This window comes from Lygodium microphyllum, chromosome 29 (assembly GCF_053477565.2).
Source record: "Lygodium microphyllum isolate KBCC chromosome 29, Lygodium_microphyllum_v1.1.10, whole genome shotgun sequence".
NCBI lineage: Eukaryota > Viridiplantae > Streptophyta > Polypodiopsida > Schizaeales > Lygodiaceae > Lygodium > Lygodium microphyllum.
The window spans coordinates 64,802,216-65,090,573 of NC_141163.1; positions in this window are offsets into that span (position 1 = coordinate 64,802,216).

A 288,358-nucleotide genomic window follows, 5' to 3' on the forward strand; every position below is an offset into this window, starting at 1 on the left:
ATTATTTTAGGTATGCCTTGGCGTCATCAGCATAACCCAGATATAGATTATTCCACACATTCAATTAACATTAAATTTCAAGGAAAACATCTTACATTGTATGGTATGCATGCATCTAATGCTTTTCCAATGCTTTCGCATACTCAAGCTAAACGTGCATTACGCGAAAGTAGTAAATCTTATCTCATTTGGGTGAATGAACTGCAAGTTAAAGAAAACCATATGCACCCTAGGCATAAAGAATTTCTTGCACACTTTAAAGACTGTTTTGCCAAAGATCTACCACTTGGTTTACCTCCTTCACGTCCAAAAGACCATAAGATAGATTTGATTCCTGGCACACAACCACCTTGTAAAGCACCATATAGACATATCCAGATAGAGCAAAAAGAAATTCAAAATCAAGTTGAGGAATTACTAAATAGAGGATTGATTAGACCTAGTAGTTCTCCATTTGGTGCCCCTGTTCTGTTAGTCAAGAAAAAGAATAATACCGATCGTATGTGCATTGACTATTGAGCTTTAAATAAGATCACAGTAAAGAATATGTATCCAATTCCTAGAGTCGATGACCTTATGGATAAACTGCAAGGATCTGCCATATTTAGTAAAATAGACCTTAAATCTGGTTATCATCAGGTGAGACTAGATAAGTCAGACATATTCAAGACTGCATTTAGGACACAGTTTGGACATTATGAATTTTTAGCGATGCCTTTCGGATTGACTAATGCACCTGCTACATTTAGTAGAATGATGAACCGTATATTTTTGAAATATCAGTATTGTGTAATTCTCTTCTTTGATGATATTTTGGTGTTTAGTCAAAATGAGAAAGAACATTATGAGCATTTGTCATTGGTTTTCCAGTTATTAAAAGATAATCAACTGTATGCAAATTCGAAAAAGAGTGAATTCTTTAAAACAGAAATTGAGTATTTAGGTCATATCGTATCATCTGATGGAATTAAAGTTGACCCTAAGAAAATAGATGCAATATTGAATTGACCTGTACCTAAAAATGTCCATGAGTTATGATCATTCCTAGGTCTTGCTAATTTCTATAGGAAGTTTGTGCGTAATTTTTTATTACTTGCTTTACCATTGACTAAACTTCTGAAGAAAGGTATTGTTTATCATTGGTCCGATAATCAACAGAAATCCTTTGACTTATTGAAACATGAATTAACCCATGCTCCTGTACTACAGTTGCCTGATTTTAATAGACCATTCTTTTTAGTAGTGACCGATGCTAGTGGATCAGGAATAGGAGCCGTACTTATGCAGGACAATCATCCTATAGCCTATTCTAGTTGTAAACTGAAACCCTCTGAACTGAAATATTCCACATATGACAAAGAATTATTAGCTGTGGTACAAGCCTTAAGACAATGGAAACACTACTTAATGGGTTCAGAATTTATGATTAAGACCGATCAGCAAAGTATTAGAAATTTACTTAGCCAAACTCAAATATCTGACCGACATATCAAATGGGCATCTTTTATTCAGAGTTTTCATCCTATCATTCAATATCAACCCGGTAAAGAAAATGTAGTGGCTAATGCATTAAGTAGAAGACCTGCCATTCATAATATTTCTGTTATATCTTTTGATTCTTTGATTTCTATGAAAGATACTTATCATCAGGATATTACTTTTCATGCTGAATGGAATAAATTAGTTCAAAATAAATTGATTCCTATTGATTCACTATCTTATAACGATGGATTCATGTTTTATGAAAAGAGATTATGTGTTACAGTTCCATTTAGATCTTTTGTTTTGAATGAGATTCATTGTCCTCCATATCAAGGTCATAGAGGTATCATATCTACTTTACGTACATTAACTGAAGATTTTTATTGGCCGCATATGGACACTAATGTATCTAACTTTGTTTTTGAATGTTTGATTGTCAAAGAGTTAAGAGACATCATGGTAAACAATATGGATTACTTATGCCTTTATCTATTCCATCTAGACCATGGGAACAAATTTCTATGGATTTTATTACTGGTTTACCTAATACTAAATCTAACCATGATATGATTTGGACAGTAGTAGATAGGTTTAGTAAACAAGCATATTTCATTCCATGTACAAAAACTTTAATAGCATCACAAACAGCACATTTGTTTTTGAAAACTGTTTTCACTAACCATGGATTACCAAAAGTTATTATTTCTAATCGTGATTCTAGATTTTGTAACAACTTTTGGATTACTTTGTTTGCTAACCTAGGCACAAAAATTGATTTTTCATATGCATTTCATCCTGAAACTAATGGACAAACGGAAGCCACTAACAGTACTATACTAGATCTTTTACGTGCTTATACTATTTCTAAACCGCAGACATGGGATACACATTTGCATTTATTACAGTTTGCATATAACAATACACCACACACATCTACAAAGAAAGCACCGTTTGAAGTGATTTATGGTTATAGATTATCTACACCTGTTGCATCTTTGTCAAATAGAATTCAGAGTGCTGATGATATTGCTAGTATGCACAATACTATTTTTGATGAGGTTAAAGTCATGATTGCCAAAGCCCAGCAATCATATACCAAACAAGCTAATAACAAAAGACAAGTAATGAATTTCAAAGTTGATGACTATGTTTGGTTGAGAATAGAAAATCAAATTCATCCATAACTGACAAATAGATTTAACAAGGCCAAAATATCTTTACCAAGCAGTAATTCCACCATTAGCTTTCATTTCGACTAATAAACTTTCATTGGACAATAAATCCATATTAACCAGCAAAACAACCAATAACCAGCTAGTCCCACTTTTAAAAAAAATTATTGTTTACAAAAATAGGAGATCTATATCTTAATATGCTAATCCAAGTGGTCGTATCAAATCAAGTAGAAACCCAACTATTTAGTTTTTTTGATAATTTATCCACACACCATTAGCTAAAGTCACATGCCTTTGCCAACATGTGCATTTTTAAAGGTGTGAATCATCCTGAGTTTTTGTCAATTCCACATGTGGTTTAGTTAATATTTGCAGGATATTTAGGCCTCATCATTTCTAATAATTGGATGGGTATAATCATTCCATTTTCTATGAGATGACATTCAAACAATGGTAAAAATTTAGGATATGAATTGAAGAATTTGTCTATTTATTATACTATATTTCTTGTGCTTGGCGCATTCCTTATACATTGCTAACACCTAAATTTGTGACATGTATATGTGGGTCAATTTAATGATATTTTTTTCCTTTTTGAAAAATTTACAAATTTTTTGAATATTTAAGCATAAAATACATGATTTTGTATGCCAGGATTAATAGTGTGGTTGGTTGCCCTTTCCCTTATGCTAAGTGTCCCTGATGATGGATGTGCCATGTTGGAGGACCTACCTCATTCACAACACAGTGACCTTCTTGCATGAGGGCCATGATGGATGGAGAGAAAATAAGTGGTGGGATGAGATAACGAAGATGGTAGGATGAGACAAAGAAGGTGGATAGGAATTATGGTCAAGAAATTAGACTTCACCTTATCCATCTCTCTTAAATGTGTGAGTATTTTATCACTCCTATATTTCTCGCATCACTCTGCTCTCACTTTTCTTTCTCTCTCTCTCTCTCTATTATTCTTAGTTTCTCTTTCCCTCTATTCTCTCTTTAGCTCTTCAAAATCTGTATTTTGTCTCTCTAGCTCTTCAATCATTCTCTTTGCATGCCACTCTCACTAGTACCAGCTCATCTCAACATGGCTTTGCTCTTTGCTCTCCATGCTCTCTTATTCTCCCCTTGGTCTCAATTTAGAGAGAGAGAGAGAGAGAGAGAGAGAGAGAGAGAGAGAGAGAGAGAGAGAGAGAGAGAGAGAGAGAGAGAGAGAGAGAGAGAGAGAGAGAGAGAGAGAGAGAGAGAGAGAGAGAGAGAGAGAGAGAGAGAGAGAGAGAGAGATGTTATTGATATCATTGGGAGAATGGAGGTATCACAAGGTAGAACAAGGAGAGGGATTTTTTTTTCTATAATCATAAGAGAATATCCATTTGTCAAGTGATGGTATAAAGAGGGAATGATCTTTTTGCGAGAATCCTATGTATTATTCACATGTAAAATCTTAGTTGGATTTGAACTCTTCTATCTTAATAAAGAGTTCTACTTAGAATTGAACTCTCCTTTTTCTTTACTAGTTCATGGACTTTTCTTTTCTCCTATGTTTTATTTACATGTATGCTATAAATTCTCACGTGTTTTCTCAACAACATCAAGGAGGTGTTGTTTGTTGATTCATTTACATGCACACAATATGATTAATTTTTTACATGCAAAAATTAGCCTTTTCACATGCATTCTCATGCAAATGCATTCTCATTTGCAAATCCATATTTGCCTAAGGATGAGTTTCCATGGAGAATTATTATTATTATATAACTAGCAGATACACATGTGTTCACATGCATGTAAGTGAACTCATGCTCTGTTGCAAGATTAGCAGCAAATCAACACCAGAATTCTGAGATTTTATCAGTAGAAGAGCAGACTGCAGTGTGTCAAGAGACACAGTTAGTGACAGTATGAAAACACACTATGTCAGTGTTGATGTTGAGCTTGATTCTTGATTCTTCTTGTTCGGGATCGTTTGGTCTATTCAACAATCACACTCACTAAACAGCCTCTTTGTATGGAGCTTGAGGGCCAAGGACATGCAAGTTTACCTATCCCATATGCACAATGGTGCCCACTGCAGTTTCCTACTTTCCTATAAAGCATTGTACTTGCTTCCTTTTCTTAATGCAATGATAGTACTCTTTTCTTTTCTAGTAAAGTGTCAGTGTCATTGTCCACATACACAAGATTGTGTTTATGAGTCCAAGTCTCAATCTTGGAACCTAATTCACTTGTGTAACAAACAGTGTCTTTTCCATTATGAGTCTACACTTCTCCTTCCATCCTCCATAGCTTCCGTCTTTGCCATGCTCTAGATCCCGCATTTCTCACATGGTATCAGAGCCCAGCTGGGCATGGCATTGCTTCTCCATCCCCTCTTGATTCCTCTCAACCTCAATCTAGCTCAATGTCAGCTCATGACTTCATCTCCCAACTCTACTCTCACTGAAGCTTCCATGGCAGCCATAGCCAGCAACACCCTGTCAGATTGAGCTGCTTATATCTCACTCCACAGATCAAATCTCTTGGAGCTTCCTTCTCGAAAAGTATTCCCCAACTCACAAAGCTTCCTTATATCACATCAATCCAGGATATTTGACCAACTGGAGCTCAGCATTGTGAAAATTCTCAATCTCTGCTCTGTGTCTGCCATAGCCAAACAGGACCTACCTTACTTGGAGCCTCAATAACTCCTCAACCAGGCCATTTCAGCTCTTGATTTCTTCTAGGGAGTTGTTCTTCTACTCAAGGCGCTTCATCCTCGCACGATAATCGATGTCATTACTACGCCCTGACCCCAACATTGCGGAAATCGCGCAAACCTGTCCTGAACTGCGCCGAATCTGTTCGACGTGTCTGCGTGCTTCATACAGGCCACGATCTTGACGATCATGATAGGGCTTTGATAGCCCATGAAGTCAGCTTCCTAGGCATGTAAAAATTTTTGAAAATGATCAAGTATAGCTCCTGCAATGTTGAAAAAACCAGGCCCCTGTCTCAGAAACCCTAATTCCACCATAGCCAAAATTTCTCAAGCTTTTTTTTCTCAGTTTTTCTTTCTCCTGACACTTAGCCCAAGTCTCTGTCACTCTAATTCATTGACCCAGCATCAAATCAAGGAGGGGAAGGACCTGAGAAGATTGAAGAACGACCAAACGATCCCGAACAAGAAGAATCAAGAATCAAGCTCAACATCAACACTGACATAGTGTGTTTTCACACTGTCACTAACTGTGTCTCTTGACACACTGCAGTCTGCTCCACTACTGATAAAATCTCAGAATTCTGGTGTTGATTTGCTACTAATCTTGCAACCTCAACATGGGAAAAGACTCTCCAAATGCTCGATTCAAAGGAGTCGGGTTCCACACTTGGCAAACCCGCATCAAGCTCATCCTGATGAAGAAGGGTCTTTGGGCCATCACAAATGGCAAAGAGAAGAAACCTGGAGATGCAGACCTTGCAGTTACTTGGCAGAAGAATGATGAAAAGGCACAAGCCATCATCAAACTGGAATTGGACGAAAGCTACATCCATCATGTGGATGCTTGTGACACGTCCCATGACACTTGGGATAAATTGGATACCCTATTTGGTGCACAATCAAAGTCATCTAAATATGGTCTATTAATTGAATTTTTTCGACTTGATATGAAGCCTCATACATCCCTGGCATCCCATCTGAACTACATGGAAAGCCTGCTTACTCAACTTGCAGGAATAAAGCTAAAAATGGATGAAGATGTCTGTATTGGTGTTTTGTTAAAAAGTTTGCCTCCTGCCTATGATAATGTATCAACCACTCTAACCAATATGCCTGATCCTCAACTTGTTGATATTAAAGCCTCTCTGTTAGAAGAAGAAAAGAAACTTAAAAGCAAAGAAGAGCCCATCACCTCAAAGGATGAACAAATGTTATATGTAAACAACAGGTACAAAGGTAAAAAGGAACCACTCTTCTGTGACTTCTGCAAAAGGACCGGACATACTAAAAAGTTCTGTCATGCTAGGAAGAGGTCCCAAAAGGCCTATCTTGCAGTTGTGAAAGAAGAAGAAGACCATGGACCAAAAGATGAAGATGAAGATGAAGATGAAGACCACCAGGATCGAAAGGACAAGATTCATCAGTCCTTCTACTCTCATAACTCTGATAGACTGTTTTAAAAGCCTTGTACTTCCTTGCCCTAATGCTTCTTGCCATAAGCTTTGTAAACTCCTCATGTAACTTGGCATTACAATCCCTGTACACTTTGTGAGGCCCCTGTTACAGCCTCTGGATGTCCATCATGTTTTGGTGCCCACACTTAGCCCTTTCTGCAACAATAGCCACTGGTGTCTACTATGTTTGTGGTGTGCCCACACTTTGCAGGTGGTTCTCAATACAGCCTCTACACACTTTGTGCCTTTCTAGTTGTGATTGAGGAGGGGTGTTGAGATTCAGCAATCACACTCACTAAAAAACCTCTTTGTATGGAGCTTGAGGGCCAAGGACATGTAGGTTTACCTATCCCATATGCACAATGGTGCCTACTGCAGTTTCCTACTTTCCTATAAAGCATTGTACTTGCTTCCTTTTCTTAATGCAATGATAGTACTCTTTTCTTTTCAGTAAAGTGTCAGTGTCATTGTCCACATAGACAAGATTGTGTTTATGAGTCCAAGTCTCAATCTTGGAACCTAATTGACTTGTGTAACAAACAGTGTCTTTTCCATTATGAGTCTACACTTCTCCTTCCATCCTCCATAGCTTCCATCTTTGCCATGCTCTAGATCCCGCATTTCTCACATGCTCATGTATGCTCAAGTGTGTACATGAGAAATTTTTACTTACCAATTAGGTATATTACACTTAATTATAACACATTCATTGTGCCACCTCTTCTATTCTTAGCAAATATACACTTAGTAACTACATATACATATATTCGAGCACTTTTATATTATTATTTTATTATGTTATAAATTAAACTTTTTTTTGTGGAAGAATAAGAAAGAAGAATAATAATATTTTTTCCCTGATTGTCTATGTGCTCAAGTCTCCATTTTGTGTGTATGCTCTTGGTTGTCTTCTCCTTCTCTCCTCTTGTCTATTTACATGGTATCATAGCAATCCCATTGTTTCATAGAGTTAATAAAGGCTAAGATGAAGATGATAAAGTATGAAATCAAGAAAGAAAGAAGTGGGTAAGAGTCTCTTCCATCTTGTTCAATTTTTCTTTGAATATAGCTACAAAAGGCTTCTCAGGTTAGTAGGGCTTTAGTTTCTAATTGGCAATGAAACTTGGTGAGTACAAACAATAGTGTATATACTACCGTTAAGCCTTTTAAGATTTATCCACAATGACTTATTCTATTTGAGTTTATTCTCACCCTCTATTTGATCCTACAAGTTAGTCAAAAGCATTTTCTAGATATACTATAAATTCACTATGTTCATTGTTTACATGTGCAAATGTTACAAATTTTGAATCTATAAGGTTTCAAATGTTTGCTAGGTTGCAAACATAGAGGGCATCTACATATAGATTCTAGGATATAATTATTCTTGTGTAGTAAATGAAAAAGGTTATGTGTCTTTGTTATTGGCTTGGTTACACATTGTAGGTTTTGAGTTTATTCTCGCCCTATGTTATGGTCCTACAAGTTAGTCAAAATCGTTTTCTAGGTATACTATAGATTCAGTATGTTCACTGTTTACATGTGCAAAGGTTACAAATTTTGAATCTATAAGGCTTCAAATGTTTGCTAGGTTGCAAACATAGAGGGCATCAACATATAGATTCTAGGATATAATTATACTTATGGAGTTAATGAAAAAGGTTATGTGTCTTTGTTATTGACTTGGTTACACATTGTAGGTTTTGTAAGGTTACTTATCTTGCAAAATATTTGACAATTTTAATCATATTATTAGTGAGAATATTGGCAAGGATAATTATCTTGCATGGAAGTTTAAGATGTCAAATTTAAGAGAGGGAAAAGGCAATTGGGATTATATTGGAGGAGATATAGCAATGGCACCTAAATTCCCTTAGCCAAATGCTATTGGAGAATAGATAATGGACAAGAAGGATTGGGATCAAACACAAAGTAAAATAATATATCAGCTGTCTATGAGTGTTACATATAGTATAATGAGATATCTGTAGGAATACAAACCCTTGCTATTTCTTGAAAGAATTTGTAAATCAAGTAAAAGAGGTAAATTTTCGATCAACGACTATTCATTAAATATCAAGAGTATTATGGAAGCTCTTTGACTAATCAGTGTAGTGGTTAATGATCACGATGTTGTGCAAGCATGCTTAGATGGACTTGGAGATGAGTACAAGAGTTTCAAGTCATCTATGAACACTAGGGATGGTGTCCTTGACTTTACAAATCTATTTTCAATACTAATACTTGAGGAGAATAACCTTGGCTTGGATTCTTTTCCTTTTCAAAGTAAGAGCAAGTCTCAAGAGGTACTTTACTCTAGTATTAGAGGTAGAGATCATGGCCAATGCTAAGTTGATTGTTGTAGTTAAGTTGTGGTGCATAGAAAAAGAGCTCCTGAAGTTGAGAAAGGTCACATTTCTAATAAATTTTTCAAAAAGAAGGCTAAAATTAGAAATAAAAAAGAGTAGCAAGGTAGTTATGCTTCCACTAGTAAAATCAATGATGTTAGAAGGAGAAACTCTTTGTCATGTGGAACTTTATGATACTATAAATATTGATGGTTCATCTAAGAATGATTTATGGTATGTAGACTCATGTGGCTCTAACCATGTGACTTGTGATGGAGAGTGATTTAGAGAGATGTGCAATCTAGAGTCCCAAGTTATGTGGAGATAGGAAACGATACAAGCCACCCCATTACTCATGATGGAAATGTTCCACCGACTAATAGTTGGAGCCTCAGTGCAGCTCTCCTACATCGTAGGGATTGGCCTTTTGATGCGCTGCTAAACATATAACACAAACGAGCACAAACTCCTCTCAAGGTACCAATATTTTACGTTCTAGGATGTACCATTCCTCACTACAATTTCCCTTAGGACCCAACGACTAACCTACAGCTTAGGACATCCTCTCACGCTCATCATTGGTCACAACCTAAGGAAGACAGGTGCCATGCATCCAAGAGGTTTTTCTCATACCTTTTAAGCATTATGCTTAATGCAAATTGTGTATGGCTATGTGCTTAGACAAAAGAAAGATCAGCATCGTGCATGGTGCATAGAACATTCTTTCCATGAATTTCACTAGCGCGTGCTGCGTTGAGAGGAGGCACCGAGCCATATACTCATGCTACCATCCTCTTTATTTAAACAGTTTCCTATATGCCAAGTTCAATGCATAAATCAAATCTTTTCTTTATCTTTTAGTGTTTCAGCCCCTCTTCATCCAACTCTTAGCATTTTGCATCATTGATCGGTTAGATAGGGTTTCTATGCATTTCTCCCTTTTAGAAGAACAATAAATACGCACAGAACATAGAAATGGGGACAAACCGAGGCCAACCTTATGCTTTGCCATCATTATACATTGCAAAAACATAGATATAAATTTCCCTAATTTTTCTCAGCCCGTTTTCTATTTTTCCCTAATTTTAAACCCATTTTTTTCATTTTTGGACAATTTTTCCTATTTTTCTTTAATAAAAAATGATAGAAAATGAAAGTTGATTGTGGGCTATGGCCCTTAGGTTCATTGATAGAAAAAACTCAGATTTAGTTGGTGTGACATATCATATTTCTCATTTATACAGCAAAACCCCCAATTTTACCCTTAAAACACGTGTTTTTCATGTATTTCAACATTAATTCCGACCATGTTGCCTTATATTTTCTGATTTTCAGGTTGCAAACAGTTGAAACTCATGGTAAACAATATCATAATGAGCTTTCATCCCATATGAACAAGGTTTCATAAAGCAAATAGCATAAAAAGATCATTTTTCTTTATAAAAATAGCATTACCGCTTATTTTCAGGTCTCAGTTTCTTGGTCTTGATTATAGGACTGATTTCTAGTATGCATTTAATGCTTAACATCTTCAAGAACAACACTCTTCATGTCTTCATCCATCCGGAAGCAATCCGGTCTCATCCGGACAAGCTTTCCTCCACCATTCTTCATTGTCTTCTTCCACACAAGAACAACCCCTTAAGGGAGAGAGAGGGAGGAGAGAGAAAAACTAGAATTGGCTCTTCTCATTCAGGCCATCATTGGACAGGTCTGCACACATCGCCTCCTTCTTGATCACGTTTTTTTGCATCTTGTGGCATAAAATTTTTGAGGGGGCCCAAGCCTCCAAAAGGCACACTCAACTTTGTCCAAGTTTTTTGTCCACCTTTTCATATCTTGCTCGGTTTCTTGGCCATTTTCCGGTCCGGTGTCCAAACCGAGTGCTGTAAATTTTTGTGCATCCGGCTTGACATCCCGCATTGGTTGGCAACTCCTGAAATCCCGCACGGCAGTCTGAAAAATTATCAAAAATCAACAAGTGTCGCTCGGGCATCTTTTAAGAGTCATATTTCACTTGGTGCTTAAAATCGTCCTAGCTGGAGCCGCCGCCTTCGACATTGAATATTTTTTCCTTGATATTTGTAATTTTTAGCTATTTTTAAGCACTTCTCGACATCAAAACTCTGCTCTCATTGGCGACCACGGAATAGGGCGACTCAGCCCGTCGAATCCCACAGTAGATCTGCACAAAACAACCAAAGGTAGCATCAAGCTGATACAAAATAGATACATACTAAACACAACACAATGCTCACCCTACCCCCTGACAGAACCAAGGCATGACATCCACAAAGAGTAGGCCTAGCATAATCTGATAGAAGGTCCGAAGCTAGTCACTAACCGACTGCTCCAACGCAATCAAACTAAAAAGAACTATCAAAGAAGTTGCCCTAAGTGGTGGTCTGAACTACCTACCTAACTAAGGACAACACTACCAGGAGCTCCGACTAGGCGAGGACTCCTATAGCCTGATCAAGAAGGATTTTCTTTCAGCACATTTCTTCTTTTAGGGTTTTAGGTTTCATACTCGGGCATGTAAAAAGGAGGGAGTTGAGCGTAGTGACCCAAGGAGAATAGGGCATCGGCCTCAGGACCTGTCTCGGTAGCCAAGAACCTACCAAGCCCTCGCAAGGCGACACTTAATCCTTTTCTGACGCTCACTTTTATTTTTGCTCCAACCTTCCTGACTTTCTTCTTTTCCAGCAAGATGCCACCCCTAGGAAGACAAGGTATCGGCCCCAGGTCTGACTTGTCCCCAAGAACCTACCAGGCCTTCGCTAGGCAATGATCAACTGCTTATAAACTTTCCTTTCTTTCTTTTCTATTTTTATAGGGGTTAGAACCCCTTTTTACACACCTCTATATATATTTCTTGCCTTTAAGATATTCAGGGTTTTGTTTCATCATCATTATTTTTCTTCTGGAAGGCTTCTCTAACTGCCTCACAACTAACAAGAACTCTGAGAACGGCTTCCTAGTAGGCTAGTAGAACAGGGTCACTAGGACTACTTTCTAAAATAGGTCTTTCAATGCTTGACAATGTCTTTACAGGAGGCAACGACTACTCAGACCTCCCTCAAACATACTGAACCTAAACTTGGGACTTCATGCCTTGGTCGTCGGTCCCCAACAGGAAAGAAAGACCCCCTTACAAGTACACAGACATATATAGCATAAAAACACGATACTCATAAAGGAGAGATATCACCTGGATAGGGCCACCAGAAGCTTCCGCACAACAAAATGCTCCTTCCAAGCTCTTCTTTGAACCTATCTAGCACAAAACTAAAACAAGAAACCATTAACTGCACCTACACTAAACAGACAACTAGCCCTCTTGGCCTAATGAAATAAAGCACTTCACCACAAAGCTTAATCGTCCCTCTTGGCCTAACGAAATAAAACATTCAAAACCTCACAAAACTGGCCCTCTTGGCCTAAGGAGATCAAACAGAATAGTACCTATACATCCTTCCCTGGAATAGTACAGATATACAATAATAGGCTCCTTCCAAGGAGGAAAACACAGGGCTCCTAGCCCTAAACTAAATGCATAAGGTTATGACCCATCCCTCCTGCATACATAGCAAGAGGCATACGCATAATATGTTGTCTAATCAACCTATGGGTCCAGGATAATAATGGTAGATTGGTCTCGGCTACTCTTTGCATCACCCATATCAACCATCATCTGCCATATATTGCATGCTCCGATAACATACCCCACAAGCGATCGGGTCCTGTCTCATCATTGATAGCAATATCCAAACTAGGACCACAATTGAAGAAGAGGTCTTCTTCATAAGCAAGATTTGCCAGTGAATCCGCAAACTGATTCCAGTAACGTGGAATCAGCTGAAAAGACATTCTCTCAAACTCCTCAAGTAGGGTCATAGCAGGTCGATGATACATACAAAGAATGGGATTATGCACTGTGTTTGTCCCATCTAGCTGATTCAAGATCAACTGGGAATCCCCTTTTACTAACAACTGACGAATACCACCTTGTTTGGCAATATGCAGTCCCATAATCAAGGCTTTATACTCCGCCATATTGTTAGTGAATCCTACCCCAAGATAAACAACTAACTTCATCATCACTCTATGTTGGGGATCTCAGATTACTACTCCAATACTCCCTTTTTTATTAGGGCCCCTGGATGCTCCATCAAAATATAATTTGTACGTCCATAATGGGTTTACACAACCAGCCATCATGAACTCCTCTATTCGTAATTATGGTAATCAAAGTTTAGCATGTTGAGAGGATGAACTGACGGCTCCATCCCACCTTCTTCATTGAACTCAACAGGGATACTCATCAACAGTCGTAAGCAGTGATGGCAAAAGACTTTGATCTCCCACACAAAGGTTCCGTCTTCTTGCTCAATCACTTTGTATCCTTTGCTCCACCAGATGAGTTTCCCTTGATGGTATCTCTGCTCCAGATATGGGTGCTCCAAATAAGGAATTAACCGTCCCATCAACCAGCTTTTAAGCTCTTTTGCAGGTCTCAAATCATCCCCAGCATGGACCTGCAATGCATTTTCCCCATGTTAGCATACTTAGAAATAATAAGGTTTAATCTTATTAAGATTAACCTTATTTTTGTTCAAATTCAAAGAGGCAGATAGATGACAGACAGAGTCAAGCAACTAGCTTCCTCTCTCACACTCCATTATTCATACCACATTCAATAGTGAAAGATACAACCCACGGTCATAAGACCATTCATACCAAAGGCACCGACTTATTTAACGTACCTAACTACTATGGCTAGACTAGCTGTGTCCAGCTCATGTCGGTCAACACTACTAAATGAGTTTGATATTCTAACACTCCCCCTCAAGCTCAAGACAGCATATGTACTCCAAGTAGCTGTCTAAAACCACAGTACTTATCTTTACCCAGAGACTTGGTAAAGATATCTGCTACCTGCTCATCAGTCCTCACATGCATAAGATCAACCTTTCCTGCAAGGACCATCTCACGAATAAAGTGGTAGTGTACCTCTATGTGTTTTGTCCTGGCATGGTAAACTGGATTCATGGCCAGCAGTACACTACTCACATTATCACATAACAGTTTCACTGGAGCATCAACCTGAATATCCAAGTCAGCCATAAGCTTGAGCAGCCAAGCAATCTCACATGCTGCCAATGCAGCCCCCCTGTACTCTACCTCAGTACTAGATAAAGCAACCGTAGGCTGCTTCTTGCTGCTCCAACTGATCATGCCACTACCAAAGCCAAAGGCATAGCCACTCGTAGATCGTCTGTCAGTTGAGCATCCTGCCCAATCTGCATCTGTGTATCCAATCACTATCAAGGGCTTATCTCTGACATAGAACAGCCCATAGTCTACAGTGGACTTAACATACCTCATGATGCGTCTAACTGCATCCAAGTGCGGCTTTCTCAGCTTTTGCATAAACTGGCTTATCAGCCCTACTGCATAGCTCAAGTCAGGCCTAGTGATGGTCAAGTAAATCAGACTGCCGACCATCTGCCTGTACATAGTCGCATCTTCTACTTCAGCCCCAGTGTTCATGTCTAGCTTTACATTCTGGTCCAGAGGTGTATCCAATGGTTTGCATTCAGCCATGCCATACTTCTTAAGCATTTCCATGGCATAGTGCTTTTGCATCAGCCATTTTCAGCTATACGACCTCAATACCCAAGAAATACTTCAGATCTCCCAGATCTTTCATGTCAAATTCAGATTTCAGCATCTTCATAGCATGTTGAATTCCCATGTCATCATCTCCAGTGATTATCAGGTCATCAACATATATGACCAACACTACCAAGCCACTGTCAGTCTTCTTTGTAAACAGGTTGTGATCAGCCCTCCCAACAACAAATCCAAGACTCTGCAAGTAACTGCTGATCCTAGCATGCCAGGCTCTCGGAGCCTGTTTCAGCCCGTATAATGCCTTTTTCAGCCTGCATACATAATGCTGAAAATCAGGGTGCACATACCCTTCCGGATGAACCATGTATACATCCTCTGCTAAATCACCATTGAGGAATGCATTCTTAATATCCATCTGCTACAATTTCCAGCCTTTTGCAACAGCCAAGGCAATAACAGTTCGTATGGTTGCCATTTTTGCAACCGGGCTGAATGTTTCATCATACTCCAACCCATACTGCTGAGCATATCCTTTAGCGACCAGCCTTGCTTTGTACCTTTCCACACTGCCATCAGACTTACATTTGATTTTATAAACCCATTTGCAGCCAACAGGCTTTTTCCTTTCAGGCAGTGGTACCAAATCCCAAGTCTGATTTTCAGCCAAGGCTTTCATCTCTTCGTCCATAGCCATGCACCAATTTTCATCCTTTGCTGCTTCAGCATAAGTACCTGGTTCTTTGATCTCCATCACTTTTGTCATGTATGCATAATGCTTTGCAGAATAACCAGAGTACGTCAACCTATCAACAGGGTATCTGACCCTCTGCGATCGTCTAGGCTGTGGTGCACTACTCGATTCACCTCTCTCATGAGGCGGAATGTACCTGTTCTGCCTCGTGCCAGGCGTATAGATAGTCGGAATACCAAGTTCGCTGTCTAAAGTATCACTAAACTCATAGCTGCCAGGTGTCATCATACCATCCTCAATAACTTTCTCTTTTCCTTTGCTGTCCAAGGCATCATGTCTCCCCCTCACTGACATACCCGTGTCAGTGGACGGTGAGCTCCTCAATCTCCCTGTCCATGGGGATACTGTCTGACTGATAGGTCCTATCATAGCAGTGCTCTACTACATATCAACTGTAGAGACATGAGTGGAAGGCAGATCAGATGGCACTGCAACTGGTGAGACATACCAAGAGCCTAGCTCATCAAAGATGACATCCCTGCTTACCAAAGTCTCCCTGGTAGAGGGATCTTAACATTTGTATGCCTTCTTCTCCTGCGAGTATCCAATGAACACACTCTTATGTGCTTTGGGATCCAGCTTTTTCCTTTTATCATCTGGAATGTGCACATAAGCAAGACAGTCAAAGACCTTCATGTGTCTTACATCCGGCTTATAGCCATAGAGCCTCTCAAACGGTGTCATGTCATGAATGCCTGCAGTGGGAGTCCTGTTCAGAATATATGCGGCTGTCACAACAGCCTCTGCCCAATAGTAAAGCGGCATATGCTTCTCATTCATCATGGCCCTAGCAGCTTCCATCAGAACCCTGTTCTTCCTTTCAGCTACTCCATTTTGCTGGGAGTGTAGTTGCAGGTTAGCTGCCTACGAATGCCATTTTCAGCCAAAAAATCAGCAAATTCATTGGAGACATACTCCCCAGCGCTATCAGATCTCAAGCAAGAGATGTAACACTCAAATTCCTTCTCAACCTGTGCCTTAAATTTATGAAAAACAGCAAAGACCTCATCTTTTGTTTTCAATATGTAAAGCTAGGTATATCGACTGTAGTCATCAATGAAAGATACATAGTATCTGGAACCCCCCATAGATGCATTATGAGCTGGTCCCCAAACATCAGAGTGCACTAACTGCAGTGGTCGTGTACTCTGTCTTACATGCCTGACAAACGGCAATCGTGACTGCTTACCAAACTGGCAAGCCTTGTAGACATGACCAATATCTGAATATTGGAATCTAGGTAGCCCTGTTACCAGCTGCTTCTTCTGCATGGTCTACAGCCTCTGCAAATTGACATGCCCCACTCTCTTGTGCCAAATCTCTAAGTCCCTGATAGTGCCAGAATCCTGAGCAAATATAGTGGAATTCAGCTCTGGCAGTGTAGCATCAAGAGTGAACATTCTTCCATTTCTGTGGCCTTTCGCGATCAACTTGCATCCATTACCAAACTCTTCAATAAAGCAGCCATGCTTATTGAAGCGAACCTGCAAGTTCTGCTCTGTCATTTGGCCCACAAACAATGGGTTCTTCGTAATCGAAGGAACATGCAAAACATCATGAAGATTCTTCTTCCTGCCATCATGTACAACCAGAGGCACTTTGCCTTTATGCTCAATGCTATGTTGCGTGTCATCACCTATGCATACATAGCTATGATTTTCAGCACCATATCCGTGAACCAATCACCATGAGGGGTCATGTGATTCGACGCCCCCGAGTCAATGTACCACACTACATCATCAGATGAATTTTTAGCAGCCTTATCTTTGACATATTGCATGGCAAATAGTCTATCACCAGAGTCATCTGCCTGACTGGACGTAGCATAATGTCCATGCTGCTTGCCCTTCTGATTTCCCTGCTTCTTCCAGCAATCCTTTGCAATATGCCCATACTTTCCACAGTAGTGACAATCCTTGTCCTTATTTGGATTGTCTGACTGACGCTGCTGCTGCCATGAGCCTCTGCCACGGGAGTTCGATCTCCCCCTGCCTCGAAAGTTGCCACTACCTCTTGCATTTGATGACTGCTGATTGCTATTACTATAGGATGCATTCTGCTGGCCTCCTCTGCCAGATCCATAGCCTCTACCACGGCTACCACGACCATGTTAATTCGAATAAAAAATTGCATCCTTATTCTTTGAGCTGCTTGACCCTGTAGCTAAGCCAAGCTTTACCTCTTCATGAATCAATAATGCAACCAACTCATTAAAATCAGGCATCTCAGCCCGCACAGATACTGAAGTGTCAAAAGACTTGTACTCCGGACCCAAGCCATTTAAGGTCACTGCAACCATATCCTCATCTTCTACTTGTGAGCCAACAGATGCGAGCTGATCTGCTAAGGTTTTAATCTCCGTGACATAGTCCTGTATGGATCTGTTCTTCCTCTCTATGTTGTTGAATTTTTGCTTCAGTTGTATCTTCCTGGCACTCGTAGTTGTGCCATAGTACCTGACCAATATGTTCCATGCATCTGCTAGGGATTTATAGTTCATGATCTGCATCACCATAGCATCCGAGATACATAATGACAGCCAATGTGAAACTCTGCGAGCTCTTTCTGTCCAAGCTCGATGCGCTCGTCTTTGATCAGCGGTAGGATTCCTATCTGGAACTTCAGGTTCAGCCTCAATACTTGTCACTAAGTCCCAGTATCCTTTGCCTATCAGAAAGTTCTCCATGCGAAACTTCCATATTGCATAATTGTTACTATCAAGCTTTTCTCCCACAATCTGGGTTACATTATCAGTTCTATCAGCATTTGCCATGTTGCAGACCTTGCCTAGCTACCTGCAAACCAAGATCTTCTTAACAGTTCAACTTCAGTCCGAAAATATTTATGACAGTTTTCTGCAATTAATTGCAGAAAAAAACCAGTAAATTTCAGTCAAATATCAGCCCAACCAAAGTCACAATCGGTTGATCCAACTCATAAAGACAACTGCCAATACATATGCCTGATGTTCGGTTCAGATTTAACTCCTGTAGACCCACTGCCAGGGTCCAAAAGCATGCAGTCCAAACCTGTAAACTGCAATTATAGCAGCCTTTCCAAAGTCAAACTCTACCTGGATACACATAATGCATGTTCCAAAACTGCTTAGTTGACTGCGGGTACATGTGTCAAGCCATGCATAGGCATAGAACCTCAAAATAGTATATAACCAGCATATATGAATATTGTAAATGAATTCCCAGATTTCAAATAGCCAATGCACTGCCAACAGGGATTAATTTCAGTCCCAAATATCCATAAACCATTTGCATTACTTTTGTTTCCAATGCTCAAGCATTCAACAGTCATAGACCGAGTCTTCAAGTACCTGTGGAACAACCCCAGCCAACTAGTTCTTCAGAAATAACCAATTTGTGCTTTATGTCTGCAAAATTTTTCAATTTTTCAGCCTATCACAGGCTCTCAGATCAGGCCATTTCAAGCTCCAAGTTTATGTCAAAATACCCAAGAAGTATGACATGTCTTCTACCAAGCATCAAGCGCTACATCCAAGTTCAATGTACATGCCAAAGAGCATCCAAATATGCAGACTTCCCAAGTGTACAATGTCACTGTAAGTTCACTGACAGTTCAGCCCTGTGTATTCAGATCTGTACACCTCTATTACAGCTTCCACATGAGCTCCCACAAGAGTAATAGTAAGATAGACCCTTCAAGAACCTTCCTTGGTATGCATCCAAGCTCTATGCCACCTGACAAGTACTATACTCCTTGAATCTCAGCCAATGAGAGCAACCTGTTCATAGGCACAGTCCACACAGACTGTTCAGAGTACATTCAGATCAGATTTGCCCACTTGTTGATGCTCAACGGAGCTTTGGTGAATCTCCAGACAAGCTACACTCCTGGTGATGCTCAATAGAGCCCTAGTAAGCAGTCCATGTGCTGAATCTCAGCCATGGAGTTCAGCCTGGAAACAGGTGCAAACACGCTGGCTGGACAGATCTGTGCTGCTGCACATCTTGCTCATTACCATGACAATGATACACTCACTGATGCTCAATCAGTCCTTGGAAGACTTCTCAGCAAGCTACAACCCTTCTTCAAGCCATGAGACTCCAATGCTTCACAGTACATACCTCTAGTGTGACCTTGGATGGAAATGACAGTCAATCCTCTTCTTTTTCCAGCTCTTCAGTTCACTCTTCAAGTCTTCTTATTGAGTGCATTCCATCAGTGAGCCCATTCATGGCTCTAATACCATGTTCAAATTCAAAGAGGCAGATAGATGACAGACAGAGTGAAGCAACTAGCTTCCTCTCTCACACTCCATTATTCATACCACACTCAATAGTGAAAGATACAGCCTACGGTCATAAGACCATTCACACCAAAGGCACCGACTTATTTAACGTACCTAACTACTATGGCTAGACTAGCTGTGTCCAGCTCATGTCGGTCAACACACACTAAATGAGCTTGATATTCTAACAATTTTAAAACTCTACTCCCTGTAGATCAGCTAATAGGGCCGTAGACCTATTTTTTCCTAGCCTCACAATCTTGTAGGGGCCATCCCATTTAGGTTCCAGCTTCCCTGGAAACAGCTCCCTACGTGCATCATAATATAGGACTAATTGTCCTTTTTTAAAGGTATATTTCTTGGCTTTAAGGTCATGCAACTGCTTCATGTGACGTTTAGCTACCTCCTGGTGTAATAAGCTTTGCAACTTCAGCTCATCCAGGTGGGCTATGGTCGTGAAACATTCAAAAAGGGAATCCTCATCTCCCAAAGAGTGGTTAATTGCAAACCTTATGGTTGGCAATTCGATTTCGAGGGGTAACACGCACTCTTCCCCATAAACCAATTTGAATGGAGTATGGTTAGTAGCTCGCTTGAACGTTGTCAAAGAGTTTACTATTCATAATATAAATCATGGGATTCTTATGAACACAGAAGAACTTCACTAGGAGTTATATGAGGAATTTGCATACAAAATTTAGACATTGTTATCCAATAACCAACTTAGTTACATAAGTTCTTTTATATTTATCATATAATTTTCAGTTATACCATGTATATTGATGAAAAATAAGTCTATGGGAACCTACAACTTGGTCAGCTGGAAGTAATTGACAGTCTGCAAGATAAATCACATTGATTCAAAGTGCAAAAATATGGTCAGAACTCAAGAAAAATGCCAAAAGTTGCCAAAAGTCCACTAGGTTCACAGGGGACCTGAAGTAATAGACTAAAGTGACCAGCAAGTGACCTGAGTAGGTCAAAAAGTGACCTGGGCCTGAGCAGGGAGCAGCCCGCATTTTTCGGCGCAAAATGCGGGCTGCACAGCCTGACTGCAAAACAACTGGAGAAAGCTGAAGTTATGGTGCATGCTTTGGAGCATGCAACAACAAGACCTGAAGATGAAAATGTAAACACGGTGAGAGCTCCACTTATCTGTCCATTTGGTCTGACGAAAATGCATGATATGACAGTCTATAAAAGGGGGAAAATCTGAGAGAAAAGTATTCAGCCTGCTCTTATGCATGACTTCTCTCATTTTGTCTACCTTATTCTTGGTCCAATGAAGCCCGACTTGTACCCAACTACTTGAGTGACTTTGGGGCAAGCAAAGGGTGAGGATTTTGAAGGTGTATGGGCTGTTATGGGCTGAAATAACCAGTCATAAACAAGGCAGCCCACTATTCTTGTCCATTTTTATGAGCAAACAAGAGATTTATGTGGTTGTAATGGAAGAAAATGACCTCTTTTCATCAGGACTTTGTTCATTAATGATTAGAGGAGCTTCTTCATGAGTTTATGCACTCATTTTGAGCTTGATTATGGGCTGGAATTTTTTGTTTTAAAATAGGGATGAAGCTAAAATTATGCTCCTTCAATGCATTTCATGTACCATTGGCCCAAATCTTGAATGTATTTGAAGTCTACCAGCATAATACTTGTCCCAAAGAGTTGAAATCTGTCTATGTACTTGAAATAAAAGCCATTAGAACTTGCATTTGATATTCATGTTTGGATTGAGAATCTAAAAATATCCTTTATGTTATGATGTATGTATCCAGAGGCATTTGATGTAATCAAGATAGAGTTATGTATTCCATTCATGTATGCTAAATACATAGAGAAAAAGATTGAATTCTTCTTCCACATCTAAATTATTTCTAAATCCCGGATCTTGTTAAACCCCAATCTATTTCCCTTTCCTGAACTTTGAATCCCATACTCCTCTTCTGCACTAAGCCCCGATGGTAGACCTTCAGCCCTAAACACGACAACGTTGTATTGTACGCCCATACTGCCACATACAACTTCCTGTCCCAGTCTCATTTCTTCTCAGAGACTATTTTAGACAAGATCCCCACAAGCTGCTTATTAGTACTTTCGACTTGTCCGTTTGCTTCCGGATTATAAGGAGTCATTTTATTGTGCTTGATTTGCCAAGCTTCATTCAAGCTTTTGATCATTTTATTCAAAAAATAGGTTCCATGGTCCGACACTAATTCTTTCGGTGGACCGAAACAGCAAATAATCTACTCTAAAAGGAAACTTGCAGTCTCTTTTGCATTGTCTTGCCTCGTCGCCCGTGCTTCTGACCATTTTGTAAAATAATCAGTTGCTACTATAATGTACCTCTTCTGAGTAGTAGACGACGGGGTAATAGGACCCACAAAATCAATGCCCCACTTCTCAAATGGAATGATAGCCATGATGGGCGTAAGTGGGCGTTTCCTATTCTCTCTACTGTCATGTCTTTGACAGGTATCACATCTCTTAACATACTCAAAGGAATCTTGGAAGATGGATAGCCACCAATACCCAGCTCTTAAAGCTTTCTGCGCCGTCAACCATCCCGCAAAGTGCCCTCCACATGCAGATTCATGGCACTCCTCCAAGATGAAAGGAACCTCGTCAGGCATCACACATCTGTGATAAATATCATCAACACCCTGCCGATATAGTGTTCCTATGGTCAAGGAAAAATTCAAAGCCTGTTGTTTGATTTTCCTCTTTTCAAACTTTGATAAACCAGCTCCCGTCTCTCCTGTTGATAGATAATGCGTAATAGCACCATACCAAGATGGGATAGAAGTTGTATCAATTTTAAAAATTTCTGCAATATCACTTCCTTCAGCTAAGATCTCTTTCGGCTTCGCGAAATTCACAAGGCATTCTACAATACCCTGTAGCCTTGGTGGCTTACTCTTAATCTCATAATCGAACTCCTGCAAAGTGATTAGTCACTTTGCCAAACGATCAGGCGGTTGTAGCTTGTTCATAAGCAATCTAAGCCCTTCCACCTTCGTATAAAATACTACTTTTTCATAGAGAATGTAGTGCCTGAATTTCTTAGTCCCAAAGACCATCGCAAGACACAACTTCTCCATGTAGGTATAGTTGATCTCTGAAATGCCCAATTTCGCAAAAGCTATCGGATGGTACTACTTTTCCTCCCAAATTTGGGCTAAACGATAGCTTATACTATGCATGGTGGCTTGCTGAAAATATGTAGAACATCTCACCTCTTTTAGGTGCTTTTAAAATGGGTGCTTTTACTAGCTCCTGTTTCACATCCTCGAAAGCTACCTTACAAGGGTCGCTCCATTCAAATGAACAGCTAAAGGATAATAAGTTTGTTAATGGCAATGTTCTTTCTGCCAAGGCATTTATAAACCTCTGATAGTACCCTATCGATGGACAGAAAGCTATGAACCTCTTTTGGACTGCGTGGCGGACTCATAGCAACTATAACTTTGATCTTTTCAAGGTCAGTTGCTATTCCTATTGAACTGACCACATGGCCTAGCAATAGCCCATAAGGTACTCCAAAGACACACTTCCGTGGGTTAAGAGCGATACAAAATTGTCTGCAACGCTCAAAGCATTTTCTTAAGATAACCAACATCCTTTCCCTTATAGTGGCTGCCCCTAGATCATCAATAAATACTTTCAACTCATCTGGGGAGATGTCACCAAAGGTCTTATCTATTGTTCGTTGCCACGATCCAAGTGCATTGCACAAACCAAAGGCCATCACATGGTACGCAAAAGTACCAAAGACAGTAATAAAAGTTGTTTTCAACTTATCCTCTTCTGCAATTGCTATCTGGTTATATCCCGCAAAGCAATCCATGAACGAATATATTTCCCTACCCGCTAATTGATCCAAAATCTAGTCAATAAACGGTAACGGGTAGTAATCCTTAACCTTCTGCTTATTCAACTCTCTAAAATCTACACATAATCGGAACTGGTTATTTTTCTTCTTCCTGATAACAACTGGTGAACACCATTCAGTGTGTTGTACAGGGAAGATTAAACCAGCTTTTCTTAGCTTCTGTAACTCCTCAAACAGACCATCCCTCAATTCAAAAGGCATATGCCTTACTTTCTGACGCACAGGATAACTGCCTTCTTTTACAGGAATAGTATGAATAGCCAGGCTGGAGGAATGCCTCTCAGCTCATCATAACTCCAAGCAAAGATATCGCGGAATTCTTGAATCAAGGACACATAGTCCTCCCTTTCTGCTGAACTGAGAATGGAACCTAATTTAATTGGTCGCGAATCATTCGGCGTGCCAAGGTCTAACTCAATCACATCCACATCTCTTATCCTATCTTGCGGCTCTATCGGCTCATTTAGAGTTATCTGATAAATATCCTCTGTAGTGGACCCCTCTTTAGATTCATCGCTGGATGATGTCTCATTACCAGATGGATCATCTATTGTCTCTAATTCAGTAGAAGATAAAGGAGCTCTCTCACTTTGAGGAGACTCAGGGTAAGCATCAACTATTACTCGATTAGCACCTCTACCTAGCACTACACGACTGGCAGGTATATCGACTTGACAGTCTGTTCGTAAGATCCAAGGCCTACCTAGCAAAATCCAATAGCTAGGACGTCCTGCAAATCTTATCACCCTAAAGTCCAAGAAGCATTCTACACTCGCAACTGTAACATGGACTCTAGTAACGCAACCTTTTGGTTGTCTTAGACTATCATCAGCCATTCTAAGAAGGGTGGAGCTATCTTTTTGGATGCCTAGACCCAACCTCTCCATCAAATCTGAACTCATGATATTGACAGAAGATCCAGTGTCTACAATGGTATGTTCCACTAATATTCCATCCACATAAGCTGGAACCCTAGGGCAGTTCTTTTCAGCATGATCAAACCAATCTTCCCCTACTCGTGCTATGCCCAAAGGTTCTACAATATACCCAATACGCAGGATCTTCTCAAATTCCTTGCGCACTCCTGGAGATAATTTAATCAATTGCAAGAGTTTCACATCTGGTTTGACCTCGCAAAGAGAACTTGCTAAATCAAAATCATGATAGGTAGCCAAAGCTCTCTTTTCTCGCCACACCATCCTCTCTTTTGGTCTTTGGACTAGTTTTGGTGCTTCTTTCTTAGCTCTTGCCTTCTTTCTTGGCACTTCCTCATCCTTTTTAGGGTTCGATTTTTCTGTCAACTGGCTTTAGCGGTCCCCCTTCCATGCTAGGACTCTGAACTTGCGTCCCCTTATCCCCTTGTTTAGGGTTTTCCTCAACCGGTTTTTCCTTATCTTTGTCAACCTCTTTAGCCTTTTGGCCTCTTGTCATGGATCTTAAGTAAGAGGTTTCAGCATCATGGACTCGTACAGCCTCAATAAGGCTGACTCCGTTGCCTTGTGGCAACTCTTCTATAGTTGTTTTTCCCCTCTGCAATATTTGTCTCAATGCATCATTCTGCTGCCAGTTATTGCCTTGCGCTCTATGATTCACTGGGCCCGGCTGTTTACTCCCTTGTTGGAGGGAACTAATCTTACTTCAACAGGTAGCAGCTAAGTGGCCTGACTTTCCACAAATGTCACATTTCACATTTGGACAGTTTCTGGGGAAGTGCTATCCACCACACCATTTACAACTGAATCTAGAGGGTCCACCCTCTTCAGGGCGTCGACTCCCTATCAGATTTTGTTGCTTCTTCAAGAAATTAACGTCGACAGCTATTTGTCGATATTGTTCAGAAATCATATCGGTATAATGCTTCATCATATCCTTGACTTCGCCAAGGACATTAGATGCAGTTGACTCATAGCCTCGATCGTCGACCCCGTCGTTCCATTGGCCTAACAATCTGATTTGGCATTGGTTGTTGATCTACAGGAACAACATTCGAATTCGAAACTTGGCCTCGAACATTGGGTGGAGCCAACTAACTTGCCATAGGCATAGTCACACTGGGAGGAGTTGGCAGCAAAGGTACATTCTAAACCATGCTCCCTCTTCCATTAGGGTTAGTCATAGGCATCCCTTGACTTCCATTCGTCAATGATGGACTGTCGCTAGTTACTAAACCCCCGTTAACATTCATTCGAGAGGAGTAGGCCGTTTGTAATCGTGCTTCTACTCCCTCTGCCCGCGTAATAGCGGTGTCTATATCTGCCAAGGTCACACTGCTCAATTGTACTTGGATATTAAAATCCAACCCATGCAAAAAGTATTGCAACTGGGCAGCCGGCGGAATGGGAATGTAAGTTTGTAACTTACAGAATACTTCCTTCAACTTCTTGGCATATGCTTTCACATTCTCGTGAGGATCTTGGAGTGTTACATTCAAGACCCGCAACCAATATTGGCCACCTCTTTCAGGGGCATATTCCGCTCGGAAAGCTGCATAGAATTGATCAATGGTGGTTATGGTTCCAGACTCTATGTTGTGATACCATACCGCAGTCCTTCCTTTTAACATCATATTAAATAACATCATGAGATGTCCCTCATCTTGGATGCGATAATTGAACATCAATCTTTGAAACTCACAAATGTGAAATTCTACATCCTCTTCCGCTAACCCATTAAAAATGGGCAAGGGAACTCCTAAGGCTGGTAAATGCAGCGTCCCTGTAGGAATTGCAATAGGTTGTGCCATGGTGACAATCGGATTAACAACAGGAGCTTGAACGGGTGAATTCACCCCCCCACTTGAAGTGGGTAGACTTGGTGGAGGAAAGGAAGAACTTACGCTTCCTCCTGCACCTAATGGACTATGTTGAGCAGTTGGGTTACTAAGACCACTACCTCTTATATGTACTAGGCTACTCCTTTGAGGAGAATAATGACTTACTATCTCTAACCGCCACCTAGCCCTCTCAGCACGTTCTGCTATTTGGATTTCGGCTTGACGGTCCTTGTCAGAGGACATAAACCAACTTTCTTTTGGTCCCTAGAAACCCTAGATCCGAAAACCACCACTTACAAACGGCTCCCGGTAGACGCTCCACTGATGGGACCCGGCAATGGGCCAGCACTGGCTATGGCACTAGCCGGACCTTATGCTCATGACGCACAAACACCCTCACGGCCTCGCGAACCAGAAGCGTCAATCTAACGCTAAAGGACCAACCGCCCTAAAGCTTAATTCATGCGTTTATAGTTATAGTCCAACCTTTCCCTAAAACTCCTCAAAGGGAGAACCCTTATACATTGGCAATGCCACGATCACACACACATAGGAGGCACTCCATCGACTAATAGTCGAAGCCCCACTGCAGCTCTCCTATATCGCAGGGATTGGCCCTTTGATGCGCTACTAAACATATAACAAAAATGAGCACAAACTCCTCTCAAGGTACCAATATTTTACGTTCCAGGATGTACCATTCCTCACTACAATTTCCCTTAGGACCCAACGACTAATCTACAGCTTAGGACATCCTCTCACGCTCATCATTGGTCACAACCTAAGGAAGACAGGTGCCATGCATCCAGGAGGTTTTTCTGATACCTTTTAATTATTATGCTTAATGCAAATTGTGTATGGCTATGTGCTCAGACAAAAGAAAGATCAGCATCATGCATGGTACATAGAATATTCTTTCCATGAATTTCACTAGCGCGTGCTGCATTGAGAGGAGGCACCGAGCCATATACTCATGCTACCATCCTCTTTATTTAAACAGTTTCCTATATGCCAAGTGCAATGCATAAATCAAATCTTTTCTTTATCTTTCAGTGTTTCAGCCCCTCTTCATCCAACTCTTAGCATTTTGCATCATTGATCCGTTAGATAGGGTTTCTATGCACTTCTCCCTTTTAGAAGAACAATAAATATGCACAAAACATAGAATCGGGGACAAACCGAGGCCAACCTCATGCTTTTCCATCGTTATACATTGCACAAACATAGATATAAATTTCCCTAATTTTCCTCAGCCCGTTTTCTATTTTTTCCTAATTTTAAACCCATTTTTCCCATTTTTGGGCAATTTTCCCTATTTTTCTTTAATAAAAAATGATTGAAAATGAAAGTTGATTGTGGGCTATGGCCCTTAGGTTCATTGACAGCAAAAACTCAGATTTAGTTCGTGTGATATATCATATTTCTAATTTATATAGCAAAACTCCCAATTTTACCCTTAAAACGCGTGTTTTTCATGTATTTCAACATTAATTCCGGCCATGTAGCCTTATATTTTCTGATTTTTAGGTTGCAAATAGTTGAAAATCATGGCAAACAATAGCATAATGAACTTTCATCCCATATGAACAAGGTTTCATAAAGCAAATAGCATAAAAAGATCATTTTTCTTTATAAAAATAGCATTACCGCTTATTTGCAGGTCTCGGTTTCTTGGTCTTGATTACGGGACTGATTTCCAGCTTGCATTTAATGCTCAACATATTCAAGAACAGCACTCTTCATGTCTTCATCCATCCGGAAGCAATCCAGTCTCATCTGGATAAGCTTTCCTCCACCATTCTTCATTGTCTTCTTCCACACAAGAACAGCCCCTTAAGGGAGAGAGAGGGAGGAGAGAGAAAGACTAGAATTGGCTCTTCTCATTCAGGCCATTATTGGACGGGCGAAGCATGGCGAAATGATCAGCAGAGGGAAGGAGAAGATCGGGCCCATGATCAGTTGTATAGGTTATTTGCAGGCTGTCATCTCCCCCATGAGGATTGTTGGCGCAATTTTCGGCTGCCATGTCTGCACACATCGCCTCCTTCTTGATCTCATTTTTTTGCATCTCGTGGCATAAAATTTTTGAGGGGGCCCAAGCCTCCACAAGGAACACTCAACTTTGTCCAAGTTTTTTGTCCACCTTTTCGTATCTTGCGCGGTTTCTTGGCCATTTCCCCGTCCGGTGTCCAAATCGAGTGCTGTAAATTTCTACACGTCCAAATTGACATCCCACATTGGCCGAAAACTCCTGACAACCCGCACAGAAGTCTGAAAATTTATCAAAAATCAACAAGTGTCGCTCGGGCGCCTTTTAAGAGTCGTATTTCACTTGGTGCTTAAAATCGTCCTAGCTGGAGCCGCCACCTTCGACGTTGAATATTTTTCCCTTGATATTCATAATTTTTAGCTATTTTTAAGCACTTCTCGACATCAAAACTCCACTCTCATGGATCCATCAACAAACCTTTGAAGATAGGCATAAGAAAAATGTAAATCAATATTTGCTATATCTTTTTTTGTAAGCGAGAGAATGCAATGGTTATGTGAGATGTGGCCTTAGCCATGTTGCTTAAAGCACTTGAACCATAATCATTGTGTCAAGTCCAACATTTGAAGCTTATGAAAGCGAGAACAAAGACTAGTGGTTCCAATGTGTTCAAAATCCCCAAAAATAGAAAGTGATAGAACAATTATGATACTTGTATGCAAGATAGTGAGTAGTAAACATGTCTCATGGTTCACAAAACAAGGACTTGAGGTTAGGCAAGCGAAAATAAAATTTAAACATATGTGAGGAAACAATGGTTGCCTAATGAAACATAAAACTACTTGAAGCATTTTTAAGGGGAATTTTATCAAGCAACACACTACAAAAGGTTAGAAGGATAATACAACAGGAGGCCTTTTCTTCTATTAGCCTAATATGTCCATGTTAATTTACAAACATATGTTAGTCAAAAAACAAATTCTCACTGATAAGCTACAATCTTCAAGGTTTGCTTCATTTTCTCTTGAGGCTTTGTGAGATAGGCCTACTAGAATCTTGAGCAAAAGCATATCTCTTGCGAAAGTTTTTGGCTTTGTGAGATACGCCTACTAGATGCTTGAGCAAAAGCATATCTCTTGCCAAAGTATTTGGGTTTACAATGTCCCTATGGGTATGTACTACCTCTAAAGATAGTGTTAAAGCCCCTAATAGAGGGGATATTGTTAGCAATGTGATGTATCTTTATTGGATTGAAACATCTTTCAATCACCTTTACATCTTCACCCCTCTTATTTGGATGAGACTATCATGCCCCATCTTCACCATCCCGGCTGGGAGGAATGCCTCCAAGTTCCAAGCAAAGATGTCATGGAACTCCTGAATCAGCGACACATAGTCCTCTCTCTCTTTCGAACTGAGCATGGAACCTAATTTGATTGGCTGTGAATCATTAGGCATACCAAGGTCCAACTCAATAACTTCCGTGTCTCTTATTCGATCTTGAGGCTCTATCGGCTTATTCAATGTTATTTGATAAATGTCCTATGTAGTGAACCCTTCTTTAGATCCATCACTCTAAGGATCATCTATTGTTTCTAGTTCAGTAGAGGATAAAAGAGCTCTCTCACTCTAAGGAGACTCAGGGTATTGATGGAGGATCATGTGTCCATGATAGCGTGCTCCACCATATTCCATCCACATATGCAAGAACCCTAGGACAATGCTTTTCAACATGATCGAACCCATCTTCTCCCACTCGTGCTATGCCCAAAGGTTCTACAATATACCCAATATGCAGGATTTTGTTGAATTTCTTGCATACTCCTAGAGAGAGTTTAATCAATTGCATGAGATTCACATCTGGTTTCACTTCACAAAGAGAACTTGCTAAATCAAAGTCATGATAGTTAGCCAAAGTTCTCTTCTCTCACCAAATAAGTCTCTCCTTTGGTCTTTTGACCAGCTTTGGTGCTTCTTTTTTTATTTTTCCTTCTTTCTTGGCAACTCTTTATCCTTCTTGAGATCAACTTTACTGTCAACAGGCCTTAGAGGTTCACCTTCCATATCAGGATTCAGGACTTGCTTTCCCCTAACATCTTGCTTAGGGTTTTCCTCAATAGGTTTTACATTTCCTATGTCACCCTCTTTAGTCTTTTGACCTCATGTTATGGCTTGTAGATTAGAAGTTTCAGCATCATTGACACGTACAGCCTCAATAAGACTAACTCCACTTCCATGAGGCAACTCCTCTACAATAGCCTTTCCTCGTTGTAGTATTTGTCTTGGTCCATCATCTTGCTGGAGATTATTCCCTTATGCACGATGATTAACTGGACCTGGTTGTTTACTTCCTTGTTGGAGGGAACTGATCTTACTCCAACAAGTAGCATCGAAGTGGCCAGACTTTTCGCAAATATCGCATTTGAAATTTGGGCAATTCCTAGGGAAATGTTGGCCACCATACCACTTACAGCTGAATCTTGAGGGGGCACCCTCTTCAAGGCATCGACTCCCTATCAAATTCTGCTGCTTCTTAAGAAAATTGGCATCCATAGCTATTTTTCTATACTGTTTGCTAGTCATATCGATGTAGTTCTTCATCATGTCCTTAACTTCACCAATGACATTAGAGGCACTCGACTCATAGCCGCGATTGTATGGCCTAACCACTTGATTAGGAATTGGCCCTCTGACCTACTAGAAAAACAATTGGGTTAATTGTTTGATCTCCACAATTTAGTTGGGCCATCTGACTATCCATAGGCATAGTCATACTCGAAGGAGCTGGTAACATAGGCAAATTGGGCATGATACTCCCTCTTCCATTCACATTTAACATGGGGTCCCCTTAACTCCCATTGGTCAATGCCAAATTATTACAATTCCAATTTATCCTTGCTTCATAAGCCGCTTGCAAGCGCGACTCTACTCCTACTTGGGTAAAGCACTGTCAATGTCGGCCAAAGCAAAACTACTAAGCTACACTTGGATGTTGAAATCTAATCCATGTAGGAAATATTGCAACTGTGCAACCGGTGGAATGGGGATATAAGTATTAAGTTTGTGAAGAACTTTCTTTAGTTTCTTGGCATAGGCATGGACATTCTCATTTAGCTCTTAGTGTGTTACATTCAAGGAACGCAACCAATACTGTCCACCAGTCTCAAGAGCAAACTTTCTACGAAAGGCAGTGAAGAATTGGTCAATGCTAGTTATGGTTCTAGCCTCTAGACCATGATACCATACTACTGCCCTTCCTTTTAACTCATATTGAAGAACATCATTAAGTGTCCTTGGTCTTGGTTTCGATAGTTGAACATGAGCGTTTGAAACTCCTTAATATGGAGTTATCCATCTTCTTCTACTAGCCCATGGAAGATGGGCAAAGGTGCTCCTAATGTTGGTAAATCTGGCGTCCCTGTTGGAATTGCGATGGGTTGTGCCATGGCTACAACTGGATTGACAACAGGAGATTGTGTAGGTAAAACTACACCCCTACTTGAAGTGGGTTGATTGACTGAAAGAGGGGAAGTATTAGGACTTCCGTTTGCACTCAAAGGGCTATTTGTGACACTTAGGTTATTAGAACCACTATCACTTATGCATAGTGGGCTGCTCCTTTGAGGAGAATAGTGCCTTAGAATCTCCAACCGCCATCTAGCCCTCTTCGCACGTTCCTCTTTTTGTATTTCAGCTTGACGGTTCTTGTCAAAGGACATAAACCAACTATTCGGTCCCTAGAAACCCTAGATTTGGAACCACCACTTATTGGTGACTCCCGGAAGATGCACCGCTGATGGGACCTAAAATGGGCTAGCACTGGCTTTGGTATTAGCCGACTTTATGCACATAAAAAACAACCCAACCACATGGCCTCGCCTACCAGGAGCGTCTGAGACTCACTCTACACTAAATGCTAATGTCGATTCTACATTTTTATTAGGTCATAGTCCAACCTTTACCATCCCTTCTTCTTAGAGGGAGACCCCATAACATATAGTCATAACACCTTGTAGCACAAACATATGGAAGCACCTCTGGACTGACTACTGCGGCTCCACTACAACAAACCTCAGGGATTGGCCCCAAGATGTGTCACTCCCACATAAAGTACACACAATAATGGATCTACTCTTTCATTTTGAACATATTCTAGGAGATACCATGTGTCCTTACCAAACAATTCCCAAAAACAATCGACTAGCCTACATATTAGGTTGTCTCACACACTCAAGCATAGGTTATCATAATGGAAAACAATTACTATGCATCTAGTTCTTCATATTCCGATACCATGGTCGATATGCATATGCAAAAGTGGATGATCCTAATGTGCTCAAACATAATTTTCAATCATAAACGTGTCGTGCACAATCAAGCTTTCCAATGCTCATTTACTAACTCATTGTGGCGATGTAAGGATAGCATCGAGTCAACGCTCATGCTACTATCCTCTTAATTAAAATACTACAAACCCTATATCATGATATGCATTAGCAAAATCAACAATAGACAGCACCCAAAATGCCTCATTCAAACACCCCACCCCTTACTTTTAGGTATTGCTTCCATTGCATAGGTGTATGGATTCATTTTGTTATGATTTGATTGATGAAAAGTGATAAATCACAAAATTTGACAAAGAGATAGGGAAAATGGAGGCTAAACGTCATGCTTCGCCACTACTATACATTCACAAATACTCATTATATTTTTTTAATTTTTATGAAGCGTATTTCTATTTTTTTCTTATTTTTTAACATTTATTTGTCAATAATCACTATTATTTTCTAATTTTTATCATACCAATCATTTTACATATTGAAATTCAATTTTATTTTTCATTTTTCCCCATAGGAACACATTCCACCCACTCGAAACGATAAAACCATCATTTTACCCTTAAAAACCGCATTTCATGTTTTGCAAGATTTAAATAGCGCATGTAAATCATTATGAAATCATATTTTTTTTATAGAAAAAAATTAAACATGATGCAACTAGCAGTCAAACAATTTTTCATTGCATAAGAACATCATTTCCATAATAAAATATCAAAAAACCTTCATTTCCTTCATAAAAAATAGTCATACCGTGTTTCTACGAAATCGGAGACGCATTAAATGATTGCGTGACCAACGGACTAAGCCTCCATTTTTCTCAATTCCATGTTGTACATCAATATTCAATATCTCCATTAATCTCCATCATCATTTGCTTCAATCTCCTTCCTGATTCTTCCTTCAAGGTAATGAGTATGAACAGCCCATAGAGGGGGGAGAGAGGGAGGAGAGAGAAAGATTAGTTTCTGTTCTCAGCAACCAGGTAGCCATTGGCCGGGTGGAGAGTGGCAATGGAAGGTGAAGGAAGAGTGCATCAAGTTGATAGGATCAGATTACATAGTTGTGTTGAGGCAACAAATGGCCTATAGCCCCCTCTATCTCCAAAATTTGTTGTGCATGAAGAAGACATCACCATTTTTCCTCCTCCCAAAAAAAATGGCACCCCCCCCCCCCACGAAATTAATTTTTAAGGGGGTGGCCCCAAAGGTCACCCCCTTTCACTTCTCATTTTGGGCCCCTTCTCACCAAGTTTGGCCATTTGCCCGCCCAGTTCGAGGTCCGACAAATCATGTGCATCCTTCTCGAGGTCTCGCACTGCCTAGCACTTCCCGGAGTCTCATACGACATTGGAAAAATTTTGAAAATTTCCCAATCGTCACTCAATGGGTCTTTAAATCACTTTTGGCATCCATCTCTGACTTGCTGCTTAAAATTGTACTGATTGTAGGTGCCGCCTTCGAGGAAGTCTATTTTCTCTTGAAATGTTGATTTTTTGGCAAAGTTTGAGCATGTTTCCTGAGCTAAATCCACCTCTCATACATCAATAAGAAAGTTAGACGATGATGCACTCCAAAGTGTTTTCACACTATACTTGCATAGTGGCACGACAACGTCACCCGAATAGAAGAGTGAGAGTCCATAGAGGCAATGAAAAGGAAACTAAGAATGGCTCGTAGAGCGCTGAAAGCAAGACTGCAGATGCCACCACTATTAGATATGCTCAATGCCCTACCCTCATAAGGTGCCACCAATCCATGGTGCTCAAAGTTGTAAGACCCCCATTATGAGGAGAAGCCAAATGTGAGCCCAGACATTGGTTGAGTCCTGACTTGTATATTAGATGAGGTCTATGTGACTGGATGGAAAAAAAGGTGACCATTGTGGGTCTAATCTTTGGGTTGGACTGAGTAGTTAAGCTGGTAGCAACTCAAGGCACATTTCATCGAGTTGTGGGGTAAGGGAGTTAAAAGGGGTCCCTATTTTGGGGTCTTGGGGCTGCTTCTGCGGCCCCTGGTTGCTAGGGGTGTCCCAAGGGGGCCAGTGGCCCCCTTGGTGGGGGTCTCGGGGCAATGCCCCTGGCTCGACGATAAAGGAAATATTCCCTAGAATATTCCCTGGTTGACTAGTGGAGGCTCATATGGTAGGTTGATCATGCCGACCTAACCGCCGTCACGGGCTATAAAAGCTGAACCCCTTCATAGCCATCGATCATCTATCTTTCACCCAGTCAGAGTTGTTCCCGCTAGCCTTAAGTTCTTCACCTATCTTCTATCTAGATTGCCATCTAAGCTTAATTATGGAAGCGTACGGGTGGACAAAGCCATCTCTATATTAGTTGTTTGGAGCTAAAGAAATTTTCTAATTCTCCTTTTATGTGTTGTGTACTCTCTATCTCTATCTCTTTCTCAGATTCTGTTCACTGCGTCATGCAATTCTCCTTTTATCTGTTGTGTACTCTCTATCTCTATCTCTTTCTCGGATTCTGTTCGCTGCGCCATGTAATTTTTAGAGCCACAACCTAGCGGAGTTGGCCCAAGCATGGAAGAGCAATGCCATTATCTCCTATTGGCACGCCTAACCTCGCAAGAAGTGGATGCACTCAGATTTCTCGAAGAGGAGCAGCAAGAGCTAAGCCAAGAGAGGGAGATGGGTGTGAACTTTGAAGTGGGATCACACGAAGAAGAGCTTATTCCATCACCTCCTTCCCTACGGATTGAAGAGCAGCAACATGTAGATACCTCTACAAAAAGAAAAGCGGCATTGAGGGAAAGAAGAAAACAAATGGTGGAGGACACAAGGAGGAAATAGAATGCGAAGGGAGTGAGGGAACCCTAGGCACCTATTCCACCATGCAAGGATGATAGCCCAGTGAGCTTGCATGCAGATCTTGTAATCTAGGAAAGGCAAGAAATGTCTAGGAGTCCCTTCAATTTTAACTTCTAGTTCCCCACCACCTTGCATAGGATCTTGCCCCTCAAGGTGGTGGAGGAGGTAATTAACATAGGAAGTAGGCTTGGACAAAAATGGTTAGAGGAGAGAGAGCAGAGTCCCACCTTATGGGCCACTGAAGATGCCGATTTTTGGCAGGATAAGGTTTTCAAAGTACCAAGGTATGTGGCCGACTACGAATGTCAACCTAAATGGAGGAGAAGGGTCTGTGACTCCAACTTGGATACTTGGATGGCCTTTTGCAACACTCAACCCTTCGAGCAGAATGACCCAATCTTTATGCCTTACCCTCAAAGGGTGGGAGTGGATTTTAACTCGAGTGTCCACGGTTGCTACGACTTCACTATAATCTATAATCCTTATTGTACTACATATGAAGAGGCCCTTGTCTTCACATCAAAGAACTTGTATGATACTCTAATCCAGTTCACTGATGATTTCTCTTCATGCTCTCACCCTGCCTTCATTACTACTTGTAATTACCTTAGACTTCTTAGGATACTCCTTAAACAAGCTCCCACCCTGCAGTAGCATGGCTTCCCAGTACTCCATTTTGATTCTAACGCTATAGATAGTTGTGCGATGGCTTGACTAATGATGCAAGCTACTTTATTACTTTCATTTTGCTTAGCCCTAGCCACTTCACCCACTGCAATCATCCATTCCTCTCCACCACCACACTTCTGGTCCACCTAAACCGCAAGGGATATCTTCAAAGCTGCCAATTTCTTAACAAATCTATTAAGCCCCCTTCTCACCTCACTCCGATGATGAATATTAAACTTCTATCATGACTATGTAACTTTATATTTTTTATTTAAAAAATAGAGAAAGAAAAAGAAAATTATATCACACGTATCCACCACAAATTGAACATCAATCACAGTCACTGCACCTAGGGGTCCTCAAGTTAGATGTATCCGGTGGCCTCAGTCGGCATGCTCTATTCCTAATACCCTAGCCTCATTTTGATTTCCACTTCACGGTTAGGGCACATCAAGGGGCAGACACACCTAGGGAGGTAACACTCGCCTATGGTTAGACCTGTCACCCTAAGCTATATGCACTGCACCTCCCTTATGTACAAACTAAGTCCTCAAGTGAGAGACAATGCCCAGTCTTGCTCCCAGTCCCACTAGCATAAGCACAATGCACCACACAACAATGGAACACACCCCCATGTAGTGCACCTTCTTTTCTTTATAGGTACAAACAAAGGCCCCAATCACCCGCTTCGAAGACCCCATCATCCATGCAATGCACTCCCCATCTTATGCAACAATGTCACCATGCAGGTGAAATAAAGAAAGGGAGACTAAGGTAGACCCAATCAAAAAGTGAATGAAGAATCTCATTTGGAACAGTGCAAGAGAAAGCAACTATGCATGGCCAAGAGATGGATCCATTTAACACCATGTTCAATTTTAAAAATGGATCCATCCATTAGCCTCTCTCCACACAAGGATCCATCCAACACCATATTCAAAGATGGATTCGCCCATCAACCTCTTTCCATGTAGGGATTCGTCGTCCAACTTTATCTTCAATTTCAAAGGCATAAATCCCTTCAACATACCTTCAACCAGGGCTCGTATAAGGGCCTTTCAAGTCCATAAATCCCTCCAACACCAAGGCTCATTCCACTTGCAAGGGCCTTCCAATTCCATAAATCCCTCTAACACCAGGGCTCATTCTAAACTCTAGGACCTTTAAATTCCATAAATCCCTCCAACACCAAGGATCATATCCAACGCAAGGGCCTTCTAGATCCATAACTCCCTTCAACACCAGGGCTCATATCCAACTCAAGGGCCTTCTAGCTCCATAAATCCCTCCAACACACCTTCTAACTCAACTTGTATACAAACTCAAAAATCCACATGGCTACCCCCGCAACGCTGTCCAACTCACCACCCAGCAGTGCCATGGGACTAACACTCAACTAGGAGGGAGTTAATGTTTATTACAAAGGAAGCAAAAAATGAGGCATCGAGAGGAAAGGTACAAGGTGAAAAAAAGGAAAAGACACCCTACAAGAGAGTGGGCCCAGCAGGAGTACAAGATGCAACCATGGAAGCCGCAAGAAGCCAAAAGCAAGAAGGCACACCTTTAAATATAAAGATGCAGCCAAAACCTCTGTAAAAGAGTGCCAAGATCCCTCATGTGCAATTTGTAACGATGAACAGGGGCGGTAGGACTAAGCTAGAAAGAAAGGAGGACAATGGGAAAAAGGGTCTAGGCCATGTAAGAAAAAGGGGATAAGGGGATGATTGCCCAAAATGGATTTAGGGTTTTGTATATAAAGTTCAAAAAGTGAATGAGAGCTCATTCTTTGTGTGTGAAAAATTGAACTCTTATTATTCTTCTTCTCTTCTCTTCTCTTGCTTGCTTGTGAGTGCTTGAGAGAGGGAGTGTGAGAGTAAGAGAAAGTGAGTGTGTGAGGGTGAGGGATCTTGGAGGTGAAGCCCTCCACCATCTCCTCTCTTCTTCTTCTCCTCTTCTCCTCTCTCATCTCGCGCGTGGCTATGGAGGATGGACCTTGGAGGAAGAGGCTTGAGGATGCTTGAGCGTGCATCACGAATCATGGAGCTATTGGAGTGCTTAAGAGAGGAAGCAACTCAATTGGGCATAAAGGTAATCTCACTACACTCATAGAGAGGGATAGCGTGTCGGCTATGTGAGAGGTAGCCATTAGTGCTCACTTGAAACGCTTGAATAATAAGCGATCTATGGGTCTTGGCAGTTGATCACCTCTACACTAGCATCAAATCTTGAAGAACAACAGTGCTTGGAAAGAGAAATCAAAGAACAAGAGAGATGGCTAAGGGTGTAGCCCTTGCAGGCACAATGAAAGCGTGGAAGAAATAAAGAAAAAAATTGATAAACAAGTGAACCAGAGGAGCGAAGAAAAAGTGAGCGATAGCATGTCGACTAGCCCTTGCAGAAGGTGACAAGGTGCTAGTAGAGAGCAGGGCAGAGACCGCATAGGTGACCTTGAAAGCCCAATAATGCGTCTTCCTCGACACTTGACTAGCCCTTGCAGAAGGTGACAATGTGCTCGTAGAAAGCAGGGCAGAGACCGCATAGGTGACCTTGAAAGCCCAATAATGCGTCTTCCTCCGCACTCTCTTGGATGCCACAAATTATGAGAAAGAGGAGGCCATTGAGTCCTTAAATAAAAAGTTGAAAATCATCCACAAGGGCCTAAGGCATGGCCTACACATCCAAACATAAATTGCCGAGCCCACAGAAGCAAAGCCACCAAAGCACAGGGGCAAAGAGAGGCATAGGCCACAAGGCCAAGTTTTGAAAGGGGGTAGTAAGCCACGGCTCCTTAGTGGGAGGTTTTTACAACAAGAATACCTCCCCATCACTTTTTTCACCTCCAATGCTGGCAAAGATATCTGTGCTATGGCAAGCTCAATGTGTTTTAATTTTTTTTTTAAAAATGCACGTAGGTCACAGTCATTGTACCTAGGGGTCCTCAAGTTAGGAATGTCTAATGGCCCCAATCGACCAGCTTTCTCTCTAACCTCCTAGCTCATTCTAATTCCTCACATCACGCTTAGGGCATATCAAGGGCACGACATACCAAGGGAGATCACACTCCTATTTTTAACCCTCAAACAAACAAGGTGAAAAAGATGGAAAATCTAAAGCAGAAGACAAGGCCAAGGCAAAAGTGAAACAGAAGACGAAGGCGCACCAAGAAAACTATGGAAACACAAGAAGTGCAAAAAAGGCCTAAATAAAGGAAAAAGGTGCATAAGAAAAAGTGCAAGTCAATACTTTTGTAAAAGAGCGCAAGCACATCATGATTTAATTTAAAGAGCGACGGGGGCTCTCACCCGTGCAATTTGTAAAGGTAGATAGGCAGTAGGAAGGAAGCTAGGAAGATAGGAGGACAATGGGAAAAAGGGCCTAGGCTACGGCTGGCCATGTAAAAAAGGAGATAATAAGGGGATGGCCGTCCAAAAGGGATTTAGGCTTTTGTATATAGAGTTGAAAAGTGAATGAGAAGCTCATTCTTGTGTGTGGCAAAAATTAGCTCTCCTCTTCTTCTTCTTCTTCTTCTTCTTCTTCTTCTTCTTCTTCTTCTTGATAGCTTAGAGAGGGAGTGTGAGAGTGTGAGGGAGTTAGTGTGTGAAGGTGAGGGACCGGGGAGGAGAAGCTCTCCATCTTCTCCTCTCTTCTTCTCCTCTCTTCTCCTCTCTTGTCTTGCTCGCGGTAGTGGAGCTTGGAGCGTGGAACTTTAAGGTGGAGCTTGCTTGAAGCTTGCACTTGGATCGTGGAGCTACCGGAGTGCGCAGGAGAGGAGGTAACTCGATCGGCATGGAGGTAAGCTCACTACACCCATAGATATGAATGGCGCATTGACTATGTAAGGGGTAGCCATTAGTGCTTGGCTTGGAACGCTTAAAGCAATAAGCGGTCCGTGGGTCTTGGTAGTTGAGCGAAAGCTCCCACATTTTGGTTCCGTTGCCAAGACAAACGAATTCAAGCCTTGAGCACTTGCGCGCTTCGAATCGAGCATCGAAGTAGGGTTTCCCTCAAACCGGTGCTTGTGGTAGATAAGTAGGAAGCAAGGGAGTTTGAAGAGGTATCTCCTTAGCAAGTAGGTTTTTGTTGTTTTGAACTTGGGAAAGCATGATGGAGTAGTGTAGGTATTTCCCTTATGATTTTTTCTTGCATTTAGGAAGGATAGAAGCAAAACATTAAAGTAGGCAGTAAGGTTTTCTATTGTTGTATAACAGGCTGAAATAGGGAAAATAAGGGAAAAAAATCAAATTTTGGGTTAAATTTTGGTAAAGGGAGCAAGACTAAGGTGAGTGCAGGCCTGGGCAGGGTTATAAGGGGCCAGGAGTAGCAAGAAAGGCCACATTTTGCATTGCAGGGTCTCAAGAGAGTAGGAGAGAGAGAGAGAGCTTCATCACGTGGACCTGCTTCGATCTGGTCGTCCAGGAGTTATTTGCCCAACCCAGGTAATTCCACACCTTCCCTTACATGAGTAGCTTGGATCTCAAGGTGTTTAGCAGAGGTAGAAAGGCCTCGATTGCTCAGCATGACGAATTCTTTGAAGTCCGGCAAAAATTGCATCGCGCTCGGCCTATCTGAGTGATGGCAATTCTGGGCCGAGTCCCAGAATCGACCCTCGGACCGCTTGACCATTCGGCCCTTTACTATTCGGCCCTCGACCAAATACACTCGGACGCCTTTCACTCGGCCCGTCTGAGTGAAGCATTCAGACCAACTTTGAAATTCGGCCCCCTCGTCCCTACCGACTCGGCCCAACCCCACTCGAACAAGTTGACATTCGGCCCCGGCCGAATTCACCATTTGGCCCTCGGCCCACTTGACTCGACCCTTGACCCACTCGGCCACTCGGCCCTTAGACAATCACACTCGGACTTGCTAAATTTGACATTCGGATCAGTTACATTCACCCCTTTCTACTCAGCCCATGAATGGGCTGAATTGGGCATTCGGCCCCTGCAATTTGGACCTATTGGGTAAAATTTGGATTTTTTCAAATCTTAACTTGTAGATCCTGAAACTGACCGAGAGACCATATAGAGCCAAAATCAAATCATATACCTATCACTAGACTGAAATCTAGAGCAAGTAGTTCAAAACTTGACTACGAATGATCCTTCAAATTGTGCATGGTATTTACCGTAATGGCCCTATGGGGTAGGGGGGACTGTCCCTTCCCCCCCCCCCCCCCGAGCCCCCTGCAGAGGGTCTGCCCCCTCCGCACCTCCCCCAAGTAGGTTGCAGAGAAAATGCATGCCATGACAGGTCCTCGATACTAGTGTAGTCATAGCTCTACACAAGCATGGACTCGCACCTGCAAAAGAGCAACCAAAAGCCCGTACCCAAAGAACAAAGACAAACAAAGACCCTAGAACCTCGATGGGCCAATCTAGCCAACAAGTGCAAAAAGGTCACACTACAAAAACACGTATGTTTTGCATTCGGACTGCATCTAGTCAAAGCGGAAATCAACAACATCAAGCTACAACTATGAGGATGACTAGATATGACAGTCCTGACAATAGATACACCTTGAATAGCACTTCACAGATGATCCAAGACATCAGTGGAGAATCCACATCTGGTCGTGCAATTGGGGACTCAAGGGCATTTGTCAAAAGGCTTAAATTTATAAGCCAATACCCAAAAGATAAAGACATAGTACCGCCTGCTTATCTTACGGTCAAACTCACTGCGAAAAGAGAGCACACTGTCGATGCTCTGATTGATGAAGGAGCAAAAATGAAGCATGGACCCTACTAGGCCAACCAGATCTCACACCGATTAATGCAACTCTTAGCCCTTACAGGGGACACCCACAAGCACTCATAGGAAAGTGCAAAATCCTTGCGACAATTGAAACTGAAAGCTTGCCTATCCTATTTCATGTTCCTCCAAATAGTGCTAATTGCGGGAAGGAAACCCTCCTAGGAAGACCCTTCAAAAGGGCGATCAAGTGTGAGGCTGATTATGTAGCAAAGAGGATACACTTGACACTACCCAATGTGAGGATAGTCACAACCTTTAGCAAGGGTGACCTCATCGAACCTCGAGGGAAAGGCAAGGAAGGTGTTGACATAACAGGCAAGCCTAGTAATGAGAGCAAGGACCTATTGAAAGAGTTGATACAAGCACAGGTTGAACAATGAGAACCAGTGAGTGAGGCCATGCTTGAAACAAGGAGATCAGGAGCCATTACCAAGGACAGGCTTTGGACTTATAAATATCATAGAAGACCACAAAAGAAGCCCAAGCCCTATAGACGAAGGCATCAATGGAGAACCAACACAACACCGATATGGATATCCAAAGCGTTGCTATGTGCTCAAGGATATTACGCACGTAACCAATGGATTTGGATACCAAAACCCCTTGCTAAATCTCATGTATCAGCTGAAGGCCAGATCGTATCAAGAGCAAAGAAGTGTAGGAGGAAATCTAAACGAAAAATCAAGTCTCAAGTCAAAAAATTTGGGTTGATCAAGCCCCTCACAATTGAAATCAAGAAACAAAACGAGACTATTCGAAGTGTAGAGCCTCAGCCTAGCATGTTTAATAAGCAGATATCATATGTAATCGTTGAGGATATGCAAACTCCATTAGTTCCCAAGGAGCCCTTGATTTCCCAAGTGGATAACAAGCGTCATAGGTACAAAATTGCTCAGGGCAAGGCTAAATTCTCAACAAGGCAAATGGCAAAATCATTTAACAACCACGAGCAAATCTTCCAGCCAGTGTCAAGTCCACCTAAGAGTCCTAGATCTCCTACACCCTCTTTTCGTAAATGGACACAGGAAGCACAATAGCAACTGTCAAGTGCAGCTGCTCAATACCAACCTCTATCTCCATCTAAGCTTCCAAATGTCCGAGAGGTGGGACATGACACCATGCGTAGCTCTCGGCCCAAGGATATGCCTATGCAACCTAATGTGACTAGATCAACTGATGCTCGATCTACACAAGTGAATGCTCAAAGGGAAACAAAATACACAACCACTTCCAATCGGCCTAAGGACTTGACACCGCAATCGACCAATAGTAGCCAGTCCACTAAACTAGCTGCTACCACTTCCAATCAAGGATCACAGCAGTCATCACAACCCTTGGCCGTGACAATGCCCCTTGTGAAACGTGTCCTTAGCCATTCACCTGTGGAGGAGGTGTCCTGACCGACATCCTTGACAACTCCAACATTTCTGTTAACCCTCAAATGAACGAAGGTGGAAAATCTGGAAAAGCTAAAGCAGAAGACAAAGACAAAGGCCAAGGCAAAGAGAAACGGAAGACAAGGACGCACAAGGAGAAGAGTCCTAAATAAGGGAGAAAGGCACACAAGGAAAAGCGCAAGTCAACTTTTGTAAAAGAGCGCAAGCGCATCATGGTAAATATAGACGGGCAGTGGAAAGGAATCTAGGAAGATAGAAGGACAATGGGAAAAAGGGCCTAGGCTACGGCCGGCCATGTAAAAAAGGGGAAAAGGGGATGACCGTCCAAAAGGGATTTAGGGTTTTGTATATAAAGTTGAAAAGTGAATGAGAAGCTCATTCTTGTGTGTGGCCAAAAGTAGCTCTCCTCTTCTTCTTCTTCTTCTTCTTCTTGCTTGCTTGAGCTTGTGCTTGAGAGAGGGAGTGTGAGAGTGTGAGGGTGAGGGACCGGGAAGGAGAAGCTCTCCATCTTCTCCTCTCTTCTTCTCTTCTCTTCTCTTCTCTTGTCTTGCTCGCGGCAATGGAGCTTGGAGCTTGGAGCGGGAGGATCAAGCTTGCTTGAAGCTTGCACTTGGATCGTGGAGCTATCGGAGTGCGCAGGAGAGGAGGTAACTCGAACGGCATCAAGGTAAGCTCACTACACCCGTAAGGTAGTCATTGCGCGTTGTCTATGTGAGAGGTAGCCATTAGTGCTCGGCTTGGAACGCTTGAAACAATAAGCGATCCGAGGGTCTTGGCGGTTGAGTGAAAGCTCCCAAATTTTGGTTCCATTTTTGCTGGGACCAATGGATTCAAGCCTTGAGTGCTTGCGCGCTTCGAATCGAGCATTGGAGTAGGGTTTTGCCCAAACCGGTGCTTGAGGTAGATAGGTAGGAAGCAAGGGGGTTGAAGAGGGTATTCGATCTCCTTGGCAAGTAGGTTTTTTGCTTTCTTGAGATTTATATTGTGGAATGGAGTAGTGTAGGTATTTATTTTGTGATTTGGAAGCATTTAGGATAGGAAAAAACAAAGAAAAAACAAGCAAACAGTAGGGTTTTCTGTTGTTGTATAACAGGCTAAAACAGGGAAACAGGGGACCAGATTCAAGTTTCTGGGTGAGACAGGGACAGGAAACTAGCTGTAAGGTTCTGCAGCACTGGGAAAGGACCTTAAGAGGCCTGGGAGGCTAGGACAGACCTCATTTCCTTGGTTTGCCTTGTGAGAGAGAGAGAGAGAGAGCTTCTGGTTCACATGATGAGGAAGCACTACCCTGATTTCTAGGCGCCAGCAATTCGTGCTGCTCCAGGTGAGTCTGGTGCTTTCCAATAAGTGCTTTAATCAGATCTAGGAAGTCTGTGGTGATGGTGTGCAACAGACAGTAAGGAGGGGTCAAATGCGCCGGAATCACGGCTCAAACGCGCGAGAATCGCGCCCGCCAACGCAGTCGGACCAACTCGCAGTGGTCTGATTCCCAGAATTGGACCACCCGAGTTCTGGAGTTGGACCGTCCGACTTCCAGAATCGGACCGTCCCCGACTGAGAGTGAGTCGGACCAGTCTGGTCCGATTACTAGAATCGAACCAGCCCGACCTGACATGCCACGTGGCACTCTAACTGCCTCTAGAATCGGACCACTCAGATTCGGACCAACCCGTCCGACTCAGACACTCGAACTAGTCAGAAATCGGACCAATCCGAAATCAGACTTGCGGACCACCCTGTCCGTTCCGATTCCCAAAATCGGACCACTTTGGAAATCGGACCACTTTTTCGATCCGACTCCCAGAATCGGACGTGACCAAAATCCGACCACTGAGCCGATCGGACCAACCCAAAATCGGACGTCCGATTCTGATAATTGGACTCCTAAAAATTGGACATCTTAGAATCTGACCAAAAACTATCAAAATCAGACAGGTATCTTGAACACAAATTCTGACGCATCTAAACCCCAAAGTTGACCCCAAAGACCACGTAGAGCTAAAGGCACATCAGAGATCCATCACTAGGCTAAAATTTAGAGCACGTAGTTCAAAATTTGGCTATAAACGGTCCTCCAAATTGCATATGGCGTCTACCGTAATGGCCCTCTGGGCGGGGGGGGACTGCCCCCTCGGACCCCCGCAGAGGGGGCTCTGCCCCCTCTGCCCCCTCCGCATCTCCCCCAAGTAGGTTGGAGGGAAGACGCGCACTATGACATGTCCTCCAAATTGGACCCTAGTGAAGTAATGGCTCTACATGAGCATGGATTCTCACTTGCAAAAGAGCAACCAAAAGCCTATACCCAAACAGAGAGAAACAGAGACCCTAGAACATCAATGGGCCAATCTAGCCATCAAGGCAAAAAGGCCACACCACGAGAACACAAAGACATTGTGTTCAGACCATGTCTAGTCAGGGTGAAATGCAACATCAGCAAGCTACAAATGCCAAGATGACTAGACATGACACTCTTGATGAGAGATGTACCTTGAGCAACACTGCACAGACAACCCAAGACATTAGTGGAGAATCCACATCTGGTCGTGCAGTTGAGAACTCAAGGTCATTTGTCAGAAGGCTTAAATTTATAAGCCAAGACCCGGAAGATGAAGACATAGTACCACGTGCTTATCTTAGGGTCAAACTCACCGCGAAAAGAGAGCATACTATTGATGCTCTAATTGATGAAGGAGCAGATTTTAATATCTTGACCTATGAATCATGGACCCTACTAGGCCAACCAGAGCTCACACCGACTAGTGCAACTCTTAGCCCTTATGGGGGACACCCACAAGCACTCATAGGGAAGTGCAAAATCCTTGCGACAATTGAAACAGAAAGCTTTCCTATCCTACTTCATGTTCCTCCAAATAGTGCTAGCTACGGGAAAGAAACCCTCCTAGGAAGGCCCTTCAAAAAGGCGACCAAGTATGAGGCCGACTATGTAGCATAGAGGATACACCTGACACTACTGGGTGTGAGGATAGTCATGACCTTTAGCAAGGGTGACCTCATCAAACCTCAAGGGAAAGGCAAGGAAGGTGCTGATGTAATAGTCAAGCCTACTAACGAGAGCAAGGACTTGTTGGAAAAACTGATACAAGCACAGGTTGAACAACAAGAACCAGTGAGTGAGGCCAGACCTGAAAAGAGGTCAAGAGACAATGCCAAAGACGGGCTCTGGACTTACAAATATTGTAGAAGACCCCAAAAGAAGCCCAAGCCTTATAGACGCAGGCATCGATGGAAGGCCAATACAACACCGCGATGGATATCCAAGGCGTTGCTTCGTGCTCAAGGGTATTATGCAGGCAATCATTGGATTTGGGTACCCAAACTCCCTGCTAAGCCACCCCTATCAGAAGTCCAAATTATGTCCAAAGAAAAGAGGCATAGGAGGAAAACTAAACGAAAGGCCAAGTTTCAAACCAAAAATATTGGAGTGATCGAGTCCCTCACTACTAAAATCAAGAAACCAAACATGGCCTATCAAAAAGTAGATCCTCAGCCTAGTGTGCTTGACAAGCGGACATCAGATGTAGCCATTGAGCATGCACAAAAATCATTAGTGCCCAAGGAGCCTTTGATTTCCCAAGGGGAGAGCAAGCATCATAGGCACAACATTGCTCAAGGCAAGGCCGATTGCTCAACAAAGCAAATGGCACAATCGTCCAATAGCCTCAAGCAAATCATTCAGCCAGTGCCAAGTCCACCTAAGAGTCCTAGATCTCCTACATCCTCTTTTTCCAAAAGGACACAGGAAGCACAACAGCGGTTGTCAAGGGAAACGGCTCAATTCCAATCTCTATCTCCATCTAAGTTTCCAAATGTCCAAGAGGTGGGACATGACGCCATCTGTAGCTCTCGACCCAAGGATATGCCTGAGCCACCTAATGCGACGAGATCAACTCATGTTCGATCTACACAGATGAGTGCTCAAAGGGCAACAAAAGACACGACCACTTTTGATCTGCCTAAGGACTTGACACCGCAGTCCACCAAGGGTAGCCAGCCCACTAAACCAGCTGCTACTACTTCCAATCAGGGATCACAGCAGTCACAGCCCTTGGCCGTGACAATGCCCCTTGTGGAACATGTCCTTAGTAGTTTACATGTGGAGGAGGTGTCACAACCAACTTCATTGACAACTCAAGCACTTCCAAAGTGCCTAAATCCTAGGATGGAGGAGTTACACGCAAGGGAGTTGGCTGAAGATCTAGACTCTCTGAAAAGGGAGGTAGTTTTGCTCTCACAACCTAGAGAGGCTATTCAGCAGGCCACGGCCATGTCCCATAAGGACACACTAGAGAAAGAGAATGTTGAGGCCTGGCCAAGCACATCAACGGCTGATGTAGCCCAGGGTCCTGAGACATTAGATGCACCTGCGCTGACCAAGAAAAATAGGAGGAAACAATGAAAACAACAACAGTTGCAGGTGGTTGTGGACCCCAAGAACATTGAGACCAAGAGCGTTGGAGAGCCGATGAATAAAGCATCGAGTCCATCCACCAATGAGCCCACTAATGCCTCTCCTAATAGCGGTGAAACCTCAGACACATCCGTGTGCTCTAAAAAACCAAAGCAGTCGTTGCCATCAACGCCTTCTTTCAACACTCAATCCACTGACAATAGAACCCACATCGACCAATCAAGAGTGGATACAACACGGTCAAAACAAGGTGACAACCTCACACTAGTCACATCCAAGAAGAACCATAACGCAACAACGAAGCCTCTAGAGAAACAAGGAAACCCCAAGAGCATGAGCAATCCTAGCGTTGACCAATCTTGCTCATACAGGCCTGAACCCCCACATATGCTAAAGCCCAGGCAAACTCCTAGAACCTTGCATGAGATGGCAACCGAGCAAGCCCTCGCTGAACATAGAAGTGTCGTAGAATGCTTAACTGAGTTGGATGCTAAGCTCAAAGTGTTCGCACGTATCTACGTCCTTGCGGACATGGGTGCATGCCCTAAGGAGCAACTTGAAGAATACTTGCCATTCCCCTTATCTTGGGAAGAGCAAGAACATCTTGACGAACACTATAACAAGCTCTTACATGAATGCATTCAACTCATCTCTGACGAGGAGGCTACAAACTACGCTTAACCATCATGTTCAATGAAGTGATCTGCCGACCAAATCTCATAGACATAGAGAAACTAAAGCGACTAACAGAGGGCCGAAGTCAATTTGAACAGCGTTAGTGTAAACGCCGCGTTGCAACGGCCGAACTAGGGGCTCAGATCATGACAGTCTCTGAGGAGCGATTGGCCAAATGGCGATCTCAAAGAGACCCAACCTATGTGGCACCAACTTTCCTACGAGTGCTGACTGCCATTCGGGGTAGGGACTTGGCTGAACCTAGCCAAGAAAACTCTCTGTTTGATAATGTTTTCACTGAGGAGGAGTTACATGTTGCCAGTAGACTCGGACAAGGGTCCATGCTGCTCGATGTGGCAAAATATCTATTGGTACTAAGTAAGCTGCCACGAGTGCTGGCTGCGTGTGCCACGCTCCAGTACAACCCCGAGTTTTACAATTGGTTCTTATCCTCATTATGTGACATGGATTCATAAATATGTATATAAATAAACACTGATTCTTGTGTCACCTTGTAAAAACAATATGAACACACACAAGTAATGACAGTCAAGCGCAGGGAGAAGAGTTGGTTCTAACAGGCTAAGCTCCTCAAGTCCTCTTCTCATCAAACATTTAAATGTCATGTGACCATTCCCACCTCCAAGTGAAGGGCATGCAACCCACATTACCGCCATAGGAGGCCTTAACCAACAACACTAATGGTGTAGACAGGGTGCAGCCCCTTTCTATACACCTTCTTCCCTTTTTGGTCTATCCTTCCGAGGATGTGCCCTATCCCACTCCATGACAATCAATCCACACAACTTAGCATAAGCCAATATTGGCTAATGGTTGGAGGAAAAACGAACATCATCATGGGGGCCATCCCTTTACGACAAAACACTACATGCCTCACCCCTCCCCTTCTTGTCACATGCGCTTGATAAACCACACTAAAATCCCTTCCATGAGAACAGTTAACCCTTGGATTGCATCTTGTAGGCTTACAGACGGAACACATGGAGAACCATGAACATCTGGCATGCAAAGACGCTCTTCACAGACGACTCGAGCATGTGGCACGCGCCCCTCCACCGGAGCGCTATGTGCCCACCATCAAGAGGTATGCCAAGAAGCGAGGCCCTAAGCGCCACTGTCCAGGGCGAAGGCCAAAGAATCCTTGAGTCAAGAAAGCCAAGACTCAAAACGCGCAACGAGTGGCAGCACTAGTGGCACGAACCCCCAGCTCACGCCCGAGCCCCAGATGCTCAAGGGTAGAAAGGGCAACTCGGGAAAGGGAAGAATTCAAATGAATTGTTTAAAGACATTTTGGAAACGGTAGCGGCCTGGGACTACACCATTCATGTCCCGGCCGACATGTTCCCTACCTAACCCCACAGGAGCCCCACGCCAGCAGAGCCCCAATCAACCAGCCACCCAAACTCGCCCCGCTTCATGCAAATAGAGTAGCCCCATGTCGTAGAAAGGGCTCATCAAATGCTACCTGGCCATAACTTTTTGTCTTTAAATGGTTAAGTGTTGACATGCCCCCGAATTGTACAAAACTTTCATATTTGCGTTTAATGTATTTCACATCTTTTACAAAGAAAAAGCTAATTAAGCGCAGGTGATAAATGTCCAAATCAACACCATAGAATTCAGATAAGTAGTGTCTCCTTGCATTGCACTAGTTTATTATAGTTGCGGCATATACCATGCATGTACTCTCATAAAGCGACAAGTGGTTACAGGATCCGACAGGTCTTTGGGCAAAAGTGCTCAATGCCCGATCGCCGCAAGACCATCAACTCCGCAAGGAGCCACGGCAAGGCCATGCTGCCGAAAGCACCCTTGCCGACCACCCACATCGCATGGCCCACCGCACATTCATGGACCACGCTCCCTTTCTAGGTCAAGCTCTATAGTTGGCTCACGGCACTCGTTACCTCAAATGTGCCAATATCGAGTGTGTCGCAAGGAGGTTCGCAATATCTCAAGTGTATCTCCCCATCTCAACAACTGCTTCTCTAACAACGAGGCTAGGGCACAATCATCACTGTAATATCCATTTCTTGAGCCTTCGAGCTTGACATTTTCCAACCCACTGAAAGACTGATAGCCTCAACCTATTGCAAGGGTTGTACTCAGGCAAGTCAAAAAAAAAGAAAAAAAAAGAGAAAAAAGAGGAGAAACAAAAAAAGAAAAAAGCACAAGAAAAAGCAATAAAAATGAAAACAAACAAAAAAAAGAAGAAAAAGAGAGAGAGAGAAAAAAACGAAGAAAAGAAACGAACGAAAAGGACCACCCACAATCACAGCACAGCACCTAGGGGTCCTCAAATTAGGTACGTCCAGTGACCTTGATCGACTGGCTCCGTCCCTAGTCCCCTAGCCCTTTAGCATCACCCACAATTGTTCAGGGCACATCAAGGGTAGGACATACCTAGGAAGCTTGTCTCGCCTATGGTTAGACGTGTCACCCTGACCCACTTGTACAATTATCTCTTGCACTCTGCCTTAGTACCATTGCAATCAATTGTGGTAAGCACTGCACGATTGGCCATGAGATGTACACTGTCCTCATCAAGCAAGTCCAATAGCTTCCAGCTCTACCGAAAGTGCAGTGTCCCTGTATTCAATTATGCTACATTGTGTAGTCACAATGCAAAGGATGTCTCATATACCTTCATGTGTACTTCTTCTCAACATGGATAACTTTGCTTCATCCACACATTGTTACGAGAAACTAGCCCACAGTCTTCTAACTACGTAGTATCTAAGTATGCACCGGCACTCACATAATATCTGCACCGAAGTATATACACAGTTTGGGTCCTCAAGTGCATGACAATACTCTCAACTTACTTAGAGTTCGACCTATCTCCCAAACTAATCAAATATGTCTTGTGCACGATAAGAAGACTAGCACTACCCCTTAGGGAGAGACCACATGAGAGTTTTTCAAATTGCAGGTGTTGAAGATCCCAACGAAAGTGTCATTCGATCTCCATCAACACCCAACTTTGAATGCTTATCCCTTACCATCCGACAAGCCCGCAAAGAATCATCATATGCAGAATCCCCAACAAACCAACACTTGTGCTGGCCATCAATGCAATCCCCAACACAAAATAGCCCTACCGCCAACTCCAACAACCTTCCACCAACCACCTTGGCCATCAACAGGCCCCCAGGACCTTCTTCCACATTACCACCAACACTCCTCCACGAAAACCACAGGCGTCCTTGTCACCTACATCTTTGGTGCATGCTACAGCCTGCTACCTACGACGGTGAGTGCCATGGGACTGGCACTCGTCTAGGAGGGGGGTAATGTTAACCCTCAAATGAACGAAGGTGGAAAATCTGGAAAAGCTAAAGTAGAAGACCAAGACAAAGGCCAAGGCAAAGAGAAACGGAAGACAAGGACGCACAAGGAGAAGAGTCCTAAATAAGGGAGAAAGGTGCACAAGGAAAAGCTCAAGTCAACTTTTGTAAAAGAGCGCAAGCGCATCATGGTTTAATTCAAGGAGCGCCGGGCTCTCACCCGTGCAATTTGTAAATATAGATGGGCGGTGGAAAGGAATCTAGGAAGATAGAAGAACAATGGGAAAAAGGGCCTAGGCTATGGCCGGCCATGTAAAAAAGGGGATGACCGCCCAAAAGGGATTTAGGGTTTTGTATATAAAGTTGAAAAGTGAATGAGAAGCTCATTCTTGTGTGTGGCCAAAAGTAGCTCTCCTCTTCTTCTTCTTCTTCTTCTTCTTCTTGCTTGCTTGAGCTTGTGCTTGAGAGAGGGAGTGTGAGAGTGTGAGGGAGTGAGTGTGTGAGGGTGAGGGACCGGGGAGGAGAAGCTCTCAATCTTCTCCTCTCTTCTTCTCTTCTATTCTCTTCTCTTGTCTTGCTCGCGGCAATGGAGCTTGGAGCTTGGAGCGGGAGGATCGAGCTTGCTTGAAGCTTGCACTTGGATCGTGGAGCTATCGGAGTGCGCGGGAGAGGAGGTAACTCGAACGGCATCAATGTAAGCTCACTATACCCGTAAGGTAGTCATTGCATGTCGGCTATGTGAGAGGTAGCCATTAGTGCTCGGCTTGGAACACTTGAAACAATAAGCGGTCCGAGGGTCTTAGCGGTTGAGTGAAAGCTCCCACAATTTCCAAAGCACCTAAAGGCTAGGCTTGAGGAGAAACCTCTCAAAGATGTGGCCAAGGTGATGGTGCATCTAACCAATCAACCTAGCAAAGGTTGTTCAGTAGGTCGCAGCTAAGTCCCATGAGAGCACACCACAGAAAGAGAGTGCTAAGGCCCAACCAAACACATCAACAATTGACCTAGTTCAAGGTCATGAGTCCTTAAAGGAGACACCGCATTTTCCCAAGAAAAAGATGACAAAACAACGGAAAAAATGGCAGTTGCAAGTGGTGGTAGATGCCAATAAGATGGAGAGCAAGAGCATTGAAGAGCTGAGGAATAAAACATCAAGCCCATCCACCAATGAACCCATTGCAATCTCTCCTAACAGTGGTGAAACCTCAGACGCATCCATGTGTTATAATAAGCTAGAGAAACCATTACCATCAAGGGTTGCTTGCAACACTCGATCCACCAACAATAGAACTCACATTGACCAATCAAGAGTGGATACAACACTGTCACAACAAGGTGACAAGACTATACTAGTCACATCTAAGGAGAACCATGACACAATAGCAACAAGGCCTCAGGAGAAACATGGAAACCTCGAGAGCATAAGCAATCCTGGCATTGACCAATCTTGCTCATCTAGGCCTGAGCCCCAAGTTATGCTAAAGCCTAGGGAAACTCCTAGAACCTTGCATGAGATAGCAATCGAGCAAGCCCTCATTGAACATAGAAGTGTCACAGAAATTCTTAACTGAGTTGGATTCTAAGCTCAAAGTGTTTGCACGTGTCTATGTCCTGGCAAACATGGGTGCATTCCCTAAGGAGCAGCTTGAAGAATACTTGCCATTTCCACTATCCTGGGAAGAGTAAGAACATCTTGACGAGCACTATGACAAGCTTCTGCATGAATGCATGTGACTCACCTCTGATGAGGAAGCCGACGAACTACGCTTAATTGTAACATTCAATGATGTGCTCTGCCAACCAAATCTCTTAGAGATAGAACAACTAAAGCAACAATCAGAGGGTCGAAGTCAATTTGAAAAAAGTTGGTTGGAAATCCATGTTGCAATGGCCGAACTAGGAGCCCAAATTATGATAGTCTCAGAGGAGCGATTGGCCAAATGGCAGTCTCAAAGAGACCCAACCTATGTAGCACCAACTTCCTTTCGAGTGCTGACTGCCATTCGGGGTACCGACTTAGCTCGAACTAGCCAAGAGAACTCTCTAGCTGATAAGGTTCTCACTGAGGAGGAGTTACATGTTGCCAATAGACTCAGACAAGGTACCATGCTACTCAATATTGCAAAATATCTATCGTTATTGAGTGAGCTACCATGAGTACTCGATGCGTGTGCCACACTCCAGTGCAATCCGAAGTTCTACAATTGGTTTTTATCCTCATGAAGTGACATGGATTCATAAGTATGTGCATAAATAGACAATGAATTTTGTGACCCTGTATTGATAATATCAATACAGACAAGCAACGATAGTCAAGCGCAGGGAGAAGAGTTGGGTTTGCCAAACTGAGCTCCTCAGGTCCTCCTCTCACCACAGATTTAGAGGTTGGGTGACCATTCCTGCCTCCAAGAGGAGGGCATGCAACCCTCATTATCGCCATAGGAAGCCCTGACAAACAACTCTGATGGTGTAGATGGGGCACCATCCCTTTCTATACACCTTTCCATTTTCCGGTCTATCCTTCCAGGGATTAGCCAGCTCCACTCCATGACAACCAATCCACACAACTTAGCATAAGCCAAGATCTGCTAATGGCTGGAGACAAAATGAACATCAACAGGGGGCCATCCCTCTACAACAAACGATGCATGCCTCACCTCACCCCTCCTCGTCATATGCACTTAATAACCCATTGTGTAATCCCTTCCATGCAAAAAGTTTTATCATGCCTCAGGGCCTAACCCTTGGTTCGCATTTTGCAGGTTCCCCTACGGTAGCAGTCATGGACCACATAGTGTAGCTGGCCTGTAAGGAAGCTCTCCATCTTCAAAGGGAGCATAAGACAGTAGCTCCCCCACTAGAACACTATGTGCCTACCCTAAAGAGATACGCACCGAAAAGAGGCCCCAAACGAGACCACCCAAGACATAGGCTGAAATCTCCCCAAGCTAGGAGGACGAGGGCTTAAGGGAGCACACAAGGTGTGGCAACACCGACCGTGCAGGCCCCCATCAGACACTCAGGCACTAGGTGCTCGAAAGAGGAGAGGGCAACTCAAGACAAGCAGGAATTTGATGCATTGTTTAAAAGCATTCTGGAAATAGTTTCGGCCATGGACTACGCCATTCAAGTCCTGGCTGATATGTTTCCCACCCAGCCTCACAGGAGCCCCTCATCGGCACAGCCCCAATTGTCTAACCACTTGGACTCCCCCCATTGCGTACAAATAGAGTAGCCCCTATGATGTATAAGCTGCTTAACAAAGGCCATCCTACCATAACTTTTTGTCTTTAAATGGTTAAAGGGGTAGGCTCCCCACGTGTATACACTTTCCTTACCTACTACTAATATGTGCCACGTCTTTAACAAGCACTGAAAAATGCATCGCAGTCAGCATCATAGGATTTTGATAAAGTAATATCTTGTCATGATTACATCTATTCGTTGTACTTAATGCATGCGACTTGCATATACTCTCATGAAGTGATAAGTGGATGTAGGATGATGCAAGTCTTTGTGCAAAAGTGTTCAATGTCCAAGTCACCGCAAGACCACCAACCTCACAGAAGAGCCACGGCAAAGCCACGCTGTCGAAAGTGAAAATCACCCTTGCCAATTGCCCACATCGCATAGCCCAAAGCATGATCATAACCACTTTCTCTTTTTGGGTTACACTCTACACCAGGCACTCACGGTAGCTGTTATCTCAATTGTACCAACATCGCACGTTCCAAAGAGGGTTGCAAAATCTCAAGTGTATCTCCCCATCTCAACAACTACTTCTCTAACAACAAGGCTAGGGCACAATCATCGCTGTAATATCCATTTCCTGAGCCTTCGAAGCTCGACATTTTCCAACCCATTGAAAGGCTAATAGCCACAACATATTGCAATGGTTGTACTCAAGCAAATCCAAAAAAAAACATGAAAAAGAAAAGAAAAAGAAAAAGAAAAAGAAAAAAAGAAAAGAAAAGAAAAGATACAACATAAGAAGCACCCACGATCACATCGCAGCACCTAGGGGTCCTCAAATTAGGTATGTCCAGTGACCTTGGTCGGCTAGCTCCATCCATAGTCCCCTCACCCTTTCACATCACCTACAATTGTTCAGGGCACCTAGGGGTCCTCAAATTCGGTACGTCTAGTGACCTTGGTCGGCTGGCTCCGTCCATAGTCCCCTTGCCCTTTCGCATCACCCACCATTGTTCAATGCACTTATTCTCAACATGGACAAATTTGCTTCATCCACACGTTGTTATGAGAAACTAGCCCGTGGTCTTCTAACTACGTAATATCTAGGTATGCAAGAGAACTCACATAATATCTGCACTGAAACATATACATAGTTTGGGTCCTCAAGTGCATGACAAAACTCTCAGCTTGCTTAGAGTTGGATCTGTCTCCCAAAATATTTAAACTATATCTTGTGCATGATAAAGAAGACTAGCACTACCCCAAGGGAGAGACCACATATGAGAGGTTTTCAATTGCAAGTATTGAAGACTCCAACGAAAGTGTCATTCGCTCTTCATCAACACTCAACTCTAAATTCTCATCCTTTATCATCCTACAAGCCCGCCAAGAATCGTCATATGCAGAATCCCCAAAAACCAATTCATGTGCCAGCCTAGCGCAATTCCCAATAGCGAACAGCCCTACCCCCAACTCCAACCACCCTACCACCAACCACCCACGCCAACAATGTGGCCCCAACAACCTTCATCTCTCCACCACTAGAAATCCTCCAAGGCAACCACAAATGTCCTTGCCACCCACATCTTCAGTGCATGCTAAAGCTTGCTACCTACGACTGTGAGTGCCATGGGACTGGGACTCATCTAGGAGGGGCGTAATGTTAACCCTCAAATGAACAAGGTGAAAAAGCTGAAAAATCTAAAGCAGAAGACAAGGCCAAGGCAAAAGTGAAACATAAGACGAAGGCGCGCCAAGAAAAATAGGAAAACACAAGAAGTGTAGAAAAGGCCTAAATAAAGGAAAAAGGCGCACAAGAAAAAACACAAGTCAATACATTTGTAAAAAGCACAAGCACATCATGATTTAATTTAAAGAGTGTCGGGCTCTCACCCATGCAATTTGTAAAGGTAGATAGGAGGTAGGAAGGAAGCTAGAAAGATAGGAAGACAATGGGAAAAAGGGCCTAGGCCACGTAAAAAAAGGAGATAAGGGGATAAAGGGCCTAGACAATGGGAAAAACGGCCGGCCATGTAAAAAAGGAGATAAGGGGATGGCCGCCCAAAAGGGATTTAGGGTTTTGTATATAAAGTTGAAAAGTGAATGAGAAGCTCATTCTTGTGTGTGGAAAAAAGTGGCTTTCTTCTTCTTCTTCTTCTTCTTCTTCTTCTTGCTAGCTTGAGCTTGTGCTTGAGAGAGGGAGTGTGAGAGTGTGAGGGAGTTAGTGTGTGAAGGTGAGGGACCGGGGAGGAGAAGCTCTCCATATTCTCCTCTCTTCTTCTCTTCTCTTCTCCTCTCTTATCTTGCTCGCGACAATGGAGCTTGCTTAAAGCTTGCACTTGGATTGTGGAGCTATCGGAGTGTGCGAGAGAGGAGGTAACGCGATCGGCATGGAGGTAAGCTCACTACACCCATAGATATGAATGGCGCGTCAACTATGTGAGAGGTAACCATTAGTGCTCGGCTTGGAACACTTGAAGAAATAAGCGGTTCGTGGGTCTTGGCGGTTGAGCAAAAGCTCCCACACCTATGGTTAGACCTATCTCCCTAAGCCACACACTGCACCTCCAACGATGCACGAACTAGATCCTCAAGTGTAAAAAAATAACCAGGTGAGCCTATGGTTCGACCCAACTCCTAATTCCACTCCCATGAGCACTACACACCACACAGTAAGGTAGACATACCCCTAGGTAGTGTACCTTTTTCTGTTTTCAGGTAAAAATAAATGCTACAACCCACCAACATGGGAGGCCCCATCATCCATGTCAAGAATCGCGTGGTGGAGGGGGTTGCTCAAGATGCTGCGCCGAACACACACAGAATGCACAAGAAGAAGCTCACTCAAGAGACAAGAAGAGAGATGGAGGCCAAAACGTTTTCTTGCTGATTTCTTCTTCTTCTTCCACACTTTTTACAATGTACACAAAGTATAGATAAGATACAACATAAAAGGAAAGTGGCCTACTAATGCATAACCGACTACACTAGTCGACTGGCGCTATAACTATGCCAGCTGTAAATAGGTGTAACAACCTGAATATAATAAGTAATGAGTCAGTGGCCATGTGAGAGTCATAATGACCACCGACGTGCTAAGTGTAGACGTGTGGACCCATCTAACCAGGCGGTCCATCATCCATGTCCACATGTGTTGAGCTTGCCATCTCAACACTCCCCCTCAAGCTCAACTGCATCTCTGCAACTCCAAGTAAGCTTCGAAACTTTTGAAGCTTCTCTGTACCCAAGGCCTTCGTAAAGATGTCAGCTATCTGATCCTGTGTGCTGACATACACCAAGTCAATCTCACCTGCTAGTACCTTCTCTCTCACAAAGTGGTAGTGTACCTCAATATGTTTTGTCCTGGCATGGAACACAGGGTTCCTAGCCAACTGTATACTGCTCATGTTGTCACAATAAATGACAACTGGACCTTCCACTTGGACATCCAAATCAGCCAATAGCTTTTGCAACCATACTACCTCACATGCTGCAACAGCAGCACCTCTATACTCAGCCTCTGTACTCGACAAAGCAACTGTAGATTGCTTTTTGCTGCTCCATGCAACTGCTGCACTACCAAGAGAGAACATGTATCCGCTGGTAGATCGTCTATCAGACATACTACCAGCCCAATCTGCATCTGTGTATCCAAACACCTGTACGTCTGTACCTGCCTCATAGAAAAGCCCATAATGTAATGTGGACTTCACATATCTCAATATGCGTCTCACTGCATCCAAATGTGGCTTTCTAGGTACTTGCATAAACTGACTCACAAGACCAACAGCATAGCTCAAGTCTGGCCTTGTAATGGTCATGTAGATCAAACTCCCCACTATCCTCCTGAACATAGTAGGGTCTTCTATCTCATCCCCAACATCAGCACTCAGCTTTACATTCTGCTCCAACGGGACTGAAAGTGGTTTGCATGCAGTCATACCATACTTGGACAACATATCCAAGCCATACTGTCTTTGGGACAGCCATATACCATCATCACATCTGATCACCTCAATGCCAAGGAAGTACCTTAGCTCACCTAAATCCTTCATCTCAAACTTCATCTTCAAATAGCCCTTGACTTCAGCAATCCCACTATCACTATCACCTGTAATAATCAAGTCATCCACATAGATGACTATGATGACCAAACCTGCATCTCCCTTTCTCACATAAAGTGAGTGATCAGCATCAGAAACATAAAAGCCAATATTGACAAGATACTCTCTGATCTTGTCAGACCATGCTCTTGGTGCTTGCTTGAGCCCATAGAGTGCCTTCTTCAACCTGCACACATACGTGGGATGCTCTAAATCTTCATAACCTGCTGGCTGATCCATATACACTTCTTCCTGCAAATCACCATGCAAGAAGGCATTCTTTACATCCATTTGCTGCAACCTCCAACCTTTGGCTGCTGCCAAAGCAATCACACATCTGACAGTTGCCATCCTAGCAACTGGACTGAAGGTTTCATCATAATCTATGCCATATGTTTGGGCATAGCCTTTTGCAACCAGCCTAGCTTTGTACCTGCTAATAGAACCATCTGCATTGTGCTTAATCTTATAAACCCACTTACATCCAATAGCTTTCTTTCCCTTTGGCAATGATACTAGATCCCAAGTCTTATTGTCCTCTAATGCAGCCATCTCCTCATCCATTGCTGCATCCCAATGAGCATGACCAACAGCCTCCTCAAAACATGTGGGCTCAACATCCTCAACTAGTTTCACCATATAAGCATAATGGTGAGCTGCATAACCCTCAAAACCAAATCTTTTAACAGGGTATCTCACCCTGCTAGACTTGCGTACCACTGGATCACTCAATGGAGTCTTTGCATTAACACGTGCTCTCTGCACACCTGGAGTCCTCACTGAAGGAATGCCAAGCTCATCATCCAAGCTCTCTGAGCCACTGGAGTCTCCATCAAGAACTGCATCAATGCCTTCTGACACTTTATTCTTTCCTTTGTCTTTACCTGTAGTGCTACTAGATGCACTCGAAGATGTAGAGGTACTCCTTAGTCTTCCAGACCAAGGACTACCAGATGATGTCTCTGGTCCACTAAGAGTCCGTGATTCTTGCCTTTCAGCCTGCACATGAGTGTCATGATCATCATCAACATCCAATGCATCACCACTAGATGCATACCAACTGCTCATTTCATCAAAGATGACATCCCTGCTCACTCTGAACTTACATGTGACAGGGTTGTAACAGCGATACCCTTTTTGCTCTAAAGAGTATCCAATAAAGATACACTTTTCAGCCTTTGGATCCAGTTTCTTCCGCAACTCATCTGGTACATGAACATACGCAATGCAGCCAAATACTTTCAAGTGTGAAACATCAGGCTTCTTACCTGTAAAACATTCTTCGGGGGTCATACCATGAACTGCAGCTGTGGGAGTTCTGTTCATAATATAAACAGCAGTATGAACAGTCTCAGACCAAAAATGCTTAGGCATATTCTTTTCAGCCATCAAGGCGCGTGCAACTTCTGCAATATGCCTGTTTTTCCTTTCTGCAACCCCATTTTGCTGTGGGGTATACCTGCATGTGAACTGTCTCTTTATCCCATGAGACCTCAGAAAATCACTGAACTCATTTGAGAGGTACTCTCCCCCTCCATCTGACCTCAGGCACTTTACTTTCAAGCCTGTTTCTCTTTCAACTGCAGCCTTGAAAGTTCTAAAGTGCTCAAACGCTTCACTCTTTTCCTTCATAAAATATACCCACAGCTTTCTAGAACAATCATCAATGAATGTGACAAAGTATGAACTGCCTCCAAGAGATACATTTTGTGTAGGCCCCCAAATGTCTGTATGCACAACATCAAGGATATTTCTGCTTACATCTCTGTCATGTGAAAAGGGTTGTCTTGCCTGCTTACCAAACTGACATGCTTCACATACCTTCTGAAATTCTGCAACTTTAAAAGTAGGCAAACCTGTAACCAACCCTTTGGACTGCATTAATTTCAGCCTTTGTACATTTGCATGTCCAATGCGTTTGTGCCAAATTTCAATGTCTGCAACAACACCTTTTCCTTTGGCATACATAGCAGCATTCATAGCAGGAATTCCAGCATCTAGAGTGAACATACGTCCAACTCTACTTCCCTTTGCTACCAACCTGCACTTGTCATTGAAGTCTTCTACAAAGCAGCCCTTTGCATTAAATCTGACTTGCAGCCCTTGCTCTACCATTTGACCGACTGACACCAAGTTCTTTGTAATAGATGGCACATGCAATACATCTGAAAGACTCTTTGTCTTACCATCATGCAAGGACAAGGGAACTTTTCCAATGTGTGAAATTGGGTGGCATGAGTCATCACCCGTCTGCACATAACCTGCATTCTGCAAATCCTGCATCTCTCCAAACCATTCTGCATGGCTGGTCATATGATTGGATGCACCTGAATCAACATACCAAACATCTTCATGTGTTCCCTTTCCTGTAACAGCATTCAGCATATGCTGCATAACGAACAAACGTTCATTTTTATCTTCATTCTGTCGTGAAGACGATGCATAGTTTCCTTGCTGCAACTTACCACTGCGGATATCATCTCTCTTAGCATAACATTGGGCTGCAATATGACCTGTTTTGCCACAGTAGTGGCACACAATACCAGAGTTGTTAGAACCTCTATTCTGCCATCCACCTCTTCCTCTAAAGCTCCCCCTGCCTCTAAAGTTACCACGACCTCCTGAAACCTGCATATCGCCAAATTGCTGATTCAATCTGTTTTGCTGGTTGTCACTACCACGTCCTGTACCACGGCCTCTTGAAGAGAACCTGCCACGTCCCCTTCCAGAACTGGAGTAGAAAGCTTGGACCTGTTCACCACTTCTTTCAGATGTCTCACTCTGCATGTTGATCTCTTCAGTGATCATAAGGGAGACCAATTCATCGAAATCTGGAAATGGTTTTCTGACATATACGGAAGTTACAAAAGACTTCCAAGCCTTTTCATTGTTAAGTCCACCCAAGGTAGACGACACCAAATCATCATCATCGGGCATTGCATCAATCGCTGCCAATGCATCTGCAATGCTTCTTACTTTCAGTGCATACTCATTGATAGACATCTTCCCTTTCTTCAATGTATTCAACTCTTGCTTGAGTTGAATCTTTCGTGCCTTTGTATTTACAGAAAACATACTTTCAAGTATGGTCCAAGCTGCATATGCATTCTCTGCATTTCTAATGTGTCCCAGCATGTTATTGTCAATTACTGCAGACAACCAATACATGACCTTCTTGTCTTTTGCATTCCATTCCTTTCGTGCCTTTGTCTCTTCTGCAGTTGGAGGATCACTCACCTCCGGCTCCTTTTCTTCACCTGAAACGAACTCGTAGAGGCCTTTTCCAATAAGAAAGTTCGTGACACGGAACTTCCATGAAGGGTAGTTGTTCTTGTCGAGCTTCTCAATGATGGGGCTTCCACTATTCTCTGCCATTATCACAAGAATAATACCAAACAGCAAGCAAATCTTCTGCAACCCTCGACCTATAGTGCACAGCAATACACCAGACAGCCTTTTTCACTGTCTGCTCAACAATACATGCAATCTGCAACCAGTTTGCAGATAAACCTTGTGTTTACTCACTGGTAAACACCTTTGATCTTACAGATCTGAAATCTGTAACCTGCGCACCCACTTTCGGTCGATACAGCCGAAGTCACAGCGTACCCTGAAACTGCTGTCCGCAACCTTGCGGCTCTAAAACGGGCCCTGAAACGGCCTCAAATGCCCAAAATCTCTGCGGGTAAGCCCTAAAGGGCTTATCTGCAGAATATACAGCGCTCTTCGCGCACACCAAATCTCACTGCAATCTGAGATTTTTGCTCTGCCCTGCTTCCGGTGCCTCCACAGGCACTATCCAAGAGAAAGAGTGGAAGGATGGGAGAGATTCTTACCCGTAGCTTGCTTGCTCGAACCTTGCTTCTTCTCCTTCACTTCAACCTTCGAAATCAGCCTCTCTCAATGGCGCGGCTCTGATACCATGTCAAGAATCGCGTGGTGGAGGGGGTTGCTCAAGATGCTGCGCCGAACACACACAGAATGCACAAGAAGAAGCTCACTCAAGAGACAAGAAGAGAGATGGAGGCCAAAACGTTTTCTTGCTGATTTCTTCTTCTTCTTCCACACTTTTTACAATGTACACAAAGTATAGATAAGATACAACATAAAAGGAAAGTGGCCTACTAATGCATAACCGACTACACTAGTCGACTGGCGCTATAACTATGCCAGCTGTAAATAGGTGTAACAACCTGAATATAATAAGTAATGAGTCAGTGGCCATGTGAGAGTCATAATGACCACCGACGTGCTAAGTGTAGACGTGTGGACCCATCTAACCAGGCGGTCCATCATCCATGTCCACATGTGTTGAGCTTGCCATCTCAACAATCCATGCAATACATTCTTGGCCCCCACCACCTCAATCGCTTAATCAATCTCCCCAAGTCCAATCCCCATGAGACCCCATCATCATTGACTCACACGAATGCCCTTTTCAATCACCGAATCTTCATTATCTTAGCACTACAAGTGTCAAGGAACTAGCACCTGTCTAGGAGGGGGGTAATGTTCCATGACAGGTCACCATTCAACCAAAACGAAGCAGCAGCGGGGACAACCAAGGAAGACCATGTTAGAAAGTGAATGAAGAAGCTCTTTCTACTCAGGAAGGTGCAGTGAAGAACAAGGAAAGATAAAAAAATGTGGGAGAGCTTGAAAAATTTTGATGATGTCCTATCAAGGATGAAGGAGAACCCCCAAGGGCTCTCGCAAGGCAAGCGCAGGGTGCAATGTAATTCATTTTATGAGAGTGCCAAGCACCATCCTGCGCAAGTGGTAAAGTGTCAACAAACATAGGTGAAGGGATAAGGAAACTTGAAGGGAATCAAGAAAAGCCATGTAAACCTCATGGGGTGGCGACCTCGGAAGCTAGAGGGGGATCCATCCAACACCATCGTGAATTTCAAAGATAGATCCAACCACCCGCCAATCTCCCCGGGGGGATCCATCCAACACCATCTTCAATTTCAAGAGACAAATCCACTCAAGGTTAGCATCACGGAGGGACCTGCCCCAACTATATCTTCAATTTCATGGGTCGGCAGTCCATCCAACACCATCACTTGCAAGGGCTTGAATACAAACTCAAAAAAGCCATTTGGCTACACCCATCCCAGCTTCCACCTACTACCCATCCATGCCATGAGACTGGCACTAGGCTAGGAGAGGGGTAATGTTAACTTCAATACAAGAAGAAACCAAAAAAAGTGGAAAAGTGCAAGTGGGGACCTAAAAGACGTGGCCTAGAAGGAAATCTAACACAATGGAAGAAGTTAACACATTGTGACTGTTGGAGTTCCCATTTCTTGTCTCTCTCTTTCTTAGTCTTGCTCTCCCGCCATAGCTCGCGTGCAAGCTTCAATCCTTCTCACCTTTCAACTGGTATCAGAGCTTGGAATTCTCTTGCTCGAGCTCGACTCGGTGCTTCTCTACCTTTGCATCAACTCCCTTCACGCATTGAATCTCCATCCCAGCAGCCATATCCGATCTCCCCGAGCTCCCGTCACTCCCCGGCTTCCCGAGCACCTTCCGAGCCTATTGAGGCACCTTCAAGGCATTGATACTGAGGTATTTGATCATTCTTTCAGGGTTTTATTTCAGTCTACAGGTTGCAAACAGCAAGGGCAGCCATGGCTTCAAACCCTTGAAGCTTATTCCCCTCATATTGTGCCTTACACCTATCAAGGCTCAAAGAGGCTTGTCATAGGCCTTTGATAGGCCCTTCTTGAGCCCCCCATTACCCCCTTTTCAGCCCATGTGGAGCAGTAGCAAGTTCAGCACCAACAGGGCAGATTGCATCATTTTTTTCCAGGCTGTGAGCACTCATCTACTTCAGCTCCACACTTGGCCATTGCTTCTTGCTCTCTACCTTGATCAAGAGGGCTATAGACTTCATGTTTGATATCATTCAAGGTTTGGGCATTGGTCTTGATCATTCGGGGCTGATCTCTTCAAATTTGGGACTATCATAAACTGTCATAACAGGCTGAAAACAGAGCAGCACCATTGGCATTAGCATTTGTTGCTTATACTCCATTCCGGTTGTGCTATTTGATGCCCGTATGCGGTCTACATGATGCCTAGTGCCTTGGGAATGTATGCACATGATTATGCCATGATTTTGGCCTGAAATATTGGCTGATTTGGGACTGTTATTTACTATTATACAGTGCTGGAAACAGGGCAGCCACACTTGGCATTGGCATTTGATGCTTATACTCTACTCCGGTTACCTTGTTTGATGCCCGTATGCGGTCTACTTCCTACCCGGATGTATTGGGGATGTATGTATTTGGTTTGACCATGATTTTGGCTTGAATTCGGGGCTGAATTCTACTGTTTAGAACAGTAAATACATGCTGGAATAACAGTGGGCTGAAGGTACTTTACATGCTTTGGCACTTACCTACCGATACCGGATGTATGCTTTGAGCTTTGGCATGATGTCTCTGACATTTGGGGACGGCTTGGAGCATATGTATGAGATTATGGGATGCTTTTGAGCTTCGCATTAGCTCCATCTTCACTGGCATTTGGACCGACTTGGCATGCTCGTGGACCGCCTATGCCTCATGTCTTTGCTTGTTGACATTTAGGCTTTTGCATTACATGCTTTGGTTCGTGACATATGCTATTTGGTTCGTGTATGCCATACCGACATTTGGAGCTTGGATTTGGATGTATTTGAGCATTCCCGGCTTACTTGATCACTGATCTTGGTTGCTATTTGGATGTCATTGAGTTGACCGAGAGCTTATTTGGGCTTATGTATTGCTTCATGGTTAATACGACCGGTGCTTCATGTATGTCATGCTCTCTTGGATGCGCTTGATGCATTGACAGGGTCACTTATCACTGGTGCTTTCTCTTGGGTTTTTTGAGCTTCTGAGCTTGCTTTGTATGCCTTTTGTGCCAGTGGCAGCATTTTACATGCTTGCTTGACCTTTGACAGTTGCATGCTATTGGAGCACTTACATGTATTTGGAGCAGTTTATGTCTTGAGCAGCTACATACGCATTGAGACTTTGGGATCATACTCCGATCTTTATGGATATGCATTGATGTACTCTTGGTTCACAGGATGCTTATGAGCTGAGTCTCATATTTGGATCTTTCTCTTTGAGCAGACACCTATTTGTGTCAGGTTTTGGCAGTTACAGGAACACTTTGCCTAGAGTGTCTGGGGGTGTGCCTTTCACTGGCAGATGTTATTTTGACATGCTTCGGTGTTGAGCTCATGTTCTTTTCACTGTCATTGGCCTTTCTTATGTCCGTTTCATCCCGGCTTTGGACCTAGCATTGTTTGCTTGACATTGGATCCTATTTTGGGACAGTTTGCTCTCTAGACTGCATACCTGCAATTTATTACAGCAAGCAGTTATTGGTGGATTGAGGTGTACTTTTCATGTTGAAATATCCTGATTTGGTGTACCGCACCTAGTACTAAGTGGGCATCAACTTTTGGCACACTTTGCTCGCCCTTTGGACCCCATTTTGGTCATTTTTGGGCAGTTTCTGCAGTAAAACAGCAAGCAATTTTGGACTGTTTGGGCATTTCCAGCCTGCATAATGGCGTCATCTTTGACTGATAATGCCATATTTAACATTAAAAAGTTGGATGGTACCAACTACTCTTACTGGAAGAGTCAAATTTGGCAGGTCTTGGTGCAGAAATCTCAGATTAAGCCACTTCGGTTGAGTGGGGAGCAGCCTGAAACTATGGACAATGACGACTGGCTTGAACTTGATGAGCTATGCAAGTCCACGATTGTATTGTCTCTCACTGAACAGGTACATTATAATGTATTTGAGGAAGCACAGAGTGCATGGGATCTATGGAATAAGATCAAGAATCTTTATGATAAGAAAAGTACGGCAAGTCAGATGTACTGGTTGAAGCAGCTTATGGATTTGCGCATGAAGGATAATGCGACTATGTCTGCTCACTTGAGCCAGTTCCATGCTAAACTGAAGAACCTGACTTCGCAGGATATCACCTTTGGAGAGGAAGTAACTCCTCTTTTCTTGCTTGGGACTCTGAATGAGTCATGGGATGTTTTCCGTACTGCTCTTTGTGCCTCTGGTGCGACTCTAAAATTGGCAGATGTTGAGAGTGCTCTTCTTCAGGAAGAGGTGAATCGCAAAAACTTGGATGCCTCTCGTGGTAGTCATGCTTTGACAGTTAGAGGCACGAATGACAGGTATGACTGTGGTAATGGCCGAGGCCGTGACTCGTAGAAGGGTCGGTCTAAATTTCGTGGCAAGTCACGTAGTAAGTCGCGTGGGCGCAATGCAAATGTCACTTGTCATCATTGTGGGAAAAAGGGCCATATTAGACCATAGTGTCATGAGTTGCGCAATGAGAAGCGCAAGGATAAGGGGAAAGATAAAGTGCACGAGAAGTCCTCTGATCGCAGCATAGTACCTGCGAAGTCCAGCATCAAGATTGAGGAAATTAATGTCACGCAGACTGAGAAGTCCGATGGTGGTGATGAGTTTATACTTGCAGCTAGTTCCTCTGATACTTCACACTTGACTGAGACACCTAGTATGTATGCACAGTGCTGGTTATTGGATTCAGGTGCGTCCTTCCATGTGACACCTTACCGTGAGTGGTTTCACTCTTACCGTACTGTATCTGGATCAGTCAGACTTGGAGATGACAGGTCTCTTGATATTGTGGGCTGTGGAGATATTCAGTTGCAGTTTTCCACTGGCAGTTCCTTTTTGCTCAGGGATGTACGTCATGTACCTGAGCTTACGCGCAGTCTTATGTCTGCAGGACAGTTGGATGATGCAGGGTTTCATGTCTGTTTTGGGGATTCTGCCTGGAAGATTACCAAAGGTAGACTTCTGCTTGCTAGAGGCGCCAAGGCTGGCAGCCTCTATCCTCTTGTTGTATCTGGGTCTTCTGTAGACCATATTTTGGCAGTGGGCTCTATCCCACATGTATCACTTTGGCATGCCTGTTTGGGGCATATGTCTTTGAAGGGAATGAAAATGTTATCTGGTTTGCAGTATCTTCCGCCTTTGGACTATGCACGTTTTGACTCGTGTGATCATTGTCTTTATGGTAAGCAGAATAGGTCTAGGCATAAGAAATCGGGTAGGCCATGCATGAGTGAGCCCTTGGCTTTGGTGCATTCAGATGTTTGTGGACCCATGCCGTGTATGTCTATGGGTGGCGCGAAGTACTTTGTTACCTTCATTGATGATTTTTCTAGGAAAGTGTGGGCTTATCCCATAAATCAAAAGTCCGATGTATTGGCAGTCTTTCAGCGTTGGCTTGCTCTTGTTGAGAACTAGACTAGGTATAGGCTGAAATGCCTTAGGACTGACAATGGGGGAGAATATGTCTCACGTACTTTTGAGCAGTTTTGTGATGACAGGGGTATTAAGCGTCAGTTGACCGCCCCTTACACCCCCGCCCAGAATGGTTTGACTGAGCGCATGAACAGGACTATTCAGCAGTGTGTTCGCTCTATGCTTAGCCATGCAGGCCTACCACAGAGCTTTTGGGCTGAGGCAATTAGTACGGCAGTGCATGTCATAAACCGATTGCCTTCTAGTGGATTGGATTTCCAGGTTGCAGAGGAAGTTTGGGCTGGTAAGCCACCCTCTTATGCGCATCTCCGTGTCTTTGGATGTGAGGCATTCTGCCATGTTCCCAAGGACGAGAGGAGTAAGTTGGATCCAAAGAGCATTAAATGCATATTCCTTGGCTATGGTGAGTCAAGAGAGATGCGCTAACGCTTATGGGATCCTCAAGCGCGGAAAATAGTACGTAGCCATGATGTCGTCTTCCATGAAGACAAGATGCACAGGCAGCCTGAGAAGGTGGTTGAGATCCGCAAAGTGATCTTTCAGGAGGAGCCTAGAGCTCCAGCACAGCCAGTAGTACAGCTTGCAGCAGTTCCTCCACAGGGCCAGGATGTTGGACAGGCAGTTAGACAGGCAGCAGAGCCTGCGGTGAGACGGTCTGCTAGAGACAGCTGACATATTTCAGCCCTCTGTGCATTATGTTTTGGTTACAGATGCAGGAGAGCCTTTCACTTATGATGAGGCTATGTGCAGGCGTGACAGTCACTCCTGGGAGAGGGCTATGCAGTCTGAGATAGACTCCCTACATAAGAATGAGACTTGGGATTTGGTTGCCTTGCCTAAGGGCAAGAAGGCTTTGCCATGCAAGTGGGTGTACAAGCTGAAAAGTACCCCTGGACACCCCAAGCCGGTATACAAGGCTAGATTGGTAGCAAAGGGTTTTAAGCAGGAACATGGTGTGGACTTTGATGAGGTCTTCTCTCCTGTGGTTAAGATGACCACCCTGCGCTTAGTCTTGGCTTTGGTTGCACAGCTTGACTTAGATCTATATCAGATGGATGTCAAGACGGCTTTTCTACATGGGGACTTGCATGATGAGATCTATATGGATCACCCTAAGGGCTTTGCAGAACCTGGCAGGGAGCACCTAGTGTGCAAGTTGAAGAAGAGCTTGTATGGCTTGAAGCAGGCACCTAGGGAATGGTATCATAAGTTTGATGCCTTTATGCAGTCACGGGGCTATAGCAGGAGTGCTATGGATCCGTGTCTTTACAAGAAGAAAGCCCGTGATGGCAGTTTGCTTATCTTAGTACTCTATGTTGATGATATGCTGATAGCAGGGAAAGCTCATGATGAGCTAGATGCTCTTAAATCTCAGCTGAAGAAGAGCTTTGAGATGAAGGATTTGGGACAGGCTTCACATATACTTGGGATGCGCATTAAGCGCGATAGGCATCAGGGGCTTTTGTATCTCTCACAGCGGGAGTACATTCATAAAGTCCTTGAGCGCTTCCGCATGCAAGACGTAAAGCCTATTGGCTGTCCATTACCTTCTTATGTGAAGGTATCACAGGCCGATTGTCCGCAGATAGATGAGCAGAGGGCCGAGATGGCCAAGATCCCTTATGCTTCAGCCGTGGGCAGTTTGATGTATGCCATGATAGCCACTCGTCCAGATATTGCGCATGCAGTTGGTGTTGTGGCACGCTATATGGCTACACCTGGCAGCAGACATTGGGATGCCGTGAAGGGTATCATGAGGTACCTGAAGGGCACAACAGATATGTGTATTTGCTATGGCAGCCAGGATACAGGGGTTGTGGGGTACACTGACTCCGATTATGCAGGACATGCAGATAGTAGGAAGTCCACTTCTGGCTATGTATTCACCTATGCTGGAGGGGCTGTCTCTTGGATGTCTAGGGTTCAGAAGTGTACGGCTTTATCTACCACTGAGGCCGAGTATGTTGCAGCCACTGAGGCTTGCAAGGAGGCCATATGGTTAGGCCGTCAAGTTGCTGACCTTGGGATTAATGCTACACCTACACTGCATTCGCATTCTATGAGTGCCATTCAATTGGCTAAGAATCCGGTCTTCCATGCGAAGACGAAACACATTGAGGTGAGGTATCACTTCATACGTGGTGTCGTGGAGGACAGGTCTGTTGACCTTGTCAAGATCTCCACTGACGAGAATCCTGCAGATCTGCTCACGAAGAGCCTCACTACTGAGCACTTTGCCTTCCTGAGGAGGTTGATGGGCGTTGGATGAGATGTCGCCTTTCCTCATCCCTTGTACCTTTGTACATTTGTATTGTATTTTCTTTTTTCTTTTCTCTCTCACTAGGGCAGATTCGCCTTTAAGTGGGAGGTTGTTGGGGGTAAAGGCGCCTCCGCCGTGCCGCCCCGTGTATTACTACACTGACAGTACCCGCCACTGCACACTGCAGGTGGCGGGCGCCCGTCACGTCACTTTATTCTTTATTCTTTTAGTGACAGTTTGAATAAAGGAAGGCCCGGTCACACATTGTGACTGTTGGAGTTCCCATTTCTTGTCTCTCTCTTTCTTGCTCTTGCTCTCCCGCCATAGCTCACGTGCAAGCTTCGATCCTTCTCACCTTTCACAAGGCATTCCTAAAACTTTTTGTAAAAGAGCCTCAGGATCCCTCCACATTGTAAAGGTCGATGGGAGATATGAAGGAATCTAGGAAGATAGGAGAGTAATGGGAAAGACGGCCTAAGGCCACGGCCAGCCATGTAAAAGAGGGGATGCCCAAAAATGGATTTAGGGTTTTGTATATAAAGTTGAAAACTGAATGAGAAGATCATTCTTTGGTGTGTGGCTAAAGTGGTCTTTTCTTCTCCTCTTTTCATCTCTTCTTCTTTCTTACTTGTGCTTGTGCTTGAGAGGGGGAGTGTGAGAGGGTGAGGAAGTGAGTAAGTGAGGGTGAGGGACCATGGTGGAGAAGCTCTCCATTTTCTCCTCTCTTCTTCTCTTCTCTTCTCTTCTCTTCTCTTGTCTCGTGCACACAACTATGGAGGATGGAGCAAGGTGGAGGATTGAGGATGCTTGAGCTTGCATCTCGAATTGTGGAGCTATTGGAGGGCTTCAGAGAGGAGGCTACTTCATCGAGCATCAAGGTAAGCTCACTCCACTCGTAGGATCGAAGGCGTGTCGGTTAGGTGAGAGATAGCCATTTGTGCGCGCTTGAAACGCTTGAAACAATAAGCAGTCCATGAGTCTTGGTGGTTGAATGTGAGCTCCCACTACATCACTCATGTTGAAGTAATCAGGAAAAATCAATTGTATAATAATTTTATGCTAAATAGGCAAAACCCGCAACTATGCGATTTAAGAAAAATTATGCATTTTTTGGGGTTTTGTCGTGCATATGTTGTTCCTATGGGTTGAAATATAATAACAAAATCATTCTTAGTAAGATCAATCAATCGAAATAAAAAAATTGGTAAATATCATTAATTTTTTATAAATAAGTAGCAAAAAATACAAAAAAATAGTTTTTTTGTATCTAAAAAATAAGATTTATGTTTGTGAATGTATGATAGAGCTGAAGCATGAGGTTTCCCTATCTCTTTGTTAAAGTGGATTTTCATTGCTTCTGTAAAAGAAAAATACATTGAAAAATATGCCTTGAACCTACCAACGAATGCATAACTTTAAACCTTAGGAAAAGGCAGGTTGTTAAGGGTTTAAAATATGTCGAAGTTTGATTTTTTATGATGCATGTTATGCAGGGTACATTGTTATAAAAAATTAAAAGGGTCTAGTGGCACGAGAATGATCGGTACAAGCCCTAAGAAATACAACAATCACAAATTAGAAGAAAAGCATGAAAAGAACTATTTTTGCACTTTCATGATATTGATTGATAATGAATAAACTTGTTTGAGCATGGTAGTCATACACAATTGCATTGCACACACCATATGATATCATCCTCGATGCATAGCAATTGTTTGTATAAGAAATGATCTACGTTGAGAGTGTGAGGTACCCTAAGCTGTAGGGTTAGAGATACCGTTCCTTGGGGAATATTCAGTGAGGTCTATCTATTAGCTTCTAAATCGATTCAATCAAAAGAGTGAAGCTTGTTTTGAATGTGTTTTATGTATTCACGGCACATCTTGGGGCCAATCCTCAAGGTGTAAGAGAGTCGTAGTGGAGCCGTAGTGATCAACTGAGGGACACTATCTTTGTACGTGCTTACATGGTGTATACTACCAATATATTTAGGAACTTCCTCCTCTAAGGAGTAGTGGGTAGAATTATTCGTTGGACTACAAAACCATACAAATGCAAAGTTCTTAAACACTCGTGGTTGTCATGTGTCTACCTAACAATTCCTTGGCAGCACGTTTTAGTGGTCCATCGAGGAATTATCCTAGACGGCTTCGCTCGGCACTTGCGAGAATGTACTAGGTCTATCATCTAGGTCTCATAGAGCCCACCTTGTAACAAAAGGTACAACCATCCCACGAGGATCAACCTGTAAGCTCAGGGTCCTAATTTGACAATTGAGGTCTCAATACATCAGCTAGCTCCATCGAAGGTGTCCCACAAGAGCTTCTCGTTCGATTGGAGTGATCTCAGTTACCCTTGGTTCATGGAGTGCAATGATTTTTTCTTGTAATAATTGGTTACGATTCAAGGAACCTTAATGGAGTTTTTGCATAGCCATTGCATGAACCTGATTTTTTCCAGTAATAATTTTTCCTAATTAATGTTTTGTTCAATACCTTGAGAGAAGCTCCTAGCTTACTAAGACCACCCATCCGTAGGACGAATCCATCAGGGATCTTTCCCACCTACTTCCCACAAATGGTTTTCTTTAGTTTTGTAATTACCTATCACATTAAGTTATGGCATATAAAACCAACTTTGTTAATTAACCCATTATCACAAGTTCTTTTGCATAATCTTACAGTATAACACAAAGACAGAGAAAACAATCTTTTGGAAAACCATATTTATTTATTATTTTGTAAATTTATTTAGAATGATTTTCTCCTTCTGTCTACGTAGAAGATAAACCTCCATTCACCAAAAAATCTCTTCTGTATATGTAGAAGAAAAGAAACCCTCCAAGATTTCCAACCGTTCACTAGTACTCGGGGACTGCAAGATCTCATCCTAATTCGTATGAGGGTCAAGTAGTTCCTAGGAGCAATCGAGAGATTTATGGCTAGAGCCCCCCTAGCACTTCCACCTCCTCTTGCCTAACGGGTTTCTTCACTGAGTGACCTCCTGCCATCGAGGCTGGTCCAAAGCTCCTCGTGGCAGTACAAAACAATCCCCCTTGGAGCAGGGTTCCGCATCTAGCTCTACTGTGGGGGAGTCATAGTGTGATCTTTCCTCTTATCTTGATTATATATTTACAATCTGATTGAACTGTGTTGCAACAAGCACAATCAATCTTTCCTGTGTAACCATTAATGTATGCACAAATAAAGAGGAAACAGTAGCAAGTGTTTTTAGCATAGGAAGTAGCCCCATCCAAATCTAGGTTTTCTCTTTTAAGGTCCCACCTTATTCTTAGGGATTTGCTTCGTACTTGCAACTCTTTTTCCAGATCCGCAAGTTATTTCGCAAATCTTAAGTCTATTTTATCCTTATGAAAAATTTGGTATTTCCGCCCTAAAAGATAATATGGGCATTTATACCTATAGCAAGCAATTCATGTGTTTCCCTGCCCTAACCCACACTTAGGGAGATTTCAAATGCTTTTCCAAGTCTGTTTAGACTTTAGAATTTGTATCGACAAATTCTCATCAATGTCCAACAAGTCCTACAAACTTCCAATATTTATTTAATTTCCTAATAGTGATAGTTTCAGGTTGTCAAGTATTTCATAATTATTTTCCCTTCAACATTCTCGATATTTTAGGTTAGGTTTTCTCATTGATTCATACATGGGTCAACTCATGATATTGACACTCTCGCTAATATAATCATTAATATTAACATTACATGTGTTTTCATGAAGAAAATAATTTTTATTTTATTATATTCATATTATATGGTTTAATCGACGATGTTTGACCATTTACCAAACTTTCAATGCTATCTAGAAAGATCATTTTTCATTTAGCTGTGTCCTAAGTGCAATGCTAATTGTTTTTCTGAAAATTTTATTCTAGGCAACCCTCCCTTTCACAAAAAAAGGCAAGAATGAAGACCTCCTATCCTCATTTATAGGCATGAGGGGGAGCATGCAATTGACTCATTCTTTTGGCTACTTGTCAAGAGTCAATTGAGCTTTATTAAAAATACATTTTGATTGCCTACCTGTTGGATGGTGACATGGGGATGATTATTTTATGCTTTCTCTACCTCCAGGAATAAAAAAGTCATGAATTTTGGTCTATTTTTTCAAAAATGCCTTTTTTTCTTCAAAACGACTTCATCTGTTGGTTTTTGGCCAAGTTACCTCATGACTTATCTAGTTTATAAAGTCATGTCATACTCTTTGATGCTTAACTTATTCAATATCATGCTCGTTCTTCCATGTCGTTCGTTTACCGATGATTAAGGCTTTTGTAATTTGTCTTGCCATTATGAAATCAATGTGATCTTTGATGCATTAAATGGAATCAGGAATGCTAAATCAAATATAATGTGGGAAATTTTATGAAATCCATGTGATCTTTGATGCATTAAATGGAATCAGGAATGCTAAATCAAATATAATGTGGGAAAATTTATGATCAAGTCGTTGTAATATTATTTACGAGGCGTCTTTGCTTTTTGGTGGTTTGGAACATTGAGGCATTTTCTCATGTGTCAGATTGTGGAATTGATCTAATGTGATACTCAATATTAAGAAAATTATGTGTGGTCACTTATATGACAGCTCGATGAGTAATTTTTAAAACACCTCAAGCTTGAATTTGTTTCTTGATATGAAGTGTTGTAGTAGGAATATTATAGTGGGCCGCGAGGCCATGTGGGGTGATTTTAGGTGAGTAGTAGAGGCACAACTAGTGCCTTATAGCTAGTGTCAGGTCCATTTTAGGTCCCGACACTTTTCTATAATTTATTCAATAAAGAATATCTTGTTTATGTCAATTCAATTGAAACTAAGAAAAAATAGGCTTAACTTTTACTCAAATAAGTGAACCATTAGAAGAGGAGACAACTCCCTTGAAGGAGTCGGATTTATATCCAAAAGCCATCCGTGTGGGACATTCATCCGTGAACTGGAAGGAGAAAAGCAAGTAACATTCATGGATGCTGAAGATCCTAAACGTCACCTGAAAGTGGATATAAATCTTCCTGAAGAAGAACTATCGCTCTTGCATGACCTATTAAAGGAGAACTTCGACATGTACGTATGGTCGTACAAGGATCTCAAGGGAATTGATCCCAAAATATGACAACATGACATCGACCTAAAGCCTGATACCAAGCCTGTGAGGCAAAGAGAGAGGCATATGAATCCAAATTACTCTGCCCTAGTGAAAGCCAAATTATTGAAGCTAATAGTAAATGGGTTTTGCCCATTGTGGTAGTACCCAAAAAGAATGGAAAGCTACGAATATGTGTGGACTTCTGAAAGTTGAATTCCAAGACAAAGAAGGATCATTTTTCTATCCCTTTCACAAACCAATTGTTGAACACAATGGCAGGGCATGAGCTCTATTCCCTCTTAGATGGATTTAGTGGATACAACGAAGTCTAGATCGTAGAAGAAGATCAATCCAAAAGAACCTTTACAACAGAATGGGGAACCTATACTTACGGAGTGATGTCATTTGGGCCTTGTAATGCCCCTGCTACATTACAACGAGTGATGATGGTTGCATTTCAAAACCATCTGCATGACTTCACTGAGGTGTACCTAGATGATTTCTATGTCTATAGCCTAATCCGTGAGCATAGGGGACACCTAGAGCAGTGCTTTCACATATGTCAAGAATATGGGATTTATCTCAACCTTGACAAATGTGTCTTTGGTGTCTCGTCAAGAGTTCTTCTAGGCCATATTGTCTCTCCACAGGGGATAGCAACAGATCATGCCAAGATTGAGAAGATTGTTGCCTTAACAGCACCAACTAACCTTAAATAATTGAGGGGATTTCTTAGCCATGTAGGCTATTACAGAAGGTTCATTGCGCACTTTGCAAGAAAGTCATCCCCCCCTATATAAACTCCTCATAAAATATGCAAAGTTTACATGTGGACCAATGATTGTGATGAGGCGTTCAACACCCTGAAGCAGTGTTTGATTGAAGCACCCAACTTGTAGCCTCCTGATTGGACGAAGGAGTTCCATGTGCACACTGATGCATTAGTTGAAGCCCTAGGTGTAGTCTTATGACAAAAGGGCCTCTTGAAGTTAGATCAACCTATCTATTATGCAATCTGAAAAGTAACTGATAGAGAACCAAACTACACAGTGATGGAACTTGCGTGCCTATCAATGGTGTTTTCCTTGGAGAAGTTTCGACACTATCTGTTATAGATGTACTTCAAATTCTACATGGATCATGAAGCCTTGTCCTTCTTGATGAATAATGCCAATGTGAAGGGAAGAATGATGAGATGGCTCCTTCTATTTCAGGAGATCAACTTTGAAGTGGTTACCAAACCCGATCACTCTCATGTCCTAACTAATCATCTGTTCATGGATCCCTCAGAGCGATGAAGAAAAGCAGAATGATCCATACGTTCCTGATGCTTCCCTCTTTCTAGTAAAAATAGTTACCCCATGTATGTAGACATAGCCAACCTCTTGGCAACCCAACAGTATCCCCCTGGTATCTCGAGCCGTGAGAAGAAGAAGCTTTTGTTGGAATCAGCCCCCTATACCCTGTTAGGAGGTGCTTTGTACAAGAAAGAAAAATACGAGGCCTTGCAAAGATGTGTTGTAGGAGAAGAGATTGGAATCGTATTGAAAGCATGCCATGACGAGCCCTGTGGTAGACATTTTGCAGGAGAAGTGATAGCTAAAAGGCCTTGCTCACAGGTTATTGGTGGGCCGACCCTCCACAAGGATGCCTATGACTACTGGAAATGGTGTGATGCTTGTCAATGAATGGGAAAGCCTACCAAATCCATCGCCATGCCACTGCAACCCATCCTTCCCTTAAAGTTGTTCAAGAACTAGGGAATTGAATTCGTTAGCCCCATTGATCCGCCAACCAGAGGAAAATAGAATAGACACATCTTGGTCTGTACATACTACGTAACCAACTGGTGTGAAGCCAAAGCTCTAAAGTGGGACAATGGTAACAACATGGCCCTGTTCTTGTACAAGAATATCATCACCCGTTTTGGCAGTCCTCTAGAGCTCATCAGTGTGACAGAGATACACACTTGCTTAACAAGATTATGGAAGAATTGACAGAGTTGTACAAGATCCGCCATCATAAGTCCACACCCTATTACCCCAAAGCCAACGGCCAAGTTCTTAGTAAGATCAATCAATCTGAATAAATTTTTTTGGTAAATATCAGTACTTTTTTATAAATAAGTAGCAAAAAATACAAAACAATAGGTTTTTTGTATCTAAAAAATAAGATTTATGTTTGTGAATGTATGATAGAGCTGAAGCATGAGGTTTTCCTATCTCTATATTAAAGTGGATTTTTATTGCTTTCATAAAAGAAAAATACATTGAAAAATACGCCTTAAACCTACCAACGAATGCATAACTTTAAACCTTAGAAAAAGGGGGGTTTTTAAGGGTTTAAAATATGTTGAAGTCTGATGCATGTTATGTAGGGTACATTGTTATAAAAAATTAAAAGGGTCTAGTGGCACAATAATGCTCGGTACTAGCCCTAAGAAATACAACAATCGCATATTAGAAGAAAAGCATGAAAATGACTATTTTTGCACTTTCATGATATTGATTGCTAATGAATAAACTTGTTTGAGCATGGTAGTCATACACAATTGCATTGCACACACCATATGATATCATCCTAGATGCATAGCAATTGTTTGTATGAGAAATGACCTATGTTGAGAGTGTGAGGTACCCTAAGCTGTAGGGTTAGAGATATGGTTCCTTGGGGAATATTTAGTGAGATTCAATCAAAAGAGTGGAGCTTGTTTTAAATGTTTTTTATGTATTCATGGTGCATCTTGGGGCCAATCCTCAAGGTGTAAGAGAGTCGTAGTGGAGCCGTAGTGATCAGCTGAGGGGCGCTCCCTTTGTACGTGCTTACGTGGTGTATACTACTGATATATTTAGGAACTTCATCCTCTGAGGAGTAGTCGGAAGAATTATTCATTGGACTACAAAACCATACAAATGCAAAGTTCTTAAACACTCGTGGCTCTCACGTGCCTACCTAACAATTCCCTGGCAGCACGTTTTAGTGGTCCATCGGGGAACTATCCTAGATGGCTTCGTGTGGCACTCACAAGAATGTACCAGGTCTATCATCTAGGTTTCATAGAGCGGACCTTGTAACAGAAGGTACAACTGTCCCACGAGGATCAACCTATAAGCTCAGGGTCCTAATTTGACAACTGAGGTCTTGGTACATCAGCTAGCTCCATCGGAGGTGTCCCACAAGAGCTTCTCATTCCACTGGAGCGATCTCAGTTACCCTTGGTTCATGGAGTGCAATGATTTTTTCCAGTAGTAATTGGTTACGATTCAGGGAACCTTAATGGAGTTCTTGCACAGCCACTGCACCTTTCCCCTAAGATAATTTCTAATCAAGGTTTTAAGACCTGACCCTAGGTAAGTCAATGCTCGGCTCTACCTAATTTTTCCTAATTAATGTTTTGTTCAATATCTTGAGAGAAGCTCCCAGCTTACTAGGACCACCCATTCGTAGGACGGATCCATCAAGGATCTTTCCCACCTACTTCCCACAAATGGTTTTCTTTAGTTTTCTTATTACCTATCAAATTAATTTATGGCATATAAAAGCAAATTTGTTAATTAACCCATTATCACAAGTTCCTTTGCATAATTTTACGGCATAACACAAAGACAGAGAAAACAATCTTTTCGCAAAAATATTTATTTATTATTTTGTAAATTTATTTAGAATGCTTTCTCCTTCTCTCTACGTAGAAGATAAACCTCCATCTCACCAAAAAATCTCTTCTGTGTACATAGAAGAAAAGAAACCCTCCAAGATTCCAACCATTCACTAGTACTCGGGGACTCCAAGATCCCATCCTGATTTGTATGAGGGTCCGATAGTTCCTAGGAGAGATCGAGAGATTTATGGCTAGAGCCCCCCTAGCACTTCCACCTCCTCTTGCATAACGGGTTCCTCAACTGAGTGACCTCCTACCATCGAGGCCGGTCCAAAGCTCCTTGCCACAATACAAAACAATCCCCCTTGAAGTAGGGTTCCGCATCTAGCTCTACTGTGGGGGAATCGTAGCGCGATCTTTCCTCTTATTATCTTGATTATATATTTACAATCAGATCGAATTGTGCTACAATAAGCACAATCAATCTTTCTTGTGTAACCATCAATGCATGCACTAATAAAAAAGAAACATTAGCAAGTGTTTTTAGCATAGAAAGCAGCCCCATCCAAATCTAGGGTTTCTCTTTTAACGTCCCACCTTATTCTTTGGGATTCCCTTCATACTTGCAACGTTTTTTCAAGATCTACAAGTTAGGAGACAACTCCCTTGAAGGAGTTGGCCAAAAGCCATCCGTGTGGGACATTCATCCAAGAAGTGGAAGGAGAAGAGCAATTAACATTTGTGGATGCTGAACATACTAAACATCACCTGAAAGTGGATATAAATCTTCCTGAAGAAGAACTATCGGTCTTGCATGATCTATTAAAGGAGAACTTCAACATGTACGTATGGTCGTACATGGATCTCATGATGTGGCTTCGTTCTATTAGCCCCTCACACCCACCTTCCCCTTCTCCTTGGCTTCCTTTCCGTCTGATGTAGCAGAGGTGGCGAGGATGGTTCTGCCATTCCTTTTCTCCCATGATATATATATATATATATATATATATATCATGGGAGAAAAAGAATTGGGTCCCTGTCATGCTGACCTATTCTCCGAGAAAAGGTGGAAACACCCTCGAGAGTAGGGCAAAAGAAAAAAAAATGTTATGGGAGAAAATGAAAAAATTCCCTGTCATTACAGGCCTTGTTCCAAGAAAAGGTGGCACACACCCTTGGACGGGAAGCTAGCTGTGGAAAAGGTGGTAACACCCCATAGTCTAGGACAACCAAATCTCTAGCAGAACTCTAGTAAAAGAAGTTTCAGAGCCACATCCCTTGGTATGCTCGATCTTGTAACCCCATCAGTGCTTCTGATTCCTCCAACATACGATATTTCCAATATGCAATCCGAGCACCGGATGTGTTAGCTACCTCCCTGGGTACGCCTCTTCATCAACCAATCCAGGTTGACATCATTAACCAGCTGAAGATGATTTTATTGACAACCTTAGAGTGATGTGAGCTTGCATCCTAATTGGATGGGGATGTGAGTATGGGCTACCCTCTGTATTTCTCAATAGAGCGTAAGACAAAGGGTGGGGTGAGTGACTAGTCCTTACCCTTTATATCCAACAAAGAGGTGCGATATGTGAATGGAGTGTTGCGTGCATGGGATGGGCCTCTGAATACACAAAGCACAAAATTATTCCTATGCATAGCACTATAAGGCTCCTTTGCCTTCCTTCTCACACTGTATGTTGGCACATGGTGGGATGCATAGTTGCACCATCAATTGCACACAAGCATACACCCTCTCTACACAAGTGATAGTGAGGATAACATCAATGGGTTTCAGGAACGGGGTGCCCTCCTATATCTATTAATAGAGCGTGAGATAGAGGGGGGACCAAGTGGGACTGATGTTTCCTCAAACAATTATTGAGAGGTGCGGATTGAGGGACGTTACGACACTTGGAGTTAGGTATGTTCTCATTTTCCTATGCACACACGGGATAGGTATCATCACCACATAACACGTCACCCTATTCTGTACAGTGCATTACAAGGCTCCCTAGCCTTATTACTTGCACCTATGCTAGACGGGGTTGGATGCACTAATGCACCATCAATTGTGCACACTGGCATACTCTCTTCGAACCATATTCCTTGTTGATTTCTACACCAGGTTTGAGACTTGGTTTCCATCATTATTCAAACAAGTGATATCCTTTGTGGGGCGAGTGACTACTCTTTCATTCCACTTTGAGTGACTGTGAACAGCTGAGTGCTACATCCTTCACCATCAACGGTTTCTTGCAACTTCATCAATAATGTTGACTCCACGGGTATTACTATATGGTTCTTGCCATACTGGACACGGTCCTGTGAGGACACTTTTGTACCTCCTGCAAAACCGACTACACCACAATACGCGATGACACAATCCCCCTTGACTCTCTACAACATGGGCCAAGTTTTTCTAACCCTACACTTTTTATTTATCAGTAACGGTCATGTTTTAAGTGTGGGATGTGAGCATCTGGTCTGTTGTCAAGTCCTAGGCCCTTGTTGCTTAGTTCACCCTTCTTGACGAGATCTTAAGTGTGGGGACATGTCCCTACACGTCCGCTTTGCATACCCTCGTGCATACACCACCACGATATACTCATGCATGTATGCTATGCCCATATTTTTTTCTAATAGGGTCCCTTCCCCACCCACCCCTCTTCTTTTACCCCACTCCCGAGGTTGTTCTTTTTTTGTTTCCCTTTATCCCTTATTTTACAGTTTTTTCATGTGAATGCCTCCTACGTTCACTGGACCCCACGTCCAACCTTATAGTCCTGTTCATCCCTTTGAACTGGCCAATTTTCCTTTTTATAGCCCCTTGTTGTGAGCCACGGATTACAAGTTATTAATTTTTGAATTTTGTTTCTCATCGCACGTGTTTCCATATGAACATGCCTTTTTTGCATTAGAACTACAATTTGATGTGACAATTCTGACCAACACCTTTCCCTAGATATTTTTCTTTTTTACTATCCATCATTTCGATGTACCACCTTGAAATTTACTTTTGATTGAATAGCCCTGTTTGACTCAATCCCCTGCACAATTTTCCTTTTTTCCCTATCCTACTCGAGCCTATCAATTTTATTTTATTAAATTTTTGTGATTTTTTTATGATTATTGTTTCTATTTTTTACATGTGATTACCCCTTAATGCCATCAAAACTGTGATTTGACCTGGCGCCCCTATCCTACAAGCTTCCCCAAACATTTTTTCTTTTCATTACCCTCTGTTTCGATGCATGGATTTTTTCGTATTAATTTTTGACTCCATTTTTATTTAAGTTTTTGTCTTTTTTTCCATGCGAACACACCTTTCCGTATCCAGAACTGCGTTCGACTTTATCTATCCTATCGGACCTATTCATGCAGACATTTTTTGTGTTCATCTCGTCAAGTTTTGACTGTGTATTAGTTTTTGTCTTTTTTTCCATGCGAACACACCTTTTCGTATCCAGAACTGCGTTCGACTTTATCTATCCTATCGGACCTATTCATGTAGACATTTTTTGTGTTCATCTCGTCAAGTTTCGACTGTGTATTAATTTTTCTTTCTAGTATCGGCTATGTTTTTACAGTTTTTTCCACATGTAAATGGTTCCTATCTTTGTCAAAATGGCGTTCTGATGTGATAGACTATCCAGCACGTCATCCTGCCCACTTTTCCTTCTTTTCGCACTTCATTCTGACGAACGAATTTTTTGAAATTAATTTTTGTATGATTTTGTATCCTGCTGTCGTGTGTGTTTACGCATGCACGCCTTCGTTTTTATCTTTTGACGTGCGTTGATGCGTTTGTCATGCCGTCATCTACCCACACATGTGCCCTGACACCCTCTCCTTCGCCGAAACATAAAATTTTTTATCCCCACCCCATGCATGTGTGCAGGACAAGGGCACTTTTTTTGTTTTTCTCCTTTTATTTATTATTTTAAAAAAGAAAAAAACCCTACCTGTCCAGCCCCCCTCCTAATGGCCCCCTTACCCTATGCCCCCCCTTCCCTATGACCCCTACCCTATGTGCCCTCCTCCTTGTCCACCTTCCGCTCTCCTATTTGGGCATCTTCCCCCCTCCTATTTGGGCACCCACCCCACTCCTTCCACCCATCCCCTAATCGCCGCTTTCCCTCCCCCGTCGCCTTCATTCCCTCCACGACCTTCTCCTTCCTCTCCCCTCTCCCTCCTCCCCACTCCTCCACTCCCCTTCGAAGGTCGCCACCCCATCGATGTGCAGGCCCACTTGGCTGCCACTGTCCGCACCGGTAGCCGCTTGCCCGCTTGACAACTACACCCCGTCCTCCTGACCGCCCGCACCGCTTCCTCTCATGACGCTGCGCCTACCCAATCATGGAGGCCGCCGCCCTGCCGACGTCGACGTCCGCTTCTCCTTGCCCATTCATAGCACCGAGCTGCTCCTCCGGTCCATTAGTGTCGTGGCTATTCTTGCGTGCCGCGCCGCTCTGGGTCGCCACACCAGCCATTTGACCCTTGGTGCCCACCCATCTCCCACCTATGCATCCCCTCAATTGCCCCCAACGTACCCCGCCCACCCCATCCTTTTTTAAACTTTAAAAAAAAACTTAACAAACATTATTAACACTTAAAAATTAAAAATTTTTAAAAAGTACATTATAAAGAATTAAAAAACAACACAAAACCAAACTCGCATCCCACCTTAAAATTACTTTTTATTTAACTTCCCAAAAACGTCTTCCACCACGAAGGCCCCCACTCCTTTGTTTTTTCAGCGCATGACGCCTCTTTTCTTCTGCCTCGAGCACGTGTGCGCCTCCTTAGGCCTCATTCGCGTGTGAACTTTCTATATCGTGCCGTGAGTTCGTGCTTGCAAATGTTCACGCGCAAGGATGTAGGTGCGATTTTTTCATGGGGTGAAGCACTAGCTAATGTTCACACGCAACAAACACGCAACCTGAGTATATTTTTTGCATTTTTTATTTTTAAAAGTCGAAAAACACTTAAAACACACATGAAGCCTTATAAAAATCTTCAAAACTCATAAAATGCAATTAATTATGAAAAAAATCCTAAAATAATTTACCAATTTTTTGAAAATTTGTAGAAACTTTTTAAGCTAATAATATTCAAAAAATTTAAAAAATCATTAAAAACCCTTAATTTTATGAAAATTGACCTAAAAATGGTTGAAAATGGTGAAAATTTTAGAGAAATTTTCCAATTTTTTTCAAAAAATTATATTCATATTTTTGGATTCCTTGCATATGTTGAAATGATCAAAATTAATAAGGAAACAATTAATTGAAAAAAAAAATACTTACTTTTTATGTAATTTCTTTGCTAAATTCTTTTTCCACTCCAAAAATGGCTTAAAATTTTTGAAAATTTTCTTTTAAAAATTTTGGACCTTTAAGCTTTACTTTCAAACCATATTATTGATTAAACACACAAGGAAAAAAATATAAGTCCATCATTCATATTCAAATTCATTATTGTTGATAAACTTTTTCAACTGGTTGGATTTTGTGATGGGATTACATTATGGTTGCATTATCTTCATTACTGATAGCATATTCACACTGTGCTTGCATACACACCCCTCTCAGGTATTTCTTTTCTTTCCTTTTATTTTTACTATCCCAAAATCCACAAATAATAAAAGGAATTATGATCACCACGTTTTCAGGAACATCCGTACTAAACACACATTTTTTTAAAATTAAAATAAACTCATCGTTCACTTAGTACGCACTTCATGCGCTACAGATACATTTAATTTTACTGTAAAATGAACTGGCCGTCACAAGAAGCATGCACTAGTAAAAAAAACGCCAAACATACAATTAATTTTTAATAAATGAATTTGCATTTAGAGACCCCCAGTCAAGGTCTAAAGTTCGGGTTACATTAAAAGCACCATTTCAAACTTAATAATTTTAAAATAAATGATAACAAGGAACTGCCATTTTCTTTAAAAGGTTTATAATCCAATAAAATTTCACCCATTATTAAAAACTTTATTAAAATGAATCTTTCATTTCATTTATTTCCCCTACACTACGCATTCCCTTTTTAATGAACGTGTTTCCTGGAAATGGAAATGGTGGAGTCTTGTGTAGTCCCTTTTCTCGATGATGGTAAACGGTTTGAGTGACATGACGGTCTGACCAATTCTTATGAGAGTTTTTATTTTATTTTTGATCATGTTGATGAGTCAAGGGGATATGGTATGTATTTTTATTTTTATTTTTTACCTGATACGAGAATTTAGGGTGTCTGATTATGTTGCATCTCATGAAGCTTTTGGTTGCACGTGTGTAAAGGTCATGCCACATTTTTCCTAGGATGTGGACTGCTTGGAGTGGTTAGTTAGTTGGTCAAGTTCATATGACTTTATTATAATCAATATCTTATTTATTCCTATCTTGTTGTTTTGCAGGGATTCGTTGTGACTATCTGTGTGTGTGGTGTGTGTGTAATCCATCTGAATGGCACCTTGTACTCCTCTCACAATTCAGTACGTTTTGTTGGCATCTCATGACTACTCTTTATTACTGTATAGTGATATTTGTGATCAATTTCTAGTATGTTCTGTTGGCGCTTATCCTCCCGAAGGATAGTGACATTTGTGATCAATTTCTAGTCTCTTATAGTAATAGGTCTGGTCTTGTAAGAGGAACAATTATCCAACTTATGCCTAAAATATTGGGCAAGGCTCTCTTTACCCTATTGAGGAGACTCTTTCCCTACTGCTCAACAATTGTTCTCGAACGAGGATATCCTTAAGTTTGGAAGCAGTTATGCCAATTTCTTCATGACATGTTTATGCCTGCCATAACACCCTCTAATTACCTTTCAAAGGAGTTGTTCACGGCTTCTAGAATGGTGTTGAAAGGCATAACTATTGATTGGAGTTCCTACCTTTTGTCAAAGATGGATCAACATTTTTTCAATGCCACAAGGGGTAATGTAACTAATGTTACATTTGGTTCCTACCTTTCTATCTTCTTGGCATATGCATCCCCTTTGAAGAAAGTTCCTACCTTGCCACAAGGAAGATGGATCAACATTTTTTCAATGCCACAATGGGTAATGTAACTAATGTTACATTTGGTTCCTACCTTTCTATCTTCTTGGCATATGCAGCCCCTTTGAAGGAAGTTCCTACCTTGCTACTTGATCCACTAGAATTTCCTCCTCCTTTGAAAGCACTGATGTTGTCATTGAGGATCTTGATCCCATACCTCATGTGGTAATTCAGAGGAAACACCTTAAACGAGTAGCTGAATCAGCCCCAGTTTCTCCACTAATCTCCATTCATGTTAATCTAGCAGTCAACTGCCAACTTTTCTCATAATGCCGAATCTTTTCAGGGAACATCATGATGGTACTCTGGAGATTTCCATTCCTTCTATACAATGCTTGGTAATAGGAGATGCAATCCCTTTCTTATGCAAAGACATCTAGAGTTCTATTGAGCTCTCTGTGATTGCATGTATCTAGCAGCTCTATTCTTCTTTGTATGAATAAGTTCAACAGACCAAACAAGAGTTGTATAACGCAAATAATGAGCTAGCTTCTACCCAATAAAGGTTTTCTGATCTTTCTACCCAGATAGAGGAGCAAAATAAGATTATTAATGCTCAGAAAATGGAATTTTCTAGTTTGCAAACTTAGTTGGCTGGCACTAAATCCCAAGTGGTTAATGTGACTGAGGCGAGGGATAGATAGTTGAAGGAATCTCAAGAGAGCTTCAAGCTTTGATAGCTACCTAGACAAAGGAGCTTAAATTAGCTAATGCCACCCTAGAACAAAGCAACATTCAAATTCAGCAACTTAATGATGAGTTGGTTCATTCACATTCTTCTTTAAAGAGTCCTACTGTGAGCTAGTTCCTTCTTTGTCCCCTGCTATAGACTTAGTAGTTATTCAAAGACAAGCAACATTATGCCCTTTGTTCCACGCTAAAGTCGAAAGGCTTCAGTCAAGAATAGATTTATTATGGTCTTCATTTGAGTAGTTCTAGGAATATGTTCCTCCACTCATTTTTTGTGCATTATCAACAACAAAAGTTGGCCTTCTATATTAAGCTCTCAATGATGGATCTACCTCTTCCAGGGGATGGATGGAGTTGGGCATGGTCTTCTGATTTGTTGATTGAAGTAGTCTGAATGATTTTTGAAGACTCTATGACTTCAGATACTATGTTGTTATCTTATATGTATTTGAGAGGTGATTTGCTATTGCCAAACGATGAAGATTTAGCTTGGTATGTTGGCAATGTGGTACTACAAGCTGAGAGAGAGAGGGAGAGAGAGAGAGAGAGAGAGAGAGAGAGAGAGAGAGAGAGAGAGAGAGCATGGTTTCTTTATTCCCAAGGATTTGTGTTTATGTGGCTTTTGTCAAAGCTGCATAAACTAACTCTCCAAATCAACTAAAGGGTTTAGATCTAGCCTATTAATCATCAAAATAAATAAGATTACCCCCACAATATTTCTATACATAGTAACATCCTCAATGATATCACCCTCATGTGCATAAGCTTAGCATTGACATCTAGAGATATAAAGACTAGTTTATAATCAGCCATATCAAAATTTTCAACATATTTAAACTTTGGAGTCCTAATTATCTCTAACCTAGGGAAATATTAGACTTGAGAAGACTCTTCACATGGTCAAAATCTATATATCTCACTATCTCCCATTATAATCAAGTAATCTACATATAGTAATGACAATACCCACATAATTGTCATCTACATAAAGTGATTGATCAGGATATGCTTTGTAAAATCCAATGCTAACAAGATATTCTATAATCATATCATGTTCTGCTTTGGGATGCTTGCCTCAACCCATATAGAGCCTTATGAAGCTTGCATACATAATCATGATAGATATTATCCACATAACTAGGTGGCTTCTCAACATAGACTTCTTTTTGCAACTTCCTGTGCAAGATGGAATTTTTAACATCCATATGATACATGATCCAAACCTTTGATGTAGCCACTCCTTTGATAGCCATTACATTAGCCATTTTAGCTATTAGAGCAAAATTCTTCTCATAATGAATGCCATGAGTATAGATGCACGTCTTTTGGCAACAAAGCCTTGCCTCATAGCACTTAAGAGATCCATCATACATATGCTTGTCCTTGTAAATCCATTTATAACCAATTTCTTATCCTCTATTAAAGGTATCAAATCCCATGTGTCATTTTCCTTAAGTGTAATCATTTATTTATCTATAGCATTATCCCAATGCACGTTACCCACACTACATCCTCCAAACTGGTGGGCTCTATATCCTACACAATCTTAACCATTATGCATAGTGATGTGCTTCATAGATATCATATGCCAATTGTTGCATGAGCTTTTCTACTTTGGTTGACGTAGGAAAACATAGGTCACTACCATGTATCTTAGCAACCTCTTGTGACTTCCTCACACTAGGTGTCTTAATACATGGAATCCCAAACTCTTCATCCAAGCTTTACTCAAAACCTTCTAAATCCACAACAATATAAGAGAGACCTAATAATACATTAGTCATAATAGGTAAGTCCCCAACCTTCTCTTTGCCTTTCCATTATCCTTGTGATGTGCTTGGTGGAGTGATGTGATTATAATCTATCACTCGAAGGTCTATCAATAGACCCATGACCTCAGGTAATTCACTATATGTATACCTTCTATATCACGTGCGTTCAAGGTTTATTTTTAAATATCCTTATTTATGAATTTTTCCTTAATGAAATGTAACCCTTTTCTATTCAATCTATAAGTAATCCCTTTATATAGGACCTTTCCATATGTAAAAAATGTGTAAAAATGGTATTTTAAAAATCCCTTATGTTGAATTCTTGTAACACATACATATATTTATGAGTGACCTCCCTGGGCCCATGACTAAGAGACTTTTGTGGCCCACTCAATGCTTGTGACAATTGACATGTTCTTTGCATAACCACACTTTCATACACATCAGCCCCAACTTATCTAGCACATTGGTATGAGTAATACATCCAAATACTTTCTGATGGAACAAATTCAGCTTTTTACTTGTATATTTTTCCTCAGGTGTCATACTATGTACAATAGTTGTAGATATCATGTTCATAATCTATACAATAGTAAAAACTTCTTCAATCCAATAATAATGAGGAAATTTGTTTTAGACATTAATGATCTAGCCACCTCTATAATACACAACAACTCCATTCTAGTGTTGAGTATACCTATATATAAACTACCTATGTATATTATTTTTCTACAAAAAGTCAAAAAACTCATTGCAAAAGTACTATTCCCCTCCATGCAACCTTAGGTATTTATGTTGTATTCATGTCTTCTTTTTAACCAAAGCTTTGAAACTTTTAAAATGAGTGAACACCTCACTTTTTCATAAATAAAATGGATCCATACTTTTCAAGTATGATCAATAATAAAGGAGACATAATATGTGCAACCACACATAGTTGAAGTCTTTGTAGGACCCTAGAAGTCAAAATCTATCAACCCAAGTCACTTCTTGTATAAATGATTTTCATGTGAAAATGCATGCCTTAACTACTTTCCAATTTGACATAATGCACATACTTTATATATCCCATCAACTCTAAACTTTGGTAAGCCATCCACAATTTGTTTTTACTTCATATTTGTTAGATAATGTACATTTATGTGACCAATCCACTTATGCCAAATTTCAATTTTAGCTACAACACCTAAATCTTGTGCAAATATAGCAGCATCTATTTTAGGCAAACCCACATCAAAAGTAAATAAGTTGTCAACATGCTAACATTTTTCAATCAACTTGCAACCATTTCTAGGATCCTCTATATAGCAATCATCAGGTGTAAATCAAACTTGTAATCCTTGTTCCACCATTATGTGTGTGTGATCATGGCATTGCCAATGTATAAGGGTTCTCCCTTTGAAGAGTTTTAGGGAAATGTTGGACTATAAACTATAAACGTAGGAATTAAGCTTTAGGGCGATTTGTCCTTTAGCATTAGATTGACGCTCCTGGTCCGCGAGGCCGTGAGGGTGTTTGTGTGTCATGAGCATGAGGTCCGGCTAGTGCCATAGCCAGTGCCGGCCCATTTCAGGTCCCATCAATCCATGACTCGAGCGATGTGCCTGAAGTAAGCTCCATATCTATTCCCTCAATCACCACATGTGCTTCGTGTAGAAGAAGGAGAGGAAGTAAGAGCTTGCGTCGTATCTCTCTCTCACTTTACCCGTACTCTCTCTCTCCCTCAATCAAGATAAAAGCAAGAAGCAAGAAGAAAGCTTTACAAGATTTCACACCACAAAGATGACCTTATCCTTTTATTGCTTAGCTCTTAGGATAAAGGGGCTAGTAGAGTGTCATCTAATAGTCTCCCATAGCAATTATTTTCTTCCCCAAGTGAGTTATACAAATTCTTTTTAATAGTCACACTATACATATCACATGGAGCTTTCAAAAATGACTTTGGGACATCTTGCTAGCTTTACAATTTCTTATTTAAAGGTTTGCTTAGATGACTCTTGAACTAAGGGAAAAACTACTAAGTTTATGTGGCATAAGGAGGAGAGGTTTGATATTTTAAAAAATAAAGAGTGGTAAAGGGTGATATGATGATGAAAATAGAAAATGTGAGCACATGAAATATTATTTATGGCTTTCTCAAGACATGAAATTTATTTTCAATTTGAAGATATGAGATAACATGATATTTAAATGATTGAACGTGTGCATGTAATGTGTGGATACTCTAAAAGCATCCATAAATGTGCATACAATATAAAGAGGGTTTTTAAAATGAAATGATATTTTAATGGTTGAACACATGCATGTGTATAATCTAAAGCACCCACAAATATACATATTCTATCAAAATACACATCATATCTATTTACACAAGTACATATATCATTATGCATGCATGTGTGAATCCATACACATGTATGCAATTATACACATGTTTATATACATGTAAACATATGGGTGAGAGAGAATTGAGAGAGAGAGAGGGGAGGGAGACCAGAAAAATCTAGGAGAAAGAGAGAAAAATCTAAATGAGAGAAGAGAGGAAATAAAGAAGAGGAGAGAGTATGGGTACAAACTTACAAAATATGCACATGTATACATATAGACACATACATCTTTGCACAAATGCATTTTCATATATACACGAATGCATACACGGGTATACACATGCACACATGTATACACATACATATATGAGGTGAAAAATATGAGAGAGCGAGACTTTGACAAAAAAAGGGATATGAGAGAAAAATGATGAAAGGGCTCTAGAGGACACACTTATGAAACAATATGAATGGAACCATATAGTAAACACACATATACATATACTTACACACACACACACACGTATTTAGTCATATGCACGTGTATATAACATGTATACATGTATACAGATAGAAATGATAAGAGGAAGAGAGATGTTACATACACTTATGAGACTACATAAATGGAAACAAAAGTATTAAATACACATATATACATACATGCATGCACATATATACACATGTATATATAGATACACATACACATATTTGGTCTTAAAAAAATAAAGATGATTTTTTTGAAGGGTGATTTAATAAGGAAAAAGGGAAAGTTGAGCCATTGAAAACTGTGTGTGTGTGTGTGTGTGTGTGTGTGTGTGTGTGTCTCTCTCTCTCTCTCTCTCTCTCTCTCTCTCTCTCTCTCTCTCTCTCTCTCTCTCTCTCTCTCTCACGATAGGTAAACAATAAATAAAAAGGGATTTCCTTTTGAAGGGTGATATGATGATGAAAAGAGGAAATGTGAGTATTTGAAGAGTTATTTGTGGCTTTCTATCTCTCTATGAATTTCTTTTCTAATTGAAGATATGTAATGAAATGATACTTTAATGGCTAAGCATGTGCATGCAATGTGCACATACTCTAGCAACACTCACAAATATACACATACTATAACAAGTGATGAATGTTTTTGATAAAATTATATTTTAATAATTGAACATATGCATGTAATATGTGCATATCCTAAAAACACCCACAAATATGTATAGATTGTAAAAACACACATAACATATATACAATGTACACATACATACGTTTACACATATATATAAACACATATACTCATGTATGCACATATATAGACATGCATATATACATGTAAAGTTATGAATGAGAGAAAAAAATGAAGAGAGCTAGAGAGGGGGGAGGAGGGAGATTAGAAACATTTAGGAAAAAGAGGAGAGAAAATAAAGGAGAGGAGAATTATGGACATAAACTTATGAAACATGCACATATATACATGTATATATATACATGCAGATATATACATTTATGTACAAATACATATTATACATTCATACACATGTTTATACACATGCACACATGTATATATAAGATGCACACATAAGGTGAAAAAGATGAAAGATAGGGGACTTGGGAAAAAAAAAAGAGACCAAAAAACAATGAGAGGGAGAGAGAGGATACACATGAGATTACATGAATGGAAACACATATTAAACATTCATGCTTATATGCATACACACATGTACATATGCATGCACAAGTGTATACAATATGTACACATGAGGTGCAAAAAGTTGAGAGACAGAGAATTGAAGAAAAGAAAAAAAGGAGATGAGAAAAAAACGATGAGAGGGAGAGAGAGGATATGCACACTTATAGAAACATATATATTAAACACACACACACACACACATGTATACACATGCATGTATGTGTATGCACGTGCGTATATGTGTGCGCATGCACACACATGGAGAGAGAGAGAGAGAGAGAGAGAGAGGAATAATAATAATAATATTAAGAGGGATAGGAGAGAGAAGAGAATAATGATGAGCTCATGAGCATGGATACATGCATATATGTCATATATATACACACGTATGGTTGGTTTCTTTATCTTAACCACTCATGAACATTCTTGCCATGTGAAATGTGTATTGTGATGCAAACTTATAATTGTTATTAGTATTGATTCTTTGAATCCTGAGGTGAAGCACTGAACAAACATTAGTATGAAGTGCCAATGGAATCTAGGTACAAAGCACCTAGTATTTATTAAATAACCTTAGTTATCAATGAAGTAATCATAAGAGTCACAATGAGGGGCTAATAGAGTGACACTCATGGATGTATTACTTTAATTATTTAAAAATTTTATAATATAAAAAATCTTACATGAATTAATTGTTTGACTTATCTTATAGTATGAAAAAAATTGTGATAACTTTGGGTGGCCAAATCAGCTCCACTATTTGTGCAATCACCAAATAGGGGTGGGGTGCATTTTGCTTTTGGGGGGGACATTACACTATGGTCCCTTTATCCTATACATGGCTTTGATTTTTTGGGCACCTGTTAACCCCAACACGAACAAAGCAAAAAGAAGTGGAAAAGGCGCAGGGCAAAGGCGAAAAAAAAGGTAGCCCGATTGAAGAAAGAAAAGGAGAAAAGGCCAAAAGCGCAAGGGCAACCTTAAAAGTCCAAGGCAAAGGCAAAAGGGGAAAGGCACATTTTAAAATAAGAAGGCGCACCTTGAAATCTTGTAAAAGAGCGTCGGGCTCTCACCCGTGCAATTTGTAAATGTAGACGAGCAGTGGAAAGGAAGCTAGAAAGATAGAAGGATAATGGGGAAAAGGGCCTAGGCTACGACCGGCCATGTAAAAAAAGGGAAAAGGGGATGACCGCCCAAAAGGGATTTAGGGTTTTGTATATAAAGTTGAAAAGTGAATGAGAAGCTCATTCTTGTGTGTGGCCAAAAGTAGCTCTCTTCTTCTTCTTCTTCTTCTTCTTCTTGCTTGCTTGAGCTTGTGCTTGAGAGAGGGAGTGTGAGAGTGTGAGGGAGTGAGTGTGTGAGGGTGAGGGATCGAGGAGGAGAAGCTCTCTATCGTCTCCTCTCTTCTTCTCTTCTCTTCTCTTCTCTTGTCTTGCTCGCGGCAATGGAGCTTGGAGTGTGGAGCTTGAGGATGGAGCTTGCTTGAAGCTTGCACTTGGATCGTGGAGCTACCGGAGTGCGTAGGAGAGGAGGTAACTCGAACGGCATCAAGGTAAGCTCACTACACCCATAGATATGGATGGCACGTCGGCTATGTGAGAGGTAGCCATTAGTGCTCGGCTTGGAACGCTTGAAACAATAAGCGGTCCGTGGGTCTTGGCGGTTGAGTGAAAGCTCCCACATTTTGGTTCTGTTGCCGGGACAAACGGATTCAAGCCTTGAGCGCTTACGCGCTTCGAATCGAGCATCAAAGTAAGGGTTTCCCTGAACTGGTGCTTGAGATAGGTAGGAAGGGAGGGGGTTGAAGATGGTATTCGATCTCCTTGGTAAGTAGGTTTTTTGCTTTCTGTGATTTATGTTGTGGAATGGAGTAGCATAGGTATTTATTTTGTGATTTGGATGCATTTAGGGTAGGAAAAAACAAAGAAAAAGAAGAAAAAATAGGCAAACAACAGGGTTTTCTGTTGCTGTATAACAGGCTAAAACAGGGAAACAGGGGACCAGATTCAAGTTCTGGGAAGGCAGGGACAGGGAACTGGCTGTGAGGTTCTGCAGTGCTGGGGAAGGACCTTAAAAGGCCTGGGAGGCCAGGACAGACCTCATTTTCTTGGTTTGCCTTGTGAGAGAGAGAGAGAGAGAGAGAGAACTTCTGGTTCACAGGACGAGGAAGCGCTGCCCCGATTCCTAGGCATCGGTGATTCGTGCTGCTTCAGGTGAGTCTGGTGTTTTCCAACAAGTGCTCTTATTAGATCCAGAAAGTCTATGGTGATTTTGTGCACTAGACAGTGAGGACGGGACAAACGCGCGGGAATCGCGCCCACCGCCGATGCACTCGGACCAACTCGCAGTGGTCCCATTCCCAGAATCGGACCACCCGAGTTCGGGAGTCGGACCGTCCGATTCCCAGAATCGGACCAGCCCGATCGGACGTGCCACGTGGCACTCGGACCAACCCATCCGATTTTGAGAATCGGACGCTCGGACCAATCCGTCCGACTCGGACACTTGGACGAGTCCAAAATTGGACCACTGGCCCGATCGGACCCAGCCCAAAATCGGACCAGCTCAGAATCGGACCACCCTGTCCGATCCGATTCCCAGAATCGGACCACTTGAAAATCAGACCATTTTTTTATCCGACTCTTAGAATCGGACGTGACCAAAATCGGACCACTGGTCCGATCGGACCCACCCAAAATCGGACGTCCGATTCTGATAATCGGACTCCTGAAAATCGGACATCTGAGAATCGGACCAAAAACTGTCAAAATCGGACAGGTATCTAGCACTCAAATTCTGACGCATCTAAACCTCGAAATTGACCCCAGAGGCTATGTAGAGCTGAAGGCACATCACAGATCCATAACCGGGCTAAAATTTAGAGCACGTAGTTCAAAATTTGGCTATACAAGGTCCTCCAAGTTGCATATGGTGTCTACGTAACGGCCCTGCTGGCCGGGGGGGACTGCCCCCCCGGACCCTCGCAGAGGGGGCTCTGCCCCCTCCACACCTCCCCCGAATAGGTTGGAGAGAAAACGCGCACCGTGACAGGTCTTCCAAATTGTACCCTAGTGAAGTAATGGCTCTACACGAGCATGGATTCTCACGTGCAAAAGAGCAGCCAAAAGCCCATACCCGAACAGAGACAAACAGAGACCCTAGAACCTCAATGGGCCAATCTAGCCATCAAGGGCAAAAAGGTCACACCACGAGAACACAAAGACATTGTGTTCACACCGTGTCTAGTCGGAGCGAAATGCAACATCAGCAAACTACAAATGCTGAGATGACTAGACATGACACTCTTGACGAGAGATGTACCTTGAATAGTACTCCACTGACAACCCAAGACAGCAGTGGAGAATCCACATCTGGTCGTGCAGTCGAGAACTCAAGGGCATCTGTCCGAAGGCTTAAATTTACAAGCCAAGACCCGGAAGATGAAGACATAGTACCACCTGCTTATCTAGGGTCAAACTCACCGCAGAAAGAGAGCATAGTGTTGATGCTCTCATTGATGAAGGAGCAGATTTCAATATCTTGACTTACGAAGCATGGACTCTACTAGGTCAACCAGAGCTCAAACCGACTGATGCAACTCTTAACCCTTATGGGTAACACCCACAAGCACTTCTAGGGAAGTGCAGAATCCTTGTAACTATTGAAACAGAAAGCTTGCCAGTCCTGTTCTATGTTCCTCCAAATAGCAAGAATTGTGGAAAGGAAATCCTCCTAGGAAGGCCCTTCAAAAAGGCAACGAAGTGTGAAGCCGACTATATAGCACAGAGGATACACCTAACACTACCAGGTGTGAGGATAATCACAACGTTTAGCAAGGGTGACCTCACCAAACCTCGAAGGAAGGGGAAGGAGCATTCTGACATACCAAGCAAGCCTAGTAATGAGAGCAAGGAGTTGTTGAAAGAGTTGATATAAGCACAGGTTGAACGGAGAGAACCAGTGAGTGAGGCTGTACTTGAGACAAAAAGGTTAGGAGACAAGGCCAAGGATAGGGTTTGGACTCAAAAATATCGTAGAAGACCACGAAAGAAGCCCAAGCCTTATAGGCGAAGGCATCGATGGAGAGCTAGCACAATGCCACGATGGATATCCAAGGCATTGCTTCGTGCTCAAGGGTATTATGCAGGCAATCATTGGATTTGGGTACCCAAACTCCCTGCTAAGACACCTCTATCAGAAGCCCAAATTATGTCCAAAGCAAAGAGGCGTAGGAGGAAAACTAAACGAAAGGCCAAGTCTCGAACCAAAAATATTGGAATGATCGATCCCCTCACTATTGAAATCAAGAAACCAAACATGGCCTATCAAAAAGTAGATCCCCAGCCTGGCGTACTTAGCAAGTAGATATCAGAGGTAACTGTCAAGCATGCACAAGGCCCACTAGTGCCCAAGGAGCCTTTGACTTCCGAAGAGGATAATGGGCACCACTGGCACAACATTGCTCATAATAAGGTTGATCACTTAACAAAGCTAATGACAGAATCGTCTAACAATCATGAGCAAATTCTCCAGTCAGTGCGAAGCCCACGTAGGAGTCCCAGATCTCCTACATCCTCTTCACCTAAATTGACACATGAAGCGCGGCAACATCAGCCTCGTGCCGCAGCTCAACCTACACAAGTGAAGGTGCAAAGGGCAACAAAGGGCACGACCACTTCTGATCTGCCTAGGGACTTGACACCGCAGTCTACCAATGGTAGCCAATCCATTGAGCTAGCCACCACTACTTCCAATCAGGGATCACAGCAGTCACAGCCCTTGGCTGTGACAATGCCCCTTGCGGAACGTGTCCTTAGTGGTTTACCTGTGAAGGAGGTGTCGCAACCAACTTCATTAACAACTCCAGCACTTCCAAAGTGCCTAAAGCCTAGGCTGAAGGAGTTACACACAAGGGAGTTGGTTGAAGGGCTAGACTCCCTGAAAAGGGAGGCAGTTGTGCCCTCACAGCTTGGTAAAGCAATTCAGTAGGCCACGACTGTGTCCCATGAGGACACACTAGAGAAGGAAAATACTGAGGCCCAACCAAGAACATCGGCGGTCGACCTAGCCCAAGGTCTTGAGCCATTAGATGCACCTGCGCTGACCAAGAAAAAGAGGAGAAAGCAACGAAGACAACAACAATCACAGGTGGTGGACCCCAAGAACAATGAGATGAAGAGCGCCGGAGAGCCGATGAATAACGCATTGAGTCCATCCACCAATGAACCCATTAATGCCTCTCCTAATAGCGGTGAATCCTCAGACACATCCGTGTGCTCTGAAAAACCCGAGCAACAGTTGCCATCAACGGTTGCTTGCAACACTCTATCCACTGACAATAGAACTCACATTGATCAATCAAGAGTGGATACAACACTGTCACAACAGGGTGACAAGGTCCTACCAGTCACACCCGAGAAGAACCATGACAAAATAGCAACAAAACCTCAGGAGCAACGTGAGAACCCCACGAGCATGAGAAATCCTAGCGTTGACCAATCTTGCTCATCCAGGCCTGAGCCCCTAGCCATGCTAAAGCCTAAGGAAACTCTTAGAACTTTGCATGAGATAGCAACCGAACAAGCCCTCGTTGAACATAGAAGTGTCACAGAATGCTTAATTGAGTTGGAGGCTAAGCTCAAAGTGGTCGCACGAGTCTACATCCTTGCAGACATGGGCACAATCCCCAAAGAGCAACTCCGAGATTACTTGACCTTTCCTCTAATATGGGAAGAACAAGAACATCTTAACGGGCACTATGACAGGTTCTTGCATGAACGCATGCGACTCATCCCTGACGAGGAGGCTGACGAACTGCGCTTAACCGTCACGTTCAATGAAATGCTCTGCCGACCGAATCTCGTAGACATAGAGCAACTAAAGCGACTGTCAGCAGGCCAGAGTCAATTTGAGCAGCGTTGGTGCGAAAACCGCGTTGTAATGGCCGAACTAGGGGCTCAGATCATGACAATCTCTGAGGAGCGATTGGCCAAATGGCGATCCCAAAGGGACCCAACCTATGTGGCACCAACTTCCCTTCGAGTGCTGACTGCCATTCGGGGTATGGACTTAGCTAGAACTAGCCAAGAGAATGCTCTGTTTGATAAGGTTATCACTGAGGAGGAGTTACATATTGCCAGTAGACTCGGACAAGGTTCCATGCTACTCGATGTGGCAAAATATCTATCGGTATTGAGTAAGCTACCACGAATACTAGATGCGTGTGCCACGCTCCAGTACAATCCTGAGTTCTACAATTGGTTTCTATCCTCGTGAGGTGACATGGATTCGTATATGTATAAATGTATATATAAACAATGATTTTTGTGTTACCCTGTATAGATACTATCAACACACACAAGCAATGATAGTCAAGTGCAGGGAGAAGAGTTGGGTTTGACAGGCTAAGCTCCTCAGGTCCCCCTCTCATCACGCTTTAAAAAGCTGTGTGACCATCCTCACCTCCAAGTGAAGGGCATGCAATCCACATTACCGCCATAGGAAGCCTTGACCAACAACTCTGATGGTGTAGACAGGGTATAGTCCCTTTCTATACACCTTCTTCCCTTTCCGGTCTATCCTTCCGAGGAGGAGCCCTGCCTAAATCCATGACCGCCAGCCGAGGTAACTCAGCGTGAACCAAGATCTGCTAATGACAGGAGGCTAAATATACATCACGGGGGCCATCCCCCTACAACAAGCATTGCATGCCCTACCCCTCCCCTCCTCGTCCTATGCGCTTGATAACCCGCTCTATAATCCCTTACATATGAATGGTCTTATCATGTAACAAATCCTAATCCTTGATTCGCATCTTATAGGTCCCCTTGCGAGGAAAGCATGGAGGACCAAGGGCAGCTAGCTTGCAAGGACGCTCTCCGCAGCCGACGGGAACATGCAGCACACGCCCCTCCGCTAGTGCATTATGTGCCCACTCTTAAAAGGTATACCAAGAAACGCGGCCCCAAGCGACACCGCCCCGAACAAAGGCCAAAGAATCTGCAGGCCAGGGGAGTGGACGCTCAGGGAGGCACACAAAAGGTGGCAATGCCAGTTGCACAGACCCCCAACGCACGCTCGGGTACCAGGTGCTCACGAAGTGACAAGGCGGCCAGAGATAGGGCAGAATTTAATGAATTGTTTAAAGACATTCTGGAAACGGTAGCGGCTCGGGACTACACCATTTATGTCCCAGCCGAGATGTTCCCTGCCCAGCCTCACAAGAGCCTCGCACTAGCACCGCCTCGGTCGCCTAGCCAACCAAACTCACCCCGCCTAGTACCTATCGACTAAGCCCCTATGATGTACAAGTAGCTTGGCAAGTCATCATGCCAGAACTTTTTATTTTTGATGAGTAAAGGGGCAAAATCCCCACTTGTACACACTTCCTTCACCTACCGTTAATGTATGCGACCTTAACAAGTAATGGGATAGGCATCATAGCATTCTGAAAAATTATGTCTTAACATGATTGCATTGGTCCGATGTACTTAACGCGAGCGAGCATATACTCTCACAAAGTGACAAGTGGATGCAGAATGACACAAGTCAACGGCTAGAAGCGTTTAATATCCAAGTCACCACAAGACCATCAACCCCACAAAGAACCATTATGGAGGAAGTGACAGGATACCAAAAAACAAAAGCCATGACAGAAACGCCACCGGATGGGAACCCAAGGACACCTTTGCAGAAAAAGCACATATTGCAATTGAGCATGGCCAAGGCATGATCATCGATTACCTCCTCCTTCTTGGCCAACTCTATGTTCGGGCAAGAGCCACACTCTTAACAAGGGCGAACGTCTCTTCATCATCCAAGATTCAATTCGCAAGATGCTCTGCCCTTGTCCATGCACAGCTCACTCCAAGTGCTACCTCAATTGTTCGATGTCTCATATGTTCCAAAGAGGTTTGCAAAATCTCAAATGTATCTCTTCATCTCAACAACACTTCCTCTAGCATCAAGGCTGGTGACACAATCATCTTTGTAATACCCATTCTTCATAGCCTTTGGATCCCAACATTTCTCAAATCCAAATGAAAGGCTAATAGCCTCAAAGTATGGCATTGATTGTATTCATTTTTTCCATCACAAAAAAAAAGGGAAAAAAGAAAAAGATAAAGAAAACAAAGAAAAAAAAGAAAAGAAAAAGAAAGAAAGAAAGAAAGAAAAAAAAGAGAGAGAAAAGAGAGAGAGAGAGAGAGAGAAAAAAAACACATACACACACACACAATCACAGCACCGCACCTAGGGGTTCTCAAATTAGGTACGTCCAGTGACCTTGGTCGGCTGGCTCCGTCCCTAATCCCCTAGCCCTTTGTACATCCCCCACAATTGTTCAGGGCACATCAAGGGCAGGACATACCTTGGGAGCTCACCTCGCCTATGGTTAAACCTGTCACCCTGAACCACTTGCACAATTCTTTTACACTCCAAATCAATGCCATTACAATCAAAAGTGGTAAGCAAGGTTTGAAAAACAATGGAAAAGTACACCATATGTTCCAAGCACTACAAGTAGCCACTAGCTACCAATAGCTAAGACATCAAGAAGCTTAATTATGCTACATTGCCTTGACAAGACCATAATAATGTCTCAAGCAATCTTCAAGTGTACTCCCCGTCTTCATTGACAAAATTTTCCATCAACTTAGCCCCTTGCTTCACCGACCCATTGCTATACAAGGAACCAGGCTGACAGTCTTCTAACTAAGTAATATCTAAGTATGCACAAGCACCCACATAATACCTACATTGAAGTATATACACAGTTTGGGTCCTCAAGTGCAGGACAATACTCTCAGCTTGCTTAGAGTTCGACCTGTCTCCCAAACTAATCAAATATGTCTTGTGCACGATAAGAAGACTAGCACTACCCCTTAGGGAGAGATCACACGAGAGGTTTTCAAATTGCAGGTATTGAAGCCTCCAATGAAATTCCAATCGCTCCTTATCAACACTCAACTTTGAATGCTTGTCCCTTACCATCCGACAAGCCCGCAAGGAATCGTCATGCGCAGAATCCCCAACAAACCAACACTTGTGCTGGCCATTAATGCAATTCCCAACACAACATAGCCCTACCACCAACTCCAACAATCTTCCACCTGCCACCTTGGCCACCAACAGGCCCCCAGGACGACCTTCTGCCACACCACCACCAACACTCCTCCATGGAAACCACAGGCGTCCTTGTCACCCACGTCTTCGGTGCATGCTACGGCTTGCTACCTACGACGTGAGTGCCATGGGACTGGCACTCCTCTAGGAGGGGGGTAATGTTAACCCCAACACGAAGAAAGCAAAAAGAAGTGGAAAAGACGCAGGGCAAAGGCGAAAAAAAAGGTAGCCCGATTGAAGAAAGAAAAGGAGAAAATGCCAAAAGCGCAAGGGCAACCTTAAAAGTCCAAGGCAAAGGCAAAAGGGGAAAGGCGCATTTTAAAATAAGAAGGTGCATCCTGAAATCTTGTAAAAGAGCACCGGGCTCTCACCCGTGCAATTTGTAAATGTAGATGAGTGGTGGAAAGGAAGCTAGGAAGATAGAAGGATAATGGGAAAAAGGGCCTAGGCTACGACCGGCCATGTAAAAAAGGGAAAAGGGGATGACCGCCCAAAAGGGATTTAGGGTTTTGTATATAAAGTTGAAAAGTGAATGAGAAGCTCATTCTTGTGTGTGGCCAAAAGTAGCTCTCTTCTTCTTCTTCTTCTTCTTGTTCTTGCTTGCTTGAGCTTGTGCTTGAGAGAGGGAGTGTGAGAGTGTGAGGGAGTGAGTGTGTGAGGGTGAGGGACCGAGGAGGAGAAGCTCTCTATCGTCTCCTCTCTTCTTCTCTTCTCTTCTCTTCTCTTGTCTTGCTCGCGGCAATGGAGCTTGGAGTGTGGAGCTTGAGGATGGAGCTTGCTTGAAGCTTGCACTTGGATCGTGGAGCTACCGGAGTGCGCGGGAGAGGAGGTAACTTGAACGGCATCAAGGTAAGCTCACTACACCCGTAGATATGGATGGCGCGTCGGCTATGTGAGAGGTAGCCATTAGTGCTCGGCTTGGAACGCTTGAAACAATAAGCGGTCCGTGGGTCTTGGCGGTTGAGTGAAAGCTCCCACAGCACCCCTCTATCTTTTTGGCCTAATAGAAAGAGAGAAAGTAAGAGCTTTACTCTTAACAATCCCTCACTCTACTTGAGAGAGAGAGAGAGAGAGAGAGAGAGAGAGAGAGAGAGAGAGAGGCAAGTTGCAAGAAATAAGCAAGAAGAGAGATTTGCAAGATTGCACACCCTAAGAACGAGCTGATCCTTGCATTTCTTAGCTTTTCTAAATGGACTTGATTTTTTTGGCACCCGAGTCCCATCTATTTGGCCTAAACAGTTTTTCCCTTGTGTATACTCTTTGGTTTTGTGGATCTTTTTCAATTTAGTGCTCATTCGTTGCTCAAATAATACTAGCTCTCTTTATAAAAGAATTTTCTTTCACTAGTGTCTTAATTAGGTCTTTTGGAGCTAGCTTATAGTCAAAGAAAGGAGAGAAGAGAGTAGAATGGTAAGGGTAACCTTCCAGTAGTAAGAATGAGTACTTTCTAAGGGTATACAATTTTCTTATCGTGTCATCGCTACTTGTGTAAGTAAAAGTGCAATTGGGAGATGGGTCAACCCCAAGCATGCTTAAAGTGTTGTCCCACACTTAAGAACCTAGCTGGTGTAGGGGAAGATTCGATATAAAGCTCAAAGTAATAAGTCTATCGATGGCCTTCAAATGTCTTATACTTGATATGGCCCAAGTCTGTGAAGTGGAGAAGGGCTAGAGAGTTGAAAATAGAGGTTGTCATGGGACACCATAAGATGTGCCCAACTTGAGGGCTCCTAGGTGATGTGATTGTGGGTATACCTATTCTATTGTGGAGCTTTTGCTATCTTTTATTCTTTTATTCTTTTAATTTTTATTTTTTTTCATTGGATATTTTATTGTGGCTCCTTTTATTTTCCTTTCTTTGGCTAAGAAAGTGTTTCATAATGATAAGCCATTACTTTGGTAGTATTTTCTATCTCCCACTTGATTTAGTAGTCAATTTGGGGCTGATTTGTAGGATATTACAGTAGCCAATGAGTTGACCTTCTGTGTACTTGCTTGGTCTCATTATGACTACTAGTTCTTGTGATGGTACTATCTTCAATATTGAGAAATTGGATGGGACCAATTACAGCTATTGGAAGACCCATACATGACATGTTTTAGTACAAAAATTGCAGGTTAGACCACTCCAAAATGGGGTGCCAAACATGAAAACATTGCAATTGAGGATTGAGATAAACTAGATGAGATATGCAAGTCCATGATCATTTTATCACTCTCTAAGTGGGTTCATTAAAATATTTTAACTGAAAATCAAACTGCATATGAGCTTTGGACACATATTAATAATCTTTATGACAGGCATAGTTTTCCATCTTAAATCCATAAGCTAAAACAATCAATGGACCTTCGCATGAAGGAAGGGACTTCTATGTCTGCACACTTGAATGAGTTTCACTCCATTATCAATCATTTAGCTTCATAAGAGATTGAGTTCAAGGATACTTTGCATTCTTTATTTCTGCTTGGTACTCTATCTAAGTTGTGGGACACTTTTGGTACGGCTCTATGTGCTGAGGGTGGGTTGAAATTATAGAATGTTAAGAGTTCCCTTTTTATAGATGAGGTGAACAAAAAGAATGTGGATGCTTCCTGCACATCGCATACATTGACTATGATAGACTAGTAGGACGGAAATGGCCATGGTAGTCACTCTAGTAGGTCTCAATCTCGGATAGGTGGACAGTCTTGTAGTAAGTCATGTGGCTATAAGTTTGATTTTACTTGTCATTATTGTGGAAAAGTAGTTCATATTCAACCATAGTGCAATAAAATGCATGAAGATAAGCACAAGGACAAGGGAGAGGGTAAATTATGGGACAAGAACAATGATCACAACATTGTGCATAGCAAGTCTAATGTTAAGATTGAAGAGATTAATATAGTGCAACATGATGTATCTGATGATCTTATCTTGGAAGCTTCTTCTTTCGATGCTTCATAGCTGGTTGATGCTTTGTCAAGATATATTTAATGTTCCTTGATAGATTGGGGGGCTTTATTTCATGTGACCCTCATAGAGAGTGGTTTCACTCCTATTGCAATATGAGTGGATCTATCCATTTGGATAATGAAATGACATTGGAGATAGTTGGTATTGGTGATGTCTAGCTACATTTTGGTTCAAAAAATATGTTCATTCTTCATGATATACATCATGTACCAGCTCTCATGAAGAGCCTTATATTTGTTGGTACCTTGAACGATGTAGATTATGTTTTCTCTTTTGGTGATTTCTCATGGAAAATTACCAGTGGGAATCTTATTATTACACATGGTGCTAAGTCTAATACCTTCTATACTTTGCTTGTATTTGGGTCAATTGACCATGGTTTGGCTATGGCTGATGTAGCTCCACATGTATCTCTTTGGCATCGTTGCCTTGGACACATGTCTTTGAATGGAATGAAAATGCATACTAGTTTGTCATATCTTTCACCCATAGACTATAAGTGTTTTGGGTCTTGTGATCATTGTTTATGTGATTGGAAAATACGTAGAACACATAAGAAGTTTAGCATAAAGCATATGGGTGAGCCTTTGGCTCTTGTTCATTCAGATGTATGTGGTCCAAAGCCTTGTCAGTTGCTAGGTAGTGTGAAGTACTGTGTCACATTCATTGATGATTACTCACATAAGGTCTAGGCTTACCCTATTAAGCAAAAATCATATATCTTGTCCACCTTTTAGCATTGGCTTACTCTTGTTGAGAACTAGTCTATGTATAGGTTGAAATACCTCATGTTAGTTAATGGGAATGAGTATGTCTCAAAATCTTTTGAGAAGTTTTGTGATGAGAAGGGTATTAAGCATCAACTAATCGCCCCCTACACCCCTTCCCAGAATGGTATTGTTGAATGCATAAACATGAAAATTTAGGAGAAATTTTGTAGTATGGTTAGTAGACAGGTTTACAACGATACTTTTGGACTGAGGCAATTACTATTGTTCTACACTTCATTAATTGGTCCCCTTATACTGCTATTAATTGCGAGTTTGTAGAGAAGGTATGGATTGGAAAACCTTTGTTCTATGCTCATTTGAGTATCTTTGCTTGTTAGGCATTTTGCCATGTTTCCAAAAGACAAGGGCAATAAGTTGGATCCTAAATCCATGAAATGCATCTTTCTTAGTTATGGGGATGTAGGTGAGATGGGCTATTGCCTATGGGATTCATAGGCTTGCAAACTTATCTGCATCCATGATGTTGTTTTTCATAGGCTTGCAAACTTATCCGCATCCATGATGTTGTTTTTCATGAGGAAAATATGTATAACCAACCTGAGCAGGTGGTTGCGGTGCGCAATGTAATCTTTCAGGAGGAACCTCTTGGTCTCGTATAGCCAACTAGACAGCCAACATCATAACTAATACTCCAATGGCCAAAGCCCCACTTGTTGTGAAAGATCAGCCTGCTTTAAGATGCTCTAATAGAGCTAGATATCAGTCAAAGCGCTTTATGTCCTCCATGGATTATGTTATGTTGATAGATGTAGGTGAGTCTTTCTCTTATGATGAGACTATGCACATAGATGATATTCACACATGGGAAAAGGTTGTGCAATATGAGTTTACCTCCTTATAGACTAGCCATACATGGGGTTTAGTTTCTTTGCCTAGTAGCAAGAAGGTAGTGCCATACAAGTGGGTATATAAGCTAAAAAGTATTCTTAAATATCCCAACCACTTGTAAAGCTAGATTGGTAGCTAAGGTTTTCAAGTAGGAATATGGTATTGACTTTAATGAAGTTTTTTCTCATATGGTGGTCAAAATGATGACCCTACACTTAGTACTAACATTGGTCGCACATCTAGATCTAGACCTTTATTAGATGGATATAAAGATGGATTTTTAACATGGGGACTTGCATGATCAGATTTATATGTAGTAGCATAAGTGCTTTAAAGAAAAAGGTAGGAAACACCTAGTGTCCAAGTTCAGGAGCCTTTATGACCTTAAGTAGGCACCTAGGGAATGGTACCACACATTTGATGCTTTAATGCATTCAAAAGAATATGGTCATAGTGTTATGGATCTGTGTTTATATAGAAGAAGACTCATGATGGTAGCCTTATGATTTTGGTACTCTATGTGGACGATATGTTTATTATTGGGAGAGCTCATGATGACATGGATGCCTTGAAAACTTAGCTCAAGAAGAGCTTTGAGATGAATGACACGAAATAGAGGCTTTGCATATTCTTAGGATGCACATCATGCATGATTTCTCCAAGGGGCTCCTTTATCTATCACACATGAGTGTATCCAAAAAGTCCTTGAGAAGTTTCATATATAAGATGGTAAGCGTATTGGTTTTCCTCTACCTTCCCATCTAAAGGTTAGTTAGGATGATTATTTGTAGTCTAATGAGCAGAAGGTCAAGATGTCTAAGATTCCTTATGCATTTGGCATGGGGAGTTTAATGTATGCCATAATAGCCACTTGTCTTGACATAGCATTTTCAGTGAGAGTAATGGCATGCTATATGGCTACACCTAGCATATGGCATTGGGATGCCGTTAAGGGTATCATGCAGGACTTGAAGGGCACAAAAACTATGTGTATATGTTATGGTGGCCATGATACAGGAGTTGTGGGGTACATTGACTTTGAATATGTAGGACATATAGATAGTAAGAAGTCCACATCTAGCTATATCTTCACCTTTGTTGGAGGTGTTGTTTCTTAGATGTTTAGGATGAACAAATGTATGACTCTCTCTACTATTGAGACTTAATATGTTGCTGCCACCTAGGCTTGCAAGGAGGGTCTTTGGTTAGGCCGTTGACCTTGATATTATTGATATGGTTCCTACACTACATTCAAATTATATGAGTGATATCTAGTTAGCTAAGAATCCTTGGTCTTTAATGTGAAGACAAAACACATTGAGATACATTACCACTTTATTGGAGAGGTCATTGAGGAAACATGTGTTGACCTTATCAAGATCTCAATTGACTAAAATCCTACAGGTTTGCTCACGAAAAGCCTCTTAGCAAAGTGTTTTGCCTTCCATGAGACGTTGATGGATGCTGGATGAGATGACACTTTTTCTCATGTTGTACTTATGTACATTTGTAATTTGTCACATTTTTCTTGTTTTCTAATGACTAGAGACACATTCACCTTTAAGTGGGAGGTTCTTGGGAGTAAAGGCACCTTTGTCTAACCACCTATGTAGCCTTCCATGAGAAGTTGATGGGCGTTAGATGAGATGATACTTTTTCTCATATTGTACTTATGCACATTTATACTTTGTCACTTTTTTCTTGTTCTCTCCTGACTAGAGGCACATTTGCCTTTAAGTGGGAGGTTATTGGGGGTAAAGGTGCCTTTGCCTAGCCACCCATGTATTACTACATTCATAGCACCTACACACCTATACACTATAGGTGTACACCCATGTTTGTCACTTTATTCTTTATTCTTTCAATGATATTTGAATAAAGGGAAGGTGGATCACACAATTGCGACCATTGGAGTTTCCACATCTTGTGTGTGTCTCTCTCTTGATCTCACTCCTTCCACCATAGCTCTTACTTCCACTCACATGCTTCCACTCTGGACTCACTCCCTTCACATTTGCTACCGTAGATAGTGATACCCCTTGATTTCTATCTTTAACTCGTATTGAGATTACTCTTTTTTTGTAAATGCAATAGTGACTTATTGACTTTATCCTTTGTCTTTTTTTCCCATGTCAAAGATTCTAAGACAACACATTGCAATGAGATATCAAGAAAAATGGATTTCCCATTTATATAGTAACTTGGAGCTTATGTAAAAAGATTTTTCTTTTGATTTTTATTAAATGATATTTTTCTATTTTATGGATTGCTCAAAGTAGATTACTTATTTTCTTTGTTTTTATTCTAAGTTTATTATTATTTGAGCCTAAAGAGTTCCCTCCCCCCCCCCCCCCAAAAAAAAAGATTGCAATACTTCATAGGATGGTCGAGGGAGAGTTGTGGTATTTTGTTCCATGGTGTACTAATTTGTCTTCATAATTTTTCTTTATATTATGTCGGAGTGCTTATATATATATATATATATATGTATATATATATATATATGTATATATATATATATATGTATATATATATATATATGTATATATATATATATATATATAAAACTATCTTTGTAACAACCAGTCCATAAATGTGAGGATTATGTTTACATGCAATGTAATGATCCATATTGAAATATGGAAAGGGTGAGCAAGAATGAGAGCACAAGTGAAAGCAAGAAGCAAGAGTTCTCGAGGTGGAGTAAGAAGAGAGAGCAAGACCATATATGGAAACTCCAACAATCATAGTGTGTGACTAGCCTCCCTTATTATATTGTTATAGTAAATATAAATAGTTAAGTGACAATGATGGGTGACCACCATCACATGTAGTGTACAAGTTTGTAGGTGCTAAGTACAAAGTAACTATAAATGGCTAAACACATGTGGCCTTTAAACCCTAAAAACCTTCCACTTAAAAGAGAATGTATCTAAGTGAGGAGAAAACAAGAAAAATGTGATAAAATACAATGTGCACATATAAATAAAACTAGATGAGGAATAGATATCATCTCATCCTATGTCCATCATCTTTTTAAGGAAGACATAATGTTCAATTGGGAGACTTTTAGTAAGCAGACTAGTAGGATTCTTATATGTAGAGATATTCACAATCTCTATCTATTTGTTCTCAACCACCTCTCTGATAAAGTGGTAATGAACCTGAACATACTTAGTCTTCACACAAAAGACCAAATTATGTGTCAATTGGATAGCACTCATAGAATCCAAATACAATGTAGGAGTTATATCTATGATACTAAGGTTTGTAAATCAAATGGCCTAACCATAGGACCTTCTTGTGAGTCCTAGTGGAGGCAATATATTGAGTCCCGATAGTAGACAAGATAATGCAATTCTGCATCCTAGACGTCCAAGGACTAACAACTCTAGTAAAAGTGAAGAAATAGCTAGAGGTAAACTTTGTAATATCCGTATATCTTGCATAATTTAAGACAGTGTAACCCATGACTCTAGTAATGTTGGCTGCCATAACAAAGCTACAAGTTTGCAGTGCCCTTAAGATGTCTCATGATACCGTTCACAACGTTCCAATGTTGCGTGCTAGGTGTCACTATATAATGAGCCACAACTCACACTACAAATGCTATGTCAAGTATAGTGGCTATCATGGCATACATCAAGTTGCCCAATACAATGCATATGGGATCTTGGTAATCTTGGCCCTCTTATAATCTAATTTGGACAATCTATCTAACTCATCTTCACATAAGAAGGTAAAGGGGTGCAAATCAGCTTACCATCCTACATTTGAAACAACTCATGTACTTTGTGAATGTACTTCTTCTATAATAAGTAGAGAAGTCCCTTAAGAGTGCTTTCTTGTAATGCACACTATGTGAGAATTATGCCCCATGTCCTTTATCTCAAAGCTATTTTTGAGATAAGTCTTCAAAGCATCTAGCTCATCATGAATACTCCTAGCAACAATCAACATGTCATCAACATATAATACCAAAATGATAAGGCTACCATCATGTGCCTTCTTCATGTAAAGACACGAATCCATATCTTTGTGAGTATATAATTGTGAATGCATAAAAGTATAAAACATGAAACCATTTTCTAGGTGCTTGCTTAAGTCCATAAGGAGTTTTCTCAACCTTTACATTAGGTGTTCCATGTCCTTTTTTGCAAAGTCCTTAGGTTGTTGTCTATAGAGATCCTTGTGTAAGTCCCTATATAAGAAATCCATTTTCACATCCTTATGATACAAGTCCACATCCATCAACACAACCAAGACCAAAACCAAGAATGATAGTCATCTTAATCGTAGAGGAGAATATCTCATCACAATCAACTCCCTTTTCTTATTTAAAACCCTTAGTAACAAGATGGGCCTTATATATTGGCTTAAGGCGACGAGGGGTGCTCTTCAACTTATACACCCACTTGCATGGCAATGGATGTTTTCCATTGGGCGATGGAACGAAATCTCACATATAATTCGTTGGCAATGAATTAAACTCAAATTACATGGCCCTCTCCAAAGAGTGACTACTATCACCTCTACACATAGCCTCCTCATAGGTAAGGGGCTCATCAGCATATCTATCACATTGATATAATGCATAGGGCTCATAACAATCAGGAGTATGTGGCAAGGCTCTAGTAGAGAGCCTCTCAAGATTGACTAGGAGACCTGTATATCCTTTTCTCTTTGTCCAGCATCATGATATTGTACAATAGGGAAATCATGGACCACCACATCATTAGCAACTGTGGAGTTCATCTAGTTGGGGTTGGTTGTATGGCAATAGAAGGCTCCTCTTGAAGGATCACTGTAGTGGACTTAGTGTTGTCCTGACCATCAAATGTCTTAGCATTATCTTGGACTTTCCCTTTGCCTTTCTCATGTCTATTCTGGTGAATCTTGTGGAACTATGGACGTATATGTCCTTGCTTCCTAGAATAACAATATGTAAGAGAAAACTTAGAACCACGAGATTTATTGCAACCCTACCCATGAGATCTATACTTAGATCTATTCTATTATAGTCTCCACCATGGCATTCATAACTCCTTGAGTATCATTCCTTCCTCTTGACTGTAAGAGCTTAGAGGTGTGGACTGCATCAACATTCTTCTTGTTGACTTCCTTAGTGAGGAAATCTATCTATATGTGAGAATTTAAAACCATCCTTAGGAGAATTAGTGCTAATGGAAGTATGAAAGGTATCCCATGACTTTGGTAGAGTGAAAATCAAAAATATAGGCTTTATGTTATAATCAAATATAATCTTATGCGATATAAGTTACCTGCAAATAGAGTAAAACTCGTTTAAATAAGTGGACATAGGAGTGCCTTTCTTCATAGGAAGGTCCAGAAGCTTCTTTAGCTAGTACAATTGTGAAGTATAGCTCTTTTTATAATAAATATTTCATATATTCTCCCCTAATTGCTATGCACCATCTTCAATCTTAATGATATTAAAGTATACTTAGACTAAGTAAGAAAAAATGATAGTGGACTTGCATAGGTCATCAAGATAATCCAAAATGTTTGTATCTATATCTTTAGGCTTTATGTCTTTGCATTTCAATGGCTTAACCTACTTCTTTTGCATTAAGAATTACCATATCTAGGTCTTCCAATAGTTAAAGTTATTGCTATCTAACTTATCAATGTTAAAGATAGTAGTATTCCTAGAATTACTAGAAGCACCTATAAATTATAACTACAAAATAAAGAGAGAAGGGACTACTTTGATAACAATAAGACAAACAAAAAATTGAGCCAAAAAATGAATGCAATAGGAGAACAAGTCAATGTATTGTTGTCCACAAAGTAGAAGCACTAGAGTGCTTGAAACAAGTGTTTGCTCCTCTCAATAAAATATCTCAAAATTGAATTTTAGTAATGTTGTGCATAAAACTATAGTAACTAATAAGTCAACTATAGGAAACTGTCCAAAATATACTCCCATTGCTAGGGAAGTCTAGATAGCAACAAAACTTACTATGCAACTAGTAATATCTAAGAAAGAGCATGCAATTCTAAGTACCAAATACTATCAAATAATCCTAGAGTGTTAGATACATAGATGCACCCCAACCTTGGGGCCACCAAGCACATAAGCTAATTATACATAAGAGATCTCCAAGCAATGGTGAAATCTACTAAGTTGCAACTAACTCACTACTCATGAACAATGAAGGTCAGTACATAATGAAGCATATATCCATGTTCTTGACAACCCATTTGATAGGAGGAAGTATTAAATAACCAAATATTAAATAAAGATAGTGATCAACTACTACAAGAACATTGTCTACATAAAACAATGAGTATGTAGAGAGATCCCATAGGCTCCAAAGGCCAAGCTATGGAATAAAAAATTGAAAGTGCTTCCAATAGAAATGAGCTAGAGTATGGGAGAGCAAAGCAAGCTCAATGCATATAAATCATGACATCCAAAAGGCCAATGATGCCAAGTAATATATCCATGAGTATATAAATGAAATAAGTATTTAAGCCCATAAGTAGTAGAGTACTAATCAATGTAACCTTAGCCAAATATGAATGTAAAGAGCTTAAAATGAAAGCTTAAAGCTCAAAGAAGAGCATATCCAACATAACTAGTAGTGGCAAGCATGCATATGACCCAATAGAGTTTTGAGTGGCATAAAAGCATGTATCTTATTGATATTCCATATATATGCTTGTTGTCCATTGTTTCATGATAGTAATAAACCTTCAAATGGCTAAGCAAAGTAAGAACTAATCAATCCATAGAGCATTCAAATGCATTAATACATCATCCTAGTATCAAATCTTCAATGAATGAGTATCAAAGAAGTGTAAACATTCAAAATTTTGTGCCCCAAACTATGAACAACAAGTTTATCCACAACTATCAATCAATGGCTGATTATTCTCTTCTTGAATACTCCCTGACATGGAGTCCAATATGCTAGAAAGAATCACCAAAGGTTGGGAAAATCACTAAAGAAGGAGGTTGGAGCAACTATGGGATAATGGAGTAGTAGGGTAGTCCCTTAAGAATGCACTGCAAATTCCAAGGGTTACTCATGAGTCTTTTCCTATTCTGGGCTAACCTCAAAGGCCACTTGCCAATGGTCAAAATGATATTTTGGAGCTACAGAATAAGTTGTAAAAGGTGGGGAGATGATGTGTATCTCAAAGGAATGAATAAATGGCTGCCATGAATACTTGATTGAAGCTCTCTTTCCTAGGATAAAGTGGAATGGGTGAAGCTCATCAAATGCTCACTTTGATACTAGTTGAAAGGATGAGTAGGAGGCAAGAGTGAGAAGAGCATAAGCAGAAGCAAGAGTTATGGATATGGAGGTTTGAAATTAAGAAAGTAAGACCCATATGTGGGAACTCCAACCACCATAATGTGTGATCTACCTTTATCATTCCATAGTAAAGAATAGATAATAATATGATAGTGATGGGTAGCCACCACCTACAATGTACAAAGTGTGCGAACACTGAGTACAAGGTAAATACAAGTGCCTAGGAACAATTGGCCTTTAATCCTCAACATCATGATTACAGATTTAAGAATTCTAGCTTTTTCCCAGCATGTGATGAGGTTCCCCTTCAAATAGTTGAAGCTCCTATTGGGATTAGTTGAGTAAAGTATTACTCATATTCAAGGCTCTCTTAAGGAGTGACAACTAGTAATTCCTCATAAGGCACACAATGCACATTCCCAAAGAGAACCCAAGAATGTGACACTTTAAATCCCCATAGCTCATCTCACTAGTGTTATTAGCTATATTCTAGGTAGTATCATTGATGCAAATATAGCCTCTCAAGGCGTTCCCACTCTCTAGAAACCCTAGGCATGGGCTTAAGATGAATCTCTTTTAAAGCTATTCAACAACTTGAATGGTGCACCCTCGGATGCTCCACCACATTCTTTTCGACTCTCTATTGAGGTTCGTCTAAAGGATATGTTGTCATGGACAATCACTACCTTGTTGATCTCCAACTCTTCTATCATGCAATGGTTTGAGGTAGAAACCTTGCAAGCACATTCATGTTCCTTTGAGTTTGGTACTAGTGATTCTAGGCCTTCTTTTAGTGGATTATATTGATAGGGTAACAACAATCTTATTGGTTGGGTGACTTGAATTGCAATTCCGCTAAGGATTATGCACCCAACAAGGGAAGAACCTAGCCACGATTGGGGGATTCTAGTCATGTTTGATTTTGTTTCAACATACAAAGTGTGAAGAATGTGGCCAATAGGGCTTCAGTACTTGAAGTATGAGAATGAGTTTAATCCTATATGAAGATGAGTAGATGAGGCATGTCTCAATATTTGATAAGACCCAATGTGATGCAATGGTAATCGCATGCCTAAACCCCTTAAGTCCAAGAATGATTCAAACCAACCCCAAGATCCAATCCAGCAATTACCCACTATAGTTTCCATAATCAAATCCATTGACCATGTAGCTACTACTTTCCAAAAATATAGTGGAACCACAATAATCACATCATTTGGATGTGTCTAAACACATCATGCCTCTAGTGTTTCAACAGAATGGAATACCGGATCTAAAACAAGGAGCACAATGGACTCCAAAACTATCAAGTCCTGTTTAACTCAACCAAAGCCTCCATCTGAATTGAAATGTAACTTAATGGTTAGAAATCTTGACAAGATTGTAGAAGAAAAAGCTGTAAAATGAAGAATGACAAGTAGTTGAATTTCTCAATGTAGTAAATGATAAATTGATGATACTTGCCTATGTCTATGCCCAAGTAGATATCAGAATCCTATTTGAGGAACACATGAAATTCCAAGAGTGAAGTAATGGGAAGATCGAGACTACATTGGTGATTAATATGAAAAACTCTTAGAGAACCTTGTAATACACATTCATTGAGGAGGAAGCCAAGGAAGGTAATTTAGTTTCTACATTTTACAATGCACTTTGTTAGCAAACCATCAAGGAAGATTACAAGTTAGAATAGAAAGTAAAGGGATGAAGCCTATTTGAAAAATATAGATATACTAATCAATCTTGGAGGCCTAAAATTGAAAGTTAGCTAATGACACTTTTAGATCAAAAGCAAGCTATATGGAGGTCCAAGCATGACCCAACGTATGAAGCACTTGCCATTGTATGAAGTATGGAGATAACTTGACCCTTCTTGCACCATCCCTTGCTTGATAAGAGCATTGTTGGAGAAGAGCTACATGTCACAAATAGATCGATCCAAGGACACATTGTACTCGATGTGGCAAGATACTTAATCCTACTAATTAAGCTACCAAAACTTCTTAACATAAATAATGAATTCATTTCAATTGCTATAGATCTACAAACTTTTCTAGGAGAATTTCCATACACTTTTTTCTAAGCATCCTCCATCAATTCTTTTACCTTGTCACAACTTCAAATTGTTGCTATAAGTCAATATAATCCCCTACATTGATAGGCTTTTCATATACTAATGGAGGAGGTTTGGTGCCTCTCCTTACACTAATATTGTTGGCAAGGGGAACTCAATGGTAATGCTCTCAAATGTTAAGTTGATTTTGTTCACAACACCTTTTATTGGAATCTTCTCTTTGCATTGATGTTTCTTACTCATGTTTTAGAGTCATTAGTGTCATCTTCATCATTGAACTTCAAGATGTTAACTCACCTAAAAGTTTGGTAAATTTCGAATAGCTTTTATCACTACTACTTGTTCCTTAAACACACAATTGTTGTAAAAAGTAGTCATTGTCAAGTAACATCTATGGATTTTGCAGGAACTATACACCTTGATTACAAAATAAAAGTGGTTAAAAAATAAAAAGTCATTGTCAAGTAATATCTATTGATTTTGGAGGAATCATACACCTTGATTACCAAATAAAAGTGGTAAAAAAAAACCTTTTCAAAGAGCTAAACTTTGTCACTTATGCAAATTTATTAAGGAACAAGAAAATGTAATTCTCATTATGAATATGTTTAACTTCTATTGTGGATAGACATCCAATGTGCGCACTGTGATGTGTAATGTGCTAATCAGGAAACATTATGGAATGGTGAAAAATATAATGGAAAGTTGATAATAATATATAGATTGTGAATATCACTATATTAGTATTGAAAAATTAAAGTATTTGAAGTTGGTGAAAACATTTCCTTGGTTAGAAGTTTAACATTTTGGAAATACTTTGTTTGTTAATAGAAGCAAACAACATAATCAGTAGAACTGTAGGGACAAACTTTGGTACGATCTGGGCCTCCTGGATCAAATCCTTCACAATTATTTGAAGCAGGACATGCTTGTGAAGGGCAAGCAGCATACGTGGGGTTGACTCTAACACCCATGTTGAAGCCACCCAATATGGAGACATCATAGTAATCATGGTTGGAGAAGCCACCAATAGTAAATTCAAATTGGGTTACCCCAGTAGTAGGTGGCCCAGTGTTGCATGGTTGGTTGGCACAACTTCTGACAATGGCCCAAAGGGTGGCTCCCTCCCAACTACGTGTGACAACAATATCCCATCCTTGATTAGGTAGTAGCATCCTACAACCTCCACCTACCCAATTTCGAGGTTCCCAATACTTGGCACATATTGTTGTATGTTTGTTATTAAACACATGTACAATAGTTGCTGAAGCGAGTAAGCCTACAACAAACCATAATGACCTTTTATTAGTTCTAGGTATTATCAGTTTATAATGGAGATAATTAAGTGCCTCATCTTTAGTCAATAAAACTTAGTGGAAATCTCAACCAAAAGGCTCCTTGAATAATTCAATAATAAGTGCATACCATTCAACTAGAAATCTGATTGATCGAATTGAGAAGAGGCAACTTAGAAGAGCTTAAGTTTAAATTAGGATTTTCGTGTGTGGTTTGTTGGGTTCATCAATCCTATGCAAGTGCACATCATTTAATGTTTTCGTTAGTGTGTACCATATACCTCATTTGAAAACTTACTTTACTTTTGTGGGCTACCTTACATAACATTAGCTACAGTATACCTTCTTTGGAAACCTGCTTTACTTTTGTGGATAACTTCACACAACATTAGCTACCATATATTTTCTTTGAAAACTTGCTTTACAATTATGGTGGTGGATTACCTTGGGAGAGGGTGAGATACTTTGTACGTTCATGAAGTGTCTTATGTTTGTCAATTATGTTTCACATTACGAGGAGTACATAATGCGTGTTTGGCTTGGTAGATCATAGGAGAGAAAGGGAGTGGAGAATGAAATTCGAATCATAAGGGAGAAGAAATCTCTCTCTCTCTCTCTCTCTCTCTCTCTCTCTGTGTTATTCAATGTATTGTTATTCATTAATTAGGAGGCAAGACAAGGGAGATGAAATCTCTGTGTGTGTGTGTGTGTGTGATATTCATTGTATTGTTATTCATTAAAGGAAACGAGAAACACACACACACACACACACACACTCTCTCTCTCTCTCTCTCTCTCTCTCTCTCTCTCTCTCTCTCTCTCTCTCTCTCTCTTACCTAGCTGAAGCCAAGTAAGCAGCATGCCCCATAGTAACAGCGCAGCCATGGTGATCTCTGCTTGCCTACCTACCAAACTCTTCTTGGCTGATGTGCCTCACCTCACTCGAGTATGCCTTCGCGCTTCTTCTTTAAATAGCACCTTGTTAGTGGAATATGAGCATGCTTCCCTCTCCCTCTCCCTCTCCCTCTCTCTCTTTTCTTCTGTTGGCAAGACACTTGCCTTTCAGGTCACCTCCACACCATGAAGCTTGCTTCTATTGGCCCTTGCTGTAACATCAAATCATAAAATTATTCTCTTTACACCATCTTTTCACACCACTATATTATTGTTGTGTGCTCTATTTACACGGCTCTTCTCCTCATTGGACACTTGCTCCTTTCACAACATTATGATACAATGGGCTCTTTACCTTCAAACAACACAGCACTTCTTCTCACTTAAAGAACCTTCTCCTTTTCCAAGTCCTCTTGGAAGCCAATTCATATCACCTCCAAACAATAGTGAACTTCTCGCCTCCAAAAAAGTTGCTCCTCATCCTTCTTGGGAACTAGATCATATCACACCAAGCATGCAAACCCAATGGAATATATGCATATGATGCACATTACATTTTACAAATTCCATTGAGGAACTTAATACATTATCATGTTTCCCCCAAGAATATAGCCACACAATAATGCAATAAGCACGTGCATGTATTCGCACACACATACACACAAACAATGCACAATGTAATGAGTCAACAAGGGTTCACAATAAAAAGCGCTCTTCATGCATTGACATAAAGCATGAAAGGGCTTAGTTTCACTCCCAAGTTACTTTTCAATGCAAGAAAGGGCTTAGTTTCACTCCCAAGTTACTTTTCAATGCAAGAATATCCTTTTAATCATTCAAGATAAAGATTATACCCACTTGAGGCACAATATTCCCCCCAAAATCGATGTGAACACAAAATGAATCATCATGAAAGCCACACATTATGCCCAACATATCCATTGGAGATATACATTGTGCATCTAATCTCCATATGATGGGACCTAAAATGGGCCGGCACCATGCACTAGCCGGACCTCTATCATGCACTCAACAACCCCACGGCCTTGCGGCCAGGAGCGTTGATGACATACACATCATCTTCCTAAACATCTTGTGTTTGTATCATGTCTCGTAGTCCAACTCTAACCCAATTAACACTCCTCAGAGGGAGTCCCTAGCACATTGCCAAATAGCACGAAGTACAAACATAGGAGGTCCTCCCACGGCTGACTGCCGCTACCTCACTGCGACTCTCCTACACCTTGGGGATTGGCCCCTCGATGCGTCGCTAAACATATATAACACTTCGCACATAGTTCTCTCTAGGTACCAATTATTTCGTATCCAGGAATGTACCATACCTCACTTTACTTTCCCCTTAGACCCAACGCCTAGCCTACAGCTTGGAACAACCTTACTCACTCAACGTTGGTCACGATCTAGAGAATACAGGTGCTATGCATCCAGGAGGTATTGTCTGATACCTTTTATCATTTTATGCTTCATGCAAATTGTGAATGTCCATGTGCTCAAACAAATAAAAATCAGCATTTGTGCACATGTGGAAAACATTTCTTTCAATGATTTTGACTATCGCTCGTATGCAGCATTGCATGAACCTAGCACCGAGAAACCCTCGTGCTATTAGGTTTTTAATTTTTAATTATCGACCAACCTAAATGGTATGCAAAAGAAACCAGCAAGCTTTTCATCATTTCATTCAGCATTTAAACACCTTTTATACACTCTACCCCCTCACCCGTTTAGGCTATGCATTAATGATCGGTTTAGGGTTCATTTTCATGTTTTTTGTTGTATGAAAAGCAAAAAAAAAACTCACTAAAACATAAAGGTAGGGCTGAACTGAGGCTAAACCTCATACTTCAGACCTCCCCATACATACACGAACATGGTTCTTATTTTTCCTTAATTTTCGGCACTCAAAATCCATTTTTCCCTTTTTTTTCCATTTTTTCTATTTTTTGTATTTTTTGCAATATTAAATAATTGAAAATACAAAATGAGTTGTGGGTTGTGGCCCTTAGGTTCATTTGTAGCAAAAACACAAATTTAGTTGGTGTCTTATTATATTTTCCATTTATATATAAAAAACACCCAATTTTTCCCTATTTCGCGTGTTTTATGGGTTTTACACCATTAATTTTAGTCACAACACTTATGATTTTCTGATTTTCTGAACATAAACTAATCAAACTCATATCAAGCAACATCCTAATGCATAATCATCCCATGGGAACAAGTATTCATGAAGCAAATTGCATAAAACATCGATTTCCTTTGTAAAAATAAAATTACCGTTCTTTGCGGGTTGTCGGTTTTTATTTGCCATGTCTCGGGACTGATTTCTAGCAGCCATTAATGCTCATGATAGTCCGGAATCAGCAATCTTCATTCCTCTTGAACCATGGAGCAATCCGGTCTTCATTGGACAAGCATTCGTCATCCATTCTTCTTCTTCTTCTTCTTCACCACATGAATCTGCCCTTAGAGGAGAGAGAGGGAGGAGAGAGAAAGACCGATTTTCTCTCTCTCTCTCTACAGCCCACCATTTGTCATGCGAGAGGAGGCGATGCGGAGCGGAGAAGGAGTGGATCGGCCTGCTGTCATCTCCTCTATGGCTTCTTTGTAGCCATAACATCTCGATTTTGGGAGGGGAGCGCCGTTTTTTCTGCGCGATGATCAGCACGAGTACATGCCACCCTCCTTTTTTTTTAGATTGGGGGGGTGCCCCCTTTGAAGGGCACCCCTTCATTCCTCAAGTGGCCACCCTTTCAATTCTGGCCCTTTTTTGGGCACCCTCCCGGGTTTTGCCATATCTCCCGTGTCCGGCGTCCGATTCGAGCCCGAAAAAATCATGCGTGATCGTCTTGAGACCACGAAATGATCGGCAACTTTTGTCACTTGCACAAGTGCACTAAAAAATTACTAAAAATCCGCAAGTGTTGCACGGGCGTCCTTAGAGCACTTTGACGCTTAAAATCGTCCTAGATCGAGCCGCCGCCTTCCTTGTTGAATATTTTTCCCTTAATATTCGTAATTTTTAGCTATTTCATTAGGAAAGTTTTGAGGTCTCGAAAATGCCCTGTAAGAGATCCTAGAGAGAGAAAACAATTTACGAAATAAAATCATTTTATAGAATTTTTAAAAGGTTTATATTTTGGTAAGTTAAAATATCAAAATTCGTTAATAAGTCATTGTGATATTCTCGTGGTCACATCAAACCTAGAAATCTAGGTCGCCATAAAGTTGGCAAGGTTGTCATAATGAAGATCTTACCTCTCCTCATTAAAGTGAAAAGTAATATTCAATTTGAATTTTGGTGGATACTCGATTGCCTCCCTCCATCGTTTCTCCATCGTTTCTCTCTTCTTTTTTTCTCCTCCTTATTAGTCTCTTCTTTGTTTTCATTCTTGCTTCTAATCATATCCTTAGCTATGGATCAATCACCCAATGATCTCTGTAACTCAGCTATGGATCAATCATCTAATGATCTCTGTAGCTCTCATAAAAGACCTCTCTATCATCTTCATATTGAGTTGGACAGTGAGTATGAACCAATAAGAAAGAGAACAAAATCTATCACGATTACAGAGTCTATGAAACATATACTGAGGTTTGAAGGAAAGAAGAATATTGATCTTTGGTTAGATGGAAAGCTATATCCCAAAGATCCTAGCAGAAATAGCACTCCTCCTTTCTATAATAGCTCGTCATTAATGAGGTTTATTGGTGATGGCTACAATGGATTTTTAGGTTATACACTTAATCTTGTTGCAGAAAAGGATATCCTTGGACTAGAGAATCATCTTTTGATGAAATACAATATAGAGTTGTTGCAGAAGCTAGAGGATTGTCAACAAAAAATTCATTCATTGGAAAAGCGTATCAAAGCTTATCAACAAAAGCAAACTTTATTAGGCCTTCGAAATCGACAAAGAGCTCTTAAAAATATTGAGAATCTCAAATGAGGAGGAGGAGGCTCTAGTAAAAGAATCCAAGCAGCAAGGTATATTTTTTTTCACTTGAAAAATCTTAAATATGGCTTTATTTAAACTACTTGCATTGATTTGTGATGTTAATTTTGCTTAGATTTCTTCTACAACCAAATGCAAGTGAAAGAGATTCTTTAAAAGCAGCTCAGTTTTATTATCATCTTCTTCCTTCAGTAGTTTCAAAGGATATTTTGGAGAAGAAGAAATTCAAAAAGGCAAAGAAACAATGCTTGGAGTCATTTGTAAAGGATCATTCTTTGGATTCTGAGTTAGTACAGAAGACACTAGATAGTATTGGTATCAGTTGAGATGCTTATATGCAACTTTTCCAGCTTTTACAATCAAATATGAAGCAAGGACAGGTACACAATTGCATACTTCCGAAACCATTTGTGGTTAGGACTATCAGACAAAGAGTTAATAACAAAGTGATGGAGATTCTAGGTGAGCCTTTTCATATCAAGGCTAGATTCAAGGGCAAGAAAAAGGAGGTTACATTCAATGAATTTAACAATATTTTCCTTGACTTGCCCACCCTACAATGCTTAATGATCAAATTTTATGACTTGTCAGTAGGTAGAGGCACAGGGAGTGGCTAGATTTGTGATTAAACTTGATGAAAGTGAGATTTTGAAATGTAAAAAATTGGAGAGAATCTCTATCACCTTGATGAATAGAGCACTTTGGTCAGGTCATTGCAATCACTCAACATCATTTAGGGTCCAATCTGAATATAACATCTGGTGACTAGGAGCATTTGAGGTAGATACTGAGAATTTTGATATACTATATTGGGTTTTTCATCAAACATCAATACCTAATGTTATTCAAAGGAAACAAGCAGGAGAAGAGCTATTTGTTGAAGGATTTGGGAACTACAGGATTGAGTGGCACATAGCTAGTGACCTAAAGACACTCATATGTATGTATAATGTATCAAAGGGAGCTAACTCGAGATCTCCTTGCTTATACTACATGTCACCAGCTGTAGAGTTAAACTCAAGCAATTGGAATAGAGCTCCCTGTAGGCACAATAAGAATCCACAGTTTAAACCAGTCTTGGACATTCCTTTAGCGAATGCCCATATTTGTACACTTCATGCACTTTGCAAGATAATTGAAAAGCTTGTTCATCTCTATATAGTATTTGCATGGAAGTTGAAGCCATTATCAACTAGAACAAATGCTATAACAAAGGTTGAAAAAGTTCTCTTTGCAATTGGTTTGCATGGTGGCAATGTTGTTATTGAACTAGATCTTCAAAAGTCTAAGGATGATAATTGTGTCCCAAAAAAACCATCTATTGGTGGAGTGAAGGCTAGAAGGTTTCTAGGCTTTCATGGGAGACTTGGCAAGATAAACTCAAGAAATGGTGGCTCAACTATTAAATTTAATTAGTGGAAATTCCTACATAATGCAGTTAAGGATCACACTGATAATGGACAAGCTCGAAATAGAAAAGCTAAAGTTTGGGAAACACTAGACAAAGTGTTTTTTTATTGTGATAAGACTGAATGGAATGATGATGATCTCAAAGACTTTAAAAACCAATTGAACCTTTTCAAAAAGGCGATGATAGAAGCTTGGGGTGATCAACACTTTACTCACTATATGGTAAGAAGTTTATATTTGTTTGTTTCTTCATTGTCCAACTCATATAATGTTTTTTAATAACTTTCTTTATTTGTTGACTATGTAGCATATTCTATACAACCATGCTCCATACTTTATTAAACAATATGGATCTCTATCTATCTGGTCAACCCAAGGTATGGAAAAATCACATTATCAAGCAAGAAAAAAATATTTCAGACACACAAGACATGGAGGTGGAAGACACAAAGCCAACAGTTTATTAGGGGTCTTTCAATGGTTCTATCGACAAATTTGGCATAAATTCAAGCTTAAAGATACAACCACATCAAGCAATACATCATCTTTAGCAAGGACTATACAAATTGTTACCCAAAGAAGAAAAGATAGATATTTGAATTCTTGTGCAAAGCAAAGATTTATAGAATGGTTACAAACCAAACAAAGAGTTGGGAAAAGATGGGTTTCAAGAAACCCTTAATCTTTGGCATCTTCTAGTCTGATTGTGTTGCAGAAGAGTCCTTAGTTTCAGGCACCTCAACAGGCCTTCAAAGGAGTCCTTGGTTTCAGGTAGCTCGATAGGGCCTCTAGAGGAATCTTTTGTTTCATCCCACTCAATAAGACCTCTGTATTTCAAAGACTCTTGTTTCCGATAGCTTGGAAGAAGCTTCAAATTCTTACTATCTCCTACATAAGAGAGCAAATAGGAGCCAAGAACTCCAAAATATCCAGCTCTAGATCCACTGTATCTAGGTATGAAGCCAAAAACTCTTATGGCTTCTTCCTTCTCCACCAAAATGATCTTGTCCAAACCTCTGCTGAAAACTTGAGATCCAATTACCTTTGAGATAGCTCTCAAAGCCATCATTGGTAGACTTGGAGAGCTTGACAATCTACTATGATATATTACAATTGTTTGATTGTTTAAGTTTCGAATATAATGGCCAAAGCTTTGATTTTTTCCAAGCTTTATTGGCCTAGAGCCCTTGGCCCTTCCAAGAAAGTTGTCCAGATCTTCAATCTCAATCTATAGAACAAACCACAACAATACAAGATATAAGATATTTATCTATAATGCATAATAAAGTTTAACATAAACACAATGGGTAACTTTGAATTATATTTCATACCTTAGGGTGTTCGTCTTCTTCAAGAAGACTATCATCATAAAGATTTATTGAACTCTTGGGCTTCTCATCTGATGGAGACTTCAATCTCTCGTCATACCCTACATCATCAATATGAAGTTTCTTCTGGACCTGCAAGGACTCTTCTTCTGTAGCCCCCCCTTTTCGTATTCTATGATCTGATTAATACATGTATGTAAGGCTATAGAGCTATCTTGGAAATTCTCTCCCTCAACATCAAGACTTGCTAGTGGTTCTTGTTCATAACCTATAAAATTCATGTCATTTTTTCCCCAACCTGCAAGGATTGCTAAGCAATAATCTTCTCTAAGATCAAAAAGATGTTGAATATCATTTAGCAACACATATCTCTTCTTGTTGATAAGATAAGTGGGAAATGTTGGAACATAGGCAAGAGGACCTTCTTCATCAACATGTGCACTTGGCTTGATCTCCTTTTCTTCCACCATTGTGATATTGTCACTCTTGAATAAACCTACATCAAAACCTTGGACAAGTTGATTCTCAACATCTTCTTGGAACATCTCCTCCTTCTCTTCGACCTCCTTATCCATACTTGCAATATCCTCTAGCTTTCTCTGTTGGTCTATATCTGGAGAAGAATTTTCCATGTACTAAATATACACAATAAATCCAACGTCCTTGTGGATCAGAAGGCATTGGTGTTGGTACCTGTGGAAAGGGCAACATGTTTCTTTCTTTCTGAATTCCTCATCAATGAGGTTGAACCTGCCTAGCAAAGTTGACCTGGATGTAGTGGTGGCTCCCATGACATCACTATAATGAACAAATCCATTGACTTCCAAACCTTGCACATGTCTATCATAAAAACATCTGTACTCCTTAAGTTTATCTTCAAGATCCTCCAATAACTCATTCAAATCAAAAGGAACATTGAAAATTTCCCTGATATAGCCAAACTTGGAAGAATTTCCAGTGGTGTGTAAGAAATCAAAGAGCCTATAATCAAATGTCTCAATTATCTCCTCCTCATCCATTCCTTCCAGAGATAGCTTCCTCTTTGTCATCTTGACCAGGAAAATATTTATCCCTGAAAAAAAAGCAGAATAGAACCAATATCCAATAAAACAATATGGAACCATGGAAAGAGGCCCCAAAATTGATTTTCCAAGACAAAAAATCAAAAAATGAGAAATTTTTTTAGTTGACCGGTGAAACGCGAAAATTCAAGTGTCCAAGGCAAATGCCTGTGAAGAAATCGCATTTCACCGGACACGACCTTGAAGACAAAAATTATTCCAATATCTCATCGGTGAAACATGATACTTAGCAAAATATCACTAACAGAGACATTGTTTCACGTTTCACTGGTCAAAAGATGCAAATCAAGAAGAGAAACATGAACTATAAATTAATTCTATGGAAACACAAAAATTGATGATAAAATCATTTTTGGAAAAGCTATGCTGCTTTTAAAAGATAGAAAGCACATAACATCTGTAATCATTCAAGTGTTATAATTTTTTTTTCTATATTAATCAAATTTATTTTGTTAAAATACTTGTGATAAAAAAAATTTGTTACCTATCAAAGATTGTTGAACTGGTCTCCACACAGGAAGCAATGACCTTGAAGGGAAGTCGAGACAAAATTTCGGCAGAAAAGAAGACAATGTCGGAGAAATGGCTTTGAAATGCTTTTATATTGACTGTTAAGCATGTGGTGATAGTTCCAATGAAAAAGTTTGTGTAATAATGGAAAAATACGTGTACACGTGTCTCACTTAACACACCGTATCAAACTCCTCAAAAGACATGCGCACTCTCTTTTTCCAAAAATACGTCACACATGTGTTACATAACCCTTTTCCAAGTAAAAAAAATTTCCGGTAAGCGAGAGTACGTCACACGTGTGTTATTAACACTTTGCCAAGAACGTTGAGTCCATGCAAATTCACCGCCTTCGCCTTTCATCACATTTCATCGCTACTCCACCTTTACCTTTGGTGTTCCTTCCAATCTCCAAGCATTTCATTGCTTCCCCAACAAAGGAAACCTTCGAGCATATTGTCGTCTTTAGGCTGAGATTGTGAAGAACAAGCTGAAAAGAAGGTATGGTTTCTGCATCTTGCTTTTCAATAACAGGCTCCATTCAATGCATTCTTTTGATACTTTTCCTTAATCCTTTATGTTATTATGAGCTTATGACCACTACAAAAGAATTTTTTCCACAATGGGAGCATTCCTTAATGTTGTGGAGATTTAAGGAAATCTTCAAACTTCTTCACTAATTCTGTGGATATTTTATGTAATCTTAAAAGCTTTCCTTAGATCAAAGCTCTTTTTTCTTGGTTTTGTCGATTTTTATGCTATTCATGAGTTTTCCGGTGAAACACAAAAATAAGGTGCTTCAAGAAGGTCTCCTGGCTTAAATTCATGTTTCAATGGACACAATGGACAACAAGTCCGGTGAAACGCGAAAAGAAGCAGCTGCAATTAGGTGCCTTGCTTGACACTCGCGTTTCACTAGACACCTCGAGAAAAATTCAGCTGAAACGCAAAAACACCATGCAGCATGGATACCTCTTGTCTAGGACTCGCGTTTCGCTGGACATGCTGGAGAAGAAGTAACATGTCTTTTTTTGGCAGATGGCTAGGACTAAGGCAACATCAAGAAAAGAGAAAATTGATCCTAGGGATTTAGCATCAAAGATTCATCAGTCTTCAAAGCCTCAGAAGCTCTCTAGAAAGTCAAAGCCAAGGAGAAAGTTTTCTCAAAATGTAGGTGCCTAAGCGAGATTAGGAAGGCAGTAAATGCTCTTGACAATGCAATTCCAAAGTTGTCTTTTCAGAGGCTTGTCAGGAAAATTTGTGACAGATATAGTTTGGATAGTTTCAGATGGACAAGAACAGCTCTTAATTGTATACAAGAAGCCACAGAGGATTTTTTAGTTGAGTTTTTTCAAGATGCCTACATTTGTGCTTGGTGCGCAGATCGGTCGTAGTATGCTCACGTAGTGAATCTCGGAAGGTCCCCAAGAACAATGAACTCTACCTTTTTGCACAAATTACAATGTAAAAAGCATGAACGACAAGAGCAAGAGACCAATTGGGTTCAATCTCCCCCCATGCCTTGTGTGAGCGCTTCACAAAGCATGTATTTTATGTATATTTCCATCTTCATGCTCAATAATAGCCCAATTTACAAAAATATTACAAGCTTTTAGCTTTTGAGTTTGCTTTTACAAAAATAGGAATAAAGCTAATGGACGGTGCCCATAGAGTTTGGCACGCCCAACACAATGTCCAAATAGAAATAACATATCCGTGCGCATAGGCGCATACAAAATAATAATAAATAATCAATGCCTCAATAGACATGACAAAATATAGGCGTGGTGCCTATCAAAATATAATCCATAGGTCGAATACTCGCTAGACTCCAATGCTTTCCTCCTCCACTACTGCTATCTCTACACATCAACTGAAGTATTCACAATTGTTAGTAAAATAATACAATTAAACCGACAAAAGTGAATACCTAGCAGTCTTCAGCTACATAAATAAATCAACTAGTTAGAAATAAATCCTAACCTTAATTTATTACGAGTGCACACTCTAAACTCATAAACATTTATTAATTTAATATGCATTTTGCGGAATCACCCGCTATGGAATCACCCATGTACACACTAAATTAATGAAACACCCGAAAAGGACAGGCGTCCCCATCAACTTCTGGCACAAAGAATCCACTTTATGTATAAGCCCCGGTCATCAAAGTTTATGGAATCCACTGTAAAACCTCACGGAATCCACCGTGGAATATGCCTCCTGGCATCATACCCCCGGGGTGGGATAGCAATTGACCTCAATTGCTATTAGCTCAATGTGGAGCTAACGGAGTGGGGAAAGCATTTAAGTCTCTAGCGTGCATCCATTGTGCTTCCTCTACAGGATGGTTCTTAAATTTAACTAGATATCTAGAATACCTTCGGCCAGTTCTAGTGGTCATAAAGTCAGTGTCTATGATAGCTTCTGGTTCAAGTATTTCAGTCTCTTCCTCTAATAAAGGTGGGTGTTCATAAACAGGGTGTACAGGTAATTGGCCTCTAAATGGTCTCAATAAACTAATGTGAAATGTATTGTGAATTTTCCAATGAGATGGTAATTCTAACTTGAATACATTGTCATTAATTTTATGAATGATTCTAAATGGTCCATAGAATCTAGGAGCTAATTTGACAACTGGATGTCTATCTACACTTTGCAGTCTATGTTTTTCTATTCTCAGCCAAACATAATCATCAACTTTGAAATTCATGGCTTATCTTTTCTTGTAGGCTTGTTTGGTATATGATTGCTGGGCTTTAGCAATCATATCCTTAACCTCATCAAAAATACTATTATGCATACTAGCAATATCATCAGCACTCTGAATTCTATTAGACAAAGATGCAACAGGTGTAGATAATCTATATCCATAAATAACTTCAAATGGTGCTTTCTTTGTAGATGTGTGCGGTGTATTGTTATATGCAAACTGTAATAAATGCAAATGAGTGTCCCATGTCTGAGGTTTAGAGATAGTATATGCACGTAAAAGATCTAGAATGATGCTGTTTGTTGCTTCTGTTTGTCCATTTGTTTCTAGATAAAATGCAGATGAGAAATCAATCTTTGTGCCTAGATTAGCAAACATAGTAATCCAAAAATTGTTACAAAATCTAGAATCACGATCTGAAATGATAACTTTTGGCAATCCATGGTTAGTAAAAACAGTTTTCAAAAACAATTGTGCTGCTTGTGATGCTGTTAAAGTTTTCTTACATGGAATAAAATATGCTTGTTTACTAAATCTATCTACAACTGTCCAAATCATATCATGGTTAGATTTAGTATTTGGTAAACCAGTAATGAAATCCATAGAAATTTGTTCCCAAGGTTTAGATGGAATAGACAAAGGCATAAGTAATCCATACTGTTTACCATGATGTCTCTTAACTCTTTGACAAATCAAACATTCAGAAACGAAGTTAGATACATCTGTATCCATATGCGGCCAATAAAAATCTTCAGTTAACATACGTAATGTAGATATGATACCTCTATGACCTTGATATGGGGGACAATGAATTTCATTCAAAACAAAAGATCGGAATGGAATAGTAACACACAATCTCTTTTCATAAAACATAAATCCATCATTATATGACAATGAATCAACATGAATGAAATTATTTTGAACTAATTTATTCTAATCAGAATGAAAAGTAATATCTTGGTGATATGTATCTTTCATAGCAATCAAAGAATCAAAAGATATGACAGAAATATTATGAATTGCAGGTCTTCTACTCAATGCATCAGCCACTACATTTTCTTTTCCGGGTTGGTATTGAATGATAGGATGAAAACTTTGAATAAAGGAAGCCCATTTGATATGACGGTCAGAAATTTGGGGTTGGCTAAGTAAATGTCTAATACTTTGCTGGTCGGTCTTTATCATAAATTCTGAACCCATTAAGTAGTGTTTCCACTATCTTAATGCTTGTACAACTGCTAATAGTTCTTTGTCATATGTGGAATATTTTAGCTCAGAGGGTTTCAGCTTACAACTAGAATATGCTATAGGATGGTTGTTTTGCATAAGTACGGCTCCTATTCCTGATCCACTAGCATCGGTCACTACTAGAAAGAATGGTCTATTAAAGTCAGGCAACTGTAGAACAGGGGCATTGGTTAATGCATGTTTCAGTAAGTCAAAGGATTTCTGTTGATTTTCGGTCCATTGATAAACAATTCCTTTCTTGAGAAGTTTTGTTAATGGTAAAGCAAGCAATGAAAAATTACATACAAACTTTCTATAGAAACTAGCAAGACCAAGGAATGAGCGTAACTCATGCACATTTTTAGGAACAGGCCAATTCAATATTGCATCAATTTTCTTAGGATCAACTTTAATTCCTTCAGATGATACAATATGACCTAAATACTCAATTTCTGTCTTAAAGAATTCACTCTTTTCAGGATTTGCATACAGTTGATTTTCTTTCAATAATTGAAAAATTAATGACAAATGCTCATAATGTTCTTTCTCATTTTGACTAAACACCAAAATATCATCAAAGAAAACAATTACACAATACTGATATTTCAAAAAGATACGGTTCATCATTCTACTGAAGGTAGCAGGTGCATTAGTCAATCCGAATGGCATGACTAAAAATTCGTAATGACCAAACAGTGTTCTGAATGCAGTGTTGAATATGTCAGATTTATCTAGCCTCACCTGATGATAACCAGACTTAAGGTCAATTTTACTAAATATAGAAGATCCTTGTAGTTTGTCCATAAGGTCATCAACTCTAGGAATAGGATACCTATTCTTTACAGTGATCTTATTTAAAGCTCGGTAGTCAATACACATACGATAGGTATTATTCTTTTTCTTGACTAACAATACAGGTGCACCGAATGGAGAACTGCTAGGTCTAATCAAACCTCTATTTAGTAATTCCTCAACTTGACTCTGGATTTCTTTTTGCTCTATCTGGTTGTGCCTATATGGTGCTTTGCAAGGTGATTGTGTGCCAGGGATCAAATCTATCTTATAGTCTTCTGGACGTGAAGGAGGTAAACCTGGTGGTAGGTCTTCTGCAAAACAATCCTTAAAATATGCAAGAAATTTCTTATTCCTAGGATGCATATGATTTTCCTTTACTTACAATTCGTTCACCCAAATGAGATATGATTTACTACTCTTGCGTAATGCACGTTTAGCTTGAGTATGCGAAAGTAGTGGAAAAACATTAGATGCATGCATACCATATAATGTAATAGATTTTCCTTGAAAATTAATATTCATTGTGTGTGTAGAATAATCTATATCTGGATTATGCTGGTGTCGCCAAGGCATTCCTAAAATAATGTCACTCGACTGTAATGGAACAACTAAGAATTTTCTTCTTTCAGTGTATGAACCAATTTGAATCTCTAAATCTTGCACTTCCTGTGTACCATTATACCTAGTGCCTAAAAATGTAGCTTTTATGTGATAATGCGTAGGTACAGTTTGTAATTTCAATTCCTTTACCAAATTTGCTGAAATAAAATCATGAGTGCTACCGTCATCATGCAAAATAGTCTTTTCATTTCCATGCACCAAACATTTCATAGTCAATAATGAATGTGGAGTAGGCATACCTGGTAAAGTGTCGGAAGTAGTAGTAGTGTCGTCCTCATCTTCAATGAAATCAGGCATATCCTCATGTTTGTCTTCGTCCATGGCTCCAAGATAGTTGATATGAACTGGTGGCTTCTTTGAATGACAATTTGCTGCTAGATGTCTAGGCTGGTGGCATTTATAGCATACTATTGGCTTGGCTTTGGTTACATTATTTACAATAGCGGGAAGTCTAGGTATATTTGGATTTGGTTGTGGAATAGGCTTAGGATTTGGATTGACATTGGATGGTAATGCAGGTGGTTTAGCCCAATTCTTGCGGAAAGATGGTGAAGAGAAACGACCTGGATTAAATCTTCTAAAATTGGAATTGAATTGTTTAGATCCATAATTACCATTGGCTTGGAATTGCTGTGGTCGTCTGTCTCTACCGCGTAGCTTATCTTCAGTGTCGTGAGCTAGTGAAATGGCGTCTTCAAGAGTAGCAGGCTTGAACATATTCACTTCAGCGTAGTAATGTCCAAGAAGTCCAGACATATACTTCCGCTTATGTGTCGTCTTTGGTACGTCTTCAAGCATGCGTAGCTGTAGGAGTGCATTCCAAAAACTCTCTATATACTGAGGTATAGGCTCACGATCTTGTTGTTGAAGTAGATCCCATTGCTTGATAGCTTTCTCATGGAATTGCGGTGGAAGGAAATTCTGCATGAACTTCTTCTTGAAATCTTCCCAAGTAGCAGGACATTCTATGCTTTTGCGTACTACAGTCCACCAAAGTGATGCTCTGTCTACCAAATGATTAGTAACACACTTGATTTTATCTTTTTCTGGATAAGTTTCCTCATGGAAATAGTCATCAAACTGACTAATGAATGCTAGAACAGTCTTTCCTTCTCGTATGCCATTGAAAGTACGAAATTTGAAACTTTGTTTACTTATCTTTGATTCCTTGCGAATGGTTTGAGCTTCAAGAGTGGCGTCGATGGTATGTCGAATCAAATCTTCAGCTTGAGGTTCTTCTTTGTCGGTAGATGCTCTTTGTAATTTTGCCAATTGCGCTTGCAATGCTTGCCTAGCCCTTTGTTCTTCTTCCAATTGCATCATCATTAAGTCCAGCTTTTGCTCCATCCTAGGCTCAGGTAGGTCGTCTTCAGCCATAGGATCATCCATATGTGGTTCCGTCATCCTCTAAAACTCAAAAGACCTTTCTCACTCAAAATCAGGTTAGCGGGATGAGCGTAGCTCAAATTCGAGGTTACAAGGCTTATGTGTTTTTGGGTATTTCTTTCTCAATCTTCAGAAAATCTGCGATTTTTCCTTCTTTGTATGCTGAAAATACTTCAGCAAACCTGCGTATGGGTAGAATACCTTCCAACGAACAACTTTGCAGTTCAGAGTTTCTGCGCAGGAACAGCCCTTCTAGAAGTTTTGAGCACAAGTCAGTTCTGACTCCAGTTGACTAGTCTGACTTGCAGAGTTGTAGACTTAGGTGACTTGCAGAGTTGCAGACTTGCAGAACTTAGCCAACTTAGTGAACTTGCAGGACTTGATCACAGTTGACTTGCAGAACTTGATTTCTGAAGTGCGGGACCTGGAGTTGCTGACTTGCAGGAGATGACTTGTCTTGTCTGACTTGATTAAGGTTTAATGTATTAAGCTTAATAGATTAAGCTTGATAAGGGGGCTATGAACCAGGAAAACGGCGCAATCGGGGGAGGGGGGGCGTTTTTTCCGCCACGCGAAAAAATTGCACCTACTCCGAGATGAAACGATTTGATTTGTGAAGCTTTAAGCTTCTAATCCAAGCTTATAAACTTGGAGATTAAACTTTGGAAAAGAAGAGATATGGAATTTCTCACAGTTTATCCATGACTTGTTTATGGAGATGAGGGAGTGGTCCTCCGCCTGTACAGCCTGGTCCTTCGCGATCTGATAACAGAAATAGGGGTTCTTGATCGCCAGAAGTCTGCCTATATCGACGGTTCGCGACGAGATTGACCGTAGAGCCCGATCGTTCCAGGAGCTCCACCTTCGCACGAGATGGGTAGCGATTGGAAGCTCTTGATCTCAGCTCTGCTCTGATACCACTGGTGCGCAGATCGGTCGCAGTATGCTCACGTAATGAATCCCGGAAGGTCCCCAAGAACAATGAACTCTACCTTTTTGCACAAATTACAATGTAAAAAGCATGAACGATAAGAGCAAGAGACCAATTGGGTTCAATCTCCCCCCATGTCTTGTGTGAGCGCTTCACAAAGCATGTATTTTATGTATATTTCCATCTTCATGCTCAATAATAGCCCAATTTACAAAAATATGACAAGATTTTAGCTTTTGAGTTTGCTTTTATAAAAATAGGAATAAAGCTAATGGCCACTACTGCTATCTCTACACATCAACTGAAGCATTCACAATCGTTAGTAAAATAATACAATTAAACCGACAAAAGTGAATACCTAGCAGTCTTCAGCTACATAAATAAATCAACTGGTTAGAAATAAATCCTAACCTTAATTTATTACGAGTGTGCACTCTAAACTCATAAACGTTTATTAATTTAATATGTATTTTACGGAATCACCCGCTATGGAATCACCCATGTACACACTAAATTAATGAAACGCCCGAAAAGGACAGGCGTTCCCATCAACTTCTCGCACAAAGAGTCCACTTTGTGTATGAGCCCCGGTCATCAAAGTTTACGGAATCCACCGTAAAACCTCACGGAATCCACCGTGGCACGGAATCCACGTGGAATATGCCTCCTGGCATCAGTTGCTCATAGGCTCACACTCATGGACAAGGACATGGTAATTCTTAGGAGGCTAAGATATAGATTTTCAAAGGTCCTTGAGCCAATTCCCCTCACTGATATGAAGACATTTAATATCCTTAATGTGCCCCTAGTTAGGAGAAAGAAAGATGATTCTGGTCTCAGGGTTGAGGATGTCACCCATGAGAAGGATACAAGGCAACATGAAAAAGAGGAGAAAGCTAAAGAGGAACAAGTAGATAAATGGAGAGAGTATAAGAGGCAAAGGGTTGAAGAAAGGGAAATAGAGCAACTAGAGTCCTTTGAAAATGAGCTAGCCACCCTTCTTGAAGCAGCTAATCCAAAAGGATTCAGTGTGTTTTGTTTCTTACGTGGTGACTTAGGCAAAAGAACTGAGGTTATCTCCTTTGATGCTGCATGTGTTCAGATTCTTAAGGATAAAAGAAGAGAAGTAAATGATAGTATTATTCTTTTTGGCCTAAGGTATGCCCATCCATAATTACTTATACTTTTTGATATTAAAAAAAAAAGTTTTTTCTTGTTTATACTCACTATTTCTATGCCTTTTCTAGGTGTATAATGCATGAGTTTCCTTTGGATATACAACAAAAAATTGAGGTTCTTGATCCATCTATCTCATTCTTTATGAGGAATGAGCTTGATACAAGTTTTATTGAGCACTGGCTCAATTTGATTAACTTCGATACTTTGGAGCTCCTTATAATTCCATATAATGAAAAGTAAGTGATTCAATATTCTATTAGAGTTTTTGAGATTTTATCCTACTAATTTGTTGAGATATGATTGCTTTTAGTTCTCATTGGAGCTTGATTGCAATAGACCTTGTGGATAAGCAATGCTCTTTAATCAACTCTATGAAAGAAAGCCATGGAAATGCTAAATTGTAAGTTATATTATCCAAGGGCTCCTTGATATTTCAATTCTTTTTTTTGTAAGTACTCTAAATTTCAACATATTTTATATACAGAGGTGCCAAAAGATTAATTGAAGAGCTAGAGAAAAGACCCCCTATGCCGTCTGATTTGCTTGCAACAATGCAATATAGACAAGTTACGGTAAGTTATTCATTAAAATAATTAAAACATGAGTTCTATGAACTACCATTCGTCCTCTTTATAGTTTTACTTAGTGTTGGTGGTTGCAGTGTCCCCATCAGGATGATAGCTATTCTTGTGGTTGGAGGGTGATTCCAAATGCTAGAAGAATGGTTAACTTTGTTTATCTTAATGATGATAAACATGTAAAGGTAATATGAAAGATGCTAAACTTTAAGATAGATATTAATTGCAAATAGTCCATTGATTATAAAAATATAGTCTATTGTAAGAACAATAATGAACTAAAACTCTTTTTTCTATAAATGTGTGACAGTTTTCGAAGGATTGCTATACATCTGAGCATGGTACATCAGAGCAAAGCTCTTGAAGTATATAATGGTCAATTGTATACAACCAACAACATAGATTGGTGGGGATTTGCACCATGAAGGAGATGCGGTGCCTATAACCACTGAAGGCAAATCCATAGCTTCAACACCTTCTATACCCAAGACATCAAAGAAAGGCAAAAGGACTCCTAGAAAGGATAGTTCTCCAAAAAAGAAATAGCTTTGCCATATCGCCTTGTAAGCCTTCATATATAGAAAATTTCCCTTCAGCCCTTGTATATCTCATAGAGATGGCAGATAGACATCTGCTACAAAATTTGTACATATATTTTATATTGATAGTAAAGATATCTTTTCTTGAATGTCATTGCAGTGTATATTATTTTCTCTCCTTTTCGATATCTGCAAAAAATAAATTACAAATGTTTGTTAGTTAGAAAGTGAGATCTTGATATACATCTAAGTAGATATAATATGATGTGAAAACTTACTCGTTTCTTGTCAAGTTGGAATACAAAGGAGCTTGGTAGTTCAATGTGTTCATTTTGTAAATCCATCCTCACTTGATGTAGCGTACATGATTTTTTGATCTTTAAGATTGCAATAATATCCTCGTTGAACCAAATATCAAGATCCACTATAGGATCCTTGCTGAAATCATTAAGATTCTGGTCTAAAGCAACTAGACTACTACCAACAAAATGCCATCGACTATAGTAAAAGCTAAGGATAAAATTTTGAGTAGCAATCATATATTTACAAGCTATAGAGTCTTGATCTATCTTACATATAATTTTTCCTTCTGTCCTTGTATCCCATCCTTCATCAACAAATTGTATGATATGATCATATGTTAGTCTCTTCACTGAAAGCATGGTTTTTGTTATTCTTATCTCCATATTAGAGAAGAAATCAATAAATATATTAATAGGCATAAATAAAGTAACTTTGCTTAGCCTACTTGAGATATTAGATTTTAGTGCTTTCTGGATCTCAGAAAATATCTTACATCTATAGCCCTCACTAGTAGCTGGACTTGGCAAAGGCCACTCAAAGCTTGAAAAATCTAGCAAAGGAAGGAGTTTTATTGATCCCCATTGGCAATGCCGCATAGGAATAACATAAGAATGGTCATAAAAGAATATTCCATTCTTTGCAAGCTCTGTCTTCTTTCTGCCTCTATACATTTCTTCTCCAATTGAACCATGTATAACATCAATAACATCAATAATAGATTCCACTGGTTGCCATTCCTCAATATTAGAGGGATAGACATCTACAAGACAAACAAATATTATAATGGAAAAACCTAAACCATGTTTAAGAAAGGAAAAACTTTAAGAATCAAATTCTTACAATTTGGTCTATGCATTGGAAGCTTTGAAGATCCAGGTTTCAAACACAGCTCTCTATGCATGAACACATGTTGCACTAGTACCTCTTTGATGCTATTCTTATTTGCTCCAAGCTTAAAATCTCGAATTCTGCCCTTCCAAGCAGAGATAAACGAGCTCTCATGTCTTTGCCTTTATCCACGTTTTGCTTGTTGCATGGTGATCCAACTACCTTTGCTAATGATAGTAGGAATCCATCTTCCATCAGTTTGGAATGAGTTAAACACTGATATGGATGTGATTTGGGAGCTTGGACGACTTGTTGAAGGTCGAATTTCTATATCCATGGTAGAAGAGAGAGATACATGCACAGAGAGAGAGAGGACTAGGCTACCATAACGGAGGGAAAAACAATAGAGGAATAAAAGAAAGGAGGGAAAAAATTGAGCGCCATGCTTTTCACCAATTTGAATTTCGATTACATCAGTCATTATCATTAATCTAGAAACATCATTAAATAAAAGTAGCCGAGACTCTATGCCATTAATGCAAAAGATGTCATAATCACGAATATAAGAGACTAAAAATACATAATAAAAATACAAATTCGTAATATTATCATATTTATATATTTTTGTAAAATGATTTTTTATTTTTTTTAAATAGAAGTTCCGTTACGGAGGCTTTGCTCTTATTGGTCTAGAGCACTCTCTCTCCACATCCTAAAAGGAATTTTCAAGACCTCAAAACTCCCCTAATGTTTAAGCACTTCTCGGCATCAAAACTCCGCTCTCACCATACCTCTTAGATAAGATGGAACAAATACAAAAGCCATGTGGCATAGGCACGTTGACCAGCTGATAGAATAAATTAAAGTCAAGCAAATCTAATCTACCATCAAGAGGATTGATCTTTAACCCTAAGCTAAATATAACTTTTAAAAATAGTCAAGCAAATCTAGTCTACTATCAAGAGGATTGAGCTTCAATCCCCAAGTTAAAACATTACTTTTAAAAATAAACAAAATTTGTAAGACAAAGTATCCTCACAAGTTTAAAAAGTCCTAACACAATAAGTTAATGGTTAAGCCTTCATAGATTGGCATGAAATGGCCCCACAACTATTGGTGGGAAATGTGAATCTTTCTACCACTTACCAAGGGAGAGAAATCTTTGGGATGGTGAGAGGGATGCTTTTATTTCATAGGTAGTATTTGAGAAATGAAAACAAATAAGGTGATTGATATTTTTTCTAAGGATGCTTGAATCTTATTGCTCTAATTGGTTCTTTTGCCTAGACCATATTCATTTGCAAGCTCCTCCTTGGCTCTTCCACTTGGGAGAGGTTGAGTAGTAGGCTCCTTTTCCCTAACAAATTCTCTCTAGTACACTTGGCTAGTAAAAGGATAGATTTTGCAATTATTGAGAAACATATGCCCAATAGTATTAGCATTTACAAAGTCCTCATCATAATACAAGAATTCACCCCCACCATACTCATGAGCATAGAGAGAAACCAAAGACATTCTCCTGAACCTAAGTTCAAGATATCATGTCAAAAGCTTGAGAGAGAGCTATGTTGAACTCTCAAAGGAACTTCTTAGTGGCACTGCTACTGCTACTACACACACACACACACACACACACACACACACACACACACACACACACACACACACACACACACACACACACACACACACACACACACACACACACACACACACACACACACATGTATGTATGTATGTAGTATATATGTATACTACCACTACCACTACCACTACCACTACCACTACCACTACCACTACCACTACCACTACCACTACCACTACTACACCACATGTATGTATGTATGTATGTATGTCCTAGTAGAGGTAGCAATGTGATCTCTATTGGCTCATATACAAAAACTATGCTCAATAAAAATTCTTTTGTCATGTCTTTGGTTTCTCTCTTTATTATTTTGATTGTCAAAATAATGTGTGGAAATTTATGTCATCCCACTATGCAATGATATCTTATCTACCCTTAGATTGCAACTCTCTTTCCATTAGGTTGGGAAACATTTGAGCTTAGGAAGTTTCCAAAAGGTTTCCAACATGAATGGACACTAGAAACGTTGAGATCTGGAATGCCACATGAGTTGGCATTCATCATGACTTGGTGAAGCGGCAAAACTTTACTCATTGGCACATTACATGATCGAGATGGAGGATTTGTTGGTGATTTTGTAGCTAGACGACACCCAGTAGTTTACTCTTGGTTATGGCACATTTATATGCGATCTTGTCTAACCATAATAGGTTCACATTTAGAGACCACATGTATATATGTTTAGTACTTTCATATTACTCTTTTTTGTTCTATCCTTAGTAGGTTCACACTTAGAGACCACATGCCCATATCTTTTACGCTTAGTAGGCTCACATGTAGAGACCACATGTATATATGTTTTAATACTTTTATATCAGTCTTTTATCATGTTGTGGACTAGGTTATTTTGTGTGGAAGAAGAAGAAGATGATTGCAACCCTGCTTCTCTATGTGCTCTAGTCTCTATTGTGTGCGTGTGCTCTTGGTTGCTTCACCTCTCTCTCCTCTTATATATTTACATGCTAGTAGTCCCACGACTACGTGGAGGTCAATCAAAGGATAAGGTGAAGCTGATGAGTATGAATGCAAGCAAACAAGCAATGAGTAAGAAGCCCTTCCATCTTGTTTGATTTGCATTGGAATGTAGTTGTAGGAGACTCTTGAGGTTGGCAAGGCCATAATCTCCAATTATAATGAAACTTGTGAGCTTGAAGAGTAGTACATGTACCATGAAAAAATCCTTTAAGGCTTTGCCACAATGATTTTTTCCATTTGAGTTTATTTTGGCATTCGCTCTAGTCTTGGAAGTTCTTCGAAAGCAGTTTCTAGTTATATTACAAACTTAAATATGTTTACTATTTATAGGTGTAGAGATTTGAGATTTCAAATTTGTAAGGTTTTGAGTATTTGCTAGGTTTCAGACACAAAGGGCATCTACATATAGACTGCAATTTGCATTTTTTAAATGTAGTTAGTGAAAAAGACTATGTGTTTTGGTTGTAGTGTACCTAGTATCAACTTGGTTGTAGATTGTTGGTTCTTCAAGGTTGCTTGTCTTCTCAAAATATTTGACAATTTTAACTAGATTGTTAGTGATAAGCTTGATAAAAGAAGAAGAAAGAGCGATCTGGGAGAATTTTGATCAGGTGTCCTAGAGTTTTACCCCCTTTTTGGAGCCAACAAAACCATCAGATTTTCTATTTGAGTAGCAAAGAAGAAGCTAGTGTTTGGTGCGTGTTCTTGGTCTACTAGAGGGAGGTCTAGGAGATTAAAATGCTTGGAGATTGCTTCAGAGTAGTCCTTGACAAGGATTTTGTTTATTATCTCAAGTTCTATCAATACATTGTGCTTTGATTCATTGAGCTTTGTCTTTATCTTGTGTAACTCTTGTTTATTATTATTCTTCTCTTCTATCTTCTATTCTCTACTTCCTTCGCTCTCTAATCCTTGGTGGATACGACCTTTCCATGAAAACCCCTCCAACACCGAAGTAAGCATCTAGGGCATGGTATGATAGGATTGTAGAATATCTTGTTAGCATTGGATTTTGTAGAGCACATGCTAATCACTCACTTTATGTATGTGAGGGTAATGTGGATATTTTGGCCATCACTATATATGTAGATGACTTGGATTCTGTAGAGCACATGCAAATCACTCACTTTATGTATGTGAGGGTAATGTGGATATTTTGGTCATCACTATATATGTAGATGACTTGATTATTGTGGGTGAAAATGAGACATAGATTGAACATGTGAGGAGTCTCCTCCAGGCTGAGTTTGAGATAAAGGATTTAGAAGAGCTATGCTATTTACTTGGTATAGAGATAATCAAAAGTCTAGAGGGTATATGGTGTCCACAAAGCTTTAGATATACTAAAAGAGTAGGATATGACTTAGTATAAGCCAATTTCAATACCTTTGGATATCAATGCTAAACTTACTATATTTGAGTGTGATGTGATTGAGGATGTCACTATGTGTTAAAAGATTGTGGGTAGCCTTATCTACTTGATAATTAATAGGCTATATCTAAATTATACAATTGGTTTGGAGATTTAATTAATGCAGCTTCTATGCAAGCCACATTTGGATGCAATGGGACACACAATACGCTATATCAAGTTTACATTTGAATATGCCTTATTCTGTGTAGTAGGTGTAGCCTTGGACTTGCAAAGTTATACAAATGTAGATTGGGCTAGTAGGATTCTAGATAGGGGGTCTACTAGTGGATTCATGTTTTCCTTTAGAAGTGGTCTTGTTACTTGGAGTAGCAAGAAATAGCCTATAATTGCATTATCTAGTATGGTATTGAGGTAGAGTATAGGGATGGTGCAGTTGTGGCATGTGAGGCAACTTGGCTACATAAGCTACTTAGTGATTTGGGACTATAGGTGGAAAAAAAGGTTATCATTTTATTAGAGAGTGGTTAGTAGCTGATATTGACTTGGTTTATGTCAATACACAAGATCAGGCTATAGATATTTTCACCATGGCCTTGGGAGCTAAGAAGCTCTACCACTTTAGGACTATGCTTGGAGTACATGAGCTCATGTTGAGCTTGAGGAGAAGTGTTGAGATGTCAAGATCCACATGAGTTGGCATTCATTACACACCTTGGTGAGGTGGTATGACTTTATTTAATGGCACATTAGGTGACCAACATGGAGGATATCCAATGATTCTATAGCTAGATTACACCCATATAGTTACTCTTGGTTATGGTACATTTATTATACCAAACTCCTCTATCCTTAACAAGTTCACACTTAGTGACAGCATGTATATATGTTCTAGTACTTTCATATTAGCCTTTATCATGCTATAGAACAAGTTCTTTTATGTGGAAAAAGAAGGAGAGGAAGAAGAATAAGATTTCCGCCCTGCTTCTTATTGAGTTAGCTACAATGGAGCTTCTATGTAGAGATGCAGGTTGAGAGAGAGAAGAGATAGAGACACATGATTTGTGGTACTGAAGAGTGTATCTCAATAATGATTTTAGATAGGTATATGTACTGTATAATTTGGCCCTTACGGGTAGACACGGACATTTCCCTTTATCCTAACAACCTCCCCCCTAAAGGAAATGTCCCCAAAGGTAGAGAAAAAGAATCAACTAAGTCTATGTATGTACAAAGTTGAAAAGACTATACCTATCCAATACCCATCATCTACCGGCAACTATCGGCAATGGGCAAACGACAATGGGCAAACCTCTCTACTAGAAGACCCTTCGTGAGAAGGTGTGCAGGATTATCATCATTGTGTACCTTGACTAGCTCAATGCTCTTGCTGTCAAGTACCTCTTTGATGAAATGATACTTCACATGTATGTGTTTTGTCTTTGCATGAAAGATAGGGTTCTAGCTAACATGATAGCACTACGACTATCATAGTGGAGAATAGGAACCTCAATAATCCCAAGCTCAGCAACCAAACGTGATAGCCATAAGGCCTCTTTGCATGCCTCAGTGGTAGCCACATACTCTGCCTACACACTTCAGTAGTCTGGATATCCAAGAGATAGATCCCCCTGTGAAGTTAAATACATATCCTGTAGTGGACTTCTTGTTAGTCCGTGTAGTGGATTTCCTGTAGTTTGCATGTCCAACATAGTTTGCATCCGAAAAGCCAATGAAAAATGTCTTCTACCTACCAAACCAGATGCACAAATCTTTTGTGCCCTTGAGGTATCTTATAATACCTTTCACTGCTTCTTAATGCTTCTTGCCAGGGTTTGCCATGTACCTGCTAACCACTCCTAGGGCAAAGGCAATGTCTAGATGTGTAGCAACCATAGCATACATCAAACTGCCACAACGATTGAAGCATACTTAATCTTGGCCATTTCAGCCTTTTCACCATCAGATGTAGGGTTGTCCTCTGCATCGAGTTTCACATATGGAGGCAATGGAACTCTGATTGCTTCCCCCCCTCCATATTGAAACGGTGCAAAATCTTGGATACATACTCCTGTTGAGATAGATAGAGTAACCCCTTCAATCTATCTCTGAGTATCCGCATCCCAAGAATGTGATTGGCATCACCAAGATCCTTCATTTCAAAGCTTCCATGAAGACTTTGCTTCAATGAATCCAAGGCATGAGTATCCTTGCCAACAATCAATATGTTATCAATGGTAATCACGGCGGCGACAATATGGTCATGTACACTAGATACATGAAGTGGGTACAAAGTATCACTTTTGCAACCTCTGGCAATAACCCTAGATCCCTTATAGATCTTCCATTTCCCATCACCAAAGGTGGTATGAAAACCATCATCATCTAGCTAAGCAAGACTAAAATCAAGCTTTTCTTGAGCTGCAGTACATGCCTTACATTTTGAAGAGTGAAGACAGATTGAAACTGCAGTTGCATACTACCAATACCTACAATGTCACATGCATAATTGTCCCCAAGATGGACATCATCATGTCGACCTCCTATATAGTCTGTAAACCACTCACAGTGAGGGATGACATGAAAAAAGGCACCTGAATCCAAAATCCAAGTGTGTATGTCATCATCCGTATTGGCTATCAAAGCATGTGCACTGAAACATGAAGAGACAAAGAGTACATCATTCCCATTGTCTCTCTCATGGCTGACTACATTCACCTCTTCAATCTTTACACTGCTCTTCTTATTAGGCCGACTCTCTTTCTTCTCTTCTTTGCCATCATCCGTCTTTTTGCCCTTCCCTTTCTCTTTCTTCCATCTATAGTAGTCACGTTTGAAGTGACCCTTCTTACCACAGTAATGGCATTTAACATCCTTACCACCTGATTTATTATGTCCCTTGCTATCAGATTTACCTTTTTGCTATGATTTGCCTCTAGCATGCAAAGCACTAGAAGTCTTACTGGATGCATTGTTTTGCTGATTCATTTCTTCCATGAATAGAGCACTCTCTACATCAGCATACAAAAGCATAGAATTATAATTGCTCATAGCAATATTGAAGGTATCCCAGCTCTCTAGTAGAGGGCAAAGCAAGAACGTAACTTTGAACTCATCATCAATATTGAACTTCAAAGCAAAAAGTTGGCTAAAAATGAAGTTAAACTCACTAAGCTAAGTAGACCTTGCAATACCCTCTTTCATATGCAAATCCATGAGTTTCTTTAGCCAGTAGACTTTTCTTGTAGCACTCTTTTGGGCATACAATTCTTTTGGTCGCTTCCAAATGTCATAAGAAAAATCCAACCCTTCAATGTTAAACAATAAGGCATTAGAAATCGATAGCTCAGTGGTTGAACATGAAAGCTCATTCAGCTCATCCCAATCATCTTGCTCTATATCAGTTGGTTTTGTTCCCTTTACTTTAATTGGCTTTGCTTCCTCCTTCTGCAACAAGATATTATAGCATTTCTTTTGCCAAACTACAAAGTTGTGTGCTCCTTCAAGCTTCCTGATATGCATAAGATGATTGTCGTTGATGCTAGCCATGATTCACATCCAAATAACTGTATGACAGTAAATGACAACTAATGCCAAGCAATGGAAGCTCCAAAATCCACTCAGTAGTATGTTAGGAATATTCCCAAGTATGTACAACAAGAACATACATTAGTTCATTGCCCTAAATGACTCAAAAGCATTAAATGATAGTAAACATACCAATTTCCTGGCAAAAACAAAGTGCAGTCTTGAAATTCCTGACAATACAAGGGGCTGTCCTACAATTCAGGAGTGTAGTCTAGAAATTCCTGACAATACATGTGGTTTTCCTGCAATTTAGGAGTGCCGTTCCCCAAACATTCAAGAAAAATCTGTCCTGAAAATTTAGAACAAAAATAACATCTCAGACTGAGATTGAGCTCCAAAGACTATGCAAAGCTGCTCAAAACATCAAATTCTGAGGTATGCTATTCTGGATATGTAGGAAACTGTCTTTAATGTACAGCAGTAAACCTGTAAGTAAAGATTACTGAAATGCATTTTGAAATCAAATCCAAGCATGTAACATCAACCATAAGCATGAATACATGGTATAGAATGCTTGAGACCAAGTCTAGAAGCAAGACATAATGCATACATAGCCAAAATGTCATTCAGCTATGTTATTCCGACAACCAAATCTCTGTCAAAACTGTGTGAAATCTCCGTCAAAATCAGCCCAAATGCACTTCAATACATAGGCATATTATCCCTTAGTGTCTTGACATCACTTGAGCATGTATACACATCAACATGCATGTCCAAGGACCAATGTCATTAAAGGACAGAGAGTTGCTTGTAAATTGTACGATGTGGTTTGTGTATTCCAGCAACAAGTACATTTGCAAAGTAAGCCAAGATATTAGCTCAAAATGGCCTCAAGACAATGCAACATGATTCCCAAAGCATCCAACATCAAGATATCCAATAGGCATCAAATGAGCATGATCTGTACGCACCAGAGACACACAAAGATATGTGCTACCCTGTTTATTTCAGATGTGAATATTGTGTGATTCAGACTTGAATCTGAATGCATATCAACCCCAAGTGTAATACTAGACTTCAACGCTCAATGCTAAGCATTAGTTGCAAAATTCTAAAACACAACCATGATGCCAAATGAAGAGGAGCAGTTGTTGTAGGTCTTGAGCATGCTGAAAAAATAGATCGACATACCCGTGTTGATGATGCCTTCAGCCCTGAAGGGATTAGAATGCCTTCAGGGCTGCCAAAAAACCTCGAGTGAAGAGGCAAGCTTCAAGCTTCAAACCTTGCTGCCCTGCTTGCAAACTCTTCACAATGAACTTCAAGCTCCTGCATTTGAAGAAATGCCGGGCTCCTAATTGCTTAAACCAAGCTCTAATACTAGTTTTTTGAGCTAGCTGTGGAGCTTCTGTGTAGAGATGTAGGTTGAGAGAGAGAGAAGAGATAGAGACACACAATTTGTGGTATTGAAGAGTGTACCTCAATAATGATTTTAGATAGGTATATGTACTATGTACAACGTGGCCCCTATGGGTGGACATGGGCACTACCCTTTATCACAACAATTCTTTGTGTGCTCTAGTCTCCATTGTGTGTGCCTCCATTGTGTGTGTGCTCTTAGTTGCTTCATCTCTCTCTCCTTATCGATTTACAAGAAATATACCTAAAACACATAGGTTTCCACAAGCATAAGAAATGGGAATAGTAGTTTCTATATTTTTATATCAAATGTCACCCATTGTAATAGATGGATTTTAAATCCACAAGAAGGTTTTAAAGATATGTGGTTATCTTTGTTTATAGTGAACATGTTAATAAGATATTTATCATTAAGTTGACTGAGTTAGGTCCTCTCATGAAAGCTTTTTGTGATGTACACGAGTGAAATATTAAGACCCATTAATCATTTTATACAGTTATCCATTGTCATGGTCTACCTATCTCTCACCTAGGTTACTCTATCTTGACCTCCCTTACCTTCTCTTCACCTACTTCACTATTATTTAGAATGAAAGAAAACAATGAAGAGAGTGTAAGAGTCCTCAATCTAGTTTCCATTTCTATTATTATATTCCAGTTGGTTGAAGAGATGATCTTGATGATCTCTCAATGCGCAATGCAAGCTCCAATGGAGTCTTCTCTAAATCCACCACCAAATCAATTTAAATGATAACACTCCTATGAGTAAGCAAGAGAGAAGAAGATAAGCCAATAGTATTCAAGAGACAAATAGAAGAAGATCACATACTCTAAGATTAAGAAGAGTCTCACAAATAGGGAAGTGACCTCACTTTCACTCAAGCTCATGACATGGAGGGTAGCGAAGAGAAAAAGCTATAGGGAGAGAGACTTCCACATGTCTACATGCATATACTCCAAACATTCATTAGTAGGTGATATTGAAATATATATTAGGTTGGATAAAATTTTCCACCCTTCCACTTAGCCGCTTCATCCATCTCAAATAACTACATTGGCATGCCTTGGTCTTAGCCTTCATCACAACCTTTGCTTATGAGATTGGACAATTTTCATAGCAAAGAGCATGGGTCTCAAATTCACAAAGGATATCATTATAGTTGTGGGATTCAAAAATATTGAGACTTACTAGTCAAAATAAAATCACAAAACTTTTGCTACATTCTTCAAGGATTGGCACTCATGATTTTTCTTCCAACTTGGTTGCATGTTTGGATTCTCCTTTGCCTGTTCGCACCTCTTCTTCATGCAAATTCTCTTGCACATACTTCTCTTGCCTTTGTCTATTTTGCATTAACTAGTAGAATAGTAGTAAATCCACTCAATTGAGACTTCAAAAGTGAAGATAGAGATGTTAAGGAATACAATGGAGATATGTGTAATAACCTTAGTCTTGAAAAACAAAAATAAAAGCTCTAAGAAAGGCTTTTGATGGATGTTATCACCATCATTTGCTGTCATCAACATCATCACTATTGTCATCACCATCTATGACATCAAAAGCTCTATCTTTATTCTTGTAAATTCCAAAAGAAAAGCTAATCGCATTCATTATCACCACTCTACATATTTTGTAGAATCAGCACCGATTTTAGTGCTAGGCTAGGTTTCTGAGTGGATGCATCATGTTCATGCAAGTCAGATACTCTTGACTCATTAGATCCCTCTACCCACTGCTTTAATTCTTGCCATAATGAGGGACTTTGCCTAAGCAGATCCCCCATTGACAAAGTTACATGGGCCTTTTGTCATGCCCTATATATACTCTTTTGCCACTGATCTTGGGCAATTTGTCTACCTACGATGTCTAGGCCTTGTCTTTGTGGTGCTGCATGAGGTGTAGAAGCATCTCTTGATTCTATGCATGTTGATTAGACAAACATGCTCACACTGGAGAGTTTGTCAATATCATCTTCTAGGCTAGGCTTGGCATCCTTTAGATGCTTATTGGATTCTTTGTGTGTCGATGAGACAGATGTGCTCACACTGGAGAGTTTGTCAATATCATCTTCTAGGATGGGCTTGGCATCCTTTAGATGCTCTTCAGATTCTCTCACCCACTCCTTAATCACTTCTAATTGGTGCTTTGGATTGGGATATTTTATGCATGTCAATGAGACAGACGTGCTCACATTGGAGAGTTTGTCAATCTCATCTTCTAGGATGGGCTTGGCATCTGTTAGATGCTTTTTGACTTCTCTCACCCACCCCTTAACCTTGTCAACAACTTCTAATTGGTGCCTTGGATTGGGATATTATCCAATCTTGGCACTCCCCTTCTCTACTATCTTGGGTGTTGAAGTCTCAGCCTCTGCATTTGTGGATGACTTGCTTCCCTCTTGTTAGCTTGGTCGCACTGTCCATTTTTAGTGTTACTTTGGTGTGAGCCCTATTGACTAATTAATGAACAAAATGAGTTGAAAAAGTATGAGATATGGAGAAGGCTAGAAAGATATATAAATTTTTAGCCTTAAGTCTTATAGGCTAATAAAAAAATTTGTGTGTTTGAGAGAGAGAGAGAGAGAGAGAGAGAGAGAGAGAGAGAGCGAGCGAGAGAGAGAGAGAGAGAGAGAGAGAGAGAGAGAGAGAGTGTGTGTGTGTGTGTGTGTGCGTATGTATGTGTGTGAGTGAGAGTGAGAGATTGAAGGAGAGGAGGGTTGTGTTCAAGAATCAAAGAATCAAGCCATTTCATCTTGTCCTCCTCCTTGAGAATCACCTTGCCCCTACCACTCTCCTTGCTCCATCCCTATACTCCAAATTCAATACTAGTGACTCTCAACTATCTATATTGACCCTATTTCCATTTAGTATTGTTGAGATGTCAAGCTCCGCATAAGATGCCATCCATTACATGCCTTGGTGATGTGGTAGGACTTCACTCACTAGCAATTTAGGTGATGAACATAGAAGATATGCCAGTGATTGTATATCTAGATTACACCCATGTAGTCCACTCTTAATGTGATGTATTTGCCCTTGCCGAGCTAGGAGAGAGGATGTTTTGTAGCCACTCATATGTCTTATCCTAAGAAGCATTGTCTAAACCCCTTAGGATTGAGAGACTTTACTAGTCAAGCGGCTTCCAAGTCTACCTTGCAATAGAAAATCCAACCATGGCCCACTAGGATTGACATAAGGAACTTATGTGACCTAAGAAGCTCTACCAACTTTCTAGCACCTTGCCATGAAGATCACATTGTAATCTATCATAAGTAAGAGTGGACTAGTCATCACACTTGATTTAAAGAGAGTGAGAGAGCTCAACCCCTCTGTCCATAAGACCTAATCTTAACTTTGATCCCCTAAAATAGCACATAGTCAAGTTCTAAGCCACATACCCTAGATAATTAATGTTTGGTTTTGTTTATATGTTAAATCTTTTGGGAAGCTCTCGACTAATCAATACCACTCATCTATTGGACAACATCAACATGACAACTATCCACCCACTTTCCACGCACATACCTAGCATACTTAATTCTAATTAAGTTCTACCACATTATTAAGCAAATAAAATAAGCTTCCTTAATTATTCCTTTAAATAGTGTTCATTAAACACCTTTAATCACATATACAAAAACAATGAAAATAATACTTTCAACATAGTTTTAGTTCCTTTTATATTTATTCATCATATCTAGCCTTTTGTTCGAGACTTTAGCCACCATTTGGCATTCACATACCAAAGGGTGTTTTTGAACCCATCTTGAGTCCATTCCTCATCATGTACCCACTTTTCCTCTTGGGGTCTCTCTAGTGTACCGGATCCATGCACTATGCCTATTGAGGTTTCTTTCCCTATCTTAGGATCAATTTAAGTATTAGTAGTAGAATCCCACTGGTTCTTGAACACCCTTACACTTGAAGTGATCCGGCTCCTGTGAGAATTTTTCAAGGTACTTGCTGAAATTAAATTGCTCGACCACCCTCCTAGCTACTTCCTCCCTAGCCACCACAACTTCTATGTTGCGGATGGTTCGAAACTTAAGCTAGCCGAAGGGGTAGTTTTCTAGGTGGATGCGATATTGCTTTCTTTCCTTGTCTGTGAATGGGAGTCGGTGGGCGCGGTCTTGCTGCGACATCTTTTTTTCCTGTCATAAACCGTAATTTTCATTAGTGCTTGCGGCATAATAATTTTTTGAAAAAGAAAAACTCTATGCTTTGAATGAATTCATTAAGATCCAATGTAGATTCTCCTTTTCAGACTTTGAATTTTTGCCCTTTACTTCAAAATTTCCATGCTCTTTTCCTACCCCATCCTTTTTTCATAATATATGTCTATGTGTTTCACTGACTTTGATTTGATTTACTGATTCTGAGTTGATTCACCTTACCCCCTCCCCTTCCAGCTTGAGAAGAATCCTTCCTAGGATTTAGGGTCAGAAGGTTAAGGGCTTTCGGCATGGAGGTGTAGGGGTTACTTTTGAAGGAGCCAAGTATAGAAATTGGGATTGTATTCCAATTGAGCTTCACGGTCCAGGTCAGAGGGTTTAATCCCCACTTGGGTGATGTATGTGAGAACATCCGTTAGGAAGTCACCCGAGTTGACTCGGCTAGCAATGTGTAACTCCTCCTCAGTCAACAAGCAGTTGAGGTAGGGGTGTTCTTTGATGTGTTCTTCTATAGGATGGCCCCGAAGAGTGGTTCACACTCAATATGAGGTTGGCGCGACATATGTGGAGTCATACTCTACTGTTTTGATAGTGCGGCATTGCTCAGTGTTGGTCATTATTCAGCATCCTTCAATTTCCCATTGCAACCTAAGAGTGTACCAATGCCTTAAGAACTGGGATTCCATCTCAGCAAGTCTTGACAGCTCTTCAACTTCTTGGTCAGTGATGGCAGAAGTGATTCGCTGATCATAGGACGTAATGAGGCATTGTTTGATTGCTTGCTCTTTGGAGATCTCACTGCTGAGCAATTTAGTAGCGAAGGTAGCGGCTTTTGCAAATGCGAATTCCAACGTTTCCCAAGAACAAGGCATCGTTTGAACTTCGGTTGCGAAGGATTCATCCAATAGGCCTAAGTCCAGGCGATCGTAGCTTAGAGCTAGCAACACAAAAGTGGCGTCCAGTCACTTAATGCAATCTACCACGTCATCCCATGTTTCTTCAGCTAAATCAGCTGCTAGTGTGAGAAAGAATTTCCTCTCATAAGAGGGCCTAAGGCCTGCGCGTGGTTGGGGTTTGGTAGGACTTGAGCCTTTGGCAACGAAAAGCAGTGGTGAGTGTTCTTGAGCTTGCGATTGGGTCACTAGAACTATGCCTGGGTTAGCAGCAGCCTCGAGTGATGGCTTGCTACCTTCAGGATGGATTTGGAAAGTCGAATTGACTCTGGTGGGTGATGACTCTTGTGACGATGGTTGTCGCTTGGGTCAATAGGCTTGGGTGACTCTCTTGGGTTCGCACGTGGATGAACTTGATGGTTACGGGTTAGGGAAGCTCTGAGGCTTGTGGTTTTGAGGTTTTAAGGTTTTTAGGATGATCAAGCTTGAGGCTGGCATATGAGTGGTGCCTTTGGCCGTGTGGGCCTTAGGTACCCATAGCCAAGCATTGCCCTCATAGTAGCCCTGTGCATGCAAGAGGGCTTTGGGGACCCATCATTGAGTGATTACGCGTCTATTCATGTAACTGCATTTGGGCCTCCTAGGTTTAGAGTTTCGGGTCTTATGAGGGTAGGAGCCTCGACTCCGAGGCGGCTGTTGCGGCTGTTTAGGCATCCATTGAAGGTGAGGCTGTGGGGCCTTAGCTTTGGTTGCTATGGATGGCGGTCTATGAAATTTGGGGAGTGGTGGCTGCGCACTATCCCCCTCCTTAGACTTGACTACATATGTTTCTATCGGTGGATTTGTGGCCCGGGATGAGGCCGCGCAGCCCTTGCTGAAAACTGTAACAATGAGAACATTGCCTATTGCGAGGTGGATGCGCTGCGACTCGTAATCCACATTGCAGTGGGTTTTCTTTTTGAAAGTTCGCCCCAGTAGTGACTCTGTGCTTGCGTTTTTAGCATTTGGCAACACGTAAAAAATCATTGGAACAGTCTCATACTCGATAGAAACGGCTGCTTTGCATTTGCCGAGTAGTGTGTAGGAATGAGCCCCATATGGGCTTAATTTGGCAGTGGTGGGTTGAAGTTGTGGTTTGCCAAGTTGAGTCCAATGATCGTGGGTTAAGACATTGAAGTCTGCCCCCTCGTTGATCAAGGCATTGAAGGCACATGTTTGTTTCGCCGTGACCATAATACAGAGGTATGCAGGTTCTACGGCTTCCTCATCCTCGTCGTCAATTTCAGTGATTGTGGCTACTCGTACTTTGACAGTCGGTTCTAACATCCGTGGCTCATGCAAAGGATGCATAGGAGGGTAGTACTTCTTGACACGACTGCCATTGAAGAAGCCTATTCCTTCACCGCTTAGGGTCTCAAGTTTGACATTGCATGTTCGACTGATTGCACAAACTTTGAAGGGTCCAAGACCTCTAAATTTCATTTTTTGCTTATGCCCCTTAACTGAGTAGAGGAGCACTAAGTCACCCTGTTCGAACTCGCGTTGCTTGATTTGCTGGTCAAACCAGCTCTTGCGTCAGACTTTCTCACAAATCAGTGCATGGGTGGCTAGAAGACGAGTCTCCGAGAGGCATTCGAGTTCAACTAGGCATTGTGTCCATGCCTCCTTCCCTTCCTATGGTTCTTGAAGTGCTATTCTCAGGCTAGGAACAAAGAATTCTAATGGTAGAATAGCTTCAGTTCCATATGTCAGCCTAAAGGGGGTTTGACCGACAGCCGTTTTATAAGCTGTGCAGTAAGCCCACAAAGTTGCCATCAGCTTGTTGTCCCAGTCGCTGCGTGAAGCAGAGACAACCTTCATTAGGACATTGATAAGAATCTTATTCGTTGATTTGGCCTGGCCGTTTACCTGAGGGTAATATGGCGAGGATTTGTGATGGATGATGAGGAAGGTGGACAGGAGATGTGCGATCACTTCATTGATGAAGTGCGTGCCTTGGTCACTGACCAGTTTGATGGGTAGTCGAATCGTGAAATCACTTGCTCCCATAAGAACTTAGCAGTCGTTCTAGCGTCGTTTTTTCGTGTTTCTCTTGCTTCTACCCATTTAGTGAGGTAATCCGTGGCTGCAATGATGTACTTGGCCTGCGAATACTCTGTCGTAGGACTGATGGGTCCAATGAAATCAATTCTCCATTTTTCGAAGGGTTATTGAGCAATAAAACTGGGGTTAATTCCATTTGATCCTTGCGAATTGGGACCTTCATCCGCTGCTGCTGGCACTCGTCACAGTGCTTGACAAATCATGCTGCGTCGCGGAAAAGCATGGGCCACCACAATTGAAACTGCAACACTTTTCATGCTATCGTGTCTTTGCTAAAGTGCCCTCCGGTAATACCGCCATTCGCTTCTAAGAGCACATCGTGCATCTCATACTCGCACACACATCTACGCAGCAATCCATCTTGCCCCAGCCTATAGAGTTGGCCTGCAATCAGCTGATAGGGCTGGATCTTAAGGATTAATCGCCTAAGTCGAGCTTTTTCTATCGATCGGTCAGGCAGTCCGTGCTCAAGCACTTGGACTATATCATCTATCCAATATGGCATTAGATTAGCCTTAAATAAATCTCTTTCGTTGGAAAGGTTAAACAGATGGGTGTCGGGTAATTCATCAACAACACCTTGTCCAGTGGCTTCTCCAGTGGGAATGCGTGACATGTGATCAGCCATATAGTGTTGTTTTCCCTTCCGTACCACCACAGAGAAGTCAAACTCTAAAAGCAAAAGGATCCATTGAGCTATGCATCCTGTAGCGCAAGGTTTGTTTACTAGATAGAGCAAGGCTTGATGGTCCACGAAGAAGGTAAAGGGCATGGCCAAAAGATAATACCGCAATTTCTTCACCGCAAATACCATGGCTAATCCCTCTCATTCCGTCGTTGAGAAGTTAATTTCCGTCTTAGTGAGTTGTCTGCTAGCAAAGCTCACTGGATAGTCTAAATTGTGCTCATCACCAGGTTGGCACAACACTACCCCCACAGCAAACTTAGAAGCGTCGATATGCACGTGGAAAGTAATGGTCCAATCTGGGGCTCGGAGGATTGATGCTGTGGTTAGAGCCTTCTTCAACTCTTTGTATGCATGTTGGCATGCTTCAGTCCATTCAAAGACAATAAGTAGCTTGTACAAGGGTCTGGTGATCAACGCATAATTCAGTACAAACCGCTGATAATATCGAGTATGACCTAGGAAGCATTGAACTCCCTTGTAGTTTTTTGGGGGTGGAAGGTCAACAATGACCCTGACCTTCGAGAAGTCAGTGGCAATGCCGTTCTTCAACACCACATGCCCTAGGATGCATCCATGCTTCACCCAAAACTGGCACTTTAAGGGGTTCAAGGAGAGGCGATATAAGCGACACCGTAGCTCGAAGACTGCTAGGTGTTTGTCTAGGTGTTTGATCCAGGTCGAGTGGACACAGAGGTCGTCGACAAAGAATTCTAACTCCTTGTGAAGCATGTCCTTAAAGATGGTGCACATGAGGCATTGGAAAGTGGCAGGGGAATTAGTCAACCTAAAGGGCATGACTATGTAGGCAAAGACACCCCACTCGGTGGCGAAGGCCGTCTTATGCATGTTCGCAGGATGCACTTGCACCTGGTTGTACCCTGAGAAGCCATCCAGAAAACTGTAGGCTTCCTTGCCTGCCACTCTCTTAAGCATGTGCTCGGTGTACGGCAACAGATAGTTGTCCCTCTTAGTAGCAGCGTTCACCTTCTTGTAATTGACGCACACTCGGATTTTTCCATTCTTCTTAATCACGATGACTATGGGCGATACCCAGTCTGTGTGCTCAATTTCGTAGATGAATCCCGCTCTCATCAACTTTTCAAACTCTTCTTTAACAACATGAGCGTGTTTTGGATTCATAGGGTACGGTCTGCTTGACCGGCGTTGCATCTGGCGTCATGGATATGTTGTGAGTCACTACACTAGGATCTACCCCCTTAAGCTCTTCTAAGGACCAGGCTAATACATCTATGTACTCTCGCAAGAAAGTGACAAAACTCGTTTCTTCTTCATTAGTCAAGTCATCGGCAATGAAGAATGGTCGCAGTGGTTCCCCTTCCTGGGCTAGGTCCACCTCCTTGACCTTGGCTGGTCCCTCGATTGGTTCACTTGTTTGCACTTGACGTTTGGCACCTAACAGAACTACCACCCTATCCCCTTTTTTGTATTTCGTAAATCATTTAGGGAGGTCCTGCGGTTTTCATTGTTCTTCCGCTCTTATTTCCCTGGGTTTTTTTGCATTTTCCTACCTTAATCATCTCCGCCTCATGTGGATAGGTAGGTCCCCCTTGGTGCGTCTAGTTGTGGGCAGCCTAGGGATTTCTGGATCACTATCCGAACTAACCTCTGATTTAGAGTCAAACCCTCCGTCTTCGCTAGAAGAGGTGGTCTCCCGTGGTGGGCGCAGTTCAGATGGTGATTCAGTCCTAAACACTGATGTCATTCCTGGCTGGGCTAGTCCAACTTGCTCAAGGTCTATGGCTCCTATGCGTTCCAACCAGGCGTGATCACATTCCACGCGCATGACTCCTTGATCCATCCTGAAGATACTCTTTTTTTGCAGCTTGGAGTCTGCTCGTATTTGCTCTATTTCTTGTCCTTCAGTGTCGTATTCCACGGTATCTACATCACCCTCACTTTCATCACTGACGGATTGGCAGTCTTCGTATTTGTCGTTAGAATTCTTTTCATCAAACTGCTCATCGTCTCCTAGGGCTTGGTATATCTCTAGTCGTTGGTCAGGAACCAGGGCCCAGTTATACATGAGGTTTAAGTCATGCACTCTGGTCCATTGCCACTTGGATTCATCTAAGAGATCCTGGAGTGGTTTGAAATTTGCAGCTCGATTACCAGCTAGCTTGTCCATTAGGTATTTCAGTATCTCTTGGAGTTCCCTTTTGTTGGTTGGGACTTGGGAGTTGATGGGCTTAGATTTCCCACCATACGCCTTGTGATCAGAGAATGGTAGATTGATTGTAGCAAGGACATGCATCCAATCCCGCTCGTCCTCTGGGCATGGGATATACTTGGTCAAGGGCCCATAGGACTTCTTGACCTGAGCATTACCCTTGAGCATAGCAGAGATGGCATCTAAGTTGACTGGTGAGGTTTTCCAAGTGTCCATCTCTACTCTCATGGCGTTCGTCCTATTGCCAAGGAAGATCAAGCTGTTACCCCAATCTTCGATGACTCTAGCATTGCACATCCAAGGTTGGCCTAATAGGATGTCGCAGTCCACTCCCTTCATGACTATAAAGTCAATGGAGAACTGGACACCTGCGATCTTCACTGGCCAATTCTTAAGCACCCCGAATGGCTTGACTCTCATATCGTTTGCTAGTGTGACATTAAACCTAGCAGTCTCAACTGGTGGGTTTCCGCAAGTTTGAAGCACTGCGTGGCTAAGCACACTAACCCCAGCCCTCGTGTCCACGATTCCCTTTCTCATTGTATCGCCTAGGGCTAAAACCAATAAGATCGCATGCATCTTGAAACCTTCTTAGAAGGCATTGATGTGCAAGGATTTAGGCATAGAGTGCAACGTCAAACTTGGTATTTGCATCTCTCCATCATGGTCATGAGGGTATGCCATGACTTGCTCTTGTGAACCCACTGCTTAAGATCTTGCCATAGGGTGGGGTGCTGCCTAAGCAAATGTCCCAGGCTAAGTGTTACAGGGGTAGTCACCAACGTGGTCATGAGATCGTTGGGTATTCGTCTCTCTCCCAACGTGGATCGTCCTGATCAGTGGCCGACTGAACCATGGCCCTGTAGCACCGAGGCTTGGCCTTAGCGGCACCGCTTGTGGTGCAGTTACTTCTCCCGACTTTGGTTGTGGAGGTGAGGTTGGTGTACTCATGCTGGAGAGATCATCGATCTCATCCTCTATGATGGGCTTAGCGTCTTTTAGATGCTCTTGGGCTTCCTTCACCCATTCCTTCACCTTTTCTATGGCCTCTAACTGTCGCTTCGGATGTGGGTATTCCCCTAGCTTAGCGCTTCCCTTTTCAGCCGTCTTAGGGGGGCTGACGTCTCTGCCTTTGCATCAGAGACCTTCTCTCCAGCAGGCACAGTTGTAGCACTATCTGTTTTTAGTGCGATTTTAGCTTCCAACCTCTTCCTCCTGCATCTACGGCTCTTTTTCCCTATCGAGGCTGTATCGAGATTGCTAGGTCTGGGCAGAGAGATGCTGGCCTGCTTCGTTTGGGCACGGGTCATGACCCGCAATGGGATAGGCGTGGCCTCCCCATCGTGGTTCTTGACACCAAACAGCCCCAATGGGACAGATGGCTCATTGGCTGAGCTAGACAATGGCTTTCGCCTTGGGAAATCGACAAAGAGATGGGTGATTCCACACTCAGCACAGCTTTGGTCAGCCTTGTCTCTATTTTGCTGCTCCCTTTCAGGGTAGTGTGATGAGACATGACCTGGGTGACTACAAGTCCAAAAAGTGATTGGATCCTACTCCTACCCTCCTAGGCCTTTACCTCATCCTCTTCCTAACGCCATCACTGGTACGGGGCGATAATCCATGAGGATAGCGTTGCCCTCATCGTCATGCGAGATGTAAGGGCATATGTAAGCTTCTTCCTTGTTTGGTTCTTCCACATAGTGGATAGGAGCGTCACTCGATGGATGGGTTACGTAAGGACCAGGCAGTCTAGGAATGCCTGTAGGATTTATTTCCATCCTAGGAACAACCGGCTTAATGTCGTTAGGCCCAGGGAGGGCCAATGGGGCTCCCCTTCTGAAAAATGGATGCGGCCTGCTCGCTAGGTAAGATTGGCCATATGGTTGTGAGTATGGAAGTCTTCTTCGCAATCTACAATGTGTGATGTCATGACCAAACCTACTGCAGTTAGTGCAAGGTCTTGACCTGGGGTCTTGACACTCGGCTGGCAAGTGGTTTCTGCCACAGTACACGCATTGGACATGTGGGCACGTTGGTCATCTCAACATGTCTTGCAACTTGGCTAGTTCCATCTTAACGTCAGCCAACGTCTTGGCGGTTTTCCCCTTATCCTGGGATGATGAGACTGATCACTCACTCGAGGCTGATGCTCTCTCTGAGCTTTGCGAGTTGGTCTCTTCTAGGTTCACGCTTCTGGAGCTCTGCTCCTTCAGCTGATAGTCAACTTGGATGGCTTTCTCAAAGACTCTAGCTAGTGCATCTCGCTACAAGCTCGAGTTGTTGAGATATCGAGCTTCACTCGTGATATGCCAGGGTGACCGTTGTGCATTTATGTCACTGACTTGTCAGTTGCAGATGCGGTTGGTACACCGCCCATGAATAATAGCTAGATGACAGCTATCCTTATCTACTCTAGTTCGTGGCTCAGTTAGTATGCCACCTTAGTTAGTTGTCTTTGGTTTGAGACCTATATATAGGGTTCTTCTATTTCCTTGTATGAGAGTTTTTTTGGGTTACACAACTAAGAAGAGGAAAACTGTTTTCAGCCTCCACCTCTGTGTGTATTCCCCCATTGTGCAAGCAAGAAAGCTACAAGTGAGACTCCTTCCTTCTCTCCCACAATCTTGACATGGTATCAGGGCCTTGTTCGTGGTAAGGAGCTTAAGAAAGCAAGCCAAGCTCGCGGTGTTCTGGTAAGAGGAGCAGTGTTGCTTTCATTTTCTGTTGTGGGAGCAGATCTCTGCAGGTAGCACAGCTGGAAATTGCAAGAGTGCATTGTCTCAGGTTGAGACGCCCTTCGCGGTGAAGCAAGAGGGCAGTATATGCTGCGGGAGAGCGCTTTAGCCCTTGGCGACCCGGTTTTTTTGATTTAGGCCATTTTGGGGCCTGTTTTGGAGGCGGAAGTTTTTTGCACGCACTCAGGAAAAGGCCCAGTTTTATGCTGTGCGACCACTATTCTACAGGTCGGTGAAAAGTTACTGTAGAAATTGCATCGTATGCTTGTGTGCAGAGACATTGGGAGTTACAGAATCATCCTTTTTGCCTATTGATGCAAAATCATCACTAGGAAGTGACAGTGTGGTCAAATACCACTTTCATCAGTTTTGCAGATTTGCCTTTGTGAGGCTGAAGCTGTGTTCTTTGCAGTGACAGAATTTTTTGCAGTGTTTTGTAATGGTGTCTGATTCTCTCTCACAGATTGTCACTGAAAAACTTGACAAGAACAACTTCCAAGCATGGAAGTTTAGAATGACGAATTTCCTTATGGGAAAAGGATATTGGGAATTTGTTGCAGGAATTGAAGAAGAACCAGTTCTTCCTGATGTTCCCAATCAACAGCAAATGCAGGCATTCAAAGCATGGCATGAGAGAGCCAGGAAAGTTATATACTGGCTGCCTATCAGTATTTCAGACTCTATGATTGTGCATATTCAGGATGCAAGTATGCCAAAGGAGGCATGGGATACTTTGTCAAAAATGTATAGCACAAATACACAAGCCAGGAAAATGCAACTCAAGCAAGAGTTGCACAATGTGCAAAGAGAAAGTATGAGTATCAATGACTACCACATGAAGGTGAAGAAGATTGCAGATGCACTTGCTTCCATTGGGTCACCAGTGGAAGATGATGATTTAGTTTCTGGGACCTTGAATGGTCTAGGAAAGGATTATGCACAGTTTCGGACATCCATTTCAGTTCGTGAAAGATTTCTTGATTTTGAGGAGTTGATTGCTCTTCTAATTTCTGAGGAGCAGAGAAATGGTGGTGCATCTTCTTCAGGAGGAACTTCGAAAGAAGCTGTCTTCTACTCAAATGCTGGAAGAGGTAGAGGTAGAGGTAGAGGAGGCCGATTTGGAGGCCGTGGTAGAAATCAGAATATACAGCAAGCTCAAGAAAACCAGTCCTATGGAGGAGGACGTGGTAACTCTAGAGGTAGGGGGAGCCAAAGAGGTCGTGGTAGATGGCAAAGAGGCCAAAATGCAAATAGCAATGTTGAATGCTACTACTGTGGTAAAATGGGTCATATGGCTAAAGACTGCTATAAAAATGACATCATGAATGGAAAACTGCAACAAGGGAATTATGCATCTTCTAGTAGACAGGGTGATGACAGAAATGAGCATTTGTTTATGGTGCAGCACATGAAGAATTCTGTGACAAGTGCAGAAGAAAGCAACGATTATGGTATGTTGACTCAGGTGCATCAAACCACATGACAGGTCATGCAGAATGAATGGAGGATGCAAGGAAAATGGAAAAACCAGGATTTGTGGAGACTGGTGATGATACTGCACATCCTATTGTGCAGATTGGAAAAATTCATTTGTCTATGCAGGATGGGAAAAAGAAATACCTGTCCGATGTATTTCATGTCCCGAATATCACCAAGAATCTGGTTTCTGTTGGTCAAATGGTTGAGCAGGGCTTGCAGGTCAGATTTAATCCTCATGGATGCTTTGTTGAGGATATGAAAAATAAAGGTCGCTTGATAGCAAAAGGAAAGAAGAAGGGCAGAATGTTTACGTTGGATGCATACATGTCTGAATTGAGTGTAGCAATGTTTGCACATGGGACCGGTGTAGTTGCAGATATTGATATCTGGCATAAACGCATTGGTCATGTTAATGTACAGCGACTTAAATCAATGGAGGCCCAAAATATTGTTGCAGGATTGCCCAAATTCAAGGTTGCAGAAATGCATAAGATATGTGAAGTCTGTCAATTTGGAAAACAGGCAAGGAAACCATTTCCTAGACATGTTCAAGAGAGTAAGAAGCCATTGGAATTAATCCACTCTGATGTGTGGACTACTAAAGCTACATCTCTTGGAGGCTGTCATTATTTTGTCACTTTTATTGATGACTATAGCAGAAAAGTTTGGGTGTATTTTATGAAAAAGAAAAGTGAAGTTTTTGGGCATTTCAAAACTCTTAAAGCTATGGTTGAAAAAGAAACAGGTTTGCAAATAAAATGCCTAAGGTCAAATGGAGAGGGAGAGTACCTCTCAAATGAGTTTGCAAGGTTCCTGCAGGAGCATGGCATAAAGCAGCAATATTCATGCAGTCATACCCCACAACAAAATGGAATTGCAGAAAGGAAAAATAGGCATATTGGAGAGGTATCTCGTGCCATGCTCAATGAAAAAGACTTGCCAGATTTTTACTGGGATTTTTACTGGGCTGAAGCAGTTGCTACAGCAGTCTACATAATGAACAAGACTCCCACTGCAGCAATACGTGGGATGACTCCAAAGGAGAGGTATACTGGTAGGAAACCAAATATTTCTCATTTGAAAATTTTTGGTTGCATTGCCTATGTACATGTGCCAGATGAGTTGAGATCCAAGTTGGATCCAAAAGCTGAGAAGTGCATCTTTATTGGTTACTCTCTGCAGTAAAAAGGGTATAGATACTATAACCCTTCTACTCGTAAGTTTACAGTGAGCAGAGATGTTGTTTTTGATGAGATGAGTAGCTGGTATAAACTAGTAAATGTGATTGATGATGTAGATGCACAAAATAGTAATGCTGCACAGAATTCACAACAGCAGTCACAAAATATTAGTGGACCTGGAGCGTCCTCTAGCAGTGGTTCATATTCTTCACCATGGACAGGCAGATTGAGATCAGGAGAATCTTCTCAAGGCAGCGCAAATAGTGGTATGCAGGTGTCACGAAAAGGAAAAAAGAAGGTAGATCAGCCCATGTTTGATGTGAATGCAAGTCACTCTTATGTGGATGGTGAATCCAGTGGCTTAGAACAGAGCATTGATGATGAGTTGGGTATTCCTTCTATTGTTACACCTGGAGTAAGGAAGACCAGGGATGTTTTGAGAGCACCTGGGAGTGAACCTACTTTGCGCAGGTCAACTAGAGTTAGGTATCCTGTGGATAGGCTGAAATATGATGGATTTACAGCCATTCACTATGCATATATGGTCAAAGTGATACAGGAACCAGAACCCACTTCTTTTGAGCAAGCTATGGGAAAAGAAAAATGGGAGAAATCCATGGATGAAGAAATGGATGCCTTGGAAGCAAATGCTACATGGGAATTGGTACCTTTGCCTAAAGGTAAGAATGCAATTGGCTGTAAGTGGGTTTATAAGGTGAAGCACAATGCAGATGGTTTTGTGAACAGATACAAGGCAAGATTAGTAGTCAAGGGGTATGCACAAATATATGGCATTGACTATGAAGAAACATTCAGTCCGGTTGCAAGGATGGCAACCGTAAGAGCAGTCATTGCTATGGCTGCATCAAAGGAATGGTCTTTGCATCAGATGGATATAAAGAATGCCTTCTTGCATGGTGATTTGCAAGAAGAGGTATATATGGAGCAGCCACCAGGTTATGTGCATGCTGTTCATCCTGAGTTTGTTTGCAGCTTGAAGAAAGCCTTGTATGGCTTGAAGCAAGCACCTAGAGCATGGTCTGACAAGATAGGACAGTATCTTGTCACTATTGGCTTTCAAATTTCCAAGGCAGATTTCTCACTTTATGTGAGAAAAACAGAGAAAGGTATTATGCTACTTGTCATTTATGTTGATGATTTGATTATGACAGGTGACAGTGATGAAGATATCCTTCATGTGAAAATGCTATTGAAGCAGAAGTTTGAGATGAAGGATTTGGGAGAGCTGCATTATTTCTTGGGCATTGAGGTGATTAGATCACCAAGTTGGATACAGCTCTTGCAGAGGCAATATGGATTGGACATGCTATCCAAATATGGGATGACAGGCTATAAGCCTATTTCAGTTCCTTTGGAGCAGAATGTGAAGCTGAGCGCAGATGCAGGTGAGCTTCTGGAAGACCCTACTATGTACAGACGTATAGTAGGAAGCTTGATTTATATGACTATTATCAGGCCAGATTTGAGCTATGCTGTTGGATTGGTAAGTCAGTTTATGCAGCCTCCAAGGAAACCGCATTTGGATGCGGCTAGATGCATACTCAAGCATGTGAAGTCCACATTGCAGTATGGACTATTTTATGAGACTGGGGTTCAGATACAGTTGCATGGATACACTGATGTTGATTGGGCTGGTAGTATTTCTGATAGATGATCTACCAGTGGATATGTGTTCTCTTTTGGGAGTGCTGCAGTCACTTGGAGCAGCAAGAAATAGCCTACAGTTGCCTTGTCGAGCACAGAGGCTGAGTACAGGGGTGCAGCAATGGCTGCATGTGAGGTAGCTTGGTTGCATAAGCTACTTTATGATATGCAACAGCCTACAGATGGGCCAGTTGTCATTTATTGTGACAACATGAGTAGTATACACTTGGCAAATAACCCAGTCTATCATGCTAGAACTAAGCACATTGAGGTGCATTATCAATATGTGCGGGAGAGGGTTTTACTAGGTCTTATTGATCTAGTTTATGTCAGCACAAAGGATCAGGTAGCTGACATATTTACGAAGGCATTGGGCGCAGAGAAGCTGTGCAAGTTCAGAGACTTGCTTGATGTGTGCAGGAATTGGGATTGAGCTTGAGGGGGAGTGTTGAGATATCAAGCTTCACTCGTGATATGCCAGGGTGACTGTTGTGCATTTATGTCACCGACTTGTCAGTTTGCAGATGCGGTTGCTACATCGCCCATGAATAATAGCTAGATGACAGCTATCCTTATCTACTCTAGTTCGTGGCTCAGTTAGTATGCCACCTTAGTTAGTTGTCTTTGGTTTGAGACCTATATATAGAGTTCTTCTATTCCCTTGTATGAGAGTTTTTTTGGCTTACACAACTAAGAAGAGGAAAATTGTTTTCAGCCTCCACCTCTGTGTGTATTCCCCCATTGTGCAAGCAAGAAAGCTACAAGTGAGACTCCTTCCTTCTCTCCCACAATCTTGACACGAGTTGCTTGCCAAAGCCTTATATAGTTCCTCAATTTGAATCCTACTGATGAATAGAGTTGATACTGCTCTTTTAGTCGACCGTTCTCCAGTAGGGATTCTCTTGAAGAGACTTCGCACATGGGTCACGTAATCACGAATGTCCTCCTTCTCTTTCTACTTGACGTTCATCAAGCGTACTAGTAGATTATCGGAGTATCCGGGCTCGGCAAATCTCTTAATAAAGAGATCCTTGAGCCCATCGAAGTTGGCTCACTCTGCATTATCTAAGCTCGTATACCACATCCTGCCCTTGTTGCCCAAGCAAAGCCCGAACGCTTGAGAGTGTTGAGTCAAGTCATTGAGGCTGTTGGCTTCGCAGACTTGCTCGAACTGCTCAACAAAGCTATATGGATCGTCATGGAGTTGGTACTTATCAAGTTGCTTGGCAACAATAGGGATTTTAGATTGGCTCTTTGAGCCTTGGTTTGCTCCTAATCCTGCGAGCAGCGATGTCGCTAGAGTCGTGGCACTTTGCTCCGCGGCCGTGTTATCGAGCAGCCGCTTCATGAGAAGATCACTCAGCGTTAAGTCTCCTTCTAGTGCTCTCTCATGGTTTATTCGATTTCTACCAGCCAGGTTCAGCACCTGCTGCACCTCTCACAACTCCATGCTTTGCCTTTGACTCCTAGCTTGATGATCCCTATTGTATTCAACCATGCTTTGCGGGCTAGCTTTCTCTCCTCTTCTAGATCTGCGATGATAGCGTCTGCTGTCCTATAGCGGTGCTCATACCGGGCATGAGCGTCGTAACTGCTGACCATGTTGAATAGCATTTGGAAAGGCTCCTAAGTCGAATTCTTCATTAGATCTGTGGTCTGAACTTTCTTCTTCATTGTCGAGTTATCGTGCTCCACCAAGCTATTGATCAGGTTCAGTAGACTTGTCAAATCCACTTCGTTGATGCCCCTTGCTTGGTCCTACTTTTGCGCGTTGATGATTTGTCTATGTCTTGGGTCCTCTCCTACTGGTGGGTTCCTTCAGTGGTTTATCTAGGTGAGTTCCTTCAGTTATTGAGTACAATCCTCAATTTATGGCCACTCAGTGTGTGTGTCTTTCCCTGTGCACTTGTGCTCAATCAGGCTTTCAGTTTTCTTAAGTGTACTTCAAGTGCGAAAATTCAAGGTGAGTGCAGCAACCAACTTCTAGGCGTCTTACACACTCTCGCGTTGTTTCGGGCCTAATAGACTTGTTAGTCAATTTTTTGGCCGTCTTGGCAGGGTTTAGGGTTTCTCTAATATGTTGCCTTATTCATTTTTGGTCCAATTAGGCTTTACAACTCATCGGTTTGCGTCTAAATCTCTGGGTCTTGCAATTGCCTACTTCTAGTTGTTAAGCAGCTGCGCCCTATGCTTTTGCCTATTCCGTGTGCCAGAATCAAGTTCTGAGTGTCCTAAGGGCTTTCAACAGTTTGCACTGTTGAGTTCTAGCCGGGTCAGGTCAAATTTTTGAAAATTTGACAAAAATCTACACTCGGCCCAACTGGTCCGAATTGTAGGGTCCGAGTGGGTCACTCGAACGGACTGAGGCGAATGGGCCGAGGGCCGAATTAGGGACTTGGACAGGGTGACTTGGACGGCTGAGGATTGGTCTCGGACAAAGTCACTCGAACAGATTGGCTCGGATGGGCGGAATGGTCAATTTGGACGAGGTCGCTCGGATGGGCCGAGGCAACTGGGCCGCGGGAAGTGGGCCGAGGGTCGAATTTTACACGTGGCAGAGGGCCGAATTGGTCCACGGTCCAAATGCTAGACTCGGACGGGCCGAGTAGGTTTGGGTCAAGTGGACTGATTAGGGTTTGGGCCGAGTGGGCCAAATGGTAAGGGGCCCAGGGCCGATTCTGGGACTTGGCCCAGAAGTGATCGTTCGGACGGCCCGAGCGCGGCGCACTCAACAACATGAGTTTGATTTTGATCGTTCCTCATGATTCAGTCAATCATATTAGGCACAAAACTCCAGATCCTACCTAAGGGGGTAAGGGAAGGGATTCATATACCTGGATAGAGTGGTGGGCTCGTCGTTGGTGCGATCGAATCGAATCGGGCAATAGCTCTCTCTCTCTCTCTCTCTCTCTCTCTCTCTCTCTCACTGAAATGGTTGCAAATGAGCTCTCCCTTGGCTCTTATACCCCTTCCCGGGTATGATGTTCACACCCCCAATCAATCACTTGCCGATCTTAGGCATCACCAATGAGCTTTTTGCCATTTTTTGCACGATTTTTACCCTGTTTTGCAACAGTAAACCCTACCCTTTTCCGATTCGATTTGCTAATCCTAACCTACGCTAAATGCAACAAGAATCGAAAGCATAAAACTGAAATGATTTCTCCATGTTTCCCAATCATCAAAAAAACAAAATAACCCAAAATACTTACTTGTTTTGAATATCAAAAACACCCAAACTTCCTACCTATCTCAAGCTCCGTTTCGGGGATAAATCTCTTACTTCGATGCGCGATATGAGGCGCACAAGTGATCAAGCTTGAATCCATTTCTCCCGGCAAACGGAACCAAAATGTGGGAGCTTTTGCTCAATCACCAAGACCCACGGACCGCTTATTGTTTCAAGTGTTCCAAGAAATGGCTCTCTCACCTAGCCGACGTGCCGTCGATCCTACGAGTGTAGTGAGCTTACCTTAGTGCCGATATGAGTTGCCTCCTCTCTCACACACGCTGGTAGCTCCACGATCCTAGATGCTAGCTCAAGAATCCTCAAGTCTCCTCCACCTCCAAGCTCCATCCTCCATAGCCGTGCACGCAAGAAGAGAGAACAGAAGAGAAGAAGAGAAGAGGAGATGGTGAAGAGCTTCACCCTCTTGATCCCTCACTCTCACATACTCACTCCCTCACACTCTCACACTCCCTCTCTCAAGAGCACACACAAGCAAGAAGATGAGAAGAAGAGAAGAAGAAGAAGACTCTTGTTGCCACACACCAAAAGAATGATCTCTTATTCACTTTTTGAACTTTATATATACAAACCCTAAAATCCCATGGGCACCCATCCCTTTTTTACATGACCAGCCATTGTGGGAAGGTCCTTTTTCCATTTCCCTCTTCTAGCCTTGTGCCTCTAACCTACACCCATCTAATATTTTACAATTGGCATAGGAGGGAGCCTGGCGCACTTTTACAAGAGTTTTCCGAGCTTTTTGAGGTGCCTTTTCATTTAAAATTGCACTTTTTTGCCCCGGTTCATCTTTAGAGACCGCTTGTGTGCCTTTGCTCTTTTTCCATCGTCCTTTTTCTTTTTCCTTCATTTTTTCGCCATCTCGACTCGGGGTTAACAGTGCCCATAAGTTTTCCAAAACCATATGATGTGACCTATCATTGGAAAGGGCTTAAAAAATGGAATCTATTGAGCTATAGAGCACTGGATTTGGAGTTATAGTGTTCAAGTTATGACAAATCCAAAGATTTGACCATGTGTCCCATTATTATGGAAATTTTCCATATTCTCTAATATGGTGTTACAGAGTCAATCATTTTATGCCATGAAGTTTCAAGGCACTCAGCCACTTTGGAGGAATAACATTGAAACATCTCATCTATCCACAACTCCAAATATTGGACATACAAAATAGCTTGTAGTACCACATCGCCAACATACCAAGCTAAATCTTCATCGTTTGGCAATAGCAAATCACCTCTCAAATACATATAAGATAACAACATAGTATCTGAAGTCACAGAGTCTTCAAAAACCACTCGGACTACTTCAATCAACAAATCAGAAGACCATGCCCCACTCCATCCATCCTCTGGAAGAGGTAGATCCATCATTGAGAGCTTAATATAGAAGACCAACTTCTGTTTGTTGATAATGCACAAAAAATGAGTGACTTGGAGGAACATATTCCTAGAACTACTCAAATGAAAACCATAATAAATGCATTCTTGACTGAAGCCTTTCCACTTTAGCGCGAACAAAGGGCATAATGTTGCTTGTCTTTGAAGAACTACTAAGTCCATAGCAGGGGACAAAGAAGGAACTAGCTCACAGTAGGACTCTTTGAAGAAGAATGTGAATGAACCAACTCATCGTTAAGTTGCTGAATTTGAATGTTTCTTTGTTCTAGGGTGTTATTAGCTAATTTAAGCTCCTCTGTCTAGGTAGCTATCAAATCTTGAAGCTCTCTTGAGATTCCTTCAACTATCTATTCCTCGCCTCAGTCACATTAACCACTTGGGATTTAGTGCCAGCCAACTAAGTTTGCAAACTAGAAATTTCCATTTTCTGAGCATTAATAATCTTAGTTTGCTGCTCTATTTGGGTAAAAAGATCAGAAAACCTTTATTGGACAGAAGCTAACTCATCATTTGCGTTATACAGCTCTTCTTTGGTCTGTTGAACTTATTCATACCAAGAAGAATAAAGCTGCTAGATACATGCAATCACTGAGAGCTCAATAGAACTCTAGATGTATTTGCATAAGAAAGGGATTGCATCTCCTATTACCAAGCATTGTATAGAAGGAATGGAAATCTCAAGAGTACCATCATGATGTTCCTTGAAAAGATTCAGCATTATGAGAAAAGTTGGCAGTTGACTGCTAGATTAACAGGAATGGAGATTGGTGGAGAAACTGGGGCTGATTCAGCTACTCATTTAAGGTGTTTCATTTGAATTACCACATGAGGTATGGGATCAAGATCCTCAATGAAAACATCAGTGCTTTCAAAGGAGGAGGAACTTCTAGTGGATCAAGTGGCAAGGTAGGAATTTCCTTCAAAGGGGCTGCATATGCCAAGAAGATAGAAAGGTAGGAACCAAATGTAACATTAGTTACATTACCCCTTATGGCATTGAAAAAATATTGATCCATCTTTGAAAAAAGGTAGGAACTCCAATCAATAGTTATGCCTTTCAACACCATTCTAGAAGCTGTGAACAACTCCTTTGAAAAGTAATTAGAGGGTGTTTTGGCAAGCATAAACATGTCATGAAGAAATTGGCATAACTGCTTCCACACTTAAGGATATCCTCGTTCGAGAACAATTGTTGAGTAGTAGGGAAAGAGTCTCCTCTATAGGGTAAAGAGAGAAACTTGCCCAAGATTTTAGGCATAAGTTGGATACCTCTTACAAGACCAGACCTATTACTATAAGAGACTAGAAATTGATCACAAATATCACTATCCTTTGGGAGGATAAGCGGCAATAGAACGTACTAGAAATTGATCACAAATATCACTATCTAGTAATAAAGAGTAGTCATGACACTACAACAAAAAGGCTCCATAGACGCGCTTGTAGATGTAATATTTGAATTGTGAAAAAAAATATCGGGCGCATTTATTACCGCGTCTACTTCTGTGTCTACAGTATCGCATCTAAAAGCGCGCTTATAGTCAGAGTTACACGCCACGTAGACACGCATATAGACACGCGTATTGACGCGCTACGTAAATATATAATCATATTTATAAAAAAGTGGATATATTCATATTGTGCGTCTATATAGGCGTGTATCTACGTGTCTAAAAAAGTGTTTACTCTGCAAGTTTTTGGCGAGAATAGACGCGCATTTACCCTGCAATTTAGACGCGCTGATAGACGTGCAAAATAGAGGTATGAAAAAAAAACCAGAGAGCATGTGGCTTTGCAAGCCACATGCTCTCTGTTTTTTTTCCCCCCATCAACATCAAATTGTATGCTTAGGGAAAACAGAGAAAGATTATTTCGAAGATTGGATACTGAAAACAAAACAATATATGTAGAACACGAAATTTCATATATATAGATGAAACGTTTTTACATTATGAGTTCTAGTGCTTGTGACCTCAAGCATGGTCATGGTCGCAAGCACTAGCTGAAAGTAATACATATTAAAAATGAAAATTACAAGCCAAGGGAAAGCATGCATGCGTGGGGCTCCTCTATAACTCCTCAGAAGAGGCATCATCATTGCTACCACCACTGCTGCCTGTGCCGCTGCTGTTGCCGCCACCACTACTGCTAGTCCCCCCTTCGCTATCCTCAACTGCATCAAGGTTTGCCTGCACAAAGGATTAAGGTATATAAATGCCATTACAAATAATAAATTAGAGTTAACTATACTTTTCATGTAAAAAATAAAACATACCTCTTCTGGTGGTGGAATCCTCATGGCGCGATTATATTGCTCCTCCGTGATGAGTCCCTCCTTATAGAAATGTTGCCAAGTGGACGCTCGATTATGACCTCGATGGTAGCCTACCTCTCTAGGAGTAGGCATCCTACCAACCATAAGATACTACAAAACAATTTGAACATACAACGTATTAAAACACACTACATAATTAAGTGAAACAAATTGCAAAATTTAATTTTAAAAAAATTTCAAATAATACTTACAAACTCAGCCTCCCATGACTGCCTGCCACCCGATCCATAATGCGACGATCCCATGGTTGCCATCTGGATATGTCGCGCCTCTGCATGCTGGCGACTTGTCATTTTCTCCGCTGCTCTCTTCTTGGCCTCTTTCCACTCCTTGCGGTGGAAATTGGGTGGTTTGCCATATCCAGGGCGCCCCTGCTCTTGTCTTCGTAGTGACTCCTTGGCGCGCGTCATAATGTCAGACCTCTTGTTATGAAGCGCGTCTCTCACCTTTGACCGTCCCTAATCATCTGAGAATCATGAATTCTCGGGATTAGGGTACCTTCTATGTACTGTCCGCAGCACCTCTTGCCACAAACCATTTTTTTGGTGCTTGAAGGGAATCATGCAATCTTTGTATGTGGCATGCACGACACTCCTCAAGTAGGCTATCACTTCCCTCCCCTCAGAGTCATGCAAGATACCACCAACATCAGTGTGACAGAGTATTACATTTGTGGAGGCTCACGTCTCCCATTTTTCGGTGAGGGTGATCGAGAGTCACCACCTAGGCAACCCCCACAAAGCCCTCGACCTCCTCATCCTCCCGCACGACTCTCCCTCCTCCCTCGACGGGCACTACCCTCTACCTCACTCGATACACATGCTTCTGCAGATGCACATGCTTCGGCCGATCCATGTACCTCAGCTGATCCCTGTGTAGGCAAAGATGCGATAGGTGTCCCAGACATCACATTGAAAACCTCCTCTGCAGTGGGAGGGCGACCAAGATAATTGGTCATCTCCCCCATGAATTGCTCCTTGTTGAATGGGGTGCTGAAGGATCCAGGATTCCAGATCTACACAAGAAAAATCACATTACCTTGTGCAGATAAAACATATTACATACTGCGTCTATATCTGCGTCTCTGTGTGCGTCTGTCAGCGCGTCTATTTCCGCGTCTATACATGTGTCTACACTATCATCTGGACGCGCTGAGACAGACGCGCATAGTCGGACCATTTCTTTTCAAACTTGGTTTAAAAACGTGCAAAAAAACCTCCATAGATGACAGGATCCAACATGTGAAGAGAGAGAAGAGAGAGACAAACAGACAGAGAAAGCAAACAAGATTGAGAGAGAGAAGAAGAACTCACCTTCTTTGCTTGTTCCAATGGGTGGCGGCTAGGTTGTAAGTTCCTTGTCCTCCTTCTCCCTTCCCTTTGTAAGTTGCTTGAATCTTCTTCTCTTCCTTGTTGTTTGGCCCTTGTTCTTTACTCTTTGGCTCTTCTTTCCTCCTTTCCTCTTTTTACCCTTATTTCATTTCCTCATTGTCTTCATGAAGTGATAGATAGACATGAGTAGTGATGTTGAGCTCGAACTGCAGAAAACGTGCAAAAAACGCAGGAAAGCACAGGTTTGAAAAGAAAGCCACAACTTTTTTAAAAAAATTTCTATACCTGTGTGGCGCATCTGTAACCATGTGTAATTGCATGTGTATATGCGTAGATAATACCTATTACACGCACTTACAGACGCGTAGAAACAATTAAACTGATGAGATGCTAGCTTTTGGTTGTTTTTGGATCAACATGACATGACTTTCCTAGTCTTTCAATATCGAAATGTTTGCCTCCATGTTGTAAGTATCAATGCATGCATTTAGGGAATCAATTGACCTATGTGGTGACATATATAACAAAGCTTGACTCAGAGGATAAGAGATAACACATTGGCAAGTCAATTGGCACATATGTGGTGACTTACCAGACCATCCCACTTACAATTACATGCAAGTATCAATAGGTGGATAAAGCACGAATGGTTTTTAGCTAGAGAGAGATAATGCAATGAAGGTGTATACGAAAGAGATAGAGAAAGGCATATTATCCATCAATCAATCAAAGATATGTACATGAAGTGACTTGATATAGTAATTAGAGTATCGTCATTTTTAGGATGCTCCATTGACTTCTGTAAGTTCCTATAACCTTGAAGTAGAATATAGCCAACCACACTGTCCATGGAAGGAAAACTTGACCTCATCAAATTAACCAAGTTAATTTACTTATACATTTCATAGATAAGAGATTTGTAGTTGACTTGTTGGTATTGCAAAGTATCCTTACAGTGATCTATTTTAGTCACCAACCAGTGGGGGACACACTGGCTAAAGATGATGAAAAGAGGACATGTGCACATTGGCTACATGTGGTCCACCTTATCTAAAATTATATGTGAGCTATAAGTGAACCTTGACATGATTGGAATAGATTGCACATGCACAAGCCAACTGATTTACATCAATCTACTCATGCTATGAATTGTCATGCATGGCTAGGTTAAGTGCACAACAAATGAGACATGTGAGTGTATTGATCAGTTCTCTCTCTCTCTCTATATATATATATATATATATATATATATATATATATATATATATATATATATTGCAAATGCACAAGTCAACCTTTGATCTATAAGTTTTAGCCATGGCTAGGTTAAGTGCACAATAGATGCAACATGTGCATATATCAATCACTTCTATGATAATTATGTCGTATATGCATCCAATCATGATGCCCTATCCAATCACATTTGTATAGGGCATGATTAGATGTATATAGGGCATGAAATCACATATATATAATTAGCTTTGAATGATTGGATGTATATTTGTAATACTCAGAAAGAAGTAAAGTTAGTAATGTATATCATGTCCTATGTATGTATATGCCCTATACATGTATATCATGTCATATATACATGTATATCATGTTCGCATGATCCTATACATGTATATCACGTCCTAGCTTATGATCTAGGTGTAATTATGTTGTATATACATCCAATCATGCCCTATTCAAACAAATAGTAGTTGTTAAGAGGTTTGGTCATATTTAGGGACTTAATGAGAAATGAAAAATATGTGCGTTTATTTTCGCATCTATAAGCGCGTTTATAAATGTGGATATATAGACGCGTTCTTTATATTAGTATGAATAGACGCGCTGATATACGCGCTTATAAACACGCCCGCTTTTTCACGTCTACAGTGCGCGTCTATAGGGCCTTTCTCTTGTAGTGTGAGATGCCAACAGAACGTAATGAATTGTGAGAGGAGTACGAGGTGCCATTCAGATGGATTACACACACACACCACACACATAGATAGTCACAACAAATGCATGCAAAACAACAAGATAGGAATAAATAAGATATCGATTATAATAAACTCACACAAACTCGACCAACTAACTAACCACTCCAAGCAGTCCACATCCTAGGAAAAATCTGGCATGACCTTTACACATGTGCAACCAAAAGCTTCATGAGATGCAACATAATCAGACACCCTAAATTCTCGTATCAGGTAGAAAAGAAAAATAAAAATACATATCATATCCCCCTGACTCGTCAACATGATCAAAACAAAAATAAAGACTCTCATAAGAATTGGTCAGACCATCATGTCACTCAAACCGTTTACCATCATCGAGAAAACGGACTACACAAGACTCCACCATTTCCATTCCCACGAAACACGTTCATTAAAAAGGGAATGTGTAGTGTAGGGGAAATAAATATAATGAAAGATTCATTTTAATAAATTTTTTAATAATGGGTGAAATTTTATTGGGTTATAAACCTTTTAAAGAAAACGACGGTTCCTTATTATCATTTATTTGAAAACTATTAAGTTTGAAATGGTGCTTTTAATGTAACCCGAACTTCAGACCTTGACAAGGGGTCTCTAAATGCAAATTCATTTATTAAAAATTAATTATATGTTTGGCATTTTTTTACCAGTGTGTGCTTCTTGTGATGGCTAGTTCATTTTATAGTAAAATTAAATGTATTTGTAGCGCACGAAGTGCGTGCTAAGTGAACGATGAGTTTATTTTAATTTTAAAAAAATATGTCTATTTAGCGCGGATGTTCGTGAAAACGTGGTGATCATAATTCCTTTTATTATTTGTGGATTTTGGGATAGCAAAAATAAAAAGAAAGAAAAGAAATACGTGGGAGGGATGTGTATACAAGCACAATGTGAATGTGCTATCAGTAATGAAGATAATGCAAGCATAATGTAATCCCATCACAAAATCCAACCAGTTGAAAAAGTTTATCAACAATAATAAATTTGAATATGAATGATAGACTTATATTTTTCTCCTTATGTGTTTAATCAGTAATATGGTTTGAAAGTGAAGCTTAAAGGTCCAAATTTTTCAAAAGAAAAATTTCAAATGTTATTACCCATTTTTGGAGTGGGAAAAGAATTTAGCAAAGAATTTACATAGAAAATAAGGGTTTTTTTCAGTTAATTGTTTCCTTATTAATTTTCATCATTTCAACATATGCAAGTAATCCAAAAATATGGATAAAGATGAATATAATTTTTTTGAAAAAATTTGGAAAATTTCTCTAAAATTGTCACCATTTTCAACCATTTTTAGGTCAAATTTTATAAAATTAAGGATTTTTAATGATTTTTTAATTTTCTTGAACATTACTAGCTTTAAAAAAATCTAAAAATGTTAAAAAAATTGGTAAATTGTTTTAGAAAGATTTTAGAATTTATTTCATAATTTATGGAATTTTATGGCATTTTATGAATTTTGAAGATTTTTATCAGGTTTCATGTGTGTTTTAAGTGTTTTTCGACTTTTAAAAATAAAAAATGCAAAAAAATATACTTGGGTTACATGTTAGCTACGTGTGAACATAAGCTAGTGCTTCAGCCCATGAAAAAATCACACCTGCATCCTCGCGCGTGAACATTTGCAAGCACGAACTCACAGCACGATATAGAAAGTTTACACGCGAACGAGGCCTAAGGAGGCGCACACGCGCTCGAGGTAGAAGAAAAGAGGCATCATGCGTTGAAAAAACAAAGGAGTGGGGGCCTTCGTGGTGGAAGGTGTTTTTGGGAAGTTAAATGAAAAGTAATTTTAAGGTGGGATGCGGGTTTGGTTTTGTGTTGTTTTTTTTGTTCTTTATAATGCAATTTTTTAATTTTTTTAATTTTAAGTGTTAATAATGTTTGTTGTTAAGTTTTTTTTAAATTTAAAAAAGGATGGGGATGGGGTGGGTAGGGTACATTGGGGGCAATGGAGGGGATGGATAGGTGGGAGATGGGTGGGCACCAACAAGGGTCAAATGGCTAGTGCGACGACCCAGAGTAGCATGGCAAGGATAGCCATAGCACTAACGAACCGGAGGAGCAGCTCGGCGCTATGAATGGGCAAGGGAAAGCGGACGTCGACGTCCGTAGGGCGGCGGCCTCCATGATTGGGCAGGTGCAGCATCACGAGAGGAAGCGGTGTGGGCGGCTAGGAGGACGGGGTGTAGTTGTCAAGCAGGCAGGCGGCTACCGGTGCGGACAGTGCCAGTCAAGTGGGCCTGCACATCGATGGGGTGGCGACCTTCGAAGGGGAGTGGAGAAGTGGGGAGGAGGGAGAGGGGAGAGGAAGGAGAAGGTCGTGGAGGGAATGAAGGTGACGGGGGAGGGAAAGCGACGATTAGGGGACGGGTGGAAGGAGTGGGGTGGGTGCCCAAATAGGAGGGGGGAAGATGCCCAAATAGGAGAGCGGAAGGTGCCCAAGGAGGAGGGCACATAGGGTAGAGGTCATAGGGAAGGGGGGGCATAGGGTAAGGGGGCTGTTAGGAGGGAGGAGTGGACAGGTAGGGTTTTTTTCTTTTTTAAAATAATAAATAAAAGGAGGAAAACAAAGAAAAGTGCCCCTATCCTGTGCACATGCATGGTGTGGGGATAAAAAAATTTATGTTTTGACGAAGGAGAGGGTGTCAGGGCACATGTGCAGGCAGATGACGGCATGACAAACGCATCAACACACGTCAAAATATAAAAACGAAGGCGTGCGAAAGGTGCCCAAGGAGGAGGGCACATAGGGTAGAGGTCATAGGGAAGGGGGGGCATAGGGTAAGGGGGCTGTTAGGAGGGAGGAGTGGACAGGTAGGGTTTTTTTCTTTTTTAAAATAATAAATAAAAGGAGGAAAACAAAGAAAAGTGCCCCTATCCTGTGCACATGCATGGTGTGGGGATAAAAAAATTTATGTTTTGACGAAGGAGAGGGTGTCAGGGCACATGTGGAGGCAGATGACGGCATGACAAACGCATCAACACACGTCAAAATATAAAAACGAAGGCGTGCATGCGTAAACACGTACGACAGCGGGATACAAAATCATACAAAAATTAATTCCAAAAAATTCGTTCGTCGAAGTGAAGTAGGAAAAGAAGGAAAAGTGGGTAGGATGATGTGCTGGACAACCTATCACATCAGAACGCCATTTTGACAAAGATAGGAACCATTTACATGTGGAAAAAACCGTAAAAACACAGCCGATACTGGAAAGAAAAATTAATACGTAGTCGAAACTTGACAAGTTGAACACAAAAAATGTCTGCATGAATAGGTCCGACAGGATAGATAAAGTTGAACGCAGTTCTGGATATGGGAAGGCATGTTCGCATGGAACAAATGACAAAAACTCAAATAAAAATGGAGTCAAAAATTAATACGAAGAAATCCCTACATCGAAACAGAGGGCAAAGAAAAGAAAAAATGTTTGGGGAAGCTTGTACGATAGGAGCGTCAAGTTAAATCACAGTTTTGATGGCATTAAGGGGTAATCACATGTAAAAAATAGAAAAAATAATCATAAAAATTCACCAAAAAATTTAATAAAATAAAATTGATAGGCTCGAGTAGGATGGGGAAAAAAGGAAAATTGTGTAGGGGACCAAGTCAAACAGGGCTATTCAATCAAAAGTAAATTTCAAGGTGGTACATTGAAATGACGGATAGTAAAAAGGAAAAATATATAGGAAAAGGTGTTGGTCAGAATTGTCACATCAAATTGCACTTCTGCTGAAAAAGGCATGTTCGTATGGAAACACGTAAGATGAGAAAAAAAAATCAAAAATTAATAACACATAATCCATGGCTCGCAACAAGGGGCTATAAAAAGGAAAATTGGCTAGTTCAAAGGGATGAACATGGCTATAAGGTTGGATATGGGGAGGCGTTCACATGAAAAAACTGCAAAATAAGGAATAAAGGGAAACAGAAAAAGAACAACCTCGGGAGTGGGGTAAAAGAAGAGGGGTGGGTGGGAAAGGGACCCTATTAGAAAAAATATATGGGCATAGCATACATGCATGGGTATATCGTGGTGGTGTATGCACGAGGGTATGCAAAGCGGACGTGTAGGAACACGTCCCCACACTTAAGATCTCGTCGAGAAGGGTGAACTGAGCAACAAGGACCTAGGACTTGACAACAGACCAGATGCTCACATCCCCACACTTAAAGCATGACCGTTACTGATAAATAAAAAGTTTAGGGTTAGAAAAACTTGGCCCATGTTGCAGAGAGTCAAGGAAGATTATGTCAGTGTCGCGTACTGTGGTGCAGTCGGTTTTGCAGGAGGTACCAAAGTGTCCTCACAGCATCGTGTCCAGTATGGTAAGAACCATGTAGTAATACCCGTGGAGACAACATTATTGATGAAGTTGTAGGAAACCGTTGATGGTGAAGGATGTAGTACTCATCTGCTCACAGTCACTCAAATTGGAATGAAAGAGTAGTCACTCGCCCCACAAAGGATATCACTTGTTTGAATAGTGATGGAAACCAAGTCTCAAACCTGGTGTAGAAATTAACAAGGAAGATGGTTCAGAGAGAGTATGCCAGTATGCACAATTCATGGTGCATTAGTGCATCCAACCCCATCTAGCATAGATGCAAGTAAGAAGGCTAGGGAGCCTTGTAGTGCAATGTACAGAATAGGGTGACATGTCATGTGGTGATGATACCTATCCCGTGTGTGCATAGGAAAACGAGAACGTACCTAACTCCAAGTGTCCTAACGTCCCTCAATCCGCACCTCTCAATAATTGTTTGAGGAAACATCAGTCCCACTTGGTCCCCACTCTATCTCATGCTCTATTAATAGATATAGAAGGGCACCCTATTCTTGAAACCCATTGATGTTATCCTCACTGTCACTTGTGTAGAGAGGGTGTATGCCTTGTGTGAAATTGATGGTGCAACTATGCATCCCACCATGTGTCAACATACAGTGTGAGAAGGAAGGCTAATGAGCCTTATAGTGCTATGCACAGTAACAATTTTGTGCTTTGTGTATTCAGAGGCCCATCCCATGCATGCAACACTCCATTCACACATCACACCTCTCTATTGGATATAAAGGGTAAGGACTGGTCACTCACCCCACCCTTTGTCTTACGCTCTATTGAGAAATACAGAGGGTAGCCTATACTCACATCCCCATCCAATTAGGATGCAAGCTCACATTGCTCTAAAATTGTCGATAAAATCATCTTCAGCTAGTTAATGATGTCAACCTGGATTGGTTGATGAAGAGGCGTACCCAAGGAGGTAGCCAACACATCCGGTGCTCGGATTGCATATTGGAAATATCGTATGTTGGAGGAATTAGAAGCACTGATGGGGTTACAAGATCCAGCGTACCAAGGGATGTGGCTCTGAAACTTCTTTTGCAAGAGTTCTGCTAGAGATTTGGTTGTCCTGGACTATGGGATGTCACCACCTTTTCCACAGCTAGCTTTCTGTCCAAGGGTGTGTGCCACCTTTTCTTGGAACAAGGCTTGTAATGACAAGGAATTTCTTCATTTTCTCCCATAACAATTTTTCTTTTCTTTCTTTTTCTTTTTTTTTCCTTTTGCCCTACTCTTGAGGGTGTTTCCACCTTTTCTTAGAGAATAGGTCAATATGAGGGACCAACTTTCTTTTCTCCCATGATATATATATATATATATATATATATATATTCATAAGAAAAGGAATGGCAAAACCATCCTCGCCACCTCTGCTACATCAGACACAAAGGAAGTCAAGGAGAAGGGGAAGGTGGTTGTGAGGGGCTAATAGAACGAAGCCACATCAACAGGATCAACAAGAGGACTATCAAGAGCATTAGGTAAAGCTAGATTTTGACCATTGGGCAAGGAATGAGGAAGCTATTGACCGTGATTGTTAGGACTCCTAGGGAGGATAATACTTCTTGAGATGATAGCCATTAATCACGAAGGGATCATCTGAAGCATCGACTATCTGGACTTGGACAGAGCCATTAGGATTGATGAAAAGTACCTTATAAGGGCCCATCTAGTGTTGTCGAAGCTTGCCTGGAAACTTGCCAAATCAGGAACCATAGGCTAGGACTAAGTCACCTTCTTTGAACTCCTTTTGCTTGATAAAGCTATCATGATAGGCCTTTCTATGAGCTTGCTTGGCTTTCATGCACTATAGGATCAACCTACGAGTCTTATCAAGACATTCCAAGTGTTAAAGACGGCATTGTAGGGACTCATCATCTCACAAGCATTCTTTGATAGCCACACGCAGAGAGGGTAGCTCAAGTTCAATAGAAAAGATGACTTTTGCTCCATACACTAACTGGAAAGGGGTTTATCCTATAGCAACCTTATGGGAGGTTCTATATGCTTAGAGGGCCTCTGTAAGTTTATCATCCCAATCATGATGATGTACAACAATTGTTCTAGATCAAGCAAAGGATGCCATTGGTAACTTTCCCATTGTCTTTTCCATTGGCTGACAAGCATCACACCATTTGCAATAGTCATAGGCATCCTTGTGGAGGGTCGGCCACCAATAACTTGTGAGCAAGGCCTTTTAGCTATCACTTCTCTTGCAAAGTGTCTGCCACAAGGCTCGTCATGGCATGCTTTCAATACGATTCCAATCTCTTCTCCTACAACACATCTTTGCAAGACCTCGTCTTTTTCTTTGTTGTACAAAGCACCTCCTAACACGGTATAGGGGGCTAATTCCAACAAAAGCTTCTTCTTCTCATGGCTCAAGATACCAAGGGGATACTGTTGGGTTGCCAAGAGGTTGGCTATGTCTACATACCATGGGGTAGCTATTTTGACTAGAAAGAGGGAAGCATTAGGAAGGTCTGGATTATCCTGCTCTTCTTCATCGCTTTAAGGGATCTGTCAAAACATATGATTAGTTAGGACATGAGAGTGACCGGGTTTGGTAACCACTTCAAAGTTGATCTCCTAAAATAGAAGGAGCCATCTCATCATTGTTTCCTTCACATTGGCCTTATTCATCAAGAAGGAAAAGGCTTCATGATCCATGTAGAATTTGAAGTGCATCGACAACAGATAGTGTCGAAACTTCTCCAAGGAAAACACCATTGATAGGCATTCAAGCTCCATCACTGTGTAGTTTGGTTCTCTATCGGTTACTTTTCGGCTTGCATAATAGATAGGTTGATATAACTTCAAGAGGTCCTTTTGACATAAGACTACACCTAGGCCTTCAACTGATGCATCAGTGTGCACAAGGAACTCCTTCGTCCAATTAGAATGCTACAAGATGGGTGCTTCAATCAAACACTACTTCAGGGTGTTGAATGCCTCATCACAATCATTGGTCCACATGTAAACTTTGCATCTTTTCTGAGGAGTTTATATAGGGGGATGCCTTTGTTGCAAAGTGCGCAATGAACCTTCTGTAATAGCCTACATGGCTAAGAAATCTCCTCAATTGTTTAAGGTTGGTTGGTGCTGTTAAGGCAATAATCTTCTCAATCTTGGCAGCATCTTTTACTATCCCCTGTGGAGAGACAATGTGGCCTAGAAGAACTCCTGACAAGACACCAAAGACACATTTGTCAAGGTTGAGAGAAATTCCATATTCTTGACATCTGTCAAAGCATTGCTCTAGGTGTCCCCTATGCTCACGGATTAGGCTATAGACACAGAAATCATATAGGTACACCTCAGTGAAGTCATGCTGATGGTTTTGAAATGTGGCCATCATCACTCGTTGGAATGTAGCAGGGGCGTTACAGAGCCCAAATGGCATCACTCTGTAAGCATAGGTTCCCCATTTTGTTGTGAAGGTTGTTTTGGATTTATCTTCTTCTACAATCTAGACTTGGTTGTATCCGCTAAACCCATCCAAGAGGGAATAGATCTCATGGTCTGCCACTGCGTTCAACAATTGGTTTGTGAAAGGGATAGAAAAATTATCCTTCTTTGTCTTGGAATTCAACTTTCGGAAGTCCACACATATTCGTAGCTTTATTTTTGGGTACTACCACAATTGGCGAAACCGATTCACTATTAGCTTCAGTAATTTGGCTTTCACTAGGGCAGAGTAATTTGGATTCATATGCCTTTGTCTTTGCCTCACTTGCTTGGCATCACGCTCTAGGTCAATGTGATGTTGGCATATTTTGGGATCAATCCCCTTGAGATCCTTGTACGACCATACCTACATGTCAAAGTTCTCCTTTAATAGGTCATGCAAGACTGATAGTTCTTCTTCAGGAAGATTTATATCCACTTTCAGGTGACGTTTAGGATCTTCAGCATCCACGAATGTTAATTGATTTTCTCCTTCCACTTCAGGGATGAATGTCCCACACGGATGGCTTTTAGATATAAATTCGACTCCTTCAAGGGAGTTGTCTCCTCTTCTGATGGTTCACTTATTTGAGTAAAAGTTAAGCCTATTTTTTCTTTGTTTCAATTGAATTGACATAAACAAGATATTCTTTATTGAATAAATTATAGAAAAGTGTCAGGACCTAAAATGGGCCCGACACTAGCTCTAAGGTACTAGTTGGGCCTCTACTACTCACCTCAAACCACCCCACATGGCCTTGTGGCCCACTATAATATTCCTACCACAATGCTTCATATCAAGAAATAAATTCAGGCTTGAGGTGTTTTAAAAATTACTCATTGAGCTATCACATAAGTGACTGCGCGTAATTTTTTTAATATCGAGTCTCACATTAAATCAATTCCACAATCCAACACATGAGAAAATGCCTCAATGTTCCCAACAAAAAAAAAGCAAAGATGCCTCATAAATAATATTACGACGGCTTGATCATAATTTTTCCCACATTATATTTGATTTAGCATTCCTGATTCCATTTAATGCATCAAAGATCGCATTGATTTCGTAACGGCAAGACAAATTGCAAAAGCCTTAATCATTGGTAAACAAACAACACGGAAGAACGAGCATGATATTGAGTAAGTTAAGCATCAAAGAGTATGACATGACTTTAAAAACTAGATAAGTCATGAGGCAACTTGGCCAAAAAACAACAGATGAAGTCGTTTTGAAGCAAAACATACATTTTTGAAAAAATATACCAAAATTCATGACTTTTTTATGCCTAGAGGGAGAGAAAGCATAAAATAATCATCCCCATGTCACCATCCAACAGGTAGACAATCAAAATGTATTTTTAATAAAGCTCAATTGACTCTTAACAAGTAGCCAAAAGAATGAGTCAACTGCAAGCTCCCCCGCATGCCTATAAATGAGGACAGGAGGTCTTCATTCTTGCCTTTTTTTGTGAAAGAGAGGGTTGCCTAGAATAAAAATTAAAAAAAAACAATTAGCATTGCACTTAGGACACAGCTAAATGAAAATTGATCTTTCTAGATAGCATTGAAAGTTTGGAAAATGGTCAAACATCGTCGATTAAACCATATACTATGAATATAATAAAATAAACATTATTTTCTTGTTGAAAACACATGCAATGTTAATATTAATTATTATATTAGCAAGAGTGTCAATATCATGAGTTGACCCATGTATGAATCAACGAGAAAACCTAACCTAAAATATTGAGAATGTTGAGGGGAAAACAACTATGAAATACTTGACAACCCTGAAACTATCAGTATCAGGAAATTAAATAAATATTAGAAGTCTGTAGGACTTGTTGGACGTTGATAAGAATTTGTCGATACAAATTCTAAAGTCTAAACATACTTGGAAAAGCATTTGAAATCTCGCTAAGTATAGGTTAGGGCAGGGAAACACATGAATTGCCTGCTATAGCTATAAATGCCCATATTATCTTTTAGGGCAGAAATACCAAATTTTTCATAAGGATGAAATAGACTTCAGATTTGTGAAATAACTTGCGGATCTCAAAAAAGAGTTGCAAATACAAAGCGAATCCCTAAGAATAAGGTGGGACCTTAAAAGAGAAACCCTAGATTTGGATGGGGCTGCTTTCTATGCTAAAAACACTTGCTACTGTTTCTTTTTTATTTTTGCATGCATTCATGGTTACACAAGAAATATTGATTGTGCTTGTTGCAGCGCAATTCAATCTGATTGTAAATATATAATCAAGATAATAAGAGGAAAGATTGTGCTACAACTCCCCCACAGTAGAGCTAGACGCAGAACCTTGCTCCAAGGGGGATTGTTTTGTATTGCCGCGAGGAGCTTTGGACCGGCCTCGATGGCAGGAGGTCACTCAATGAGGAACCCGTTAGGCAAGAGGAGGTGAAAGTGCTAGGGGGGCTCTAGCCATAAATCTCTCGATTGCTCCTAGAAACTACCTGACCCTCATACGAATCAGGATAGGATCATGGAGTCCCCGAGTACTAGTGAACTGTTGGGAATCTTGGAGGGTTTCTTTTCTTCTACGTACACAGAAGAGATTTTTTGGTGAATGGAGGTTTATCTTCTGCGTAGACAAAAGGAGAAAATAACTCTAAATAAATTTATAAAATAATAAATAAATACGTTTTTCCAAAATATTGTTTTCTTTGTCTTTGTGTTATGCCATAAGATTACGCAAATGAACTCGTGATAATGGGTTAATTAACAAAGTTTCTTTTATATGCCATAACTTAATGTGATAGGTAATTAAAAAACTAAAGAAAACCATTTGTGGAAAGTAGGTGGGAAAGATCCCTTATGGATCCGTCCTACGGATGGGTGGTCCTAGTAAGCTGGGAGCTTCTCTCAAGATATTGAACGAAACATTAATTAGGAAAAATTAGGTAGAGCCGAGCATTAACTTACATAGGGTCAGGTCTTAAAACCTTGATAAGAAATTATCTTAAGGGAAAGGTGCAGCGGCTGTGCAAGAACTCCATTAAGGTTCCTTGAATCCTAACCAATTATTACTGGAAAAAATCATTGCACTCCATGAACCAAGGGTAACTGAGATCACTCTAGTCGAACGAGAAGCTCTTGTGGGACACCTTCGATGGAGCTAGCTGATGTATCAAGACCTTAGCTATCAAATTAGAACCCTGAGCTTACAGGTTGATCCTCGTGGGATGGTTGTACCTACTGTTACAAGGTGGGCTCTATGAAACCTAGATGATAGACGTGGTACATTCTCGCGAGTGCCAGGTGAAGCCGTCTAGGATAGTTCCTCGATGGACCACTAAAACGTGTTGCCAGGGAATTGTTAGGTAGGCACGTGACAACCACGAGTGTTTAAGAACTTTGCATTTGTATGCTTTTGTAGTCCAACGAATAATTCTTCCCACTACTCCTCAAAGGCGGAAGTTTCTAAATATATTGGTAGTATACACCATGTAAGCACATACAAAGATAGCACCCCTTAGCTCATCACTACGGCTCCACTACGACTCTCCTACACCTTGAGGATTGGCCCCAAGATGTGCCGTGAATACATAAAACATATTCAAAACAAGTTCCACTCTTTTGATTGAATCAATTTAGAAGATAATAGATAGACCTCACTAAATATTCCCCAAGGAACCGTATCTCTAACCCTATAGCTTAGGATACCTCACACTCTCAACGTAGGTCATTTCTCATACAAACAATTGCTATGCATCTAGGATGATATCATATGGTGTGTGCAATGCAATTGTGTATGACTACCATGCTCAAACAAGTTTATTCATTAGCAATCAATATCATGAAAGTGCAAAAATAGTCATTTTCATGCTTTTCTTCTAATCTGTGGATTGTTGTATTTCTTAGGGCTAGTACCAATCATTCTCGTGCCACTAGACCCTTTTAATTTTTTATAACAAGGTACCCTGCATCATTAAAAAAATCAGACTTCAACATATTTTAAACCCTTAACAACCCGCCTTTTCCTAAGGTTTAAAGTTATGCATTCGTTGGTAGGTTTAAGGTGTATTTTTCAATGTATTTTTCTTTTACGAAAGCAATGAAAATACACTTTAACATAGAGATAGGGAAACCTCATGCTTCAACTCTATCATACATTCACAAACATAAAACTTATTTTTTAGATACAAAAAATCTATTTTTTGGTACTTTTTGCTACTTATTTATAAAAAATTACTAATATTTACCAAATTTTTTAATTTAATTTGATTAATCTTACTAAGAATGATTTTGTTATTATATTTCAACCCATAGGAACAACATACGCACGACAAAACCCAAAAAAATGCATAATTTTTCTTAAATCGTATAGTTGTGGGTTTTGCCTATTTAGCATAAAATTATGTCAAGATTGTGGGAGAGAAGGAAGGAGTTTCACTTGTAGCTTTCTTGCTTGCACAATGGGGGAATACACACAAGGGTGGAGGCTGAAAACAGTTTTCCTCTTCTTAGTTGTGTAAGCCAAAAAGAACTCTCATACAAAGAAATAGAAGAACCCTATATATGGGTCTCAAACCAAACTCAACTAACTAAGGTGGCATACTAACTGAGCCACGAACTAGAGTAGATAAGGATAGCTGTCATGTAGCTATTATTCATGGGCGGTGTACCAACCGCATCTGCAAAACTGACACGTCGGTGACATAAATGCACAACGGTCACCTTGGCATATCACGAGTGGAGCTCGATATCTCAACACTCCCCCTCGAGCTCAATCCCAATTCCTGCACACCAAGCAGGTCTCTGAACTTGTGCAGCTTCTCTGTGCCCAATGCCTTCGTGAATATGTCAGCTACATGATCCTCTGTGCTGACATAAACTAGATCAATAAGACCTAGTAAAACCCTCTCCTGCACATAGTGATAATGCACCTCAATGTGTTGTGTTCTAGAATGATAGACTGGGTTATTTGGCAAGTGTATACTACTCATGTTGTCACAATAAATGACAACTGGCCCATTTGTAGGCTGATGCATATCATAAAGTAGCTTATGCAACCAAGCTACCTCACATGCTGCCATTGCTACGCCCCTGTACTCAGCCTCTGTGCTCGACAAGGAAACTGTAGGCTGTTTCTTGCTGCTCCAAGTGACTGCAACACTCCCAAAAGAGAACACATATCCACTGGTAGATCGTCTATCAGAAATACTACCAGCCCAATCAGCATCAGTGTATCCATGCAACTGTATCCGAACCCCAGTCTCATAAAGTAGTCCATACTGCAATGTGGACTTCACATACCTGAGTATGCATCTAGCCGCATCCAAATGTGGTTTCCTTGGAGCCTGCATAAGCAGACTTACCAGTCCAACAGCGTAGCTCAAATCTGGCCTGGTAATAGTCATATAAATCAAGCTTCCTACTATGCGTCTGTACATAGTAGGGTCTTCCAGAAGCTCACCTGCATCTGCGCTCAGCTTCACATTCTGCTGCAAAGGAACTGAAATAGGCTTACAGCCTGTCATCCCATATTTGGATAGCATGTCCAATCCATACTGCCTCTGCAAGAGCTGTATCCCACTTGGTGATCTAATCACCTCAATGCCCAAGAAATAACACAGCTCTCCCAAATCCTTCATCTCAAACTTCTGCTTCAATAGCATTTTCACATGAAGGATATCTTCATCACTGTCACCTATCATGATCAAATCATCACCATAAATGACAAGTAGCATAATACCTTTCTCTATTTTTCTCACATAAAGTGAGAAGTCTGCCTTGGAAATCTGAAAGCCAATAGTGACAAGATATTTTCCTATCTTGTCAGACCATGCTCTAGGTGCTTGCTTCAAGCCATACAATGCTTTCTTCAACCTGCAAACAAACTCAGGATGAGCAACATGCACATAACCTGGTGGCTGCTCCATATAGAACTCTTCTTGCAAATCACCATGCAAGAAGGCATTCTTTACATCCATCTGATGTAAAGGCCATTCCTTTGATGCAGCCATAGCAATGACTGCTCTTACGGTTTCCATCCTTGCAACCGGACTGAATGTTTCTTCATAATCAATGCCATATGTTTGTGCATACCTCTTGACTACTAATCTTGCCTTGTATCTGTTCACAGAACCATCTGCATTGTGCTTCACCTTATAAATCCACTTACAGCCAATTGTATTCTTACCTTTAGGCAAAGATACCAATTCCCATGTAGCATTTGCTTCCAAGGCATCTATTTCTTTATCCATGGCTTTCTCCCATTTTTCTTTTCCCATGGCTTGCTCAAAAGAAGTGGGTTCTGGTTCCTATATCACTTTGACCATATATGCATAGTGAATGGCTGTAAATCCATCATATTTTAGCCTATCCACAGGATACCTAGCTTTGGTAGACCTGTGCAAAGTAGGTTCACTCCGAGGTGCTCTCAAAACATCCCTGGTCTTCCTTACTCCAGGTGTAACAATAGAAGGAATACCCAACTCATCATCAATGCTCTGTTCTGAGCCATTGGATTCACCATCCACATAAGAGTGACCTGCATTCACATCAAACATGGGTTGATCTACCTTCTCTTTTCCTTTTCGTGATACCTGCATACCACTATCTACATTGCTTTGAGAAGATTCTCCTGATCTCAATCTGCCTGTCCATGGCGAAGAATGTGAACCACTGCTAGAGGACGCTCCAGGTCCACTAATATCTTGTGACTGCTGCTGTGAATTCTGTGCAGCATTACCATTTTGTGCATCTACATTATCAATCACATTTACTGGTTTATACCACCTACTCATCTCATCAAAAACAACATCTCTGCTCACTGTAAACTTACGAGTAGAAGAGTTATAGCATCTATACCCTTTTTGCCTGCAGAGAATAACCAATAAAGATGCACTTCTCAGCTTTTGGATCCAACTTGGATCTCAACTCATCTGGCACATGAACATAGGCAATGCAACCAAAAATCTTCAAATGAGAAATATCTGGTTTCCTACCAATATACCTCTCCTCTGGAGTCATCCCATGTATTGCTGCAGTGGGAGTCCTGTTCATTATGTAGACTGCTGTAGCAACTGCTTCAGCCCAGTAAAAATCTGGCAAGTCTTTTTCGTTGAGCATGGCACGAGATACCTCTCCAATATGCCTGTTTTTCCTTTCTACAATTCCATTTTGTTGTGGGGTATGACTGCATGAATATTGCTGCTTTATGCCATGCTCTTGCAGGAACCTTGCAAACTCATTTGAGAGGTACTCTCCCCCTCCATCTGACCTTAGGCATTTTATTTGCAGGCCTGTTTCTTTTTCAACCATAGCTTTAAGAGTTTTGAAATGCCCAAACACTTCACTTTTCTTTTTCATAAAATACACCCAAACTTTTCTGCTATAGTCATCAATAAAAGTGACAAAATAATGACAGCCTACAAGAGATGCAGCTTTAGTAGTCCACACATCAGAGTGGATTAATTCCAATGGCTTCTTACTCTCTTGAACATGTCTAGGAAATGGTTTCCTTGCCTGTTTTCCAAATTGGCAGGCTTCACATACCTTATGCATTTCTGCAACCTTGAATTTAGGCAATCCTGCAACAATATTTTGGGCTTGCATTGATTTAAGTCGCTGTACATTAATATGACCAATGCATTTATGCCAGATATCAATATCTGCAAAACTACACCGGTCCCATGTGCAAACATTGCTGCACTCAATTCAGGCATGTCTGCTTCCAATGTAGACATTCTGCCCTTCTTCTTTCCTTTTGCTATCAAGCGAACTTTATTTTTCATATCCTCAACAAAGCATCCATGAGGATTAAATCTGACCTGCAAGCCGTGCTCAACCATTTGACCAACAGAAACCAGATTCTTGGTGATATTTGGGACATGAAATACATCGGACATGTATTTCTTTTTCCCATCATGCATAGACAAATGAATTTTTCCAATCTGCACAATAGGATGTGCACTATCATCACCAGTCTCCACAAATCCTGGTTTTTCCATTTTCCTTGCATCCTCCATCCATTCTGCATGACCTGTCATATGGTTTGATGCACCTGAGTCAACATACCATACATCGTTGCTTTCTTCTGCACTTGTCACAGAATTATTCATGCGCTGCACCATAAACAGATGCTCATTTTTGTCATCACCCTGTCTACTAGAGGATGCATAATTTCCTTATTGCAGTTTTCCATTCATGATGTCATTCTGCTTTTTATAGCAGTCTTTAGCCATATGACCCATTTTACCACAGTAGTAGCATTCAACATTACTGTTTGCATTTTGACCTCTTTGCCATCCACCACGACCTCTTTGGCTCCCCCTGCCTCTAGAGTTACCACGTCCTCCTCCATAGGACTGGTTTTCTTGAGTTTGCTGCATATTCTGATTTCTACCACGGCCTCCAGATCGGCCTCCTCTACCTCTGCCTCTATCTCTTCCAGCATTTGAGTAGAAGATAGCTTCTTTTGAAGTTCCTCCTGAAGAAGATGCACCACCATTTCTCTGCTCCTCAGAAATTAGAAGAGCAATCAACTCCTCAAAATCAGGAAATCTTTCACGGACGGAAATGGATGTTTGGAACTGTGCATAATCCTTTCCTAGACCATTCAAGGTCATAGAAACTAAATCATCATCTTCCACTGGCGACCCAATGGAAGCAAGTGCATCTACAATCTTCTTCACCTTCATGTGGTAGTCATTGATGCTCATATTTTCTCTTTGCACATTATGCAACTCTTGCTTGAGCTGTATTTTCCTGGCTTGCGTATTTGTGCTATACATTTTTGACAAAGTATCCCATGCCTCCTTTGGCGTACTTGCATCCTGAATATGAACAATCATAGAGTCTGAAATGCTGATAGACAGCCAATACATAACGTTCCTGGCTCTCTCATGCCATGCTTTAAATGCCTACATTTGCTGTTGATTGGGAACATCAGGAAGAACTGGTTCTTCTTCATTTCCTGCAACAAATTCCCAATATCCTTTTCCCATAAGGAAATTCGTCATTCTAAACTTCCATACTTGGAGGTTGTTCTTGTCAAGCTTTTCAGTGACAATCTGTGAGAGAGAATCAGACGCCATTACAGAACACTGCAAAAAATTATGTCACTGCACAGAACACAGCTTCAACCTCACAAGGGCAAATCTGCAAAACTGACGAAAGTGGTATTTGACCACACAGTCACTTCCTAGTGACGATTTTGCATCAACAGGAAACAAGGATGATTCTGTAACTCCCAATGTCTCTGTGCACAGGCATACAATGTAATTTCTATAGTAACTTTTCATCGACCTGTAGAACAGTGGTCGCACAGCATAAAACTGAACCTTTTCCTGAGTGCATGCAGAAAACTTCCACCTCCAAAACAGGCCCCGAAATGGCCTCAAATAAAAAAAACAGGGTCACTAAGGGCTAAAGCCCGCTCCCACAGCTTATACTGCCCTCTTGCTTCACCGCAAAGGGCGTCTCAACCTGAGACAATGCACTCTTGTACTTTTCGACTGTGCTACCTGCAGAGACTTACTCCCAAAACAGAAGAATGAAAGCAACACTGGTCCTCTTACCAGAACACCGCGAACTTGGCTTGCTTTCTTGAGCTCCTTACCACGAACAAGGCTCTGATACCATGTCAAGATTGTGGGAGAGAAGAAAGGAGTCTCACTTGTAGCTTTCTTGCTTGCACAATGGGGGAATACACACAAGGGTGGAGGCTGAAAACAATTTTCCTCTTCTTAGTTGTGTAAGCCAAAAAGAACTCTCATACAAAGAAATAGAAGAACCCTATATATGGGTCTTAAACCAAACTCAACTAGCTAAGGTGACATACTAACTGAGCCACGAACTAGAGTAGATAAGGATAGCTGTCATGTAGCTATTATTCATGGGCGGTGTACCAACCGCATCTGCAAAACTGACACGTCGGTGACATAAATGCACAAGGATCACCCTGGCATATCACGAGTGGAGCTCGATATCTCAACAAATTATTATACAATTGACTTTTATTAATTACTTCAACATGACTAATGTAGTGGGAGCTCATATTCAATTGCTAAGACTCATGGACCGCTTATTGTCTCAAGCATTTCAAGTGAGCAAAAATGGCTATCTCTCACCTGACCGACGCGCGCCTTTGATCGTATGAGTGTAGTGAGCTTACCTTGATGCTAGATGAAGTAGCCTCCTCTCTCAAGTCCTCCAATAGCTCCACAATTCGAGATGCAAGCTCAAGCATCCTCAAACCTCCACCTTGCTACATCCTCCATAGCTGTGTGCACAAGAGAAGAGAAGAAAAAGAAGAAGAGAGGAGAAGATGGAGAGCTTCTCCACCATGGTCCCTCACCCTCACTTACTCACTTCCTCACCCTCTCACACTCCCCCTCTCAAGCACAAGCACAAGTAAGCAAGAAGAAGAGATGAAAAGAGGAGAAGAAAAGACCACTTTAGCCACACACCAAAGAATGATCTTCTCATTCACTTTTCAACTTTATATACAAAACCCTAAATCCATTTTGGGCATCCCCTCTTTTACATGGCTGGCCGTGGCCTTAGGCCCTCTTTCCCATTGCTCTCCTATCTTCCTAGCTTCCTTCATATCTCCCATCGACCTTTACAATGTGGAGGGAGCCTGGCGCTCTTTTACAAAAAGTTTTAGGGATGCCTTGCATTCAAAAATGCACTTTTGCCTTTGACTTAGCTTTTGAGGTCACCCTTGCGCTTTTGGCCATTTCCCTTCCTACTTCTTCCATTGTGTTAGATTTCCTTCTAGGCCACCTCTTTTAGGTCCCCACTTGCACTTTTCCACTTTTTTTGGTTTTTTCTTATATTGAAGTTAACATTACTCCCCTCCTAGCCTAGTGCCAGTCCCATGGCATGGATGGGTAGTAGTTGGAAGCTAGGATGGGTGTAGCCAAATGGCTTTTTTGCGTTTGTATACAAGCCCTTCTAGGTGATGGTGTTGGATGGACTGCCGGCCCATGAAATTGAAGATATAGTTGGGGCAGGTCCCTCCCTGATGCTAACCTTGAGTGGATTTTTCCCTAGAAATTGAAAATAGTGTTGGACGGATCCCCCCGGGGAGATTGGCGGGTGGTCGGATCTATCTTTGAAATTCATGATGGTGTTGGATGGATCCCCCTCTAGCTTCCAAGGTCGCCACGCCATGAGGTTAACATGGATTTTCTTGATTCCCTTCAAGTTGCCTTATCCCTTCACCTATATTTGTTGAGACTTTACCACTTGCACAGGATGGTGCCTCGCACTCTCATAAAATGAATTACATTGCACCCTGCGCTTGCCTTGTGAGAGTCCTTAGGGGTTCTCCTTCATCCTTGATAGGACATCGTCAAAATTGTTCAGGCTCTCCCACATTTTTTAATCTTCCCTTCTTCTTCACTGCACCTACCTAAGAAAAAAGAGCTTCTTCATTCACATTTTAACATGGTGTTCCTTGGTTTTCCCTGCTGCTGCTTCATTTTGGTTGAATGGTGACCTGTCATGGAACATTACCCCCTCCTAGATAGGTGCTAGTTCCTTGGCTAGTTCCTTGACACTTGTAGTGTTAAGATAATGAAGATTCCGTGATTGAAAAGGGTGGTTTTATGAGTCAATGATGATGGGGTCTCATGGGGATTGGTCTTGGGGAGAGATTGATTAAGCGATTGAGGTGGTGGGGGCCAAGAATGTATTGCATGGATGATGGGGCCTCTGATGTTGGTGGGTTGTACCATTTGTTTTTACCTGAAAACAAAAAAAGGTGCACTACCTAGGGGTGTGTCTACCTTACCCTGTGGTGCATAGTGCTTGTGGGAGTGTAATTAGGATTTGGGTCGAACCATAGGCCCACTTGGTTATTGTTCTACACTTGAGGATCTAGTTCATGCATTGTTGGAGGTGCGGTGTGTGGCTTAGGGAGACAGGTCTAGCCATAGGTGTGGGAGCTTTCACTCAACTGGCAAGACCCATGAACTGCTTATTGCTTTAAGCATTCCAAGCCGAGCACTAATGGCTACCTCTCACATAGCCGATGCGCCATTCATATCTACGGGTGTAGTGAGCTTACCTCCATGCCGATCACATTACCTCCTCTCCCGCGCACTCCGATAGCTCCACGATCCAAGTGCAAGCTTCAAACAAGATCCATCCTCAAGATCCATGGTCAAATCTCTATTGCCAAGAGCAAGACAAGAGACGAGAAGAGAAGAGAAGAAGAGAGGAGAAAATGGAGAGCTTCTCCTCCGTGGTCCCTCACCCTCACACACTCACTCCCTCACACTCTCACACTCCCTCTCCACAAGCTCAAGCTAGCAAGAAGAAGAAGAAGAAGAAGAAGAAGAAGAAGAAGAAGAAGAAGAAGAAGAAGAAGAAGAAGAAGAAGAGCAGAGCCACTTTTTGCCACACACAAGAATGAGCTTCTCATTCACTTTTCAACTTTATATACAAAACCCTAGATCCCTTTTGGGTAGCCATCCCCTTATCTCCTTTTTTACATGGCCGATTGTGCCTAGGCCCTTTTTCCCATTATCCTTCTATCTTCCTAGCTTCCTTCCTACCTCCTATATACATTTACAAATTGCACGGGTGAGAGCCCGTCGCTCTTTATATTAAATCATGATGTGCTTGCTCTCTTTTACCAAAGTATTGACTTGTGCTTTTTCTTGTGTGCCTTTTTCCTTTATTTAGGCCTTTTCTACACTTCTTATGTTTTCATATTTTTCTAGGCATGCCTTCATCTTCTGTTTTACTTTTGCCTTGGCCTTGTCTTCTGCTTTAGATTTTCCAACTTTTTCACCTTATTAGTTTGAGGGTTAACATTACCCCTCTCCTAGACGAGTGCCAGTCCCATGGCACTCACAGCCGTAGGTAGCAGGCTTTAGCATGCACTGAAGACATGGATGGCAAGGACATTTGTGGTTGCCTTTGAGGATTTCTAGTGGTGGAGAGATGAAGGTTGTTGGGGCCACATTGTTGGCGTGGGTGGTTGGTGGTAGGGTGGTTGGAGTTGGGGGTAGGACTGTTCGCTATTGGGAATTGTGCTAGGCTGGCACAAGAATTAGTTTTTGGGGATTCTACACATGACAATTCTTGGCGGGCTTGTAGGTTGATAAAGAATAAGAATTCAGAGTTGAGTGTCGATGAAGAGCGAATGACACTTTCATTGGAGTCTTCAATACCTACAATTGAAAACCTCTCATATGTGGTCTCTCCCTCGGCATAGTGCTAGTCTTCTTTATCGTGGACAAGATGTAGTTCAATTAGTTTGGGAGAGAGGTCGAACTCTAAGCAAGCTGAGAGTATTTTCTTACACTTGAGGACCCAAACTATGTATATTTTTTGGTGCAGATATTATGTGAGCGCTCGTGCATACTTAGATATTATGTAGTTAGAAGACTGCAGGCTAGTTTCTCGTAACAACGTGTGGATGAAGCAAATTTTTCCATGTTGAGAAGAAGTACACGTGAAGGTGTATGAGACATCCTTTGTGTTGTAACTGGATGACGTAGCATAATTGAACACAAGGACACCACACTTTCGGTTAGCTGGTAGCTATTGGACTTGCTTGATGAGGACGGCGTACTTTTCATGGACATTCATGCGGTGCTTACCACAATTGATTGCAATAGTATTAAGGCAGAGTGCAAGAGGGAATCGTGCAAATGGGTCAGGGTGACAGGTCTAACCATAGGTGAGACAAGCTCCCGAGGTATGTTCTGCCCTTGATGTGCCCTGAACAATTGTGGGTGATGTGAAAGGGTGAGGGGACTATGGACGGAACGAGCCAACCAAGGTCACTAGATGTACCTAATTTGAGGACCCCTAGGTGCCCTGAACAATTGTGGGTGATGCAAAAGGGTGAGGGGACTATGGACGGAGCCAGCCGACCAAGGTCACTGGACGTACCTAATTTGAGGACCCCTAGGTGATGTGATGTGATCGTGGGTGCTTCTTATGTTTTCGTCTCTTTTCTTTTATTTTATTCTTATTCTTATTCTTTTTCTTTTATTTTTCATGATTTTCTATTTTGGACTTGGCTGAATACAACCATTGCAATATGTTGTGGCTATCAGCATTTCAATGGGTTGGAAAATGTTGAGCTTCGAAGGCTCAGAAAATGGATATTATAGCAATGATTGTGCCCTAGCCTTGTTGTTAGAGAAGTAGTTGTTGAGATGGGGAGATACACTTAATATTTTGCAACCCTCTTTGTGCAATGTTGGTACAATTGGGGTAACAGCTACTGTGAGTGCCCGGTGTAGAGTGTAACCCAAAAAGAGAAAGTGGTTATGATCATGCTTTGGGCTATGCCATATCGGTGATTGGCAAGGGTGATTTTCACTTTCGACAGTGTGGCTTTGCCCTGGTTCTTTTGTGAGGTTGCTGGTCTTGCGGTGACTTGGACATTGAACACTTTCTCACAAAGACCTACATCATCCTGTATCCACTTGTCACTTCATGAGAGTATATGCAAGTCGCATGCATGAAGCACAACGAACAGATGTAATCACGACAAGATATTACTTTATCAAAATCCTATGATGCTAATTGCAATGCATTTTTCGGTGCTTGTTAAAGACGTGGCACATATTAGCAGTAGGTAAGGAAAGTGTATACAAGTGGGGATCCTGCCCCTTTAACCATTTAAAGACAAAAAGTTATGGCAGGATAGCCGTTGTTAAGCAACTTATACATCATAGGGCTACTCTATTTGTACGAGGCGAGGGGAGTCCGGGTGGTTAGGCGACTGGGGGCTGTGTCGATGAGGGGCTCCTATGAGATTGGGGGGAGGGGGGAGATATCGGCCAGGACCCGAATGGCGTAGTCCATGGCCGCAACTATTTCTAGAATGCTTTTAAACAATGCATCAAATTCCTGCTTGTCTTGAGTTGCCCTCTCCTCTTTCGAGCACCTGGTGCTCGAGCATTTGGTGGGGGCCTGCACTCCAATATTTCCACGCAATACAAGTTAGTTGGTTAGTTCAAAAGTTAGTTAGTCAATTAATAAGTTAGTAAGATTACTAACTAAAGAGTAACTAAGGTAAAAACTAACTAGCATTAATATCTAATAATTTTCATTCAATTAAAAATATATTTAAAAATTTGAGAGTCATAAATCTAACATTTTTCTCGGATTCATAAGGACCATAGCCACCCTTCACGAAAAGTACAATGTGAATGGGACTTATGAGCCATATTAATCACTAGTATTAATGTGTATAGTTTGAATGGTCTAAAAATATTAGATTCTTGGGGGGGAAAAACTATTATATTTTAGATATTATCCTAAAAAGATAGAACTAAAAGTCATTTAAAAGAAAATACAAGTAATGTTTTGGTTAGTTTTGGAGATTTTATAAAAAGAGAAATAAAGAAAAGTGACTGGCAAAATCGAGTGTGCCGCGATCGCAGTCTACAGGCAGTAGACAACACTTCAAATAGAGAAAAGAAGAAGGAGTGAACTAAGAGCTTTCTAATCAAGCGTCTTGAGGTTTTACCCCCCTTTTGGAGCCAATGCAACCATCAGATTTATGATTTGAGCATCAGATCACTGAGTCTTCTAAGAGTCCCTCCACTCTTGTTCTCAGACTTATCCCCTCCTCTCTATTTCATTATAAATATGAGGCATGGGGAGGCACAAGGGAGCATAAGGAGACCCCGAAAGGCTGAGAGAGAGAGAGAGAGAGAGAGAGAGAGAGAGAGAGAGAGAGAGAGAGAGAGAGAGAGAGAGAGAGAGAGAGAGAGAGAGAGAGAGAGAGAAGAGTTACCCCGAGAGGCTGCACAATTTCCCTCTATCTCGATCCTCGATTTAACCGTCTTCTCTTACGCTCTCCCATCTCGAATCTATTCCACCTTCTTAATCTCTTGAGTCTACTTGAGGATGATGGCCTCTAAGCGAAGAATGTCGCGTGCAGATGACAATCCTACAACCAGTAAAACTAGGCTTCGGACGAGGGCATCACTGTCAATACAATTGCAGTACCGGTTGTAAGCAATGTATTTTCAAATTGATAGATGCTTGTTTTAATGCTCACAAGAGATACATTAGGCTCCGTACCTTGTGGTGCTAGAATAGGTCATTGAAAAGGATAAATCACATCTCAAATATTCAAAGATGAAGTTTGTGAAGTGCTTGTATCAAAGGGAGTTAAATTGCACCTAGTTGCTATGTGATGAATCCATGTATAACATAAGCAACATATGGGACACTAAAGTATTGAGCATCGATGAGTCTTTGATTAATCTTTACTGAGGATAATATTGTTTAAAGTTCACAAATGCATATACACAGTACATACATGGGAGAGATTATGTAAACTTTACATCGATGACATACGATTCCTTGCCTTAGGAGAAAGAAAGATAAAGGCAAGAAAAAAAATATTGCATAGCAGGAAAATGCTAAAAGATATTTGTCACTTAGAGAAGAGGCGTAAATGCTCTTGCTAGATTGATTAATTTGCATTGGAATGATAGGACTTACGTCATGTATAGTATTGGAGCCTTTAGCATATGCCTTAGGCTAAAGGAGGGAATATTAAGTAAATTCTACTCTTTGGCCCCAAGGGGGAGAGTGAATATGCGATGGAATTATTGTCATGTCTATTATTGTATTGTTTGGGAAAAATACAATTAGTTTTGTTGGTTGATTGAACAACACCCTAAATATTTTTCTTTCAATCAAGGGATTGTTGCATTGTGATTTGGATAAATGTTCCAAGGCTTGTGTTGATGGAAAATGCATGGCAGGAGTCTGTAATGACAAGTTGCCATGGGAATAAAGGAATGTTTTTCTAGAATATGATATTAGGGCTGATTGCTTTGATTCTGCTTGAATTTCAATTGGATTAATTAAGGATATTTTGCACGCGTGGATCATCTCCAAGATCACATCACGGATTATCCCGAGAGGGCACTGCTCGATTCACAGGCCGATGATCGAGTGGTGAAAAGGCCAACCACAGAAATGGCATCTCACTCCTAGACCGCTTGTGGGTCAGGTGGAGCTCTGGACACCCCTTGCCTGTCCACAATGCAGTTGGAGATCCCTGTGAGCCCAACATCTGGGATGTTGGAACATCCTATTCTAGATAAAGGATGGAAATTTCAGTGCCATGAGATTTGGACCGGGTACTTTTGTTGGACAGAAGGGATACATAATTCTCCTGTATAGGCAGGAGACAAAGATTAACTTAAAGATAAGTTAAGGAACTTGTTTGATAAAAGGACTGCTTGTTTTCTTTTTGTGTATGTGTTGTAAATTACATAAACGAACTATGTGTCCTAAAAGGTTTAATTAATGAAGCTAATTTTAAATGTCACACATAAATGTGATAGGACCTAATTAGACAACTAAAGCTATCGAGGAAAGTGCAGTGGACGTGACTTGGGTCCATCCTACGGAAGGGTGGTCCTGGTTAGTTGGGAACTTTTCTCAAAAGACATAATAACAAAACTGTGAAGACCTAGAGTCAGTAGAGTTAGAATCCCGATTTATGTTGTTTCAGGGGAGCAGAATGGGACTATGCTTTATGGGTAGAGAGGTTGAGCTTCACATCCCTCTCGTTTTCCATTCTCCATGAACCAAGTGCATCATAAATTTGCTTCGACTCTATTGTTCCTACGCAAAGTGGTTCATCTGGAGCTCGACGCTAGCTACTTCCTAGAGACTTGGCTGATAGGAAAGAAACCCTGACTTCAAGTCGGTCCTAAGTGGGAACGGTCGGATACTTCATCTTCGGGGCAGACTTGGGAAGACCTAGATCGCAAACCCTGTGACATTCCTTGCGAGTGCTAGGTGGCGCTTTCTAGACTTCCCTCTCGATGGGCTGCTAAGACATATCCCACAAGTGGACAAGTAAACATGTTACATGCACGGTCGGTGTTGCCACACCTCGTGTGCTCCCTTGAGCCCTCGTCCTCCTAGCTTGGGGAGTTTTCGACCTGCATCCTGGGTGGTGTCATTTGGGGCCTCTTTTTGGTGTGTACCTCTTTAGGGTAGGCACATAGCATTTTGGTGGGGACGCTAGTGCCTTATGCTCCCTCTGACACGACGGAGAGCTTCCTTACAAGCCAGCTACACTATGTGGTCCATGACTGATACAGTAGGAGAACCTGCAAAATGCGAACCAAGGGTTAGGCCCTGAGGTAGGATAAAAAATTTTGCATGGAAGGGATTACAAAATGGGTTATTAAGCACATATGACGAGGAGGGCTGAGGTGAGGCATGCAGCATTTGTTGTAGAGGGATGGCCCCCTGTTGATGTTCATTTTGCCTCGAGCCATTAGTAGATCTTTGCTTTTGCTAAGTTGCATGGATTGGTTGTCATGGAGTGGAGTAGGCTCGTCCCCGGAAGGATAGACTGAAAAGTGAAAAGGTGTATAGAAAGGGACGGTGCCCCGTCTACGCCATCATGGATGTTGGTCAGGGCTTCCTATGGCGGTAATGAGGGTTGCATGCCCCCCTCTTGGAGGCAGGAATGGTCACTCGATCTCTAAATTTGTGGTGAGAGGAGGACCTGAGGAGCTCAGCTTGGCAAACCCAACTCTTCTCCCTGCGCTTGACTATCGTTGCTTGTGTGTGTTGATATTATCTATACAGGGTCACAAAATTCATTGTCTATTTATGTACATACTTACAAATCCATGTCACTTCATGAGGATAAAAACCAATTGTAGAACTCCGGATTGCACTGGAGTGTGACACACGCATCCAGTACTCGTGGTAGCTTACTCAATAACGATAGATATTTTACAATATCGAGTAGCATGGTACCTTGTCCGAGTCTACTGGCAACATGTAACTCCTCCTCAGTGAGAAACTTATCAGCTAGAGATTTCTCTTGGCTAGTTCCATCTAAGTCAGTACCCCGAATGGCAGTCAGCACACTTGAAAGAAAGTTGCTACCACATAGGTTGGGTCTCTTTGAGACTGCCATTTGGCCAATCCCTCCTTTGAGACTGTCATAATTTGGGCTCCTAGTTTGGCCATTGCAACATGGTTTTCCAACCAAAATTTTTCAAATTGACTTCAACCCTCTGATTTTTTCTTTAGTTGCTCTATCTCTAAGGGATTTGGTTGGCTAAGCACATCATTGAATGTTACAATTAAGCATAGTTCGTGGGCTTCCTTGTCAGAGGTGAGTCACATGCGTTCATGCATGAGCCTGTCATAGTGCTCGTCAAGATCTTCTTACTCTTCCGAGGATAGGGGAAATGGCAAGTATTCTTCAAGCTGCTCCTTAGGGAATGCACCCATGTCTGCCAGGACATAGACATGCGGTGCGAACACTTTGAGCTTAGCATCCAACTCAGTTAAGCATTAAGTGACACTTCTATGTTCAATGAGGGCTTGCTTGGTTGCTATCTCATGCAAGGTTCTAGGAGTTTTCCTAGGCTTTAGCATAGCTGGGGGCTTAGGCCTAGATGAGTAAGATTGGTCAATGCTAGATTGCTTGTGCTCTCAAGGTTTCCATGTTTCTTGTGAGGCCTTGCTGCTATTGTGTCATGGTTCTCCTAAGATGTGATCGGTATAGTCTTGTCACCTTGTTGTGACAGTGTTGTATCCACTCTTGATTGGTCAATGCGCATTCTGTTGTCAGTGGATCGAGTGTTGCAAGCAACCGTTGATGGTAACGGTTGCTTTGACTTATTATAACACATGGATGCATCTGAGGTTTCACCGCTGTTAGGAGAGATGGCAATGGGTTCATTGGTGGAAGGGCTTGATGTTTTATTCCTCAGCTCTTCAGTGCTCTTGGTCTCGATCTTATTGGCATCTACCACCACTTGCAACTGCCGTTGTTTCCATTGTCTTGTCATATTTTTCTTGGGTAGTTGCGGTGTCTCCTTTAAGGACTCAGGACCCTAAACTAGGTCAATCGTTGATGTGTTTGGTTGAGCCTTAACACTCTCTTTCTATGGTGTGCTCTCATGGGACTTAGCTGCGACCTGTTGAACAGACTTTGCTAGGTTGATTGGTCAAATGCACCATCTCCTTGGCCACACCTTTGAGAGGTATCTCCTCAATCCTAGGCTTTAGGTGCTTTGGAAGTGTTGGAGTTGTCAAGGATGTTGGTTGGGACACCTCCTCCACAGGTGAATGGCTAAGGACACATTCCGCAAGGGGCATTGTCACGGCCAAGGGTTGTGACTACTGTGATCCCTGATTGGAAGTGGTAGCAGCTAGTTTAGTGAACTAGCTACTATTGGTCGATTGCGGTGTCAAGTCCTTAGGCCGATCCGAAGTGGTCATGTATTTTGTTTCCCTTTGAGCATTCACTTGTGTAGATCGAGCATCAATTGATCTAGTCACATTAGGTTGCACAGGCATATCCTTGGGCCGAGAGCTATGCATGGTGTCATGTCCCACCTCTCGGACATTTGGAAGCTTAGATGGAGATAGAGGTTGGTATTGAGAAGCTGCACTCGACAGTTGCTATTGTGCTTGTGTCCATTTACAAAAAGAGGGTGTAGGAGATCTAGGACTCTTAGGTGGACTTGTTGACACTGGTTGGAAGATTTGCTCGTGGTGGCTATTAGGTGATTCTGCCATTTGCCTTGTTGAGAATTTAGCCTTGCCTTGAGCAATGTTGTGCCTATGATGCTTGTTATCCACTCGAGAAATCAAGGTCTCCTTGGGCACTAGTGGCTTTTCGTATCCTCAAACAATTACATATGATATTTACTTATTAAGCATGCTAGGTTGAGGCTCTACACTTCAAATAGTCCCGTTTGGTTTCTTGATTTCGATTGTGAGGGGCTTGATCACCCCAATGTTTTTGACTTGATACTTGATTTTTCGTTTAGATTTCCTCCTACACTTCTTTGCGCTCTTGATAGGATCTGGCCTTCAGCTAATAGAAGAGGTTAAGCAGGGGGTTTTGGTATCCAAATCCATCAGTTACCTATGTAATATCCTTGAGCACATAGCAACGCTTTGGATATCCATCTTGGCATTGTGTTGGCTCTCCATTAATGCCTTCGTCTATAAGGCTTGGGATTCTTTTGTGGTCTTCTACGATATTTGTAAGTCCAAAGCCTGTCCTTGGCAATGGCTCTCGACCTCCTTGTTTCAAGCATGGCCTCACTCATTGGTTCTCATTGTTCAACCTATGCTTGTATCAACTCTTTCAACAAGTCCTTGCTCTCATTACTAGGCTTGCCTGTTATGTTGGCACCTTTCTTGCCTTTCCCTCGAGGTTCGATGAGGTCACCCTTGCTAAAGGTTGTGACTATCCTCACACTCGGTAGTGTCAAGTGTATTCTCTGTGCTATGTAATCAGCCTCACACTTGGTCGCCCTTTTGAAGGGTCTTCCTAGGAGGGTTTCCTTCCCGCAATTAGCACTATTTGGAGGAACATGAAATAGGATAGGCAAGCTTTCAATTTCAATTGTCGCAAGGATTTTTCACTTTTCTATGAGTGCTTGTGCGTGTTCCCCATAAGGGATAAGAGTTGCATTAGTCGGTGTGAGATTTGGTTGGCCTAGTAGGGTCCATGCTTCATAGGTCAAGATACTTCATCAATCAGAGCATCAACAGTGTGCTCTCTTTTCGCAGTGAGTTTGACCCTAAGATAAGCAGGTGGTACTATGTCTTTATCTTCTAGGTCTTGGCTTGTAAATTGAAGCCTTCTGGCAAATGCCCTTGAGTCTCCAATTGCACGAGCAGATGTGGATTCTCCACCACAGATGTCTTGGATCATCTTTGAAGTGCTACTCAAGGTGCATCTATTGTTAGGACTGTCATATCTAGTCATCCTCGTAGTTGTAGCTTGATGTTGTTGATTTCCGCTTTGACTAGATGCAGTCTGAATGCAACATATACGTGTTTTTGCAGTGTGGCCTTTTTGCCCTTGTTGGCTAGATTGGCCCATCGAGGTTCTAGGTCTCTGTTTGTCTTTGTTCTTTGGGTACGGGCTTTTGGTTGCTCTTTTTCAGATGCGAGTCTATGCTTGTGTAGAGCTATGACTACACTAGGATCTAATTTGGAGGACCTATGTGAATTTTCTCTCCAACCTACTTGGGGGAGGTGTGGAGGGGGCAGAGCCCCCTCTATGGGGGTTCGGGGGGGGGGGGGGGGGAGACAGTCCCTCTCGGCCTGTAGGGCCATTACGATAAACACCATGCATGATTTGAAGGACCATTCGTAGCCAAGTTTTGAACTACTTGCTCTAGATTTCAGTCTAGTGATAGGTATATGATTTGCTTTTGGCTCTATATGGTCTCTTGGTCAGTTTCAGGGTCTACAGGTTAAGATTTGAAAAAATCCAAATTTTGCCCAACAGGTCCAAATTGCAGGGGCCGAATGCCCGATTCAGCCCATTCGAGGGCCGAGTAGAAAGGGGCAAATGTAACTGATCTGAATGTCAAATTTGGCCAGTCCGAGTGTGGTTGTCCAAGGGTTGAGTGGCTAAGTGGATTGAGGGCCGAGAGCTGAATGGGGAATTCGGTCGGGCCGAATGTCAACTTGTCCGAGTGGGGTTGGGCCGAGTCGGTAGGGCCGAGAGGGCTGAATTTCAAAGTTGGTCTGAATACTTCACTCAAAGTTGGTCGAGGGCCGAATGGCTGAGCGGTCCGAGGGTTGATTCTGGGAATTAGAATCGCTGTCACTCGAATAGGCCAAGCACGACGCGATATTTACTGGACCTCAAAGAATTTGTCATGCTGAGAAATTGAGGCCTTCCTACTTGCTGAACACAAGCTACTCATGTAGGGAAGGTGTGGAATTACTTGGGTTGGGCAAATAACTCCTGGATGACTAGATCGAACCAGGTCCACATGATGAAGCTCTCTCTCTCTCTTGCTCTCTTGAAACCCTGCAATGCAAAATGTGGCCTTTCTTGCTACTCCTAGCCTCTTATCACCCTGCCCAGGCATGCACTCACCTTAGTCTTGCTCCTTTCACCAAAATTTAACCCAAAAATTCATTTTTTTTCCCTTCTTTTCCCTGTTTCAGCCTGTTATATAGCAATAGAAAACCTTACTACCTACTTCAATGTTTTGCTCCTATCCCAAAAAAAAACCTAGTTGCTAAGGAGATCGAATACCTCTTCAAACTCCCTCGCTTCCTACTTATCTACCTCAAGCATCAGTTTGAGGGAAACCCTACTTTGATGCTCGATTCGAAGTGCGCAAGTACTCAAGGCTTGAATTCAGAACCAAAATGTGGGAGATTTCGCTCAACCGCCAAGACCCACGGACCGCTTATTGCTTCAAGCGTTCCAAGCCAAGCACTAATGGCTACCTCTCACATAGCCAATGGGCCATTCATATCTATGGATGTAGTGAGCTTACCTCCATGCCGATCGAGTTACCTCCTCTCTTGCACACTCCGGTAGCTCCATGATCCAAGTGCAAGCTTCAAGCAAGCTCCATCCTCAAGCTCCATGCTCCAAGCTCCATTGCCGCGAGCAAGAGAATAGAAGAGAAGAGAAGAGAAGAAGAGAGGACAAGATGGAGAGCTTCTCCTTCCCGGTCCCTCACCCTCACACACTCACTCCCTCACACTCTCACACTCCCTCTCTCAAGCACAAGCTCAAGCTAGCAAGAAGAAGAAGAAGAAGAAGAAGAAGAAGAAGAGGAGAGCCACTTTTTGCCACACACAAGAATGAGCTTCTCATTCACTTTTCAACTTTATATACAAAACCCTAAATCCCTTTTGGACGGCCATCCCCTTATCTCCTTTTTTACATGGCCAGCCGTGGCCTAGGCCCTTTTTCCCATTGTCCTCCTATCTTCCTACCTTCCTTCCTACTGCCTATCTACCTTTACAAATTGAAAGGGTGAGAGCCCATCGCTCTCTAAATTAAATCATGATGTGCTTGTGCTCTTTTACAAAAGTATTGACTTGCGCTTTTTCTTATGCACCTTTTTCCTTTATTTAGGCATTTTTTGCACTTCTTGTGTTTCCATATTTTTCTTGGTGCACCTTGTCTTTTGTTTCACTTTTGCCTTGGCCATGTCTTTTGCTTTAGATTTTCCAACTTTTTCACCTTGTTTGTTTGAGGGTTAACAATAGGAGTGTGATCCCGGTCGGTATGTCGTACCCTTGACATGTCCTAAGCGTAATGTGAGGAATTAGAATGAGCTAGGGGGTTAGAGAGAAAGCTAGCCGATTGGGTAGACATTTCTAACTTGAGGACCCCTAGGTACAATGATTGTGACCTACGTGCATTTTTTTAAAAAAAATTAAAACACATTGAGCTAGCCATAGCACAGATATCTTTGCCAGCATTGGAGGTGAAAAAGAGTGATGGGGAGGTATTCTTGTTGTAAAAACCTCCCACTAAGAAGCCATGGCTTACTACCCCCTTTCAAAACTTGGCCTTGCGGCCTATGCCTCTCTTTCCCCCTGTGCTTTGGTGGCTTTGCTTTTGTGGGCTTGGCAATTTATGTTTGGATGTGTAGGCCATGCCTTAGGCCCTTGTGGGTGATTACCAACTTTTTCTTTAAGGAATCAATGGCCTCCTCTTTCTCATATTTCGTGGCATCCAAGAGAGTGCGGAGGAGGATGCATTATTGGCCTTTTAAGTTCACCTATCCGGCCTTTGCCTTTCTCTCTACTAGCACCTTGTCACCTTCTGCAAGGGCTAGTCGACATGCTATCGCTCACTTTTTCTTTGCTCCTCTTGTTCACCCGTTTATCTATTTTTTTCTTTATTTCTTCCATGCTTTCATTGTGCCTGCAGGGGCTACACCTTTAGCCGTCTCTCTTGTTCTTTGATTTCTCTTTCCAAGCACTGTTGTTCTTCAAGATTTGATGCTAGTGTAGAGGTGATAAACCGCCAAGACCCATAGATCGCTTATTGTTTAAGCGTTTCAAGTGAGCACTAATGGATACCTCCAACATAGCAGACGTGCTATCCCTCTCTATGAGTGTAGCGAGATTACCTTTATGCCTGATTGAGTTGCTTCCTCTCTTAAGCACTGCAATAGCTCCACGATTCGTGATGCATGCTCAAGCATCCTCAAGCCTCTTCCTCCAAGATCCATCCTCCATAGCCATGTGCGAGATGAGAGAAGAGAAGAGGAGAAGAAGAAGAGAGGAGATGGTGGAGGGATTCACCTCCAAGATCCCTCACCCTCACACACTCACTTCCTCTTACTCTCACACTCCTTATCTCAAGCACTCACAAGCAAGCAAGAGAAGAGAAGGGAAGAAGAATAATAAGAGTTTAATTTTCCACACACAAAGAATGAGCTCTCATTCACTTTTTGAACTTTGTATACAAAACCCTAAATCCCTTTTGGGCAATCATCCCCTTATCCCCTTTTTCTTACATGGCCTAGACCCTTTTTTCCATTGTCCTTCTTTTTTTCTAGCTTAGTCCTACCGCCCGTTCATCATTACAAATTGCACAGGAGGGATCTTGGCGCTCTTTTACAGAGATTTTGGCTGCACCTTTATATTTAAAGGTGTGCCTTCTTGCTTTTGGCTTCTTGCGGCTTCCATGGTTGCATCTTGTACTCTTGGTGGACCCACTCTCTTGTAGGGCGTCTTTTCCTTTTTTTCACCTTGTACCTTTCCTCTCGATGCCTCGTTTTTTTCTTCCTTTACTTTGTAATAAACATTAACTCCCTCCTAGTTGAGTGTCAGTCCCATGGCACTGTTAGGTGGTAAGTTGGATAGTGTTGCGGGGCAGCCAGGCGGATTTTTGAGTTTGTATACAAGCTAAGTTGGAAGGTGTGTTGGAGGGATTTATGGAGCTAGAAGGCCCTTGAGTTGGATATGAGCCTTGGTGTTGAAGGGAGTTATGGATCTGGAAGGCCCTTGCGTTGGATATGATCCTTGGTGTTGGAGGGATTTATGGAATTGAAAGGTCCTAGAGTTTAGAATGAGCCCTGGTGTTAGATGGATTTATGGAACTCGAAGGCCCTTGTGAGTGGAATGAGCCTTGGTGTTGGAGGGATTTATGGACTTGAAAGGCCCTTATACGAGCCCTGATGGAAGGTATGTTGAAGGGATTTATGCCTTTGAAATTGAAGATAAAGTTGGATGACAAATCCCTACGTGGAGAGAGGCTGATGGGGGATCCATCTTTGAAATTGAATATGGTTTTGGATGAATCCTTATGTGGAGAGAGGCTAATGGGTGGATCCATTTTTAAAATTGAATATGGTGTTAGATGGATCCATCTCTTGGCCCTGTGCAGTTGCCTTCTCTTGCACTGTTCCAAATGAGATTCTTCATTCACTTTTTGATTGGGACTGCCTCCGTCTGCCCTTCTTTGTTTCACCTGCATGGTAACATTGTTGCATAAGATGGGGAGTCCATTGCATGGATGATCGGGTCTTTGGAATTGGTGATTGGGGCCTTTATTTGTACCTGTAAAGAAAAGAAGGTGCACTACCTGGGGGTGTGCTCCATTTTCATGTGGTGAATTGTGCTCATGCTAGTGGGATTGGGAGCAAGCCTAGGCATTGTCTCTCACTTGATGACTTAGTTTGTACATAAGGGAGATGCAATGCATATAGCTTAGGGTGACAGGTCTAACCATAGGCGAGTGTTACCTCCCTAGGTGTGTCTACCCCTTGATGTGCCCTAACCGTGAAGTGGAAAATCAAAATGAGGCTAGGGGGTTAGGGACAGAGCCGATCGACTGAAGCCACCGAACGCACCTAACTTGAGGACCCCTAGGTGTAGTGACTATGATCGATGTTCAACTTGTGGTGGCTACGTGTGATATATTTTTCTTTTTCTTTCTCTTATTTTTTAATAAAAAATATAAAGTTACATAGTCATGATAGAAGTTTAATCTTCATCATCGGAGTGAGGTAAGAAGGGGGATTAATAGATTTGTTAAGAAATTGGTAGCTTTTGAGATATCCCTTGAGGTTTAGGTGGACCTGAAGTGTGGTGGTTGAGAGGAATTGATGATTGTAGTTAGTTATTTCTATTTGGACATGGTATTGGGCGTGCCAGACTCTTTGGGCACTGTCCATTAGCTTTATTCCTATTTTTGTAAAAGCAAACTCAAAAGCTAAAATCTTGTTATATTTTTGTAAATTGGGCTATTATTGAGCATGAAGATGAAATATACATAAAATACATGCTTTGTGAAGCGCTCACACAAGGCATGGGGGGAGATTGCACCCAATTGGTCTCTTGCTCTTGTCGTTCATGCTTTTTACCTTGTAACTTGTGCAAAAAGTAGAGTTCATTGTTCTTGGGGACCTTCCAGAATTCACTACGCGAGCATACAACATCCGATCTGCGCACCAGTGGTATCAGAGCGGAGCTGAGATCAAGAGCTTCCAATCGCTATCCATCTCGTGTGAAGGCGGAGCTCTTGGAACGATCGGGCTCTACGGTCAATCTCGCCGCGAACCATCGATACAGGCAGACTTCTGGCGATCAAGAACCCCTGTTTCTATCATTAGATGGCGAAGGACCGGGCTACAGAGGCGGAGGACCACTCCTTCATCTCCTTCATCAAGTCGTGGGAAAACATTGAGAAAACTCCATATCCGATCTTTTCATAAGCTTAATAGTAAAGCTTATAAGCTTTAAAGAAGCTTAAAAGCTTCAAAACTGGTCCGCGAGGTCTCTGAGGACCTCCGAAATTTGCGCGACGGCACAAAAACGCCCCCCCCACGATCTGCGATGTTTTATCTCCATTAAGCTTAAGCTTAATCAATTAAGCTAAGTCATCTAAGGCAAGTCACTTCTGCAAGTCACAAACTCCAGGTCACACCCAACAAAATCAAGTTCAGCAAGTATTTTCTGATCAACTTCTGCAAGTTCCATAAATCGAATAAGTTCTGCAAGTCTGCAACTTTGCAAGTCACATAAGTCTGCAACTCTGCAAGTCAGACAAGTCAACTGGAGTCAGAACTGACTTGTGCTCAAAACTCCTAGAAGGACTGTTCCTGGCAGAAACTCCGAACTGCAAAGTTGTTCATTGGAAGGTACTCTACCCATACGCAGATTTGCTAAAGCATTTTCAGCATACGAAGAAGGATAAATCACAGATTTTCCGAAGATTGAGAAAGATATACCCAAAAACACATAAGCCTTGTGTTCCCGAACTTGAGCTACGCTCATCCCGCTAACCTGATTTTGAGTGAGAAAGGTCTTTTGAGTTTTACAGGATGACGGAACCACATATGGATGATCTTATGGCTGAAGGCGACTTACCTGAGCCTACGATGGAGCAAAAGCTAGACTTAATCATGATGCAATTGGAAGAAGAACGAAGGGCTAGGCAAGCATTGCAAGTTCAACTGGCAAATTTACAAAGAGCGTCTACCGACAAAGAAGAACCTCAAGTTGAAGATCTGATTCGACGTACCATCGACGCAACTCTTGAAGCTCAAACCATCCGCAAGGAATCAAAGATAAGTAAAAGAAGTTTCAAATTGTCAAGATTGTGGGAGAGAAGGAAGGAGTCTCACTTGTAGCTTTCTTGCTTGCACAATGGGGGAAGACACACAAGGGTGGAGGCTGAAAACTGTTTTTCTCTTCTTAGTTGTGGAAGCCAAAAGAACTCTCATACAAAGAAATAGAAGAACCCTATATATGGGTCTTAAACCAAACTCAAATAACTAAGGTGGCATACTAACTGAGCCCGAACTAGAGTAGATAAGGATAGCTCTCATGTAGCTATTATTCATGGGCGGTGTACCAACCGCATCTGCAACTAACACGTCGGTGACATAAATGCACAACGGTCACCCTGGCATACCACGAGTGAGCTCGATATCTCAACACTCCCCCTTGAGCTCAATCCCAATTCCTGCACACCAAGCAGATCTCTGAACTTGCGCAGCTTCTCTGCGCCCAATGCCTTCGTGAATATGTCAGCTACCTGATCCTCTGTGCTGACATAAACTAGATCAATAAGACTTAGTAAAACCCTCTCTCGCACATAGTGATAATGCACCTCAATGTGCTTTGTTCTAGCATGATAGACTGGGTTATTTGCCAAGTGTATACTGCTCATGTTGTCACAATAAATGACAACTGGCCCATCTGTAGGCGGATGCATATCATAAAGTAGCTTATGCAACCAAGCTACCTCACATGCAGCCATTGCTGCACCCCTATACTCAGCCTCTGTGCTCGACAAGGCAACTGTAGGCTATTTCTTGCTGCTCCAAGTGACTGCAGCACTCCCAAAAGAGAACACATATCCACTGGTAGATCGTCTATCAGAAATGCTACCAGCCCAATCAGCATCAGTGTATCCATGCAATTGTATCGGAACCCCAGTCTCATAAAATAGTCCATACTGCAATGTGGACTTCACATACCTGAGTATGTGTCTAGCCGCATCCAAATACGGTTTCCTTGGAGCCTGCATAAACTGACTTACCAATCCAACAGCATAGCTCAAATCTGGCCTGGTAATAGTCATATAAATCAAACTTCCTACTATGCGTCTGTACATAGTAGGGTCTTCCAGAAGCTCACCTGCATCTGTGCTCAGCTTCACATTCTGCTCCAAAGGAACTGAAATAGGCTTACAGCCTGTCATCCCATATTTGGACAGCATGTCCAATCCATACTGCCTCTGCAAGAGCTGTATCCCACTTGGTGATCTAATCACCTCAATGGCCAAGAAATAACGCAGCTCTCCCAAATCCTTCATCTCAAACTTCTGCTTCAATAGCATTTTCACATGAAGGATATCTTCATCACTGTCACCTGTCATAATCAAATCATCAACATAAATGACAAGTAGCATAATACCTTTCTCTGTTTTTCTCACATAAAGTGAGAAATCTGCCTTGGAAATCTGAAAGCCAATAGTGACAAGATACTGTCCTATCTTGTCAGACCATGCTCTAGGTGCTTGCTTCAAGCCATACAAGGCTTTCTTCAACCTGCAAACAAACTCAGGATGAACAGCATGCACATAACCTGGTGACTGCTCCATATAGACCTCTTCTTGTAAATCACCATGCAAGAAGGCATTCTTTACATCCATCTGATGTAAAGACCATCCCTTTGATGCAGCCATAGCAATGACTGCTCTTACGGTTGCCATCCTTGCAACCGGACTGAATGTTTCTTCATAGTCAATGCCATATGTTTGTGCATACCCCTTGACTACTAATCTTGCCTTGTATCTGTTCACAGAACCATCTGCATTGTGCTTCACCTTATAAACCCACTTACAGCCAATTGCATTCTTACCTTTAGGTAAAGGTACAAATTCCCATGTAGCATTTGCTTCCAAGGCATCCATTTCTTCATCCATGGCTTTCTCCCATTTTTCTTTTCCCATGGCTTGCTCAAAAGAAGTGGGTTCTGGTTCCTGTATCACTTTGACCATATATGCATAGTGAATGGCTGTAAATCCATCATATTTCAGCCTATCCACAGGATACCTAGCTCTCGTAGACCTACGCAAAGTAGGTTCACTCCCAGGTGCTCTCAAAACATCCCTGGTCTTCCTTACTCCAGGTGTAACAATAGAAGGTATACCCAACTCATCATCAATGCTCTGTTCTGAGCCACTGGATTCACCATCCACATAAGAGTGACCTGCATTCACATCAAACATGGGCTGATCAACCTTCTCTTTTCCTTTTCGTGATACCTGCATACCACTATCTGCATTGCTTTGAGAAGATTCTCCTGATCTCAATCTTCCTGTCCATGGTGAAGAATGTGAACCACTGCTAGAGGACGCTCCAGGTCCACTAATATGTTGTGACTGCTGCTGTGAATTCTGTGCAGCATTACCATTTTGTGCATCTACATCATCAATCACATTTATTGGTTTATACCAGCTACTCATCTCATAAAAAACAACATCTCTGCTCACTGTAAACTTACGAGTAGAAGGGTTATAGCATCTATACCCTTTTTGCTGCAGAGAGTAACCAATAAAGATGCACTTCTCAGCTTTTGGATCCAACTTGGATCTCAACTCATCTGGCACATGTACATAGGCAATGCAACCAAAAATTTTCAAATGAGAAATATCTGGTTTCCTACCAGTATACCTCTTCTCTGGAGTCATTCCATGTATTGCTGCAGTGGGAGTCCTGTTCATTATGTAGACTGCTGTAGCAACTGCTTCAGCCCAATAAAAATCTGGCAAGTCTTTTTCATTGAGCATGGCACGAGATACCTCTCCAATATGCCTGTTTTTCCTTTCTGCAATTCCATTTTGTTGTGGGGTATAACTGCATGAATATTGCTGCTTTATGCCATGCTCCTGCAAGAACTTTGCAAACTCATTTGAGAGGTACTCTCCCCCTCCATCTGACCTTAGGCATTTTATTTGCAGACCTGTTTCTTTTTCAGCCATAGCTTTAAGGGTTTTGAAATGCCCAAAAACTTCACTTTTCTTTTTCATAAAATACACCCAAACTTTTTTGCTTTAGTCATCAATAAAAGTGACAAAATAATGACAGCCTACAAGAGATGCAGCTTTAGTAGTCCACACATCAGAGTGGATTAATTCCAATGGCTTCTCACTCTCTTGAACATGTCTAGGAAATGGTTTCCTTGCCTGTTTTCCAAACTGACAGGCTTCACATACCTTATGCATTTCTGCAACCTTGAATTTTGGCAATCCTACAACAATATTTTGGGCCTGCATTGATTTAAGTCGCTGTACATTAACATGACCAATGCGTTTATGCCAGATATCAATATCTGCAACTACACCGGTCCCATGTGCAAACATTGCTGCACTCAATTCAGACATGTCTGCATCCAACGTAAACATTCTGCCCTTCTTCTTTCCTTTTGCTATCAAGCGACCTTTATTTTTCATATCCTCAACAAAGCATCCATGAGGATTAAATCTGACCTGCAAGCCCTGCTCAACCATTTGACCGACAGAAACTAGATTCTTGGTGATATTCGGGACATGAAATACATCGGACAGGTATTTCTTTTTCCCATCCTGCATAGACAAGGGAATTTTTCCAATCTGCACAATAGGATGTGCAGTATCATCACCAGCCTCCACAAATCCTGGTTTTTCCATTTTCCTTGCATCCTCCATCCATTCTGCATGACCTGTCATGTGGTTTGATGCACCTGAGTCAACATACCATACATCATTGCTTTCTTCTGCACTTGTCACAGAATTGTTCATGTGCTGCACCATGAACAAATGCTCATTTCTGTCATCACCCTGTCTGCTAGAAGATGCATAATTCCCTTGTTGTAGTTTTCCATTCATGATGTCATTCTGCTTTTTATAGCAGTCTTTAGCCATATGACCCATTTTACCACAGTAATAGCATTCAACATTACTGTTTGCATTTTGGCCTCTTTGCCATCCACCACGACCTCTTTGGCTCCCCCTGCCTCTAGAGTTACCACGTCCTCCTCCATAGGACTGGTTTTCTTGAGTTTGCTGCATATTCTGATTTCTACCACGGCCTCCAAATCGGCCTCCTCTACCTCTGCCTCTACCTCTTCCAGCATTTGAGTAGAAGACAGTTTCTTTTGAAGTTCCTCCTAAGAAGATGCACCACCATTTCTCTGCTCCTCAGAAATTAGAAGAGCAATCAACTCCTCAAAATCAAGAAATCTTTCACGAACTGAAATGGATGTCCAAAACTGTGCATAATCCTTTCCTAGACCATTCAAGGTCACAGAAACTAAATCATCATCTTCCACCGGCGACCCAATGGAAGCAAGTGCATCTGCAATCTTCTTCACCTTCATGTGGTAGTCATTGATGCTCATATTTTCTCTTTGCACATTGTGTAACTCTTGCTTGAGCTGCATTTTCCTGGCTTGCGTATTTGTGCTATACATCTTTGACAGAGTATCCCATGCCTCCTTTGGCGTACTTGCATCCTGAATATGCACAATCATAGAGTCTGAAATGCTGATAGACAGCCAGTACATAACTTTCCTGGCTCTCTCATGCCATGCTTTGAATGCCTGCATTTGCTGTTGATTGGGAACATAAGGAAGAACTGGTTCTTCTTCATTTCCTGCAACAAATTCCCAATATCCTTTTCCCATAAGGAAATTCGTCATTCTAAACTTCCATGCTTGGAAGTTGTTCTTGTCAAGCTTTTCAGTGACAATCTGTGAGAGAGAATCAGACGCCATTACAGAACACTGCGAAAAATTCTGTCACTGCAAAAACTCAGCTTCACCCTCACAAGGGCAAATCTGCAAAACTGGCGAAAGTGGTATTTGACCACACAGTCACTTCCTAGTGACGATTTTGCATCAACAGGCAACAGGGATGATTCTGTAACTCCCAATGTCTCTGCGCACAAGCATACTATGCGATTTCTACAGTAACTTTTCACTGACCTGTAGAACAGTGGTTGCACAGCATAAAACAGGGCTTTTTCCTGAGTGCGTGCAGAAAACTTCCGCCTCCAAAACAGGCCCCGAAATGGCCTCAAATAAAAAAAACAGGGTCACCGAGAGCTAAAGCTCTTTCCCGCAGCATATACCGCCCTCTTGCTTCACCGCGAAGGGCGTCTCAACCTGAGACAATGCACTCTTGCAATTTCCGGTTGTGCTACCTGCAGAGATCTGCTCCCAAAACAGAAAATGAAAGCAACACTACTTCTCTTACCAAAACACCGCGAGCTTGGCTTGCTTTCTTGAGCTCCTTACCATGAACAAGGCTCTGATACCATGTCAAGATTGTGGGAGAGAAGGAAGGAGTCTCACTTGTAGCTTTCTTGCTTGCACAATGGGGGAAGACACACAAGGGTGGAGGCTGAAAACTGTTTTTCTCTTCTTAGTTGTGGAAGCCAAAAGAACTTTCATACAAAGAAATAGAAGAACCCTATATATGGGTCTTAAACCAGACTCAAATAACTAAGGTGACATACTAACTGAGCCACGAACTAGAGTAGATAAGGATAGCTATCATGTAGCTATTATTCATGGGCGGTGTACCAACCGCATCTGCAACTAACACGTCGGTGACATAAATGCACAACGGTCACCCTGGCATATCATGAGTGGAGCTCAATATCTCAACACAAATTTCGTACTTTCAATGGCATACGAGAAAGAAAAACTGTTCTAGCATTCATTAGTCAGTTTGATGACTATTTCCATGAGGAAACCTATGCAGAAAAAGATAAAATCAAGTGTGTCATTAATCATTTAGTAGACAGAGCATCTCTTTGGTGGACTGTAGTACGCAAGAGCATAGATTGTCCTACTACTTGGGAAGATTTCAAGAAGAAGTTCATGCAGAATTTCCTTCCACCACAATTTCATGAGAAAGCTATTAAGCAATGGGATCTTCTCCAGCAACGGGATCGTGATGTCAAGATTGTGGGAGAGAAGGAAGGAGTCTCACTTGTAGCTTTCTTGCTTGCACAATGGGAGAATACACACAAGGGTGAAGGCTGAAAACAGTTTTCCTGTTCTTAGTTGTAGAAGCCAAAAGAACTCAAGTACAAAGAAATAGAAGAACCCTAGATATGGGTCTCAAACCAAACTCAACTAACTAAGGTGGCATACTAACTGAGCCACGAACTAGAGTAGATAAGGATAGCTATCATGTAGCTATTATTCAGGGGCGGTGTACCAACAGCATCTGCAACTGACAAGTCGGTGACATAAATACACAACGGTCACCCTGGCGTATCACGAGTGGAGCTCGATATCTCAACACTCCCCCTTGAGCTCAATCCCAATTCCTGCACACCAAGCAGGTCTCTGAACTTGCGCAGCTTCTCTGCGCCCAATGCCTTCGTAAATATGTCAGCTACCTGATCCTCTGTGCTGACATAAACTAGATCAATAAGACCTAGTAAAACCCTCTCTCGCACATAGTGATAATGCACCTCAATGTGCTTTGTTCTAGCATGATAGACTGGGTTATTTGCCAAGTGTATACTACTCATGTTGTCACAATAAATGACAACTGGCCCATCTGTAGGCTGATGCATATCATAAAGTAGCTTATGCAACCAAGCTACCTCACATGCAGCCATTGCTGCACCCCTGTACTCAGCCTCTGAGCTGGACAAGGCAACTGTAGGCTGTTTCTTGCTGCTCCAAGTGACTGCAGCACTCCCAAAAGAGAACACATATCCACTGGTAGAACGTCTATCAGAAATGCTACCAGCCCAATCAGCATCAGTGTATCCATGCAACTGTATCTGAACCCCAGTCTCATAAAATAGTCCATACTGCAATGTGGACTTCACATACCTGAGTATGCGTCTAGCCGCATCCAAATGCGGTTTCCTTGGAGCCTGCATAAACTGACTTACCAATCCAACAGCATAACTCAAATCTGGCCTGGTAATAGTCATATAAATCAAGCTTCCTACTATGCGTCTGTACATAGTAGGGTCTTCCAGAAGCTCACCTGCATCTGCGCTCAGCTTCACATTCTGCTCCAAAGGAACTGAAATAGGCTTACAGCCTGTCATCCCATATTTGGACAGCATGTCCAATCCATACTGCCTCTGCAAGAGCTGTATCCCACTTGGTGATCTAATCACCTCAATGCCCAAGAAATAACGCAGGTCTCCCAAATCCTTCATCTCAAACTTTTGCTTCAATAGCATTTTCACATGAAGGATATCTTCATCACTGTCACCTGTCATAATCAAATCATCAACATAAATGACAAGTAGCATAATACCTTTCTCTGTTTTTCTCACATAAAGTGAGAAATCTGCCTTGGAAATCTGAAAGCCAATAGTGACAAGATACTGTCGTATCTTGTCAGACCATGCTCTAGGTGCTTACTTCAAGCCATACAAAGCTTTCTTCAACCTGCAAACAACCTCAGGATGAACAGCATGCACATAACCTGGTGGCTGCTCCATATAGACCTCTTCTTGCAAATCACCATGCAAGAAAGCATTCTTTACATCCATCTGATGTAAAGACCATTCCTTTGATGCAGCCATAGCAATGACTGCTCTTACGGTTGCCATCCTTGCAACCGGACTGAATGTTTCTTCATAGTCAATGCCATATGTTTGTGCATACCCCTTGACTACTAATCTTGCCTTGTATCTGTTCACAGAACCATCTGCATTGTGCTTCACCTTATAAACCCACTTACAGCCAATTGCATTTTTACCTTTAGGCAAAGGTACCAATTCCCATGTAGCATTAGCTTCCAAGGCATCCATTTCTTCATCCATGGCTTTCTCCCATTTTTCTTTTCCCATGGCTTCCTCAAAAGAAGTGGGTTCTGGTTCCTGTATTACTTTAACCATATATGCATAGTGAATGGCTGTAAATCCATCATATTTCAGCCTATCCACAGGATACCTAGCTCTCGTAGACCTGCGCAAAGTAGGTTCACTCCCAGGTGCTCTCAAAACATCCCTGGTCTTCCTTACTCCAGGTGTAACAATAGAAGGAATACCCAACTCATCATCAATGCTCTGTTCTGAGCCACTGGATTCACCATCCACATAAGAGTGACCTGCATTCACATCAAACATGGGCTGATCAACCTTCTCTTTTCCTTTTCGTGATACCTGCATACCACTATCTGCATTACTTTGAGAAGATTCTCCTGATCTCAATCTACCTGTCCATGGCGAAGAATGTGAACCACTGCTAGAGGACGCTCCAGGTCCACTAATATTTTGTGACTGCTGCTGTGAATTTTGTGCAGCATTACCATTTTGTGCATCTACATCATCAATCACATTTACTGGTTTATACCAGCTACTCATCTCATCAAAAACAACATCTCTGCTCACTGTAAACTTACGAGTAGAAGGGTTATAGCATCTATACCCTTTTTGCTGCAGAGAATAACCAATAAAGATGCACTTCTCAGCTTTTGGATCCAACTTGGATCTCAACTCATCTGGCACATGTACATAGGCAATGCAACCAAAAATTTTCAAATGAGAAATATCTGGTTTCCTACCAGTATACCTCTCCTCTGGAGTCATTCCATGTATTGCTGCAGTGGGAGTCCTGTTCATTATGTAGACTGCTGTAGCAACTGCTTCAGCCCAATAAAAATCTGGCAAGTCTTTTTCATTGAGCATGGCACGAGATACCTCTCCAATATGCCTGTTTTTTCTTTCTGCAATTCCATTTTGTTGTGGGGTATGACTGCATGAATATTGCTGCTTTATGCCATGCTCCTGCAGGAACCTTGCAAACTCATTTGAGAGGTACTCTCCCCCTCCATCTGACCTTAGGCATTTTATCTGCAGGCCTATTTCTTTTTCAACCATCGCTTTAAGAGTTTTGAAATGCCCAAAAACTTCACTTTTCTTTTTCATAAAATACACCCAAACTTTTCTGCTATAGTCATCAATAAAACTGACAAAATAATGACAGCCTCCAAGAGATGCAGCTTTAGTTGTCCACACATCAGAGTGGATTAATTCCAATGGCTTCTCACTCTCTTGAACATGTCTAGGAAATGGTTTCCTTGCCTGTTTTCCAAACTGACAGGCTTCACATACCTTATGCATTTCTGCAACCTTGAATTTCGGCAAACCTGCAACAATATTTTGGGCCTGCATTGATTTAAGTCACTGTACATTAACATGACCAATGCGTTTATGCCAGATATCAATATCTGCAACTACACCGGTCCCATGTGCAAACATTGTTGCACTCAATTCAGACATGTCTGCATCCAATGTAAACATTCTGCCCTTCTTCTTTCCTTTTGCTATCACGCGACCTTTATTTTTCATATCCTCAACAAAGCATCCATGAGGATTAAATCTGACCTGCAAGCCCTGCTCAACCATTTGACCAACAGAAACCAGATTCTTGGTGATATTCGGGACATGAAATACATCGGATAGGTATTTCTTTTTCCCATCCTGCATAGACAAAGGAATTTTTCCAATCTGCACAATAGGATGTGCAGTATCATCACCAGTCTCCACAAATCCTGGTTTTTCCATTTTCCTTGCATCCTCCATCCATTCTGCATGACCTGTCATATGGTTTGATGCACCTGAGTCAACATACCATACATCGTTGCTTTCTTCTGCACTTGTCACAGAATTATTCATGTGCTGCACCATAAACAGATGCTCATTTCTGTCATCACCCTGTCTACTAGAGGATGCATAATTTCCTTGTTGCAGTTTTCCATTCATGATGTCATTCTGCTTTTTATAGTAGTCTTTAGCCATATGACCCATTTTACCACAGTAGTAGCATTCAACATTACTGTTTGCATTTTGACCTCTTTGCCATCCACCACGACCTCTTTGGCTCCCCCTGCCTCTAGAGTTACCACGTCCTCCTCCATAGGACTGGTTTTCTTGAGTTTGCTGCATATTCTGATTTCTACCACGGCCTCCAAATCGGCCTCCTCTACCTCTGCCTCTACCTCTTCCAGCATTTGAGTAGAAGACAGCTTCTTTTGAAGTTCCTCCTGAAGAAGATGCACCACCATTTCTCTATTCCTCAGAAATTAGAAGAGCAATCAACTCCTCAAAATCAGGAAATCTTTCACGAACTGAAATGGATGTTCGAAACTGTGCATAATCCTTTCCTAGACCACTCAAGGTCACAGAAACTAAATCATCATCTTCCACTGGTGACCCAATGGAAGCAAGTGCATCTGCAATCTTCTTCACCTTCATGTGGTAGTCGTTGATGCTCATATTTTCTCTTTGCACATTGTGCAACTCTTGCTTGAGCTGCATTTTCCTGGCTTGCGTATTTGTGCTATACATTTTTGACAAAGTATCCCATGCCTCCTTTGGCGTACTTGCATCCTGAATATGCACAATCATAGAGTCTGAAATGCTGATAGACAGCCAATACATAACTTTCCTGGCTCTCTCATGCCATGCTTTAAATGCCTGCATTTGCTGTTGATTGGGAACATCAGGAAGAACTGGTTCTTCTTCATTTCCTGCAACAAATTCCCAATATCCTTTTCCCATAAGGAAATTCGTCATTCTAAACTTCCATGCTTGGAAGTTGTTCTTGTCAAGCTTTTCAGTGACAATCTGTGAAAGAGAATCAGATGCCATTACAGAAGACTGCAAAAAATTCTGTCACTGCAAAAACCACAGCTTCACCCTCACAGGGGAAAATCTGCAAAACTGGCGAAAGTGGTATTTGACCACACAGTCACTTCCTAGTGACGATTTTGCATCAACAGGCAACAGGGATGATTCTGTAACTCCCAATGTCTTTGCGCACAAGCATACAATGCAATTTTTACAGAAACTTTTCACCGACCTGTAGAACAGTGGCTGCACAGCATAAAACTGGGCCTTTTCCTGAGTGCGTGCAGAAAACTTCCGCCTCCAAAACAGGCCCCGAAATGGCCTCAAATCAAAAAAACAGGGTCGCCGAGAGCTAAAGCTCTCACCCGCAACATATACTGCCCTCTTGCTTCACCGCGAAGGGCGTCTCAACCTGAGACAATGCACTCCTGCAATTTCCGGCTGTGCTACCTGCAGAGATCTGCTCCCAAAACAGAAAATGAAAGCAACACTGCTCCTCTTACCAGACCACTGCGAGCTTGGCTTGCTTTCTTGAGCTCCTTACCACGAACAAGGCTCTGATACCATGTCAAGATTGTGGGAGAGAAGGAAGGAGTCTCACTTGTAGCTTTCTTGCTTGCACAATGGGGGAAGACACACAAGGGTGGAGGCTGAAAACAGTTTTCCTCTTCTTAGTTGTGTAAGCCAAAAGAACTCAAGTACAAAGAAATAGAAGAACCCTATATATGGGTCTCAAACCAAACTCAACTAACTAAGGTGGCATACTAACTGAGCCACGAACTAGAGTAGATAAGGATAGCTATCATGTAGCTATTATTCAGGGGCGGTGTACCAACAGCATCTGCAACTGACAAGTCGGTGACATAAATACACAACGGTCACCCTGGCGTATCACGAGTGGAGCTCGATATCTCAACACGTGAGCCTATTCCTCAGTATACAGAACGTTTTTGGAATGCACTACTCCAGCTACGCATGCTTGAAGACCTACCAGAAGCGACACACAAGCGCAAGTATATGTCTGGACTCCTAGGGCATTACTACACTGAAGTTAACATGTTCAAGCCTGCTACTCTTGAAGACACCATTTCACTAGCTCACGACACTGAAGATAAGCTACAAGGTAGAGACAGACGTCCACAGGAATTCCAAGCCAATGGTAACTATGGATCTAAACAATTCAATTCCAATTTTAGAAGATTTAATCCAGGTCGTTTCTCTTCATCATCGTTCCGCAAAAATTGGGCAAAACCATCTGCATTACCATCCAATGTCAATCAAAACCTTAAGCCTATTCCACAGCCAAATTCTAATGTACCTAGACTTCCCGCCATTGCAAACAATGTAACCAAAGCCAAGCCAATAGTATGCTATAAATGCCACCAGCCTGGACATCTAGCAACAAATTGTCATTCAAAGAAGCCACCAGCTCAAATCAACTACCTTGGAGCAATGGACGAAGACGAACATGAAGATATGCCTGATTTCACTGAAGATGAGGACGACACTACTATTACTTCCGATACTTTACCAAGTATGCCTACTCCACATTCTTTATTGACTATGAAATGTTTGGTGCATGGAAAGGAAAATACTATTTTGCATGATGACGGTAGTACTCATGATTTTATTTCAGCAAAATTAGTAAAAGAATTGAAGTTACAGGCTGTATCTACGCATTATCGCATAAAAGCTGCATTCTTAGGCACTAGGTATAATGGTACACAAGAAGTGCAAGACTTAGAGATTCAAATTGGTCAATACACTGAAAGAAGAAATTTTCTAGTTGTTCCATTACAGTCGAGTGACATTATTTTAGGTATGCCTTGGCGTCACCAGCATAATCCAGATATAGACTATTCCACACACTCAATGAATATTAATTTTCAAGGAAAATCTATTACATTATATGGTATGTATGCATCTAATGTTTTTCCACTGCTTTCGCATACTCAAGCTAAACGTGCATTACGCAAGAGTAGTAAATCTTATCTCATTTGGGTGAATGAATTGCAAGTAAAAGAAAATCATATGCACCCTAGGCATAAAGAATTTCTTGCCTATTTTAAGGACTGTTTTGCAAAAGACCTACCACCTGGTTTACCTCCTTCACGTCCAGAAGACCATAAGATAGATTTGATCCCTGGCACACAACCACCTTGCAAAGCACCATATAGGCATAACCAGATAGAGCAAAAAGAAATCTAGAGTCAAGTTGAGGAATTACTAAATAGAGGATTGATTCGACCTTGTAGTTCTCCATTCGGTGCACCTGTTCTGTTAGTCAAGAAAAAGAATAATACCTATCATATGTGCATTGACTATCGAGCTTTAAATAAGATCACTGTAAAGAATAGGTATCCTATTCCTAGAGTTGATGACCTTATGGACAAACTGCAAGGATCTACTATATTTAGTAAAATAGACCTTAAGTCTGGTTATCATCAGGTGAGATTAGATAAGTCTGACATATTCAAGACTGCATTTAGAACACAATTTGGTCATTATGAATTTTTAGTCATGCCATTTGGATTGACTAATGCACCTGCTACGTTTAGTAGAATGATGAACCGTATATTTCTGAAATATCAGTATTGTGTAATTGTCTTCTTTGATGATATTTTGGTGTTTAGTCAAAATGAGAAAGAACATTATGAGCATTTGTCATTGGTTTTTCAGTTATTGAAAGAAAATCAACTATATGCAAATCCTAAAAAGAGTGAATTCTTTAAAATAGAAATTGAGTACTTAGGTCATATTGTATCATCTGATGGAATTAAAGTTGATCCTAAGAAAATTAATGCAATATTGAATTGGCCTGTACCTAAAAACGTGCATGAGTTACGCTCATTCCTTGGTCTTGCTAGTTTCTATAGGAAGTTTGTACGTAATTTTTCATTACTTGCTTTACCATTAACCAAACTTCTGAAGAATGGAATTGTTTATCATTGGACCGAAAATCAACAGAAATCCTTTGACTTACTGAAACATGCATTAACCCATGCCCCTGTTCTACAATTGCCTGATTTTAATAGACCATTCTTTCTAGTAGTGACCGATGCTAGTGGATCAGGAATAGGAGCTGTACTTATGCAAGACAATCATCCTATAGCCTATTCTAGTTGTAAGATGAAACCTTCTGAGCTGAAATATTCCACATATGACAAAGAACTATTAGCAGTTGTACAAGCATTAAGACAGTGGAAACACTACTTAATGGGTTCAGAATTTATGATTAAGACCGATCAGCAAAGTATTAGACATTTACTTAGCCAACCTCAAATCTCTGACCGTCATATCAAATGGGCCTCCTTTATTCAAAGTTTTCATCCTATCATTCAATACCAACCCGGAAAAGAAAATGTAGGGCTGATGCATTGAGTAGAAGACCTGCCATTCATAATATTTCTGTCATATCTTTTGATTCTTTGATTGCTGTGAAAGATACATATCATCAGGATATTACTTTTCATGCTGATTGGAATAAATTAGTTCAAAATAATTTTATTCCTATTGATTCATTGTCATATAATGATGGATTTATGTTTTATGAAAAGAGATTGTGTGTTACAATTCCATTTCGATCTTTTGTTTTGAATGAAATTCATTGTCCCCCGTATCAAGGTCATAGAGGTATCATATCTACCTTACGTACATTAACTGAAGATTTTTATTGGCCGCATATGGATGCTGATGTATCTAACTTTGTTTCTGAATGTTTGATTTGTCAAAGAGTTAAGAGACATCATGGTAAATAGTATGGATTACTTATGCCTTTGTCTATTCCATCTAAACCTTGGGAACAAATTTCTATGGATTTCATTACTGGTTTACCTAATACTAAATCTAACCATGATATGATTTGGACAGTTGTAGATAGATTTAGTAAACAAGCATATTTCATTCCATGTAAGAAAACTTTAACAACATCACAAGCAGCACAATTGCTTTTGAAAACTGTTTTTACTAACCATGGATTGCCAAAACTTATTATTTCAAATCGTGATTCTAGATTTTGTTGTCAAGATTGTGGGAGAGAAGGAAGGAGTCTCACTTGTAGCTTTCTTGCTTGCACAATGGGGGAAGACACACAAGGGTGGAGGCTGAAAACAGTTTTCCTCTTCTTAGTTGTGTAAGCCAAAAGAACTCAAGTACAAAGAAATAGAAGAACCCTATATATGGGTCTCAAACCAAACTCAACTAACTAAGGTGGCATACTAACTGAGCCACGAACTAGAGTAGATAAGGATAGCTATCATGTAGCTATTATTCATGGGCGGTGTACCAACTGCGTCTGCAACTGACAAGTCGATGACATAAATACACAACGGTCACCCTGGCGTATCACGAGTGGAGCTCGATATCTCAACACTCCCCCTCGAGCTCAATCCCAATTCCTGCACATCAAGCAGGTCTCTGAACTTGCGCAGCTTCTCTGCACCCAATGCCTTCGTAAATATGTCAGTTACCTGATCCTCTGTGCTGACATAAACTAGATCAATAAGACCTAGTAAAACCCTCTCTCGCACATAGTGATAATGTACCTCAATGTGCTTTGTTCTAGCATGATAGACTGGGTTATTTGCCAAGTGTATACTACTCATGTTGTCACAATAAATGACAACTGGCCCATCTGTAGACTGATGCATATCATAAAGTAGCTTATGCAACCAAGCTACCTCACATGCAGCCATTGCTGCACCCCTGTACTCAGCCTCTGTGCTCGACAAGGCAACTGTAGGCTGTTTCTTGCTGCTCCAAGTGACTGCAGCACTCCCAAAAGAGAACACATATCCACTGGTAGATCGTCTATCAGAAATGCTACCAGCCCAATCAGCATCAGTGTATCCATGCAACTGTATCTGAACCCCAGTCTCATAAAATAGTCCATACTGCAATGTGGACTTCACATACCTGAGTATGCGTCTAGCCGCATCCAAATGCAATTTCCTTGGAGCCTGCATAAACTGACTTACCAATCCAACAGCATAGCTCAAATCTGGCCTGGTAATAGTCATATAAATCAAGCTTCCTACTATGCGTCTGTACATAGTAGGGTCTTCCAGAAGCTCACCTGCATCTGCGCTCAGCTTCACATTCTGCTCCAAAGGAACTGAAATAGGCTTACAGCCTGTCATCCCATATTTGGACAGCATGTCCAATCCATACTGCCTCTGCAAGAGCTGTATCCCACTTGGTGATCTAATCACCTCAATGCCCAAGAAATCACGCAGCTCTCCCAAATCCTTCATCTCAAACTTTTGCTTCAATAGCATTTTCACATGAAGGATATCTTCATCACTGTCACCTGTCATAATCAAATCATCAACATAAATGACAAGTAGCATAATACCTTTCTCTGTTTTTCTCACATAAAGTGAGAAATCTGCCTTGGAAATCTGAAAGCCAATAGTGACAAGATACTGCCCTATCTTGTCAGACCATGCTCTAGGTGCTTGCTTCAAGCCATACAAGGCTTTCTTCAACCTGCAAACAAACTGAGGATGAACATCATGCACATAACCTGGTGGCTGCTCCATATAGACCTCTTCTTGCAAATCACCATGCAAGAAGGCATTCTTTACATCCATCTGATGTAAAGACCATCCCTTTGATGCAGCCATAGCAATGACTGCTCTTACGGTTGCCATCCTTGCAACCGGACTGAATGTTTCTTCATAGTCAATGCCATATGTTTGTGCATACCCCTTGACTACTAATCTTGCCTTGTATCTGTTCACAGAACCATCTGCATTGTGCTTCACCTTATAAACCCACTTACAGCCAATTGAATTCTTACCTTTAGGCAAAGGTACCAATTCCCATGTAGCATTTTCTTCCAGGGCATCCATTTCTTCATCCATGGCTTTCTCCCATTTTTCTTTTCCCATGGCTTCCTCAAAAGAAGTGGGTTCTGGTTCCTGTATCACTTTAACCATATATGCATAGTGAATGGCTGTAAATCCATCATATTTCAGCCTATCCACAGGATACCTAGCTCTCGTAGACCTGCGCAAAGTAGGTTCACTCCCAGGTGCTCTCAAAACATCCCTGGTCTTCCTTACTCCAGGTGTAACAATAGAAGGAATACCCAACTCATCATCAATGCTCTGTTCTGAGCCACTGGATTCACCATCCACATAAGAGTGACCTGCATTCACATCAAACATGGGCTGATCAACCTTCTCTTTTCCTTTTCGTGATACCTGCATACCACTATCTGCATTGCTTTGAGAAGATTCTCCTGATCTCAATCTGCCTGTCCATGGCGAAGAATGTGAACCACTGCTAGAGGACGCTCCAGGTCCACTAATATTTTGTGACTGCTGCTGTGAATTCTGTGCAGCATTACCATTTTGTGCATCTACATCATCAATCACATTTACTGGTTTATACCAGCTACTCATCTCATCAAAAACAACATCTCTGCTCACTGTAAACTTACGAGTAGAGGGGTTATAGCATCTATACCCTTTTTGCTGCAGAGAGTAAACAATAAAGATGCACTTCTTAGCTTTTGGATCCAACTTGGATCTCAGCTCATCTCGCACATGTACATAGGCAATGCAACCAAAGATTTTCAAATGAGAAATATCTGGTTTCCTACCAGTATACCTCTCCTCTGGAGTCATTCCATGTATTGCTGCAGTGGGAGTCCTGTTCATTATGTAGACTGCTGTAGCAACTGCTTCAGCCCAATAAAAATCTGGCAAGTCTTTTTCATTGAGCATGGCACGAGATACCTCTCCAATATGCCTGTTTTTCCTTTCTGCAATTCCATTTTGTTGTGGGGTATAACTGCATGAATATTACTGCTTTATGCCATGCTCCTGCAAGAACTTTGCAAACTCATTTGAGAGGTACTCTCCCCCTCCATCTGACCTTAGGCATTTTATTTGCAGACCTGTTTCTTTTTCAGCCATAGCTTTAAGGGTTTTGAAATGCCCAAAAACTTCACTTTTCTTTTTCATAAAATACACCCAAACTTTTCTGCTATAGTCATCAATAAAAGTGACAAAATAATGACAGCCTCCAAGAGATGCAGCTTTAGTAGTCCACACATCAGAGTGAATTAATTCCAATGGCTTCTCACTCTCTTGAACATGTCTAGGAAATGGTTTCCTTGCCTGTTTTCCAAACTGACAGGCTTCACATACCTTATGCATTTCTGCAACCTTGAATTTTGGCAATCCTGCAACAATATTTTGGGCCTGCATTGATTTAAGTCGCTGTACATTAACATGACCAATGCGTTTATGCCAGATATCAATATCTGCAACTACACCGGTCCCATGTGCAAACATTGCTGCACTCAATTCAGACATGTCTGCATCCAACGTAAACATTCTGCCCTTCTTCTTTCCTTTTGCTATCAAGCGACCTTTATTTTTCATATCCTCAACAAAGCATCCATGAGGATTAAATCTGACCTGCAAGCCCTGCTCAACCATTTGACCGACAGAAACCAGATTCTTGGTGATATTCGGGACATGAAATACATCGGACAGGTATTTCTTTTTCCCATCCTGCATAGACAAGGGAATTTTTCCAATCGGCACAATAGGATGTGCAGTATCATCACCAGTCTCCACAAATCCTGGTTTTTCCATTTTCCTTGCATCCTCCATCCATTCTGCATGACCTGTCATGTGGTTTGATGCACCTGAGTCAACATACCATACATCATTGCTTTCTTCTGCACTTGTCACAGAATTGTTCATGTGCTGCACCATGAACAAATGCTCATTTCTGTCATCACCCTGTCTGCTAGAAGATGCATAATTCCCTTGTTGCAGTTTTCCATTCATGATGTCATTCTGCTTTTTATAGCAGTCTTTAGCCATATGACCCATTTTACCACAGTAGTAGCATTCAACATTATTGTTTGCATTTTGATCTCTTTGCCATCCACCACGACCTCTTTGGCTCCCCCTGCCTCTAGAGTTACCACGTTCTCCTCCATAGGACTGGTTTTCTTGAGTTTGCTGCATATTCTGATTTCTACCACGGCCTCCAAATCGGCCTCCTCTACCTCTGCCTCTACCTCTTCTAGCATTTGAGTAGAAGACAGCTTCTTTTGAAGTTCCTCCTGAAGAAGATGCACCACCATTTCTCTGTTCCTCAGAAATTAGAAGAGCAATCAACTCCTCAAAATCAGGAAATCTTTCACGAACTGAAATGGATGTCCGAAACTGTGCATAATCCTTTCCTAGACCATTCAAGGTCACAGAAACTAAATCATCATCTTCCACTGGTGACCCAATGGAAGCAAGTGCATCTGCAATCTTCTTCACCTTCATGTGGTAGTCGTTGATGCTCATATTTTCTCTTTGCACATTGTGCAACTCTTGCTTGAGCTGCATTTTCCTGGCTTGCGTATTTGTGCTATACATTTTTGACAAAGTATCCCATGCCTCCTTTGGCGTACTTACATCCTGAATATGCACAATCATAGAGTCTGAAATCTTGATAGATAGCCAATACATAACTTTCCTGGCTCTCTCATGCCATGCTTTGAATGCCTGCATTTGTTGTTGATTGGGAACATCAGGAAGAACTGGTTCTTCTTCATTTCCTGCAACAAATTCCCAATATCCTTTTCCCATAAGGAAATTCGTCATTCTAAACTTCCATGCTTGGAAGTTGTTCTTGTCAAGCTTTTCAGTGACAATCTGTGAAAGAGAATCAGACGCCATTACAGAATACTGCAAAAAGTTCTGTCACTGCAAAAAACACAGCTTCACCCTCACAAGGGCAAATCTGCAAAACTGGCGAAAGTGGTATTTGACCACACAGTCACTTCCTAGTGACGATTTTGCATCAACAGGCAACAGGGATGATTCTGTAACTCCCAATGTCTCTGCGCACAAGCATACGATGCAATTTCTACAGAAACTTTTCACCGACCTGTAGAACAGTGGCTGCACATCATAAAACTGGGCCTTTTCCTGAGTGCGTGCAGAAAACTTCCGCTTCCAAAATAGGCCCCGAAATGGTCTCAAATCAAAAAAACAAGGTCGCCAAGGGCTAAAGCCCTATCCCGCAGCATATACTGCCCTTTTGCTTCACCGCGAAGGGCGTCTCAACCTGAGACAATGCACTCCTGCAATTTCCGGCTGTGCTACCTGCAGAGATCTGCTCCCAAAACAGAAAATGAAAGCATGACTGCTCCTCTTACCAGACCACCGCGAGCTTGGCTTGCTTTCTTGAGCTCCTTACCACGAACAAGGCTCTGATACCATGTCAAGATTGTGGGAGAGAAGGAAGGAGTCTCACTTGTAGCTTTCTTGCTTGCACAATGGGGGAAGACACACAAGGGTGGAGGCTGAAAACAGTTTTCCTCTTCTTAGTTGTGTAAGCCAAAAGAACTCAAGTACAAAGAAATAGAAGAACCCTATATATGGGTCTCAAACAAACTCAACTAACTAAGGTGGCATACTAACTGAGCCACGAACTAGAGTAGATAAGGATAGCTATCATGTAGCTATTATTCATGGGCGGTGTACCAACTGCGTCTGCAACTGACAAGTCGATGACATAAATACACAACGGTCACCCTGGCGTATCACGAGTGGAGCTCGATATCTCAACATTTGTAACAACTTTTGGATTACTCTGTTTGCTAACCTAGGTACAAAGACTGATTTCTCATCTGCATTTCATCCAGAAACTAATGGACAAACAGAAGCCACTAACAGCACAATTCTAGATCTTTTACGTGCATATACTATTTCTAAACCACAGACATGGGACACACATTTGCATTTATTACAGTTTGCATATAACAATACACCACACACATCTACAAAGAAAGCACCGTTTGAAGTGATTTATGGATATAGATTATCTACACCTGTTGCATCTTTGTCAAATAGAATTCAAAGTGTTGATGATATTGGTAGTATGCATAACACTATTTTTTATGAGGTTAAAGATATAATTGCCAAAGCCCAGCAATCATATACCAAACAAGCCAACAAGAAAAGACAAGCAATGAATTTCAAAGTTGATGATTATGTTTGGTTGAGAATAGAAAAGCGTAGACTGCAAAGTGTAGATAGACATCCAGCTGTCAAATTAGCCCCTAGATTCTATGGACCATTTAGGATCATTCATAAAATTAATGATAATGCATTCAAGTTAGAATTACCACCTCATTGGAAAATTCACAACACATTTCACATTAGTTTATTGAGACCATTTAGAGGCCAATTACCTGTACACCCTGTTTATGAAAACCCATCATTATTAGAGGAAGAGACTGAGATACTTGAACCAGAAGCTATTATAGACATTGAATTTATGACCACTAGAATTTAAGGGTAAAATGATGGTTTTATCGTTTCGAGTGGGTGGAATGTGTTCCTATGCGGAAAAATGGAAAATTAAATTGAATTTCAATATGCTAAAATGATTGGTATGATAAAAATTAGAAAATTATAGTGATTATTGATAAATAAATGTTAAAAATAAGAAACAAAAGAAATACGCTTCATAAAAATAAGAAAAAATATAATGAGTGTTTGTGAATGTATGGTAGTGGTGAAGCATGAGGTTTAGCCTCAATTTGCCCTATCTCTTTGTCAAAGTTTGTGATTTATCACTTTTCATAAATCAAAACATAACAAAATGAACCCGTACACCTACGTAGCGGAAGCAATACCTAAAAGTAAGGGGTGGGGTGTTTGAATGATACATTTTGGGTGCTGTTTATTGTTGATTTTTCTAATGCATATCATGATATAGGGTTTGTAGTATTTTAATTAAGAGGATAGTAGTATGAGCATTGACTCGGTGCTATCCTTACATCGCCACAACGAGTTAGTAAATGAGCATTGGAAAGCTTGATTGTGCACGACACGTTTATGATTGAAAATTATGTTTGAGCACATTAGGATCATCCACTTTTGCATATGCATATCGGACATAATATCGGAATATGAAGAACTAGATGCATAGCAGTTGTTTTCTATTACGATGACCTACGCTTGAGTGTGTGAGACAACCTAATCTGTAGGCTAGTCGATCGTTTTTGAAAATTGTTTGGTAAGGACATATGGTATCTCCTGGAATATGTTGAAAATGAAAGAGTAGAGCCATTATCGTGTGTACTTTATGTGGAAGTAACGCATCTTGGGGCCAATACCTGAGGTTTAGCAGAGTTACAGTGGAGCCGTAGTAGTCAGTCGAGAGGTGCTTCTGTATGTTTGTGCTACAAGGTGTTATGCTTATATGTTACAGGGTCTCCCTCTGAGAAGAAGGGATAGTAAAGGTTGGACTATGACCTAATACAAATGCAAAATTGACATTAGAATTTAGTGAAGAGTGAGTCTTAGACGCTCCTAGCAGGTGAGGTCATGTGGTTGGGTTGTCTATTGTGTGCATGAGGTTTGGCTAGCACCATAGCCAGTCCCAACCCATTTTAGGTCCCATCAATGGTGCATCTGTTGGGAGCCGCCAATAAGTGGTGGTTCTAAATCTAGGGTTTCTAGGGACCGAATAGTTGGTTTATGTCCTCTGACAAGAAGTGTCAAGTTGAAATACAAAAAGAGGAATGTGCTGAGAGGGCTAGACGATGGTTGGAGATTCTAAGGCGCTATTCTCCTCAAAGGAGCAGCCTACTATGCATAAGTGGTAGTGATTCTAATAACCTGTGTCACAAATAGCCCTTTGAGTGCAAGAAAAAGTCCTAATACTTCCCCTCTTCCTGTCAATCAACCCACTTTAAGTAGGGGTGTAGTTTTACCTACACAATATCCTGTTGTCAATCCAGTTGTAGCCATGGCAGTACCAATCATAATTCCTACAGGGACACCAGATTTACCAGCATTAGGAGCACCTTTTCCCATCTTCCATGGGTTAGTAGAAGAAGATGGATAACTCCATATTAAGGAGTTTCAAACGCTCATGTTCAACTATCGAAACCAAGACCAAGGACACTTAATGATGTTCTTCAATATGAGTTAAAAGGAAGGGTAGTAGTATGGTATCATGGTCTAGAGGCTGGAACCATAACTAGTTCAAGGACTCCTTGACTAGGCATTGCAATTTGTTGATCGTCAAGTACATGGTTAGGATTAGGTACATACTTTTTCAATAGGCTAATGTGGAATACATTATGAACTTTTAGGTTCTCAGGGAGTTGCAGTTTATAAGCATTAGGTCCTAGGCTTTTGAGGATTTTGTATGGCCCACAATACCTTGGACTTAGCTTCTTGCAATCTCCTAAGCATAGAGAACTCTTTTTAAGGTGTATGTGAATGAAGACCATGTCTCCTTCTTCGAAGACCCTTTCTTGAAGCTTCAAATCCGCATATGCCTTTTTTCTATCCTTAGCCGCTTGTATGTCTTGTCTTATTGACTTAATTTGGTCATCCATCTCTTTCAACATTAGCCTTGAAGCTTCAACCCTTAGGGTTGGATCAGAAAAGTTTAGGGGAATTCGACAGTCATGACCATACAGTGCTTGGAAAGGGGTCATCTGAATGCTTTGCTGGTAAGAAGCATTGTATGCAAATTCTACCAAAGGCAAGTATTGAATCCACCTCTTCGGCTCTCGACAACATTATGCCCTAAGCATATCCTCGATTACTTGATTTACTCGCTCTGTTTGGCCATCCGTTTGGGGATGGTAGGCGGTGCTAAAATAGAGTTGAGTCCCAATAGCTTCAAAGATAGCTCTCCAGAAGTGTGATGTGAAAAGAGAATCACAATCACTAATGATTCTTCTGGGTAAACCATGTAGCTTGAATATCTCCTTGATAAAAAATCTTGCAATGTCTGAGGCTTTATAGTTTGTCTTTACTGGAATAAGTTGTGCAACCTTAGTAAGCATGTCAACCACAACCATGATGGAGTTGTATCATCCCTGGACTTGGGGTAGGCCTACAACAAAATCCATACTGATGAATTCCCATTTCATTTGGGGAATGTCAAGCGGTTGTAGTTTCCTTGGCATCATGACATGTTCGGCTTTGATATGTTGGCAAGACAAACACTCAGTGACATATTTGAGAACGTCACCTTTGAGCCTCTCCCAATGGTAGCTCTTCCTAACTGCATTAAGAGTCTTAGCATAACCAGGATGTCCTTTGAAAGGAGAATCATGAGCTTCCCACAATATCTTCTTCTTAAGTGACTGGCTTGCTAGTATACACAGCCTTGTTCTGTAGTAGACAAGTCCACTATTAATGGAAAATTCCTGATACTTAGCCTGCAACTTTTGGTTCTGCTCCTTGATAGAGATCTCTTTTAGCATTGTTTGGTAGGCTAAATCATGGCATGCTTCCTCTCTAGCTAACTCAAGTATAGGGTTGTTTGGCATAGATACTTTTGTAGCTAGAGATCTGGCTGTTGATGGATTCTCCAACATTAGGGAATTTAGGAATGCCTTGCAGCTAAGTGCATGGGCAACTACATTCTCTTTCCCTAGTCGGTACTTGATTTCAAAGTCATATTCCTCCAACACTTCAATCCACCGACGTTGCCTCATGTTGAGCTCGTTCTGGGTAAAGATCCATTTGAGGCTCTTATGGTCAGTTACTAGAGTAAACTTGTTACCCAACAGGTAGTGTCTCCAAAGCTTTAGAGCATGGATGACAGATAGTAATTCCAGATCATGCGTAGCATAATTCTTTTCATGACTCTTCAATTTCCTTGAAGAGTATGCTACTGGATGACCTTCCTGCATCAGTACACACCCAAGGCAAGGATGCTAGCATCAATTTTACTACCTCAAACTCCTTATTGAGGTCTGAAAGTTTTAGAATAGGCGTTGATATCTGTCGAAGCTATTTTGTTCGGGAGTTGACCATCCAATGGAAGTTTGCTTCTTCAGTAAGTCCCTCAGAGGTGCCACAATCAAAGCATAGTTTTTTATGAAGACCCTATACCATCCTGTCAATCCAAGAAAGCTACGTATCTCTTTGACAAATACTAGTATTGGCCACTCAAGCACATCTCTGACTGTAACGTGTCCACTAGTATCATCCAAGACACGTCTTAGCATTCCATCGGAAAGGATGGCTAGAACTGCTCTGCCCGGCACTCCCACGGAATGTTACGGGATTTGCGATCTAGGTTTTTCCACGTCTACCACGTAGCGGAAGTATTCCGGCACTTAGGATTGACCTAGATTAGGGTTTTCCTCATTGGTCATTTCCTAACAGCAACTAGCGTCGGACCCAAGCAAACTACTTTACGCAGAAACGCCAAGTTTGAAGCGGATTCACACTGCACTTGGTTCAAGGAGAATGGGAAACAAGAGGGATGCAAAGCTCAAACTCTCTGCCATAAGGCGTAGTCCCATTCCGTTCCCCTAAAACAACGTAAATCAGGTTAAGATATAACTCTAGGTCAACACTTTTGTTGTTCGTGTCCTTTGATGATCATCCCGCTGTTCTTCGTGATTTGAGAAAAGTTCATGGCCAACCGGGACCACCCAACCGTAGGACAGACCCATGGCCCATCCTTCGCACTTTCCTCAGGTTGTTTTAGTTATGTAATTATCTAACTTATTAGTTGGACATGTAACAACCATCTTTATCAATTAACCCATTAAGCACTGGTTCCTTCACGTAATCTTATCACTTGACATAGAAAAACAATATCAGACAAGTTCTTTATTTACCAGGTCATCATACTTAACTTTGAAATACAAGAGTTCTGCCCGTAGGCTTATCCACAATCCGCCCGAAGGCTATCCAGCAATCCACAAGGATCACTTTTCCAAGTTTCCGCCCATAAACTAGTATGCGGGCCTCGAGATCCAATCCCGAGTCACGTTAGCCTCTTATGTAGGACCCGGAAGGCGAGGGATTTATGGCCAGATCCCCCCTGGCACCCAAGCGTCCTCCTGCTCCAAGTAGTGCTCAATGGAGAGACCTCTCGTGGTGGGTTCGGTCCACGTTCCCGGCGCGGTCAACAACCCCCTTGGTTAGGGTCAGGCAGACAGTCGGGGGTAATTGAAGCTGCCTCTCACCTTGAGGCCTTCAACCTGAAGTATAGGTACTTATTTATTTTGTAATTCATTGGTCAAACAAGTCAAACAGTGCTCTAAAATCTCTAGCAAGCACAAACATTTTCATTGATCGATTTTTGTTGTTGGCAAACTGCTAAGGAGGGAATCCTTCCTTTCGAATGCATCCAGCACTCGATCCGGGGTGTCTTGCAAATTGGCAAGATCCCTTATATTTTGGGTTAGGGCGTACCCTATTAGCCCAACTTGGTAAAACCTTAAAGTTCATTGAGTACTTCAGTTTCTGGTTTAATCTCCAATTAATCTTCCTTACCCAAGGAGGATATCAAAGTACACATCCTCTTGCAAGATAACTTTGTATAAGGATCTGCCATCCTCGTTGCGAGAATTTGGCCTTCATTCTTGTGAACCAATCCCAAGACCATATGACTTCGTACTTGCTATACAAGTGCCGCATTGTACTATGCGATAATGGAATCACGAATCAATCTGTTTCGGGTTCTTTAAGCTAACGTTGTTAGACCTAGGGTTTCCTAGCTTCATTCTTGTAAGAGTCTCAGGGACAAACCCTAGTTCCTTTTTCGATTACAATTTACTGGCCCTACATTCAGGGAATGTGGACAAGTATTTAAGGTATAGATGTTTCTTGGAATTTAATTCATTCCCAATGAATATTTCGTAGCATAGGTATTTCTAAGTCTATATTAATTTGGTTAACTTCAGAAGGTAATATCGAGATTACCTCTACATGATTTGTTATCTATATGTCAATTGATTTTTCAATCCTATACTTTATCGAATTGAGGTTAGGTTAAATCCAACTAATCTTCCCTTTTCTTTGCGAACAAACTCATGCTAAATAAACAACCTTTTTCTTGCTAAGTTATGTAGTTAACAATCATAATTTCATAGAGTTTATGCTTCGTAAGAGTCCTTTCATGATTTGCATTTTCCATGCATAAAGCTATTGAAAAAAAATTACGCTTATGCTTTATCTATTTTTCATGTTCCATTAAACTAAATTCCTTCGTCGTGAATAACTAGGACAAAATATAACCTATCCCTAACAATTCATCTTGCATGATTGAATTACAACGATATAAAATTAAGAAGAAAAACCTGGGAGTGAGATATCCACATGGATACCGGGAGATGACCCTCCCACAACTACTCCTTGGACTTTCTTAGGAGGCATCGCAGTTGTAGTCCTTCGAACATGGAAGTAGCTTTACACTCCTTTTCATAATTCCACCATCGCTCCCTTGCACCGTTTCCGTCAAAAGTAGTTTTAGAAGGCTCCCTCGAGGCTTTAGAGCGGGAAAGGAAGGTGTTAAAAAAAAAACACTCAGCACTCTCTTCCCTTTTACGAGTGGGGGAAGAAGAACAAAAATCCAAGGTATTTTGCGAGTTTGAAAGGAAAGGCTAAGGACAAATTCTCTTGGGGAAAAATGGGCCTTATAGAATTCTAAGGGAGGAACTCCAAGGGGGAGAAAGTAGCCTTAAAGGTTATTGGAAAAGGGGGCCTAAGGAGGCCTTAGGAGAAGATATAAGGGGCGTAGTCCGAGGGTTATAATGAACAAGGGCCCTAAGGGGGAAATAAAAACTGGGGAGATAAGACCTTTAAGGTCAAAAACCCTTTTATGGGGGAAAATATCCAATCCCACAGGAAGGGGCCCTAAGGGGGTTTTTTTTTAAAGACACGGGGGGGTGGGGGAGGGTATGGTTCCAAGGGAAAATGGCTTAAGGGAATTTATAAAACGGGGGGGTTGATGATGGTTTTTTAAACACAAGGAAAAAGGGGCTTATAGGTCAAACATGGGGGGGTAAGGTGGATTTGAACCAGGGGAAAGGGGGCTAAGAAGTGTAAAACACGGGGGGGGGGGGGGGGTGTGGTGTGGGGGTAATAAAGCCAGGGGGAAAGGGGCTTAAGAAGCTCCTTTTTAGAAGCTTCTAGGTGCTTCTACATGTTCTAAGCGAGGAGAGTACAGATGGCGGCTGGCCTCAATGTTGGCGTAGATCCTCAGCGGCGGCGACTCCATGGCGGCGGCCCTTTCACTTCCTCACGTAATCCCCATCCTCTATCTCTTGTACCTCACGGCAACAACAAGCGCAACCTTATTGTTTCTTCCTCTCGATTTCAGCCTCCTCCTTCCCTCTGACAGCTTCCCGTATATCTTCCTCTCTCTCTCCCCCATTGTCCTTTAGAGGGGGAGGTATTTATGGGAAGAGGGGGGGTAGGGCCTCCCTCTCCCACATGAAGCTTGCATGCAGTCCCTCCCCTCCACCTCTACATTCTCCATTCAGCACCATCCTCTTCCCTCAGCCACGTTTCAGCTGGGGGAAAGGGGATTACAAAATTTGCATTAAATCCAAAATTATTCCCTTAACCTCCTCCCAAGAGAAGGTTCTCATGAAAATATGCGGTTTCATTAAGCCATGTCTCGTTTGGGCACAGTGGAGAGTGTATTAGTAAAGACCAAACCGTCCCTAGCCACAATGCAACATTTTCATTTTCCCAAAACTTCACACGACCTCATAATATTCTTAACAGAAATATTACACTGACCTTGGCTAGGTCCACTGATATTCCTTCTGCTGATACTATGAATCCCAGATATTCAATCTGATGCTTGAAGAATCCACACTTCTTCATTTTAGCATATAGCTTATGTGACCTCATTGTCTCAAGGACAATCCAAAGTTGAGGCTCATGATCTTCTTCCTGTTTAGAATAGACTAAAGTGTCATCGAAGAAGACAAGAACGAAATCATCAAGATATGGCCTAAAGATATCCTGCATTAACCTATTGAAGGTGGCAGGTGCATTCATAAGCCCGAATGACATAAATAGGAACTCAAAGTGCCCATATCTTGTATTGAAGGCCGTTTTTGGGATATCTTCTTCCTTGATCCTTATTTGATAGTAACATGACCTGAGATCAATCTTGGAGAAGATCTTTGCACCCTGAAGACGATCAAGAAGTTCATCTATTCTAGGAATAGGATACTTGTTCTTGACCGTTGATTGATTCAATCCTCGGTAATCAATACATAGTTGGAGTGTCCCATCTTTCTTTTTCTGGAATAGTACTGGAGCTCCCCATGGTAGTGCTAGGCCGGATGTAGCCCTGATCTAACAATTGCTTGAGTTGTTCCTTCAGCTCAATTGCTTCTGGTATGGACATTCTATAAGGTCTCTTTGCAATTGGTGTAGCTCCTAGTACTAACCTAATCTCATGATCCACTTCTCTTTGAGGGGGAAGTTCAGTCAACTCTTCAGGGAATACGTCCGCGTATTCCTTTAGCCAAGAAGGTCCTTCATGAGACTCTTGCTTCTGATCTAATTTGTTGAGTTTGATCAAGTAAACAGATAATCCTTTTTGACTCCTTTTATGATCCGAGATATTTTGGCCAATTGGATTCTCGGCACTCCAGTCTCACCTTGAGTTGTGACTAATTCGCTTTCAAAGTTTCAGAAGGAAACTGGACCCTTTCCACAGTGAATATGGGCATCGTTAAGCCAATCCATTCCGAGTAGACACTCATGGATACCTAAATTCATGACTCTGAATTTGATCGAAGTCTTCTTTCCTCCCAGAAAGAATTCCACCTTAGCAGTTTGCCTAGTACAAGTAACCTCACGACCATTTGCCAATTCCACAAGCAGGGTAGGTGCTTCTACTATGGTTATTCCTAATCTTTTTGCACATGCTGGTGAGATAAAGGAATGTGTACTGCCACAATCAATCAAGGTCTTGAAACCTTTACCTTGATAGTCCGACGGTGTCTGAATCACTGAGAACTGGCAATTCGGCCCTTTCTTGTGTAAAGCGGCATGGACTATCGCTCTTTCGAATTCTGCTTCCATGGTCAGATCTTCTTCTTCTTCTTCTTCACACATTTGCCTATTGGCAATGCAGGCGGTTCTTCTTCTTCCTCGAGTAGCAGCTCCTTGACCACAGCCTGTTCCTTGGAAAGGTGCTTGGCAATGTCCTCCACCAAGCTTGGGACATTGCCTCTTGAAGTGACCGAGTTCATTGCAGTGGAAGTAACGGAGGTTTTGGCCATTACTTTGAGTAGGAACAAAGTTGTTGACATTATTCGTCCTTGCTTTCTTTCTTTGTCCCTGATTATGACCTTGAACTCTCTTCATTTGAGGTCTGAATGCTCCTCTATTCGGGTCATTATAAGACCAAGTTTTGTTACCCCTTGGTCTAGCTTGCACCTCCTGAATTATAGGCGCCGCTCGAATGAGTGCATCCTGAAGATCTGATGGACGCATAGATTCGAGACGGGTATTTACTGGTGGATTTAAGCCCACACAAAATTTGGACACCTACTGTGTCATGTCCATCTATGGCGCATACTTTAAAAGTGAGACAAATTTAGAGTAGTATACGTCAAGAGTGAGTCCCAGCTATTTTAGCTCGTAGAACTCATTCATTTTCTACGTGTGATATACAGGTGACAAGTATCTTCCCTGCATGGCTTTCTTCAGCTTCTCCCAGGTAACAGATCCCTCTGCGATCCCTTGATCCCTGCACCATTGCTTCCACCAAAGTCTGGCTTTGCTAGTGAGCTTTGGCGGGTGTAGTACCGGCTACTTCAAAGTAATCCTCCATGGATTCAATCCAAATTTCAGCATCAGCTTGGACAAATCTGCATCTCCCATCAAACTCGTGCGGCTTAATCTGCTTGAGAAGGAACTTCTTCTCTTGGATTACAGCAGTACTTGATGTAGGAGGTGAACTAGAAACCTGTACCTAGGGTTGTGCCTGAATAAAGGTTTCTTTAACGTTATTATACGATAATAGTTATTGATTTATATTACATCTTTAATTCAGCTATCTCGTAAACAATGTAGCTACTTAACTTTTTATCAACTCTTATGCACAACCAGACATTGATAAAAAGAGGTATTTATTTGTATTTATATGGGCATAGCCCTTTTAAATACAATGTTTCATGCGTTGATAAGCCAATTGTTACATTTAGTTTGGGGAGAACAACGTTGTATTACATTTATCTACAGGGACTGTATAATAGTAAGGTTTCGGGTCATGGATCTTCAGGAATCGGTAAGTCATTGGAAGTTCAGGATATCCTTTCCGTTGGAATCCATACTTCTCATGGCGGCCCAACACTTTAATCCTGTCGGCGGGGATTACACGGGTTACTTCCTTATATACATATGAGTTCATCGCAACCCTCCGACCTTGGATATGTAAAGTTGAGTTTACGTGAGCTTCCACAAAAAAGAACAACTTCACGACTTTCAAGTCTTTCAACCACTTGATCCTCTTTAGGTTGGTCTGTAGATAAGCAAACCGGTGGGCGGCTATATAGTAGATTCCTAAAGCACCTGTCCATCTTTGTTCCATGTACAAAGGTGATGGATTATAGATCTGCTCCAGGATGTTCATCATCCCAATCCTTTGTCTATAAAGTGGAGAATGCATTGCAATCATAAACGTGACTCGAAATACCAAGAACCTCTTCCACGCTTCGTAATTCTGCAAGACAGCATTGAAGGTAAGGAAATGTTTGGACATCAACATTTGCTTTACTTCATCTTATTATGATTTCATAAAAACAATTCTGTTGTTGGTCAGCTCTGATACCAACTGTAACGTATCCACTTCAGGACACATCTTAGCAATCCATCGGAAAGGATGTCTAGAAAGCTCCACCCGACACTCCCACGGAATATTACGGGATTTGCGATCTAGGGCTTTCCGCGTCTTCCACGTAGTGGAAGTATTCCGGCCGTTCCCACTTAGGATCGACCAGGATTAGGGTTTTCCTGATTGGTCATTTCCTAACAGCAACTAGCGTCGGACCCAAGCGAACTACTTTCTGCAGAAACGACAGGTCCGAAGCAGATTCACGCTGCACTTGGTTCAAGGAGAATGGGAAACGAGAGGGATGCAAAGCTCAATCTCTTTGCCATAAGGCATAGTCCCATTCCGTTCCCCTAAAACAGCATAAATTGGGATAAGACATATCTCTAGGTCAACGCTTTTGTTGTTCGTGTCCTTTGACGATCATCCCACTATTCCTCGTGATTTGAGAAAAGTTCCCGGCCAACTGGGACCACCCAACCGTAGGACGGACCCATGGCCAGGGACCCATGGCCCATCCTCTGGACTTTCCTCGGGTTGTTTTAGTTATGTAAATATCTAACACATTAGTTGGACATGTAACAACTAGCTTCTTTAACTAACTCGTTAAGCACTGGTTCCTTCACATAATCTTATCACTTGACATAGAAAAACAATATCAGACAAGTTCTTTATTAACAAGTAATCATATTTAACTTTGAAATACAAAGAGTTCTGTCCATAGGCTTATCCACAATCCACCCGAAGGCTATCCAGCAATCCACAAGGATCACTATTCCAAGTTTTCGCCTATAAACTAGTATGCGGGCCTCGAGATCCAATCCCGAGTCACGTTAGCCTCTTGTGCAGGACCCAAAAGGTGAGGGATTTACGGCCAGAGCCCCCTGGAACCCAAGCGTCCTCCTGCTCCAAGTAGTGCTCAACAGAGAGACCTCTCATGGCGGGTTCGGTCCACGTTCCCGGCACGGTCAACAACCCCCTTAGTTAGGGTCAGGCAAGCAGTCGGGGGTAACTAAAGCTGCCTCTCCCTTCAGGCCTTCAACCTGAAATATAGATATTCATTTATTTTGTAATTCATTGGTCAAACAAGTCAAACAGTGCTCTAAAATCTCTAGCAAGCACAAATATTTCCATTGATTGATTTTGTTGTTGGCAAACTGCTAAGGAAGGAATCCTTTCTTTAGAATGCATCTAGCACTTGATCCAGGGTGTCTTGCAACTTGGCAAGATCCCTTATATTCTGGCTAGGGCGTACCCTATTAGCCCAACTTGGTCAAACCTTAAAGCTCATTGGGTACTTCAGTTTCTCGTTTTTAATCTCCAATTAATCTTCCTTACCCAAGGAGGATATCAAAGTTCACATCCTCTTGCAAGATAACTTTGCATAAGGACCCGCCATCCTCATTGCGAGAATTTGGCCTTCCTTCTTGTGATCTAATCACAAGACCATATGACTTCGTACTTGCTGTGCAAGTGCCGCATCGTACTATGCGATAATGGAATCACGAATCACGTTGTTAGACCTAGGGTTTCCTAGCTTCATATTTGTAAGAATCTCAGGGAAAAACCCTAGTTCATTTTTTGATTTCAATTTACTGACCCTACATTTAGGGAATGAGGACAATTATTTAAGGTATAGACGTTTCTTGGAATTTTAACTCATTCCCAACAAATATTTCGCAGCATAGGTATTTTTAAGTTTAATTTGGTTAACTCTAGAAGGTAATATCGAGATTACTTCCGCATGATTTGTTATCTACGTGTCAATTGACTTTTCAATCCTATACTTTATCGATTTAAGGTTAGGTTAATTCCAACTAATCTTCCCTTTTCTTTGCGAACAAACTCATGCTAAATAAGCAACCTTTTCCTTGCCAAGTTATGTAGTTAGCAACGATAATTTCCTAGATTTTATGCATCGTAAGAATTCTTTCATGATTTGGACTTTCCATGATGATTTGTTGTAAAAAGAATAGGGGTTAATAGTGCGAGATGCAGTTTTATACCTTTAGGCTTAACCGAAGTATACTACTTTAATGGGTAAATAATCTTGCTCATAATTCATTTCAATGCATAAAGCTATTTGAAAAAAAATACATTTATACTTTATTTATTTTGCATGTTCCATTAGATGTATCTCGTCGTGAATGACTAGGACAAGATATATCCTATTTCTAACAACTAACCTTGCATGATTAAAATTACAACGATATAAAATTAAAAATTAAGAAGGAAAAACCTGGGTTTGGGGTGAGATATCCACATGGATTTTGAGAGATGACCCTCCCGTGGCTACGCCTTGGACTTTCTTAGGAGGCATCGCAATTGTAGTCGTTCGGACGTGGAAGCAGCTTTTACAACTCTTCTTTGGAATTCCACCGTCGCTCCCTTACACCGTCCGTCAAAAGTAAATTTTTTGGAAGGCTCCCTCCTCGAAATCGGGAAATTCGAAAGGGTGTTTCAGAATCTTTTTCGACTAAGACCCATTGAAGCCATGGGAAAGGCTTAATGGCCTTATAATGACTCATTCAATGAGGCATGAAAAGGGAGGGAAAAGGCACAAGGTGCGAAAGAGAACTCTAAGGAAATATAGTAACCGTAAAGGTTATAAGTAAGGTTGAAGATCCTTGGGTCAACTTGGAGAGAAGGGTTTTAATATGCCACAAGGGAAGGGCTAGGGAAGGTTTTAAAAAGAGAGGAAAGAGGGGTGGTTCCAAGGAAAAGGGATAGGGGTTTTAAAGGATTAGCACGGGGGGTGTGTGGTTCCAAGGGAAAAAACAAAAGGGGCTTAAGGATAGGGGTTGAGTGAACTTTAAAATCACAGGGAAGATATGTTGAGAGAGAGAGAGAGTATGAGAGAGATACAAAAGACATGCTCCCAAAGAATGATTCATATTGATGTAGAGTTAGTATATATAGGTGAGACCCAAGTCAAGTGAGAGATGATATATATAGTTGTAACATCCCCACTCAAACAAAGGTCTCTGTCTGCGAGTGAAAAAACCCTTGGGGAGAACAAGGGAAAAACCCGAGCCCCTACACATACCTACGATACAAAAATGATTTACTATAAAGTTTTCTTGAATACAATGATACATGCCTCAATCAGTGAGACAAGAACTTTGAACAATACCAAGTTCATGTCTTAATGAGCTAAAGCAAGCTTCACTAAGAGCTTTTGTGAAGATGTCTGCAACCATTTGATCACTGGAACAATGCTCCACCATAATGGAACCTTTCTTGACTTCATGTCGAACATAATGATAATGAATAGCAATATGCTTTGATTTACTATGTTGTATATAGTCTTTGGTAAGACTAATAGCACTTTGGTTAGCGCATCAAAGAGCTGTACTAGATGATGAAGGATGTCCCAAATCTGCAAGTAGTTGTCAAAGCCAAACTAGCTCGCGAGCTGCTAATGATGCAGCAACATATTCGGCTTCAGTTGTAGAAACCGCAACACATCGTTGTTTCTTGCTGGACCAAGAAACTAAACATCCATTTACAAAGAAACAATTCCCACTTGTAGATCACATGGATAAGTGTGAACTTGGCCAATCAGCGTCTGTATATCCAATAAGGTCAAGAGAAGTTGAAGAAGATAAAGAAGAATCCTCTCGACGACAATAAATAAGACCAAATTCCTTAGTACCCTTGAGGTACTTAAGAATACGTTTTGCAGCACTCCAATGAATAGTGGAAGGGGAAGAAAGATATTGTCCCAAAAGTTAGCCTTGGTAGAGCTTGAAAGAATGGGAGTGTTAGCAGAGTGCACATTTGTCAATCCAAACTTCTTAACAATATCATTAATAAACTTTGTCTGGCGAAGAAGAAGAATGCCTTGTTGTCGGTGTCGTTGAACTTGAATACCCAAACAAGAATGTATCTCACCAAGATCCACCATTTCAAATGCAGTCGATAAAAGCTTCTTCATAGCATCCAAGAAAGCAATATTATTTGACACAAGAATAGTATCATCAACATATAGAGCAAGAATAATAAAATATTTGTCCTCCCTTTTGATGTAAAGATTTGGGTCAGCAAAACATGCAACAAAACCTTTAGATGTGAGGAACTGATCAATCTTAATATACCAAGCACGAGAGGCTTGCTTCAATCCATATAATGCACGATGAAGCTGACATACAAGATGCTCCTTTCCTGCAATCATAAAACCTTCAGGTTGCTCCATATAGATTTCTTCTTCAAGATCTCCATTGAGAAAATCCGTTTTAACATCCATTTGGTGAATTTCTAGATCAAATAGTGTTGCAAAAGCCAAAATCATACGAACAGTTGTGGAGCGCACAACGGGAGAAAATGTTTCTTGATAATCTACTCCTGCAATCTGTGAGTAACCTTTTGCAACAAGTCATGCTTTGAACTTATCAAACGAGCCATCAGCTTTGGTCTTGGTTTTATAAACACATTTACATTTGATAGGAACACGATTTGGGGGGAGTTCAGTAAGAATCCATGTACCTTTGGAGATTAAAGAATCGTACTCAGCTTGCATAGCTTCTTGCCATTGATCCCTTTGAGACGAATTGATAGCTTCCATATACGATATTGGATCCTCTTGGACAGACATAGCATCATCAAAGACATCATATTCAATAGAATAGAATCCATGCTCTATCTCAATAGGAAGATCAACATAGATCTCCAAATTTTCATCAATCTTCTTTGGAGGTGAAGGAGGTTTATGATCATCAGAATTAGTAGAATCACAAAGCAAGTAAGGAAATGCACTAAGCAAAGATTGTGTATCATTTGAAACATCTAACGACCATGTGCCACCCATAGTCTTCTCATCAAATATAGCATCACAACTAATGATAACCTTTTGAGAAGAAGGATCATAAAATTTGTAACCTTTGGAATGATCTGAACAACCAAGAAAAATAACCTTCAAACCTGGAGGATCCGTGTCCTTGGGCACATGAATATAAGCAATGTAGCCAAATGTGCGAAAGTGAGAGACTGAAGGTGTCTTCCCTGTCCAAATTGTTATAGGAATTTTACCAGCAGGTGCAGTAGTTGGAAGATGATTTTGAATAAAAAGAGCTGTTAGAAGTGCTTCAGTCCAAAACTTTCGAGACAAACCAGAGTGTATAAGCATGCAACGTATAGCATTAAGAATCGTGCGATTTTTGCGCTCAGCAACACCATTTTGCTGAGGAGAATAAGGAACTGTAAACTCATGATGAATACCTTGATCCTTACAGAAGTCATCAAATAGATTGGATACATATTCACCGCCGTTGTCACTGCGAAGTGTCTTTATAGAGAATCCAGTTTGAAGCTCCACACTTATCTTGTATTGTTTAAATATAGATAAAGCCTCAGACTTATGTCGAAGAAGATAGACATGTGTGTACCGTGAGAAATCATCAATGAAAGTTATAAAATATCGATATTGAGACTTTGAGGCAGGAAAAGGACTGCAAATATTGGTATGAACCAAATCCAAGAGAGCATAGGAATGTGATGAAGTAGAAGTGTGGAAAGGCAAACGATGGTGTTTTCCAAGTGCGCAGTACTCACATATTCCCATACGTGGATGAGATTTAAGATCCATACCTTGCACAAGACCATGACGATGAAGATCAAGAATTTTGGCAAAATGGGAGTGTGCAAATCGTTGATGCCATAATTTGCAATCTGCATCTCCAGGGGCAGTAACAACATTTGCAACTGTATCATTCAATGATAGCTCAAATAGATTACCATGTCGAGGAGCCACTGCTATAGTATGCCCGTATTTCTCTATACGACATTGATTATGATCAAAGCCAACAAACAAACCAAGATCAACTAGACGACCAACAGAAAGAAGATTTCTTTGCAAATTTGGAACATGAAGAACTCCTCTTAATATTCTAGTGGATGAAACAGTCCCCAGATATAAATCACCCACTCCTTTGACTTGACAAGTCGTATCATCCGCAAGGTAAACAAACTTCTTGACAGGAAGAGAATGATAATTGTGAAGCCAGTGCGATTGGTATGTCATGTTTCCAGTGGCACCTGAATCAACGATAAATAGAGAACCATCATGAACATGAAGTACCTTTTCTGGAGAGATATCATAATGGACGAAATTGAGCTCCTGATGAGTATGATCATCATCAGCTGTAGTATGTTGAACAATATAAGCTCGAGAACGTTCTTCATCATATCTACGTTTATAACAACGACGAGATGGATGATCTGTATGTGTACAATAATCACAAGGAGGAAAACTTTTGGACAAGCAAGGTTGCTTTGTAGTAACTCCATGCTCCTCATCATATTGATGTGCCTAGCAATCAGAAGCCACATGACCTTTCTTATCACAATAAGAACAATGTTTGTTAGGATAAGCAAGACGAGAAGATTTACTACCTGGATTAGGACGTCCACCCTGTTGAAAACGTGAAGCAGGACGCTTGCGAGCAACAAAAGCAGCATCAAAATCCCTTTGTTCCCGAGTGACCAAAATAGCATCAGATTTTTCCAAATGATGCTCATGACATTGAGAATATTCAATAAGAGATATACATGCTTTGTCAAAGTGGATATCATCCTTGTTAGACAAAATAGTGATGATATTGTCATATAAAGGATCTTTGATGGTATGAAGAAGTTGAGTAACAATCTGATTTTTAGCAACAAGAGCACCGACAGCACCAAGCTGATTGATAATGTCTTTAAAAGCCTCGATATGAGAGTGCATAGAGGTACCAACCTTATATTGAAGATTCTTCAAACAAGTTTGGAGATATAAAATTTCGGTGACCGATTTCTTCTCAAATGTTGAGATAAGATACTCCCAAATAGCATGAGAGGTTTCCAGATGAAAGACATCCAACATAAGTGAGTCAGGAAGTGTAGACAATATATAACGACGAGCCGCTTTGTCACGACGAATCTAATCAGTATGATCAATTTTCCATTGTTGAAATAATGGACCATCAGTAATCACAGAATTGTTATTCATCACATCAATAGGTTGAACTGGGCAAGACAGGTCACCCAAAACAATATCAAATAATTCGTCGCCTTCAAGAATTAGCATCATCTTTGCTTTCCACCCAGGAAAGCCTTATCCTTGGAAGAAGGGAACCAAATGTTGGCCAGACGGATATCCGTTAACAATTACGCAATTGGCCATGCCTGTATGTCGAGAGAAAACAAATAAGATGAGATCGTAGAATCTGCAAACCATGATCAAGACGAGAGCGTAGTTGAGACACATGACAATCAAAATAGGGATATGCACGTAAGAACGACGAAAAGTATTGAGTGACTAAAAAGAAAGCCTGAAATAGAGAGGCATAACATGCAAGACGAGATGACGCATATAAGAAAAGTGCTATTTCGATCGAGCAAAGAACATGAACGATAATAAAACATTGCTAAAAATAGCAAGATGTTTGCTTGATGTAATCAACATCATTAACAAAGACGAGAGATTAATAAACTGTAATTGGGGATTAACAACTGTAATTAGAAATACAGTTTTAAATAAAGAATCGCATATTTGAGCAGAATTGTTGTCTTGAATCCTGAACTGTCATAACTTTTGATCCAGAACTCCGATTGACAAGCGGTTTTGACAGGATTCGAGAGCACGACGAGAGCTACACACTGGACCTGGTTTTGTTTTTAAAGACAAAATTAACTAATATTTCTAATTTGAACAAGTTCATGTATCAAATCATCACTTGTGCAAAGAATTCAATCAAGTATAAACAATGAAACAACTTATCTTCCTTGTTGTTGCTACGCATCCATAGCTCTAATACCATGTTGAGAGAGAGAGAGAGTACGAGAGAAATACAAAAGACATGCTCCCAAAGAATGATTCATATTGATGTAGAGTTAATATATATAGGTGAGACCCAAGTCAAGTGAGAGATGATATATATAGTTGTAACAAGATAATAATCCCAAAAGAAGGGACTTAAGGGTAAGACATGGGGTTCCAACACCCATGGGAGAGAGCCATATAATGTATTTAGACACGGAGGTGTTGTAGGCTTAAGGGATAAGAGGGGTGATAGGACACGGGGAAAAAAAGGTTTCAAAGCCCATAACAAAGGCTTAAAGGTTAAGTCACAGGAGGTATGAAAGGGTTTTGAAAGGCACGAGAAGGGGGTGAAAAGAGCCTTAGGAGATTAAAATCCAGGGGGGAAGGTAGGGAGAATTTGGTGAGGAAAAGAAAAAGGGATGAAAGGCCCTTTTTAAATAGTAAACCCGAGGGGAATAAAAGGGGGCTTAAGGGTCTTAAAAACACAGGGGGGAATAAAAGGGAACACGAGGGGGTGAAAGGGGGCTTAACTAGTCCCCCCTTAAGAAACTTCTCTTCAGAAGCTTCTATGCTTCAATGTGGCAGGAGGGCGATTCGACGCCGTGTTGGCGACGGCGCGGCAGACGGCGCTTCTGTGTGGAAAATGGGGTCGATGACTACAGGTGGCGGGGCTATTGTGTTAGCAGGCAGCTCTCTTATGGTCTTCTCCTCCGTCAGCGTCGAGGCAGCGTACCTCCTTCTCACAGTGAGGTCTTGGCTGCGTCGTCCTCTCACACCCCTAGCCTTCCCTTGGGTGGGGGTTTTTATAGGGAGAGGGAATGGAATCCTCCCTCCCTCCGTGTCATTGTGCATAGTGGTGGAAGGCGCAGAGCTCCACCAAGGAGCTTTGTCCTTCATTCTATTTCCCTCCCCTTACAGCACGACAATTGGTTTTGGGGAGGGAAAATAAAAAAATTTGCATTATCGTAGGCATTTCTCAAAATTATCCATTTGAAAGGGGTTAGTTCATGCAAAGGGAAATGCATAACTTTACACGAGAAGACCTAGATCGCAAACCATGTGATATTCCTTGCGAGTGCCAAGTGGCGCTTTCTAGACTCTCTTCCCAATGGGCTGCTAAGACATGTCCCACAGGTGGACGAGCGCACATGTTATGGTTTGTATCAGAGCAAACCAATGAGATCTAAGGATTACAAGGGAACTTAATGGAGGAAAATAAAGGGAATAAGGGGGTAAACAGGGGAAGGTGAGTAGAATATAGCAATTTTTTTTGTTGAAAACATTTCTTTACTCACTCATGGATGCTGGGTTGCAGAGTCACGAAGCATGGAGCAAGTTCTTGGTGTTCCAGGTCATGTTCATGACTGCAATGCATGCTTTGAATTATCATTAGAGGCTTGGCATGATGAATACTTTGGACCACATCTATAATATTTCATCCCTGTATGTGGAGTAGAGATTGATAGGAGACTCAGGAATATACTATATAGCAGCCCACCGACTCATGTACCTTTAGATCAACTTAAAGAGAATCAAGTGGATGGAGGATTTAAAGATCGTGAAGCTGTTCATCTTTGTCAAAGCTCGTGTAAATGCAAATTTGCATGTTAGCGGTCACAAAGTTAAGCAAAACAAGTATGTCTATGAAGAGGTGACCCGGGTAATCTCTGGTGAACAGGATCAAAGTGTTAGGGCGCTATGAGAAGAACGGGTATCAAAGGAATGGATACCCCAACTTCCTATGACTTACCATTTTCTAAAAATCCATGATCCCACTCCATATTATTATTCCGTCCTTGTAGCCGATTGTAATACAATCCTATTTTCTCCATACCGATGTATCAATCAGCCTGTCCTACTTGTCCAAAATAAGTGTACTCAAGACGTTATGCCTTCATGAATAAATAAGACTTTTTAAAATTATCTATCTTGAGCATAAATGTTAACTGAGGTGTTAAGTGATTAAATCACCTAGCTAAAAAGCTGTGCTAGTCATATTAACATAATATGGGAATGTGTGATAAGATCTTAACATAAAGAATCTTATTGTTCAGATGCAACCTCAAGTGCAGGTTCCAAGTCTAATTCTTGCACTAAGTCCAGCTGTGGTTCAAGAGAAGAAGTTCCTTCTCAAACAAATTAAGCCACCCGATTTTGATGGCAAGGGAAGGATTGTTTAAGCCGACGTTGAGATCTGGATTGAGTCCATGGAGGACTATTTTGAGGCAGTAGGAACTGCACCTGCTAACCAAGCCATGCTCGCCAAACTTAAGCTTACAGGCGAAGCGAGACTTTGGTGGAAGCAGTGGTGCAGAGACCAAGTGATCTTAGAGGGGATAGTCACTTGGGATAAGCTTAAGGAAGCTGTGCGAGGAAGGTATCTACCACCTGCCTACCGCACACAAAGGTGAATGAATTCTATGACTTAAAGCAGCTAGGATTATCCCTGGAAGCATATTATTCAAAGTTTGTTTCACTCCTAAAGTATGAACCCCCAATGGATATGACACAACAGGTGTCAAAATTCTGTGTTCGGTTGAATCCACTCATAAACACTCGATTGGAATCAATGCGCCCAATGGACCTACAAGACGCACTCATTCGAGCTGCTCCAATAATACAGGAAGTGCAGACTAAACCAAGAAATAATAGGGTTTGGCCTTACAAAGATCATAATAAGGGTATGTCTATGGCTCAGACTAAGAGAGCGTAGGGTTAGAATCAGGGCCAAAGAAAGAAACTTAGGGCCAATGCTGTCAACAACTTTGTTCCAACACAAAGTAATGATCGCAACCCACATTGCTTCCATTGCAACGAGCTCAGACACTTCAAGAGGGAGTGCCCCAAGCTTGGCAGAGGGCATCGCCAGGGGCAATTCCAAGGTCAAAATAGAACCGCTCATGGCCAAGGAACCACTGTTATAGCCAGAGGGAGAACCTCCAGTGTTTCTAATAAGGAGCTAGATGATGAAGAAGATCCATCCATGGATGCTGACATTGAGAGGGCGACGGTTCACACCACTCTTCACAGGAAGGGTCCAAATTGCCAATTCTTGGTGATTCAAATGTCATCAAAATATCAAGGTAAAAGCTTCAAAACCCTAATTGAATGTTGCAGTACACATTCCTTCATCTCACCAATCTATGCAAAGAGATTAGGGATAGCCACAATATATGCACCTACCTTACTTGTGGAATTAGCAAATGGTCGTGAAGTCACCTGTACTAGGCAAACTGCTAAGGTGAAATTCCTACTGGGTGGGAAGCCAACTTCTGTGAGATTCAGGGTAATGAATCTAGGTGTCCAAGAATGTTTACTTGGAATGGATTGGATAATACCCAATGATGCCCACATCCACTGTGGGATGGGCCAAGTCTCCTTCCAAAATTCTAAAGGGGAACTAGTCACAACTCAAGGCGAGGCTGGTAAGCCAAAAATACAGTTGGCAAAAGCAACACAGATAATAAAAGGTGTTCAGAAGGGTCTACCTATCTATCTAATTAAACTAAATAAGCTAGATCAGAGTCAAGAATCCAAAGAAGAACCTTCATGGTTAAAGGAATACACAGGCATATCTACTGAAGATTTGACGGAACTTCCTAGGAAGTCGACCACAAAATCAAACTTGTGCTAGGAACTGCACCAGTTGCAAAGAGGCTGTATAAGATGTCCATCCCAGAAGCTATCAAACAGAAAGAGAAACTCAAGAAACTGTTAGACCAAGGCTACATCCATCGTAGCAGTTCACCACGGGGAGCTCCAGTGTTGTTCCAAAAGAAGAAAGATGGAACGCTTCACCTATGCATTGACTACAGAGGGTTGAATTAAGCAACCATAAAAAATAAATACCCCATTCCAAGAATAGATGAATTTCTTGACCATCTTCAAGGAGCGAAGATCTTCTCAAAGATAGATCTCAGATCTGGATATTATTAGATAAGGATCAAAGAAGAAGACATCCCGAAGTCTACATCCAGTACAAGGTATGGACACTTTGAATTCCTAGTGATGTCATTCCGGCTAATGAATGCTCCTGCTACCTTCAATAGATTAATGCAGGATATCTTTAGGCCCTATCTCGATGACTTCGTACTCGTCTTCTTTTTACGATACCCTAGTCTACTTGAAATAGGAAAAGGATCATGAACCCCAGCTTTGCATTGTTCCTGAAACAATGAGAGCACACAAGCTTTATGCCATGAAGAAGAAGTGCGCATTTTTCAAGCGATAGATTGAATATCTAGGATTCATTGTATCAGCAGAAGGAATTTCAGTAGATTCAACTAAGGTCAGAGACGTTCTGGAATGGCCTTCACCAACTTCTGTCAAAGAAATACATAGTTTTCTTGGGTTGACAAGATGATATAGAATTTTCATCAAAGATTATGCTTTGAATGCAGCACCTCTAACTGATCTACTAAAGAAGTAAGTGGCAATTGTATAGTCACTTGTTGAACAAACCAGCTTTGAAAAACTAAAGCAAAGCTTAGTATCAGCACCCATCCTAAAACTTTCTGATCTCAGTAAGGAGTTTGAAGTGGTAATTGATGCTAGCACACTTGCTTTAGGATGTGTACTTATGCAAGAAGGTCATCCCGTAGCATATTCTTCAAGAAAATTAAAGAGCCATGAAATGAATTATGCTACCCACGATATGGAGCTGTTGGCTGTCATCCATGCTCTCAAACTTTGAAGACATTACTTGCTAGGTAACAAATTTTACTTAGTAACGGAGCACAAGAGTCTTAAATGGATTTTCACCCAAAATGAGGTCAATATGAGGCAACGTCAATGGATCAAAGTGCTAGAAGAATATGATTTTGAAATCAAATATAGGTCTAGAAAAGAGAATGTGGTTGTCGATGCACTCAGTAGCAAGGCATTTCTAAATTCTCTTATTTTGCAAGATCCATCAACAGGAAGGTCTCTAGCCACAAAGGTATCAATGCCAAACAATCCGATTCTTGAGCTAGCAAAAGAAGGGGCATATCATGACCTAGTCTATCAGAAAATGCTAAGGGAGATCCCCATCAAGGATCAAGACCTGAAGCTAAAGATGAAGTATCAAAAATTCTCCATCAGTAGTGGACTTGTCTACTTTAGGACAAGATTATGTATCCCTGCAAGCCAAACTCTCAAGCAGAAAATACTTTGGGAAGCCCATGACTCCCCTTTCTCAAGACATCATGGTTATGCCAAGACCCTTTATGCGGTCAGGAAGAGCTATTATTGGGAAAGGCTCAAGGGAGACATACTCAAATATGTCACGGAATGTTTGTCTTGTCCACGCATTAAGGCAGAACATGTTAAAATGCCTGGGAAATTGCAACCACTTGACATTCACCAAATGAAATGGGAATTCATTAGTATGGACTTCATTGTTAGCTTACCCCAAGTTCAGGAAGGATATAACTCTATTATGGTTGTAGTAGATATGCTCACCAAGGTCGCACATCTCATCCTTGTCAAGACGAACTATAAAGCTTTAGATATCGCAAGATTATTCATTAAGAAAATATTCAAACTTCACGGGTTACCCAGAAGAATCATTAGTGATAGTGACTCTCTTTTCACATCACACTTGTGGAGGGCTATCTTTGAGGCTATTGGAACTCAACTCTATTTCAGTACACCTTACCATCCCCAAACTGATGGTCAAACAGAACGAGTCAATCAAGTCATTGAAGATATGCTTAGGGCATACTGCTGTCGCAAACCCAAAAAGTGGATTCAATACTTACCATTAGTTGATTTTGCCTACAATGCTTCTTACCAACAGAGTATTTAGATGACCCCTTTCCAAGCATTGTATGGGCATGATTTTCATACCCCTTTGAACTTCTCGAATCCAACTTTGAGGGTAGAAGCTTCAAGGCAGATGCTGAAAGACATGGATGATCAAATCAAATCAATAAGGCAAGACATTCAGGCTACCAAGGATAGACCGAAGGCTTACACTGACTTGAAATGTCAAGATAGATCCTTTGTTGAAGGTGATATGGTCTTCATCCGTGTATGCCCTAAAAAGAGTTCACTATCCTCAGGAGAGTACAAGAAGATAAGTCTAAGGTATTGTGGACCTTATAAGATCACTAAGTGCCTAGGGCCTAATGCTTATAGACTACAACCACCTGCAACCCTAAAGATTCATAATGTATTCCACGTTAGCCTATTGAAAAAGTATCTACCTAATCTGAATCATGTACTTGATGATCAACAAATTGTAATGCCTAGCCAAGCAGTCCTTGAGCTACGGGGCCTGACCGAATCCTAGATGTTAGGGAGAGGGAATTGAGGTGAAGGACCTTGAGAGAATACCTCATCCAGTGGAAAGATTATCCAAAAGAGGATGCCACCTGGATGGACGTCAACCAACAATACCCCTAGGTCTTTCTGAGATGAGGACATCTTGATTCCTCTAAGGGGGAGAGGATGTAATATTCCCCCATGCCTCCCCTCCTAAAAATTTTTAAATTTTAAAACAATTTTTTTTACTCTCCCCCTACCATCTGCATGGCGGGAGAGAGAGAGTGTGTGTGAGTAAAGAGAGAGGGGGGCATGTAGCCCCCTAGGTGGAGGGTGGTGGTTGTTCAACGGCTGTCTCCCCCCCATACCTCCTCCCCCCCACCATATAAGGAAGCCCCCCCCTTGTCATTCTGCACAGCGCCCCCCTCCCTCGTCGCTAGAGAAGCAACCCCCTCCCTCGCCGCATGACACGGCCCCCCCCTCGGTGATCACACACACACAGAGAGAGAGAGAGAGAGAGAGAGAGAGAGAGAGAGAGAGAGAGAGAGAGAGAGAGAGAGAGAGAGAGAGAGAGAGAGAGAGAGAGAGAGAGAGAGAGAGAGAGAGAGAGAGAGAGAGAGAGAGAGAGAGAGAGAGAGAGAGAAGAGAGAGAAGAGAGAGGGAGGGAGAGAGAGAGAAGAGAGAAGAGAGAAGAGAGAAGAGAGAAGAGAGAAGAAGAAGAGGGAGAGAGAGAAGGAGAAGAAGAGAAGAAGAAGGAGAAGGAGAAGAAGAAGAAGAGAGAGAAGGAGAAGAAGAGAAGAAGAAGAAGAAGAAGAAGAGGGAGAGAGGGAAGGAGAAGAAGAGGAAGAAGAAGAAGAAGAAGAAGAAGAAGAAAAGAGCGAGAGAGGAGAAGAAGAAGAAGAAGAAGAAGAAGAAGAAGTAAAAGAAGAAGAAGACAGAGAAGAAGAGAAGAAGAGGAAGAAGAAGAAGAAGAGGGAGAAAGAGAAGGAGAAGAAGAGAAGAAGAAAAAGAAGGAGAAGAAGAAGAGAGAGAGAGAGAGAGGAGAAGAAGAGAAGAAGAAGAAAAAGAAGAAGAAGAAGAAGAGGAAGAGAAGAAGAAGAAGAAGAAGAAGAAGAAGAAGAAGAAGAAGAGAGAGAGGGAGAGAGAAAGAGAGAGAGAGAGAGAGAGAGAGAGAGAAAAGCTTTTGGAAGCTTCTTCTTTCCCCCTCCTTAAAGAGAGGTCACTCACCCCTCTTGGTATCTCCGGAAATACGCCCTCCCCCCTTCAATCTCTTCCTCCACTCAAGGAGAGGCGGTGAGAGTCTTGCATAGGAGAGTGAGATGGCTAGAAACCTTACAAGTGAGGATGGAGGTTCAAGGTGGCACCGCAACCGTAGATGGTTCATTAGGCATCAATACCATGGGAATCACGGCATCACTCCAAACCCAGGTTGCTCTATTATTAAATCGCAAGTTATAATCATCACGGTGAAGAATGATATTCACATGAATCACATTAATTGCGTGTTTGATAATTCCCTAGGTATGAACATAGTTGTGATGTATGTAATGAACAAGATAATCTCCATTGTAAGATGACATTGTAATAGGTGAAATTTATTAGAAACTGTATCGTAAATTACCAAAAATTCTTGCATAAATTCTTCCATAAAGTGCATTACTCCTTGCATAAGTTCTTGCTTAAAATGCATTTCAGAGGACATTGAACGAAACAAAGTGCATATCTGTATCGCAAGAAGGATTCTAAGGTACATGTAATAATCTACAGAAAAGATTAAAGTGCAACTAGACTCATACAATGATTACATAAACTTAGATCATTCAAGAAGGTTATAGATCGTGTAAATAATTACATAGAGGATAATGTTAAGATTGCATGCCTAGAAAGTACCTTCGCATGTGTGGCATAAAATAACGTATGGATTATATCAAAATTCTAAGCATTGAAATGAAGGCATGGCATTGCATCGTGTGCATTAAAGTTGTTGGTAAAATTGATTGTTGTTTGTAATCTACCAACCTAAAGATCATTCGGCATAATGCTAAAACTCGGTTTGAGTTTGGAATCCCTAGGACCAAATGTTGTCGGCCTAGTGCAATTAGGATTGGGTTGGGTAAGAAGACACCCTAAACCCTGCTTCTTCTCTAAACATAATTCTTTGACCACGAAACGTCGTTCAATGGGTGAAATGATCCCATGGAATATATGCGACACTTGTGCAACAAGTTGCAACGTTGCATGGCCTTGTGGTTTGATCACAAGAGAGTTTTGCCATTCCTTGGAATGAGGTTGGCAGGTTCTTGTGCAAGTTTAACTTGCAAGAGGATGAGTAGTCATCCTGTAACATCACCTTTCTTGGGGAAAATTGCCAAGTTAAGGAAAGTTAGGTATTTTCTTGGAAGCAAAGGATCAATCAAGTTAGAGCGACATGGTCGCCAGGATTTATTCTTAATTAATGAAAGCTAAGGTACTAGTTAAGTTGGGTTAGGTATGGCCCTAACCCAAGGACAAAAGGGTGAACAAACAAACCCTTGGGGGATCTTGCCAAGTCGCAATTGATCCCGGATCGAATGTTGGATGCATTCGGAGAGAAGGATTCACTCCTTAGTAGTTGGCCAAATAAATGACCACTGGATTGATTGTGCTTGTAACAGTTTAGGAGCACTGTTTGCATTGTTTGCTCAAAGAACTAAAAGATGGAAAGTTAATTAATGCTTCAGGTTGAAGGCCTGAAAGGAGAGGCACTATCTGCCTGACCCTAGCCAAGGGGGTTGTTAGCCACGTCGGGAACGTGGACCGAACCTGCCGCATGAGGTCTCTCCGTTGGGCACTACTTGGAGCAGGAGAACGCTTGGGTGCCAGGGGGGTCTGGCCGTAAATCCCTTGCCTTCTGGGCGCTCCACAAGAGGTGAACGTGACTCAAGATTGGATCTCAAGGTTCACATGCTAGTCTACGGGTGGAATCTTGGATTAGTAATCCCTGTGGATTGCTGGATAGCCTTTTGGCGGGATTATGGATTACCTTCGGGTGGAATATGGATTAGCCTATGGGCTAGACTTTATGGATATATTCCAAAGATAAAGAAGATAACCTATTGAAAAGGAACTTGTTTGACAGTGTTTTTTTATGTCAAGTGCTAAGATTACATGAAGGAACGAGTGTCTAACTGGCTAATTAAGGAAGCTGCTTGATGCATGTCCAATTGAATGTGGTAGGTAATTAGACAACTATAGAAACCTTGAGGAAAGTGCGGTGGATGTGGCCATGGGTCCATCCTACGGATGGGTGGTCCCGGCTGGCCGGGAACTTTTCTCAATCGAAATGGACAACAAGGAGCTCTTCGCAAAGGAAATGAACAGCAAGGGTGTTGACCTAGAGTTTAGGTTACTAAGAATCCCGATTTATGCCATTTTAGGGGAACGGAATGGGACTATGCCTTATTATGGGAAAAGAGGTCGAGCCTTGCATCCCTCTCGTTTCCCATTCTCCTTGAACCAAATGCAGCATGAATCCTCTTTGTCCCTGGCGTTTCTGTGTAAAGAAGTTTGCATGGGGCTTGACGCTAGTTGCCGTTTAGAAAAGTGACCATCAGGGGAACCCTGGGTCCTAAGTGGGGTCAGCCGGAATACTTTCGCTACGTGGCAGACGCGGGAAGTCCTAGATCACAAACCCCGTAGCATTCCATGGGAGTGCCGGGTGGAGCTTTCTAGACTCTCTTTCCGATGGACTGCTAAGACGTGTCCTGAAAGGGAACAGGTGGACACGTTACAGTTGGTATCAGAGCAAAGGTATTAGAGCAAACCAACGAAGGATCTGTCTTTATAAGAAAACTTAATAAGAAGAAGTAAAGAAAATGTTGTTGTTAAGAACATTTCCTTACTTATCAATGATGTCATACAGAATTATGAAGCATGGAACAGATTCTTAGTGTTCCAAGTCATGTTTATGACCGCGATGCATACCTCAGATTATCAAGAAAGGATTGATATGATGAACATCCTAGACCGCATTTACAATCCATCACCTCTGTACGTGGAACGGAGATGGACGGATGACTCAGGAATCTATTACATAGTTGTCCACGGGTTTGCATACCTTCGAACCAACCTAAAGAGAATCAAATGGATGGAAGACCTGAAGATCGTAAAGCTGTTCATTTTTGTTGAGGCTCATGTAAACACAACGTTACATATCAAAGGTCGGAAGGTCAAGCTGAACACATATGTGTATGAGGAAGTGACCTGCATAATCTCCACCGACGACAGGATCAAGGTGTTGGGACGCTTTGAGAAGAATGGGTACCAAAGGAAAGGATACCCTAATCTTTCGATGACTTATCGATTCCTAAAGATCCATGACCAAAATCCATACTACTACCCAGTACCTGTAGCTGAATGTAACACAACATTATTCTCCCCAAATTAATATATCAACCTGCTCTACCACCCCAAGAAATATTATACTCCGAAAGGGCTATGTCCATATGAATGAAATAAGACTTCTTTTTATCAATGATTGTCTTGTCTATGAGTATTGATAAAAAGTTAAGTGATTAGGTTTCTTGGCTGGAAGCTGAGTTGGGCATAATATGTAATGTAAGAGACATTTAGTGAGTTGTTAACCTCTACTCAAGGCGCTTCATCCTGGCACATAAATCGACGACATTGCTGCGCCTTTTTGACCCTGGCATTACAGAAATCGTGGACACCTGTCCTGAACTGTGCCGAATCTGTTCGAGCTACCTGCGTGCTTCATACAGCCATCGATCTTGACGATTATCATGGGGCTTTGATAGCCCATGAAGTAAGCTTCCTAGGCGTGTGAAAATTTTTGAAAATGATCAAGTATAGCTCCTACAATCTGAGAAAAACCAAGCCCCTGTCTCAGAAACCCTAATTCCACCATAGCCAAAAATTTCTCAAGTTTTTTTCTCAGTTTTTCTCTCTCCTGACACTCAACCCAAGCCTCTGTCACTCTAAGCCATTGACCCAGCATCAAATCAAGGAGGGGAAGGACCTAAGAAGATTAAAGAACGACCGAACGATCCCGAACAAGAAGAATCAAGCTCAACATCAACACTGACATAGTGTGTTTTCACACTGTCACTAACTGTGTCTCTTGACACACTGCATTCTGCTCTTCTACTTATAAAATCTCAGAATTCTGGTGTTTATTTGCTGCTGATCTTGCAACCTCAACATGGGAAAAGACTCTCCAAATGCTCGATTCAAAGGAGTCGGGTTTCACACCTGGCAAACCCGCATCAAGCTCATCTTGATGAAAAAGGGTCTCTGGGCCATCACAAATGGCAAAGAGAAGAAACCTTGAGACGCGGACCTTGCAACTACTTAGCAAAAGAATGATGACAGATCCCAGCCCATTATCAAACTGGAGCTAGACGACAGTTATATCCACCATGTGGATAACTGTGAGACCTCACAGGATACATGGAAAAGACTTGACACCCTATTCGGTGCACAATCTAAATCATCAAAGTATGGTCTCTTGATTGAGTTCTTCAGGCTTGAAATGAAGTCCAGCACATCACTTGCCACACATCTCAATTACATGGAATGACTCCTAACCCAACTTGCAGGAATCAACATTAAAATGGATGAAGATGTTTGCATCGGTGTTCTACTTAAGAGTTTGCCTCCTGAATATAATAATGTATCAACAACTTTAATCAACATGCCAAATCCTGAACTTGTTGATATCCAGGCATCACTGTTAGAAGAAGAAAAGAAACTTAAAAGTAAAGAAGAGCCTAGCACTTCAAAGGATGAACAAATGTTATATGTAAACAACAGATACAAAGGCAAGAACGATCAGCTCTTATGTGACTTCTACAAAAGGACCGGACACACCGAGAAGTTCTGCCACGCAAGAAAGAGATCCCAAAAAGGCTATCTTGTAGCTGTAAAAGAAGAAGAAGACCATGGACCAAAAGATGAAGATGAAGATGAAGACCACCAGGATCGGAAGGACAAGACTCATCAGTCCTTCTACTCTCATAACTCTGATAGACTGTTTTAAAAGCCTTGTACTTCCTTGCCCTAATGCTTCCTGCCATAAGCTTTGTAAAACTCCTTATGTAACTTGGCATTACAGTCCCTGTACACTTTGTGAGGCCCCTGTTACAGCCTTTGGATGTCCACCATGTTTATCGTACCCACACTTAGCCTTTTCTGCGACAGCCTCTGGTGTTTTGCCATGTTTGTGGTATGCCCACACTTTGCAGGTGGTTCTCATTACAGCCTCTACACACTTTGTGCCTTTTTAGTTGTGATTGAGGAGGGGTGTTGAGAATCAGCAATCACTTTCACTAAACAGCCTCTTTGTATGGAGCCTCAGGGTCAAGGATATGCAGGCTAACTTATCCCATATGCACAATGGTGCCTACTGCAGTTTCCTACTTTCCTATAAAGCATTGTACTTGCTTCCTTTTCTTAATGCAATGATAGTACTCTTTTCTTTTCAGTGAAGTGTCAATGTCATTGTCCACATACACAAGATTTTGTTTATGAGTCCAAGTCTCAATCTTGGAACCTAATTCACTTGTGTAACAAATAGTGTCTTTGTCTTCTCCATCATGAGTCCACACTTCTCCTTCCATCCTCCATAGCTTCCGTCATTGCCATGCTCTAGATCCCGCATTTCTCACAATAAAAGGAGTCAGAAAAGGATTACCTGTTTACTTGATCAAACTCAACAAATTAGATCAGAAGCAAGAATCTCATGAAGGACCTTCTTGGCCAAAGGAATACGTGGATGTATTCCGTGAAGAGTTGACTGAACTTCCACCTCAAAGAGAAGTGGATTATGAAATGAAGTTAGTACCAGGAGCTGCGCCAATTGCAAAGAGACCTTATAGAATGTCCATACCAGAAGTAATTGAGCTGAAGGAACAACTCAAGTAATTGCTAGAGCAGGGCTATATCCGTCCTAGCAATTCACCCTGGGGAGCTCCAGTAGTATTCCAGAAAAAGAAAGATGGGACACTTCGACAATGTATTGATTACCGTGGATTGAATCAATCAACAATCAAGAACAAGTATCCTATTCCTAGAATAGATGAGCTTCTTGATCGTCTTCAGGGTGCAAAGATCTTCTCCAAGATTGATCTCAGGTCAGGTTACTATCAAATAAGGATCAAGGAAGAAGATATCCCAAAGACGGTCTTCAATACAAGATATGGGTACTTTGAGTTCCTAGTTATGTCATTCGGCCTTACGAATGCATCAGCCACCTTCAATAGATTAATGCAGGACATCTTTAGGCCATATCTTGATGATTTCGTGCTTGTCTTCTTCGATGACACTTTAGTCTATTCTAAACAGGAAGAAGATCATGAACCTCAACTTTGGATTGTCCTTGAGACAATGAGGTTGCATAAGTTGTATGCTAAAATGAAGAAGTGTGCATTCTTCAAGCGTCAGATTGAATATCTGGGATTCATAGTATCATCAGAAGGAATCTCAGTGGACTCAACCAAGGTCTGAGATGTGCTTGAGTGGCCAATACCAATATCCGTCAAAGAGATATTTAGCTTTCTTGGATTGACAGGATGGTATAGGGTCTTCATCAAAAACTATGCTTTGATTGCAGCACCTCTGACAGACTTACTGAGGAAGCAAACTTCCATTGCATGGTCAACTCCCGAACAAAATAGCTTCGACAGATTGAAGAAAAGTTTGGTATCAGCACCTATTCTAAAACTCCATACTTTAATAAAGAGTTTGAGGTAGTAAACTGATGCTAGCATTCTTGCCTTGTGGTGTGTACTTATGCAGGAAGGTCATCCAATAGCATACTCTTCAAGGAAATTGAAGAGTCATGAAAAGAATTATGCTACGCATGATCTGGAATTACTAGCTATCATCCATGCTCTAAAGCTTTTGAGACACTACCTGTTGGGTAACAAGTTTACTCTAGTGACTGACCATAAGAGTCTCAAATGGATCTTTACCCAGAATGAGCTCAACATGAGGCAACGTCGGTGGATTGAAGTGTTGGAGGAATATGACTTTGAAATCAAGTACTGACCTCGAAAAGAGAATGTAGTTCCCGATGCACTTAGTCGCAAGGCATTCCTAAAATCCCTAATCTTGCAAAATCCAACAACAACCAGATCTCTAGCTATAAAAGTATCTATGCCAAACAACCCTTGAGTTAGCTAGAGAAGAAGCATGCCATGATTTGGCCTACCAAACAATGCTAAAGGAGATCTCTATCAAGGAGTAGAACCAAAAGTTGCAGGCTAAGTATCAAGAATTTTCCATTGATAGTGGACTTGTCTACTACAGAACAAGGCTGTGTATACCAGCAACAAGCAAGTCACTTAAGCAAAAGATATTAAGGGAAGCTCACGATTCTCCTTTCACAGGACATCCTGGCTATGCTAAGACTCTTAATGCAGTTAGGAAGAGCTACCATTGGGAGAGGCTCAAAGGTGATTCTCAAATATGTCACTGAGTGTTTGTCTTGCCAACGTATCAAAGCCAAACATGTCATGATGCCAGGGAAACTGCAACCACTTGACATCCCCCAAATGAAATGGGAATTCATCAGTATGGATTTTGTTGTAGGCCTACCCCAAGTCCAGGGAGGATACAACTCCATCAGGGTTGTGGTTGACATGCTTACTAAGGTTGCACATCTTATTCCAGTAAAGACAAACTATAAAGCCTTAGACATTGCAAGATTGTTTATCAAGGAGATATTCAAGCTACATGGTTTACCTAGAAGAATCATTAGTGACCGTGATTCTCTCTTCACATTACACTTCTGGAGAGCTATCTTTGAAGCTATTGGGACTCAACTCTATTTTAGTACCACTACCATCCCCAAACGGATGACCAAACAAAGCGAGTAAATCAAGTCATCGAGGATATACTTAGGGCATATTGCTGTCGAGAGCCGAAGAGGTGGATTCAATACTTGCCTTTGGTAGAATTTGCATACAATCCTTCTTACCAGCAGAGCATTCAGATGACCCCTTTCCAAGCATTGTATGGACATGACTGTCGAAGTCCCCTAAACTTTTCTGATCGAACCCTAAGGGTTGAAGCTTCAAGGCTAATGTTGGAAGAGATGGATGACCAAATTAAATCAATAAGACACGACATACAAGAAGCTAAGGATAGAAAAAAGGCATACGCAGATTTGAAGCATCAAGAAAGGTTCTTCGAAGAAGGAGATATGGTCTTCATTAGCGTACACCCTAAAAAGAGTTCTCTATCCTTAGGAGATTGCAAGAAGCTAAGTCCAAGGTATTGTGGGCCATACAAAATCCTCAAAAGTCTAGGATCTAATGCTTATAAATTGCAACTTCTTGAGAACCTAAAGGTTCAAAATGTATTCCATATCAGCCTATTGAAGAAATATGTACCTAATCCTAACCATGTACTTAACGATCAACAAATTGTAATGCCTAGTCAAGGAGTCCTTGAACTAAGGCCTGATAGGATCTTAGATGTTAGGGAGAGACAATTGAGATCTAGAACTTTGAGGGAATGCCTCATCCAGTGGATAGATTATCTCAAGGAAGATGCCACTTGGATAGATCAAAGCACTCTCAACCCCATCAATATTCCCAGTTTATCTCGAGATGAGGACATCTCGATTCCTCCAAGGGGGAGAGAATGTAATATTTCCGTTGAAAATATTGCTAAGCTGCGTGATACTCATGCAAGGGAATGCCGGCATTGAATAAACGGGCGGTGCAATTGTACAATCTCTATTGGCATAAACAAAGGAACCGAATATCATCGTATGACCCTCCTCTTAGGAGGAGGTCAAGAGGATAAAGATTAATTTATGACAAAAAAAAATTAATTATCCAGCCGAAGCTGTGCTGGAGGAGAGGGAATAGGTAGGGATGAATAAGCTAGTTTGCTGGAGCTCGTGGAAGGGAATGGCCATGCACTCAGGCCGCATGGGGGCGGGGAGGTCCCCTCCCTTCACCTATAAAAGAACCTGTGAGAGGGGAGTAAAAGGAAAGAAAAAAGGAATGGCCATAACATTGCGCGTGAGAGGAGTGTGGAAAGGGATGATCGTGAGGGAGGGTCGTGAGTCCGATTGACTGCGCCAGGCCATGGAGGAAAGAAGCTGAGGGTTGGAATGCGCCGGCTGAAGCTGTGAACGTCGCCAGCGCCATCGCACATGGATGACGTCTGAAGAATCATGGCCGCCAGCAAGCTTCCTCTCCTTTTTCCCTCCCTGCCACGTGTAGAGATTAGAAGCCTTAGAAGCTTCTTGAAAGCTTCTAAGGACTCTTCCAAGCCCCCATTCCTATGAGGCTCTCATAAGGCCCTTCCCATGCGGGTTTTTATAACCCCCACCAGGATTTAAGAACCTTCCCGTGGTCCATTTAAAACCCCCCTTTTTTGCAGTTCTCCATAAGCCCTTCACGAGAAATCTTTATGCCCCCTTTCCCCTTGGAGTTTAAGCCCCATTCCCCCCAAGGATCTAAGTCCTTGAAAGTCTTATTAAACCCCCTTCGGTTTTACCCACTTAAGGGCCTTTCTCCCCCTTATTGTATTTTTCAAAAGCCTTATTATTACCCCATGTCCTAAAAGTCCCCAAGGCCCCCTTCTTATGCCTTTTGGAACCACACACACACACCTTTCCCCCCCCGTGTTTTAAGGCCCTCATCCCATGGGTGTTGGAACCCCATAATTTAAACCTTTCTTCCCCCGTATTTAACCCTTCAGCCCCTTTCTTTTGGGCTTGTTACTTCCCCCCCCCTCCCCCTGTGTGTATAAACCCCTATAGGGCCTTTTCCTTAGGCTTTGTAAGCCTTTCCCTCCCAAGGAAACTAAGACCTTAAAGGTCTTATTATCCCCTACTTGAAAAAGAGAAGAAGACTATTGACGTGCAAGGGAGCGACGGTGGAATTCTGAAAAGGAGTGTAAAGCTGCTTCCACGTTCGAAGGACTACAACTGTGATGCCTCCTAAGAAAGTCCAAGGAGTAGCTGTGGGAGGGTCATCTCCCGGTATCCATGTGGATATCTCACCCCAAACCTAGGTTTTTCCTTCTTAATTTTATATCGTTGTAATTCAATCATGCAAGATGAATTGTTAGGGATAGGATATATTTTGTCTTAGTTGTTCACAACAAAGGAATTTAGTTTAATGAAACCTGCAAAATAAATAATGCATAAAAGTAATTTTTTTTCAAATAGCTTTATACATGAAAAATGAAAATCATGAAAGGATTCTTACGATGCATAAAACTCTAGGGAATTATTGTTGCTAACCGCTTAACTTAGCAAGGAAAAGGTTGCTTATTTAGCATGAGTTTGTTCGCAAAGAAAAGGGAAGGTTAATTGAATTAACCTAACCTCAAATCGATAAAGTTTAGGATTGAAAATTAAATTGGCACATAGATAACAAATCATGCGGAGGTGATCTCGATATTACCCTCTAAAGTTAATCAAATTAATATAGACTTAGAAATACCTATGCTGCGAAATATTCATTTGGAATTAATTAAAATCCAAGAAATGTTTATACCTTAAAAACTTGCCCACATTCCCTGATTGTAGGGTCAGCAAATTGTAAACGTAAAAGAAACTAGGGTTTGTCCCTGAGTTTCTTAAAAGAAAATAATAAAGCTAGGAAACCCTAGGTCTGACAAACATCAGCTTAAAGAAATTGAAACGGATTGTTTCGTAACCCCATTATCGCATAGTACGATGCAGGACTTGCGCGGCAAGTACGAAGTCATTTGGTATTGTGATTGATTCACAAGAAGAAAGGCTAAATTCTCACAACAAGGATCGCGGATCCTTACGCAAGTTATCTTGCAAGAGGATGTATACTTTGATATCCTTCTAAGTAAGGAAGGTTAAAAACCGGAAACTGAAGTATCCAATGAACTTTAGGAATTCTCGCAACAAGGATGGCGGATCCTTACGCAAGTTATCTTGCAAGAGGATGTATACTTTGATATCCTTCTAAGTAAGGAAGGTTAAAAACTGGAAACTGAAGTATCCAATGAACTTTAGGGTTTGACCAAGTTGGGTTAATAGGGTACGCCCTAACCCAGAATATAAGGGATCTTGCCAAGTTGAAAGACACTCCGGATCGAGTGGTGGATGCATTCGAAAGGAAGGAATCATTCCTTAGCAGTTTGCCAACAACAAAAATCGATTAATGGAAATGTTTGTGCTTGCTAGAGATTTTAGAGCACTATTTGACTTGTTCTACCAATGAATTACAAAATAAATGAATATCTATACTTCAAGTTGAAGGCCTGAAGGGAGAGGCAGTTTCAGTTACCCCCGACTGCCTGCCTGACCCTAACCAAGGGGGTTGTTGACCGCGCCGGGAACGTGGACCGAACCTACCGTGAGAGGTCTCTCCGTTGAGTGCTACTTGGAGCAGGAGGACGCTTGGGTGCCAGGGGGGCTCTGGCCGTAAATCCCTCGCCTTTCGGGTCCTACACAAGAGGCTAACGTGACTCGGGATTGGATCTCGAGGCCCGCATACTAGTCTACGGGCAAAAACTTGGAATAGTGATCCCTGTGGATTGCTAGATAGCCTTCGGGCGGATTGTGGACAAGCCTACGGGCGCAACTCCTTGTATTTCAAAGATAAATATGATGATATGTTAATAAAGAACTTGTCTGATATTGTTTTTCTATGTCACGTGATAAGATTACGTGAAGGAACCAGTGCTTAACAGATTAATTAAAGAAGCTGGTTGTTACATGTCCAACTAATGTGTTAGATAATTACATAACTAAAAAAAAATGAGGAAAGTGCGGAGGATAAGCCATGGGTCCGTCCTACGGTTGGGTGGTCCCATTTGGCCGGGAACTTTTCTCAAATCTCAAAGAACAATGGGATGATCATCAAAGGACATGAACAACAAAAGCGTTGACCTAGAGTTATGTCTTACCCGATTTACGTTGTTTTAGGGGAACGGAATGGGACTATGCCTTATGGAAGAGAGGTTGAGCTTTACATCCCTCTCGTTTCCTATTCTCCTTGAACCAAGTGCAGCGTGAATCCACTTCGGACCTGGCATTTCCGCGTAAAGTAGTTTGCTTGGGTCCGACGCTATTTACTATTAGGAAATGACCAATCAGAAAAACGCTTAATTCAGGTCGATCCTAAGTGGGAACGGCCGGAATACTTCCGCTACGTGGCAGATGCGAGAAGCCCTAGATTGCAAATCACGTAACATTCCATGGGAATGCAAGGCGGAGCTTTCTAGACATCCTTTCCGATGGACTGCTAAGATGTGTCCTGGATTATACTAGTGGACACATTACATGAAACTTCCAGACCTCAGTAAGGAGTTCGAAGTAGTAACTGATGCTAGCACGCTTGCCTTAGGATGTGTGCTTATGCAAGAAGGTCATCCTATAGCATACTCTTCAAGGAAACTGAAGTGCCATGAGAAGAATTATGCTACCCATGACCTAGAGCTATTAGCTGTCATCCATGCTTTCAAGCTTTGGAGACACTACCTGCTGGGTAACAAGTTTACCCTAGTGACGGATCATAAAAGTCTGAAGTGGATCTTTACCCAGAATGAACTCAACATGAGGCAATGTCGGTGGATTAAAGTGTTGGAGGAGTATGATTTTGAAATCAAATACCGGCCTAGAAAGGAGAATGTAGTTGCCAATGCATTGAGTCGCAAGGCATTCCTTAATTCTCTAATCTTGCAAAATCCATCAACCAGCTAGATCTCTAGCCACAAAGGTATCCATGCCAAACAATCCAATACTTGAGCTAGCTAGAGAAGAAGCATGCCATGATTCAACGTATCAAAAGACGCTAAGGAAAATCCCTATCAAGGATCAAGAACTGAAGCTACATGCTAAGTATCAAGAATTCTCTATCAATAGTGGACTTGTCTACTATAGAACGAGGTTATGTATATCGGCAAGCCAGTCACTCAAGTAGAAGATACTTTGGGAAGCTCATGATTCCCCTTTCTCAGGACATCCTAGCTATGCCAAGACCCTCAATACAATCAGAAAGAGCTACTATTGGGAGAGGCTTAAAGGTGACATTCTCAAATATGTCACTGAGAGTGTTTGCCTTGTCAACATATTAAGGTGGAACATGTCGAAATGCCACAAAAGTTGCAACCACTTGACATTCCCTAAATGAAATGGGAATTCATCAGTATGGACTTTGTTGTTGGCCTACCCCAAGTTCAAGGAGGATACAACTCCATTATGGTTATGCTTGATACGCTTACTAAGTTTGCACACCTTATTCCTGTTAAGACAAACTATAAAGCATCAGATATTGCAAGGTTGTTCATCAAGGAGATATTCAAGCTACATGGGTTGCCCAGAAGAATCATTAGTTATCGTGATTCTCTCTTCACATCACACTTCTAGAGAGCTATCTTTGAAGCCATTGGGACTCAACTCTGTTTTAGTACAGCTTACCATCCCTAAACCGATGGTCAAATGGAGTGAGTCAACCAAGTCATCGAGGATATGCTAAGGGCACACTGCTGCCGTGAACCAAAAAGGTGGATTCAATACTTGCCACTGGTTGAGTTTGCCTACAATGCTTCTTATCAACAAAGTATTCAGATGACCCCTTTTCAAGCATTGTATGGGCATGACTGTCAAAGTCCTTTAAACTTCTCGGATCCAACCTTGAGGGTTGAAGCCTCAAGGTAGATGCTAGAAGATATGGATGACCAAATGAAGTCAATAAGACAGGACATCCAAGCCGCCAAGGATAGACAAAAGGTATACACGGATTTGAAACATCAAAATGGAACCTTCGAGGAAGGAGTCATGGTCTTCATTCGCGTATGCCCAAAGAAGAGTTCCCTATCCTTAGGAGATAGCAAGAAGCTAAGTCCAAGGTATTATGGACCATACAAGATCCTCAAGTGCCTAGGACCCGATGCTTATAGACTACAACTCCTTGAGAACCTAAAGGTTCATAATGTATTTCATGTCAGCCTACTAAAGAAGTATGTACCTAATCCTAGCCATGTACTTGATGACCAACGAGTTGTAGTGCCTAGCCAAGGAGTCCTTCAGCTACGGCCTAAGAGGATCTTGCATGTGAGGGAAAGACAATTGAGATCCTGAACCTTGAGAGAATGCCTCGTCTAGTGGAAAGATTATCTTGAGGAGGATGCCACTTGGATGGATAAAAGCACTCTCAACCAATAATACCCCCAGTTCTTCTCGAGATGAGGACATCTCGATTCCTCCAAGGGGAAGAGAATGTAATATTCCCACTCGAAAATATTACTAAACCTGACTCCCTACATGCCGCATAAAACGTGTGCAAGGTTATCTCTTGCATTGTAATTACCGGCAGTTTAATCTGTACCCCACACGTGCAAAAATGTGGCCTCTGCATTATGAAATCGAGCCCCGAGATTCAAGATTGCATAACCACAGGGAAAAACCCTTTTTGAAGCGGGAAAAATGGATAATTATGAAAATAAAAGCAAATTTTTTTATAAATTCCCCCAGCCGATATATGGCTAGAGGAGAGGGAGTATGGGGAGGAATCAGCTAGGTGGAGTGGTGTGCAGGGGGGGAGCCATGCACAACCCACGTGATGGAGCTTCTCTTTCCCCCCCCCCCCCCCCCCTTGGCCTATAAAAACACTCCCCTGTGGGGATAAGGGGCATAGAGAAGAGGAGAAGGTTGCGAGAAGGGAAAGGAGTAGACGAAAGGCTACCGTATTGAAGACAAAGGAGGCAACATCACCTTGTTGCAAGAGCATTTGGCATACTACTGTGAAGCCCTGGTACTTCTCACTAAGAAGCCCAATGCCTTTGTTGGGCATCAGCGCCTAGTGGAGCTTAGCAGGGGCTTTCTCGGGAGGAATCAGGGAAACGTGGCTATGATGTACAAAAGGAGGAAGAGGCTATTGTGACACGTACAAGGAGAGAAGGAGAGGATGGTGAACTACCGCCCGCAGCAATGGAGGTCGTCGCCCATGCCAGTCCGCCGATACTGCAACCTTGGGCTGCCATAGGCCGTCAGGCCGATGCCATTTCCACTGACGAAACCAATCATAAGGTTTCTTTCCCCCCCCCCCCCCTCAACGTTAATCTGCAAATTCCCTCCCTCTTTCATGTAAGCTTCTAAAGCATAGAAGCTTCCTTGGAAGCTTCCATAAGGGGGCTTCCCTAAGCCCTATTTTTGCATGGCCACCCCGGTTTCAAAAAAATCAGCTCGTAAAGCTGAAGTTCGTACGCAAAGAGGAGGTATCGATCTACGGTAGTCTCGGAGAGCAAGAGTAGAGGCTAGAAGGAATCCGCGGGGTTCAAGTCATCAAAGATGGCTTCCAAGAAGTTGCAAGGCGCACCTGCACGAGGTTCCTCCCCAAGCTTACACGTGGACATCTCCTCGAGCCCACAAGCCCAGGTTTTACGATTCTGATTCCACGCAAAAGTAATGCATTAAGCACAATAACTTCCATGGAATAGGAAGCATCTATGCATGTTCAAATTCACCTAGCCTAGTTATAATGCAATTGAGGAAAAATTGCCTATTTGATCGATTACTAGAATTAATTCATGACGTGCAATTGGGTTATTGGCATTTTCAATATAATGAATGCAAATTGTCTATCCATCTTACGACCTTAGTAGCATGTTGCCTTGTCGTGCATTTCAAAGTGACGAGTCTAAAACATCTATTGCCTATCATTATAAGGTTGAAATTATTAAGTGCACTTTTGACTAGACATGGAAAGAATAAGCGTATGTCACATTTTAGGAAAAAACTTCATTGTAATGATTCATGAGGAAAAGTCGTTAACACCCGTAGGATGTTATCCGAAAATAAATAGTAGAGCACGAAAGTGATTCTATGGACTTGCATGTGGCATGTGCTTGCAAAATGGAATAAGCCAACACTAGTCCTACAATATGCACTTTGCATAAACTTCATTAACTATATTGTAGTTAGGAAAGGGTTGCATGTTGCACATTCGTCGTGCGTAAATTTCAATTTATTGAGTGGCATTTAGAAAGGACTGCATGGCTTATCAAAGCATGAAACTCAAATGCCTAGACAAAAAGGTTGTAGGCATGATTCTTTGATGTAAGTCCTAGTAGGTTCTATGAAAGTTGTTCTGCAAATTATCATGCGTTTTGATTTTAACAAGAAAGGATAAGGTTATTGCAAATCTAGTGGTACGTAGAAGTAATGAATCGCATGTTTATGTGTATTTTTGCAACTATTTTTCTCCTTTAGATCATGTTTATCATCTCTGGAAAGGCTCATCCTTGTCACAAGACAAGTAGATCGAATTATCTAAATCACCTAACCCACAAGGGATTTATATAGGCATGGTTCAGTCGATACGATAAATACCCCAAGTGCTAACTAGGGTTTAGTATGTTAAGGATTCGGCCTAGTTTTGCACTTGTTGCCAAGTCAAAACCCTCAAACCAGAAGGTCCTACCCACATTCACGGAATGTTGGGTCAATTGGACGCTCATGCAAATAACGATCTAGGGTTTCTACCCTAAGGATCATTCGGCCTAATGCTAAAACTCGGTTTGAGTTTGGAATCCTTAGGACCAAACGTTGTCGGCCTAGTGCAATTAGGATTGGGTTGGGTAAGAAGACACCCTAAACCCTGCTTCTTGTCTAAACATAATTCCTTGACTAGGAAACGTCCTTCAATGGGTGAAATGATCCCATGGAATAGATGCAACACTTATGCAACAAGTTGCAACATCGCATGGCCTTCTGGTTTGATCACAAGTGAGTTTTGCTTTTCCTTGGAATGAGGTTGGCAGGTTCTTGCGCAAGTTTAACTTGCAAGAGGATGAGTAGTCATCCTATCACATTACCTTTCTTGAGCAAAATTGCAAAGTTAAGGGAAGTTAGGTATTTTCTTGGAAGCAAAGGATCAATCAAGTTAGAGCGAGATGGTCGCTAGGATGATGGGACCTAAAATGGGCCAGACTGGCTATGGCACTACCTCATGCTCATGACAAACAAACACACCCTCACGGCCTCGCGGACCAAGAGCGTTAATCTGCTGCTAAAGGACAAACTTCCCTAATCTATGCATTTATAGTTTTGAAGTTTTGTAGTCCAACGTTTCCCTTTCTATAAACTCCACACCCTCACGGCCTCATGCTCATGACAAACAAACACACCCTCACGGCCAGAATGGCTATGGCACTACCTCATGCTCATGACAAACAAACACACCCTCACGGCCTCGCGGACCAAGAGCGTTAATCTGCTGCTAAAGGACAAACTGCCCTAATCTATGCATTTATAGTTTTGAAGTTTTGTAGTCCAACGTTTCCCTTTCTATAAACTCCACAGAGGGAGAACCCTCACACACTAGCAATAAATACCACAATAATCACATACATGGAGGCAACCTCTCGGTAGAAACAACGCGGCCCCACTACAGCTCTCCTACATTGCAGGGATTAGCCCCTTGATGCGCTGTTCAATATATAAAACAAGCAAAAAAACTCCACTGTTTCATTTCGAATCCAGGAGATATACCATGTTTCCTCACCAAATAATCCCACAAGAACCAACATCTAACCTACAGTTTAGGATGCCTTACCACACTCAACGTGGGTCATTGTCATTGAAAACAAGTGCTATACATCCAAATTTTTTATTTCGATACCATGATCATCATGCACATGCAAAGTGAATGATTCTAAAGTGCTCAAACATCATTTTAAAATCAGCAACATGCTTGTGCACAAACATGCTTTATAATGCATTATTCATTAATCCGTTGCAGCGATGAAAGGATAGCACTGAGATAACTCGTACTACTATCCTCTTAATTCACATAACATAGAACTCTATGACATGATGCACATCAGAATATCAACAACAATCAGCACGCAAATCACACCATTCAAACCTCCCAATCCCCTACGTTTAGGTATTGCTTCGTTGCATAGGTGTACATGTTCATTTTGTGAGTTTTTGATATATAGAAAGTGATAAATCACTAACTTTTACAAAGAGATAGGGAAAATTGAGGCCAAACCTCATGCTTTTCCATTACCATACATCCACAAACAATTATTATAATTTTTCTATTTTTTCAAGTCGTATTTTTATTTTTGCCCCTTATTTTTCCATTTTCTTGATTTATTTATTAATAAAATAGGCTATTTTTTGGTTTTTCTTATCCCACTCACTTCACCATATTATTATTCAACTTATCTTTCATATTCCCCCCATGGGAACACTTTTTCCCCATCCGAAATGGAAAAACTAGCATTTTACCACTTAAAACCCGCTTTTCGGGCTTACAAGAATTAAATAAAGCATGTAAATAATTGCAAACCCAATATTTTTTGATACACAACAATTATTCATAATACAAACAACACTCACACAAATTTTCATTCAATAAGAACATAATTATCATCATAAACTATCAAAAATCCTTCATTTTCCTTCATAAAAATGCTCATACCGTGTTTTCTGTAACTCGAGACGCTTTGAATGCATGCATAACCAGCATATAGAGCCTCCATAGCTCTCAATCCAATGCTTCTCTTCATTCTTCAGCATCTTCATCAATCTTCATTATCACTTTCTTCATTCTTCCACCCGGATTCCTTCTTCAAGAGAGAACACATGAACAACCCATAGGGAAGAGAGAGAGGGAGGAGAGAGAAAGACTAGATCTAGTTCTTCTCATTCAGTCCATCATTCCACAAGCGAAGGCCGGCGATAAGACCAGTCAAGAAGGAGAAGATCAGCCCCAAGATCCATTGCATAGGTTGCTTTCAGCCTGTCATCTCCATCATCATGGATGAGGGCGCAAAAAACGGTCGCCCTATTGCTTCACATTTTCTTCATCTCTCCATGTTTTTTCCTCAAGATGTTGCATAAAATTTTTGGAGGTCCAAGGCTTCCAAAGGGCACCACCCCTTTTGGTCACAAACTTGTCCACCTCTTCGAATCTTAACCATTTTGTGGCCATTTCCCCATCCGGCATTCGAATCGAGCTCTGAAAAATCCTGGGCATTTGGCTTGACATCCCGCATTGACTGGCAACTCCTAGAAAACCTGCATGGTAGTCTGAAAAATTATCAAAAATCTACAAGTGTCACTCGGGTGCCTTTTAAAAGCTATCTTTCACTTTATGCTTAAAATCGTCCTAGTTGCAACTGCCGCCTTCGATGTTAAATATTTTTCCCCTAAATTTCGAATTTTTTGGCAAATTTTAGGTACATCCCGGTCTGAAAACTCCGCTCTCATTGGCGACCATGGGATAGGTCGACTCATCCTATCGAATCCCACAACAGATCTGCACAAAACAACCAAAGGAAGCATCAAGCTGATACAAAATAGATACATATTAAAACACAAAACAATACTCACCCTACCCCTTGACAAAACCAATGCATGAAATCTACAAGGAGTAGGCCTAGCATAATCTGATAGAAGGTCCGAAGCTATTCACTAACCGACTACTCCAACACGGCCAAACTAAAAAGAACTATCAAAGAGGTCGCCCTAAGTGGTGGTTTGAACTACCTACCTAACTAAGGACAACACAACCAGGAGCTCCTACTAGGCGAGGACTACTATAGCTTGATCAAGAAGTATTTTCTTTTAGCACATTTCTTCTTTTAGGTTTTTATTGTTCCATACTCGGGCATGTAAAATGGAGGGAGCTGAGCGTAGTGACCCAAGGAGAACAGGGCATCGGCCTTAGGTCTTGTCTCGGTACCCAAGAACCTACCAAGCCTTTGCACGGCGACACTAAATCCTTTTCTGACACTCACTTTTATTTTCGCTCCAACCTTCCTTACTTTTTCCTTTTCTAGCAAGACGCCACCCCTAAGAAGACAAGGCATCGGCCCCGGGTTTGACTCGTCCCCAGGAATCTAGCAGGCCTCCACAAGGCAATGATCAACTGCTTATAAAATTTCCTTTCTTTTCTTCTCTATTTTGATAGGGGCCCTTTTTACACACCTTTGTATATATTTATTGTCTTTTAGATATTCAGGGTTTTTTCCTCTCTATCATCATCATTTCCTCTACGGGCTTCTCTAACTGCCTCACAACTAACAAGAACTCCTAGAATGGCTGCCTACCAGGCTAGTAGAATAGGGTCACTAGGACTACTTTCTAAAACAAGACTTTTGATGCCTGGCAATGTCTTTACAGGAGGAGGCAACGACTACTCAGTCCTCCCTTAGACATACCTAACCTAAACCTGAGACTTCATGCCTTGGAAATCGGTCCCCAACAAGAAAAGAAAATCCCCTACAAGTATACAGACACATATAGCATAAAAACACGATACTTGTAAAGGAGAGATATCACCAAGATAGGGCCACGAGAAGTCTCCACACGACAAAGGCTCCTTCCAAGCTCTTCTTCAAGCCTATCTAGCACAAAACTAAAACAAAAAACCATTAACCACACCTGTAATAAACTGACCTGGCCCTCTTGGCCTAATGAAATAAAGCATTTCGCTACAAAACAAATCGGCCCTCTTGGCCTAACGAGATAAAACATTTCAAAACTCGAAAAACTGGCCCTCTTGGCCATGGCACCTACACATCACTCCCTAGAATAGTACAGATATACAATAATATGCTCCTTTCCAAGGAGGAAAAATAGGACTCTGAGCCCTAAACTAAATGCATAAAAATATGACCCATCCCTCCTGCATATATAGCAAGAGGCGTACGCATAACATGTTGTCTAATCAACCTATGGGTCCCGGATAACAATGGTAGATCGGTCTTGGCTATTCTTTGCATCACCGATATCCTGCCACATATTGCATGCTTTGATAACATTCCCCACAACCGACCGGGTCCTGTCCCACTATTGATAACAATATCCAAACTAGGACCATAGGTGAAGAAAAGGTCTTCTTCATAAGCAAGATTTGCCAGTGAATCCGCAAACTGATTCCAGTACCATGGAATCAGCTGAAAAGACACTCTCTCAAACTCCTCAAGTAGGGTCATGGTAGTTTGATGATACATACAAAGGATGGGATTCCGCACTGTGTAGGTCCCATCTAGCTAATTCAGGATCAACTGGGAATCCCCTTTTACTAACAACCGCCGAATACCATGTTGTTTGGCAATATGCAGTCCCATAATCAAGGCTTTATACTCCGCCATATTGTTAGTGAATCCTACCCCGAGATAAGTAGCTCACTTCATAGTAACTCTACATCGGGGATCTCGGATTACTACTCCAACACTCCCTTTTTTATTAGGGCCCCTGGACATTCCGTCAAAATATAATGTATACGTCCACAATGGGTTTACACAGCCTGCCATCATGAACTCCTCTATTCGTAATTCTGATAGTCGAAACTCAGCATGTTTAGAGGATGAACTGACGGCTCCATCCCACCTTCTTCATTGAACTCAACATGGATACTTGTCAACAGTCGTAAGCAGTGATGAGACAGAAGACTTTGATCTCCCACACAAAACTTCCTTCCCCTTGCTCAATCACTTTATATCCTTTGCTCCACCAAATGAGTTTTCCCTGATGGTATCTCTGCTCCAGATATGGGTGCTCCAAATAAGGAATTAACCGCCCCATCAACAACCAGCTTCAAGCTCTTTTGCAGGTCAAATGCATTTTTTCGTATTATCATACTTAGAAATAATAAGGTTTAATATTATTAAGATTAACCTTATTTTTACATTTCACTCACTGTAGATCAGCTAGTAGAGCCGTAGACCTATTTTTCCCTATCCTGACAATCTTGTAGGGCCATCCCATCTAGGTTCTAGCTTCCCTAGAAACAACTCCCTACGTGCATCATAATACAGAACTAATTGCCCTTTTTTAAAAGGTATACTTCTTTGCTTTAAGGTCATGCAACTGCTTCATCCGACATTTAGCTACCTCCTGGTGTAATAAACTCTGCAATTTTAGCTCATCCAGGTGGGCTATGGTCGTAAACCGCTCAAAGAGTGAATCCTCATCTCCCAAAGAGTGGTTAATTGCAAACCGTATGGTTGGAAACTCGATTTCGAGGGGTAAGACACACTCTTCCCCATAAAATAAGTTGAATGGAGTATGGCCGGTAGCTCACTTGAATGTTGTATTGTACACCCATACTGCCACATACAACTTCATGTCCTAGTCTCGTTTCTTCTCAGACACGATTTTAGACAAGATACCCACAAGCTACTTATTAGTACTTTTGACTTTCCCGTTGGCTTGCGGATTATAAGGGGTCATTTTGTTGTGCTTGATTTGCCAACAAGCTTCAGAGCTTGTGATCACTTTATTCAAAAAATGGATTCCACGATCCGACACTAGTTCTTTTGGTGGACCAAAAAGGAAGATAATCTGCTCTAAAAGGAAACTTGCAGTATCTTTTGCATTGTCCTATCTCGTCGCCTGCGCTTCTGACCATTTTGTAAAATAATCAGTTGTTACTATAATGTACCTCTTCTGGGTAGTAGACGACGGGGTAATAGGACCCACAAAGTCAATGCCCCACTTCTCAAATGGAAGGATAGCCATGATAGGCGTAAGTGGGCATTTCCTATTCTCTTTGTTGTCATGTCTTCGACAGGTATCACATCTCTTAACATACTCAAAGGAATCTTGGAAGATGGACAGCCACCAATATCTACTCTTAAAGCTTTCTCTCCTATTAACCGTCTGCCGAAGTGCCCTCCACATGCACAGTCATGGCACTCTTCCAGAATGAAAGAAGCCTCATCAGGCATCACACATCGGCGATAGATATCATCAACACCCTGCCGATATAGTGTTCCTACGATCAAGGAAAACTTCAAAGCCTGTTGTTTGATTTTCCTATTTTTTGATTTTCATAAACCAGCATCAGTCTCTCCTGTTAATAGATAATGCGTAATAGCAGCATACCAAGATGGAATAGAAGCTGTATCAATTTTAAACATTTCTTCAATATCACTTCCTTCAGCCAAAGTCTCTTTCGGCTCCTCGAAATCCACAAGGCATTCCACAATACCCTGCAACCTCAGGGAACACTTTCTTAAAATAATCAACATCCTTTCCCTTACAGTGGCTGCCCACAGGTCATCGATAAATACTTTCAACTCATCTGAGGAGATGTCACCAAAGGTCTTATCTGCTGTTTGTTGCCATGATCCAGGTGCATTGAACAAACCAAAGGCCATCACATGGTACGCAAAAGTACCAAAGATAGTAATAAAATTCGTTTTCAACTTTTCCTCTTTTGCGATTGCCATCTAGTTATAACTCGCAAAGCAATCCATAAATGAATATATTTCCCTACCCACTAATTGATCCAAAATCTGGTCAATAAATGGCAACGGGTAGCAATCCTTAACCATCTGCTTATTTAGCTCTCTAAAATCTACACATAGTCAGATCTGGTTGTTTTTCTTCTTCCTGATAACAACTGGTGAACACCATTCTATGTGTTGTACAGGGAAGATTCAACCAAATTTCCTTAACTTCTGTAACTCCTCAAACAGCCCGTCCCTCAATTCAAAAGGCATATGCCTTACTTTCTGACACACTAGATGACTGCCTTCTTTTACAGGAATAATATGAATAGCCAGGCTAGGAGGAATGCCTCTCAGCTCATCATAACTCCAAGCAAAGATATCGTGGAATTCTTGAATCAAGGGCACATAGTCCTCTCTTTCTGATGAACTAAGCTTGGAACCCAATTTAATTGGCCACGAATCATTCGGTGTGCCAAGGTCTAACTCAATCACATCTGCATCGCTTATCCTATCTTGCAGCTCTATCAGCTCATTTAGAGTTATTTGATAAATATCCTCTATAGTGGACCCCTCTTTAGATTCATCACTGGATGATGTGTCACTACCGGATGGATCATCTGTTGTTTCTAATTTAGTAGAGGATAAAGGAGCTCTCTCACTCTGAGGAGACTCAGGGTAAGCATCAACTATTACTCAATTAGCACCTCTACCTAGAACCACTCGACCGGCGGGTATATCAACTTGACAGTCCGTTCGTAAGATCCAAGGCCTACCTAGCAAGACTCGATAGCTAGAAAATCCTGCAAATCTTATCACCCTAAAGTCCAAGAAGCATTCTACATTTGCAACTGTAACATGAACTTTAGTAACACAACCTTCTGGTTGTCTTAGACTATCATCAGCCATTCTAAGAAGGGTGGAACTATCTTTTTGGAAGCCTAGACCCAACCTCTAAATCAACTCTGAACTCATGATACTGATGGAGGAACCAATGTCTACAATAGCATGCTCTACTAATATTCCATCCACGTATGCTGGAACCCTAGGGAAATTATTTTTAGCATGATCAAACCAATCTTCCCCTACTCATGCTATGCCCAAAGGCTCTACAATATACCCAATACGTAGGATCTTCTTGAATTCCATACGTACTCCTAGAGATAATTTAATCAACGGTAAGAGGTTTACATCTGGTTTGACTTTGCAAAGAGAACTTGCTAAATCAAAATCTTGATAGGTAGCCAAAGCTCTCTTTTCTCGCCAAACCATTCTTTCTTTGGTTTCGGGACCGGCTTTGGTGCTTCTTTTTCAGCTCTTGCCTTCTTTCTTGGCACTTCCTCATCCTTCTTAGGATCAACTTTTGTGTCAACAGGCCTTAGAGGTCCACCTTCCATGCCAGGATTCAGGACCTGCGTCCCCTTATCCCCTTGCTTAGGGTTTCCCTCGATCGGTTTTGCATTATCTCTATCACCCTCTTTAGCCTTTTGGCCTCTTGTCACCGCTCTTAGGTTAGAGGTTTCAGCGTCATTGACGCGTATAGCCTCAATAAGGATAAATCCATTGCCTTGTATCAACTCCTCTATAGTGGTCTTCCCCCTTTGCAGTATTTGTCTTGGTCCATCATTTTGCAGGAGATTACTACCTTGCGCTCTATGATTAATTGGACCTAGCTGTTTACTCCCTTATTGGAGGGAGCTAATATTACTCCAACTGGTAGCCGCTAAGTGGCCCGACTTTCCACAAATATCAGATTTAACATTTGGACATTTTCTAGGGAAATGTTGTCTGCCACACCACTTACAACTAAATCTTGAGGGACCACCCTCTTCAGGGCGTCGACTCCCTATCAGATTCTGCTGCTTCTTCAGGAAATTGATGTCAACAACTATTTTCCGATATTGTTCAGAAATCATGTCGGTATAATGCTTCATCATATCCTTAGCCTCGCCAAGGACATTAGAGGCACTTGACTCATAGCCTTGTTCATCTATCTGTCGTTCCATTGGCCTTACAATTTGATTGGGCATTGGTTGTTGACTCACAAGAAAAACATTAGGGTTCGAAACTTGGCCTCCAACATTTGGTGGAGCCAACTAACTAGCAATAGGCATAGTCACACTGGGAGGAGCTGGCAGCAAAGGTACATTTTGAACCATACTTCCTCTCCCATTAGGGTTATTCATAGGCATCCCTTGACTTTCATTTTTCAATGGTAAATTGCCTCCAGGTACTAAACCCGCATTAAGATTTATTCGAGAGGAGTAGGCCATTTGTAATCATGACTTTACTCCTTTTGCCTGCGTAATGGCGGTTTCTATATCAGCCAAAGCCACACTGCTCGATTGTACCTGAATATTGAAATCCAATCCATGTCAGAAGTATTGCAATTGGGCAGCCGACAAAATAGGAATGTAAGTTTGTAACTTAGGAAACACTTCATTAAGCTTCTTGGCATAAGCTTTCACATTCTCATGGGGGTCTTGGCACGTTACATTCAACACACGCAACCAGTACTGGCCACCTCTTTCAGGGGCATATTCTCCTTGGAAAGCTACATAAAATTGGTCTATTGTGGTTATGGTTCCAGTCTCTATGATGATACCATATGACAGCCCTTTCTTTTAATGTCATGTTAAAGAACATCATAAGATGTCCCTCATCTTGGATGCAGTAATTAAACATTAATCTTTGGAATTCACAAATGTGAAACTCCACGTCTTATTTGGCTAACCCATTAAAAATGGGCAAAGGAACTCCTAAAGCTGGCAGATCTGGCGTCCTTGCAGGAATTGCAATGGGTTGTTCCATGACGACAATCGGATTGACAATAGGAGTTTGGACTGATGGAATCACACCCCCACTTGAAGTGGGTTGACTTGGTGGAAGAGAGGAAGAACTTGCACTTCCTCCTGCACCTAAAGGACTATGTGCAGCAGTTGAGTTACTAAGACCACTACCTCTTATGCATATCGGGCTACTCCTTTGAGGAGAATAACGACTTACAATCTCCAATCGCCGTCTAGCCCTCTCAGCACGTTCTGTTTTTTGTATTTTGGCTTGACGATCCTTGTTAGAGGACATAAACCAACTTTTTGGTCCCTAAAAACCCTAGATTCGAGAACCACCGACAGACGCACCACTGATGGAACCTAAAATGGGCCGGTACTGGCTATGGCACTAGCTGGACCTCATGCTCATGACAGAAAAACACACCCTCACGGCCTCGCGGATCAGGAGCGTCAATCTGCTACTAAAGGACAAAGTGCTCTAATCTATGTGTTTATAGTTTTGTAGTTTTGTAGTCCAATGTTTCCCTTTCTATAAACTCCACAGAGGGAGAACCCTCACACACTAGCAATAAATACCATGATAATCACATACATGGAGGCAACCTCTCTGTAGAAACATTGCAGCCCCATTGCAGCTCTCCTACATCTCAAGGATTAGCCCCTTGATGCGCTGCTCAACGTATAAAACAAGCGAACAAACTCCACTCTTTCATTTCGAATCTAGGAGATATACCATGTTTCCTCACCAAATAATCCCACAAGAACCAACGTCTAACCTAGAGCTTAGGATGCCTTACCACACTCAACGTGTGTCATTGTCATTGAAAACAAGTGCTATGCATCCAAATTTTATATTCCGATACCATGATCATCATGCACATGCAAAGTGAATGATTCTAAAGTGCTCAAACATCATTTTAAAATCAACAATGTGCTTGTGAACAAACAGACTTTATAATGCATTATTCACTAACTCGTTGTAGTGATGAAAGGATAGCACCGAGATAACTCGTGCTACTATCCTCTTAATTCACATAACACGGGACTCCATGACATGATGCGCATCAAAAAATTAGCAACAATCAGCACGCAAATCACACCATTCAAACCTCCCAACCCCCTACCTTTAGGTATTGCTTCGTTGCATAGGTGTAGAGGTTCATTTTGTGATTTTTTAATGTATAGAAAGCGATAAATCACTAACTTTTACAAAGAGATAGTGCAAACTAAGGCCAAACCTCATGCTTTGCCACTACCATACATCCACAAACACTTATTTTTTCCTATTTTTCCAAGTCGTATTTCTATTTTTGCCCCTTATTTTTTCCATTTTCTTGATTTATTATTAATAAAATAGACTATTTTTTGGTTTTTCTTACCCCACTCACTTCCACATGTTATTATTCAATTTATCTTTTATATTCCCCCCATGGGAACACTTTTTCCCCACCCGAAACGAAAAAACTAGCATTTTACCAATTAAAACCCGCTTTTCGAGCTTACCGGAATTAAATAAAGCATGTAAATCATTGCAAACCCAATATTTTCTGATATACAGCAATTATTCATAATGCAAATAGCACTCACACAAATTTTCATCCAATAAGAACATAATTATCATCATACACTATCAAAAATCCTTCATTTTCCTTCATAAAAATGCTCATACCGTGTTTTTTATAACCTGAGACGCTTTGAATGCATGCATAACCAGCATATGGAGCCTCCATAGCTCTCAATCCAATGCTGCTCTTCATTCTTCAGCATCTTCATCAATCTTCATTATTACTTTCTTCATTCTTCCACCCGGATTCCTTCTTCAAGAGAGAACACATGAACAACCCATAGGGAAGAGAGAGAGGGAGGAGAGAGAAAGACTAGATTTGGTTCTTCTCATTCAGTCCATCATTCCATGAGCGAAGGGCAGTGATAAGACCAGTCAAGAAGGAGAAGATTAGCCCCAAGATCCATTGCATAGGTTGCTTTTAGGCTGTCATCTCCATCATCATGGATGAGGGCGCAAAAAACGGTCGCCCTGTTGCTTCACGTTTTCTTCATCTCTCCACGTTTTTTCCTCAAGATGTTGCATACAATTTTTGGGGGTCCAAGGCTAATGGGACCTGAAATGGGCCGGCATTGGCTATGGCACTAGCCGGACCTCATACTCATGATAGACAAACACACCCTCACAGCCTCGCGGACCAAGAGCGTCTATCTACTGCTAAAGGACAAACTGCCCTAAAGCCTAATCTATGCGTTTATAGTTTCATCGTTTTGTAGTCCAACATTTCCCTTTCTATAAACTCCACAGAGGGAGAACCCATACAGTTTGGCAATAAATACCACGATCACATACATGGAGGCAACCTCTCAGTAGAAACACCGCAGCCCCACTGCAGCTCTCCTACATCGCAAGGATTGGCCGCTTGATGCGCTACTCAACATATAAAACAAACAAACACACTCCACTCTTCATTTCGAATCCAGGAGATATACCATGTGTCCTTACTTAACAATCCCTTAGGAAATCGACCCTCTATCCTATGGCAAGGGATAACCTTACACTCTCAATCGTGGGTCAAATTCCTAGGAAAACAAGTGCTATGCAGTCCAGGAGCTTTTCTATTGATACCATGAACTATGCATAGTGCATAATGTGAACGGTTTAGTGCACAAACAGGAGAAAATCAGCATTGCACATCGTGCGAAACCATTCTTTTTATGATTTCCATGCTAATATTTATGTAATGCAAAGAGAAAAGACACCGAGCCTTATGCTCATGTTGCCTTTCCCTTTATTTTAAAACAACGTCCTATAGGCATGATGCAACACATAAACCAAATTTTAATTTATATTTTGACGCTCAACCTCCCCTCTCACCCACCGTTTAATGTTTTGCATTCGTTGATAGGTGAAAAGGTCATTTTATGTGTGTTTCCTTACAAAGAAAGTGATGAACATGAACGAAAACATAGAAATGAGGGTAAACCGAGGCCAATCTCGTGCTTTACCTTCATTATATGCTGCACAAACACACATGTAATTTTTTGGAATGTTCCTTTTACCGTTTCCTAAATTTTCCCCATTTAAAACCCATTTTTACTATTTTTTGGTATTTTTCCTCTATTTTCTTCAATAAAAATGAGTAAAAATTAAGATTGATTGAGGGCTGTGGCCCTTAGGTTCCTTGACAGTAAAATTTTAGGTTTTGTAGGCATTATGTCTCATATTTTCCATTTATTTTGCAAAAACCCCATTTTTACCCCTTAAACACGTGTTTTTTCGATTTTATAACATTAATTTCAGTCATATCACTTATGATTTTCTAATTTTCAGATTATAAACTGTTGCAACTCATAGAAAACAACATCATAATGAATATTCAGCCCATGGGAACAATGTTTCATCAATTAAATGGCATAAAAACTCATTTTTCTTCATAAAAATTTTGAATTACCGCTTAGGTTCCGTGTTTCGGGATTTCGGTTTTGCTGCGGGACTGCAGGTCAGCCCACATTCAATGTGCAACATCTTCACAATCAACAATATTCATGTCTACATCGACCCGGAAGCAATCCGGTCCCAATCAAACAATCTTTCCTTTACCATTCTTCATTTTCCTCTTGCATGCAGGAACAACCCTTTAGAGGAGAGAGGGGGAGGAGAGAGAAAGACTAGATTTGGTTCTCTTCATTCCCACAGCCATTTCATGAGCAAAGACAGGTGATAAGACCAGCAAGGAAGGAGAAGATCAGCCCCAGCATTGATTGCATAGGGTGTTCACAGCCAGCAAATCACCCTCCATCAAGATCAAGCGCATTTTTCAGGCGCAGATGGTGCCATTTTTCCACGCTTGGTGCGCAGATCGTACGCTGTATGCTCGCGTAGTGAATGCCGGAAGGTCCCCAAGAACAATGAACTCTACTTTTTGCACAAGTTACAAGGTAAAAAGCATGAACGACAAGAGCAAGAAAACAATTGGGTGCAATCTCCCCCCATGCCTTGTGTGAGCGCTTCACAAAGCATGTATTTTATGTATATTTCATCTTCATGCTCAATAATAGCCCAATTTACAAAAATATAACAAGCTTTTAGCTTTTGAGTTTGCTTTAACACAAAAATAGGAATAAAGCTAATGGACGGTTCCCAAAGAGTGGCATGCCCAATACAATGTCCAAATAGAAATAACATCACCGTGTGCCCATGCGCATACAAAATAATAATAAATAATCAATGCCTCAATAAATAGGCATGACAAAATATAGGCGTGGCACCTATCAAAATATAATCCATAAATCGAATACTTGCTATCCTCCAATGCTTTCCTCCACCACTGCTGCTATCTCTACACATCAACTGAAGCATTCACAATCGTTAGTAAAATAATACAATTAAACCGACAAAAGTGCATACCTAGTAGTCTTCAGCTACATAAATAAATCAACTGGTTAGAAATAAATCCTAACCTTAATTTATTACGAGTGCGCACTCTAAACTCATAAACGTTTATTAATTTAATATGCATTTTGCGGAATCACCCGCTATGGAAGCAGCCATGTACACACTAAATTAATGAAACGCCCGAAAAGGACATGCGTCCCCATCAACTTCTCGCACAAAGAATTCACTTTGTGTATGAGCCCCAGTCATCAAAGTTTACGGAATCCACCGTAAAAAACCTCACAGAATCCACCGTGGCACGGAAGCCACCGTGAAATATGCCTCCTGGCATCAACGCTTCCATGCTTCTTCTCTCTCCATGATTTGCCAAGATGTTGCATAAACTTTTTTTTGGGGGGGGGGGGGGGGGGGGGGGGGGGAGTCCAAAGCTCCCAAAAGGCACCCCTTTTGGTCTTCTCCAATGTCCACCTTTTCATATCTTGCCCCATTTTTGGCCATTTCCCCGTCCTGCTCTGGTTCGAATGCTGTAAATTTCTGCGCATCCGGCTTGACATCCCGCATTGACTGGCAACTCTTGACAACCTGCACGACAGTCTGAAAAATTATCAAAAATCCTCAAGTGTCGCTCGGGCACCTTTTAAAACCCGTCTTTCACTTGGTGCTTAAAATCGTCCTAGCTGGAGCCGCCGCCTTCGATCTTAAATATTTTTTCCCTAAATTCTGGATTTTTTGGCAAAATTTAGGCACATCCTGAGCTTAAAAGTCCATTCTCAAAGGCTTCCAAAGGGTACCACCCCTTTTGGTGAAAAACTTGTCCACCTCTTCGAATCTTGACAATTTTGTGGCCATTTCCTCATTCGACATCCAAATCGAGCTCTAAAAAATCCTGGGCGTCCGGCTTGACATCCCACATTGACTGGAAACTCGTGACAACCCGCACGACAGCTTGAAAAATTATCAAAAATCCACAAGTGTCGCTCAAGCGCCTTTTAAAAGCCGTCTTTCACTTGATGCTTAAAATCGTCCTAGCTGCAACCGCCGCCTTCGATGTTAAATATTTTTCCCCTAAATTTCATATTTTTTGGCAAATTTTAGGCATATCGCGGGCTCAAAACTCCGCTCTCATAGGATATACTGTTAATTTATGAAACCTAAGGTCTTGGTTAAGTTGGGTTAACAAGGTATGGCCCTAACCCAATGACAAAAGGGTGAACAAACAAACCCTTGGGGGATCTTGCCAAGTCGCAATTGATCTTGGATCGAATGTTGGATGCATTCGGAGAGAAGGATTCACTCCTTAGTAGTTAGCCAAATAAACGACCACTGGATTGATTGTGCTTGTAACAGTTTAGGAGCACTGTTTGCATTGTTTGCTCAAATATTTAAAAGATGGAAAGTTAATTAATGCTTCAGGTTGAAGGCTTGAAGGGAGAGGCATCATCAGTTACCCCTGTGTCTCCCTGACCCTAACCAAGGGGGGTTGTTAGCCACACCGGGAACATGGACCGAACCCGCCACGTGAGGTCTCTCCATTGGGCACTACTTGGAGCAGGAGGACGCTTGGGTGTCAGGGGGGATCTGGCCGTAAATCCCTTGCCTTCTAGGCCCTGGACAAGAGGCCAACGTGACTCGAGATTGGATCTCGAGGCCCGCATACTAGTCTACAGGTGAAATCTTGGATTAGTAA